This window comes from Rhinatrema bivittatum, chromosome 1, assembly GCF_901001135.1.
Source record: "Rhinatrema bivittatum chromosome 1, aRhiBiv1.1, whole genome shotgun sequence".
NCBI lineage: Eukaryota > Metazoa > Chordata > Amphibia > Gymnophiona > Rhinatrematidae > Rhinatrema > Rhinatrema bivittatum.
The window spans coordinates 215,806,975-216,067,447 of record NC_042615.1 but is presented as its reverse complement, the minus strand read 5'-3'; the positions used below and the strand labels follow the sequence as shown (position 1 = coordinate 216,067,447).

The 260,473-nt window shown below is 43.8% G+C and overlaps 1 protein-coding gene and 1 long non-coding RNA gene across 2 annotated transcripts; one reads left to right on the top strand and one right to left on the bottom strand.

Annotated features, from left to right (window-relative positions):
• Positions 1 to 39,328: 39,328 nt before the first annotated feature.
• Positions 39,329 to 75,126, top strand: LOC115085561. The gene is made up of 3 exons (XR_003854896.1): positions 39,329 to 39,495; positions 49,376 to 49,499; positions 75,007 to 75,126. It is a non-coding gene; the product is annotated as an uncharacterized LOC115085561 (long non-coding RNA).
• SH3TC1 (SH3 domain and tetratricopeptide repeats 1) lies at positions 51,034 to 191,060 on the bottom strand. The gene is given in 20 exon segments (XM_029591728.1): positions 51,034 to 53,805; positions 54,898 to 55,094; positions 60,462 to 60,612; positions 60,768 to 60,890; positions 75,092 to 75,242; positions 81,123 to 81,303; positions 83,571 to 85,271; positions 87,170 to 87,211; positions 93,270 to 93,403; positions 99,924 to 100,119; positions 104,552 to 104,625; positions 112,999 to 113,194; positions 115,838 to 115,990; positions 118,995 to 119,039; positions 119,042 to 119,099; positions 133,899 to 134,026; positions 140,896 to 140,970; positions 155,723 to 156,046; positions 190,779 to 190,880; positions 190,973 to 191,060. Coding segments are annotated over 18 exon segments (4,149 nt in total). The 5' UTR covers positions 156,003 to 156,046; positions 190,779 to 190,880; positions 190,973 to 191,060; the 3' UTR covers positions 51,034 to 53,541.
• Positions 191,061 to 260,473: the final 69,413 nt, after the last annotated feature.

The following is a 260,473-nucleotide window of genomic DNA, read 5'->3' as shown; positions in this document are numbered from 1 at the left end:
CCACCGATTTTTATCAATGTGGAGAAATTGCCAAAGTGAAAAAATTCCATTGTCTAGAGAAAAGGAAAAGAAAAGGACTTATGACTATGAGTCCTATAATTCCAAGACAGAAAGGAAAAATTCAGAGAAAAGGAAAGGAGAGGAAGAGGAAAAGACATAAGATAAACCCAGTTCCTTTATGCCAAAAGCAATAGTAAGCATTCTTTGTTTCTCCGATATCTTCCATAAACAAGTCTGGAGGCAAAATGCTATTGGGCCTAGTCCAATTATCACAGTGAATATTGAGGATGTTCTATTTTCCGGCTTGTTAGACATAGGCTCTAAAGTAGCTACCATGACAGCAAAATGTTTTGTGGAGAACTTTGACCAAACTAGATTGGGTGATGACAATTGGATCAAACTCAGAGCTGACAATGATCTAGACATCACTGTGATACGATGCATGGATGCTCAAATCAATTGTCATTGCTATATCTTCATTGTGAAAGATGAACCCTTTCAAGGTCAAGACAAAGATGGAGAGATCTTTGGAATCCTAGGGACCAATATTTTGAAAGAACTACAAGGATTCTTAAGTAATTTGAATCTCTGTACAACCAACTACTGGAACAGTGGCATAAGGAAAATTTGTGCTCAGATGAAGGAACATGAAGAATATAAAGCCAGACAAAGTTGTCTTGGGTTTGTAAAACTGGCAAGGAGCAGAAGAACTTTAATACTTGCTATTTCTGAAAAACTTACCACAGGAATATGCCAAAGAATCTCCACTTTCCCAGCATATAAAGTGTTAATGTCTCCTACCAGTGATATAACCTTGTCAAATGGATTGTTGGTAGCAAAAGTCTTCGCCATTGCAAGGAAGGATTAGTGTCTATCCGATTCCTGAATCCCAGTCCATGACAGATTAGGTTGTCAAAAAGAATGAGAATTGTAGAATTGTCCATTCCACAAGAAATTCAATCACTGGGAGCCGCTGAACTGCTTTTCAAGAGAAATGAATGCAGAGTTATAGCAAAAAGAACTGAGTCTCATCCCTCTGGAGACAGAGATATCCCAGTAAAAGTAAACTGGGACATATTAGATGAAAGAGCTGCTACAACTTCATTGAGATGTCTTCTCAAAAACAGACACTGATATAGGTTCTATGGAAGTTGTCACTAATGAAATTGATACTGAAAATATGTAGCCCATAAAGCAAAGGCATCGACAGATGTCTCCACATATTTATGCAGAATTCTGGAGACATATAGGAGATCTAGTGCCTCAAGGGATATTACAACACAGTCACAGTCCCTAGTCCTCACCTGCAGTCATTATAAAGAAAAAAGACAGGGGATTAAGATTCTGTTGCGATTACAGTAAATTGAATTCTGTCACTGTGAAGGATGCCTATCCTTTTCCTCACATTGAAGAGTCTTTAGATGCTCCAAGTAATGCAAAATACTTTTCTTCTCTGGATCTCACGTCAGGTTACTTCTAAATTGCTATGGATGCCAAAGATATTCCAAAACCTGCAGTTACCACCTCCTTGGGTTGTTTGAGAGGACTCATATGCCATTCAGATTATGTAACGCTCCTGCTACCTTCTTCCAGTTGATGCAAATTGTGTGGAATGCATATATCATGTCAATTCTTCTGACATATCTTTGAACAGAATGCTGGGTAGGTTGCTATGGAGAATGTGGTTGATGCAGGGGATAGCATAGCAGTTTCCATCCCACCTCAGAACCTGAAAGATCTAGACTGGGACCTGTTACTTATCTCATCCAGGGGATCATACAATTGGGAGGGTGAGATCCCTCCTGAATTTCATTTTGGGATACTCTTGACCCCACCAGGACCTGCCCCCTGGGACTCTGCGCTGTTGGTAGAGGAACCTCTGGGACTACTGCTCCCCTGCCCCACATCACCACTGGCCCTGATGCAAGCCCTTATTGTGATGGCTGGAGAGGGGCAGGGGGTTGACCTAGGTGGTACAACTGGCAAAAGCGAAGAGCCAGGTGAAGATCTGGTGACTAGTCCTAGAGCAAGGGAAGGGGTAGGTTGGGGGATAGGGTTTTGGTTGAGATGGATGAAGGGGATGGGCATGACGGGACCAGGGGCATACTCCCTGGTCTGATACTTGTGTCCCCAAACCTCATCCAAGAGCAGCTGGTGTCTTCCTACTCACAGGAACGGCCAAAAGGAATGTTGCTACAACCAGACCCAGGGGGAGGAGAGGGGGCAGGATAAGGGCACTATCTAAGCAGTGCCCCAGAGTGTCTTCATGTTCTTTGTGGACCTGAGTGGTCTTTTTCCCCCTATTTTCATTCACAAGCTGTTTGCCTTCCTCTGCCAAGAACAAGGAAGGAGCAGTAGGGTGGATAGGGCTTTCAAGAGGTGGCTGAACACAGAGCATCTCTACATCTCTGGAGGAGCTCTCTTGGACCACCTCTTGCAGAGTAAAACCGCAAGCTTACCGAACATTAAGCAAGTTCGCTGGTTCTGCATGTAACTGGCAGCCCTCCCATGAGGGGTGCCAGAGGTACTGCAGCAGAAATCTTGACAGAGGATGGCTTTGATGATCAGCACCTTGAATACCAACAGCTGCAGGGACAGTTTCCACAGGAGTTGGACGCTCTCCTATCTGCAGAGGGGGGCACTCCATAAGCTTCATGCAGGAAACCCATTCCACTCTAGAGAGCGGTAGGGCATTTTTCAGATTCTCTGGACATGCCAAGGGAGTGGCTGTCCTGCTCACGGAGTCCCTGCAGGTCAGTGTGCTGGGTGACCAAACTATTGTGCTAGGACATATGCTAAACTTGTGGCTCCTTCTCCAGGGCTGCACGATCAGTTTGATCAATGTGTATGCCCTGAATGAGAGGTCTACCAAGTCAGCTTTCTTTCACCGGTTTTCGATCCTATTGCATACCTTGGATGCCAGCAAGTAAGTGGTGCTTGGGAGTGAATTTAATTACGCCCTCAGGGCTCATGCCCTTCTCTGAACCACCTCCATCCTAGCTACAGGCCCTGCAGAATTTTCTGTATATAGATTCCTCTCCTCTGTGATGACCCCTGGTAGCTTTTTATCTTCAGTTTTGCAGTGTGTGTATTTTCTAGCTTTTTATCGTCACCAGGTAGGCAGGTTGCAGTATGACTGGCAGCTCTTTGTGATATGGCTGGAGGGTACACAAGCCATCTCCAGATGCTGCTGTCTTTCTAATGAGAGCTTGTTAAGTCTTGGCGCAAGATTTCTGCCTTGAGGTGGTCAGTTGTACTTGTGGTTGACTACCAGGAAGAATCTGTCCTCCACAACTCCGGTCTGGGCATGGAGCTGTTGGAGTCCTCCATGGTATGCAGTCAACTTGCCTTTGCCGGAATCACTAAGGTTGGCCACCTTGTAATGGCCAACAGCACTTTGTGAGTGCAGCCCTGCGAACTGGCTCAGTGAAAGAAAATAAGAGCCCTAACATCCTTAGCTGGGGCTGTTTGCGACAAAGCCTATTAGCTGGGGCTGTTTGCGACTCCTGATAGGGAGTCCACCTTATCAGGAAGGATTCCCCAGAATGGAGGACCCTGCCCACCTTCCATGCCTCTCTCCTCTGGACCTGTACATAGGTCCCATAGTCAGAGCCCCTCCCCATCAGCTCCCTTTCTCCCATGTTTATTTTACTATTTAACATTTTTTATAGACCGACATTTGTTGGGAACATCATATTGGTTTACATGGAACAATAATGTAGCGTAATATGGCTTCACAAGGAACAGAGATTAACAACATAAGATATTAGTAACAGTTGGATTAGATAAATATGTTTAAGTTTATGGGATTACAACAAGGAGAAACCTTGTTGTATTCCCATACATGGAATCCCTCAACTTGTTGAAGCCTCAGCAAGCTGAGGGAGAACCCTGAAGTCACCTTTGAGGCAATACCTTGAAAGGCAATTTACTATCTGATGCTCCACACAATACACTTCCTCGCATGCCCTGACATCACCTGGCACTCAGTACTGAGTGAAGGAGGGCAGCTGTGGAAAAGCTTTTATGGCAACATGACACCCTAGCACTATGGAGACTTAGCATGGCCTACTGTGCATGGGGCTATCTGCATGGGCAATTACACATACTGAGCCTCTCTGTCCTTTCTGCAGTGCAAATGAAAATGTACAGCACACCTCTTGTGGGTGCTGTAGGCTAGCCCCATTCTTGGCCTATGTAAAACCCTGTTCCTAAAATTCTGATTGCATTTACAACAGACCTATTCATTTATGGTCACCCGGTTTCTAAACCACCAAGCAAAGAGACCACCTAGTAAACTTCCTCCTCGCTACAGCGAGGCAAGTAATTAGGTGCAGCAGAGAAAAAGCAAGAGCCGGAGAGAGCCCAACAGAACGCGAGCTGTACTTCGCCTCCTAGGGGAAAGTGAGAATAAAATGTGTACATCACAGTACAAGGAATATCAACTCCTTCACCAAGAAGTGGGCTGCCCAAAATAAACTTTGCTCCACCCCCTCCCTCCTAATTACAACTTGATTTTGCACATTTAATCGCCTCCTTCCCCAATTTTTGTCTGTTAGTTTTTTTACATACTAAGCTTTTGTTTGGGGCAGTTTCGCAGGTCCGATGTGTCTGTACGGGAGAAGTGAGGCATTCCCGCTCTAGTTCCAAAAGCCTCAGGGGTGCACCTTGGGAAAGAGTTAGTCCCCCCAACTCTCCCCTCCTGCCAGGTTCACGGCCCCCCTCCTCCCTCCCTCTATATCACCTTTTCACTCTTTCACGATACCTGTGAATATGGGTTTGACTCAGGAAATAAACCTTTGTATGCCAATTATCATCTGAAGCAATTTGTTTAATGACGGACATGATTTCCATTGTGGCCACCCGTGGGATGTGGACCCACTATCACTTGTTGACCAGTTATTTTTTCCATGCAGTTGGCTGCTTTTGGTGGCCAGCTGCAGGGTCCACCTTTAAAATAGACCCTCTAATGTCAATTGAACATGGAGCTGACTGAGAATATTGATTGCCTTGTGGAGCCACTGAAAGTCCCTCTGAATCAGGAATGAGACAGCAGTGTGTACCTCAGCCTATCAGGAGAGCAATAAAAAAACAAAACAAACCTCTCTCAAGCGGGTTTTCAGGAATTTTGGGGATCCAGTCATTAGTCTGCCAGCAGAGAGGACTGCAGAAGGAGATAGAAATCAAGGTGGCAGTGCTTTGACTAGTTTCCACTTGGAGAACAGGACTGCATAGAGCGAGAGACTGTGAAAGCCAGGAAAAATCCAGTGTCCAGAGGCTGAGATCCAGTGTGCCTTCCTGTGGCTACATTTCAAGACCAGTTAGCCAGGAATGCATTTGCATTGTGACCACCTGCAAAGGAGAAGATCAGATAAGTGAAATCTGTTGTTCAGGCAGTTTTGAGAAAGAAGAACTGTTTCTATAGAATATCTCAGAACCAGGAGAGAATATAAAATCTAAATTATTTCATCTGCAACTCATCTGACCGTTTGTCTTTCTCTAAGGTCAGAACGTGCCCAGGAGTATTAGGAAGGTGCTACAATGCTGCCTGTCTTCCTCCTGATTTACAGACCTCTGATCAGACTTTGTCCGGGCATTGCTGATGTTCAGCCCTGCCTGGACAGTGTTATTCAGGTAACTCTAGTCAGACAAATTGCTGTCCAAAGGTTACCCAGCTAACTTTCTCCTACTGACTTTATCTAGGTATGTACACCATATTTAGATAAAGAGTAGTAAATCACCTGGAAAGAGTAGTAAATCACCTGGACCGGATGGTATAACACCCCCAGGGTTCTGAAGGAATAAAAAATGAAATTTCAGACCTATTAGTAAAAATTTGTAACCTATCATTAAAATCATCCATTGTACCTGAAGACTGGAGGATAGCTAATGTAACCCCAATATTTAAAAAGGGCTCCAGGGGCGATCTGGGAAACTACAGACTGGTTAGCCTGACTTCAGTGCCAGGAAAAATAGTGGAAAGTAGGGATGTGAATCGTTTTTCAACGATTAAAATTATCGTCCGATAATGTTTATATCGTCTTAAATCGTTATAGAACACGATACAATAGAAATTCTAACGATTTATCGTTAAAAATCGTTAAATCGTGTTAGTGTGCACTAACTCGAGTTAGTGCGCACTAACTCCCCGTTAGTGCGCACTAACTCGATTAAGTGCGCACTAACTGAAAATGATACAAATAAACACTTTCCAGGTCACTGAAGGTCAGTTAGGAATGAATATGTGTTCCTATTGGCTGGCTGCCCTCTTATCTATTGATGTTACCAAGGTTACCACTGAGGTGATGGTTGGGGGGATGGGAAATGGAACTGGAAACTAACGAACACCAACAGAAAATGAAACAAAGTGTTTCACACTTCCCAGGTCAGTAAAGGTCACTTAGGAATGAATATGTATGTATGTATTCCTATTGGCTGGCTGTGCTCTTATCTATTGATGTTACCAATATGGTTGGGGGGATGTGAATGGAAAACAGTTGGAAGCTTGACAAAAAAAGTAATGTAATGATCAGCACTCACGTGACTAGAACTTGTTTGTTATTATTTTTGTTAGCAGGCACCTGAAATTGCTAGTGCATGTTGAATTTGCCAATCACTGTGCATTTTAGAAAGGTGGTCCTGGCTGGAACTGTACACAGTTCAAATATATGTAATTGATTGTGGTAAGTGTATTTTTTAAGTAGCCACACTGGCACCAGTATGTTTACTTTTCCTCCTACTTAACTCACTAGCTCAGCTTTGTAAGAAGGGCTTCTCTGCTTGTGTGTTGTTTTTGTTTGGTGTGAGGAGAGCAGAAACATCAGATCTTTATTCAATCTACTACAGTCATCTCTTACAGTGCCCTATCCCTATTAATACCAGGAGTGTTGTGATCTTCCTGCACACAGTGCCCTAACCCTGATACCAGTCTGAGACAGCTCCTCCCTGCATTACTAGTGAGAGGCTGGCTTCACAGACAGGGGGGAGCTGCCTGACCCTCACTCCTGACTTCCCCCATGTCCCAGCTAGTGAATGGTGTGTGGGTGAGGGGGGGGGGGGGAGGATGGTGAAGTCTGAGACAGCTCCCTCCCTGCATTACTAGTGAGAGGCTGGCTTCACAGACAGGGGGGAGCTGCCTGACCCTCACTCCTGACTTCCCCCATGTCCCAGCTAGTGAATGGTGTGTGGGTGAGGGGGGGGGGGGGGGAGGATGGTGAAGTCTGAGACAGCTCCCTCCCTGCATTACTAGTGAGAGGCTGGCTTCACAGACAGGGGGGAGCTGCCTGACCCTCACTCCTGACTTCCCCCATGTCCCAGCTAGTGAATGGTGTGTGGGTGAGGGGGGGGGGGAGGATGGTGAAGTCTGAGACAGCTCCCTCCCTGCATTACTAGTGAGAGGCTGGCTTCACAGACAGGGGGGAGCTGCCTGACCCTCACTCCTGACTTCCCCCATGTCCCAGCTAGTGAATGGTGTGTGGGTGAGGGGGGGGGGTGGATGGTGAAGTCTGAGACAGCGCCCTCCCTGCATTACTAGTGAGAGGCTGGCTTCACAGACAGGGGGGAGCTGCCTGACCCTCACTCCTGACTTCCCCATGTCCCAGCTAGTGAATGGTGTGTGGGTGAGGGGGGGGGGGGAGGATGGTGAAGTCTGAGACAGCTCCCTCCCTGCATTACTAGGGAGAGGCTGGCTTCACAGACAGGGGGGAGCTGCCTGACCCTCACTCCTGACTTCCCCCATGTCCCAGCTAGTGAATGGTGTGTGGGTGAGGGGGGGGGAGGATGGTGAAATCTGAGACAGCTCCCTCCCTGCATTACTAGTGAGAGGCTGGCTTCGCAGACAGGGGGGAGCTGCCTGACCCTCACTCCTGACTTCCCCCATGTCCCAGCTAGTGAATGGTGTGTGGGTGAGGGGGGGGGGAGGATGGTGAAGTCTGAGACAGCTCCCTCCCTGCATTACTAGTGAGAGGCTGGCTTCACAGACAGGGGGGGAGCTGCCTGACCCTCACTCCTGACTTCCCCAATGTCCCAGCTAGTGAATGGTGTGTGGGTGAGGGGGGGGGGGAGGATGGTGAAGTCTGAGACAGCTCCCTCCCTGCATTACTAGTGAGAGGCTGGCTTCGCAGACAGGGGGGAGCTGCCTGACCCTCACTCCTGACTTCCCCCATGTCCCAGCTAGTGAATGGTGTGGTGGGTGAGGGGGGGGGGGGTGGTGGATGGTGAAGTCTGAGACAGCTCCCTCCCTGCATTACTAGTGAGAGGCTGGCTTCACAGACAGGGGGGAGCTGCCTGACCCTCACTCCTGACTTCCCCCATGTCCCAGCTAGTGAATGGTGTGTGGGTAAGGGGGGGGGGGAGGATGGTGAAGTCTGAGACAGCCCCCTCCCTGCATTACCAGTGAGAGGCTGGCTTCACAGACAGGGGGAGCTGCCTGACCCTCACTCCTCCGGGGTATTGTGATCTTCCTGCACACAGTGCCCTATCCCTGATACCAGGGGTGTTGTGATCTTCCTGCATGCAGTGCCCTATCCCTATTAATACCAGGAGTGTTGTGATCTTCCTGCATGCAGTGCCCTATCCCTATTAATACCAGGAGTGTTGTGATCTTCCTGCATGCAGTGCCCTATCCCTGATATCGGGATGTGTGCAAGAAGATCACAACACCCCCGGTATCAGGAATAGGGCACTGTGTGCAGGAAGATCACAACACCCCCAGTATCAGGAATAGGGCACTGTGTGCAGGAAGATCACAACACCCCTGGTATTAGGATAGGGCACTGTGTGCAGGAAGATCACAACACTCCTGGTATTAATAGGGATAGGGCACTGTGTGCAGGAAGATCACAATACCCCTGGTATCAGGGTTAGGGCACAAGTTCTAGTCACATTGACTGATCACATTACTTGTTTTGTCAAGCTACCAACTGTTTCCATTTCCCATCCCCCATATACTGTCAGTAGGAAACTTGGTAACATGAATAAATAAGAGGGCAGCCAATAGGAATACATATTTATTTTTATTTTATTTATTTTGATTTTTTCTATACCGGCATTCGTGATAACATCACATCAAGCCGGTTAATCAATATTCATTCCTAAACTGACCTTAACTGACCTGAAAAGTGTCAAATTGTATCATTTTCAGTTAGTGCACACTAACTCCCAGTTAGTGCGCACTAACTCCCGTTAGTGCGCACTAACTCGAGTTAGTGCGCACTAATCGGAAAAAACGATTTTTAACGATTTTTTAACTAAAAAATCGTGCCTAAGACGATTTTCTTGCCCTGCCACACGATTTCTATCGTTAAGACGATATGGAAAACGATTCACATCCCTAGTGGAAAGACTTCTAAATATCAAAATCACAGAACATATAGAAAGACATGGTTTAATGGAACAAAGTCAGCATGGCTTTACCCAAGGCAAGTCTTGCCTCACAAATCTGCTTCACTTTTTTGAAGGAGTTAATAAACATGTAGATAAAGGTGAACCAGTAGATGTAGTGTACTTGGATTTTCAGAAGACGTTTAACAAAGTTTCTCATGAGAGGCTTCTAGGAAAAGTAAAACGTCATGGCATAGATGGCAATGTCCTTTCATGGATTACAAACTGGCTAAAAAACAGGAAACAGAGTAGGATTAAATGGACAATTTTCTCAGTGGAAGGGAGTGGGCAGTGGAATGCCTCAGGGATCTGTATTGGGGCCCTTACTTTTCAATATATTTATAAATGATCTGGAAAGAAATACAACAAGTGAGGTAATCAAATTTGCAGATGATACAAAATTGTTCAGAGTAGTTAAATCACTAGCAGATTGTGATAAATTGCAGGAAGACCTTGTGAGAGTGGAAAATTGGGCATCGAAATGGCAGATGAAATTTAATGTGGATAAGTGCAAGGTGATGCATATAGAGAAAAATAACCCATGCCATAGTTAAACAATGTTAAGTCCCATATTAGGTGCTACCACCCAAGAAAGAGATCTAGGCGTCAAAGTGGATAACACATTGAAATCATCAGTTCAGTGTGCTGTGGCAGTTAAGAAAGCAAACAGAATTTTGGGAATTATTAGAAAGGGAATGGTGAATAAAACGGTAAATGTCATAATGTCTCTGTATCGCTCCATGGTGAGATCGCACCTTGAATACTGTGTACAATTCTGGTCGCCTCATCTCAAAAAAGATATAGTTGTGATGGAGAAGGTACAGAGAAGGGTGACCAAAATGATAAGGGGAATGGAACAGCTCCCCTATGAGGAAAGACTAAAGAGGTTAGGACTTTTCAGTTTGGAGAAGAGATGGCTGAGGGGGGATATGATAGAGGTATTTAAAATCATGAGAGATCTAGAACAGGTAGATGTGAATCGGTTATTTACTCTTTCAGATAATAGAAAGACTAGGAGGCACTCCATAAAGTTAGCATGTGGCACATTTAAAACTAATTGGAGAAAGTTCTTTTTCACTCAACGTGCAATTAAACTCTGGAATTTGTTGCCAGAGGATATGGTTAGTGCAGTTAGTGTAGCTGTGTTTAAAAAAGGATTGGATAAGTTCTTGGAGGATAAGTCCATTATCTGCTATTAATTAAGTTGACTTAGAAAATAGCTACTGCTATGTGCTATTACTAGCAACAATAATGTGGAATAGACTTAGTTTTTGGGTAATTGCCAGGTTCTTATGGCCTGGATTAGCCACTGTTGGAAACAGGATGCTGGGTTTGATGGACCCTTGGTCTGACCCAGTATGGCATTTTCTTATGTTCTTAGGTAAAATTAACTGGATAGCTTACCTGCTCAGCAGGTCTTTGAATATGGACCTTATTGTTGTTCAACTATTACTGCACCAAAAAGGTTCCATAGAATTTGCTAAAATACCCAGGTCTTCACCATTTTTCTGAAAGTAGCAAAATCCTCTATTACTCAGAGAACATTTAGTAAATAATTGCAAAGTTTGCATTCAACCATTCCACTCATTATTTTATGCACCACTATCATATTTATTTATTTATTGTTTTTATATACCAACATTTGATCTCAATTGAGATATCACACTGGTTTACATTCAGGTACTGTAGGTATTTCTCTATCCCCAGAGGGCTTACTATACGTTTTTGTACCTGAGGCAATGTAGGGTAAAGTGACTTGCCCAAGGTCACAAGGAGTGACAGTGGGACTTGAACCCTGGTCTCCTGGTTTATAGTCCACTGCTCTAACCACTAGGCTATTCCTCCTCCCTAACCCATATCCCTCCCTAACCCATACCCCCTCCCTAACCCATATCCCATATCTCAACTCAGCACAGATTACTTAATACAAGAACTTAATTTTTACAAAATCTTGCAGTGTAGAGTATGGAGGCAAAGAAGACACTTGAGGCAGCTTTCATCGCAGGCAGCAAAAAAGGACTGGAGCACACTTCGGCGCTCTCTTTTATTGTACATTCATACAAAGGCAGATGATGTATCATTACATGATTGGCTACTTTCCCATAGCAACAGACGAGTCCTTACACTATTGGCTTTGGCTCAGGGGGTGTGCACGGATCATTTCATTGGCTGCTGAAATCTATACCTCCTGACGTTTGTCCTGCCTCTGACTAGGGAACACCCAGCCCTACTTTCAGGCTATCAGGAATAATTATAAGCCAGAGAAATACATGAAGTCAGGTATCCTCTCCTTGGCAGAGACTTAAGCACAAGTGATGCTTTTATTCAGGCAAAGGTCAGGGAGAAGGGAAGTTAGTGTTTAAACCTGATGAAATGGCTTGCTGGCAAGCGCATATTTCCCACATCTCACCCTTTCTGTTTTTGTTTAGGCAGCTCAGTAAAGCTTTAGACCCTTACTGAAATCTGTTATGTCTTGGTATGGGCTGGAAATAGGGGAAAGGGGGATTATGGAGAGAAGAAAGCTAATTCGACGTGGTGTGCCAGCTGCCGATGAGCTCCTGAATCTCCATATCACCCAGAGCTGGTGCAGGTGGTGTGCCAACGCTGCAGGGCTCATGATTCCCTATTAGGCATCTAACAAGACATCTTTGTATCCGGGCTGAGAGCAAGGTTTCAATATGGATATGAGGGTTGGGTATGCACTGAATACAGCATCACAGGCAAAGAATTAAGACAATTACAGTAATTATAATAGAAATCACCCTTTTGAGACCAGAAATATCAGGGAGCCAGGACCATAGCCAGTCCCATGGAGAAGTTGGTATTCTGTCTGAAAATGGTGCATCAGCATCCATGGTTTCTATCTGCTCTATGGTATGTGTGAGGTTTGCTTTATAGTCTGATATGTACACACAGCAATGAGATCCAATTAATGCACAAACACCACCCTTTAAGGCTAAAATTGTGTCTAAGGTATAGCTGTTCTGTAATGCTACTTCTCTAATCTGAGAGACTTCTGTTGTGAGTAGTTTTAATGCATGGACTGTCTGATTAAATAGGGCAGTCGTCCAGTTAGCTAGGACGTGTAAGTCTCTGTAATTCATATCTGTCCCCATTGGGGGAAACAGGCTTCTAGCTATCTGAGTTTCTGTATACTTTTCTATGGGATTATTTATCGCCTCCCTTTTGTTACGGAGCCTTGCTTTGGGTAAATTTTTTACTGCATAGTAAGAGGGGAGGATGTAGCCTAGAGTGCATCTGCCTCTCCATCTGGGGGGAATGTGCATATATGCTCTACGCCCACACAGCATCCAAATGTTCCCTATCTGGTTAGTGTACCAGTTACGGGGCTGTTTGACTTGTTGTACCATAGCGGCTACATACTCACACAGGCTAAATTGTCCGTCTGAGAATTTTTCTTTTCTATCACACCTTTTTGGTTCTCCCACGGAACATCCTGAGATCAGCCAATTGCACATATGGTGGGTAAAGCTATGCAAGTATTCTGTGATGTTATTTGGGAATTCAGGGTAAACTGTTACATTAGAATATGATCGAAACATGACTTCTTCTAATACAATGGTGCGGTTACAATACGGATATTTTCCCACCCGAAGTCCCTTTCCATCCCCTGTATCATAGTCCCAACAACAAAGAGCGGCAGTCTCTTGAATATGGCTACCAATGTGTAGTATGGTATTATTAACTGGAGAGTTAATGAAAACACCTCTCTGTAAAGGATAATTAGTCCATACTGTAAGGTTAAATGGTACAGCATGCATCAGTCATTCTCCGCGGGCTTGGGTTGGCATGTGTGCGCAGATCCAACAGTCTGTTCGATTCAACAGGTGTGAAAAGTTCTGTCAGAGTCCTTGTTCTGAAATCGCCATAGCTGGAGAAATAAGGCAAAGGAGGAGGGTGCAGAACACAATTGTTAATGAGTTGGCATTCAGGCAAGAAAAGGCGGCTAATAAGTTCTCTGGAGTTTTCTCAAGGCCTTGCTGTTCTAAGAGTTGTGCAGATTGGTTGGATAGGGCCTTGATCTGTCCCCAGGTCATGTGGTGCTGCTTTTTGCAAGGAGTCCGGTCTCTGTCCTTCTGAGGGCTGTGGAGGCTCAGGGAGAAGTTGGGGATCGGGTCCTGTAGACCTGGACACCTTTCCATCTTTCCCCGGCTTGATACCTGTGGAAGCAAGCAGAGAAACATATCCTCGTTCCCCATTTTAAGGGAACGGGACCGTACCAGACATTAAATATTCTATACAAAACTGATGGCTGTGGGTGACTAACCCTAGTCCCATAATGATTACTCATGGCTGTGGTCTTTGATATGTTTAAGATGATTTAAAGTAAACCTGTTTAGGGGAAAATCCAGGGGCAATCCCTCCTTTTTAGTTTTTGTATTGTCAAGAGCTCTTAAGGGTATGATTGGCTCTCTCCACAATAGCTTGCCCTGTGGTGTTGTAGGGGATGCCAAATAAGTATTTAATGTTCAATTATTGACAAAATTCATGTAAAGGAATGGCTGCAGTAAATAGAGCCATTATCAATTTTCAGGACAGAGGGTAGCCCCATTATCAAGAAAGTTTTTATGCAGTGATCAATTTTCATTCAGTAAAATAGCAATAAATGTAAATTAATCATTTAAAGGAAAAGTCATTTGTAGTAAGCAGAATCAAATGACAAGTATGTCAGACACTATATTAAACATATGTTACACAAGACTGACACATATTCATATTCATTCATCCTGCAAATATTCATTCATAGTCTTCTTTACATCAAGACAGGCAACAGATAACACATAATTTGAGCTAAAAATATTATCAAAAAGTTATCAAAAACAAAATTAGATCAAGGATCAAAAGTCAAAAGGCGTTAGAAAAATGTTAAAATAAACTGCAAAGTGTTCACCTTCACATCTCCTCATGGCAGGAAGGCTGTAAATCTGGAAAATATTAAAAACTGGCATAAAGCAAAAATTTATTAAGGTAAGGATTAAAGTGAAATTCTTACTTTTTTAACCTTGGAGAATCAATTCTATCATTCAATTTAATAAAATCAATTTGGATTTGCAAGAAAAGGCTTGGGAGGGATTGCTTTAGATGTAGCAACCTCTGTCAGTAAAAATTTTAAGGTTCAGAATTCTGTATAAATTTTGTGAAAAAGAAAATAAAACTGAAGTTTCTTTAATACAGAAGGTCTGTAGGCCTGAAAAATAAAAACTATTATACAACAGAATTATTAAAACAAAAATATAATATATCTTGTAGAATAACATAGCGCCTCCTAGTGGAGACCCCATCATTACTTTATAGATTGCAACTATTGTTCCAGGTTGCAATCAATAATACTCTGAGCTTACTTTCAATGTGGAATATCAGAATAGAATTTCTTCATATAATTATTAGAATAGGAAATTAAACACGCTGTTCGCTCTGCTCTGTCTGCTGCACGCTAAAGTGACTGTAACTACTATTAATCTGTCTGAGTTATAACATATATAAACTAGAGAGAGAAACTGCAGTACTAAGTCCAGTTTTTTTTCTTTTCAAAAGTTCTCCCTCCCTCCCCCATGAGTGGCAAGCAAGAGTTACAGTAAAGGGGGGGAGGAGCGGTGTTTCTCAAAAGAAAAGAACTGCACCCAAGGAATTAATCCTTCAGTCAATAGGAACTTAAAGATAGCATTGTTTAACAATTGATAACATCGACCATAGACAATGGCTTGGCAAGGATTTGCTGATTCCTTGCAGACAGATTCTATTTTTCTCCTATAGGGAAAATTGCAATAAGAATCTGTGCGCTGGCAATTCAAGCAATTGCTTTAAACTTAAATCTCAGAGAAATGGAGTCATTTTAAATGTGAGCCAATTTAACTTTGCAAAAAGGAAATTTTCACATGTAATTTACACAGTATATTGTTCAAATTTCAGTACAGTTTTAGTAGGTCTCTGATTATTTAAAACAGGGACCGTAAAGGCAAAGAATTGTTTATCCCTTTCACACAGTGGGATTATAAAAAAGCAGTCTTTCAGATCTACTATTAAAATTTGATAATCTCTAGGAATCATGTTTGGGTTTGGGGTGCCGCACTGAAGCGGACCCATAGGTTGCAGAATAACATTAATGGCTCGAAGATCGTGGAGGAGTCTCCACTTTCCCGATTTCTTTTTTATTACAAAAACAGGTGTATTAAATGGACTAACAGTGGGTTCAATATGACCAGCAACTAATTGATCATTTACCAACTCATGGAGAGCCTGAAGTTTATCGTTAGGCAGGGGCCACTGCTCTACCCAGATGGGGGTGGTGGATTTCCAAGCTAAGGGGAGAGCAGTGGGCTTACTGTGAGACATGCTTAATCTTCTATTACTCGTCCCCAAAGGTTAATATGTATGGGGAGAATTACAGGTTTTAATTTTGCTGTGCTTGAGCCAGAGGGATTTGTCACAGTCAGCCAGCGAGCACTGCGGCGAGCCGGCTGCCGTCCCCCTACCCCCCACACCGAGGGGGAGTCTACTGTTGGCCAGTCAGTGGGCCAGTTATCAGCGGTTATGACTGAGACATCGGCTCCTGAGTCTAAAATGCCTTCAAAGGGCTTACCGTCTAGCAAGTAGGTTCTCTTCGGTTTCTCTTTTTTGATTGCCTGAGTCACTGCTAGGATACTAGGGTGCAGTGCCAGGGCTCGGGTAAATCCGAAGCCGCTGGAGCCTCTGGCAGTCTGCTGTTCTCCTACGGGCAAGACACATGGAACCATGACTAGCTGTGCCCAGGAGTCCCCTTTGTGCAATGTGAGGGAGGATTTTGTTTCAAATTGAATCATAAGAGTACCCTCATAATCAGAATCCACAACTCCTGGGATAACAAAGATCCCTGCTTTACTTGCAGAGGATCGAGGTAGAATTAACCCGATGGTTTGTTCAGGCAAAGGGCCTGTAAGCTGAGAGGGCATCAGGGTGACCTGCCCCGGGAATGCTACAAATTTGGTGTCTTGATTAACAAGATCTATGCCGGCGCTGCCGACTGTTGCTGCTGCGGCTGGCTGTACTCGTATCATGGGGGTGGCAACAATTGGGCTGGGGCTTGTCGCTGGCCCGGAAACTAGTTTCCCTGACCAGTACTTCGACATTGATTAGCCCAATGGAACCCTTTTTTACATTTGGGGCATACAGTTTTTGGCCGTGATCTGGGGTCCCCTGCAGAGTCGGTTCTCTTATACGCTCCGCCACCTGGGGCTCGACACTGTTGCTTAAAGTGGCCAGGTTTCTTACAATTAAAGCATGTACCTTTGGGTTGGCCTTTCTGCAGGGCGAAAGTGAGGGCATCCATTTGAAAAGCATGGGTACCTACATTTGCACATGCTTTAAGCATGTCTGCTAGGGTGTAATCAGGTCTGCCAACTATGGGTTGTAAAACCTTACGGCAGTCGGCATTTGCATTTTCAAAAGCTAACTTTGTTATGAGTTCCACACTTGCTTCTGTATTGTCTACCTGTCGCCGAATGGCTTCCTGCAAGCGATCAATAAATTGTGTATAGGGCTCTGTGGCTGCCTGGCGGGTCATTGTGAATGACTTTGTAACCTTCCCTGAATCGGGGACCTTTTTAAAGGCTTTATTCACGCAGTGGACTAACGCTGGATAAGCGACCGCTGGTATGCCAATTGCTTGTTGTTCCATGGTAGCAAATTGACCTGACCCATATAGCTGTTCTGGGAGGTAGGCGCCACCCGAATTGGCTCCCGCTATTAATGCTTCCCTTTGGTATTCAGATTCCCATACTACATACTGGGCTGGGGTGAGGAGCATGCGGGATAAATCCTTCCAATCTTGGGGAACTAATTTGTAGCCATTAGACAAACCCTCTAACAAACCTCGGGTGTAAGAGGAATGGAAACCTGTCTCCTTAATGCTTGTACGGAGTTCTCTGAGGATACTATAGGGAAGGGGGGTCCAATTATATTCTGTCCCGCCTTGATCATTGATCCTTTCTGTAATGGGAAAGGCTTGAAGCCCTTCTAATAATTCTTCTCCTGTAAGATTTCCTTTCTCTTGCTCCTGCTGAAACCCCATGCGGACCACCCCTCCCATGCCAGGTTGTAGCTTAATTGTGCCCAAGAGCTGGTTTTCTAAAGAGGGCGGAGATGTGTGAATGGCTTGTGCCTTGGGTGTAGGTATGGGGAGCTGAGGATACAAAGAATTTGCTGGCTCTGAGGGATTTTGAAGATAAGGTGGGGGAAGGGTAGGTGAATGGAGTGTATTGCCTGCCTTTTTACTGTCTGCTTCTAAAGGCACATGAGTTGAAGATTGTTGGAGACTTTTTATCCCCATGTGCTCAATGGCCTCTGTACATTTTTGCCATAACAATAACTGCCTGATTGGGGACCTTGGAGCAGTATGAAGACATTTGCCTATTGAAATCCAATCCTGGATATTTAAAGTTCCTGTATCTGAATACCAAGGGCAGCGGCAAGCTATTTCACTTATTAATTTTTCTAAATCCCCTAATCTGACTTGTGCTATTTCCCCCCTGGTGACGAAATAATGATTCTTGATGTTTTTCTGCAGCTCCTTGGCATGTAGCCTCTGCTGCATAGATAAATCACCTCCCATTGCTCACGAGTGTGGGGAACAAACTTGCTAAAAAATACTTAAATATACTAAAAGTACTTTAATATACTTACGATTTGCAAATCTGTTGAATGATGCGCATCTAAGCTATGTCCAGCCGAATGAGCAGAGAGTATCACAGGCAGGGTCACCAGATGTAGAGTATGGAGGCAAAGAAGACACTTGAGGCTGCTTTCATCGCAGGCAGCAAAAAAGGACTGGAGCACACTTCGGCGCTCTCTTTTATTGTACATTCATACAAAGGCAGATGATGTATCATTACATGATTGGCTACTTTCCCATAGCAACAGACGAGTCCTTACACTATTGGCTTTGGCTCAGGGGGTGTGCACGGATCATTTCATTGGCTGCTGAAATCTATACCTCCTGACTTTTGTCCTGCCTCTGACTAGGGGACACCCAGCCCTACTTTCAGGCTATCAGGAATAATTATAAGCCAGAGAAATACATGAAGTCAGGTATCCTCTCCTTGGCAGAGACTTAAGCACAAGTGATGCTTTTATTCAGGCAAAGGTCAGGGAGAAGGGAAGTTAGTGTTTAAACCTGATGAAATGGCTTGCTGGCAAGCGCATATTTCCCACATTGCAGAGCTCATCTGAAGAAAGATCAGTTCATTTCAGAGGCTGAGATACAGTAAATGATAAGACTTTCATAAGGCAGGCTGTTCTCTCTAGTGTTATCCCCATGATCCCTCCTAGGAGCTCTTCTAAAAAGAAGCTAGGCCAGGGGTGCCCAACACCGGTCCTTGAGAGCCACAGACAGGCCGGGTTTTCAGGATATCCACAGTGAATATGCCTGAGATAGATTTGCAATCTATGGAAGCAGTTAGGCCATAAGCCTAGAAATAGAGTTTTGTTGTTCCTCCATGGTGGAAAAAATAGATGACACCACTGGTTTCTGCACAGATAGGAAGCAAGCCAAATACTGGAAAAGAGCACACACTCACTGTTTGTCTCACCTTTTATACCACTAAATGTCTCTGCTGACATCATCAGTACTTAAAGGCACAAATCCAATATACATACCCTACTGTTGAAACACATACAGCCTATTGCTTTCTATAGGTAGAGGTTAAGCAAGGTTTAGGCAGAGGTTAAGCATAGGCCATTTGATATTAAAATCCCACATATAATAAAGCTCAGACTAAATGAACAACTAAACAATAGCAATTCATAATGTGCTCTGAAAAAATTCTTTCTTGGTAGGAAAGTTAATATATGAATCCAGTGAGATTATTGTGTCAACATTCATTCCAGAGCTCAAAACAGATGAATTATGTGAAGCAGCAGTTTGCCAAACCATTAGGGAGGAGGCTACCAGTTGAAATTATCTTAAAATGAGTAACGCGATGAATCAATTCAGTTATGACTGTATTTAAGGAAAGAGATTTCTCTGATATCGAAAACACCAGGCATCCATAGACTGCTCTCTCTTTCCCTCATTCTATTATATTATCATTGCGAACCACCCTGATCCTCCTCACCCAGTTTCTGATTCCAGTTTGAAGCTATTAATTTAATTCAATTTAAAAATGTATATCCCATCTTTCCAGCAAGCTGTTCAATGTGGGTTACAATAAAATTCATCCAAAACATATAACATATGCAAACAATTAGGTCACAACTTTATTAACAAAAATGTGATTACAATAACAAGATTAAGAGTACTAGCAAACGTTATTAAATTTTATGGGTTAGAAGCTGTAAAACTAAAATGTTTTTTGTATTTTTTAAAGATTTCTAACTTGCAAAATCCAAAGTTCTTGGCAAGGTACATAGAAACATTTATATTTATAATAAAACAATATTATTGACAAGGGGAGGTCTGTCTGTTACAGAATATTGGCTTATCTGCTAACTAGATGCTAGAGCCACACAAGTGGAGAGGAGACAGCGATGCACTAGAAAAGCATCCAAGTACACAGCGTGTGCAGCTAAATGAAGTTGTCTTAGCCGAAATAGCACAGCCACAAATTTGTTAAAACCAGTTGAGTTTACTCAGTAAATTCAGTACATTCATTGCTAGTATGTTCCCTGACATAGTACTATGTTTTGCCAATAGCTTCATCAGGAGGGGCACAGAGTCATATCATACAGGATCACAAAAACACCTAAAATGAACAAAACATGTACTAACAGACAAATTATCACTAGAAGAGCCATATATAGTATACTATATAATATATATACACATGCAATTAGTGCCTACATGATTTCTGAAGCAGTCAAAATGAATGGGTGCAGAGCTGAGAACTGTTTTTTAAGCCGAGTGTAAAAAGCGCACCAAAAAGACAGTCCAATCAGTTAAAGATGAGTGGTACCGTCAGTCAAGGAGGGAATCCCTCAAGGCACCTGATGGCAGGGACCGGTCAACAGCCAAGCTGTCAGTTGTGTCAGGAAGCAGTCAGAAGAAGACAGACCATTCTCTCTTGCCGTTAAAGCCACCAGGGCAAAGAGAATGCAGCTAAAATATCCAACATTGTTCCTTTCGTATTAAAAAGTCTGAAAAGTTCTCACCATGGCTACGAGGGCAGACTGAGGGCAGACCCCTTGGTCTCTTCTCTGCCTTCATCTTGTCTGTCATCTAACTTTGTTTTCTGGTTCTCTTTTCCATTTTCTTTTTCCTTCTATGCCTGCCTCCTTTTGTCACCCATTTCTCTCTCACCTATTTAAAAATGTATTTATACCACTTTCTTACTAAAAAGGTCATTCAAAGCAGTATATAACTAATAATTAACAGAGAAATACAACAACAAACTTTAAAAAATAACTTCCCCTCAATCAATAAAAACAATTAAATTATCCCTTTTAAACAAACTATAACAGAAGTAGCAAACTGCCAGCATCACAGACCATAATCCCACAATCTTCAAATTATCTAACCTCTGGAAAAAACAAAAACAAATATTCATCATTTTTAGAAATGTGAGAGAATTCAGCTCTTGCCTCAGTTCCACAGGAAGCCTGTTCCACAACGTAGACACCATAATGAAAAAAAATCAAGGCACTTCTCTCCATTATAAAAGAAGGCATTTTAAGTAGTGCCTGTTGACTAGATCTCAGACATCATTGGGGACAATACCATTCCAGTTTATTAAACAGATAGAGAGGCCACTTCCTTTCAACACCTGGAATTTTAAGAGCAAAGATACTTAATTGAGCTTGAGCCGTTACCGATATTTAGAAATTTGGATGAGAGAAGAGCCATTTTGGTTGTCTTGCTTGATGTCTCCGCAGCTTTTGATTCCCTCTCACACAGAGTTTTACAGCAAAGGCTGAGAGAAGGGGGATGGGGGGAACAGTTTACGGTTGGTTCTGTTCCTTTCTGGAAGGTCGTACCTAACAGATCTGAGTAGGGGACAGTTGTTCTTCTTGGTCTCTGGTATCCTCTGTTGTCCTTCAGGATGCCTCTTTTCCCCGGTGCTTTTTAATTTGTGTTTGGCTGTTCTTTACTGCAGGACTTGGGAGTTTATTTTATGATCTATGCTGATGACATCCAGCTGGTGTTCCCTATTACAGGTTTGCTGGAGAATACTCTGATCTATGTTAAAAGCGTCCTTAGGAATATTAAAGATTGGATGAGCACCACTAGTCTCTTGTTGAATATTTCAAAAACAGATCTTGGGTATTGCAAGAAATAATGGTAAGGTTTTGCCGAGTCAATTTCTTGTGGATGGCCTCTTTCAACTCAGGTCAGGTATTTGGGGGTGAATGTGAATGCGGGCAGTTGGGAAATCAGATTTTTTTTAGACTTAGAAAATTGCAACACCTGAGGTTTATTTTGCATAAAGCAGAGTTCTGAACTATTATTCAAGCATTTGTATTCTCAGTATTAGACTACTGTAATGCCTTCTATATAAAACTTCAAAAATGTTATTTAAAGTCCTTACAGCTAATCCTTAATGCAGCTGCCTGAATACTTACTGGAACACATTAGCCTGAGATTGCTTACCTTACATTGGCTCCCAATTTGTCAGAGAATTAAATTTAACCATTGATGCTTATTTTTAAAGTCTTATTTAAGGAAAATCCAGTATATTTAAGGGAGTTATTAGTTTGATATACTCCCGGGAGAGCCTTATGGTCAGAAGGTGCATGTTTATTAGCTGTTCCCAGAGTTAAAACAGCTAGATTACAAGAGTCCAGGAACAGACCCTTTTTCCTGGGTTGCCCACCCTCCTTTGGAATAGTCTCCCAGTGGAAATCTGACAGCTACAGGACTATGGAGCTTTTCGTAAACAGGTTAAGGCATATTTGTTCCAGGAAGCTTTTAACTGAGTTGTTTTAATGTTTTATTTATGTAAGTTTCATGTTGTGTATGTTAAAGTGTGAACCACCCAGAACATATATCTGGTACCTGGGTGGGCTGTAAGTCACTATAAATAAATAAATAAAGTACTATAGTAAGAATCTTCATGGATGATGGACACGTAGGACACCATTCTCGCTGCTGCTCATTCCTCTCTACCTTTCTTCCCCAACAAGCTCTCTGCTTTACCTCTCTCTCCCTTCCATGTCTTACCCTTCATCTCTTCATTTCCTGTCTCTTCCCCTATTAACTCATCTGTGCCCGCCTTTTCTCCTTTGCTTCCTCTCTGCCCCCATCTCATGCTCTCCAGATCCCATTCCAGCTTCCCCCCCCCCCCCCACACACACATTTCTTGGCCCTCCATCTACCTTTCTCTGGCTTTTCCCCCCACAACTCCGAACCCTCCATCTTTTTTTCTCTGATTCTTTCCCCTACATTTCCCAGTCATCTATTTCCTTTTCTTCCTAACTATTATTTTTTTTTCACCTCCCTCAATGACTCCCCACCAACCAACCTGGGATAGAAAACAATAAACATTATGAATGCAGTGACATGGTTCTGTACCGGTGATTGTGCTGGCATATAACCAGCATGACAGGCAGGGAGAAAAATAGGATCTTGACTTACTAATAGGGTTGCCAACTGGCTCCAGAATTCCAGGTTGATCCAGTCCTGCTTTTACTCTATTGCATGCAAGTACTTATAGTCTTGCTTTTGTTAGGGAATGCAATAGGGAAATCAGAATAAATCCCAGCATGCAATGGGATAAAACCAGGACTGGATTAACCTGTCCTGAAAATCTGGAGCCAGTTGTCAACTCTACTCCCTAGTACAGGTTGCATTCTACTTAGGTAGCCTTGAAGAACCAACCCCATTCACACAGTGTCAGGTGACATGGCTGGAGAGTGTTAACCCCTTGCTATCTGTGCTGGAGGATCACCTTCTACTATTGATCCTTCAACATATTCCACATCCCTTCTCTTCCTACCTCTCTATTGGTTCTTTCCAGCTCCCAGCACCTATCCCAGTTTTTCCTTTCTCCATTTCCCTAGTTTTGGAGAGCAGGAACAGAGCAACTACCACAAGCAGCTGATCCCAAAATTGCAGCAGAGAGGAGAGACATCAGGCACCATAGGAGAAAGGTGCATCACTACTGCTACATAGTGCAGGAACCCAGGCAGCCATCATTAGCACAAGAAGTGCATGATAGGCAGATAGCTGCTGAAGAGGAGCAGAGACAATAAGCATTGCGGGGGAAAGTGAACATGCTCTGCTTCCTGTCTCTGCAACTGCTTCCTCTTCCTTTTATCCCATGATGTAAATTCATGTCCATTCAGGAAACCCAAGCAATAGGGAGAGAAGAGGAAGGGAAGACAGCTGTGAGAACAGGAAGCAGAACATGTTCACTGTCCCCCGCAGTACTTATTGTCTCTGCTTTACTTCAACAGCTCGCTGCCTGTCGGGCACCCCTTGTGCTAATGATGGCTGCCTGGGTTCCTGCCCTGTGTAGCAGTAGTGATGCACACATCTCCATTTTACATCTCCAGGTAAGAACATGGCAGTTATCAATCCAATATGCACCCCCCCCCCCCCAAAAAAAAAAAAAAAACCAAAACAAAAAAAAACAAAACAGAAAATAGAGTTTCTTAGACAGTTCACAGATCTTAAAGTGGTTACTCATTCTTCTCTCAAGCAGCTTGAATCACTAAATAGAAGAATTTTCCAAAAATCACTGCCAGGACCTCTTTTCTCCTCAGGCCCCAATGATAGGTAGATCTTCTCCTTTATCCAGACTTCCCCAATTATCATGGTGTCTCTGTGGATTAGAAGTCCTATTCCTTCCAGCTGGCCTGCTGCCCTTGCCAGAAAGAGACTGCTCTCTCCAGTGGATCAACAGCTGTCGAGACTGGGCACCACACTTGGTGCTCTCCTTCCTAAGCTCTTACACATGACATCTTAAGCTCCTCTCAGTGCCTTGTGGAAGCACCATATACAAACCAGTGGTTCTCAACCCAATCTTCGGGACACACCTAGGTAGTCAGGGTTTTCAGGATATCTGTAATGAATATGCATGAGATAGATGTGCATGCATTGCCCCTATTGTATGCAGATCTCTCTCATGCATATTCATTGTGGATATCCTGAAATCCTGACTAGCTTGGTGTGTCCTGAGGATGGGGTTGAGAACCCTTGATATACACCACCTTACTTTGCCCATCCTCTTTGGTGGAAAACCCTTCTTTTACTCACTCTACAAGCTGACACCCCTTGAACATCTCAATGCTGAAAAATCCTTAATGAGAAAGCATAGTATGTGCTAGTGAATGCAGGAAGGGGTCAAACACAAAATAAAAACTGAAACATTTCTTTGCACAGCTCTTAAAATGCCACCATGAGATGTACGGTAACATTGCAAATGGCAAACACTCAAGTTTTCTTACTTGGTCCTTGACATTGTTCCTGAATCTTCCCACTTGGAGTTTCATATTGTTACCCCTAGTTTACCAACTTCCTTTCCATTGGAAAATATTTTATATTTATGCATCATTTGGCCTCTGCCAACCACCGCCGACCAGCCTGGTGTTCCCGGGACGGCGTGGGCGCTGCCAACCGCCATCTTGCTCCAGGAATTACTTAGGCACACGCGTGCGCGCTCATGGGCCACCTTTGTACACATCATGGCGGGAACCTCGGGGATGTCCCCTCCGGATGACATCACCCATCCATTGTACTGGCTGGCTGGCCCTTCGCTTAGACGAGTTAGCAAGGATTTCCCTCTTGCTGAATTCTGCTCCTTGGACTTCCGGTTCCAGATTCTACGTTTGGCGTGAGACACTCTGGGTACCCACTCCTCAGGGGCCCTCCTCCATCTCTGGTCATCCGCTCCTCAGAGGACCTTCTGCCTTGGACTGCTTTCTGTCCCGCTCCCCGGGACCTCTCCTGGAACTACCTGCTGTGAGTACCTATTCTACAGACTTCAACTTCCTAACCTCGTTGTGGGATCCTCTATGGTGAACCCCGTGCCTCAGGCTACTACCGCTTCATCCCAGAAAGAAACACTCCGGTATACCCTGCCAGCAGGTCATTACCGCTCCACTGCTACAGGAACCTCATCGGGGTTCCTGCACCTCGGACAAACCTTCTCATTACCATCACTGGGACACATCTCTGGCGTACCCCGCTCTGTGTGCCACTACTGGATCTGCACGTCTGAGGTATTCCTCCACCTCAGCAAGACTTTCTGGCATACCCCTCTCTGCGGGCCACTATCCCTCTGCTCAAGACTCACTTTACTGCATTCCCCGCTCCACGGGTTGTGCCTTTCTCTTTCCTCAATAAAGACTGTATTTACAGCTGTGCCTGACATTGCTGAGGATGCGCCTACCGACGGTTAGGCTCACAGGGCTCCTCCCTGTAGGCAGAGACATCTCTCACCTCGGCCCAGGGGTTCACACTTTACAAAACATAACATCACCTTAACAATGATTTATGTACTTTACTTCCAGGACCTTGTTGTGATAAATAGCATGAAAGTGAGCCCTTGGTGCTGTGGCATAGTACTTGATGCAGCCTTGTAGGCAACCCTGGAGCTTCACCTATACCAGCCGCCTCACCCGCAGTTTGAGCCTTTGGGTTATAGAGGCTGGCTTGGCTTAGATGGGTTCCTAGGGCGATGAAGAGAGGACAACAGTGCAAGGAAATGCTGGGGTCAGTACAGTCAGCAGACTGGAGATATCAAGAGCAGACCAGGAATCGAGTGGGCGGCAAGCAAGCGTAGTTAGGTGAAAGGCAAAGGGCAGGTCCAGGTGGCAGGCAACTGTAGTCAGATCCTAAGCTAAGCTTTATTTAATTAGCCTTTGCTTCCAAGTTCTCCTTGGACTGTTTGTTCTATTTGGACTTGTTTTGTGTATTTTGCATTTCTACAAGCCCCTTTGTCTGATGCCTGTTTGTTTATCTACTAACATGAAGAACAGATCTGTGTGGTCTCGAAAGCTCATGCACATCATTTTTTGGATTGTTCTGATGCTGATCAAACACCATTTATCGAAAGCTACAGAAATCCAGCCACACCCACGGATGCTATGTTCTGCTTGGCCTGCATCTCAGGCATTTTGTTGCACAAAGCATTCCATCTTTTCTTTTCTTTTTTTTTCATCCAGTCAAATAAATAACTGATAATGAATCTTTAAACAGAAATGTTTCTTTACTTACACAATGTATTTCTCTTTTTGTTTTAAATTCATATTTAGATCATGTAAAACCAGTGATTTATATATTTCAAGGATTTGTTACTCTTCCTCCTACCGGAGTACTTGGTGTAAAGAACAGGATTAATGTTGAGCAATCTGCATATCCATGCATAGACATAATACATAATCATAGCACATGATACAATAAGCATGCCACAGGGATTATGTCCTGAATGGTCTCAGGGTTCCATGAAACTGTGGTTGATTTGGGCTGCGAGAGAAAACCCCCAAAGTAGCCATTGCTCTTTGTAGCAACACAGTTTATTTTGGTCAGAATCTGAAATAACGGCAGACAGGTTCTAAAACTGGTCACATTTTATTTACATGAAATGTCATTTACAAGCTGATCCAGAGGTGCATTTGAGTGTTTACAGATTTCATAAATCTGTATTGAATATTAGGTTTGAGGCATTTCACAGTTCTAATGAAGAATTGCATAAAGTTACTGAATACATCACTAAATACCTTCTCTTAGATATGGCATAAGTATTTTAAAGGTCTGTCTATTCCTGGCCCTCTTTGAGAATTTCTGAATCTCTTTCCTTTGTCTCCACTCTGGAGTTCTTTTCTCTCATGGGACAATTTACAATGGGATTCAGATTCCTTTAGTGAGTGAAATAGAAGGATTTCCTTGTTCTCACTATTCCACAGAGACATAGCTCCGTAGGCACTTAGGTAATTATGGACCACTCACTTTGGGCTCAAGTCTACCAGTTAGAGGTACTGGCCCACATGGGCAGAAGGATGTGAAGGAAGGCGTCCACATGGGCTGGAGGAAGGAGGAAGCTACTGTGATGGCTGAATCAGTCTATGTGAGCCAGAGGAGGGATGAAGCAGCAGTTGAATCAAATGGTGTAGTCATGGTTGAGTCTTAAGGCCCATAAGTTTTGGGCTCAGACCCACACAATCAGTGTAGCCCAGTGGCCCAAGAAGAGAGGCCCTGTCACAAGGGCTGCCATGGACATGCTCAGTGCTGCCAGATGTTCCCCCCTCCCCCCCCTCCCGGGAAGAGGAGGAGGCCTGAGATGCCACCAGTGGACCCCATCCTACTATTGGCCAAGGAGTGGAGGAGGCTCAGGAGGCAACTGGTAGACCCTCTCCCATTAGCAGATGAAAAGAGGAGGAAGCCCAGAAGGCCACTGGTGAACCCCATCCCACTAGCGACTGAGAAGAAGAGGAGACCTGAGAGGCAGGCTGCCAAAGAAAGAAACTAACCTCACTGGGTGCAAGCCCATTCTTCTGCTCCTCCACAAGTGCTGTTCCTGTGGCATTCAAAATACGTGCAGCCAGCTGGTACTCTACATTGAACTAGCGATGCATGAGATCAGCTAGCCCTACGAGTTTTGAACACTGTAAGGCTGGCACATTAGAAGAAGCAGTAAAACAGGCTCCCCTTTCTGATCCCAATGGGGACCCTGCCTGTGTTTTGTGTTTGTGCGAGTGAGCGAATGGTAACTTGTCTGGGGACTGTGTATATGTGTGTGAAAAGGAGCCTGCCTGATAAGTGCGTGTGTGAGAATGGGAGCCTGCCTGGGCGGGGGGGGGGGGGTGTTTGTGTGAATGGGAGCCTACCTGGGTGTGTGTGTGTGGTGTGTGTGTGTGTGTGTATGAAAAGGAGCCTGCTAGTTGGATGTGTGTGTGAGAGAGTGAAAGTCTATAGATGTGAGAGCCTGTGTGTGCGTGCGTGAGAGAGAGCGAACATGTGGGAGTGAGAGTATGTGTGTGTGTATGTGTGTGAAAAAGAGAAAGCATGTGGGTGACCAGAGGTTTGGATTGGGAAAAGTATTATATGTAGAGTGATTGGAGTTCAGTAACGCCTTTGACAAGGTTTTGCATAGGCGACTAATAAATAAACTTAGTGGCTTTGATATGGGCCCTAAAGTGACTTACTGAGTTAGAAACTGGTTGATTAAGATGTGATAAAGCATAGTGGTAAATAATGCTCACTCTGAGAAGAGGGGCTTTACTAGTAGTGTGCTGCAAGGATAGCTCCTTTGACTGCTTTTTTTTCAACATTTTTAAGTGATATTGCAGAAAGACTATTGGGAAAGTTTTGTCTTTTTTTGCATATAATACCAAAATCTGGAACAGGGTAGACAGCCAGGAGGATGTAGAAAACATGAGAAGGGCCCTAGTGAAGCTTGAGGAATAGTCTAGAGCCTGTCAGCTAAGATTTAATATTAAAACATGTCGTCATGTATTAGGGCTGCAAAAACCCAAGGAAGCAGTGCAGCCTAGAAATGAAATTCTCCTTTGTATGAAACAAGAGCAGGGTGTGATTGTATCTGATGATCTCAAGTTGACCCAACAGTAAACAAGTGGAATGCAAAAGCCAGAAAGATGTTTGGATGCATAGGGTAAGGAATGTTCTGAGAAAATAGGAGGTGATATTGCCCCTTTATAAGTCCCTAGAGAGATCTCATTTGGAACATTATGTACAGTTCTGTAGAACACACCTTTAAAAGGATATAAACTGGATAGAGTCAGTCCAGAGGGTGACCATTAAAGGAGTCAGTGATCTGCAATGTAAAGCATATGGGGACAAACTTAAAGATCTAAATATGTATAACTTAGAGGAAAGACAAGATAGAGAAGATATGATAGAGGCATTTAAATGCATCAGAAGCATCAATGCACAGGAAGAGAGTCTCCTTCAATGTAAAAAAAAAAGACTTTGGATTGAAAGATAATGGGATGAAGAAGAAAGGGAGTAGACCATGAAATATTCTAAGAGGATAACTTGGAAACAAAAGCATATGGCGGCATATACTCTCATATATGGCCACGAGCAGATATACGCAAATATTTTATAATCTGCATATATGATAATTGTGCGTTTTATAGAATATGTGTTTCTCTACCCTGCAATATGCACGCATATCTAAGCTTATGTGTGAATACATGCACACAGGGAGATAAAAGAAGGAAAAAAAATTGGTAGAGCTTAAGTTCCAGCACTGCTCCTTGTCATTAACAGAATGCAAGGCTTATGAGCTGTGACACTCTTTTTTTTTAAACCAAGACCAATTCTGGGCAGAGTTAAGGTGGAACCAGATTAGGGAGAATTCTGATTGCTACTAATAACTAATTTTGAGCTTAGTTTTGGTTCTTGTATGGAGACCCTTACTCTAAGAAGCTGTTTTCTTGTTTTCTGCACATGACTATAGTAATGGAAAGAACAAGGATGTTTTACCATTGAAGGAGGATCTGAAACTAAGCGGTGTTTTGATTTGTGTAGCCTGACTAGGATTGGATGGACTGTGAAATCTGCCTTTGAATAATAAAAGGTTCTTTTTTTTTTTTTTTAAAAGAACAAACATGGTTCTGCTTCAATGATATATTAAGGCTTGATGTAGGTTCTAGGCCCAACCACAGGAATACAAAACCTCAGTTGTTTACACTGGTGGAAAGGAAAGAGTTTTCAGACTCTCAGGACTCTTCTCAAAACTCCAAAGCATATCCAGGAAAACAGGCTACTGCAGTCTTACTTTAACGCTATACTGGTGGCAGTAGGACCCAGTGCTATGCCAGATAGCTTTTGGTTACTTGTTACACCTCTATGGTGTGAGTTCTTTTGCAGATTGATGAAAACATCACTCCAGCCAAAGATGCAAGTGGGTGAGCCCTTTACACACATATGTGCTAATTTTTGCACATGTAAAGTTTTGAAAATTCACCCCTAAGGGAATATTTCTTTACTGAAAGGGAGGTGGATGCATGGAACAGCTTTCCAGTGGAGGTGGTGGAGAGAAGGACAGTATCTGAAAGTAGGAAAGGATGGGACAACCATAGTGGATCTCTGAGAGAGTGGTAGGGATTGTAGAGCTAAGCAGTTGTGTTGATAGAATGACTAGATAGGCATATGCTCTTTTTCTACCATCATGTTTCTATGTATCTATAAGCTTGTACTCAGAGTACTAGGGGGAGTTCTTTCTGAGATTCTCTACAGGAAGACTTGAGAGATTGGATCAGGGATTCAGCAATGATTCCATGTAAGTCATCTAGTTTACCTAGGGTAGCAGGGCCATGACACCATGGAAGCAATTATAGCTATCACTAAATCCTAGGTCACCTTGGTCGCCCCATGGCAGCCTAAGAAGACCTATGGACCATAATATTCTTGAGGGAAATGTAAAGGAATTTACTGAGTTGTACTGCTGAGGCTGTTGATGAGAAGAACTCTGTTAAGGGATGTGTGTACAGATAAGAATTTATTTGAAGACATGACTAAGACACTTAGGGGCCGATGTAAGGTGCGCTGAAGCTGCTGCAGGTTTGTGCGCGGATGTACACAAGTTTGTAATCACGCTTTCCCGCACAAAGCCATATACGGGGATATAATAAGGGTTTTGTGCGTGGGAAAAAAGCGCGTACAAATGAGCTCACAGACATGCAGTTTTTCCTGTGCAAATGCATGCTAATGGCCTGCAAAGGAGGTGATTAGCTAATCATAGGGAATGCTAGTGCTAGTGCGGGTTTTTTAATGCGGGTTTTCAGGGAACGAGTTAAGTGTCAGCGCCGACTCGGGGTGCCTATGTCGGCGTCCGAGCGTCCTGAAAACCACTTAGCCGAGTACCTATCTTGGTATCCGAGTGGCCAGATCAGCTAGGTGCTTTTTTGGGCATCAAAATGGCCAGCTTAAGGTGCTTCCCTATGCACTTTTCTGGGTGCCTGATTGTATAGATTCGTGACCAAGTAAGCGCCTAGCTCAGTGCCTGAGCGGCACTGTTATTATTTGTGATAGTTGTGGGTGGATCCTTGGGCCGGTAGCAGATGACCATGCCCTCGGGGGAAGATCCCAAGAAGGACCACCAGTCAGGCTCAGAGTTGGGAGATAGACACACACAAGTTCTTTTATTAAACAGTTCTTGAGAACCACCAGAGGTGGCAGTAGTGAGCTGGAAGAGCCCAGCTGGGCTGTAGTCCCTCAGGCACTGGAACAGCGATCCCAGGGTGGCAGAGCTGTAGAGAAACTGAGATAGTGAGTAGGCAGAGTATGCAGAGTTCAGGAACAGAATCTTGTTAGTAACACTCACATTGTAGTCTCTTAGAACAGCCCAGGAGCTGGAATGAAGTAGGCCCTCGAGGAGTGAGTACCTGGTTCCAGGGAAAGCTCTGAGAGAGAGATGGTAACTCACTGGTGTTGTAGGCAGCGGTGACTTCCTGGCAGAAGTTGTATTCAGTAGCAGGTCCGGGAATGTGGGCCCTCGAGGAGCGAGTACCGGTTCCAGACTGCGACCTGAAAAGTAAAAGAGAGAACGAGGCCCCCGAGGAGAGGGTACCCCTGGTAAAGTCCGAGGAGGCAGAGTAGCAAGGTATGTGGAGAGCGCATCCCATCCGCAGCGATACCTGGAGGCAGCTAGGTAAGAAACCCTTTGCTAACTCGATTAGTTAGCGAAATGAAAGACCTTTAAATATCCGAAGATGATTACGTTATCTCAGGGTGATGCCCCTGAGGTTCACATCACTGCTGGTACTTGAGTCGGGGCTGTGCCGCGCGCGCGCCCTTAGGCCTCAGGAGAACATGGTGGAAGGCAGCGTCTAGCCGGTCCGGGAACGCCGGAGGAGGTCGGTAAGATGACGCCATGGCAGCCAAACTTCCATCAACCTAGGAGGGAGTCGCCAAAGAGGTAAGGAGGGTGGAGTGGAGACATCGGGCAGCGACAGTCGCAACAGGCACCCAGAAAGGCTAGGTGCTTTACTTGTGTTACCGTGGAAGGTCGGCATGGCCCCGGGTCCAACTCAGTTTTGCCGCGCAGCAGCGGCAGTCAGCAACTGTGACACGAGTCGGGCTCAGGCCCCGCCCCCTTTAAACTCGTCAGTTCCCGGAAGCCCTGCAAATTGCGCAGGAGGTCTTCTTATTTAAAGCCCCAAGCCCAGCACAGCATTGCCTCGGCTACAGGCTTGCTTGTGCTGGTGCTTTGTTTGGATTATTGCCTCTCTGTCAGACCTGGTCTGCCTGTGATTTTCTTGTCTGCTGCCTGCCTCAAACCCGGTCTGCCCTTTGGATATTCTGTTTGCCACCTGCCTACGACCCGGACCGGAATTGGACTTGCTCTTGTCTGCTGCCTGCCTCGAACCCGGTCTGCCCTTTGGATAATCTGTTTGCCACCTGCCTACGACCCGGACCGGAATTGGACTTACCTTGCTTGTGACCTGTCTACGACCCGGACTGGAATTGGACTGCCTTGTCTATCTACTGGACTGAGTCTAGTGTGGAACATCCCTGTGCCAGCTACCTTGACTTTTCTATCACGGCGTAAGGTAAGACTGTTGTCCATCAAGGATTCACAGAATTGTAACAACTTGGTCTAGGCGCTGAGCTAGATGCTTACTTGGTCGCGAATGTATGCCGTCGGTTGCCCAGAAAGACATCTAGCTACTGTTGCTGCCCGGGCACTGAGCTAGGCGAGAGGCAATGGTAGCTTGGTGCCTTTCTGGGCACCCGACGGCATACATTCGCGACCAAGTAAGCATCTAGCTCAGCGCCTGAGCAGCAAGATTAGCTAGGCACCTGATCGTGCAGATATGCGAGCAACTGAGCACCTAGCTGAGCGCCCAAATGGCAAGTTATGCTAGGTGCCTTTCTGGGCGCCCAATCATGCTGATTTTTCTGCCATGAACAGAAGAGCATGAGTGGCCTGATAAGCGCCTGGCTGAATGTCTTTCTCGGCTTCAGAGTGGCCAGCTTAGCAAAGTGCTTTTCACGGTGTCCAAGGTAGGCATTTCCCTGGGCGGACAGATACACGGCCAGAAGAGCGGCAAGATTGTTGTGAATTAGCATCAATGAAAATATTTGCCATATTTTCTGCAGCACAGTTATTGGAAATATTAAAATACTTTCCAGGGTCATAATTTCACTTAATAAAGAGACTGGTTTGCTCGCTCACTCACTTTTATGCGTGGATTATCGGTGCGGTTTTGAGTGCGGATGCAGCCGCATATTACATAAGCCCTGTACCACACTTAGGTACGCATATTTTTCCCTACATGCGTGGATTTCTGCGCAAAAATCGTTTGCATAATTAATTTTTTTACATCCCGTGGAAGAGGCAGTTTCAGCCATGCATGGTGATCAAAACCCGTGCACATAACGAGCGCCTGTTTTGCTGTAGGTCTTATTACAACGGCCCCTTAGAATGTTAGAGAACCTGATAAAGATATTGATGCTGTATTAGAGGAAGAAGAAATATAAAAGTATGTTTATTTATGTTTGAAGCTTTTCTCTGCTGTGAATTCCTGTGATTCATCATTTTGGTGATTTTCATTATTGTGATTTGACTGCTGGTAATCCAAGAAGAATACACATTTATAATTTTTGCAATATATTCCTGTGGATGAGACCTTGATTATCTGTATCTCAGGGCCAGGGGTTCAAGGTGTGAATCTGCTATCTAAGCAGAGGTATACCGTCTATAGTGCATAGTGGTGCACAGGCCCCACAATCTTAGAAAAGAAGTGTGCTGTACATCATCGATAACATCAAACCATTACTTGGGGCCTGACCTGAAGCTTCCTTGGGGCTTACCTGAGGTTTCCCCTGGCCCAACCTGAGACTTCACTGGGGTCAACTTGAGGCTTCCCTGATCCTGCAACTGCAAACTTTCCCAGAGTTTGGGGAATACCCTGGGACCCTCTGATCATCCCTAGCAAAAACAAGTTTCTAGGCCTCTCCCTCTGACCCTTCATCCTCGCTCTCCCAGAAAAAGATGTTGGGGCCAGGAATCATTCCAGCCTCCACTTACCCCTTCTTTGTGGGTCCTCATTAGTAAAAGGAGCAGGAGGGATACCCAGTTACCTCCTGCCCATCATCTTTTACAAATGGCACTGGTTGGCAATGAGACCAGCGCCATAGTGATTTCAAAATGGTGTCAGTCTCAAAGCCGAATAACACCATTTTGTTGTACGGCCCTATGTTTGTATAGCTGTACAACAAAATGGCACTGGCCAGTCCAGAGTCTGGTGCCATTTTGACATCATTATGTTTCCAGTATCACAGCCAACTGGCACCATTTTTAAGGGATGTTGGAGGGCAGGAGACAAGTGGTCATTCCTCCTGCTTCTTTTACTAACCAGGACCCCCACAGAAGGGGTAATCAGGGACCAGAGTGGTTCCTGACCATGAAAGGTTTTTTAGAGGGGCACCAGGGAAGGTCCCAGGGAATTTGGGGTTTTTCTTTTTTACCTTGGGGGTTTTCTGGTGCACCACCTACTTTGGCAGTCACCTTACACCCCTGTACCTAAGGGAGTGTACCTTTGGGTAGGCGCTAATTTCTTAGAGTAAAATGTGCGGCTTGGCTGCACATTTTACTTACTGTATCCCGTGCGCATACCTAATAGGGCCCTCAACATGCATTTGCATGTTGAGGGCGCTATTAGGTGCCATGGGTTGGACACGCGTTTTCCGCCCCATACTGAATAAGGGGTAAGGGAAAACGTGCGTCCAAGGGCAGGTACTGTATCGGCCTGTCAGTAAGTCACTTTAGAGCCCATATCAAGGGCACTAAGGGCCGGATTTTCAAAAGGTTACGTGCATGATATAAAATCACGCGTACATGTGTGCGCACCGGGTAGCGTGCGTACATGTACACCAGCACTCCGATTTAAAATCTACCCCTAAGTATATTTATTAGTCACCTATGCAGAACCTTGTCAAAGGTCTTACTGAACTCCAATCACTCGACATATAATACACTTTCCAATCCAACTCTGGTCACCCACATGGTTTCTCTTTTTCACACACATACACAGACTCTCACTCTCACATGTTCGCTCTCTCTCGCTCGCACACACACAGGCTCTCACATCTACAGGCTCTCACTCTCTCACACACACACATCCAACTAGACAGGCTCCTTTTCACACACACACACAGGTAGGCTCCTATTCACACAAACACCCTCCCCAGGCAGGCTCCCATTCTCACACACGCACTTACCAGGCAGGCTCCCTTTCACACACATATACACACTCCCCAGACAGGTTACCATTCACTCACTCGCACAAACACAAAAAACAGGCAGGCTCCCCATTGGGATCAGAAAGGGGAAGGGTGTTTTACTGCTTCTTCTCATGTGCTAGCCCTACACCCTCACAGGGCTAGCTAATCTCATGCATCGCTAGTTCAATGTAGAGCACCAGCTGGCTGCACATATTTTGAATGCCTCAGGAACAGCACTTGTGGAGGAGAAGAAGAATGGGCTTGGGCCCAGTGAGGTTAGTTTCTTTCTTTGGCCGCCTGCCTCTCAGGTCTCCTCTTCTTCTCAGTCGCTAGTGGGATGGGGTCCACCAGTGGCCTTCTGGGCTTCCTCCTCTTCTCATCTTCTAATGGGAGGGTCTACCAGTTGCCTCCTGAGCCTCCTCCACTCCTTGGCCAATAGTAGGATGGGGTCCACGGTGGCATCTCAGGCCTCTTCCCGGGGAGGGGGGAACATCTGGCAGCACTGAGCGTGTCCATGGCAGCCCTTGTGACAGGGCCTCTCTTCTTGGGCCACTGGGCTACACTGATTGGGTGGGTTTGAGCCCAAAATTATTGAACCTTAAGGCTCAATCATGACTACACCTTTTGATTCAACTGCCGCTTCATCCCTCCTCTGGCTCACATAGACTGATTCAGCCATCACAGTAGCTTCCTCCTTCCTCCACCCATGTGGACTCCTTCCTTCACATCCTTCTGCCCATGTGGGCCAGTAGTACCTCTAATTGGGTAGACTTGAGCCCAAAGTGAGTGGTCCATAGTTAACTAAGTGCCTACGGAGCTATGTCTCTGTGGAATAGTGAGTACAAGGAAATCTTCCTAATTCTCTCACTAAAGGAATATGAATCCCAGTGTAAATTGTCCCATGAGAGAGAAGAACTCCAGAGTGGAGACAAAGGAAAGAGATTCAGAAATTCTCAAAGAGGGCCAGGAATAGACAGCAGACCTTTAAAATACTTATGTCATATCTAAGAGAAGGTATTTAGTGATGTATTCAGTAACTTTATGCAATTCTTCATATGAACTGTGAAATGCCTCAATCCTAATATTCAATACAGATTTATGAAATCTGTAAACACTCAAATGTACCTCTGGAGCAGCTTGTAAATGACATTTCCCGTAAATAAAATGTGACCAGTTTTAGAACCTGTCTGCCGTTAATTCAGATTCTGACCAAAATAAACTGTGTTGCCACAAAGAGCAATGGCTAATTTGGGGGTTTTCTCTCGCAGCCCAAATCAACCATAGTTTCATGGAACCCTGAGGCCATTCAGGACATAATCCCTGTGGCATGCTTATTGTATCATGTGCTATGATTATTTATTATGTCTATGCATGGATATGCAGATTGCTCAACATTAATCCTGTTCTTTACACCAAGCACTCCGGTAGGAGGAAGAGTAACAAATCCTTGAAATAAATAAATCACTGGTTTTACATGATCTAAATATGAATTGATTTATTTAAAATCCTTTATATACCTTCGTTAAGTTATTTACCATCACAACGGTTAATTTAAACCAAAAAGAGAAATATATTTTTTCAGGAAAGAAAAACTTCAGTTTAAAGATTTGTCAGTTATTTATTTCACTGGATTAAAGAAAAGAAAAAGAAAATGTGCAATGCTTTGTGCAACAGAATGCCTGATGGACAGGCCAAGCAGAACATAGCATCAGTGGGTGTGGCTGGAATTTTGTAGCTTTCGCCGACTGGTATTCGATCAACATTAGAACAATCCAAAAATGATATGCTTGAGCTTTCGAGACCACACAGATCTGTTCTTCATGTTAGTGAATAAACAGGTGACAGACAATGGGGCTTGTAGAAATATAAAATATAACATAAATATTATCCAAATATAAGCAACATTTTAAGCAAAGGCTAATTAAATAAAGCTGGCATGGCATCATTGTGTACTTTGATGTATTGGGCATACAAAAGAAGGTGCAATAGATTGTTGGTCTATTCTAGGTTGAGAATAAATAAAGATTTCACTGGTGACACTGAGGTAGCACAGCTTTAGTAAGGAAACTGTGTTAAGATTTTTGAACATAGAGAGTGCCATCTTGTGGCTAAAAACATGAGAATAGATACTGTCCTGCACATTTAATCATTAAAACATGCACAGGCTAATTTTAAAATGTGCACATGCAACCATATACATGTGTATCAGCGTGCGAGTAGAGTTACGCTTGAGTTGCAAATCTTGCGCACACTTACGGATGTATGATTTAAAATATACCTTCCATACATAAGTATGCTCTTAGTTTTAAGAGGTTACTTGAGTAAACTTACTTTATGGGGCGGATTTTCAGACTCCGCGAATAGGCCTACTTTTGTTTGCGCTCCAGGCGCAAACAAAAGTACGCTGGATTTTAGTAGACACGCGCGGAGCCGCGCGTATCTGCTAAAAACCTGGATCGGCGCGCGCAAGGCTATCGATTTTGTATAGCCGGCGCGCGCCGAGCCGCGCAGCCTACCCCCATTCCCTCCAAGGCCGCTCCGAAATCGGAGCGGCCTCGGAGGGAACTTCCTTTTGCCCTCCCCTCACCTTCCCCTCCCTTCCCCTACCTAACCCACCCACCCGGCCCTGTCTAAGCCCCCCCCTTACCTTTGTCGGGGGATTTACGCCTCCCTCCGGGAGGCGTAAATCCCCGCGCGTCAGCGGGCCTCCTGCGCGCCGGGACGCGTCCTGGGGGCGGGTCCGGAGGGCGCGGCCACGCCCCCGGGCCGCCCCGGGCCGTAACCACGCCTCCGGGTCCGCCCCCGAAACGCTCCCGGCACGCCCCCTAAACGCCGCGGGGTTCGGGCCCGCCCCCCGACACGCCCCCGACACGCCCCCCTCGGAGAACCCCGGGACTTACGCGAGTCCCGGGGCTCTGCGCGCGCCGGTGAGCCTATGTAAAATAGGCTCACCGGCGCGCAGGGCCCTGCTCGCCTAAATCCGCCCGGTTTTGGGTGGATATAGGCGAGCAGGGCTCTGAAAATCCGCCCCTATGTGTCTTCCTTAGGACTTTGCCTGCTTTAACACACGTATGTAAGCGGATTTTAACACATGCTTGCGCGAGAGACATTCCCAGTTTTTCAAATTAGCCCTCCAGTTTGCTCAATCAATTTAAAGTTCATCCAGACCTCTCTGGTTCTTCATCCTTTCCCCCCCCACAGTTGACCCTGACCCCTCACCCTGTTGTGTAAGTCCAAAAACGCGAGATCCGCAGACTTGCTTCTCATCAAGAGCAGCAGCAGAGTCACGCAGCTAACAAGCCGCTGCACGCTGCGCGCTGCGGCTTCCAGTTTTAAAATACGGAGATACGCCCTTCTCCCAACTGTGCCCCTTTTCCCACCCCTTTTTTGTTATTCATTCAAGCATATACATGCATGTAACTTCCAGCTTTTAAAATACGCATCACTCGCGCGCAGCCCACAGACTCGCATGCATGGGCTTTTTAGTGCGAGCAACACTTTTAAAATTCAGTCCAAAACTGGGGCCACAGTTAATCCTATGAAAAGAAACTTTTGTTGTGTTTGTTACATTTTCATCAGGGAGTCTCTGCTGATAAACGAGCACTGCTGAGTTTCACAGAAAGGCACTAATGTTGGAAGTAATATTACAAGTAGTGTTTTCTGAAGAAATCTGGCAAATATATGACTAGAGATAAAACTTAACTAAGTTCAACTAAGGAGGTGTACCTAAGTGAGGCGGTTAAAAAAAGATATCCAGAGTTTGCATTGGTGTGGATGGGTTCTCAAGACCTCCTATCTTTTTCTTATCTTCCCATACAGGTAATTCTAAAAGTTGTTTTGGGTATTAAGGAAACAGAGAATTTCTCTCCACTAGCTAACCTTTTCAATGCTTTTGTAAAGTCGAAAGTAGTTCCAGAGGACTGAAGATAAGCGGATGTGGAAGTATGGAGGAGGCTGGGAACTACAGGCCGGTTTGTCTGACTTCTGTGGTGAGCAAATTAATGGAATTGCTGCTAAAACAGAGAATAGTGTAGTTTCCGAAACCAATGGATTACATGATTCAAGACAGCATGGTTTTACTAGAGGTAGATCTTTCTGAAGATTCTGATCAATTTCTTTGATTGGGTGACCAGAGAATTGGATCAGGGTAGAGTGCTGTAGTGTACTTGAATTTCAGTAAGGCCTTTGACTTGGTTCTGTAAGGATGACTAATAAATAAGTGAGCGGCTTTAGTATGAACTCACAGTGACTGAATAAGTTAAAAACTGGTGGAGTAGCAGGTGACAAAGAGTAGTGGAAAATGGAGTTCAAACTTGGGGGTGGCATTATGGGAGAATTGTTGGGGAAAGATTTGTCTTTTTGCCGATGATACCAAAATCTGTGCAACAGGGTAGACAGCCAGGAAAACATGGAAAGCTCATGGAATGGTCTAGAATCTGGCAGCTAAGATTTAATACAGAGTTATGCATTTAGGGGATAATTTCCAAAAGGATTTACACACTTAAAATTGAGGTTTACATGTGTAAATGCATTTTACACATGTAAATGGGCTTGTGAAAATGGTTGCAATATATGCCATTGAATTTTCAATAGGTTTTGCTCATGTAAATGCATTTTAGACACGTAGATGGGGTTTTGAAAATTGCTATGATAGTATGTTGCATTTGTGCACATTACGCCTTTAATAATTACCTCCCTGGTTGCAAAAACCTATGAGAGAGGTACAGTATAGGTGGTGAAATCTTCTAAGCATGAAAGAAGAATGGTATCTGGGGTAATCATATCTGATGCTCTTAAGGTGGCCAAACAGGTGGATAAGATGACGGCAAAAGCCAGAAAGATGGTTGGGTGCATAGGGAGAGGAATGGTCAACAGAAAAGGGAGGTGAGACCTCATTTAGAATATTGTGTACAATTTTGGAGATTACGCCTTCAAAAGGATATAAACCGGTTGGAATGGGTCCAGAGAGTGATTACTAAAATGATCATTAGTCTTCATTCTAAAGCATATGGGACAGACTTAACGATCTGAACATGTTTACCCTAGAGGAAAAGGCGAGATAGAGAAGATATGATAGAGACATTTCAATATCACCAATGTTTTTATGCATAGGAGGCGAGTCTCTTTCAACCGAAAGGAGGCTCTAAAACAAAGGATTGTGGAATGATGATGAAAGTGGTAGTCTCAAGAGTAATCTAAGGAAATATTTCTTTACAGAAAGGTTAGGGGCTGCATGGAACACCCTCTCTGTAGAAGTGATGAAGCCTAAAACTGTATCTGAATTCAAGAAAGCATGGGAGAAAGGGGATCTTTGAGAGAATGGTAGGGATTGTAAAGCTGTTTTGATTGGTGTGGATGGGCAGAGTAGACAGGCTTTATGGTCTTTTTTTGCTGTCGCGTTTCTATGTTTCTATTTTTCTATTTGAGATGAGAGAGATTTTGTTTGTAAACATTTTGAAAATTTAGGAGATCTTGTAAGGGGGATTGTATGACTTTATCTTCAAAAGGGAACCTTTGAACATAAAGTCATTTCCAACAGAAATAGGCATTCCAAACTATGGAGATAAAGCAATGACTATTTTTTCTTTCTACTATATGAATGCACTGGGCAAAGGATGTAAGTCAGTATAACCTCATGAATCATCTAATAAAGTGTCGTAAACTGTATACTGATGGCTCCATCTCAATAATATACATGATAATTAATCCCTTACAGTTCTGAAGATGACACAAATCTCTTGAAGAATGAGCTTGACTGGCTTATGAATGTTGTTCTTCAGATAAGTACCTAATAACCAAATGGGAAGCTTTCAGTACCAGTGAAAGTAAGTCCTAGCACTCAGCTTTGCATAGAGATATGTGAAAGTTTCAAGTCAAAAGTAAAAAGTGGAGTCTTTTTTCATCAGTGAATTATTCACACTGTGAAAAATTTCATTTTTTGTGAATAAGTGAAAGTTATTTTAATTGGCCCAGTAAGTCAGCATTATTTTTGTAAGATTTTACCACTTTTTTACTTTTCACAGAACTTTGGTCATTAAGGGCCCAATTCATCAAGGTCTTTTCCCTTGGACATGGAATGGAAAGAAAGCCTTAGTGAATCTGGTTCTAAATCCTATACAAAAAGATGTTTACAAAAAAGGCAAATTGTAAATTCTAGCATAATTATTCACAGATAATTTTACCTTTATATGCCTCCTTAACATTCCTCTAACAAAATGCAATTGCCATCAGTGAATAGTTTTTAAGTTGTTCTTTTAATAGTAACTAAATGAACAAATGGGGGCAGATTTTCAAAGTCTACGCGTGTAAATCCAGGTGGATTTACGCGCGTGGGGGGGGGGGGGGGGGGTTATGCGCGCCGAGCCTATTTTGCATAGGCTCGGTGATGCACGCAAGCATCACCGAGCCTATGCCTATTGGAATGCCTATTTCTGTTGGAAATGACTTTATGTTCAAAGGTTCCCTTTTGAAGATAAAGCCATACAATCCCCCTTACATGATCTCCTAAATTTTCAAAATGTTTACAAACAAAATCTCTCTCATCTCTACTCATTCTCCTTGATCTTTCTGCAGCCTTTGATACGGTCAACCATTCAATCCTTCTAGACCGGCACGGGGACATTGGTACCTCTGGTACTGCTCTCGCCTGGTTCCATTCATTTCTCAGCAATAGATAAGTTCACTATATTATTCTTATTGTATCTATATGGTAGATTTGACAGGTCATCTCTACTACATTAAATAGTTAAATTGTATATACATATTATATTATATTATATTTATTATTACCATGTTAAATTGACATCCGGTTTTATTGTTCCTTATGTTCTACAGTTCTATGTAAAGCCCCCATCCGCTGTTGGGCAGTTCATCGTTTTATGTAAACCGGAGTGATTTGTAATTCCCACAAGAACTTCGGTATATAAAAATTAAAAATAAATAAAAATAAATAAATAGATCATTCAAGGTAAAAATCAATAACAATCTCATTCTATCAGATCTAACCTGGGAGTCCCGCAAGGTTCTTCCCTTTCACCAACCCTCTTCAACATATATCTTCTTCCTCTCTGCCTCCTCCTTACCAAGCTGAAAATCAAGCATTACATATATAATAGGGATGATGTTCAAATCCTCATCCCTATTAAGGAGTCTTTACAAAAATCCCTTAACTTCTGGGACAGTTGCTTTCAGGAAATCAGTTCACTCCTCGCTAAGCTTAACCTAGTCATCAACAAAGACAAGACTGAATTTCTCATCATCTCCCAGGATGAAAACCTCTTTATTAGGAAGACAGCCATTCACCCAGAGGATCAACCACAGGATGAAAGCCACTCTCACCCTAACCCCCCCTTCAACAATTCCGGACAACCTCAAAAACACGTCTTACGTAAGAGACCTAGGCGTCCTCCTGGACAACCAGCTGAACCTCAAAAGATTTGTCAACAATACGACTAAGGAGTGCTTTTTCAAATTACAAGTGCTTAAAAAGCTTAAACCCCTTCTGCACTCTTATGATTTCCGCCTGGTCCTTCAATCAATCATCCTCACTAAAGTTGATTACTGTAATTCTTTGCTGCTCGGTCTCCCTGCTGTCACCATCAAGCCTCTCCAGATGTTACTGAACTCAGCCGCCAGGATCCTAGCGAACTCAAAAAAGAGGGATCACATCACGCCCATCCTCTAAAATCCTCCACTGGCTCCATATCAAATATAGAATTCTCTACAAAGTCCTGACCATCATGCACAAAACCCTACACAACTTAGGCCCAATTGATCTCACCTTCCAGTTTCGCCCTAACAACTCCACCAGACCGATACCAAGGCACTCTTTTCGTTCCTCAAGCTAAAACATCTCTAAGGAATAGGACCATATCCACAGCAGGTCCTAATTAATGGAACACTCTCCCACCAGACCTCCAACAGGACCCCTGCCCAATTTCCTTCAAGAAAAAACTCAAAACATGGTTATTCAAACTAGCGTTTCCAGAACCCGCATATTAACCAATTTATTCTCACCATAGTCTCAACATATCCTTACCAATCTCCTCGCAAGTAGGATTTGCTACTATGCGCTTTCAAACTCGCTCTTATTCACTCTAAACTAGGGATGTGAATCGTTTTTTGACGATTTAAAATATCGTCCGATATATTTTAAATCATCAAAAATCGTTAGGGCCACGATACAATACCAATTCCCCCGATTTATCGTCAAAAAATCGTAAATCGGGGGAAGGGGAAGGGCAGGAAAACCGGCACACTAAAACCCCCTAAAACCCACCCCCGACCCTTTAAATTAAATCCCCCACCCTCCCGAACCCCCCCCAAATGCCTTAAATTACCTGGGGGTCCAGCGGTGGTCCGGAACGGCAGCGCTCCGGAACGGCCTCCTGCAATTGAATCGTGTTGTCTTCAGCCGGCGCCATTTTTCAAAATGGCGGTGCAAAATGGCGGCGGCCATAGACCAACACGATTCGACCCCACCCTCCGGAACCCCCGCTGAACGACCTCCTGCAGTCGATCTCCTGCCGGCGCCATTTTCCGTACGGAAAACGATTCGCGGCAGGAGATCGTTTTCCGGACCCCCGCTGGACCCCCAGGGACTTTTGGCCAGCTTGGGGGGGCCTCCTGACCCCCACAAGACTTGCCAAAAGTCCAGCGGGGGTCCGGAACGACCTCCTGCAGTCGAATCGTGTTGGTCTATGGCCGCCGCCATTTTGCGCCGCCATTTTGAAAAATGGCGCCGGCTGAAGACAACACGATTCAATTGCAGGAGGCCGTTCCGGACCGCTGCCGTTCCGGACCGCCGCTGGACCCCCAGGTAATTTAAGGCATTTGGGGGGGGTTCGGGAGGGTGGGGGATTTAATTTAAAGGGTCGGGGGTGGGTTTTAGGGGGTTTTAGTGTGCCGGCTCACAATTTTCACGATACTTTAAACACCCAAACGGCAACAATACGATTCCCTCCCCCTCCCAGCCGAAATCGATCGTTAAGACGATCGAGGACACGATTCACATCTCTACTCTAAACACACATTCCCTCTATGAGAGCTACAGATACCCTTTGGTCTTGTTCCCCATGTCTTTCGTTCTTTTCAAGCCCTTTGCACCTCATCTTTCTTCCTCTCACCCTTAATGCAACCAAGCCCAAGTAATTGGATCAATCGTTTATTGTAACTGTATTGCTATGTAATTTCAATTTGTTTAAGTTGTTATTTAATTTTCATACTATGTTACTTAAAAAGATGTTTCTTGTTCTATGTAAAGCCCACAGGCAAGTTTTATTGTTCACTATAAACCGGTTTGATTTGTATCCAATGCAAGAAGATCGGTATATAAAAGCTAAAAATAAATAAATAAATAAATAAATAAGCAAGCCCTGGGATGTGCGTACGTCCCGGGGCTTGAAAAATGGGTGGGGCGGTCCGGGAGTGGGGTGTGGGCGTGGCCAGAGGCCTCTCCACTGCTGCTGGGCCTGGTGTGCGCAACCTATGCCTGCCCAGAGGCAGTCACAACTAACAAAATAAAGGTAGGGGGAGGTTTTAGGTAGGGCTGGGGGGCAGGTTAGATAGGGGAAGGGAGGGGGAAGGTGGGGAGGGCTGAAGGAAAGTTCCCTCCAAGGCCGCTCCGATTTCAGAGTGGCCTTGGAGGGAACGGGGAAAGCCATCGGGGCTCCCCTAGGGTTCGGCACATGCAAGGTGCACTAGTGTGCATCCCCTTGCATGCTCCGACCCTGGATTTTATAACATGTGTGCGGCTGCGCACATGTTATAATATTGGGCATAGATTTGTGCGCGCAACCCGGCGTGCACAAGTCTTCGCCCACGCGTACCCATTAAAATCCGGCCCATGGAGTCTATTAATTTTGAAAATCTCTATATGTCAGCTCTCACATACAATACTTTTAACCTTTTGCTAATTCATGGAGAAGGTACAGAGAAGGGCAACCAAAATGATAAAGGGGATGGAACAGCTCCCCTACGAGGAAAGGCTGAAGAGGTTAGGGCTATTCAGCTTGGAGAAGAGACGGCTGAGGGGGGATATGATAGAGGTCTTTAAGATCATGAGAGGTCTTGAATGAGTAGATGTGAATCGGTTATTTATACTTTTGAAAATAGAAAGACTAGGGGGCATTCCATGAAGTTAGCAAGTAGTACATTTAAGACTAATCATAGAAAATTCTTTTTCACTCAATGCACAATAAAGCTCTGGAATTTGTTGCCAGAGGATGTGGTTAGTACAGTTAGGGGTAGATTTTAAAAATTTGCGCGATCGCGTACTTTTGTTTGCGCACCAGGCATGATCAAAAGTACACTGGATTTTATAAGATACGCGCGTAGCCGCACGTATCTTATAAAATCCGGGGTCGGCGCGCACAAGGGGCTGCACATTTGTGCAACCTGCACGCGCCGAGCCCAGCGCACGCTGCCTGTTCCCTCCGAGGCCGCTCCGATTTCGGAGCGGCCTCGGAGGGAACTTTCCTTCGCCCTCCCCCCACCTTCCCCTCCCTTCCCCTACCTAACCCACCCAGCCCTATCTAAACCCCCCCCCCCTACCTTTGTCGGCAAAGTTACGCCTGCTTTCAGCAGGCGTAACTTTGCGCGCGCCGGCCGGCAGCCCCGCTCCGTGTTCCGGTCCTGGGGGCTGGTCCGGAGGCCGCGGCCACGCCCTCGGAACGCCCCGGGCCGAAACCACGCCCACGTCACCGCCCCCGAAATGCCGCGTCACTCCGGCCACGCCCCCGGCTCGCCCCTTTTACAAAGCCCCGGGACTTACGCGTGTCCCGGGGCTCTGTGCGCGCCAGCGGCCTATGCAAAATAGGCATCTGGGCGAGCGAGGGCCCTGCGCGCGTAAATCCAGCCGGATTTACGCCTGCAGGGCATTTAAAATCCACCCCTTAGTGTAGCTGGGTTCAAAAAAGGTTTGGATACGTTCTTGGAGGAGAAGTCCATTAACTGCTATTAATCAAGTTTACTTAGGCAATAGCCATTGCTATTAATTGAATCAATAGCATGGGATCTTCTTAATGTTTGGGTAATTGCCACGTTCTTGTGGCCTGTTTAGCCTCTGTTGGAAACAGGATGCTGAGCTTGATGGACCCTTGGTCTGACCCAGCATGGCAATTTCTTATGTTCTTATATATCGGGGGTAGAATCAGTAGCAATGTTAGAAAATATTTCTTCATGGAAACTGTAGTGAATGCATGGGACAGCCTTCAAGCGAAGAGGATGGAAGCAAAAACAGTAACAGAATTCACAAAAGTATGAGACAGGCCCAGATGATCATTAGTTGCACAGAAGTGAAAGTCAGAGATCAACTGTGGCCTATGGCAATGAAGAAGAAAGCAAATTGGGCAGACTGGATGTGGTTCGTATTTGCAGCTATATTCAACCTATCTGGTTGTTTCCTAGAACAAAATCCGGTCTATAGCGATCCCCCTGAGTTCTCCACTAGATGACCCTAGACTAGGACATGGGATTAGGAGGGGAGCAAGCAATTTCTCACAGCTCTCCCTGTGAAGTTGTCTGGAATGATGAGCTTCTTTCTGCTCAAAGGCCGGCAGAGAGGGAGTTTGGTATGGCATTTTTGTTTGAAATTAGAAGGAAAAGTATTGTAAATTCTCTTTGGTCCCCTATCTCTTGAGGGCCAGACCTCATGACCTATGTTCCCAGTGTTAGGAAAAAGGCAGTCAATCTCTCTGGTCTGCAGTTGCCTTAAGGTTTTGTGTTTTTACTTAAGGATATTTTGGATTTTTATTTTATTTTTTTTGGTGTTTTGCTAATCCCATGGTCCTTTTTCAGGGAGGGAAATTCCTCTTGACCCTGGGAAGGATCAAGCTGAAAGAAGATTTGCTGTCTCATTTCACACCCAGTGAATGGACAGTGATGATTCTGTTCTGAGCGGCTAAGTATTTTCATCTTTTGTTTCGAGGGGACGTTTGCTGCTGCCATTCCTGCATAAGTGGGGGAAAAAGAGAAGAGTGATCCCAAGTTATCACTGGGAGAAGAAAAGCAAGACTAAGACATTTTGTTCAGTTGGAGAAGGCTACCAGTGTTTCTGTCCTGGAAGAAGAGAAGAGATTTGGGAATTTGAAGATTCTGATGTACATCTGGGCCTCAGTTTTTGTCTAGTAAGTGAAATCCACTTCATCTAGTAGACTCCTGGCCCACCTGGGATACTTGCCTTTCCATGCCTTGGAGGGTGAGACCATTTCAGGACCCCAATACTATAGGAAACTTTCACAGACAGAGGAGCAGTTTGAGAATATCATTGGGAAATGGATAAAACCAGATTCAAGTATGTATGATACCAGTTCATTTACCTTGGAAGATCTGTTGTAAAATGTAATTTTGGAACACCAATCTAGAGTGCCCCGTCCTATTGTTTGGCACCTACTCCCATCCACAGCTTAGAGAGCAAGGGCCACCCCCTCCTTCCTTTCAGAGAATCCATGGCCTGGGACTTCTGGCTGGGCAAGGGCTTAACCCAAGGACTGAGTGTGACCCCTGCACTTCTCAGTGCCCAAACCTTGCTCCAGTCATGTGACTGGGGCTGGGTCAGATCGGAACCACTTTGGAAAATGGTGCCAACCGAGCCTGGGCCCTTCTGACTGCTGACTTTAGAGTTTTTGAGATAATGGGGTGCAAGAGGGGGGCTTGGGGGGCTTGGGATGTGTCCGATGATGATCGCTTTTGCTGCTTGCACTTAACACCATGTTTTATTGTGTTAATTTTTAATTTTTATTTGCCTGTCATTGTGATTTTTATATTCGTTGAATCGTCGGACCTGATGGGGAACTGTTGCTTATGCTGCCATATTTCTAAGCTGAGGCTATTGGACCTGATCGGCAGCTATGGTTTCTTCTATATTGACTATTACGTCCTCTGTGCTAATGGAAACCTACTATTCTTGTTGTGTTTGTGACCTATCATTATTGTAGTTTTTTGGATCTAATGAAAAACTATCCCTTTCGTTATCATCTCTGTGTGTTAGGACTATTAGATCTAATGGATCGCTATTTCTTCTTCTGTGTTTGTCATTGCGATCTCTGTTCTTAGTATATCAAACCTGAGGGAAACTGCTGTTCTCACTATCTTCATTTTTAGTGCCCGCTGTATTACCTCTAGTGGGCCCAAGATGATTTAAAAGTTCAAAAAGGATCTCAGCGGGCTTTAAAAGATTGACCAGTCTATTTCATGGTTAAGACCCCAAGGGATGACTATATTCCATGTGTAGATGAATTGTTGTTTTATTTGTGTCAATCTTAAATTTAAGTCCCCTCCTCGTGGATGTTGTTTCACTTGGAAGATAACAGCCACTGTCAATTCCTGGGCTTGATGTCCGGCTGCTTGCCAGTGCTCTACTACTGGGGCCCCTTCTTTCTGATGTTTAAGGCGGCTGAGATGCTCATGTATCCTTGTTTTTATCTTGCGTGTGGTTTTCTCTATCTAGACTTTATTACAGGGGCACCAGAGTGAATATACCATATTCATCGATTCACATAAAAATTGATTTTGAAAATAGAATCTTTTACGTCCAGGAATTTCCAAATGCATCCCCGTGTACATGTGTGCACATGCACTGCATTTTCCACATCTAATCTGTCCCGCCATAGGTTAACCTCCTTGTTCTTCTAAGGTCAATAAGTTAAGAGTGTACTACTGAATCTCTCAAATTTCTAGCCCTGGTGAGAGCAAAGATTGGTTTTTCTTGAAAAATGGGGTATATCTGTAGAAGGGACCAGTATTTTAGAATGCTTGCCTTAAGGTGGTGCGTGTGTGGTGTAAAAGGCAACACACATTATCCGGTCGTTTGGTTGATCTGTTTTCTGTTGTAATAATAAATCCCTGTTCACCCATCTGATTCTTTTGTAGGCTTTCTTGATGACCATAGTAAGATATCCCCGCTGAAGGAATCTGTTTTTCATATCTTCTGCTTGAATTTGGAACTCTTCTACTGTGGAACATAGTCTCCTGAGACGGAGAAATTGTCCTACTGGTAAGTTGTCTCTCAGATGGCTCGGATGAAAGAATGAATAATGTAAAAGCATGTTCCGATCCGTGGGTTTTCAAAATATGGAAAAAATGAACACTCCTTGATCCAATCTAATTTTAATGTCCAAAACTGATACTTGTTGCGTACTGTAACAACAAACACAGATGAAGAAATAGCGATCCATTAGATCTAATAGTCCTAACACACAGAGACGATTGCGAAAGGGTTAGTTTTTCATTAGATCCAAAAAACTACAACAATGATAGGTCACAAAAACAGCAAGAATAGTAGGTTTCCATTAGCACAGAGGATGTAATAGTCAATATCGAAGAAAACAATTGCTGCCGATCAGGTCCAATAGCCTCAGCTTAGAAATATGGCAGCATAAGCAACAGTTCCCCATCAGGTCCGACAATTCAACGAATATAAAAATCACAATGACAGGCAAATAAAAATTAAAAATTAACACAATAAAACATGGTGTTAAGTGCAAGCAGCAAAAGTGATCATCATCGGACACAAACACAAAATGCCGTGAGATATATTTAAAGGTATAACATGGGAGGGTGCACACAGAAACATCTATGAGGCACCCAAGTGTGCTCTCAGCCTCGATCTGGATAGGGTAGTAGTGATTGGCCCAGGGTAGTTTAAAAGTGAACCGGGTAGAGAGAAACGCCGGACTACACCATGAAGGCGCTGCTCACGAGAATGATTTTTAAAGAAAAATTGTAAGTAGATAAAAAACTCTATCAGTGGTGCAATACATATGATACATAAGTACAAGATTGATTGTTTGTTATACCTTTTAAAAGATATGTGCTTTAGAATTTTGAAACCACACGGTGGACAAAAAGAAAATTCCCCCAAAGTCCCTGAAGCAGGCAGACAACTGCTGAAACATGGCCGATGTCGGGCAGGCGGTCCCGACCCCACAGAAGTGGCAGGGATCTATCTAGATCAAAAGAAACCGATAAGTACTCACAAAAAACGAGAACGCTTAGGGAGGGTCAGGCCATCTGCCAGGGAGAAGATACTAAGCACATGGAAGTAAAAAATTTGAAAAACGTATACAATAAAGTATTTGAAGAATAAACACAGGAGCTACCCATTGAGATAATCACAAAGTTGGTTGTCTTAGACATAGCGACTGCATATCACCACACATCAGGGAGTTCCCTTGATGGTTGGTTGTTAATGATCTTTGAAAAAGGGAACGAGATTTGGTTGTTGTTAAGTGATTACTGGCATCAGTAGCATGGGATCTTCTTGGTGTTTGGGTACTTGCCGGGTTCTTGTGGCCTGGTTTGGCCTCTGTTGGAAACAGGATGCTGGGCTTGATGGACCCTTGGTCTGACCCAGCATGGCAATTTCTTATGTTCTTAAGAGGACTTGTGTGATATCAGCATGAATATCCCCAATTAGTCTTACAGCTGATGGATACAGAAGCTTCCCCATCAACTCCATTCCAGGAATCTCTGTCCCCATGCATTCCAATAGTGCTGGCTGAAGAAGTGAAACTGACACCACATTTCAAATACCAAACTTGAACTTTATTCACTGGATGAGCCAGCCAACAACTATATACATGGATATGAAACTATGTAACCAATGAATAAATCAGAATTTCATGGATCTTGTAGTCGGGCAACTCACATATATTAGCCAAATCCTTCTGGGAACATAATAAGCACATTCCTGATTATATCATTACAATTTGACTTTGGACCAAACATGACTGTTAATCCAAACTGCATTTCAACTCTCTTCAATCTAAACTCTATGTAAGGAATGGGATTTACACTTCAGTGTACGCATATCAAAATTCATGTCCAAAACGGACCCAATACAAATCACATTTGCACAAGCTACTCACACGTCCATGGTCTTCGACCTTCCTTAAAGATCTCCACAACACCTTTCCCTGGTGCAGGTTCCCTGAACCACTGCACTCCAAGTGACACTCTGGGAGACTCCATCTTCTGGGAATCCCTCATGCCAGAATACCCAGCATTTTACTCAGAAGGTGAAATGGCCTCTCCTTTCCTTTACCCCCAGGTCTGTTGCTCGGGAGGAGGAAACTACCCACGCATGCTGTTCCATGGCCATGGGCCTCTACCCTTGAGAGGGAGAGCCCCTGCAGGACCCGACCACCATTTGGGAAGGTGGTCGGGGCCTGGCTACTCTAGCAGATCACATATCTGGAGGTCCCTGTTCCCCACCCAACTGGAAAGGGTAGGAACCAAAAGTGCAAAAATCCACCAAAAATTCCTACCCTTATAGATCCCACTACTAAACAGTTATCACCCAATCATAAAATCCCAAACTTTTAAGGAAACATACAGCCTATTTTCTCCAAAGAACGTTATCAGATTATACTACAGTGCTCACACATCTAAAGTGCAATCCTGTGGTCTTTGAGCAGTAGTGCAGTATAAAACCATTTCCCAAACATATCCAACATGATAGGGATAGGGTCTCCCCACCCAAACCATCTGGTGCACTGTAATCCCCAAAAGGAGGTAAATATTTGTGATTTCCCTAAACTACCTTTATATGCCTTTGTAAGGCAGCAACAAGATGGGTAACTATTTCTAGATCTCTGCTCCAGAATCTGCATGTGTCCATTTTGCTGTGTTTTCTATGCTTTCTGCAAACCATTTAGTCCATAGATCATCCACTACTTTGTACTGAAGTTATCAAGCTTCTCATCATTAGGTTTAAGTTCACAGCTCTATAGCCAGTCTTGTGTCAGGTTTTGACCTATATGGCTGCTAAACTAACTCTATATTTCCTGCTGTATTTGTGCATTTGCCACTTATTTATCCTTGTTTGCTAATTCAGTGCTTTAAGGAGATTTTTCTCTTGTTTTGCAAAATCTGTTGCTTCTTTCCCTCTGTGTGCTGATGAATTCTCACACGTTCTTTCTATTCTTCAAAACACTGGTTCAATTTTAAGGATAGAGACTGTGGCCGTTTACTTTCCTACTTCAGCACTTTTTGAGTATTTGGGTCTATTGATGCTGTTTGAAGGTTCATGGGGCCAATATTTAACCACAGAGCAGCGAGTTAGGTTAGCCAGATACACCTATATGGCTAACTTAACCGGGAAATGTATATCCAGCTAACTTTAGACCAACCCTATGGCACGGCCAGAGTTAACTAGATAGGCTAATCTATCCGGCATACTCCGTTCCGTCACGGAACGCCTACCTCCTGCCCCAGAAATGACCCCATCTTATCCGGCTAAATTGTAGCTGGATATCTTATTATCCAGTTAGAATATAGCCAGATAAGCCATTTAATATCGGCCTCTATCTGTATGTGTAAGATAAAACTCCTGTTTTCTGAGTGCATAAAATACCACTATGGTACAAAAATGGTTTAGGTTTGATAATTAATCGCATGATGCCTATAACTGTTTCCAGTTATAGGCCATGTTTCCAACAGTTCATTTAGATTCAGTCTAGTAAGCAAAAATAGACATATTCTAAAAGTTGATATAGTGTAAAAAAAATCTATATCTTTTTTAACATCACTACTCTGATTTCATCTTTGGAGAAAGGAATACATTAAAAAATAGCAGCAATATACATTTAAAGATTTTATTAACACATACTTTTCCATTTGTTAGTATACTCAGTAATTCTTAAAGTCTCTTTTGTAATGCAGAAGAATATCAGCATTTAGCACAAAACTATCTACAGGCATAAATGTTTTAATTTAAATCTGTTGCTTAAAATGAGGGCTAAATATGCTTCAGGGAACCTCCACTTGGAGGTTGTTTCACAGCTCACAAGAAATAATTGACCTGTACATTTTTTTTGTGTTATGTTATTTGGGGTTTGGGCATTATAAGCAACCTTTGGAATTTGGATACCTGGAATTGTATTTTACTTTCCAAAAACAAATTTCACCCGAACCCTTGCCTGAGATGTCAAGACACCCAACACTATATAAAATTCCACCCCCCCCCCCCCCAATGTAATAACAAGACCATATTCTGCTACTCTAAAAAGGTGGGGAAGAGTTTCTGCAGTTTGAAGTCATTTTTCTGTGATAGTGTGGAAAGGGATCCATGAGGTGGTATGATAAAACTGTTCTGGCGATAGGTTTATTCTGCGAACATTCAGCTCTGACGCAAAGGTTCTTGCTTTCTGGTAGAAGAAGAGAGACAGTTCCCGGTCTACGAGGAAGTTGTGGTAGATAATAGCAAGCCTCGTGTAAATCTTCAGTTGAGCCTTTTTGTCGCCCAGGTCCATTGCGGCTGCAAGGGCCAAATGGTAGTATCCTGCGGCATCAAATGGATCCTGGAACAAGACAATTATCCTATTATCATGGAATACAGAAAAACTAGCTTTGGTTTGACGTAATACTGCAGTTCCATTGAGGGAAAAGACAAATATGCCCTTGATTTTCTAGAATCTTTTTTAACTGTATGCTTCTGCCATCAATGTAGCTCCATCACTGCTCCCTTGTTGCTTATTTTGAAATTAAAATCCTCTGACCAGCATCCCACTTGTAAAAGCAAAAAAAAACCCCAGCTCTGCACATAAAGTCCCAGACATAGTGGCTTAACAGGGTAATTCTGTGTGTGTGTGTATTGTAAAAATACTAAAAGATCCAGGATTCTAACATCTACTGAAGCACAAGAATGTGCAGCTTTTGCCAGTTATGAGTTATAATAACATATCTTCTCCCATCCTCTCCCACCATGTGTAAACACTCTGCTGTAGAGCTTCTAGGTTTACCAGGCTTTTGAAATCTACACCAGCATCGACGATATTAACGTCTTGCCTTCCTGTTGTTTAAACAGCACCAACAGAGAATGAAGACGTCAGGAAAGTAGAAACACTAGCATGGTTGCAAAATGTTGCAGTTTGCTCCCAGTCTACCCTGTGTGATCTCAGTCTGGTTTCGGTCCTACTGCAGAATGTCTTCATTCCACACAGACGCAGAGTTCTGCAGGAAGGGGAGGAGGGAGGGGGGGTGCACTATCGAATGATGAATTGGTAATTCAATAAATGTGTTTTTGCTTCCAGCCATTTCATGCTTATGAACAGCTAAGTGCAAATGTTTGCAGAATAACTTGTCCCAAAACATTTCTCTTTCTATACTGTATATATAGGGACCTTCATTTTCAGTTTTGGGTTTTTTCTCTTGGGAATTTATTGTTGTTTATTATAGCAAATGAACATGGGAGAAAAACCAATGGAAAACGTTTGTCATTTTTTTCCCCCCATTTTTATTTGGCACTGCCAAATTCCCAGGAAAAGTAAAATAAAACCTGAAAATGAAGGTCCCTAGGTATCTATTAGGAATGGCACATGGTTCTATGGCAATATTTCCTACTACAATTCGGGAGCCTAAAAAGAAATCTGTTGTGTTATTATATTTCTTACCTTGAGATCATAGAATATAATGTCCCCTAGGGTTAAGTACACCTTCACATAGTACACTGCTTCTTCATCAAATTCCAGAGGAGAAGAGCAAAGGGAGAGGGCCTTTAGGTAAAAATGTTCGGCAAGTTCACACTGACCCAGGCGATGGTAAATGCCAGCTAGTCTGTGGTATGCAACTCGTTCATTCAGTTGATTACCTGAGGAGAACATATCCAAAATAGAATAAAAGTAACTAAAATATGTTTGGAATTTCGTATTGGTAGATTATGCTGTACTGTTTATTTTTTCCTTATCTATTCTCTTTATTAGGTTTTTTTTCCCTTTTCTATTCTATATCTTCTCTTATTATTCCACTCACCCTTTTATAACATTCATTTAAATATACACAGCATGCATGCACCGCCCACCTAACCCTACACACTGAGATTTTGTGGAAAGAGCAATCTTTGTGAGCCCCACCAGGTTAAACACCAGCAATGTTATTGTTACAAGTAGTATTATTAAAATCATAGGAGGTAATTTTCAAAAGGTTTTACATTTATTGGGCTTTTGAAAATTTCTATGATATATGCTACTTTTACACACTTAACTCCTTTGAAAATTCTGTAGTGCCTTATATCCAAGCACTTCAGGAATGTACGTACAGCCACCTGCATGCTGAATGATCTTGGTGGTTGACTTTATTCCTGGCACACTGCATGGCAGCCTGTGAAGAGGAAAGGTATAGCTTTACCACTCCTCAATTCAGAAAGGCAGGGCACAGGACTGTGGAGTCACTTGCCATACATATCACAGAGTGGCGAATGTAGTAAGGTGTGCCGAATCTCTCAAAGTCAGCTTTGTGTGTAAAAACAGCAACTTGTGCCTCTAGCTTGCGTGTAAGCGCACAAGTTTCCATTTTTACATGCAACACACTTTACAAATCTTTTTGGTTTTGCATGTAGTAAACTTACATGCACAGGTTTACTCTTGTGAAATTTTAAGCAAATTAAAAGTTAATGAGCTGCTGCTGTAATACTAAATCATTCCAAGCAGGTCCTTAACTAAGTTCGCAATGCTACACTACATACAAAAAGACTTTTGCAGGCCCTTATTTGTATACGAATCTCAGTATAAACTCACGCTTCTAAAATCAAAACGTCTATGCAAATTTTGGTGTGCTTTAGTTCATCAGCCCCAGAGTCAGTGACAGAGCTTGGATTACAACTCATGGAGTGTTAAATCCCAATACGCTACTCCCGATTCCTATAGAACCCATCTGCTGATCTATTCCTTTTGTGCTAAAAGCTGTTTCTTGTCTTCCACCTCTCTTGATAAGTTTTGTACAAAACATCAATAGAATATAGAGAAATCTCTACAAGGTATTTGATTTAGTACAGCACATTACCATGTACGTGCTGAGGATAAAATAGATAAAGATGTATAAGTTTTGGATTGTAAGTGAGCACTAGCGAGAGAATGCTTTTTTCCTGATGTTCAAGTTGGATGTTCCATGCCAAGGAAAAGGGCATCTAGTGAAGTAAATGGCAACTATTCTAGTAAGAACAAAAACAAGTATGGCATCCAGAAAATAATTTTAAGTGATATTAAAAAAAAAATCTTTTAAAACCTGCAGCTTGCAGACAGTGTAACTTCTGAGTGCTGTTTAATAATGTTACATTAGAGTCCTCTGGAACTCGCAGATGATTCATAATAAAAGCTCCATTCTTACAAGGAAATGCGTGAATCAGGGAAGCTTTTTAATATCATTCCACACTTGAATACTTTAAGAACATAAGAATTTGCCAAGCTACATGTCCAAGGTCACATTCTTGACCAATGTGGAAAATCTGTTGCATATCAGCTACACTTTCAGCCTGCATTTTCAGTGAGATTTTTTTCCATGAAATTTTATTACACATTTACTACTTTTGACCTGTGTTGACCCTTTGGCCTTAGTTAACTCTTGGAGCTAGGAAAGATAGGTTAGAAATTAGGGGAGGCCCCATTCATTACAGCTCCTCCTGTAGGGATGGCCGTCCCCTTGTGAGGTTAGAAAAGTGGCTCTCTCCCTTAGAAAGTGAGGTAGTGACACTTGATTTTTGTAGTTAAACCATGTACAGAAGTTTTCTTGTCAGTTGATTTTTGGGCCTAACTCTGGACGCAGGCATTATCTGGTTGCGGTCTTGTCAAAAGGGTCGTGAAGTTGTCATTCCAGTCCACTACTTGGCTGGTTTGGTTTGCTTTCTTGGTCATTTTGGGAGTTTTCCAATTTTGTTATAAGAAATGAATCCTAGTGAGACCCCCTGGTTGTTGCTTGGAAGATGATTACAGGGAAGTCTCCCTCTGGAAAGGGGGCCAGGATAGGTCAGAGGAATGGTGGTGATCTGCTGCAAGTGACTTCTAGTGTTTGAACAGTTTTGGGAAGAAGATTTTTGTTAGAAGACTTCGGAGGAAGGATTTTGCTGCCCATTTTCTGCCCTGAAGGAGGAACATCGAGAGAGCTGTGATGTTCCCGTTCAGATCCTCTGTCCAGCAAAGGATCCAGAGAGAGAGAGAGAAACCCTGCTGGAGAACTGTGAGTAAGAACAATTTGAGATCTTTTGAGTACCCCCACTTGGAGTCTTCACCTTGAAGATGTATATTGGGACTCTCTGCAGAGACTGAGTTTTATCATTGTTTTTTTCTCACTATTGGGGGGGGGGTTTCCTGCCCAAGCAAGGATAGCCCTGGCCCATTTGGGAGCATTACTTATCCAAACATTGGAGAGTGACTGTTTCCCTTGCTCTGATAAAGAGACCCTTGCACAGATAAAGATGGAGAACTGTACATGCCACCAGTAGTGATAAGACCTGATGTGAACGATGCCACTTTCAGTAAAGTTTATTTTTGGGCACTCCATCTGAGTCTCATGCGTTGTTTTGTTGGAACTCACATCCACATAAGGGAAGAAGAGATCGTGCCTCTCCCAGCTATAAGAAACAGTGTCACCCCTTCCACCCAGGGCCTTAGAGGAGAAATTCCTTCCCCTCCAGCAGTAAAAGCACCGGGCCCTGGGGCTAGAGGCTTGTGTGAGAGAGATTGGAACCCAAATTTGCCCCAAGATATATACATTCTTGTATGGCCCCCTTAGTGTATAGTCATCACCTGGAATTGGGTTTACATACCTAAAACCATTTACCTAGTAATATAATAGATGATGACAGCAAAAGGCCAACCTGCCAGTCCAGTTTGCCCAGTTATTTATTTATTTATTTGAGGATTTTATATACCGTTATTCGGAAAAGCCATCATAACGGTTTACATAGTGCACAGGATTTTTTTTAACATGGAGGTTTTGAGATATCATAGCATATTGCAATTACAGTAATAAACATAACCTAACAAGTTTCTGAAGAAATATAAGATTGGATGTGGAAGGAGGTAAGTTTGGTTGAGAATTAGGGTTATAAGTTCATTTGAGAGTTGGTATGAGCAAATGATTGGGGGTCCGTGAAGAATTTGCGAAACAGTAAAGTTTTTAGGTCTTTTTTGAAGGTTTTTATACTGTGTTGAGTTCTTAGGTCTTCAGGTAGAGTGTTCCAAAGATTGGGGGAGGCGATGGAGAAGGCTCTCTCTCTTGTTGTTGTTAGATGAGCATCTTTGATAGTGGGGATTAATAAGTAGTTTGAGTTATTGGACCGTAGGTTTCTTGAGGAGTTTTGGATACATCCTAGCTGCTTGCCACAGAGCGTGACTGCTTGCAAGATCTGTCTCCTTATCCAGGACAGTCTTGTTTGTCTTCCTCATCTGTACTCCACCATCTTAGGTATAAGAGCAGACAAGTTTTCCCACTTAGTTCTCCCTCCAGCACTTCCCCATGTCTAATCACAAAGCTCTTTAGTAATCCAAACAGCTTTTGTCTAAACATGGCTCCTAGAGCTCTTGTGAATCCTGCCCAAAACATTGGGCTACATGAGCACCTGCCTTTCCACTAGGACTTCTAGATATTACTGCACTTGCAGCCTTCCAAGCAGACCTAGCTACTAGTTTAATTTGATCATCATAGTGTGATCTAAACAGATACCATTACGCCTAGGCCTCCTAGTTCCCGTGTACAGCCAGCCAGACAGACCCAGCTACGTGAGCACTTCTGTTTCCACCAGGTCCTCTAGTTTTAATTTGTGCTATCTTTGCAGCCTTCTAGACCCAGTTGCTTATTTATTCTTGCACTCTCTTTATATTCTTTGCAACTATGGATCCTTTCTGCTTATCCCATCACTTCTTGAAACCTGTTACCATCGTAGTCTCCACCACCTGGGAGGGCGTTCAATGCATCTGCCACCCATTCCTTGAAAAATATATATTTCCTGATGTTGCTTCTGAGTCTATCCCCTCAAAGTCTCATGTCTACTCATAACCACTTGTTCTGGAATTTCCATTCCCTTGGAAAAGGTTTGCTTCCTGTGCAAAATTAATATCTTCCAGGTATTTTAATATGTCTTTTATATCTCCTCTATCTCTCCTCTCCTCTATGATATCCACGATTCAATCTCTCATACCCTGCACCATTTTGGTAGCCCTTCTTTAGTCCACCTTCACTGTCTATAATCTTCTGGAGGTACAGCCTCCAAAACTGGATGTAGAAGTTCCTAGGTCCCTTGAAGAGCACATTTGCATATCCCATCTCCAGTGGGAGGAGCTATTCTTTTTTTCCATGGTGTACAATTGCTTAGGGAAGGATCCTTAGATGAAATTTTAGAAAGAGGGGCAGTTGTAGACCGGTCTGCTTTTTGTATGGAAATCGGAGGTGGAGAGAAACATAGTTGAACCTTCCTGCTTCATAAGAAGGAAACAGTAACAGCTGTTCTAACTGGTGCTAAGGCACCCGTCTGGAACTTAATTCAGAAGAGAAATAAGGTGACAGAGCTCTTTGGGGGGTTCTACCATCCAAGCAGAAAGTAAAAGAGCAGCTGCACTGTGAAACCGAAGTCCTGTGCCTGTACCCTTGTAATATTTCCATTTTGACCTAAGGCCTGAGAGCCATTCTGACTGGCTGCAAGAACTGCAGGTATAAGGAGAGAGTCTGTAGAACAGAAAATCTCATATTTGTTTTTGGGAGACAAGGGCAGTGGTGGTTGTTGGGGGGGGGGGGGGGTGGGGGTGTTGAAGGAATCCCAGGAACTTGACTTTGTGACCGTGTTTCATTTTGGATCGCAATTCTAAAAGAAGCAATTTTTGTCAACTCAACCAACTTTGCCTTTTCTATCAATACATTTTCGGTTGTTTAGAAGAACAATTTGGTGTGTGACCGGTCCTGAAGCAGTAACTTTCCCCCTGACCGGATGGACCACCAGTGCTGTGCTGAAGTTCCCGGAGTTTCAGCAGCACCCAAGAAAGGCCCTCCCCACCACCTTTCACTAGAAGTACTGGAAACTGGGTTACATGAGCACAATAAGCCACTGACGAACTGTACTATTCCAAAGATTAAACTCCAGAACGATAATTTAGACTATAAACTAACCACTAATTCAAACACAAGATCCTTTTCCCCAACTTCTCCGAACTAACCACAGTATCTGTAATAAAGTAAATATGGCAATTACCTAAACTGACACTCAGTGCAAGGGATGTTTTTGCATATTCCAGAGACTCCTCGTATGCTTTTAGATGTAACAGCAGTTCCACTAATTTGTTGCAGAGCTGAAGTTCAGCCATAATATTCCCACTTTTCTCAGCAAGAGGAAGTGCTTGGTCCTGAAAGAAGTTGAATACGTTTTTAAAAAGCTTATTTGGTTAATTGTGCTCCTGAAAACACGCGCATGATCCTGCTGCACCCAACCCCTGCTTCAAAGAAATCCACACTGTGCAAGGCTGGTGTTTTTCAGCCATAAGAGCAATGAACCGCTCACCCTGTAGAACGACACTGCTTTCTCTCTCTCCCTGGTGCCATTGAAAAAAACATCTCCTGCTGCCTCAAACAACTCCATTCCCAAGTTTGGATCCCCAATACAAAGAGCAGCTTCTTGGGCAACCTAAAGAGAAAACACATTGAGGTTTGTTTGTTTTTTTATAGCCTATATTGGTATGAGAAGAAATGCAATAATTCCCTGGAGTGAAACAGTGTTGTATATTAATAGTTGTATCACTTGCTACGGAAAGGTCCATGGATGGCACTGAGTTTTTAATGGGGTTTTGTTTGGGGGATGGTGGTGGTGGTTTGCCTGATACTTTCATTCTCTTTCTTTGGGTTTTCAGGATATTTCAAAGTTATTCTTGACACCATCACAAGAAAATAGGGTGCATATATCTTGATGCTGACATGCTCTTTCAATTAGTGGGAGCACCCATTGCACAGTGGTCAGGCACTTTGCCACTGCTTTAGAGGAATGGAAGCTGTTAATTGTTAATTTTCAAGGGTATTTTAATATTCACAACAACGGCAATAAAATGTACATGGGAGAAAAAAGTTGTTGTTTTCTTAATCTTAATTAGAAGTGTGGGTTTACATTTTTGCACACAAATGGATACCCAATCATTTCCTGTGAACAAAATTTATGAGGCTCTATGCAAACTTTGCCGCTCATTTAGTCCGCAAACACTTTCTATTGACCTACCAAGCTATTTCATTGTCAGTGTTTCACTAACATAAGCTGCCTGCAATGCTAGTTTTCATTGACGCCAGTTGAGCACAAAGTCAATTTTATTATAATCTCATATACTAATAAAATTTAATACTAGGAGAGACAAATAAAGGAGGAAGAATTCATACATATATAGTACATACTAAAATCATACTTTTATTCAAATAAATGCTCCATCACGACAAAGTAAAATTAAATAAGTAGGCCATCATGTTCAGACTCTTAACACTGTACCGAAGTTAACAGCCACCACCTGCCATTATAACCATTGGTCTACATCAAGTTCTGTTTCAATAAATTTTTTGTGCAATAAAATCTTCAACAGCCAGTTATGTGATGTGACCATTTATCTTATACAGATAGCAATGAAGTGAATATTCAAAGTGCGTTCAGTGCTAATTAGCTGGATAAGTGTAACGTATGCGGCTAAGCAGGGGCCGCTGAATGATGGTAACTTTCAAAGCCGGCATGTAGGCGCACATGAGCGCGTGTTCATTGGCCTGCACCCAGGGTCACGGTTATTCTACAACTTGCTCATATGTTATAAAATAGGCTGGCTGTGCGCACATGTGCACCGAATTTTAAGTTGGCACGTGTGTAAATGTCTCTTCTACTGTGGAAATTGTGGGATTTTGAAAGGGGTGAGAACCGACGCCATTTCCGGTTTTACCAATTCATCCCCTGTTTTCCCAGTCAAGAGACAGGTCTTCCAAACCCCCTGCTTTAATAGCCTTCACTCCCCCCAGTTATCCCTGACCCTTAAAAACCCTGCCGATCTGCCTATTTATCTTTATTTTATAATTCACATGGCATCATAGCAAAGTGAAGTTATGCTGCAGGGGGGCATAGGCGCACGCCGGATCGCGAAAGTATTAACACGCTCCGAAACGCACTTGCCCTGCCCATGCCCCCCCCCCCCCCCCGCTCTCTGAAAACTTCCCAGATGCGTGCATTGCGTGCGCTAACCCAACATATTTGCGCATCCCCTGATTAATGCCTTTGGGCTTTTATGTTGCAACAATTTTTATTAAGTTTCACATGTTATACATACACAACCGTCTGGTCACGGGTTTGTTCTGCACCCGCTTCCCAGCGACACTGAAAGCAACATCATAGAATCAAAACAGACAATGGCCCTCCCTCCACCCCCCACCCAACCCCCCAACTTCTCTGTCACGTAACATGTCTACACAAATGTAGTGTCCAGTTCGTCCATAGAGCTGCATCTCGCTTGGTACGAGAAAGATACAAAGTCAGAAGAAAGCCAACAGGGCAATCACCTTGACGTCAGGCGTTTAGGATTCGTCAGGCGTTTAAGATTCGACTTCTGGCGTGATGAGGAAGTGCTTGGAGATAGGGCTCCCAAATGTCCAAGAACCGGGTCCTCAGCCGAGGCATCATACGGAAAGAAAGGGATTCCATATGCATCATAGTGTAAAGGAGGTTTCGCCACACCCAAAAGGAGGGTGGGTCCACCTCACGCCATTGTAATAGTATTACTCTTTTCCCCACTACTCCAGCTTTTTGAAGGAAGAGGCGGGTGCCCAGATCCCGGATACGCACAGCAGGAATATACCCAAAAAGTAGCCAAGTAGGGGCAATCGGAATGGATACTCCCAAAACCTCCGCTAAGTATTTAGCGATTAGAGTCCAGAAGCGCAGGACCCCCGGACAGGACCAAAAGGCATGAATCAAAGTGCCAACACAGTCTGGGCATCAAAGACAACAGTCTGAGCGCACTAGCCGTTGTTGGAACGCCCTCTGAGGGGAAATATAGGCCCGTCCCAAAAATTTATACTGTGTCTCCCGATATGCGCTATTACTCGAGATCTTGGGCACCCCCCTAAAGCAAACCCTCAACATAGATGCAGTCACAAGACACCCCCCGTCAGTATTCCAACGAGCAGCCAAAACATCAAAGACCTCTACACTACTGTCTTTAATTAAGGAGCGATAATAAATGGAAATAGAGGGAGCCTGAGTTCTAGATAGGTGCAACATCTCCTCAAGCTTCTGAAACATGGGAAGGTGCAGGAAGGCCGGTGGCAAAGATTTCAAATAGTGATCCATTTGCAAGTATGAGAATACATCTCGACCACCCACATCGTATCGTTCACGGAGTTCTGGCCAGGTAAGACGTCGCCCTTCCTCATGGAAAAAATGTCCCAAATAAGTAAGACCTTTAGTGCGCCACCGCTGGAAAACACGAGACTGTGTGCCAGGAGTGAAATCGGGATTCCCCCCCACAGGTAACAGGTAAGCGCAAACGCGAGGTAGGCGCAACCACTTAGTGAGCGCCACCCAAGCACTTCTAAGGGGACACAGATTCACCGATTGAATAAAACCGTAAGGGAGCCGGGTACGCTCCGCCTGCAATGCATAGGTGAGAGCCACTGAGGAAATCAGCGCTTTATCCGCCTCTAGAACAGTGTAGGTAGCGGTCTCTAGGATCCAGTCCCTAATAATGCGCATATTACAAGCTAAATTGTAAAGGTATAAATTGGGCACCCCCAAACCCCCAGCTCCCCATGGCCGTTGTAACCACCCCAGAGGCAAGCGCGCCCTCCCACCCCTCCAAATAAAAGCACGTAGGGCACGATCCAACAAGGTCCTGTCCGAGCGTTTAAGATGAATGGGCAGATTCTGCATAAGATAAAGCCATTTTGGCAGTATCACCATTTTATAAAGATGCACCCGGCCACTGATCGAAAGAGGAAGGGGACCCCATCTAAGTAACAGCTCTTGTGTTTGTTGAATTAACGGAGGTATATTTACAGCGTACACCTGATCCGGGTGAACTGTAAGATTTATCCCCAAGTAACGAATGCCCGTAGTAGCCCATTGCAAGGGGAAGGCACCCGGCCAATCATCTCGTAACGTATCGGGGTATGCCAGCGCCGTGGATTTCCCCCAATTCAATCGAAACCCCGAAAAACCACCAAAGGCTCCCATTTTATCCAGCAATAGCGGAAGAGAGGTCATCGGGCTGGTTATAAACACCAGGAGATCGTCCGCAAATGCTGCGCTTTTAAAAATCATATCATTTAAGCGAATTCCCCGAATACCCGGCGTCTGTTGTATGGCCAAAAGAAGGGGTTCCAATTGTAGAACAAATAATAAGGGAGATAGGGGGCAGCCCTGCTGCGTGCCCCGCCGAATATCAAACGGAGCTGACTGTACTCCATTAACCAATAACAACGCCTGGGGATCCGCATAAAGCAACTGTATGGCCTGTAAAAAAAAACCCATCCAGCCCCAGACGCCTTAAGATATAAAAAAGATACGGCCACTCCACCCTATCAAACGCTTTTTCCGCGTCAAAACTGACCACTAGGGATGGAGTGCCCGTATAATGACAGAGGTCCAGGGCGGTGAGGAGCTGTCGAACATTGGTCAACCCATACCGTTTCCGTACAAAACCCACCTGGTGCGCGCCCACCAAGGTAGGAAGCACGCGCGCTAATCGGTCAGCTAAAAGTTTTGCCAGAAGCTTCTGATCATAATTTATCAAAGAAATAGGACGATACGAGTCCACCCTCTGAGGGTCCTTCCCCGGCTTAGCAATTAGAGTAATATGCGCAGTATTCATCTGAGGTGGGTAATTGCCCGCAGTAGTCACAGCAAGGAAATAAGCTTGTAACGGCTCACAAACTTTATCGATCACACACTTATAAAACTCAGCCGTGTAACCGTCGGGGCCGGGAGCCTTCAACTTTTTTGAGTGCAAAATCCCCCCCTTGATTTCAAGTTCAGTTATTGGGGCATTAAGCATCTGTCTTTGCTCCAAGGTGAGTGTCGGAATGGGCAATGTGTCACAAAATTGGCTACACTTCTCCTCAGACCACTCCCCTGCACTATATAATTTCCCATAATAATCTCTAAAGAGCCGCAATATAGTTTGATTACAAGTTTCAATCTGACCCGTCTCATTTTTCAAACCCGCCACATGTCGCGACCCCCTGGCAGAGCGGATCAAATTGGACATCAGTTTCCCGGCTTTGTTGCCATGTCTATATAATTGGTATTGATAGTATAATATACTTTTCTTTGCCCGGGAATGCAATACAGTGTTCAAGGAACATTGTATTGAATGATATTGTTCCCGAAGCTGAGCCGTATTACCTCGGAGTAGTTGGCGCTTTACGCGCCGCATTTGGTCAGTTAAGTGGATAATTTGAGCATTTATGGACTTTTTGCGATGGGCCACATAAGAGACAATGTCTCCCCTCAGCACCGCTTTAGCCGTACACCAAAACAAAGATGGATTATCTCGGTGCTCCATATTAAGAGTAGCGTAATCTGACCAGCGGTCTAGTAAATACTTCTGAAAAGCGATGTCCTCTGCTAAATAATACGGAAATCGCCAGACCCTGGCGCCCGCAGTAATAGGCGCAATTTGCACATCCACCCACACAGGGGCGTGGTCGGAGATAACAATAGGTTCAATGCCTGCCTCAGCCACCAGTGAAAAGGCGTGTCCACTAAGCATAATATAATCTAAGCGTGCAGAAGTAGTATGGGCTCTGGACAAATGGGTGAACTCTCGGACCCCAGGATTAAGCAACCTCCAGACATCCACCAAATGGAGAGTGGATTCCAGTTTCCCAGGGCCTTTCCCCATCCCATGTTCACGACGCCCTGCGTGAGAAGTGTCCACCTGGGGATCCTGAATTGTGTTAAAGTCGCCCCCCACAATAATAATGTCTGCCAGATAAGGCAGCAGTTGTGCATAGATTGTCTGAAAAAATTGGGCATCATACACATTGGGCGCGTAGAGATTACAAAATACGAACTGCCTATGAAACACCTCAGCTATGACAATAATAAAGCGCCCCTCCGGGTCCTTAATTTCTTTGCTAATAGTAATCGGTAAGTTTTTGTGAAATACGATCGCCACCCCAGCAGACCTGGAGGTGGCCGACGCATAAACCACCTGTCCCACCCAGGAGCGACATAGTTTTAGGTGTTCTGCGTCATTGAGATGAGTTTCTTGGAGAAAGCCAACCAGCGCACCCAGCCGCTGCAAATGAGTCAAGATCTTAGTGCGCTTGACCGGGGAATGAATCCCGCCAACATTCCAGGATATTAATCGTGTAAGATTACTAGAGATATGAGATTAAGCTAGGAGATGATGCAGGGGTAATACAGTCCCGCAAATCTGAACTCTCCCAGCCGGAGTCCAGATTCGTACGAGTCGGCCACGAGGCATGATATACAGAAGAACATACCAAGCATCCGAGCTGGACACAAACATAGTACATACAGAGTAGTTCCCCCTCCTCCCCTACCCTCCCCCACCCCTCCCTACCCCTCCCACCCCCCTCCCCCCCTTGTTCCGTTCCGACTGAAAACAGAGCACCCAGTAGTATTTAAACCACGTGGCACCCCTGTAGAGAGATCACGTAGCCCCTCTCCACCAGCGCGTGGGCCCCCCGCTTCCCCCCCCCCGCCCCCCCCAGCCGCCCCCACCCCCACCCGACAACATCCAAACTATACAAGAGCATTCCATCATGTCTTAGAACATCATATCCTACTACCGCTACATCAAAAGGGCAGCAGTAACCTAAGTTTTGGGCAAACTTAACAACAATAGCCCGCACTTGTAACACTGTTGTCCTACATAGGAAGGAGAAAAGAAAACAAGACACAGGAGGGAGAGAGAAATAAAAAAGTGAAATATATGAGGAGAAAAAAAAACAAAACAAAAAAAAAACCCAAATAATCCCTCCCCCGAACTTAGGATAAGCGAAAATAAACAAAATTTTTATATTTTTAATGAGGGGAGTACAGTCAATGGGAATCTTCCTTCCGCTGTAAAACGCAGTACTCTCTCACAGCCTTAGTATCAGGCGCACCATCCAAAAATGAAATTAGAAAGAGAGAGTGGACGGAAAAGAAAAAAAAAAAATAAAGAAAAAAGTGTGTGCAGCCAACAACAGGTGCAGTCAACATGGGAAGTCAATGAGGCAGCTGCAGAGAAGCAAAAAGAAGCAAAAAAGCCATACCGATGAAGAACTCAATCAGGAGCCCAATGGCCCAACTAAAGTTCAAGAAAATAACAGCCGGAGCTCATAGGCCAGGGGACCTCAAGAGGATCCGGTCACTAAAAAAAACGGGCCACGCGTCAACCTGCCGGCCCGCAGCAGAATGGAGTCCCCAGGGTAGGAGAAAGGAAAAGATCAGACGTGCGAAATAGAAAAATGATAGGTATAAACAAAAAAAACAAAAAAAAAATTAATAAAATGATAAGTAAACTCTCTACTGCACATCCACGTGGGGCACATCCGCTACCCGCTTTGTGTTCACTCAGCAGCTCCCGCCACTCACAGCTCCCGTCCGGGGACTCACGAGGCAGCCACAGTGCTCGCCTTGTATTCCTCCACGAAGACACGAGCTTGTTCAGGCGTTTCGAGCCAACGGGGTCCCCCGGCAGTTACCACTCGCAGCCGCGCAGGGTAAATAAGGGTCGCTCTAAGGCCCAGATTTATCAGATTCGAGCAGTGTGGGGCCATTGCACGCCGTTGTTGGGAGACCCCCGCGGAAATGTCCTGAAAAAGTAAGATTTTGTTCCCGTCCAGTAGCAGACTTCGTCCACCCCGCAACGCCCGAAGAATTTCAATTTTGTGAGCGTAGTTTAATAGCTTGACAATAACAGGCCGTGGCCGCGCAGCATCATTCTGCCTCGGGCCCAACCGATGGGCACGCTCTACCCTCAGCGGGCCGTTATTCCGGGGAAGAGACAAATGCTCTGACAGCCATTTCTCCAAGTAAGCCGGCAGGTCCGGATCTTTCACCGACTCTGGGATCCCAATCAGTCTGACATTGGAGCGGCGCGATCGGTTTTCGAGATCCTCGAGTTTCTGGGCTTGCTGCGAGACGGAGGCCTTAAGGGCCACAATATCAGCCTGCGCCGTCACGAGGTCATCGTGTGTCTCAGACACTCGCGCTTCCAGTTCTAGTATTCGCGGTTCAAACCCCTGCAGCGATTGCTGCAAGCTTGTAATCTGCTCGGCGATCACTTTGAGGTCAGGGCCGATCGCCGCCACCACCGCCGTCTTTATATGCTCCAATTCAATACCTGGCACCGGCTGGCCTAGCGGTGGGCGATCCGGCGAAGATGGCGGATCTGCTCCCCTAGGCCTCTCTCGCTCCTTATCTTTGCGGATCGTCCGAGTCGCCATTCTGCTACCGCCCTGAGAACGCAGATAAGTGCAGTGAAGGGTATAAGTAAAAATTAGAGAATGCCAAAAGGTATTAGGCTGGGGATGGGCTCCGATGGGGGGACGAGACCCGGAGCTAAGGTTTCCACATCCGCTGTCCCCGCTGGCTCACGTGATCTCATCTCCTTTGGGCTTTTAAAATTCACCTAAATATGCACCCATGTTCAGCGGCCGCGACTTAGCTCCATAAGACACTTACATGGCTAAAACGTTAGCCGCATAACTTGTGGGCATGTAGTAGGTGGACTGAGGTGCAGCGAGTTAGTCGTATAAGTTATGTGGTTAACTACCAATATTCAGTCTTTGCTGTATAAGTTAACTGGCTAAGCTAGACGTGCCATAGAGCAGGTCTAAACTTAGCTGATTATAATTTGTATGACTAAGCGCGGATATATATGTGTATATTCAGCGGCTTAGCTATGCAGCTGAATATACCTTGTAACTTAGACGGATAAGTTATATCCGACTAAGTTACTTAAACGACAAGCTATGAATAATATTGACCTCGATATGATTAGAAATCCAAGCGAAACAGACACTTTGTTTCGAAAGCTATTCTTCTTCAGGTTAATCACTGTTCCTTTTAAAACTGTATGGTTAAATCTCTCTGAGATGGAGTCTAGTTAAACCTAAATTTCCAGCATGTAACTGTTACATGGTGTCAAATATGAACCTCGGTCGAGTCTGACAGGCTCAGATCCAGTTACCAGCTCACAGTGAGCACTCCAGTGCATCAAAATGATGATGCCTTACCCTGTCATAGGCCTCAGCTTTGCTGATCTAACATCCTGGCCTGACTGACGTCAGTGATTTGCCTACAGGATGGCAACCCAGCTGCACATGGAAGATGAGGTGGTTCATGTGTGAACACTCATTTACATTATAAGGCCCGAAGAGAAACACCTCTTCAAGTCATTTGTCTTCCGAGCTGAGCTATGAGAAAGTCCTGGAAAGGTATGAGGAGTACTTTACCCAAAGTACAATTTAATTTATGAGAGGGAAAGATTCTACCACTAATCTCAGTGGACGCCTTCATTAGGAATATATAAGAAGAGATGTTGTGTGACAAAAGAAAGACACACAGCAGAAAGCAAGGCCAGAGCAAGCTACAATATGTCGACGCAAGCACCCAGAGACCTTACTCCCAGAGAAAAATGAAAAAATGTGGAAGGTGAAGTAGAGATCATTTGCCCACCGATGCATATCCAGCCTTAGGCAGAAAATGCAATAAGAACCAGAAAATTGGCCATTTTGTACCAATGTGTCTTACTAAGCAGGTACAAGTAGTCACAAAGAAAGTGAGGAAACTTGGTTTCTAGGCTCGATAACACAAGGAGTAACCATTGACAAGCTGACTGTGAAGAAGTCCCGAGGGAATGACAGCTGGTGGTAAATTGGACTTGCTGAGAAAGAGCGCTTAAATTTTGAAAATAAAATCTTGGAGGGTTAAACTGTTACCTGGTATGTATATTGTGTGCTAGTTTTAAGGTTAGCATTTGTTTTCAAATGTTATAATTGTGTGCATTCCGGGAAAATAGAATTTTGATTAATTCTGTGAGCTAGTTAAGGATAGCATTTGATGGCAAGTGTTATAATTGTGTATATACTGAGAAAATATAATTTGGATTAATTTTGTGAGCTATTTCATGTTAGTAGTTGCCTGCAACTGTTATAATTGTGTGTTGTTCTGGGAAAATAGACTTTGAATTACTTCTATGAGTTAGTTAAGGATAGCATTTGATTGCAAGTGTTAGAATTGTGAGTTTGCAAAGGTCGCTTATTTAATCTAAGAAGGTGAGAGTACTGGTTACATGGCAATTAGTCATGTTTGGTAAGGGTAGGAAGAAGAAAAATTTTCATTCGTTTTTCATTTTGTTTTCAGTAGTTTGATTGTCCATGAATTTCATTTTGTCAAATGTTTATTTTGTTTATTTCATTAAAAAACAAAATAAACATTTAAACAAAAAAACCCCTTAAAAACAGAAAAAAAAAGAAAAAGAAATGGGGTCTCCCGAGCCCTCACAAGTCACGCACCCATCTCTCCCACCTGAAAAAATGCTGGGGCCATGATTCTCCCCAGCCCTAGCCTATGCGTTGCGTAAGGCATAGGCCAAAATCTCACAGACCTACTGTGGTCTTGACTTATGCAAGGCCGAGGCTTCAACCTGAGCCTAAGCGTCAGGATGGTCCCAATGCCTAGGCCCAGGCAGAAGCCTCAGCCTTGTGTAGGCCTAGGCCATTGTAGATCACCACAACTTTGGCCTACTCACTACGCAAGGCCCAGAACTTGCCAGGACCCGACACCTGGGCATCAGACCAATGCTGCGACCTGATGCTTGGGCCTCGGCCTGAACCCAGGTATCTGGACTCAGCCTCTGGGTCAAGGCCTCAGCGTTGGGACTGGGTCCGAGCTGAGGCCCTAGCATCAGGACCTAGCGTCTGGGTCAGGTTGCGGAGTCGAGCCTGGCTCCAGGCCGAAGCCTGGTGTTGGTACCGGGTCTCTGGACTAGTTTGCGATGTTAGGCCTGGGCTCAGGCCCCGTCATAATCTGAGGCTCAGCTTTTGAGACTCAGCTTTTGGGTTGGGTCCTGGTATTGGGCCTGGACCCGAGCTGAGGCTCAGACATCGGGCCTGGGCCTTGAATGTGATGTTGGATCCCTGGAGCAGGTAACCTTTTTACATTTTTAGGGTCTCGGTAAAGTCCCCAGCGTTATTTTTTGATATATAGATTACAACCAATAAGAGGAAATCTTCAAAATAAGTGATTTAGAACAACATATTATTCCTATATAGGGATCTTATTAGACTCTATTAGGATTTAGACAGAATATGCATTTAGTGTAGGGAGAGTCATAATAGTAATCATGTGGTTGTATAGTTTCCCCATGTGGAAGATGGTAATAGATGTTCTACGAGGACAGCAGGATGTTAGTCCTCACACATGGGTGACATCATCAGAACATGCCTAGCATACCCTATACTACGTGTCCATGCGGGGATCCTCTTCAATCTTGTAAAATAAAATTAGGATAAAATAAAAAAACAGGAGAAACCCAAATCTGCGGGATGACAGGGAGGGGTTTCGTGAGGACTACCATCCTGCTGTGCTTGGAGAACACCTATTACATATAAGCAACTCTGCCTTCTCCTAGGACAAGCAGGATGGTAGTTCTCACATATGGGTGAATTCCTAGCTACAGGCTGCCCCCCCACACACACAAAAAAGGGAACCAACGGTCACCTAACCAGGTGCCAACGGGCACAACAACACTGATGCTGTTGGTAACAGAGGGGGAGAAAGACTGAACCCAAACAATGGGCCCTAGTTTGGGAGAGTTGTGTTCTACACCTCCAACAAGTTCTGGAGGACAAACTGACTGAACCTACTGTCACGTTGGCCATCCCTATCCAGAGTGTAATGTGATGTGAATGCGTGAAGAGAACACATCGCAGCCTTGCAGATTTCCTCCATGGGAATCGCTCACAAGTGGGCCACCTCCCGATCTGCCTCTGGGGTCCCTGCCCTCTTGGGGAACTGCTCTACTTCTGGATCTGCCACTGTCCTTCGGTTCTTCTTCCTTGGTAGGAGGGCTTTTCCTGGCTTGGGTTTACAGCTCAACTAGGCATATAACTTCCTCTGTTCAGTGATTCAGGCCTTCCGCAGTCTCAGCTTCCAGTGATCTTAGCTCCGCTAAGCTCATAGCCAGCCATTCGCTGTTACCCAGCCTGGATGGATCATCTTCTCTCAGTCAGAAGGCCAAGACCCAGGCAAGACCATGGAAAGAGAATGTGTACACACCCCTCCATTCTGCCTGGCCTTTTTTCTCTGCTGTCTGACCCTGGATGGGTCACCTTCTCTCAGCCAAAAAGCCACACCCCAGGCTGGACCATGGAAAGAGAATGTTTGCATACCCTTCCATCCTGCCTGGCATGTTTTTTTTCTCTCTGTAGTCTTAGAACTGGGTACCCAAGGGTCTGACTCCCCTTGTTAGTCAGGGTGAGAATCTGTTTGTTTCCTAGGACTGTTGTTTCAGTACATTTCTCTCATAAATCCCTCTCTCATTCAGAATTCTCCAATGTACGACTTTTCCAGTCATACAGGCTCATTTATCAAATCACATTAGGGCCTTATCGCAAGAGTTAGGGCCCTAAAGCCTGCAATAATGCCATAATGCATGTGATAAATAACACATTGCAAGAAATCTATGCAAATTCAAAAAATTTAGTCAAAGATGTACCTAACTTGATGCAGTGCATCAAGTTAGTTCGAGAGTACAATGTAAAAATCTCATCTTTGTGTGACTTTCCTCACTCCAAATCACATCAAATCTTCACTGATGTGTACTAAGCTGTTCAAACCTCTGATTGTAGATGTAAAACTGCCCCCCAATCCTAGACCACCACTAAAACCTCACCTCAAGTTACTAGTTGACCCTCCGACAGTGGTATAAATAGATTACTTATATGAGAGCCTTATAAAGAAGTGTTTTCTTTCTCTCTCTCTCTCTCTCTCTCTCTCTCTCTCTCTCACCAGTCCAAAATATGGAAATGCCTGTCTGGGCATGTTGTGGTATCTCAAAATTTACCCTAATCCTGCCCCTTTTTTTTATCACGGGCACTATTCATGTGAAATGTATAGCAAAATGATGAATCTAGGTCATAGTTTTGTATGAGTAAAGTGATATTTCACTGCCAAGTTACCAACAGTAGTCCAGGGGGCTGTTACATGCAAATTCCACTACCTGAGTCTCTGACTCATCTATTCAATGGTCATTTAGGCAGCTTCACAGTAAGAGATCTGGCAACCTTTTAAATCTCATACTGTGTTTCCTGGGCTGGCAGCTCATATTACACAGCTGCATTGTCCTCTTTTTTTCTCTGCTGCAGTTCACTTAAATGGTAGCATGCTCTTTAACCTTAGTCTCTCTTGGGAGGAGGGGTTTCAGTTATACTTTATGGTCACTTTATTCTGTATTTGGCAAGGGTCTGTCTTGTTCTGGTGTGCAATGGAGGTGAGGTATTCTGCTACTGTGTAGTTTCTGTGTAGGGCTCTATAGCAGTTTGACTTGTTCTGTTTTTCTTAATAGTATTGGTGTTTTAGGGCCTGGTGTAATATTTTCAGTGTTACATTTTCATGCGTAGGGTTCTTACAATTTGTGTGCTGGCATTTAGTGTCATTTTGGTATGGGAAGTTTACTATATTGTAAATGTACTGTAGTTTAATCAAGCCTTTCTGAGGGCCAAACCCAACATACTTTACAATAAGGCCTATGGGCTCCAAGTGCCTTTTATGCAGGGTTACCTCATTATCACCACAGCTCTGCCTTTAAATATAATATCCATGTTGTTGCAAGTGATATTTTTACTCAGAAAACTGTACTTTGAATGCCTTTTTTTCATATAAAATCTGTTATTATAAATGCATAATTTTTAATTGTGTGTGTGGTGAGAACTGGGGAAGATGGGTGCAAGGCTGTAAGGTTCGCAGAGCGCCTAATACCCTTGCACTAACCCTGAGAGAGTGCGCTATGCACAGACTCTTGCCATTCACTTATCTCCCACATTCCAGGATGCAAAGGTTGGGAAGCAGATGATAGGGTTCCCAGCTTCCTAGAAATATTATCACTGACATTCTTATCTGGGAACTCTGACCTCTGCCTGCCCAATTCCACAGCATTTCAAATCATCAAAAGGGACAAACTCCAAGGGGACCCTCCCCCCCTCCCCCCCTCCCCCTAACCATCTAGAAGACAACAAATCATAGTGTGTAAATGGATGGATATTAACAAGCATGTATCAGGTAAAAAGCCCCAGTTATCTGCCAGGCTCAGAGCACAGCTCATCTATATCCCGTTTCTAGAATCATTCAGGCTTTCAATGCTGAAGAAAACAGGAAGCAAACAAGCCACTGCAAGTCAGGAAGGGCTATGTTTCCTGGATCTCTTTTTAAAATAGCTGATACTGGTGTGCTGTGCACTTTCCAGTTATAGACCTCCACTACAAAAACTTAATAACAGGCTGAAAATAATATATTCAAAAACTAAATATGTGTTAGGCTTAATGTAAAGTATGTCTTACAAGCACTTGCAGTAAAATTGTGTTTAATGCTTTGTAAAATGCATACCTGTCTTAAATTATCTAAAAAATGTACCCCCAAAAAAGTACTTTACAAAACAGATTTTAATCTGAGTGAAGTCATTTACATTTTTTCTAGCCTGTGTGGAACCAGTTCATTCTCTCTCATGCTTGATTGTGATTTTAAAAAGATCTATATTATATTGTTTCAGATCACCAGAAGACTCAAAGCAAAAGGCTATCAAGCACAGAAAGCGTCGGAGCAGTCTTTTCAAAATATGCATTAGTTCACTGTACCTGAATATAAAGATCCACAAGCTCATTTTGCCCTAAGATATGATAGATTCTTCCTGCCTGCAACCATGCGTATGCCTCTTTTTCCTTCTGCTGGAGATCTATAAAAATCCCAAGACTTCTTTTTGTATACTCCAGAGCAGATCTGTAAGCCCTAAAAAGAAGCAACATACTTATTTTACACTCCAAACTGGTTGTGCTACACAATGTTAAACATGGAAAGGATCCTTGTTTTCAGATAATAAATACGTTTCCTAAACTTTCATTTCCCTTTCCTTTTTACAACATCATTTTTCATGAAATCAAGATCTCACTTCCAGTTTGCTTCTTTAGAGCCCTATTCACTCAGGGGTTTCCTCACAGTTTGCTTGTATGATAAATATATTTTGTAAACGGGATTAGCGGTTACCATCTGCTTTGGGGTTTTGAGTCTTTAACCTCCGTTTCCACCAGCTGCCAGTGAATGCTGTCATGCTTTCAAACAGCTTCCTACAGTTGTATCCACCCTCACTTTTTTAGACAACATCAAATGCACATTTCAGTATCTTTTCTTAATTCTAATACCCCATGCTACAATGATGGTTCTGTAGGACCTGTTCTAATTCTATATCACCCAATACTTTACATTGCAACTAAGCACAGAGGTCAATATTGAAAGGGTGGTCAGTTTGGTATAAGTCCAAAACGCCACACTCCAACTGAATGATGCTTATCAGATATAAAAGAACCCCAAAAAGGAGCAAGGAAGAGAACATTAACAAAAGGGTCCAATAACATTCAGCCCACTCACCGTCTATTCAGCAAGTGCAATGAAGAAAAAATAAACCAAATGGAGTCCAGCTAGTCTTCAAAATAAAGATAGTTTACTTCACTTTAAAGATGAGTATCCAGATCAAAATAGTAAGAAAAATCATGGTTTCTTTGTTTTTTCTGTGTCTCCTTATTGTCCTTCCCCCTTCTGCACCACCATCCATGTTAAGGAACCCCTCCGCTTGAAGAGTAGTTCCAGCACACACCGTCAAAAGATGGAAAAATATCCCCAAGCTCAAAATTCCTCAAAGTCCGTCCAGTAATTCCAAAAATCTCAACTTGTAAACCAAAACTCTCAAATCTTCAAATCACTTGAGGCCTCTTCTCAAGAGTCAATTCTCCTCACCCTCACTCATCTGGTCACTTGGCAAAAAGATCTTTGATGCAGTCCATCAGGAGCGCAGGGGGAATGACCTTCCTTCCAGACTGATCAATATTCTCCAAAAATATCTTCAAAACCAGCAAAACTCACTCCTTCTATTCCTTCAAGTTTCAAAACCTCCAGGGATGAGGCAAGGACCGTCCAGAACTCTGACTCCTTCTCTCCCCAACCCGCTAAACCACTGGGCATGTTCCCTGGGATTTCTATCCCAGTGAAGACTCCCACAAAACAGTGAGGCGGAAGCTAGAGGAGGATTCTCAAAAAACAACAATCCCCTCCCACTGCCCAAGATGGAAAATTGGGGAAAATGTTAGTGACAGGAAAAGCTGGGTCATACAAGTATTTTTTCAAAGTCTAGCAATTCCTGTTACAAGAACATTCGTCTTATATTAGCATTGTATCTAGTTGTATCAGTTCCATCCATGCCTAATTTTATTAGAGGAAGCTACAGCATTTATAAAACAGTTAACAGTAAAATGCAAGCAATACTATATTGCAGTGAACTGTAAAAGCAAAGAATATTAGCACAGGAGACCACCTTTCAGCTGACATCCCATAATATGTAAAACACCCCAAATCCAGAAAATGCCAGGCAGTCGCATAATTGTGCAACCTATTCCACGGGCTTCCAACACCTCTCCCTCCTAAGAGGTTAGCACTCTCTCAGATCAGTCAGTCCAACCAAGTGGGGCCCCTTAGATGATATCTACAGAGCACTGCATAACAGAAATATGAATGGTATACATTTTTGTTTGATTCTTTTTCAGTTCGGTCAAAAATTTCCCATATTCATTCCAAAGTACCCATTTGTTCCATTCTTTTCAGAAATTTATGCACATAAATGCTGCTTTACTGGCACAAACTGATGAAAACTAACAGGACAAATGCACATCCTTACTGCACAGTTCAAACAGCTGATCTGAGGCCATGAACCGCATGTGAGGAAGAGGCATTGGTAGATGGAGGAATAAGTTACAGAAAAACTGGCTTGGATCTGGCCATGGGGGATCAGACTGTGCCCCAGGAGGTTTGGGAGGACTGGGGGAAGAGATAAAAAGAGAGAAGTGTCAGCATTATCTGAAAATATGCTTTATTAAGGATGTGCAGCCCCAATACTTTCATTCTAGTTCATTTTTCATTTGGGAGAGGTTTGTTTCTTTTTGTTTCATTTAATGTGTATTTTTGTTTCTTTGCCAAACTGAAATAAACATTAAATGCCTCTAAAAAAAACTGAGACAAGGCCTCTTCCAGCCCCCACTGCTACTTCCCTGCCAATACCCTGGGCCTCCTCAGGCCCCTCCGCCGCCCCCCCCCCCCTGTCAATAAGAACTGGCCTGAGCCTACAAACAGGCCGATACAGTAAAATTTGCGGGAGAGCCAGCGCTCCGAAGCGAGCGCCCGCTTTCTCAACGCTCGCCCAGCCCACTCTCCTGGGCGCGCGATCCAGTATGCAAATGAGGGCCCATGGTAAAAGGAGGCACTAGGGACACTAGCGCGTCCCTAGTGCCTCCTTTTTGACAGGAGCGGCGGCTGTCAGCGGGTTTGACAGCCAACGCTCAATTTTACCGGCGTCGGTTCTCGAACCCACTGACAGCCACGGGTTCGGAAAACGGACACCGGCATAATTGAGCATCCGCCTTCCGACCCTCAGGCCGCCGGCCAATTTAAAATTCTTTTTTTTTTTTAATTTTTGATTTTTTTTAAATTTTGGGGCCTCCGACTTAATATTGCTATGATATTAAGTCGGAGGGTGTACAGAAAGGCAGTTTTTTCTGCTTTTTTGTACACTTTCCCGGTGCCGGCAGGCGTTAATTTCTGAAAGTAAAATGTGTGGGTTGGCTGCACATTTTACTTTCTGTATCGCGCGGGAATAACTAATAGGGCCATCAACATGCATTTGCATGTTGCGGGTGCTATTAGTTTCGGGGGGGGATTGGCCGCACGTTTTCGACGCGCTATTTTTACCCCTTATACAGTAAGGGGTAATAGCGCGTTGAAAATGCGCGGCCAAACGGGGGATAACAGTGCGCTCGGCCAGAGCACACTGTACTGTATCGGCCTGAAAGTCGGGCTGAGCCAAGTCCAGCTGGAGCCACCCTATGCACCTCCACCCCATCCAAACATCAGCCAAGGCTGAGGATCTCACCAGCTTGCTAGGGTTGCCAAATGGCTCCTGATTTTCAGGACGGGTTGATCCAGTCCTGGTTTTACCTCATTGTATGCTGGGCCTTATTTTGATTTCCCTATTACATTCCTTAAGAAAGGTAAAACTATAAGTACCCGCATGCAGGGGAGTAAACCCAGGATTGGAGCAACCTGCCCTGAAAATCTGGAGCCAGCTGACAACCTTTACAGCCCACACTTACTTTTTCCATGGGGGAGGGTGTCCCAGTTCTGGATCTCCAGGCACATCTGCCCCACTGGAATCCTTTTAAAAACGGCACTAACTCACTATGCAAGAAAATGGCACCAGCAACTCCTGACACCTGTATCATTTTGATATCACACTTTACACTGGTCTCAGGACCAGTTGGTTCCATTTGTAAAAAGATTCCGGTGGGCCAGAAGTGAGTGGGGATTGCTCCTTCCCTTCTCTCATACCACAAATGGGACCCTCAATGAAGGAGTTCAGTGGGATCTGGAGAGATCCCTGGCTCTGGCTGATTTTTGGGGAGCAGGAGGAGAATCAGAGGGGCGCAAGGGGCTCCAAGCTGGGCTTGGCTCTGCCCATTTGAGTATGCCAGGGCCCCATCTTATTGATGGGGAGTGGGGAGGTAGGAAGGATTCAGGGAGGCCCCGGCTGTGCTTGAGTCAACTCAGCTGGTTAGGCTTCAGCCCCATTTAATGAAAGGGAACATTTTTTCCCCTTAGAAAATAGTGCTTGCTATTTGCTAATACTACTCACTATTTCCTGAAATGAAAACACCTGAAAAGTTTGGGAGCATTTCATAGAGATGGTTAATTCATTTCAGGTATTCTGAACCAAAACATAATTGGGCCATTTCTATTCAGATAAACCATTTATTGAAACAAATGCACATCACATCACTTTATAAGGAACTGCCTTGGTACCAACCATTCAGAATAAAATGTGCTCTATAGTATTTATTTTTTTATTTAGCTGTTTATTTATTTATTTGTTGCATTTATAACCCACTTAATTTGTTCCATGACACTCTAAATGGAGTACAACAAAAAAAATTAACATTCATTTATTTATTTAGAACTTTTATATAGACATTCATTTGCATATCACATCTGTTTATAATGAACGGGAAAATAACATTTGGAAAGGAAAATAAAAGTTACATGTAACAGGGAGATGAAGGAACAAGAGGGGAATAGTATAGAAACTAAAGGGAGGTCAAAAGGACCAAGGCAAGACGATTATAAATAAACTTGAGGCATAAATACATAAACTTGTGGTTGGCGGGAGGGGGGAGAAGGGAGGATGGGAGCAGGGAGGGCTAGTACCAAATTGGGGAGAGAGGCAAGGTTATGTAAATGCCAGTTTGAATAGCCAAGTTTTTAGTTTTTTTTTTAAGTTCATGTACAATGTTCTTGGCGTAGATCGGAGGCATAGCATTCCATATTGAAGGTCCAGCTATGGAAAGTGCTCGTTCTTTGGTGGAGATGTGTCGGGTGATACAAATTTATCATAAATAAGTTCAATAAAATCAATTAAAAAAAAACCAAACAAATTAAAAATAGAAATCTGTAAACTCTAATTTAACCAAGTCCTTCTCAAGTTGGAATCAGATCCAGCTAACAAGCTATGCCAAATAAAAAAAGGCTTGAATCTTCTATAAAACTCCAAATAAATTGTTATTACTCTATCTTTTTTGTAACTTATTTCATAGGTATGGCCTAGTACAACTGAAGGCACAATCATGAGAATGTTTCAAATGAGCCTCCCATACTGCTGAAGTCATTAGAAGACCAACTTGAGATGAACGATGGGTTCTTACTGGAATATAAGACTGGAGACAGGCAAAAAGGTAGCCCACTCCTTCCATGTGCAACATTTTAAAAATCAAGCATAACATTTTAAAATGAATGCAGAACTTGATAGGAAGACAGTGCAACTGTTTTAAAACAGGGGGCATATGTTCCCTGTTTGCTATGCCAGTAATAATACACACAGCAGCATGAGGCACTATTTGCAAACAATAAATGTGCTTGTTTGGGATCCTACTCAACAGAGTTTTGTAGTAGTCCAAGCGAGACAAAACTAAGGCTTGGACCACTGCAACAGTTTGATCCCTGGTCAGAAAAGATCTAGCCTATTTGATGAAATATGAGTATATGAAACATATTTTACAAATGCAGTATGTTTAATATGAAGAACCATAGTCAACTGTCTATCCAAATTTACCCCAAGGTCCCTAACTTGATCTTTATTTGGGATCAAAATATCTTGCCTTATGGATAGACAAGTCAAAACTTGTGATTTCCTTCTAGTAATTCCTTCTAGTAATCAATAAAGTTTCACATTTTGAAACATTCAGCTGTAATTTGTTCTCTGTGAACAAGTGAAATACACTCCTTCTTGTCTCAAAACCACAATGCGGTCAGAATTGAATGGAAAAATACAGAGGAAGATCGCCTGCATAGGACAAATAATGAACTCTCAGTGATTGCAGCAATTTATCAAGAGGGGGCAGATACAGAGTGAATAGAAAAGGGGAGATTACAAAGCCCCGAGGGACCCCATGAGTTAAATCACAAGATTGTGAGAGTAATCACCCATGATCACAAACTGGGATCTGTCATCAGTTATTCCTAATTGAGAAGAAATGTATAAAATGATAGTCACTTATGGATAATTTTAACATTTCTTACCTTTCAGTGCCTAAGGATAAATATAGATGGCTAATGTTTTCCAATATTTGTCCCTCCAAGACTTTGTCAGACACTTTTTGTGCTAAGAATAGTTGATATTTATTATAGATGATACACTGGGCTTCATTTGCAGCAACTGTACTGTAAAACCAACAGAGCAACTGAATTGCTTGGAGCTGGCCTAGATATAAAGGATAAAAATAGTCAATATCCCCAAAACACATCATTAGTTTCAATGCATCTCTGAAAATTACTGTAGCTGTCATTCATATAGTGTACTTCCAATAGAATAATCCCTTAGAGCAGGAATCTACAGCTAGGCAAAAATCTGATGGAAAAAATGTTCAAACTCCTTTCAGAAGACCATAATCCTAAAACAATCCAAAAGGGATGCAGCACCAGAAACTGCATTCATAACTCACAAATGTGGATCAGATCATTTCTAGTTTCATTTCACCCTGCAGTTTGCCTCTCACCTCATTACAATCTTCATTTTTTTTTATTTTTGAGACCAACATTTTCCTCTTGCTCCTTTGGACATCAATTCTTCGTCTGCAACTACTTGGATCTTTTTTCCTCTTATATCCATTCCCAGCTCATTTAGCCCAATCATGCACCAAACTCAATCCAGAACCCTGCAAGCAGGATCCTAAATCTGGTTCATGATGAATAGAACTCCCACCCCCTTCTTACCCCAGGGACTGTGAGTCCTGCCTCTGCTGAGGGCTGTGGATCAGTGGGCTACACATTTTATAAAATTCAAGGAAGATCTTACCCAGGAATCAAACCCTTGGTCCTCTACACGGAAATGCACTGCACTGCTGCTGAGCCACCACAGTGCCCCCTCAACTGCTATGCTGAGCAGTGTTTAATAGAAAAGTGAAGGAATATCTTAGATTTTAGAACAGTGGGCTATGAACCAGCGAAGTCAGGGTTCAAATCCTGTTGATGCTTCTTGCAACCTTTGGAAAGTCACCAGGTACAAATTTTGGGATTTATTCATTAATATGAATTAGGCCATTTACCATGCAATAAACAATGTTTTTTACGAGATAAATGGACTAACACTGCATGCTTTTAAATGTAACTGATTAACATGCAGATACCTTAAAAAATGCAAATGCATGCCAATCATTTCATAAATACCTTAAATGATGCAAATCAAATAACACAGCTTGAGTTAGCTACAATTCTTGAGTTGTAACTAACTTCCCTGGGGAGCATTGGGACGTCAACACACGCCCCAGTGCTCCTGGGACCCTGTCTTAAAGGGGCCAGTGGCCCCCAGTAAGGCTCCCTATAAGTACTCAAAACTCCTGGGGGGTCTCCCTAGAACTCCTATTCCCCCTGCCTTCAAGGGCCGGATATTTATGAAGAAGGGGAAAGGTTGGGGACGGGGCCTGGCACAATATAAAACCTTTTTGTTAAATATTTTGACAACGGTCCATTTCGGGGGAGGGCAGCAGTGGGAGGGGGTGGAACAGGGGGGGGGGTCTATGGAGGCCCCTGGGGTTTTTGAGTACTTTTCTGGGGGCGGAGACTTAATCAAGGCCATAGCCCCTTTAAGAGATGGCAGCTCCACAGTCTCGGGGCCGCCATTGTGTGGGGACGTCATTTACCACCGCTGTATTTTTTTCTGCAATATTTAATCATGAGGAAAAATACCATCAAATTCACAAAGTGCTGGGGCCAGTTACTGCAGCTTTGTGCCGCTCGCGGTATTCTCCCCTTTGGGAACGATTCAGCAGCTTAGTGAATGAGCCCCTTTGATGGAAAGACCTGGGAGATAGGGAAATTCCTACTGAATCTGAATGTAATCTGAAGTATCTAGAAAGGCAGAATATACATTTAAAATTATTATTCTAAAGGTTAGGTTGAATAGCTCCTTCAAGCAAGTCATAACTTTTATCACCATCTTTTGGATGCGTCAAACAGTTGCTGAAGGAGTTCAGGGTGTGGGGGGGGGGGGGGGGTTCACTTAGACTTCCCGTATGCCTGGGTGGTAAATCCAAAGACTGAGGGGTCTGGTACAGCTGCTACTAATGTTTCAACTTCTTTTGCTTGAGCTGCAGGAAAGTCCTACCTCATTCCCACATAACTTTATGTTGATCTTTTGACATTCATGTAATGACTCAACAAAAATATATTGCTTAAGATTAAAGGCTGCAGTTTTCAAATAGTCAGTCTCCCAGTTATTGGGCAAGCCTTGTGGTAAATAAATACTGTGAAAATAATAAATTCTAAGAAAAGAGTGGGAAGGGAAAATAAAGCTGGTGGTAAGGGGTCCACGCATCTCACGTGCTGTTCAATGGAATGCTACAAAAAATAATCTTAGAAGCAAACGAAAGTAGGGTTGAAACTGCGATATTAGTACTACTTACGGAGAAAAGATTTCATTACAAAAAATATATATTCAAGGCCATATAACAATAATTACAGATTACTTACTTTCAAAATGGTTTCTTTCCATTGCAACCAAAAAAGCCCACTCATAGTACAATCTCCCTTTTTCTTTATTGGTCTTATTAATATAATAACTCCCCAGCATAAGAAGGACCTGAATAAAGTCACTGCCATACTCCATACATTGAAGTCCAGAGAAGAGTTTGACAGCACTGACTAAGTAGTGTTCTGCCAGACTATAGGCCTTGGAGTGAAGACATAAGATTCCAAGGTTTGCCAGCACGACAGCCTGGTTCTGTGTCATCCCTGTGTCTTTTGAAATTTGTAGCGCACTGTAGAACTTTTTAGCAGCTGGCTTTGTCTTGCTCATTCTTCTCAGAGCAATGCCACTCATGTTATAAAGAACCCCCATCTGTGGAGCCATACAAAGTGCCGAGTCCAAAACGGAATTCAAAATATCCAAAGCCATTGTGTTTTGGTTGCTAAGAATGTATAGCCATGCAAGTGAAACTAAGAGAGGAATGACCTCTCTAGAATACCTTGAGGTGCTGGTGTTCACTGACTTTATCCTGTGAGCAATGGCTTCTTCATACTCCCTGTGATGAAGATACAATTCTGATAAGCAGAGATAAATAACACTGCAGCATTTTTGCTCTTCCTTGGTGACAGCTGAAGAAAGTGCTTGTCTGAGAAAGTGTACCGTCTGGGTAGGGAGTATTTTCCTGGCTTCTCTCGATCCACAGAGCCGAGCAGAATTTTTGACGATGAAATCCACACTTCTCAAAGATTCCATTAATGTGCGAGATTTCAAAGAAGCAGCTACCATTACACAGCTTAATGCAATGTGTGGTAAACATTTCTGACTGTACAGATCTCCAAGCTTGAAGTAACAATCCGCTGACAATGAACTGTTCTGTGAGTCTATCCTATTGTTCAAAATCTGCAGTCTTTCGATGAACGGCAATGCCTCTTCACGTTGTCTGAGATTTGTGTAAACTTTTGCCAATAGAAAGCAAGCTCTGGCTTCACTGTTTGTGTCTTGACTCAACACAATCTTCTTGAGAGCATATTTTAGAATATCTGTCTCCATTTCTGTACTACACATGTAGCTTGGAATTCCCATGAGCAGTGATGATACTTTGTCCAGAATGCATGCACATTTTTCTTTATATTTCTGCTTCAAGTAGATGGCAGTCAAGCTCGAATAAACAGAGACTACAAGAAATATGTCACCAAAATCCCCTCCTAGAGCTCCCAAAGCTTCTTCAAAATAAACTCTAGCTTGGGAAAATTTTAACTTTTTGGCACACATTCTACCCAGAAGGAGGCATATTCTTGTTAATGCCCAAGGCATATTGGCTTTTTTTGCCATTTCTCTTGCCAAGCTAAGATATCTGACTAGTTCTTCCTCTTCAGTATATCCATGAAAAGTGGCATCTAAAAATGAGCAAGAGTAGTCATATATATTTTTAAAATAAGTCTGATATTCTTTATCATTTAAAAACAAAAGCAGTGACTGAAGGACTTCCGTTGCATCATTGTCTTCTTCTTGGTTTATACAGAAACGTGGTCCACCATAATTTTCTAGTGAAGGACAAATTTCCTTCCCTGCACACGTGGACTTATCATCTCCTGGTCTTTCTATCTCTTCAGACTGAAACTGAGCATCTTGGCACATAACTAAAGCCTCTTTAATCTTCCTCTTAAATACAGGTGATTCTGGGTTCGGGCATGTACATGAACGTCCTGTAATTCAGAATGACAAGAAGGCCATAAAGAAGTGAAAAAGAAAATACATGGCTATATGACAAATGGCTAGAAACAAAAGCACACTGCTTATCGAAGAAACAAATAAGTAACAAAAGCAAAAATTAGGCCCGAATGGAACTTATTTTCTTATTTCATTATGAAAATAACTTGCTTCAGCTCTAAAGCATGAACATAAAATATGTGCATCTATTTCAAATAGCTATACAAATTACAAATTAGTACATGATGAAGCGGTCAAATGCCTGTCCTCTTCTACCTGTAGCCCTCTCTGCTGTTGGAGAGTCTTCATGCTGAACAAATTCTGGCTGTTTGCATAAGACCATCATGCCAATAAGAATGGGGTCATTTCTTGAGAGCAGAACGATTTACATTCAATTTGTAGATCTCACATCACAGGAATGCACAAGACCAATCTTACTAAAATAAGAGGGTCTCATCGAGCTCCATTAACAAGCAAACTGAAATGTCTCAGCTGATCAAATGGCAATGAGTTTTAGTGGGGGACTGACATTTTAAAATGAATGTTCTGGCAAAGTGGTAGGAATAATGATTTTTAAAACTACACAAAGCTTTAAGTAATTAAATAAAGAATGAATGTTAGCATGAGAGCCAAATCCACAAAATGCTAGGAAAATAAATCACAAACAGCAACAAGGCTAAATATAAATTCCAAATAAAGATTAAATTAACGAACAGAGAGGGCATTTTTCAAAGCAATTTATTTATTTATTTATCTATTTTTGGGTTTTTTATAAACCGATCTTCTTGCATTGGATACAAATCAAACCGGTTTACAGTGAAACAATTAAACTTGCCTGAGAGCATTACATAGAACGAAGAACATATAAAAAACTTTAAGTAACATGGTATTGAAGTACACATCTTATACTAGATGCCTTGCAAAAAGCCATTAAATTTAAAAGTAAACAAGCAGTTGGATGCATCGAATTTATGTGGGTAACCTTTGATTTACCCAGGTACATTGTCTTTCTGAAAATGGCACCCCCTCTAAATTTGGCTAAAATTGTGCCTGGGGGTTCCACAATGTGCGTACTTTTATCCAGATTTGAAGGAGGTGTTCTCAGGGGGGCGGGGTTTTGGGTGGGATCAGAAAATAATGCTGGTAGATGTGCTTTTAAATCTATGCACCGTATTTTTCTTAAAAGTTCTACCTGCATAAAAAGAAGCACAAGAGTCCAAAGGTAGTTTTTACCCACAGAAATTTTCAAGGCATGCACGGACTTTCCCTATGAAACCTGGTGCAAAATCCATAGGTAAAAAGTATCCATGGAGTTTGCACCCAGCTGTCCCCATAATTACTGATGTTTTGGCTGAAAACTGAAAGCTTTTTTTTTTTTACTGAAACATTGGTAACTGTATTGGTTGATTAAATCTTTTTTTGGTTTTGCTACTTAACTGTGTTACTATTTAACGTATTCGTTCTGATAGTGGTAAGTTTTGTTTTGGACACATAGGTACAGAATTAGCACAGTAGGGTAAGGAAAAACAAGTGAAAAGCGCATGCTAGAAGCAGGACGCAAAAGCGCGTTTCTCTTCCTCAGAGCAACTGAAAGTCGGCATAGGGGATGAACAATAAAAGTTGTCAGGCAACTGTAATTTTGCATCGATTTGAACAAAAAAAAACCAAAACAATCCTCTGACAATATTTAGTCACCATCCCCTGTGCTGACTTTCAGGCAGATCTGTTCAGCTGTTGCCAAGTTACAACTTACATATGGACAGACAGACAGACATACCCTCAACCATAGGTGCTCTGTCACTGGTGAAACACACCTAAAAATTAATTATATAGCACATGTATGGTCTAAAACGATCTATGTAAATTCTGTAAATGAAATAATTTTGTATTTTACCTTTTTCTTGAAGGCTTGAAGAATCTAATGCTTCTAGTTTATCTGATCAGGAAGAAAATACAGCAAAAAAGTGATTTTGTTTCCCCTCGATTATCATTTTAAATCATATGAGAGTGACTACCTTTTTATAATTTGGCAAGAAGTTGAGCTTTTGTTCAATCATTTCTATTTCAAAACAGAATTGTTCAGGCAATCCTCCTAAATTAATCTGAAAGCAAGCATGCATTGTATTATAGAACCATAATGCTATGTCCCCTTACAAGAGGAATATTTCAGGTAAGCATAACCATTTAGAAGGATCTACCACCTGATCAGCGATCTCCCCTAGCTCTGTTCAGGATGCCCCAAAAAATGGTAAGGTACCATTGTCTTAGTTCACAGAATAGGTTTTTTTTCCATTGGATCCGATGTACTGTGCTGTGCTGTTGGTGGGCTTCTGCTTTCCCTGGAATACCCACTGGCACATCAAACTTTAATCAATTACCCGGGAGATGACATTTTATTTAAGCAGTAGAATTGAAGACCTAAAACCTGAACAACCCAGAATATTAACAGATAGTGTATGCCCAGCCCAGAAGGAACTGTTGCTATTAAATGCTGAGTTCTGAACAGGGATTGGTCAGCTCACAATGAAACTGACCAATCCTGCATCATATGAAATGAATAAATGAATATCTAGGTGTGGTATCTGTCAGCTGTACCTCACTTACCCCGGGCTTCATCATTCCGCGGGAAAAGAAAGGGGCGAGGGGGCGAACGTATGCAGCCGGGCCGCACATTTTCGCCCCTGTTGCGCCACGGGAAAAGGTGTTGTTATTTCCTGTGGTACTGCCGGCGATAATGTGGAAAACATTATCGCCCGCAGCGGTACCGGACCATAAACCCGCCCACGCCCCTCCCTTTCCCCTGATTTAAGTTGTACCGCCACGATGCACGCGATAACGGCGCCTCGCAGTTTAAAGAATGACCCTGTTAGATATTCAACCAGTGGGAGAAGGTAAGAGCTTTTTCTCCTCCTACTGGGATACTGGGAGAGTTTGGGGGACTCAGGGGGATGCCCAATTTTTTTTTTAAGACGGGGAAGGGGGAACCGGCCATGCCAGGGAACTTTAGAGTTGTGGTCACCCTGAGATTGCTGTTGATTAGCAGATGGTGTTGGGGGAGGGGGAAGGAATGGAATAATATATCAGCTTTCTCTCTTCCACTCTCCTACCCCCACCAGTTTCTCTCTCTTTCTTCCACTCACCACCATCACCTGTCCCTCCTCTAGAGATTATCCCAGAATACTTCCCCTTCATCTCTCCCTGACCCCAGCACTCTCTTTGCTCCCTCCCCCTATAAGTCTCAGCTCCATGACTTGTGCATCCTCACTGTACCCTTAGCTGAGTGAGTCCCCACGTCCTGAAATCACAGCTGCAGACTGAGTTTTCTGTGGTTGCAGCCCCTCTCCAGTTTCTCCCTACCTGGCTGCTTGCAGTGTCTGCTCCAGACTCATCCCACTTCTCCTGTTCTCTGCAGGCTTACTGAGGAAGGGAAGTGGCTGAGCTGCACACAAAGAGGCCCTGAGATTTCTAGTGTTTCTCCAGAGACCCTGCAACTGATGCAAATTCCCTGAGTCTCAGGTGAAATCCTGAGAGCCCCCCAGGTATAAAAGTGGCTACTCCATGGGCCAGTGTTCTGTAACTTCGGAGCTGGAAGGGGGATTTGGCTATTACAACTGGTCAGTTTTTGGTCATGTTGGGATTGGAGGGATCGAGCTGCTACAGCCAGCCAGATATGGGATGGGCTGCTACAGTCTGACAGCTTTGGGATTGGGGATGGGGAATCAGGCCGCTACAGGCCACTATGGCATTTTTTAAAATATCTGGCTAAATACAGAGTATATACAGTTAGATTACTCGGAAAACTTTAGATGTGCTCTCTGCCATGACCAGACTTAACTGGATAACTTTATCCTGATAGCACGTAACAGGACTATTCTGAAAAGGGATCGGTCTGGATGGGAACTGGTCAGCTGTCAGTGAAGCTGACCAATCCTGTATCAGGTGAATAAATGAATATCTGAGTTTCAGCTATACCACACTTAAATATTCACCGTGCAGGAAGAAGAGGTAATAGGTTCTCCTCCCTCTGGGGTACTGGGAAGGTTTTGGAAGTGCAGGGGGGGCTATTAAGAAGGGGAAGAGGGGGAATGGCTGCACCACAGCAGTTTTTTTAGCCCTTTGTGTTTGGAGGGAGAATCTGACTGCTACGGTCAGCCAGGCTTCAGGGTTCGTGGGGCAGGGAGGAATCAGGACACCACAGCCAGCCAAGTGATTTCTTTTAAATATTCAGTAAGCCAGTCCTATATATATATTCAGCTAAAGCAATCTGTGTAAGTTTATCCGGATTAGTTTGCCACTCACCGGCTGACAAAATATGGACCTCTATATATACCGTGTTTCCCCGATAGTAAGACACCCCTGATAGTAAGACGTAGTGGGAATTTTAGGGGGGTCGGCTAATGTAACACATCCCCCGAAAGTAAGACGTACCTGTCATTTCAAAAAATATATATTTTTAAATACCTGTCGGAGGGCCGCGTGGGTCCAGGCGGCTGGCGGTGGGTGGTCGCGTGTTAAATCTAGGCCGCGGGCGGGTGGGCGCTTGTTCCAGGCGGTGGCGGCGGGGGGGGGGGGGGGGGGGGTGGTCGCGCTTGAGACGGCCGGCGGGCGGCGGGTGGTCGCGTGTTAAATCTAGGCCGGGTCGCACAGGCGCGCATTCATTCACTGCCGGTGGGGGCTGCCTCGGCAGCCCCCACCGGCAGTGAATGAATGCGCGCACAGGCCCACAGCGCCTGTGCGACCCCTGCGATTCGGCGCTGGGGGCTGCCGGTGGGGGCTGCCGGTGGGGGCTGCGGCAGTGAATGAATTCATTCATCCAGGCGGAGGAGCCGGCTGCTTTCGCCGCTGCCGGCTGCTTTCGCCGCTGCCGGCTGCTTTCGGCGCTCAAGGCAGTCACATGCCGTGACGTCACAGCATGTGACTGCCTTGAGCGCCGAAAGCAGCCGGCAGCGGCAGCCGAAAGCAGCCGGCTCCTCCGCCTGGATGAATGAATTCATTCACTGCCGCAGCCCCCACCGGCAGCCCCACCGGCAGCCCCCAGCGCCGAATCGCAGGGGTCGCACAGGCGCTGTGGGCCTGTGCGCGCATTCATTCACTGCCGGTGGGGGCTGCCTCGGCAGCCCCCACCGGCAGTGAATGAATGCGCGCCTGTGCGACCCGGCCTAGATTTAACACGCGACCACCCGCCGCCCGCCGGCCGTCTCGAACTAACGCGCGTCCACCCGCCCCCCCCCCCCCCCCCCGCTGCCGCCGCCTGGAACAAGCGCCCACCCGCCCGCGGCCTAGATTTAACACGCGACCACCCGGCTCCCGCCGCCAGCCGCCTGGACCCACGCGGCCCTCCGACAGGTATTTAAAAATAATTTTTTTTTGAACACTCAGGTTTTTTTTCCAATATAAGACATACCCTGAAAGTAAGACATAGTGGGACTTTTGGGGGTAAAAAGAAAGTAAGACGCTGTCTTATATTCGGGGAAACACGGTATTATTTATACCAAAAGCACCATCGCTGTCTAAAGAAAAAAACACTGATTCTTTCATTAGTGTCATTTTAGCAATACTCCATGAAACTAACAGAAAACAGATTTAAAACAAATCAGGTAAAACATGTTTCTCTAAATACACAATCAAGCTGTGGAATTTGTCGCCAGAGGATGTGCTGAAAGCAGTTAGTGCAGTTCCTGGAGAAAAAGTCCATAAACCATTATTAGCAGGTAGATTTGGGAAAACCTCTGCTCATCCCTGGGACTCAAGAACAAGGAAAGGTTCAATTCTCTGGGACCTGCCGCCAGGTATTTGGGACCCAGACTGAGCACCATCAGAGACAGGATGCTGGGCTTAATGGACCTTTGATCTTATTCAGAATTGCATATCTTATTTTGAAAATGGCTACTATACACATAATTTTGTCTCAATATTAAATGTGGTGCATTTTAGTAGCTCTATATTTTTTGCAATTATTCACAGAGCCAGGAAGAACTTCCCTTAGACATTTCTTTCATATTCTGCTTTGTGGTGTGCCAACTACCTCAATTGTATTTGCCAGTACCCAAGGGAACAATGTCTAAAATTATTAGAATAATATAAACTGAAACTAATGAAAACAGAAATCGATTGTCTAGATTTGAAGATAAGCTAAGCAAGATTTGCAGTAAATAGATTCTGGAAAGAATAAAATGTGCAAACTACAATCAAAGGAAAACTGGACATATTGACATTTGTATTTATTCCCAAGAGGAAGGATAATTTTGAAATGCATTCCTACAGGTAAAGCAGTACTTGCCCTGCAGAAATAACTTATTATAATATACAGGTAAACATACACCCAAGGGTCCCAATTTATTAGCATAAGAAATTCATCCAGAACTATATTTCTGCTCATTCTGAAGTAATCAGTATTTCTATAAAGTAAATGGATGTAGAAAACTAAATATAATAGCAGCACAGGTTCACTGCAACTTAGCTGGGATCCATTTGACTTGGTTTAACATAAAGCAGCTTCCACAATATAACAACAGGAGGTCATAGCAAAACTACATGGCAGATCCCGTTTTCCTAAAGGAACAAAGGGCTGGCAGATAGATAAGAAGAGCATGGTTGGTCAGAGGAGTAGGAGGCAGAGCTGAGGGGGCAGAAGCAGGTCAACCAGAGGCAGGATCTGCAGTAAGTACAGTAAAAGTGCTTGGAATGGATTTCCTGAACTGCTCCCTTTCTCACCTTTGTTTAAATCTCATCTAAAAGCCCATCTTTTGGAAACTGCTTTTAAATCTTAAACCTAATGGTCTACCTTCAGTCGCATTAAATAATTTTAACCATGGTCTCTTGCCTGTATGTTTGTCTTGATTAGACTGCAAACTCTATTGGGCAGGGAATGCCTCTTTTGTGTTGTTTGTACAGCGCTGTGTATAACAAGTAGCGCGATAGAAATGTTAAGTAGTGGTAGCGGTAAATGCCACTTAAAGATAGCCCTCGGCAACCATATTGCAACAGAGCCTGCCAAACCAGCCTTCTGTGGGAATGGCTACATAGGTTTTGGTCATTGCAGCATGGCAGAAAATAGTAGAGACCCCAGTTACAGAGAATTATCAGGAAAAGAAAGTGATTTAGTAATTAAGAGCCCTACTTATTAAACAATTTTCTCACAGACACAAAACAGGAGAAAACCGATTTACCAAACAGGCCCCTAAGTACTTCAGTCTCCTCTTTAACTTGCTCACTGTTGTCAATGAGCTCAGAGTTGTCAGCATGATGAGGTCACTAGTGACGAAAGTAATGAGGCAGAAAGTATTAGCATTAGAAAAAAGAAATTGCAGCGAGTTAAGGAGTTTAATTATGCGCAGTGGAAGCCAAGCACAGCACAATTTTCAGTCAAGCATTTTGCCTGAGTAAAACTGTCCTCAGGGAGTAAAATTTCAAAACCATTCCCGGGGGTCAGAAAAGGGTTTTTAAAAATTCCCCACCCAAGATGTGGGTATACATATGTGCACAGGGCCTATATGTACCTACCTTTACCCACAGTGTGAAGAGATGTCCATGTCAGTGGGGCTGGTGTGGACTTTGGAATTCCATGCATATTTTCACATTTTCAAAACGTTGAAGGTAATTTTCAAAAGGATTTATGTGCGTAAAACTAGGTTTTACATGCATAAATGGGCTTTTGATAAATGCTACTTTTACACATGTAACTTCTTTGAAATTTCACTAAATTTTCAAAAGGCTTTAACAAGTAAATGAGCTTTTGAAAATTGCCTCGATATATGTTACTTTTATGTGCATAAATCATCTTGGAAATTACCTCCTATGTGTGTATTTTCCTGAAAAAACCTATGCACCCAAATTAACAAGTGTAACTGTGTATAGGTAGTTTAAGTGGGATACTTTTCAAAGGGAAAGTATACATGTAAATGCATTGTACAGTGTATAAATTACACCCAATACTGTTTCAACACAAAACTGCAATGAGACAGAGTTCAGATTAATGTAACGGTCTTTCTTACCTACTCTATAAACTGTGCAGGGATCTGGGTTTGATATTTGCTTCAGTAAATGCATTGCTTCTTCTTCATCAAAGTTTGTTTCTTTTGTGAAGAATGATTTCTCTTCTTCCTCAAGAAACCCCAGACAGCCTGACCTACAGAAAGGCAGCACTTATGTTATGTAATATATTTCTTCCATAGTTTTCTGCTAAACTACTTCATTATTTTAACCAAAAAAAAGTAGAGCTTAGGTGTAAAATATGTTCTGGTATCTTTCTGAAAATATTTTTTCAAAGGATATGACTTTGGTGCACTTTGTACCATACTCTTGCAAACTATATATTGTGATATGTAATTCTAAAGAACCAGGAAAAATGCAAATAAAAGTCTAATGTATAGGTTATACATTAGGAAGTGTCCAGGAAGAATCTTAAAAAGAGAAATAATCTTTTACTTTTAGTTTACTTTTCATTTGTTAATCAGCACTTCAATTAGCTCATGGCAACTTGCACTATCACATATTATAAAAATACAATTCATCACTGCTGATGAATCATAACCGTACAAACACAACATAAAATCACAAAATATATAACCTTTCTGCAAGAAGATTCCAGAACACATCCCTAATTCTACAGGGCCCTCTAATCATCTAAATTCCTTAGCTCAATACTGAGAAACATGAAGGGGCTGATGCAATATCACACACATAAAAATGTGGGTCCAAATTGGACGCCCATTTTTTCAACATGTGCACATCCACCTCTCCTGGACACACGATGTAATATTCTAATGAGCTGCAGCACTAAAAAAGATGTGGAAGAGGTAAATTGTACATCCCTAGTGCTCAAAAGCATTGGGCGCCCAGGAGACGTGACTGTGAGCGGATTAGGAAAATGGACACTCGATACAAGCGTCCGATTTATCCTGCTGCAGACAATTTACCAATGAATTAATGTGCTAAGAATATATTTAGAGGGATATATACCTTGAAACTCTATTACTCAAATTATGATCACCTCTTTCATAAATGTTTTGTAAATGATTTCTTTTTATATATTTTTAATGTTTGACCACCCATACAAGTTGGTGAATATTTCTTAACCCCCCTTTTATTGAAACTAAACCGAAAAAAACAATTTTTTTGTCAAAAAGAAAAAAATGTTTGGGAGGGAGAGGAAGGGTTCATACACATTGTTTTTGTCACTACCATCCGGTAATGTACTCTTTATAATCATCAACCAACCTCCTCAAACCTGATTTTTCTTTATTTTTGTGTGTCCAGCGTGAATTAAAACTTTTTCATTAACTATTCAAACAAATGCCGACCAAATGTCGACCTTCATTTAGCTTCTAGTACCGACTCAATGTCGACTTTTAAAGCGCCCGCTTTCTTTCAGTGCAAGTCCTTTGTATACACTAACATACCTCAAGATCAGGCTTTAAATGTAGTACAACAAACGTTGATTAACAGAGTAGGGATGCAATGCATCTTAGATTCCACAGTCATCACCCATACTCATTTAAATGTGGGTTACCAGTCAGTCAATTCTTCTGCATCAGATGGATATGTTCTAGTATGCATGAATTTGAAATACCGGCAGAGTTATTACGTGACAGATTTCTCCAATGAGGATACGCTAAGAGGGTGGTAAACAGGCCTATAAACGGGCAAAATTCTCAGACAGGCAGGCTTTACTACAATACAAACCCAAAAGGCAGGATCCACAACTCGTATGCGTGACAGACAATGGCAATGACTATGATTGTGACATCAATACGACAATATTGGCACATTTTAAGATTACATGACATCTTTAAAGAACCCCCATTGATAGTCACGATGAGGGGCAGTAACATCGAGACAAATTGGTTCATCCACAGGCACTTTCAAATGTGGAGGAAGGAGATAAAGGCCATTTCAAGTGTGGTCAATTGTTGTAATTGTATTGAAGGCATAACATGGACAGATCTTGTGACAAAATACAAAGTATCTCGGAGAACGTTGACCACGTACAATTCCGATCATTTAGGGCTGGATTTTAAAAGCCCTGCGCGCGTAAATCCGGCCGGATTTACGCATGCAGGGCACTCATGCGCCGGCGCGCCTATTTTGCATAGGCCGCCGGTGCACGCACAGCCCTGGGACGCGCGAAAGTCCCGGGGCTTCGTAAAAGGGGCGGGGAGGGGGCGTGTCCGGGGGCATGTCCGGGGCAGGGGGCAGGTTGGGGCAGGTCCGGGGGCGTGGCCCCGGCCCGGGGGCGTGGCTGAGGCCTCCGGACCAGACCCCGGGTCGGGTGATGGCACGCCAGCAGCCCGCTGGCGCGCGCAGATTTACGCCTGCTTCCAGCGCTGGTTGCACAAATGTGCACCCCCTTGTGCGCACCGACCCCGGATTTTATAAGATACGCGCGGCTATGCGCGTATCTTATAAAATCCAGCGTACTTTTGTTCGCGCCTGGTGCGCGAACAAAAGTACGTGTGCACGTAATTTTATAAAATCTACCCCATAGTGTATGCCTTAATCTGCACTTGCCCGAAAGTATACATTGGCAGAATGACACGCAGTATGAGAACTAGATTAAATGAACATAAATCCTGACTGAACACCCAGACATTATCCGCCCCGATTGTTGCACATTTCATACAAAATAAACACAGTTTGCACAATTAAAATGGACAATTTTAGACCACATCCAGTTGTCATCACATGGTGGCAATTGTATAGATATTTTGAATCGAAGAGAGGCATTTTGGATTTTCACACTACAAACTCAAACACCGGCAGACTCAATGAAGAACTAGACTGGAGCTCTTTACTTTAAAAATACGTGATGATGCAGTATAAATGTGATTTTGGATTGGCGATCTTTGAAACCAGGAGAAATATATAAAAGCAGTCAGAAAACATGGGGATTTAATGAGAACCAGCGATAAGAGATCACATCCACGCCGTGATGCTGATTTTAGGATGTAAAGACGTGCTGAGAAATGAAGCGCCAAACACTGCCGACAGTTTGAAGGAGACAGAAAATCCCCTGAGGAAAGATCCACGGATCTGAAACGAGGCTCCGTTGGGAAACAATTATTTTCAATCACATAAGTCGGTTTAATGTTTATATCAAAGGACTTACACTGAAAGAAAGCAGGCGCTTTAAAAGTTGACATTGAGTCAGCACTAGAAGCTAACTGAAGGTCGACATTTGGTCGGCAATTGTTTGAATAGTTAATGAAAAAGTTTTAATTCACGCTGGACACACAAAAATAAAGAAAAATCACGTCAGAGGTGGATGGTTAATGATTATAAAGAGTACATTACTGGATGGTAGTAACAAAAACAATGCGGTATGAAACCTTTTCTCCCTCCAAAAAATCTTTTTCTTTTTGATAAAAAAGTTGGTTTTTTCGGTTTAATTTCAATAAAAGGGGTTAAGAAATAGTTACCAACTCATATGGGTGGTCAAAAATTAAAAACATATAAAAAGATATCATTTACAAAAAATGTATGAAAGAGGTGATCATAATTTGAGTAACAGAGCAGACAATTTACCGGCACAATATACACAGCCTTGACTGGTGTTAAATTTGCCATGTTGAAAAGTGTGCGTTAGGCTCACAAGATTTTTTTGCATCATGGGTAATAGCTAATATCCTCCTTTATATGTAATTAGCAATAATAGCTACATGTTTGTTTGGATGCATGTTTTGGGCACGTTAATTCCCTTATTGCATTGGATGTTAGTCTAGCGAGTCCAAATTGTGTGTCTAACAGTGGGTTAACCTGTGCACTTGGCTGAGCGCACTTTACTGCATCGGGCCCGAAAAGCTTGCTGAAACAGCCAAGACGTATTGCCTCAGAAACCATTCAAAAAAATGCCATACTGGGTCAGAACAAACATCCATCAAACCCAGCACCCTGTCTCTGAGAGTGGCCAATCCAGGTCACAAGCAGCCATCAGGATCCCCAAAAATAGATCTAATCCTTCTTACTCATAACCAGAGATAAGCAGTGGCTTTCCCAATTCTGCATGGCTAATAGTTTATGGACTTTTCCTCCAGGAACCTGTCCAAATACTTTTTAAACCCAGCTATGCTAACTGCTTTCATCACATCCTCTAGCAACAGATTCCACAGTTTAATTTTGCACTGAGTAAAAAAATCCTTTCTGCAATTTGTTTTAAATGTACTACCTATTAGTTTCATGGATTTCCCCTAATTCTTGTAATATTTAAAAAGATAAATAATTGTTCCATGTATATCCATTTCACCCAATTCTCTATCATATCTCCTCTCAACTGTGTCTTCCCCAGATTGAAAAGCACTAGCCTGTTTAGCCTTTCTTCAAAAGGGAGCAGTTCCAACGCCTTTATCATTTTGGCCGCCCTTCTCAATATCTTTTCTAGTTCTGCTATTTCTTTTTGGAGATGGGGTGATCAGAACTGCACACAATACTCAAAGTGTGGTTGCACCAAAGATCGATATGGAGGCATTATGACATCCTCCGTTTTATTCTCCATACTTTTCCTAATAATACATAACATTCTATTTGGTGTTTTGACCATTGCCATGCATAGGGGTGAGGATTTCAAAGTATTGTCCAAAATGATTCCAAGATCTTTTTCTCTGGGTAGTGGTGCCTAATATTGGCTCCAGCATCATTTACCTCTAGTTTGTATTATTTTTCCCTATACGTATCACTTTGCACTTGTCTACATTAAATTTCAATCTAACAACTTGGAATAATTTTGTTTCATCTGCAAATCTGATAACTTCACTCATCACTTCTTTTTCTAGATCACTCATAAATATATTAAAAAGTACCAATCCCAGTACAGATCTCTGAGGCAGAGAGAAATGACCATTCAGTCCTACTGTTTCCTGACCTTTAGCCAGTTACCAATCTGCAACAGGACACTGCCACCTATCCCATAGCTTTTTAATTTCCTGATGAGTCTGTCATAAGGGACTCTGTCAAATGCCTTCTGAAAATCCAAAACCCTTTATATAAAACATGGCTCATCCTTGACCACATATTTGTTAACTCCCCTTTGCTAAAGCCATGAGGTCTCTGCTCCATTAGTCTGTATCTATCCAGATGGCTAGTAATTTGTTCTTCAGATTAGCTTCTAGAATTTTGTCCGGTACAGACAACAAGCTCACCAGTCTGTAATTTCCTGGATCACCCCTGAAGTCTTTTTAAAAATGGCTGTTATGTTAGCCATCTTCCAATTCTTGGATAATGTATCTGCTTTGAATGAGAAGTTACAGATTACTAGTAACAGGTCTACAGTATTTTTGTTAAGTTCTTTCATAATTCTGGGGTATATCCCATCTGATATTTGTTACTCTTTAGTTTGCTCTAGTACATCTTTCTAGTTCATTGTGATTTAATTCCGTTCCTTAAAGAATGTTTCCAGCATGGGTATCTCCCCTTAATTAAATATACCTGGGCTACTTCCACCTCTATCACAACCTATCAGGATTTTCTAACTTCCCTGTTATGCCAGTATCCTAAAGTATCATATGCAGTTCTGGTCATTGCATTTCAAAAATGATATAGCAGAGCTAGAAAGGTACATAAAAATCAACCAAAATAAATGTATTTATTTACAATAATGAATATTCCACTTATTGCCAGAGATTCTGTTCTAGGTGTATTACAAAGAAACATGTGCAATAAAATACATATACATTCAGACAACACATAAAATAAAGATAAAATTCTGCTTACATCACATACTCATGGAACTAAAAAAAGCCTCATGGAATAAGTGAGCCTTTAGCATCTTTAGAAACAGTTTATAATCCTATACCTGTCAAGGGTGAACGGAAGCTGTTTCTTCAACACAAGAGCTATTCTTGAAAAAGCCTGGGTACAAATCTTCATCAACCTCACAGATCTAACACTAGAAAACTAACAGAATTCACAGAATGTAGGTTGCAAGATTGACAATACCAATTAATCAGCTTTCAAATAGGAAGGGTCCTCATCACGTAATAAACAATGCAATAATGACATGATCTTGGACTTAATAAAGGGCATGAAACAGTCTCTTTATGTTCTTCAGATTGGTAAAAAGACAACTGAGAAGGGGATATGATAGAAATTTATAAAATCATGAGTGGTGTTTTACTAGCCAATAAAGAATGGTTATTTACGTTTTCCAAACAGTACTAGAACTAGGGGACCTTCCATGAAACTAACTGGTAGAAGATTTAAAACAATTTTAAGAAAGTATTTTCTTCAGTTAGTGCACAATTAAGCTGTGAAATTTGTTGCTGAAAGATCTAGTCAGGGCTAACAAAATAGCTTGGCTTAAAAAGGTTAAGTCCATCTTCCTGGAAGCCAGGTCCATTAACAATTATTCTGTAGGTAGATTTGGGAATCACCACTTCTGGGAACGAAGAACATGGAATGGAACCCCCATTAGGACAGTCATCAATCCCAAGTGACCTGGATTGATGACTGACAGAAACAGAATGCTGGGCTCGATGGACCATTGGTCTTTTCCAGAATGGCACTTCTTATGATTAAAAGAAACACTGGTCACTTGAAATATTAATTCATTGATACTTCCTTGATTAATTGCTACAATGACACTAGATATACTGGATAAATGTGGCGTTGTCTTTAATAATACGCTGTGTGCTGGCACTACATTTTCAGTTACTCACTCAGATCCAGAAGCGTCAGTCTTCACATGGCAGGTCTTCACAAAGCCAGTCAGGCCAGTAGGCACATGCCTTCCAACAAACCACTGCATACATTCTATGAAGAAGCCAATGATCTCAATCTCATCTCCACTCTGGAAGCTAATCTCTTCAGGCACAGCACTCTTGTAATTAACTATGGCAACAGAAGATCCCACAGCTGCATGGAAGTATTCAGAGATAAAGCAAAGTATTTATACAAAGGTGATTTGCAGTCTTGCAATTGATATTATGTGTTTTTATCGATATTTCCTGTACACTGCCTTCAGCTATATGGTAAGGCGGTTAAAGCTGATACAAATAAATAAACCAGAGAAAACAGAAGATGTCTGTGATGCAATGACATCATGGTTGCACGCTCAGCTATGAATGACAGGTATTTTTGTTCAAGGCTTTTATCTAAATCAGTAAAACCTTGTTAGCAGTACGTGTGTGCCAAAGCTGTCAGCTACATCTGAAGTAAAAGGATTGTGCTAACCAAGAAACCTAAAATATGATAAGACAATGGTGAAGACACACAAAGGATAAACAGATATATAATTGTTCTTGGTTCAATCTCTGAATTTCTGATTTACTCCCTTAGCTAACTAAAGAATAATGTTTTAATTTTGAAAGCAATAAGAACACATTAAAACCCCGTCACTGCCCCTAAAAGGAGAAAATTACTGTATATTGATGGTATTACTCATCTTATTTGACTACATGCAAGCCACTTCAAAAATTAAATTATGATGCCCTCAGCTATGCTCCAGATCTTTTGATAGCTCAAAAACTTATCTTAAAGAAGGTCTTTTGAAAGATACAGACAAATCTCTCTAATAAAAAAGTAAATAATATACAATAAATGGGAATTTGTATCACAGTTACACAATGTGGGAATCCAAAGCAAATAGGCTTTGCCTTTCTTTTCACCTGCATTGTAGGTGGAGAGGTAGAAAACTAGAAAGAAGAGAGAGAAGGAGAGAAACACGCTGAAAACTTTCACTGTACATCTTACTTTGTGAACACCTGACTTATTAAAACCTAATGAACCCACAAGTCAAAGATTTGCAATAATGCAACCTCATCCCTACCCCCTTCCCTACAGGGTTAATCCTGTTAAAATGCTCTGTGGGACTACCTTCCCTGTTTGTGCTAGCACAACCAGCAAGGAGGTATTCCCACATGCAGTGGTTGGCTTTACCTCCATTACCAGCAGACACCAGATAAGATCCCTTATCTAAAGATCTTGAAAGCAATAATGAGACTCCGCAGGGATCTTGTGGTCCTGTGGGTACAGCAAGTTCATTTTTGAAGGGGAACACCCCCTCCTTTGCAAGTGCGACCGGCGCTCATAAGGCAGGCATGTTTGTATCCTCTTTCTTTGCACCTGCTTGGAAGGAAATGCAAACTATGCACCTGAATGCACACATGGAGATTTGAAAATGAAATCTCTGCATGCACTTTCACTCCCTCGATTTAATTCTGCCGCTTTTTTCTGCAAGGAAAAAGGTCTGTGCGCTGTGAAACAGAACATGTGCTTTAACCCACATATGGGCGGAAGGGCAAGTTTCAAAACATCCTTTTACACTGCATAAAAGCCATTAATTATTGTGCCCCTTAAGAACATAAGAAATTGCCATGCTGTTTCAGACCAAGGGTCCATCAAGGCCAGAATCCTGTTTCCAACAGAGGCCAAACCAGGCTACAAGAACCTGGCAAGTACCCAAACACCAAGAAGATCCCATGCTACTGATGCAATTATGGATATTCCCTAAGTAAACTTGATCAATAGCAGTTAATGGACTTCTCTTCCAAGAACTTATCCAATCCTTTTTTAAACACAGCTACACTAACTGCACTAACCACATCCTCTGGCAACAAATTCCAGAGCTTTATTGTGCGTTGAGTAAAAAAGAACTTTCTCTGATTAGTCTTAAATATGCTACTTGCTAACTTCATGGAGTGCCCCCTAGTCCTTCTATTGTCCGAAAGCGTAAATAACCGATTCACATCTACTCGTTCAAGACCTCTCATGATCTTAAAGACCTCTATCATATCCCCCCTCAGCCGTCTCTTCACCAAGCTGAACAGCCCTAACCTCTTCAGCCTTTCCTCATAGGGGAGCTGTTCCATCCCCTTTATCATTGGAAGTTATTTTAATATTTTGGAGTCTAGTAGTAGCTTAGTGGTTAGAGGAGCAGGTTACAAACCAGGGTTCAAATCCCACTGCTGATCCTTGGGACCTTGGGCAAATTACTTTACCCTCCATTGCCTCTCTAGTACAAACTTACAGACTTTTCTCACATTTTGTGTCTATGGCAAAAACTTTTAGTGAATCAGGTACTTAGATTGTAAACCCTCTGGGGATAGGAAAATATCTACAGTACCTGAATGTAATCCACTTTGAATGTATGCACTGACTTTCTGAGGCATCTCTTTTGCTGTATTCTTGAATACTAATTTTAGACAAAGAAAGCAGAGGACCCTGGCTACGTGCTGGAATGCAATGAGCCAAAACCCCAGACCCATTAGCTGATTGGTCTAATACATTCTCAAATCATATGTACTGCACTTATCTAAAAACAACACTCTGAATATGCTCTGATTGGTCAGTATGAAGAATAAATAAAGTTATGAACACTGCTGGACGAGTGAGTAGCGAGGTGTCCACACGATTGATGTGAACCTGTGCTACTCCGAGGAACAAAATAGTTTGTTCCTCCCCCTCGCTTTTTGTCTTTGTCTCTGTCTTTCTGTAATTAAAAGTCTCAAGTTACATACTGCTGCAGTGGTTTCTTTAGAATAAACAGTACCAACAAGCACAATATTCAATTAATATTTTGAATAATAAAACCCGACTTAGAAACATATGCCTTCCTGAGACAAAAAGGATTGTTAAAGCTAGCTTTTATTGACATTTCAGTACCTCCACTGGAATCAGAAGGAAAAATGTAAAAGCTACTAGAGATGTGAATCGGAACCGGAATCGGTTCGGATTCTGGTTCTGATTCACATGTGGGTTTTTTTTCATCGGGCCCGATCGCGGTTTTGTTTATCGGCTGCGCCCGAGCCGATAAACAAAAAACCCACCTGACCCTTTAAAACTAATACCTTAGCTTCCCCCACCCTCCCGACCCCCCCAAAAACTAGACAGGGGCTGACCAATGGCACCGGTAGGCCCTGTGACATAGTAAGGGCAAAGGCTATCAGCGCCATTTTGACTACTGGCAGCCGATGGCCCGAGTGCAGGAGATCGCTCCGGGACCCCCACTGGACCACCAGGGGCTTTTGGCAAGTCTTGGGGGACCCTCCTGACCCCCACAAGATTTGCCAAAAGTCCAGCAGGGGTCCAGGAGTGACCTCCTGCACTCGGACTGTCGGCTGCCAGTATTCAAAATGGCGCTGATAGCCTTTGCCCTTACTATGTCACAGGGGCTACTGGTGCCATTGGTCAGCCCCTGTCACATGGTAGGAGTACAAGATGGCGCTGGCCATCCAGTGCTTCTACCATGTGACAGGGTCCGGCCAATGGCACGGATACCCTGTCACATGGTAAGGGCAAAGGGCCATCGGCGCCATTTTGATTAGTGGCAGCCGACGGCCCAGGATCGGGAGATCGCTCCAGGGACCCCCACTGGACCACCAGGTACCTGTAAAAAGTTTTTTTGGGGGGTCGGGAGGGTGGGGGAAGCTAAGGGATTCGTTTTAAAGGGTCGGGGTGGGTTTAGGGGTTATTTTTGTGTGCCGTTTTTCCCGCCCTCCCCCAAAACGAAAAGAGAACCCCCACGATCAATATCGTGGGGTTTTCCTATCGTTTTGGGGGAGCCCCCGATTTCTGACGATTTTGAAAATATATCGTCCGATATTTTCAATCGTCCGAAGCCCGATTCACATTCCTAAAATCTACTGAGAATGATCAGGTATCTATATAAGCAATAAACAGATGCACAACAGGACTGAAGAAATCCTACCTCTATGTGATTTTTCTACATAAATATCACAGCCTCAATAAAGTCCACTTTCTCAGCATTTTTTTTTTAAATCCCCACAGGTAGATTTTAAAAGCACTGCTCGTGCAAAAACGGATTCATACACGCCTATGTGGGCCACGCATGAGCATCGCAAATTTTAAGAAGCCATCTGCGTACGTATCTGTGTGCGCGTCAAGAATAAGGAGGCAGAAAAGGGGTGGGGCATGGGCGTTCCCAAGACTTACACACGTAACCCCTGAATTCTGCGAGGCTGAATGTAGCAATGCCAGAGAGAGAGAGAGAGAGAGAGAGAATCTGACACTCTATATCTCCCACTGTAAGAGGGGGGACCTTCAACTCAGGGTGGATTTTTGGCAGGGGGGGGGGGCCAGAGTTACATTAGTCTGCCTAGGGCGCAAGGGTCTGTGGATCCCTTTCTCTCTCTCTCTCTCTCTCCACTTGTGTGAGTACACACAGTAGGGGTATTTTAAATGATACACATGTACTTGCATACACAATATAAAATCAAGTGTATTTTTGCTTGCGGCTTGTTTCTGGGCGCACACACGCTCCTTTTAAAATTTACCAGCTAGATTTCAGTTCTGGCATCACTATAAAACTTGAACTGAAATTTCTTACCGACTTGATTGCTGACCTTGCATTGCACCTTACTAAAAACATCCACAGAAATGGAATATCCTTTCAGAAACCATCTGCACAGGGGAAAAAAAGCCAGACATCAACAAACCATTACAACAGCGACAGCAATAGCTCTAGAAAATGTTCTGCCCTGTGGCCAGCTCCAATCCTGAGACTTACTGTACTGTATGACCACTCCTGTTAGAATAAATGGAGATATGTAAAATAGAGGACGTGAAGAATTCTGTAGGATTTTTGGATTTCACTAGGTATGACAAATTAATTTGTATGTTTAATTTTTTTCTTCATCAGTGATGGGCCACCTCAGGTATTGTACCATTGCAATCTTTAGTCTATGCTTACTCAACTTTCCAATGGGCTGGAAACAGCTCCGACACTTGGTCAAGTTTTATTATAGCTTATTTAATCTTTATATTTTTGAAATCTATTCAGGGGTTAATTTTGTAATTCACACATAAGAAGAGACCCTTCATTTTCAGTATTTATATTATTTTATCCAGGAATTTATCATATCAGTGTCACAGACTCTTATAACCAGGGGCGGTTCTATAATGAGGCAGGGAAGCGGCAAAAACTGTCTCCCAAAATGCTCCTGTGACGGCCGACTCACCATTTAATATGCCAGAAGAAAAGCTCTGCGGCACAAACAGATGACGTGCCCAAGGGGATCTCACACCCCGCGGGCCAGAAGAAGAGCGTTGCGGCGACATGCAGAGATGACCACCCGTGGGGCTCAACAACTGAGGAAGCCCAGCAGCCACCGGCAGATCCCAACCCGCTGGTGGCGAAGATGAGAGAAGCCCTGTCGGCCGCCGGCAGAGCCCACCTGACTGGCAGTGAAGATGAGGGAGTATCTGTGGGCCACCGGCAGAGCCCAACCCACTGGTGGCAAAGGCAAGAGAGAGAGGCCCAGCGACAGTAGGCAACCGGACAAAATGAGAGGCCCAGGCCACTTGCTCAGCTGATCCCACCCACCATAGCCAAAAAAGAAAGGGGGAGAGAGTACTGTTAGTGAGGTAGAGGAGGAGAGTGCATTTGAAAAACAGCATGTGGTGTATGTATGAGAGAAAATATGTGTAAGTATGTGTGAGAGAGCATGTATATGTATGAGAACATATGTTGTGTGTGTGTCTGTGTGTGTTGAAAGAGCATGTGTGAAAGCATGTGAACGTGTGGGTGTGAAATGGTGTGTATGAGCATCTGTGTATGTATGAAAGAGCATGTGTGAGAGCATCTGTGTGTACGAAAGAGATAATGAATGTGCATTGTGTATATGAGAGGAGAAAGCTCCCCCCCTCCCTGCTCCCCATACTAATCCACAGCAATCTTGGAGGTGACTGGAAATTAAATGTTCCCAGGTATGGAAAGTAGAGATCTTTCTTATCCTTATTAAATACTGGTTTTTATTTGATGTGTCTTCTGTTTTGAAATATTTTATTGATATTTGGGAAATTTTGTATAATTTTTATATGAATTTTTATTTATTCACTGTTATTCTATTCATCAGCTGTTTTGAAATATTATTTTTTATCTGAATGCTTTTACTATTATAATTGATGCTTTATATTCCTTGATGTTATTATTTTGAGGAATGATATTTCTATTTTCTCATTATTGCACTGCATTCAGTCTGGTTTGTGGCGGATTCCAGTTCAGTTTTTTGTCTATATGTTTCTGTTTATAATTTATGGTCTCTTTTTATTCAGTATTTGCTGAGGGTCTCTTTGTGTTCTCCATGTGTGACTGAGGTGTGGTATTCTGCTAGTTTTTGATTTCTGTTGTAGGGATCTATAGCACAGGGGTTTCTCATCTAGTCCTCAGGACACATAGCCAGTCAGGTCTTCAGGATATACACAGTGAATATGCAGACACTGGAGGCAGTGCATGCAAATCTATCTCATGTATATTCATTGTGGATATCCTGAAAACCTGATTGACTAGATTTGTCCAGAGGACTGAATTGAGAACCCCTGCTATAGCAGGCTGGCTTTTTCTGTTATCCTAATGGGAGGTGATTCAGGGACGACTCAAGAAAATCTGCTTCCTGAGGCAAGGATGAGATGGCTCCCCGCCTCCCCTTCACGCCACGCGGAATGCAGTACACACAAACAGCAAGGCACGGCTCTCCCGTCGGCCATACAACGAACAGACACTCACACCGGATAGAGACATACACCCCCCCCACCACCGCAATACACGCCCACCACCCTCACCATACTCTCATACAGACACACACAAACACACACCACCCACTCATACACACACCCACCCTCACCCACCCATACATATGCACACCCTTAACCACCCACCCTCTCATATACACACACAACCACCCACCCACACACTCACATATATATGCACACACTCACCCTCTCATACACAAACACACACAACCTCAAACACACACACACCATACAGACACACGCCCTCTCATACAGAGACCCATCCACACCCACACTCCTTTTCATACACACACCCCCTTTCATACTTACACAAACCCACTCAAACACACACTCACCCCCACACACCCTTTCATACAGACACTCCCACCCTCCCTCTCATAGAGACACTCACCCTCTCAAAAAGACATCCACCCACACACACCCTCCCTCTCATACACCCTCTCATATACATACACACACACACCCTCTCGTACACACTCACAAGCTGCATCCCCGCCCCCCCCCCCCCCCAAGCTAGCTGCCAAACACACACACACACACACACACACACACATTGTACCTTTTCTTGCTCTTCAGCCACCCTTGGGATCCGCTGGCAGCCCATAGCTCTTTTTTTATTTCTTCAGTTCTCCAACCTGCCCTGCAGCCTCCTTTCTCTTTCTTTGGCTGCCACTGGCTTATGCTCCGGCAACAGCCCGCAGTCTTTTTTTATTTTTTGGCCACCACACGATGACCCGCGGTTTCTTTTTCCTTTCTCTGCCACCACCACTGGGCTCCTGCGGTGGCAGCACGCAGCCTCTTTCTTCTTCGCTGGCCGCCACCGGCTCCAACAGCGGCCTTTCTTTTTCCTTGGCTGCGCCCGTGCTCTTCTTTTAATTTCTTGGCCGCCGGTGACCTGAGCACTGGAGGTGGCTCGCTGCCTCCTTTTTTTCCCGCTGCCGCCGGTCTGGGATCCGGCAGCGGGCCAGAGTCTCCTTTCCCTTTCTTTGGCCGCCACTGGCCTGGGCTCCGGAGGCGACCCGTGGTCTGTCTTCTCTTCTTTTTGGGCTGCTGGCAGCCGGTGGTCTCTCTTCTCTTTGTCTCCACAACACCAGCACTGCAGGTTTTCCTGCCTGCAGATTCGTTTGCCTGAATGAAGGGTGAGGTGGCAGTGGCAGGAAGGTTCCAGGGGGGCAATTCTGCTGCCTTAAAATCTTGCCGCCTGAAGCGGCTGCCTCACCCTGCCTCATTATAGACCCACCCCTGGGAGTATTGGTGTTTAAGACCTAGTGTAATATTTGCCTTTTCATAGGTAGGGTTTTTACTGTTTTAGAATGGGAGGTTTATGATATTGTAATTCAGTTTACTCTGGGGTTTCTGAGAGTAAAACCCACACCCATATTACACTAGGCCCTCTATTACAATAGGCCTAACACCATATGCGTTCCAAGTGAGAATTTTGCTTTTTTTTTTGCAGGGCTGTGATATTTTGTGATATTTTTATCTCAGAAGACTATACTTTCACTGTCCTTTTTCATGTAAAATAAAAGCAGAATTTTTAATTGTGTGTGGTGAGGGTGGGGGTGAGGGTGGGGAGCGAGCACAAGCTTGTAAAAGTTCACCTAGGGTGCCTGACGCCCTTACTCTCTCTGGGCTCGTGCATGTCACACACAGACCCACATCATTCCCCCATCTTCCACTTCTCCAGGGGAAAATGCTGGAGGAAAAGGTTGGAGGCATGGTTTCTGGGAGTAGCCTTGAGCCAACCCTGAACAAGAACAAAAATGGGATAAGTCAAACTAGTATCAATCAAGTTGACTTAGGGAACAGCCACCGCTATTAATGTCAATAATTAGCATGGGATCTATCTAATGTTTGGGTACTTGCTAAGTACTTGTAACCCAGATTGGCCACTGTTGGAAAGAGGATGCTGGGCTTGATGGACCCTTGATCTGACCCAGTATGGCAATTTCTTACATTCTTAAATCAGAGGAAATACATGTTTTCAAGTAAATATCATTTTCTTTTCTTGTTGTAATAAACGCTGATAAATTCCTGGAAAACATATAATAACTGAAAATGAAGATCCCTACACATAAGTTATCTGGCAAATGTGAGCCTATGTTACACCAGTTTTCAAAGTGCATTTACACACATAAATTCTCCTTCAAAATAATCCCACCAAATCTATCCACACAAATTACACCCGCTAAAGGATGTACAGAAGGTTTTCTTTTTAGATACATTTATTAGCTTCCACCAGACACTCTGGATTTCTAGAAACCTCGCAGGAAATTGGTTCAACTAGAGGAAGTCTGATTGTTACTTTTGCTGTCAAGATGGAGGGAGATCTTGTATTGAAGCTTTTCTTCAAGAATGGGTCTTTTCCTTTTCTTGGAGGTAAATGAAGTGCATTTCTCAACCTTGGTAAACACGCACACAACTTCAAAAGAAAATCTTTTCTTCAAACAGAAGCCCAAGCATTGGGCATAGGGCGTCTTTTCTTTTTTTTAAGTTTCCTTGTAGGTGTGTGGTGGTTTACCAAGGAAATAAATGCATTTCCGATGATGCTACTCAGTTGCAGAGATTTTTGAATGTAGTAGCAGTTCTTAGGGTATAAAATGTGTTTATAGACAGTTGAATCCCTACATTAATTTTGCTCTACCATTGCTATCTGACCCCTCTATCTTGGGCTTGAGATTACCTTGGGATTGTATTTTTCTTTTTTTTTTTTTTTCATTTCCTTAAAATATTGAGCACAAGCTAATATTTCTTGTTAGCAATGCTTTTGGTTGTTGCACTTATAAAATTTTATACTATTGAAAATCCCAACCTATAAGCACAAGTCCAACCTCCTCCCCAAATCTGCCCCAGGAATGCCTCCATTCAGTCTGGATAAAACTTAATTGCAAACGTGACATTTATTTTATTTTATTTAAAACCTTTTATATACCGACATCCGTTTGCACATCGCATTGGTTTACAAGTAACTTAACTTTAGGCGAAGCCTTTACATTGAACAGTAACTGTGGTATTAAGGAAACAAAAACAACTAAATAAATATGGCTATAATTTACAAGGAGTAGGAAGATGGCTATAATTTACAAGGAGCAAGCACCTCTGGGGGGGTTGCTGCTTAGGTGAATGGGAGGGAAAAGGATATTTACACAAAGTTTAATAAAGATTGAGAATGGCATTATATAATACTATTTGACAAACAATAAGTGGAATTACATTAGGAGCAGAGGGAAAGGGGGGGAAGTAGAGATGAGTAAGCACGAAAGGAAGATAGGGTGAGAGGTGGGCGGGGGGGGGGACGCAGGAGGAAGGATCAGATAACATTCGGAGAGAGGTTCATGTTGGAAGGATAGGCTTGTAGGAACAACCAAGTTTTAGTTTTTTTTTTTAAATTTAGGGGTAGAAGAGAGCTATGCTGCCGCTTACCCAACTAATCAAACTTAATATTCACTTGGAAGCAGCTCCATCACTGCTCTCTACATTAATAGTGGGGGTGAAAGGGAATTAGAACATAAGGTTACTAAAAGCCAAGAGAACAGATAAGTATGAGAAAAAATAAGTGTGAAGCTTGCTGGGCAGACTGGATGGACCGACTGGTCTTCTTCTGCCGTGATTTCTAGTTTCTATGTAAGATTCAGTACGTAGGTCTGGTGGCATGGAGTTCCAAAGGGTGGGACCGCTAGGGAAAAGGCTCTGTTCATTGTGGAGGTGAGTTTTGTCGATTTGATAGAGGGGGTATGGAGTGTTCCTTGGTGAACGGAACGAGATGGTCGAGTGGATGTGCGTAGAAGTAAGGGAGGGTTGAGCCAGTCAGAGTTTTCATTATTGATGCTTTTGTGGATGAGTGAGAGTGTCTTGAAAAGGATACGGGATTGTATAGGCAGCCAGTGGAGTTCGATCAGGGTGGGCGTGATGTGGTCACGTTTTTTGGAGTTGGTGAGGATGCGTGCTGAGGCATTCTGTAGGAGTTGTAAAGGTTTGGTATATGATGCAGGGAGGCCAAGGAAGAGAGCATTACAGTAGTCAATCTTGGAGAGATGATAGATTTGCAGTACTGTACGAAGTCAGTAAGTAAAGTAGAGGTCTGAGTTTTTTTGATGGTTGAAGTTTGAAGTAGCAGTCACTTATTATAGATTTGATGAAGGGTTTGAAAGAGTGCTGATTGTCTATAAGGACACCCAGATTACGGGTATGGGCGGGGAAGGTAGTGCAGGTGTGCACTAGCTGCATTAGCTGCATTTAATAGCCAATTCTGTAAAAGGCCTTGTGAGGGAGTCTATAAGATAGCCCTCAAATCAACTTAAAGGACCTGCCACAGGTATCTGGCCCGGTCCTCCATAAGGACCCACACCGCAAGGTCCATGAAGTTTTCCATTGCACCTATTCATTTGAATCCTTCATAGGTAGATCTGTGGGCCTCAGCAAATCAATCAGCAGGCTCGTTATACATCAGGAGGTCCATATTCAGTAAGCTGGCAATTGGACAAGTTATGCAGCTAAAGATAGCCAGATAATTTGACCCGGATATGCAGCACCTTTCATCTATATTTTATTTCCACCATGCTTTACAATTACATATTTCCAATACAAGCATACATTCCCCTGTTGTGGAAAGTCAGGTTAAGAAGGCTGACATTTGATAACTTCGAAAGGAGAGAATGGATAAGGTGCAATGCTATTATTACTGGGGCAGGATTGTATGAATAAGGGGTGTAGTTTGATTTTGAATAAATCAATATATTCAGTGGGGTGGGAGAGTGTAAGCAAGGGATATTTAATAGTACGAGTGAGGTACAGGTATGTCAATCTAAACAGAAGAAAAGTTTGATGTAGCTGAAATTTTATACATATATTTTGAAATAAAAGATTCATTCATGATACAGTGTACAAGGATAGATAGGTGAGCAGAACACTTATGTTCTCTTGTTTTTTTGATAAGCAATACTATTATTACCATTTTACATTTGGGCACATTGAAACCCAGGCAGATATAGCGATACGCCTCATTTCAAGGTAAAAGTCAGTAGGTGAGCAAGATCTGATGAGTCTCAGCAGCTGCCCTAGCTTGTAGTAGAGGTGTGCATCCGTTTTCCACGTATTTGTAATCCGCAACTTATTTTGTCCTATCTGTTAAATACGTGGGGAGGCGAAACGCATCGTGACTCCCCACGTATTTAACAGATTTCTGTTTTATTCGGCATCCTAAATAAAATTTAAACCCCCCCCCCACCCTCCTGACCCCCCCAAGACTTACCAAAACTCCTGACCCCCACAAGACTTGCCAAAAGTCCAGCGGAGGTCCGGGAGCGACCTCCTGCACGCCGGCCATCTGATGCCAATACTCAAAATGGCGCCGATCGCCTTTGCCCTCACTATGTCACACATAGTCACACACTATGTCACACATAGTGAGGGCAAAGGCGATCGGCGCCATTTTGAGACGCGATCACTTGCGTCTCAGACGCAATCACTTTGTGTCTCAAAATGGCGCCGATCGCCTTTGCCCTCACTATGTCACACATAGTGAGGCAAAGGTGGCGGCACCATTTTGAGTATTGGCATCGGACGGCCGGCGTGCAGGAGGTCGCTCCTGGACCCCCGCTGGACTTTTGACAAGTCTTGTGGGGGTCAGGAGGCCCCCCCAAGCTGGCCAAAAGTCCTGTGGGTCCAACGGGGGTCCCGGAGCGACCTCCTGGCACGCCGGCCGTCCGATTGCCAGGACTCAAAATGGCGCCGATAGCCTTTGCCCATACTATGTCACAGGGGCTACCGGTGCCATTGGTCAGCCCCTGTCACATGGTAGGAGCACAAGATGGCGCCGGTGACCATGTGACAGGGGCTGACCAATGGCACTGGTAGCCCCTGTGACACAGGCTATCGGCGCCGTGATGAAACCGGCAAACGAGGGTGTGAGAATGCAGGGGTGGCTTCTGGATTCCCTGCTGGACCACCAGGGAGTTTTGGTAAGTCTTGGTGGGGTCAGGAGGGTTGGGGGTTATCGTAAATTTTAATTTTAGCCGGGACACGAATTTAACTCGCCATATTAACACATCGGGGTGCCATACGGCCGATTGTAACGCATTTGCGCCCCGACGAATCCGAATCACAAATGCAACGAAAACTTTTTGGCTGCACATCCCTAGCTTGTAGCTCACAGCTCCCTGAAAATTCATGCACAGCTCCTCGGATCAAAATGTTTGAGTTTAAACCTATATTAAAAAAAAAAAAAAAAAAAAAGCTACCTACTGAATAAAGGGGCTCACGGGTTCCAAAGCAGATCTGGTCAGCAAGTTCCTGTTGCCAAGCACAGACTGTGTGTTGTGTGCATACCCTCCAGGGCTGTCTTCAGCTCTGCCCTCCCTCTGCTGGCAAACCCTCACCTCACTGTCTATCACGGCTGCCTCTCGGATTTGGTTATCAGGACACAGTACAAAAAAAGTTCCTTGAAAATATGAAAAGTATTTCTTTCATTAGTTGATAGCTCACAGGAAACATCTTTATACAGACCGAATTATCCATATCACCTGACGTTTACGTTCAAGCTCAGCTACAATTTTAAGTTTCATGTTTGAGGATTTGTGGTGGACTTCACTTTCGGTGTAGGCAGTGGCCCTTTATGTTGGGGGACTCTGTGACTAGGGATGTGTGAAACAAGTCTGAGCTTGATCTAGGCAGATTCTACCCTGGCTCCATTCAGAAATAGTCTGCATATCTGCACGAGATCCAAATCATGGTAAATTCATGGCGCTCAGCTTGCATACAGAGATACGCAGTGAAAAATCTGCTGTTTGTGGGCTTGGTATCTGTGCTAAGTACAGGAAGCCTGCCTCTATTGTGCAAATTAAGGGACTGGCTTAGTGTTGCTCCCACCCTATCTCACACCCATTGACTGACTGATTTTTTTATATCGACTCCTAAGGGGCCCAATTCCTTACAGCTTTACTCAATTAAACCTACCCCTTTTCAATTAACTGCACCAATATTCTTCCTGTACTTAGTTTTTTCCCAATGTTGGCCTCACTACTTTAGCTCCAAGTCTCTTATTCGTTTCTTGTGTGTCCTATCTGTCTGAACTAGATTGTAAAGCTCCTTGGTGCAGGTACTGTCCATTACATTTCCCTGTGCGGTGCTGGGTACATTTAGTATGCGCTATACAAATCATGCTAATAATAATAATTTTGGGAGAGTCTATAAACAGATTTGAATAGATCATCTGTGGACCCCTGAAAACAATGCTCTTGTTTCTTTAATGAAGGTTCTTAGGGTATTTTCATGACTCTGTGTAATTTATATAGGTTTGGACTTTTTTCAAAGATTTTCACACATCCCTGTGATTACAAAAGTTATGTCATGTTTACCTATTTCCCTCTCCCCAATGATCCTCATCATGAGCTAACAAACCACCTCATAAGCAGTCAGCCATATTTTAAGAATTAGAAGTTAAAATTAATAATAAATCTTGCAGTTTAAATAGCAGTAGTTTATTTCAATTATGAACTCCAACAAAGAATGCAATGCTAAATGCTGATTGTTTTGACTCAGAATGGCAAAATAGTTGATACCAATTCTTAAAGATCATTTTTAATGAAAATTGACTGGCCCAGTGGCAAGTACTGTACACTAGAGATGTGATTCGGCCGAACCTTTTGGTTCAGCCTTCGTTATCGGCCTGCCACGGGAAATTTTGTTTTCTCGTGGTTCGGGCCAATTTTATTTCGACTACCCCCGAAACGAAGCCCGAAACCCACCCCAACCCTTCAAATTTAATTAATTGCAACCCCCCCTCCCCACCCTCCCAACCCCCCAAAAACTTGCCAAAATTCCCTGGTGGTCCAGCAGGGGTCCCGGGAGCGATCTCCCGCTCTCGGGCCGTCGGCTGCCAGTAATCAAAATGGCGCCGATGGCCCTTACCGTGTGCAGGGGCTATCGGTGCATTGGCCGGCCTCTGTCACATGGTGGGAGCAATGGACGCCTGTGGGGGGGTTGCAATTAATTAAATTGAAGAGTTTGGGGTGGGCTTGGGTTTTTTTAATGTGCCCTTTCTCCCACCCCCAAAAAAAATACGATAAGAAAACCCACCGGCAATTTTATGGGTTTTCTTATCGTTTCGTCACTACCACCCCCCCCCCCCCCCCCCCCCCGACACGTAACAAAATAGGAAATTTCGTCTCTATTTCCTATTTCGTTGCAAACGAATGCAGATCCCTACTGTGCACTTCCATTCAGAGCACCTGGATTTGATTCTTGAGCAAAAACTCTGCTGCATGCATTCACAGCTTTTGGGAAGAGGAAGTCTCAGCCATCACTCAACAGTGACACTAAGTAGCCAGGCTCAGAGTCCACACTAGCCAGGTTCCAAAGGCAGCTGTTTGTGGCCCTTGACCAAGGACTATTGCTGTGATGGACAGGTTAAGTTGGGAGGGAGGATATAAAAATAGGGGGAAACCCCCCAGGCATTTGTAAATGAAGGCTCATGGCACCTTAGCCCAATAAAGGCCAGATCCAAATGAGCTAGAAGACCCCCCCAAAAAAAGATGAGGTAACTGCTGGGCCAAAAAAGAATAAAAGAAGTAGCCTACTGGTTAGAGCAGAGAGCTGTGAACCAGGGAAACCAGGGCTCAGTCCTGCTGCTGCTCCTTGTGACCTTGGGCAAGTCACTTAACGCTCCACTGCCTCAGGTGCAAACTTAGGGGCTCATTCATAAAGCTGGGCCAGGCCATTTACTGAGCTATCAATGCTGTTATTGCGCAGCAAATGGCATAATATAAAGATTTTCAAATACCATGTGTTAGTCTGGCCCCGGCATCGCATGTATTAAATGAGCTAATTCGCATGCAAATGTATGGTCAGGCATGACATAGGATACTTTAGAATATCTGGATGTCTCATAAACACCAGAAATGAACTTTTTACAAGTGAAGAGGTCATCCTGCATAGATAAATACTATTTAGAATAATTATTCCCCATTACCTTTGTGACAAACATGTTTGTAAGGGTTTGACATAGTTTAAAAAACAGATGTTAAAGCTACTAGTTTCCCCGTAATATATCTTTCACAAAAGCAAATAAAGTGATCCTCCTTACCCTCTAGCATCAGAAGACCCCTGTACATCATATTTAGAGATTCATCATTTATATAGACTTCCAGCCTAGTTACTTCCTCTTGTTTCTCCTCTGGTGAGGACAACCAGAAAGACTGGTCTAGTAACAAATTCTCCATGCAATGATTTAAAAAACCTGTCCAAAAAAAAAAAATCGGGTGAATCAACATAGTGCCATAACCTTTCAAACAATGTCAGCATATAGTGTCAGCCTTGGATAGAGTCTACAGACTCACGCCAGGAACCTAGCAGGCATGGCTCAACACTGACCGACGACACATCGCAAGAGGACAAACTCCCTGATGAAAGGTCTCAATGTGGACCTGAAACATGGCTACGTCGGTGACCCGCTCAACCACCAGATAAGTCGGGGTGTTGTACGAGCTTATTTCTAAGCCATAAGAGACTGCCGATTAAGCCGTTCTAGGTTGTGTCATCAGCGGCTGTGGAGATTTTTTACCCTTCGTTGGGATTAGTACACAAGGCTGCGAGGAGCGTTTGACAGCACTTAAAATTGAAGTGATTTATTTCACCGTAATTAATTATGCATAATGTTTTATAGTAACAGATAAAAAATGATCCAACAAAAAGCTTGTGGATTGTAGCACATTTTGCACATTCATCACATATAATGGTCGGAGGTGGGACGTTTATGATTACAATCAACAGTCATATTACCCCTGGTGGGGATTTATGATAATGCATATGAAACGTTCCGCTCCTTCCAACAAAAATTTTTTTGTCAAATTTTTTTGTCAATAGTTAATCCTTTGCACTCTTACATGAGGATTTGGGAGTTGAACAGAGAATAGTTATATAAGTATCATGAAGGATTTGTTTTGAGGTTTTCATAGTATTGTAAGGATCCTTCTTAAATTGTATTGGTGCCCATTGATAATAGGTTAACATATAATGTGTGACATCACTGCTATAGATGAAGACCTACATTTTAACAGGCATTAGCATTAATGACCACATTATCATGTGCTAATGCAAGCACTATCCAATGCCTCATGTACTAATACTAGTAACACAGGTAACACACATGCTCATTTTTTTTTTTTTTAAATAAATACAATTATGTAAATAACCTCCTTAGGAATTAATGCTGAATTAATATCCTCTATTAATACATGCAAGGCACTCCTAGCATGGGAAAATTAACTATACCACCTGAGGTAGTTAGGAGGGCCATGTTACCATGAGGCAGTGAGTCCAATCTCACCTTCTTCCTTCCCCCCACTCCACAGTCACAATCAGACCTCCAGGTCTTCTCTTCCCAATGCTTAACATCCAGAATGGGTCCCTGGATCTTCATCCTGCTAGACCTCGAATATATCAGTGGTCTTCCATCCTTCCTCAGCCTTACCCCACAGTCATTGACAAAAGATTATGCATTTTTGCTGGGCTTCTACTCCCGGCAAAATATAAAAGTCTCTAGAACTGGTGTTAGTGGGGTTACCACTAACCCCCACCCCACCAAGCCAACACTTAGATCCTCCAGGATCCTGTGATATCTTTACTGGCAGGAGGGAGGTAATGTTTCTTCTGCTGGCAGGGCAACAACAAATTCAAAATGCTGCACACCCACTTCACATCATAATCTAAATTGCATGCAGAAGCATGTATAGTTCAAAGTATGACATACGATCTTCCAAGAGGAGGGACACCGGCTCTCTCTTGCTGGTGAAGGCTTTTCAGGAGCCTGCAGGAATCTGGCAACCCACTAACACCAATACCAGAGTTTATTTTAGGGGTGTGGGGGGGGTTCCAGAAGTCCATTATTGATGTCTAGGGTGAGGAGGTGAAATTGGGGGATGAGGACCTGGAGACCTGTTGTTGATGTTGAGGGTGGGTGGTTAAGAAGAGTAATCCAGGGGCCCGATTGTGGAGTGAAGGGTCTGCGGTCACCAGTCCTATTTCTCAGAGTCGGTTAGGACAGGCTGCAAGGAATAACACAGAATATGCTGGTATTACAATGGCTGTGTTCAGTTTAGCCTGGCCACTGTAAAGCCACTATTTTCTTCATACTCACATGTTGGTACTTCGAGCTTTGAAGCCTGATATACTGCCTATACTAGTCCTTGCACATAACTCACTTTTTACTGCAAGTTCTAACATGGGATAAAATACAGAGACCTCACAGTATTCTCAGTGAGTATCTTAAATTGCTACTCAGAATTACAAAACTTACAAAAACTCCTGATTTGTAAATCTACCCAAGTTTACATCCTGACCACAAGGACATTGTCGAGAACAGGAATTAAGAAGCTGATAATAACTGTATTGAGCCTGATATTTTAAGAAGGCTCAGACCTTGATTTAAGGCATTAAAAAGGATAAATATAGGTGCCTAAGTATGAACAGCTGAATTTAAGCCCCTACATGGCCTTTATGGTGCCTCTGAACACAGAAAAGTTAATGCTTTGCTAAGATTAGGCACCCAACACTAGAAATCAGCACTGAGCATCAGACTAATTTGAGCGGGCTAGAACAGAATACATTTGACCCTTATGAACAGCGACTCTATGGGTTCACCTGATGTGAGCCCGTGAACCTTTCTGATTCAGAAAGGAATGGGGAAGCATGCCAGCCAATCAAACTGAAGTCCGGATTTACTAAGACTTTTCACCCATTCTGTGCTTATAGTACATTTGGCCTTCATTGAAAAAAAAGTAAAAAGTAAAAAATAAAATCTTTACTACTCAGCAGGTTGGGCTTTTGGACAAAGGGCAAATTCATCCTATGTGTGCCCTGTAAACAGAAACGTAAGCAAGAATTCATACCCAAGTCCTAGACTTGGCATGTACAGTGCTAACCTCTGGGATAGCAAAGCCTGACAGCTATCTCTCTTTGATCAGAAGTGTGAAGTGCACACATTTATTCTCTGATACAAAGTGTTATGCATGAGGTAATGTTGGAGTACTTTTAGTCAGTAAATACTGTACATATGCCTACTATTTTTTGCTAACACCGGTTCAGTTACTGCTAAACAAATCAATGATCCATGGAATAATCATGTGGATTTCTTTTTCAGTATGCCAACAATAGATGTTAATGGTCACTGTTTCCCATTAAATGTGTTTGCAACAGCCAGGACAGTTACGAAAGAAGAGCTCTTGAAAATAAGATGGCTTTACCAAGAGAATAGTAAGTAGAAAACTTCCATACTTCTTCGTATGTTTAAACGTCACAATTATTAGATCTTGGTCACTGTGAATGGACAGCAGCCTGGCAGATAGTTCCTAAAAGATAGAAAATTAACTTTGTTCTATAATGATCAATTATAAACACACAAACGTTTAGCCATTGGGGTTAAGAATACAGATCAATATTTGACTTCTACATTCTAATGGTCTGATTCAACTATTAATGTCTCAGTAATCCTACGGAGGTCCCAACATACCTCATATTCCTAGAGCTTGAGCTAATAAACTTACCATTTTTATAACACTACTGGATATATGAGGAGCTGTACAATGGTAATACGTGAAGGATAAGACTCTTTCCAAAAGCCTCACATAAGCAAATCAAACAACAGAGCTTTCCTGAAAAATCTAGGCCTGGACTCTTATGGCAGGGTGAAGGGAACCTCTCTTCACCCAAAGTCCCTTGTGATCTTCTGCCTTAAGGAGCCTGGGTTAAAAGCCTGAAGTTAGACTGAGGAAGTAGTCGGAGCCATCACATAAGCAAATCAAATAACAGAGCTTTCCTGAAAAAAATCACAAAAAGCACATCATTTGAATGGAATTCAGTTATAACTCCTGAGCCCCCAAAAGCATCCCAGAAGCCCAGCAGGAGGAAGAACGGATTTTATCTCCTCTCACTGAGCTGAATTCTAAGTGCCAGCCAGTGCTGCTTTTTAAAAAAAATATCTTGAAGGACAGGAGTGAATCGAGGCCTTGCCTGTTTATCCAGATAACTTTAGGACAGCTATTTTGCCAACATGAGCTATCCAGATAACTTTACCCAGCCAGTGACAAGTGTCAGAATAACGTTTAGCCAAATGTCAGGAACGCCTCCAGCACCATCTTTTTTGTGAGGATACTGAGCTGCTCAGACAAAATTTAGCTGGGTAGCTGGGAGAAATCATCAAATCTTGGGTTTTGGCGGCTAACTCAAAAACTTAGATATACAAACCCTTTGAATATTGACTTCAAAGAACTTCATTCAAAGAGCACCTCAAACCAGTGAGATTTTTTAGTAGGCTTTTCCTGGGATTTTACAACACTTTCATACAGAAAGGTTTATGTCCGGTGCAAATTTCCAGCTATAGCCTGAATACCTATGGCTAAATGTTCAAAAAACTGCACAGTACTGAGATATCTAACCTCAGACTTTAGACACTGGCTAACTCTGGTCCTGCTGCAGAATTATCTAAAGTTAGCCAAATAAACTTATCCGCCTATTTATAAAATAGCCATTATGACGGAGACGTCACAGAGCAGACCCCAAAGGCAGCAGAGGAAATGCTAGAAGTATCTGACAAAGAAAGAAAATCCCCAGAACATAGCGAAGTAAGAGTCAGGAGAACTGCAAAACCCCATATGGACAGGGATTGGGTGTCGGAAGGGAGTTCTGGGGGGTGGGACCTTAGGGAGTTGGGCGGGCCAAGGTCCCTCCCACCTTAGTGCAGGTGGAGTAGATAAAGACAGGAAGGACGTGTGGTTCTCCCTTTTAGAGCTAGCATAAAGAAGCAGCAGGAGGAAGGAAGCTTAGAAGCAGAGGAGCCAGGGTGATTAGCCTAAGCAGAGCTGCAAAGGAGGTAGGATGCACGACGCGGTGGGAGAAGGAATGCCAGCACCTAGTTAGCCAAAGTTAACAAACATCATTTTTCCTTAATTTCAGTGTGGGGGAGGGACACTGCAGGGTTGCTAGGCCAGGAGAAATAACTGCAACAGTTAAGCAACTTCAGTGTTTGTGACTGTGTAAAGCTGCCGTATGGGGGGTTGGCAGCACACCCTATGTAGGGTCTTGAACTTGTTTTCCTGCTGGGCTGGTTGCAGTGTGGACAAGCAAAGTATTAAGAGAGTTTTGAACACTGGATGTCAGGCCTAGGCCTTTTGTGGCAGCCAGGGGTGGCTGGCTTTCACATACCTGGGTGCGGACTGGACTCTCAGAGCCAGATAAACTCAAGACACTCTGACAGACTCGCAGCTTGATCCAGGAACAATTTGGACATTATTGCACATGAACAATAATGGGCATAAGGCAAGCATAAACAACCAACGATAAGTTATCTTCCTCCTGAAGCATTCTGAGTGAAGTGTGCTAATTATTTAAGAGTTTCGCGGGACTCAGGAATCAGGATACTGCAGCGGAACTACCAGCTAAGTGCAAGCTATGTTTTGAGGCACAAGATATCACACCATCTATATTCAATTGTGCTACTGCAGACCCTCTCTTTTTGTGCCCTTTGTATAGAGAACAGGCACAAAAAAGACCACAGTCCATATAGGCAGCCAGAAACCGAAGAATCTTTAAATTAACCGGGTAGGGCAGAAACCCATCTGGCTTTATAGGAGTGTGCTTTCTATAAAACAGAAGGTCATTGAAGGAAGAATGTCCTTGGCTTGAGGTCCTGGAATTTGAACGCAAGGTAGCAGAACAACGTAAGAAGGAGCAAAGACAGGGGACAGAGCCCCAGAATATTAATGACATGTGGGATCACAAGTTGGCACTCCAAAACTGCAATTTTGTTGGTGTCCCACATGCATGACTTATTTATTTATTTTATTTATTTATTTATTTAACATTTTTATATACCGAAATTCATGTAGCAATGTTACATATCAATTCGGTTTACATTATAACATTAACATGCATGTAAGGATGCGGTTACATTGAACAGGGAGATAAACTTGGAACAAGTAACTGGGGAATAAATTACAACGAATAAATAAAGTAGTGCGAGTTCTCCTGCGAAGTTGAGACTAACCTGACTAAATATATAGGTGCTTATAGAAGCTTATAGGATTCGATAGACATGGAACATGGAGCACCTGATTGGATAGATAAGGCAGCGATTAATGGCCTAGATTAAACGCTTGTTCGAATAGCCAGGTTTTGATTCTCTTCTTAAATGTGATTGGGCAAGGTTCCTTCCGGAGTTCTGGCGGTAGAGAGTTCCATTGCGCAGGGCCCGCTGTGGATAGAGCTCTTTTATGTAATGATGTTTTGATAGGAGGGGCAAGGAGGGTATCTCTATACGCTGCTCTTACCGGTCTTGCGGGTATATGTGGTCGAATAGGTATACTGAGATCCAGTGGAATGAGGTTGTGTATGTATTTGTGTATGATTGTAAGTACTTTATAGGAGATTCTGAACTTAATTGGGAGCCAGTGAAGGTTTCTCAAGATGGGGGTAATATGATTTCTTTTGTTAGACTTAGTCAGGATCCTGGCTGAAGCGTTTTGCAGCATTTGTAAAGGTTTTATGGAGTTGGCTGGGAGGCCGAGTAGAAGGGAATTGCAATAGTCAATTTTTGAGAAAATGATTGCCTGGAGAACCGACCGGTAGTCTTGGAAGTGGAGGAGTGGTCTGAGTCGTTTCAGAACTTGTAGTTTATAGAAGCCATCCTTTGTGGTATTATTAATGAATCTCTTTAGGTTTAGTTGATTGTCCATGATGACTCCGAGGTTTCTGACTTGAGAAGAAAAGGAAGGTTGATTAGTAGGGAGTATGTTAGACATTGCATTGTTACAGTCCTGTGAGACGAGGAGAATTTCAGTTTTGTTTGAATTAAGGATTAAGTTGAGGCTCAAGAGCAGGTTGTTGATGGATTGGAGGCAGTTGTTCCAGAAATCTAGTGTTTTTTGAAGAGATTCCATAACCGGGATGAATATTTGTACATCGTCTGCGTAGATGTAGTGGGTTAGTTTTAGTTTGGAGAGGAGCTGGCAAAGTGGTAGAAGATAAATATTGAAGAGGGTAGGGGGTAAGGATGAGCCTTGAGGGACTCCTAGAGAAGAGCGGACTGGGTGTGATTCGTTATTGTTGACTCTGACCTTGTAAAATCTGTTATGTAGAAAAGATTTGAACCAGCCTAGAGCAGTGCCTTTGATGCCGATGTCGGCTAGACGGTCCAGAAGTGTTGAGTGGTTCACCGTGTCAAATGCGGCCGATAGGTCGAGAAGAATGAGTAGACCGGGTTGTTTTTTATCCAGGTTCAACAATATTGTGTCTGTTAGGGAGATTAGGAGAGCTTCTGTGTTTCTGGCTTTTCGGAAGCTGAATTGAGAGGGGGCTAGTATTTTGTTGTCGTCTAAGTACTCCGAAAGTTGCTTATTCACTATTTTTTCTAAGATTTTAGAGATGAAGGGGAGATTAGCAATCGGGCGATAGTTGGCGGGGTCGTCTGGAGACAGGTTGGGTTTTTTAAAGAGAGGTTTGAGAATTGCGAGTTTCAAAGGGTCAGGAACTGTACCTTGCATTAGTGAGCAGTTAATGATGTCGGCAATTGGTTTGGCAACTGTTTTTGAGATGGCAATGAGTAAGTTGGCAGGAATCGCATCTGTGGGGTGTGAGGCAGGTTTGAGCTTCTTTAGGACTGTTTCAATCTCTAAGGAGGAGGTCGGCTCGAATGTTTCCAGACCCATGTTCTGTTGAATATGTGAGGAGTAGGCAGGTGGTGGAAGAGGAGCGTTGTTGGTCTTTAAAGGTCTGATCAAGTCTGTGATTTTTTTCTCGAAGTATGTGGCTAACTCTGAGGCTTTGCTGGCCGCTTGATCGTCCGGATGGTCGTGGGGGAAGATTTGGTGAGAGTCGAGACGAGGGAGAATAAAGCTTTAGGGTCGAAGATGAAGTGGTGTATTTTCTTTGAGAAAAAACCCCTTTTTGTTTGTAGTATGGATATCCGGTAGCGGTGCATGAGGGATTTCTAGGCTCCCAGGTTTGATGAGGATGGGTTCTTTCGCCATGCATGTTCGAGTCTTCTAAGTTCTTGTTTCAGGGTTTTGAGTTGAGGGGTGTACCAGGGTTTCCTGTTGTTAGAATTAGAGAGGAGGGCTTTCGAAGTTAATGGGCACATGAGGTCTGCTACGTTCTTAGTTATTTTGATCCAGGAGGAAGTGGCTGAATTCGCATCCATGAGGTCTATTTTGTCTAATGCAGAGGATAGTTGTGGGCTGAGAGATTCTGGGTTGCATAACTTCCTGGACTGAGGTTTTTTGTACTGGGAGGGGGATGGGTTGGGTGAGCTTGAGAGTAGTAGAGATCAATCTATGGTCCGAGCAGGGGACTGGGGAGTAAGTCGTAGATGAGGCAGTGGTGAGGCTTTCATTTATGAAAATTAAATCCAGTGTGTGTCCCGCTTTGTGTGTTGGAGCTTTGATAATTTGTTTGAAACCCATATATTGAAGTGTGGTGAGAACGGTTTCACAACTGGAGGATTGAGGGGTTTTATCCACGTGAAGGTTGAAATCTCCCATTAATATAGCTGGGGTATCTGTGTTAAGGTGTTTGGCTAACAGTTCAATTAAAGGTGATGGGTCTGATTCTAGGCTTCCAGGAGGGGCATAGATAAGGCAAATTTGAAGGTGTTTAGATTTGAATGTTGCGAATTCCAAGAATGTTGCGAATTCCAAGACTTAAAGACTTTATAATCCAGGTGGAACTGGAAAAGCCTCTACTCCGGCCTTGGTAGATTCCAGCTGCAGGAAAACGCTCGTTCACCAGGACTTACTATTTCAAGGATATATTAACGATAAGAAAATAGAGACAGTAACATATATACATGAGGATGAACAAAAGTGTTCAACTTCCCATGTCCTCTTGATGACCTCCACAGTTCAAGCCATGTTAGAAGCAGCTGTCCTCTCTGAGCTACCATACCCAGTAGTCCTGGATCGAGAGTATCCCTATTTTGTAACCTTATTTATTTTATTTATTTTATTTAAGTGTTTTTTTATACCAATACCCATATTCACATCGTATCGGTTTACATAGAACGTATAGTAATGATAGAGAAAATACATAGAACAATGTATGAGATAACTCATGGGTGTTGGGGACAATACAGCCGGAGGGGGGAGGCTCTTGAGACAGAGCCGGGGTATGTCCCGGGCATGTCTGGATGCTCGACCAGACATGGCTGAGCTGAGAGGGAGGATATGTGATGGAGTGTACCGACTACTCCCTCAGTCTAACTTAAGGAGCCCACTTCAGGCTTTTACCCAGGTCTCCTTAAGGCAGAAGACCGCAAGGGACTTTGGGTGAAGAGAGGTTCCCTTTACCCTGCCATAAGAGTCCAGGCCTAGATAGCATGTGAAGGCCCCCAGGGGGCTGGTAGGACCTCACAATACACTCAGACAGTGAGCGTTTACCTGTTAGTTGTGCCCAATGCAAAGTGAGTTGCTATTTTGATTCTTGTATCTTGGAAGCACCATAAATAAATATCTGCACCATAACTAAGCTGGTCCAGTCTTATTGTATTCCTGAACTATTCCTGTGGCCACAGCAGGCCTGAATATGCTACATTCCCTTTGAAAATTAATGGGTACATACTAGGAATGTGAATTTGTTTTAACTAAATTTGCAAAACACAACAAATAAGGGTGAATTAGTTTCATTCGGTGGCCCCAAAACAAATTGTGGGCCCCCGCCCGAATTAAATGAAGCCCAAAGCAGGGACTGCAGTCTAACCCAGGCATGATGCCAGTGCCTTGGCCTAGGCCTAGGCCTGAAGCCGGTATTTTGCCTAGAACATAGGCCTAGGCTGTGGCCTAGGCACAAGTGCAACACCAGGGTCTCAGCCTAGGCCCCACCCCTTGAAAAATGACTTACCTGATCCATCAGTTATTCGAAGCTGCGGCCAGGCCGGCTCCTGATGTTGGGACCTTGGCCTATGCCGGGTCCTGGTCCAGAAGCTGGGTCTCAATGCCTGGGCCTTGGCCTAGGCCTGATGCTGCAGCCCGGTCCAGAAGCCAGGTTCTGATGCCTAGGCCTCAGCTCAGGCCTGACGTTGGGGTCTGGTTCAAAGTTAACTCACTCTTGCACATTCTCTCCAGGGGAAGATGCCATTTTGCTGTACGACACACCTTCCCCAGCGGAGAGCATCATTACCAACAAGAAAAAAGACAGAAGACCTACAAAGAGGACGTCTGAGGCCCGGGCTCTGGGCCTGGGCCTAATCCTAGGCAAAGACCCAGGCATCAGGATCCGGCCTCCAGAACAGGCCCTGGCATTGGGCTACAGCCTCTGGGTCGGGCTGTGCATTGGGACCCAGCCACTGAGCCAGGCCCTGGTCTAGGCAGAGACCCAGGCATCAGAACCCAACCTCTGGACTAGGACCTGTTGTCAGGCCTGAGCACAGGCTTTGGCCTAGGTTGAGGCCTGGGTTGAGGCCCCAGTGTCTAGCTTAGGGCCTGGTGTCAGGCCTAGGCATTGGGACCAGGCCTCCAAGTCTCTGCCTTGCGTAGAGCCTAGGCTGAGATCATGGCAACCTACCACTATCTTGGCCTATGCAAGGCAGAGGCTTTGCCTTGGGCATAGGCCTCGCCTACTGGCCATGGCGTTTTTACAGGTGGGAGAGATGGGTGATGAGGACAGAAGGCCCCGTTTCCTTTTTTTTTCATCTTTGGATTGGCTTTTTCTTAATGTTTGATTCATTTTTTGTAAAAAAGAAAGAAAAAATGAAACATTAAATGAAACAAAATCCTGGGGGGAAACATCTCAAAAACGAAATAAAAAAAGAAACACATTATTTACTCCTGCACATCCCTAGTACGTACTAATACTTGAAGGGCATACTAACCCTCGTGTGGCACTTCTATACCTGCATGGGAGTAGGTGTAAAATGTTTGCACATACATTTAAACACTTACTTAACTCTGCCCCTCAGAACACTTCTTTCAAGCATGCATAAAATAAAGCATGCCATTACTTCCAGAAGTACTTTTACATGAACATCTTCCAGGGTGATTTTCAAAAAGTCTATATATATATATGCATGCATGCTATGCGCATGCATGCTTTCAAAATTCACTCCTAGATGCCTAATTGTTTAGAATAGCATCAAATGGAGTTTTATACAATATCCAAATTAAAAGATAAAAATGCTTAAGTTAATTTGCCACACTGAGTCAGACCAAAAGGTCCATCAAGCCCAGGATCCTGTTTCCAAAGTGGCCAATCCAGGTCATAAGGCAGAATCCCAAGGAGTAGATAGGTTTCTTGCTTCTTATCCCAGGGATACGAAGTGGATTTCTGCAACACTATCTTAATAATGGTTTATGGACTTTTCCTCCAGGAACTTGTCCAAATCTTTTTTAAATGCAGCTACACTGATAGCTTTCACCACATCCTCTGGCAATGAATTACAGAGCTTAATTATGTGTTCAGTAAAAATTTTTTATCTTATTAATTTTAAATTTATCAGCTAGTAACTTCCTTATGTGTCCCCTAATCTTTGAACACTTTGAAAGATTTAGCAACTGATTAACATTTACTTGTTCCACTCTACTCATTATTTTATAGACCTCTATCATATTTCCTCTCAGTGTCTCTTCTCCAGGCTGAAGAGTCCTTACCTCTTTAGCCTTTCCTCATAGAGGAATTGTTCCATCCCTTTTATCATTTTGGTTGCCCTTCTCTGTACCTTTTCGAATTAGGTCCTTTGCTACCGGGTGTGTAAACCGTACAATTGCACAGGGTAGCACACCCAATGGGGCGGCCTTGGGAGCAGGGAGAGGCCCGGGTTGCCACTGGTGAACCCATTCCCATTGATGGCGGAAGAAGTGAAGGTTCGTGGTGCTGCCTGTGGGATCGGGTCCACCGGTGTCAGAAGAAAAAGTCAAATCCAGGTGCTCCTCCTCTTTCCTGCCTGCACGGCCCCGGAAGAAACATGTTAAGAACATGCCATACTGGGTCAGACCAAGGGTCCATCAAGCCCAGCATCCTGTTTCCAACAGTGGCCAATCCAGGTCATAAGAACCCAGCAAGTACCCAAAAACTAAGTCTATTCCATGTTACCATTGCTAGTAAAAGCGGTGGTTATTATCTAAGTCAACTTAATTAATAGCAGGTAATGGACTTCTCCTCCAAGAACTTATCCAATCCTTTTTAAACACAGCTATACTAACTGCACTAACCACATCTTCTGGCAACAAATTCCAGAGTTTAATTGTGCGTTGAGTAAAAAAGAACTTTCTCCGATTAGTTTTAAATGTGCCATATGCTAACTTCATGGAGTGCCCCCTAGTCTTTCTATTAATCTGAAAGAGTAAAAAACTGATTCACATCTACCCGTTCTAGACCTCTCATGATTTTAAACACCTCTATCATATCCCCCCTCAGCCGTCTCTTCTCCAAGCTGAAAAGTCCTAACCTCTTTAGTCTTTCCTCTTAGGGGAGCTGTTCCATTCCCCTTATCATTTTGGTAGCACTTCTTTGTACCTTCTCCATCGCAATTATATCTTTTTTGAGATGCGGCGACCAGAATTGTACACAGTATTCAAGGTGCAGTCTCACCATGGAGCGATACACAGGCATTATGACATTTTCCGTTTTATTCACCATTCCCTTTCTAATAATTCCCAACATTCTGTTTGCTTTTTTGACTGCCGCAGCACACTGAACCGACAATTTCAATGTGTTATTCACTATGACGCCTAGATCTCTTTCTTGGGTAGTAGCACCTAATATGGAACCTAACATTGTGTAACTATAGCATGGGTTTTTTTCCCCTATATGCATCACCTTGCACTTATCCACATTAAATTTCATCTGCCATTTTGATGCCCAAGTTTCCAGCTTCATAAGCTCTTCCTGCAATTTATCACAATCTGCTTGTGATTTAACTACATTGAACAGTTTTGTATCATCAGCAAATTTAATTACCTCACTCATCGTATTTCTTTCCAGATCATTTATAAATATATTGAAAAGTAAGGGTCCCAATACAGATCCCTGAGGCACTCCACTGCCCACTCCCTTCCACTGAGAAAATTGTCCATTTAATCCTACTCTCTGTTTCCTGTCTTTTAGCCAGTTTGTAATCCACGAAAGGACATTGCCACCTATCCCATGACTTTTTATTTTTCCTAGAAACCTCTCATAAGGAACTTTGTCAAATGCCTTCTGAAAATCCAAATACACTACATCTACCGGTTCACCTTTATCCACATGTTTATTAACGCCTTCAAAAAAGAGAAGCAAATTTGTGAGGCAAGACTTGCCCTGGGTAAAGCCATGTTGACTTTGTTCCATTAAACCATGTCTTTCTATATGTTCTGTGATTTTGATGTTTAGAACACTTTCTACTATTTTTCCTGGCACTGAAGTCAGGCTAACCGGTCTGTAGTTTCCCGGATCACCCCTGGAGCCCTTTTTAAATATGGGGGTTACATTAGCTATCCTCCAGTCTTCAGGTACAATGGATGATTTTAATGATAGGTTAGACATTTTTACTAATAAGTCTGAAATTTCATTTTTTAGTTCCTTCAGAACTCTGGGGTGTATACCATCTGGTCCAGGTGATTTACTACTCTTAAGTTTGTCAATCAGGTCTACCACATCTTCTAAGGTCACCGAGATTTGGTTCAGTCCATCTGAATCATTACCCATGAAAACCTTCTCCAGTATGGGTACTGGAGCCTCACAGGCAGGAGCCTCGCAGGCAGGAAGGAGGAGGAATCTCATTGGCAGCCTGAGAAGGCAATGATCCAAAAGTCCAGCAGGAGGAGGAGTGAGGTGGCAGAAATGGAGCTTGAGCAGCAGTTGAATGTGGACACTGTTCCTCACCAGAGGCTACAGAGGGGAGCTTGGGGAGATTCGGCAGGCTGATGCTGGCGGAGGCTCCCTCCCAGGACAGGCACCAGATGCTCATTCCACGCAACTCCCGTTGACCGACCATGCCCCTGTCCACCCCACACCAGCCAATCAGCAGCTCTTACGAGCCTCACACTTCCGGTGGCAAGCGGGAAGGGGTGGGGCCTGCCGTCCCAAATTTAAATTTTGGGGGGAAAGTTCAGTGGCGGGCAGAGTAGTTTACCTGAAATTTGGGTGTTATGGTCTTTTGTGAAAAGGAAGTCAAGTATGATTGCCAAATAGGGTTGTCAACTTTTAAAAATAGAAAAAACAGTCAGGCTCCTCAGACCTTCTCATGCACTCTATCTCCTCCCTTTCCTCAACCCCTTCTCCTCAGCTCCCGACCAAGAACTTTTCTCATGAAGCTGGGGGCTAATCCTTGGCCCAGATATGACAGCAGTGGCAGGTAGTGAAGGAATGCAGGCCAAGGCCTGGCTTCCAGGCACAATAATGGATTATGACCCTATAGACTCCTTAGGCAGCAAGACATTGGGGCCCCCTGTCCCTGTAGGTTGACTGTTATATAGGCCATATAATTGTTGATATGTGGGGGTGGGGGATCCTAGACGTGTACCTAATGTGCCTATTGGGTAATCCAGCACTATACAGGAGGCAGAGCCTGGGAGAGAAGTGGAGCAGAGCATGAACTTCCTCGCTACCTGCCCCTGCTGTCACAGTTAAGCCTAGTACCAGCCTTTGCTTTATAAGTGTGGGAAGCGGGGGAGGAGATAGTGGCAGATTGGAGAAGAGGGTTGGGAGTGGAAGCAGATCTGGGGTGGCCGGATGTGCATACCGAGCATTTGCACGGGGTGGCACACCCGGGGGAGGCAGTGAGCCGGCGTCAGCCGGAGAGGCCATGGGACCACCGACAGCCGAAGGAGAGAGGCTGCAAGCCGCCAGTGCTCAAGCCACCACCGACCATCGGAGAGGCCGTGTGCGCTCACGCATTCACACAACTTCCGCTCCCCCCCCCCCCCCCAATCAGGAAGGCCTGCAGGGCTATAGTGGAGCTCATCCCGCCACGGCCTGAAAATGTCAGAAGACCATGTGTATATGTGTGTGTCTGAGAGCCTGTGTGTTTGTGTCTGTGTGAGAGCCTGTGTGCATGTTTGTTTGTGTGCCAGTGAGAGCCCATTTGTCACATATAGGCTTTCACAGGCACACACACACATAATGTATCTGTGAAGGAGAGGGAGCCTGTGTATGTAAGAGAGAGGGAGTGTGTGTGAGAATGAATGTGTTAGTGCGTGTGCGTGTGCGTGTGTGTGTGTGTGTGTGTGTGTGTGAGAGAAGATAAAATTTGGGCGTCCCTACCTCCCCCAATCCATGCCAATTTTAGGGTGATTGGAAATCAGAAGATCACAGGTATGGAAAGCAGGAGATGTTTTTTTATTCCTTATTAGTTTTAATTACTGGGTGTAATTTGTTCTTTTCAAATATTTAATTTTGGGGGGGAGAGAAGAGAACATTTTTTAATTATTGGATTTTTTATTCATCAGATATTTTGAAATATTTTATTGGTGTTTGGAAAATTTTGTGTTCTTTTCATTAACTTTTTTGAAATATTTATTCTTTTTATGAATATGAGTTTACTATTATGGTTGTTTGATATTTCTTGATTTTATTATTTAATGTTTTTATGAAGAATAGTAATATTTCTGTTTTTCCATTGTTGCTCTGCATATAGTGGCTGGCTTGTTGTGGGTTCCAATTCAGTTTTTCTCAGCATGTTTCTGTTTCTACTTTCTGTTCTCTTTATTCTGTATTTGGTGAGGGTCTGTCTATGTTCTGCATATGTAATCAAGGTGAGGTATTTTGTTGGAATCATTTTCTGTGAAGGGATCTATAGCAGTGTTGCCTTTTCATAGATAAGGTTGTTAGGGTTGTTTTGGTATGGGAGGTTTACTATAATGTCATGGTAATTGTGTTTGTTCATGGCTTTCTGAGGACCAAGCTCACACCCAATACGCATTATAAAAAGTCTAATTCCACAGTGAGTTATAAATGTCGTTTGTAGAGAGTTTTCTAGTTGGCACCACAGGAGTGCATGTAAATATAATATGCTTGTTGTGTTATTTTTGCCTCAGCAGACTGTACTTCTGAATATTCTTTTTCATATAAAATTTATTATAAATGCATAATTTAATTGTGTGTGTCTGTAAAGGATGAGTGGTGTGGGGGTAGAGTATGTTTAAGGCTGTACGGTTTGCCTAGGATACCTTATACCCTTCCCTATCCATGGGTTCTGGGGTGGGGGTGGGGCATGTCAGTTTGGAGGACGGCACTGGACTTTATTTGTTGGGCCCAGGACAGGCACTGAATGAATTGTGGTGGGGGGGTGGGGGGTTGGGGGGGGGGGGGGGGGGCAACATAGTAATTTTTCACACAGGGCAGCAAAAAAGCTAGTACCAGCCCTGTTTCTAATTCTGCTATATCTTTTTTGAAATGTGGTGACAAGAACCGCACACAGTACTCAAGATGAACCTCATCTTGAGTAATGCCTCTGTATTGAACCATGGAGCAATACAGAGGAATTATGATATTCTCTGTTTTATTCTCCATTCCTTTCCTAATAATTCCTTGCATTCTATTTGCTTTTTTGGCTGCTGCTGCACACTGGGCAGAAGATTTCAACTTACTATCAACGATGACCCTTAGATCCATTTTCTGAACGATGACTCCTAATTTTGAACTTTGCATTGTGTAGCTAAGTGCATCACTTTGCCACATTAAATTTCACTTGCCTGCCCAGTCTCCCAGTTTTGCAAGGTCTTCTTGCAATTTCTCACAATCCTCTTGTGATTTAACAAATTTGAATAATTTTGTATCATTGGCTTTTGAGCATCAACATTGGATAGCCAATATTAATTGATAATTCCATTTTAAGGCTCCTAACATAACTGGCTTAGACACATATCTATATATCTTTGAAAATATAATCCCATATGATTTGGAACAAGAAGTGTTTTGAATTTATGTCCAGATCTGTATAACCAAAAACCTGAAAAATGCATAGTGCTTCATGGAAGCACATGTAACTCATCTGGTTTCTAGGATATCCATATTGAATACTCATGAATGAGATTTGCATGTGTTGAAGACTCAGTGTATGTAAATTTATCTCATGCATATCCATTGTGGCTGTACAGAAAACCAAACCAGTTAGGTATGCCTCCAGGACTGGATTGAGAAATACTGGCTTACTAAGCACAAACTCATGTGGCTATCACTGACTGTTTCCTTTTGCTTGTACTTTAGAAGGCAAAGGATGCCAGAGTTCAGTGTCCCTCCAAGAGTTATGTCTATGAACTCTGCATCAATCTCCATACTTTATATTTTTTGAATAAAGATCATAAAGCAATCTCCTGTCTCTTTAAGAGCCTCAATAGTTCGTTCACTACAGAACTTTCAGTGAAGCTAATTAAATATTAATTTAGCACCACAGGTACCGTTAGTGTCATTGTGGCCACAGTACAATTCACACTATTCCTTCTCACAACAGATTCACAATCCTATACTATAATATACAAATGAATCACATTTTGGAATTTTATTTTCAAATGGAATGCCAACAGTTCAGTTCAAGTGTGACTGAAATTTCCAACTATGCATTTATAGAAACCCCAGGCCTGTAAATCCAGCAGGTTACTTGAGACTTAATCATGCATATAAATTACCTTGTGCAGCTGAAAATGGCAGACAGAATTGCACTTTCTTATAACACCAAACCTTTTACCATGTTTGTGAACATGTGTTCATTGTGTTTGTCTGTGTACAGACAAACTGGAAGAATAGGGCTACTACAGTCATAACAACAACAAAAAAATAATCTCTCAAGATTTTAAGTATTTTTATGCTCATTCTGAAATCTTGAGAGTGGAGAATTGGCTGGATTATTTAGAAAGACAGATGATCACAGTAATCCCCATCTTAATAAAGCCACGTTTTAGCAAGCATAAACATGCAGTATTTCTGAATTGTCAAAGAACAAAAGGAAGAAAAATGAATTTGGGAAAGACAAGAAAACATGATTGTATTTCGGTACTGTGGTTCAGCTTTCATAAATCCACTGCAACATAACTGTGCATAGGGTGTTTTTATGTATAAGAAGTAAATATTGGGGCGCTGGGAATTATTTGATGGTTGTAACAGCTTGCAGTGTTATCCTTTCCTGTGTTGTGTTTTCACATATGTAGCATTTGTACTGAAAATATATGTCAAAGAAGAGCTAGACTCACACCAAAGACTGCCATCACCTCCTTGCTGTCGTTCTCCAACAAACGAAGCTTTGCCCTGAGCTTTTCCTGCATGTATGGGTCTGGAAGCCCATTCTTTTTTCTTACCATGAGTAGCGTTAAGGAAATATCTGAAAAGGAGCAACTAAAAATTATGACTCACAATCACTTAAGCAGTGTGAATTCATCTTATAGGCACATCCCTGGGATTCTATGAGATTGTGCACACAAGAGAAAGCAAAGATGCTTACCTGTAACAGGAGTTCGCCAAGAGCATCAGGATGTTAGTCCTCACATATGGGTGACATCATCAGATGGAACCCGACACGGAAAACGTCTGTCAAAATTTCTAGAAACTTTGACTAGGCACACTGAGCATGCCCAGCATGCCCTATACCATGCGTCCACTTGGAGTCCCTCTTCAGTCTCGTAATAAGAATTACAATAAAACAAAAAGTAGAAGAAACCCAACTCTGTGGGGTGGCGGACTAGTTTTGTGAGGATTAACATCCTGCTATCCTTGGAGAACACGTGTTACAGGTAAGCAACTCTGCTTTCTCCAAGGACAAGCAGGATGGTAATCCTCACATATGGGTAAATCCCTAGCTACAGGCTGCTCTTGAACACAGGAAAGGACCAACAGTCACCTAACCAGGTGCCAAAAGGTAAAACAACACTGGTGCTATTGGTAACAGAGAGGGAAACAGTCTAATCCCAAACAATGGGCCCTAGGTTGGGAGAGTTGGGTTCTACACCTCATACAGGTTCCTGAGGACATATTGGCCAAATCTACTGTCGTGTCGGCCATCCCTAACCAGACAGTAATGGGATGAGAATGTGTGGAGAACTCAACATCACTGCCTTGCAGATCACACTGCCTTACGGAGCCTTGACACGATCCCCAAGATGCAGTCCCGCCTGGGCATAACAGAAGGAAATGCAGTCTCCTAGCCAATTGGAAAGTGTCTGTTTGGCAACAGCAATGCCCAAACTATTCTTATCAAAAGAAATAAAAAGTTGGATGGACTGTCTATGGGCTTCTGTCCACTCTAAGTAGAAGGCTAAGGCTTGCTTGCCATCCAAACTGTACAGTGCTTGTTTACCTTGGTGCGAATGGGACCTGAGAAAGAAAATTGACAGGATGATTGACTGGTTAAGATGGAAATCCATCACCACCTTAGGTAGGAACTTAGGGTGTGTACGCAAGACCACCCTGTCATGAAATAATTTAGTATAAAGTGAATAAGTCACTAAGGCCTGGAGCTCGCTGACCCTACACGCTGAAGTGACTGCAACCAAGAATATGACCTTCCAGGTCAGGTACTTCAGGTCATAGGAGCGCAGCAGCTCGAAAGGAGCTTTCATCAGCTGAGCTAGTACCATGCTGAGGTCCCAAGACACGGGGAGGCCATAGAGGAAGCTTCAATTGAAGCAGGCTTCCTTCATGAAATGTACAACTATAGGCTGTACAGAGATGTGCGTACCATCTACACTGTGGTATGCACTACCACAGTGTAGATGGCAACTTAGTGCCAATCACACTAAGATGAACCCTGACAGAGTTGGCTTTTAAGCCAGCCTCTGATAGGTGTAGACAGTAGTCAAACAATTTTTGTGTTGGGCAGGAGAACGGGTCTAGGGCCTTCTGTTCACACCACATGGAAAGCCTCCTCCACTTCAGACCATAGAACTTCCTAGTGGAAGGCTTTCTGGAAGCTATAAGGACCCAAGACACCTCGACAGAAAGATTAAGCGGCTGCAAGATTAACCTTTCAACATCCAGGCTGTGAACGACAGGGCCTGGAGGATGCCACTGCCTGCCCTGATCTTGTGTGATGAGATCCAGGGAAGTCCCCAGACTGATCAGTTTCCAGGTGTACAACTCCAGCACGAGTGGAAACCAGACCTGTCTTGGCCAATGAGCGGCGCTGAGTAGTGGGTCTGAGAGCGCTTGGCCCTCTTGGGACGGATTCAACCACCACCGATTGGTGGGGCAGCTGATGTTTATCGACTTCAACAGCCTTCTGGATGATGTAAACCCTGTCCACCTTCCTGTTCATGGGAGACACTGTGAGGGCGTATTCCGAAATTCTCAGCAGCAACTCTATAAGTATCTCATATACTGGGACCACCACGATCTTCTTAGGAGGCTCCACGAACTGAAGAACCTCAAGCATTTTGTGTCTGGCATCTTCTTCAGTCAAAAGCTGGAATGGAATGACCTCTGTCATCACCTTGACAAAGCCTGTGAATGTTAAGTCCTCAGGCAGGGACTTCCTCCGCTCCTCTGGAGGAGAAGGATCTGACAGGAGACCATCTGAATCTTTGGAGGAGGACTTCATCTGATCATCCCCCAGGGGTCATAGGGCTCCTCATCCTCATTGTAATCCACAGAAGATGAGGCCCTAGATGCTCAGACTCTTTGTTTCCACCAGCCTTGATGGAGCTTTCTCTTCGGAGGACCCGGCGATGAGCACCGTTTTGGTAGGGGGATGCTTCGATGCCCCGCTGGTCATTGATGCCATCCTGGGAACCAATACCAGCTGGGCTGGTAAAGTACTGATAAGCACTTTGAGTTTCTCCACAATTGGTACGATCACGGGTGCCACTGGCTCTGGTGCCATTGGTGCTGTGGGAACAGAGCCCTGCAGTGCTCGCTCCACCGCTAGCTGGACATGACACTTCAGCTCCTCCTCAAATGTTGCTGATGCCAACACCAACTGGGAGGAATGAGGGGTGGCCAGATCTTCTTCGGACCTGTGAGGGGGCTCAGCAACTATTACCAGGACCAGTGGAGACCAGCACGATGGAGGTTTGGCACTCCTCGCCACAGGGCTGCTTCGAGGGCATTGTGGCAAAAGCTGATGCGCCCCCATGCCTGGCCCAATGGGTCAACAGTAACCAGTGCTAATGCTTTTTGGTCTTCCCACGATTCTCGGCCAGGTCTTTCCCCAGTGCTGAGATCAAGGATGATGAACCTGATGTCCTCATTCCAAAGGAGATTGACAACACTCGGTCTCCAGCACCCTTATCCACCAGCGACGACAAAACTGATGGTGCCATTGGCACAATGTCCATCAATGCAGCTCTGAGGTCCTCTGATGCAGATGCCGCAGATTCCAATGCCGATGGGTTGGACGTCTTCAACCTGAAGAGATTGTCCATCTTGTCGAGTCAAAGCCAATGTCCCTAGGCACTCAAGCTCAACCCCCTTCGTGATGCGATGCCCCCAGGCAGAGGATGCAAATTTCACGTGGATCAGTGATCGACATGTCCTCAGGCACTGGGGGACATCAGCAGAAGCCAGACACGGCCATGATGGGATGAAACAACCAGGAGAAAAATTGATCGATAGTGGTGGGCACTGATGGAAGACTGCCACCAAAGCACCACCGAAGCAGGGGGGAACAACTTTGAAAGAAAACTCACCTGAACACCAAAAACCCTGCATGGGGACAATACAGGGAGGCACAGAGAGAGACCTAGTGAGGGCTATTGAAGAGAAATGGCAAAAAAAAACCCCAGCAAAAAACGAAGTTTTACAAGGCAAAAGGCCACTTTTTTTTAGAGCTCAATCCAACCGCGAGGCTGATAGCTCCATGAAGAGGGCACCTGTGTGTATGCATGGTATAGGGCATGCTGGGCATGCTCTATGTGCCTAGTCTACTTTCTAGAAACTTTGACAGAAGTTTTCCATGTTGGGCTCCACTTGATGATGTCACACATCTGTGAGGACTACCATCCTACTTGCCTTGGAGAATGTGAAATACAAATTCAATTTAATTATGTGATTCTATAGCTTTACAGGTGAATTTTCAAAATTGTACATGCATAAAAATTAGCATATATACATGTAAATAGCCTCTGCGCGAGAATTCCATATTTTTTAAAAGTAGAAAATACGCATGTATATTCACTTTCACGTATACATGTGTGCAAAATCGGCAGTCTAGGGCTATTATCAACACTTACATGCATAAGTTGCTATTTTAAAAGACTTGGCAAATGTTTGTGCAACTTACTTGCTTATTTTTACACCTGCTAATTATCTGGTATAAGTGATATTAAACATATTCAGTGTGTACTGTTGGAAGGTCTGGGTTAACCGGGTGATGTTCAGGCTAAAGAACCAAGAGGGTCTCGATGACCTGGAAAAGGATTGGCAAACCGGTGGACTAGTTGGTAAAACTGGTAATTTCCTTGATGCGCATGTTTTAAAATTGGCTGACTTATGTATATAAATCACGCTAAAAGCAAGTAAGTCCAACTTTAATTTTGCATGTAAAATATACACACATATATTTTTAAACAAGTGTGAAAGAATGCACATCAATGCATTGCATGTGCTTGTGCGTAAGTCTACAAACACACATTTTATAAAATGCGCGTATATCATACAGGCGAGTTATAAAATACTAGGGAAAAACTACGAGTGGCCATATTACATGTGTATATGCCACCGTGCACATCGGTTTGAAAGTTATCTTCCCTGAAGTCCATATTCAAAAGCCATTTAGATGGATAAATCAAAAGTTATCCATCTACATGGCAAATGTGGCATATCGGCCACTTATCCATGTAACGTATAGCCAGATAAGTAGTTATCCGGCTATAATTTAGCTGGATAAAAAAGGTGCATTTTGGGGATGTTTGGAAAGGCCCCAGATATCCGGCTATCCCAGCCAAATGTAGGGTATATCCGGCTAGGTTAGCTGGATAACTTTCGACCTTCTTCCGAGCAGGTCTAAAGTTATCCGAGCACACAAGTCTGGATAACAAACATGTTAAAATGATATCCTGCTAAGTAGCGCTGCCAGGAGCTAAGACTACAGGGTGGCGAGTCCCCTCCCTCCTCGCACCAAAGCGTGATAATAAAGTCTCCTGGCTATAGTCTCCTACTCCCAACCCTCGCCCCCTCTCCCCAAAGCTTTCTAAATCTTGAAAAAGTGCCCTCCAGCCCCCGGTGGTGATTGTTACCAACCTTCTGACTGCCTCCCCGCCTTCCCTCCCACAATGAATCATGGCACCTGCCCCCCCCCCCCCCCACCTCCACTCTCCTCTCCTTCCCATCCTGAACAAAACCTTTCTTTTTTTTTTTTAATCTGAGCCGGGAGAGGGGGACCCTCCGCCCCACTCCCAGCGCTTCCAGTGCTCCTCTCACAGCGGCAGCACTGGATGCGTAAACCTCAACCTAAGCTTACACTTCCAGCACGGCCACTGTCAGAGCAGCGCTGGATGCGCCGGGAGCGGGGCGGAGGGTCCCTCTCTCTCCCTGCACAGATAAGAAAACGTTATTGGCCAGGATGGAGAGGAGAGGGGAGGTGAGGCAGGCGCCATGATTCTTCATAGTGGGTGGGTAGGTGGAGGGATGGCTATGGGGCAGCCGGAGTGTTTAACAATCACCACTGGAGGGACACTTTTTTCAAGTTTTCAAAAAGGTTTGGGGAGGGGTGGAGGTAGATGACTATGGCCTGGAAAGACTTTAACATCATGCTTTGGTAGGGTGGGGGGTGAAGGGAGAGGATTGGATGCCCTCTAGTCTTACCTTTATTTTGAGGGTCATGACAGCGCTACTTAGCTGGATATCTTTTAAAGATATCCTGTTAAGTAGCGTGTTATCTGGCCACACAAGGCCAGATAACTTTAGTGTTGTGTCTGTGGACCCTTGGGATGGAGTAAGATTGGCTCTACCTGCAGGGAGGAGCCCTGCAGGTTCTCATTGCCAGCAGGCGGACCCAAACAAAACAGAGATTGGTCTAGAGTTTCATCTGTACCAGCCCTCGTTCTCCTCGGGTTGAGCCTTTGGATGCCGGGGCTGGCAGGACTTAAGAGAAGATCTCTCTGGAGATGGCTAGGATCATGGTTCAAGGGCAGGCTATGGTCAGAGGCAGGCAGCGGTCAGGTACAGTGAGAGTCCAGGCAAGGGTCGAAACCAGATATCCATCCAAGGAGGAGGAAGAGGGATGGACAGGGCTGAAGCAGGTAAGGCAGGAGTCGGCCAGGCAGATGAAGGTTGGAACAGGCTGGGCAGACAAAGGCAGGAAGCAACACGCAATACAGGATGTAGCTGAAACTGTTGCTGAGCCAGGGTGCATCGGAGGGGGCTGCCCTTATATGGTGCCAAGATTGGTGATGTCATCAGTAGGGGGCCATAGGGACTTCCCCGCTGCGGTCCCTATGGCTGCATTGGGCTCACGTGTGCCTAAGGGGAGTAATGAGGAGCAGGAGCTAGCAGAAAGAGCAGTGGCAAGCCCAGCCACAGAGATGAGAGTGGCGACTCATGGGGGCACCCCGCGAGCCATCGAACGCAATATTTAGGTTGGTTATGTTCAGCGGGACGTTTATTTCACTGAATGTATGGGACAAGATATCCGGCTAACCTTAGCCGGATATCTTGTCCACTAACTGAATACGAAACTCCCCCCTCCCCCCCCCCCCGCGTCTACTTAATTTCAAATTGTACAGTATTCCTCGTGTGAAATATATTGTCTCTGTTATATAGGAGCTTGTTCTTATGAGCAGGACACTGAATGCAATTAATGTTAATAGTGAAGCTATGCAAAGATAATAATAGCAGAGGAATTTGTTATTCATGAGCCATAAAGCTTTATTAACTGGACACAGCTCATTAGTTTAGCAAGTTCTGCATTCCAGAAAAATAAAAAAAGCAATAACTCAAAAGGGGGGGAGGCGCTGTAAATTGTCTTAGGAGGCCGTTGTGTTAATTTCTATAGAATTTTATCAAGTGCTAGTACCAATACTACAACCAGTTAGTTGCATATTTGTATTGTAATTTAGTATTAAAGCCGAGGGTTAGTGAATTCTTACAAGGTCAAGGCAGGAATGTAAGTGAGAAGGAAGCTAGGGCAGGGAGATTAAAAAGGTTTGATGTTTTATGTGATCTAGGCACAGTCTGGTTGTGATACTTTAATAACGCAACTGATATCATATTCTCAAACGTAATAGGTTAATTGATGAAAAGTATTGGGTCAGGGCTTACCTGTGGGAAAACTGTCTCCGGGCTCCAGAGAAATCTCTGAACTGTCCTTCAGGCAGTCATTAATCTGAACAAAATCTGGAAAATAGAACAGTTGTAAAGGAAAAATCACACAGCAAAGAAAGAAGTCTCAAAGACATCCCTGATTTTCAGGGATTGCTCCTTAGTAGTGTCCTATGTTCCCTTAAAGTTTTGAAAGACTGCGTGTGCAAAAATGTTCTTTTTGTGCAACTTTTTATAAGACAAATTCAATTCTGTGCACTATGAGCTGTACATAATGCAAATATTAAGATTTCTTGTGCACGCTATGTTTTGCTGTATGCTCAGGGTTCACGAGCTTTGTGCGCATGCATCCGCGCACAGTTTAGAGACACTACCCCATTTCTTGTCCCAAATTTCCTTGTCTGACCCGCCCCAGTTATCCAACCAAACAGCTGCTGGAGCAGTGAAAGGCTCTCCCTGTCCTCAAAACAGACAATAAGAAAAACCCATTTGCCAAAAGCCAGTCTCCCATCTCTCCAGGTTCTCCCTAATTATACTTGAACTGCTTCTCTCACAAAGCACCTAGAGCTTCCCTACCTCACCCCACCCCCCATCTCTGTCCTCGCAGTACTTTCCACCGATGCTGATCGTTAGACGGCCCTAACCAATAATACACTCTTCCTCTACGCTCCCCCAGCTGATATATATCAGCCTTCATAGCTTTTTGTCTGTAAAGATTATGCTACACTGTATAAATAATTAGACCCTGAGTTTGTGATAGGTTGTAGATGTAAAGCCCATGTAATGACTATGCTACACTGTAATATGCTACGCTTTATAAATATTTAGACCCTGTTTTTGTGGTAGGTTGATATCCCTCCCTAACATATACAGTAGATGTAAAACCTGCGTTCATTCCCCTGTTCCTCCGTTCAGGCTTAATTTTAACCCGTTGCTATATTATAGTTGTTCATAATGCAGTTCCTAGTTCTAAGCTGTTCTTCACTCAGTTCATAGTTCTCTGTGAAGCCTGTTTGCTATATTTAGTTTTATGTAAACCGATATGATGTTCCCTTACTAATGTTGGTATATACAAATTTACAAACAAATAAATAAATAAGGCCACTTTTGCGATTTCGGAGATGGCGAGAAGAATCCTCTCTTCCCCATGCTAACCTTTCCCTCGAAGAACCAATGAGAGCCTGCCATGCTGCTGAACTCTCTCCTCCCTCGAAGAATCAATAGCAGTGGTAGTCAGGGCTGCTACACTCCTTTCCTCCCTGCCCTAATAGCAGCAACAGAGAAGTCTGTACCCAGAATCTTCTCTGCTCTTGCTATTCAATGAAGTGGGCCTCAGCCTCATGAAAGGGAAACTGGAAAGACAGCTGAGGATGATTGTAATGAAAGCAAGGAGAGGGGAGACAGAGAGAGAGACAGAAAGGAGAGACATGAAAAGGGGAAGAAAATGATAAGGGAGGAGAGAGGCAGACCATGGGAATGAAAAAATCTGAATGATTATGTTAGATTAGAAGGAAAAACGGAGGCAGAGGCAACAAAAGTTAGAAGAGGGATTGGAAGAGAATTAAAAGGAGAGATATTAAAAAGAGAAATATCATAAGAGAGAAAATAAGAGAGAGACAGAGCAGGAACAGAAATTGAGATAAAGGAAAAAGTAAGCCAGAAAGTTGATTAAGAGCAAGCAACAACAAAGGTTGAGATACAATTTTATTTTGTGCAAAAAATATGAATATTAAGTAATTAAGTTCAGGTAGTAACATTGTAACATAGCAGATTATGGCTGAAAAAGACCAACTGGGCCTTCCAGTCTGCCCGGTTTTTCTGTTCCACATAGTTAAGAATGTCTCAGCTTCCAGCTGTAAAAGCTTGACCACTTGTAGGATATTGTTCTTCGTCTAAGAGTAACTTCATCTTTGAATTCCCACTCAGGCATACTAATAAAAGCAAGAACCCTTTAAGACTTCCACAAATTTTGCACGTCCTCACCTGTCCCCTCTGCAGGAAATATCTGCCAGCCCTTGCAGTTAAATTAGATCCCTAACATTTTTTGTGTAAAAAAAAAACCAAAAAAAAAACCAACTTTGCATTTGTGATTCTTAGTTATCAGAAAACTGCATATTTTGAGATTAGCAGGCTAAATATTCTCTCGAAGGCAAGAACATAGATTCTTGCCTCACTCCAAATGCTTTAATACTGCCTTAGCTTATCAACACATGGGCAATTGGCCATGATTTCTCAACAAACATCTGGTAACTGTACTTCAAGATCATCAGAACTATTAAAGAGAAGCAGGAGATTATTAGATGGCCAACACAATCTATTATTTTTTATTTATTTGTTTTTGTATACCGACATTCATTGGAGTACATCACATCAGTTCACATTATAACAGTTGGAATAGTATGACAGGGGAGTTGTACTACTTATACATTGAAACATTAACCTTAATGGGGAACATTAAAACGTATATAGCATTAAACCTTGGGGGTGAACATTAAACAAATATAACGATAAATATTAAGGGTTGGTTATTGGTAGTTCAGTTTTAGAACTGGGCTAGGGTGCCTCATTAACAGATGCAGTATATACAATATATACAATAGGGTATCACAGATACAATATGTACAGAATGGCATGCACCATTTTAACTGGAGGTTAAGGTGTCTTAATAATGATGCATGGAGACATTGGGGGGGAGGAGGGAAAGGGTCAGGGAGTAAGAAGTGAAGCAAGAAGGGAGGGGAGGGGTAGGGGGGATTAGTTTGTGTGTTGATAGGCTTTATGGAATAGCCATGTTTTCAATTGCTTTTTGAACGACTGGGTGGAGGGTTCCAGTCTGAGTTGGGAGGGTAGCTTGTTCCAGAGGGTGGGGCCAGCTACTGAGAAGGTACGTTGTCTGGTGGAGGCAAGGTGTGTGGGGGATGGAAAGCAGGCCTGTGTTTTGGGATCGCAGGTTTTTCTGGCTGTTGTGTGGTTGGGGAGAGTCTTTAGACCAATTGATTTTTCGGTTGTTGAGTGTTTTGTGCGGGAGGGTGAGGATTTTGTATTGTGACCTGTGTGTTATGGGGAGCCAGTGGAGTTCTTTTAGTATGGGGGTGATGTGTGATGAACGATTGGTGTTTGTGAGAGATCTGGCTGCTGCATTTTGCAGCAGCTGGAGAGGAAATTTTGTGAAAGAAAGAACGTAATGGTGGGAATTAGGAAGGTATGTGCTCTTTCCAAACTCTGTGTGTATAATAATGTAACCCCTGGGTTAATGTCCCCTGCCAGGACCCACTCCTCAAACAGAATTTCAATGTTAGTCTTTTCCTAATATTATGCAATCTGATGTCCAGAATTCCCTGACTGGGGGGGGGGTTGCGTCCGTCACTGCTCGACGCCCTCACTCGCCCTCTTTACCTCTGTGGCGACTCCCTCCGGGTCTGATGGATGGTTTGATGCCACGGCATCTTCTTGCCCTCTCCTGGCGTCCCCGGACCGGCACGACACTGCGGATCCGCCATGTTGCCTGATGACAAAGGGCGCGCGTGCGCGCCCGCATGCTCCAATTGATGTACCAGCAAGGGTGCGAACCTCGGGGGCATTCCCCCGAGATGACATCATCCACTTCCAATATAAAAGGTCTCAGTATTCACTAATGAATCAAGTTAGCAAGGATTGATAGCGGGGTTTCATTTGGACTCGCTTCTCTCTACTCTACTCTGCCTCCTCGGACTTACCAAGGGTACCCGCTCTTCGGGGGCCTCGCTCTCTTTTCTTTATTTCAGATTGCCAATAGAAACCGGTACTCGCTCCTCGAGGGCCCATGTTCCTGGACACTCTGAAGATTCTCTACTGCCTGGAAGCTATCACAGATACAGACATTTGTGAGTTACCATCTCTCTCTCAGAGCTTTCCCTGGTACCAGGTACTCGCTCCTCGAGGGCCTAACCCTTTCCAGCTACTGAGCTTCCTCAAGGCCTTATGTGAGTTTTGTCATCTAGTTCTGGCTATGACTACAGCATACACTGTCTACTCACTGTCTATAGTTTCTCTACAGCTCAGGAACCCTGGGATCGCGGTTCCAATACCTGAGGGACTTCAGCCCTGCCGGGTATATCAGCTCACTACTGCCACCTCTGGTGGTTCTACTAACCTGTCTAATAAAAGCATTATCTGTGTCTGTCTCCATACCCAAGCCTAGCCGGTGGTCCCTCTGAGGATATCCTCCTGGGGGCGCAGTCATCTGCCATCGACCCAAGGATCCACCTATCTACATTCCTCTACAGCTGAGTGCCCTCTCCAAGCACTCCGCTGATAACAGATTGCTACTCTCTCTCCATCAGGAGTCTTCAGCAACAGATTCACTACAGATTGCTAGCTCCGCAGTTTAACCTCTAACAGATTGTTATCTACTCCCTCTACAGGAGCGGAGCATATCAGATTGTTAACTCCTCCTTCCTCAGGAGCAGTTCCATACAGATTGCTAACTCCGCCCAAGGAGCATAACAGTTTGCTAACTCCTCCTTCACAGGAGACGTATTCATCACAGATCGCTTACTCCTCCTCCAACAGGAGTATCCAGCAACAGATCTACAACAGAATTCTAACAGATTGCTAACTCCTCCCTTCTTGAGGAGTAGATCACAACAGATTGCTAACTCCAGTGGATCTGGCTTTAAATTGGAGAGGCAGTACTCCTGGGAATCCAGCTTAAGGTATGGGATGTCAGTAGCCCATGGACCCGGCACACCTCTCCGCTTTGCAGGCTATCCCGGGCCTGGCTCAACACATCTCAGAACAGCAAGAAACCTTGGAGAAACTTACTGCAGCATTCCATCAGCTTCACACACAGAAGACCCAAGGCACAGCTTCTACCCAAGAAGGTCAGTTACAGGAGGTAACTTTAAAGACTGCTGTTCCACTGGCTGCTCCTATTCGCTTCTCCGGAGAACTCCAGAAGACGTGGGGCTTTTTGAACCAGTGCAGCATGCATTTCACCTTACAGCCTTCATTGTTTCCCACGGGCCTCTCTAATACCACTTACATCCTGTCATATTTGGATGGGAGAGCCTTGTCATGGGCATCTACCTTGTGGGAACACAAAGACATAGAAGGATTTATGGACTTGTTTAAATCCGTTTTTGATGACCCTGCTCGTATGTCTGTTGCCGGGTTTGCTTTAGTAGACTTGAAGCAAGGCAACAGAACATTGGCTGAATTTGCCATAGAATTCAAGACTCTTGCAGCAGAACTTCACTGGGACCCCAGATGTCTCAAGATTCTCTTCTGCAGAGGCCTGGATACCTGCGTGAAAGATGAGCTGGCCGCTCGCCAGACACCTGACTTGATGGAGGAATTAATAGCCTTAGCTACTCGGATTGATTGTCGGCTCCGAGACAAGGTGAAGGAACTCCGGCCTAAGGTGTTAACTGGGTTGAAACAGGCTAGTACCTCTGCACTTCGGATGGGTCCAGCAATTCCTGCTGTTGATAAAGAGAAACCTATGCAACTTGGTCATGGTCACTTGACCTCAAAGGAGAGAAGATTTCGGAAGAAACGCGGCCTGTGCATGTACTGTGGTCAGTCAGGCCATGATGTCTCTGCAAGCCCCATTCGTCCGGGAAACAGATGGGCCTAAGTCCCGCAGGAGGATGTTCTTGGGCCATACTGCGTTATCTCCTTCGCTCTCTCATTCAGTCTCTGTGACCTCTGAACCAGCTACAGTTCGGACCCCTGCCCTGGTGGACTCAGGGGCAGGAGGCAACCTTATTCTTAGACGTCTTGTGGAAGACCTGAGGAGTCCCTTCATCAAATTAGAAGATCCATTATTGCATCACAACTTGAAGTGGGCTTTGGACGTTCCTTTACACCGCCACTTCTCTTGAGAATCTTAACGACATCCACAGCAGTTTTTACTTCTGTCTGCTGATATGCATAGCGGTTGTAATGTTCGCCATGGCTAGATGGCGCTCTACATCTTTACCGTCTTTATGGACTATAACTTTCATAGCGGTTGCTATGTCGCCATGGCTAGATGGCACTCTATATCTTTACCGTCCTCACGGACTATAACTTAGAGATATCTGCTACGATTGTTTTACTCGGAAGTCGTGTCTAAAGTATTACAGCACAATTAGTTCCAAAGAAGATATCTCTAGCTAACAGCCTGTTTGATTTGCTGGTGCCACCACCATCTCTCTCTTCCGGCCATTCTACGGAAGAATGACCAACCTAAATATTGCGTTCGATGGCTCGCGGGGTGCCATGAGTCGCCACTCTCATCTCTGTGGCTGGGCTTGCCACTGCTCTTTCTGCTAGCTCCTGCTCCTCATTTCTCCCCTTAGGCACACGTGAGCCCAACGCAGCCATAGGGACCGCAACGGGGATGTCCCTGTGGCCCCCTACTGATGACATCACCAATCTTGGCACCATATAAGGGCAGCCCCCTCCGATGCACCCTGGCTCAGCAACGGTTTCAGCTACGTCCTGTATTGCGTGTTGCTTCTCCTGCCTTTGTCTGCCCAGCCTGTTCCAACCTTCATCTGCCTGGCCGACTCCTGCCTTACCTGCTTCAGCTCTATCCGTCCCTGTTCCTCCTCCTTGGATGGATATCTGGTTTCGACCCTTACTTGGACTCTCGCTACACCTGATCGCTGCCTGCCTCTGACCATAGCCTGCCCTTGAACCATGATCCTAGCCATCTCCAGAGATCTTCTCTTAAGTCCTGCCAGCCCCGGCATCCAAAGGCTCAACCCGAGGAGAACGAGGGCTGGTACAGGTGAAGCTCTAGACCGCTTTATTTATTACATTTTTCAAATTCTTTATCACTTTTGAAAGTGATGGTTAAATCTGCAAGCCAAGTGCTCCTGATAGCCTTTGGCAGTGGAGGCATTGTCTTCAATGAAAATGCCTTTTTCGCTTAAAGTACTTTTGATTATATTAAAACATTTAAAACTCTTTTTTATTGAATTTTTACAATAAATTAAAAGGACAATAATATATAATATTAACAACAGTAACAAGATACCCCATCTTCCCCCCCTCCCCACATATCTCTTCACTAAGATAGCTTCCAAAGTACCCCATATACACCATACATTCAAGTCAAGTCAATGGTTATTACCGTACATAATAAATTTCTAAATTTAGTTGAATAGTTGTGGCTAGGAATTAAATACCAAGCTTCTTGCTTGGGGAGATAGACATCATAGTCATACCAAATTTCCAATGTAAAATCATATTTCTTTGTTGAAGAAACCTTTGCCATCAAGAATTCAAAAGTCAAGAGTTTGTACATTGTCAATTTCCATTGAGTGATCGTTGGGTGGTCCAATATAGACCAAACAGAGTCTCCATGCTTGTGGTGTCCTGTGAGAGCTTTCTTTTTAAATTTGAGATTTTATGATCCTATTACACCAGCCATGAACTCTCTATATATTTATTTATTTATTTTTTATTTTTATATACCGATGTTCCTATATAATATACATATCGCACCGGTTTACAGGGAACTAAAACTGACGCCTCTTGGGCGGCTTACCATGAAACAAATAACAATAAGGAACTTGGACAATAAGGAACTTACAAGAATATACGAGGAGCTACATGGCCTAATTAAACTGAAATATAGCACTATAAGGAATGTATGTACAGAAGGAGAAGGGAATCGAGGTCTATAATGTCATCGTATTCCTCGGGTCTTAGTTCTCTGGGAATGCTTGGGCGAAAAGCCAAGTCTTTAGTTTCTTTTTGAATGTCCTGTGGCAGGGTTCTAGGCAGAGGTCAGGAGGAAGCGAATTCCAGAGAGGGGGACCTGCCGTGGAAAGAGCGCATTTCCTCAGAGACGTTTTTGCCGGCTGGGTGAGTAGCATGTTCTTGTACGCATTTCTGGTCGGTCTCTTAGTGATGTGCTGTTGGAGTTGATAAGTAAGGTTGAGCGGGGAGATGTTGTGAAGGGCCTTGTGTATCATCATAAGGGTTTTAAAGTGTATTCTGTATTTAATCGGCAGCCAGTGTAGGTGCTGGAGGATGGGGGTGATATGATCCCTTTTTTCTACACCAAGTTCCTGTTGCATTTAAGCATCCAGTTTAGGATGGGGTTTTTTTGGTTTTTAGACCTTTGTAGAATTGGAGTCCTCAGTATTTGAACGCGTGCCTGACTTGCTTTGTCCTTAAACGTTCGCTCTTTTCTTTATAGGAGGTCTTCTTGGATGTTTCCTCAATTATGGAGAGCAAAGCATTTCCTTCTTAGCTCTGTTACCTAGAACTCTGCCATGTGAAGATTATTCCATAGGGGATTATTTGTGTTTCCGTAAGTTTTATAAACACTTTTTTATGCTGGCTTTTAACTCTAGTATGGCTTGACTCTGGAACTATTTGGCCTTTGATTGTATTATCATAATCATTTTTATCTTTGCTTCTGTTTTTACTAACTGTATCATTATATTATTATTTATGATAACAATTTTTATCTCATCTGGTAATATTTTTCTACAGTGTTTGTTTCTGATTGCATTTTCTGATGATTTTTTTTATATTTTATGTATTTTTTTGTTGTGAACCACCTTGATCGGCTTTGTCAGCTTGGAATGTGCGGTATATAAATAATAAATGAAAATGATATTGAAACGAAATGATACATCTATTGTCTGCCCGGAGTTACTGGCTGGAGAGGCCATTTTATTAATGTAAGAAATAAATACAGCAGTGTTTTTCAACAAATAATTATATGCATTTACTGTTCTTACCCAGGCCTGTCACTTGTTATTTATTTATTTTACATCTTTTATTCAGCAATTCCTCTTATTCAGTGCTCAGTTGCCCACCCTGAGTCGTCATTGGATGGGAGGAAAATAAATTGAAGATATAAATTAATAGACTTTTCTTTTTATCCCGACTTATCTCTGTTTGCCATAAACTGGGGGATCCAAACCAGTACCTGAGCCACATCATGGCTCATTATTCTGGAGCTATGTATTGGAAAATCAATTTTTGTTTCTTTTGGTACCTCTGGGTGAGACAAACCCTGACACCTGCATTATATCTACTTTCCCCCAATTATGACACTGAGTTTTATAAGTCATCAGTAGTCATATAAATTACGCATAATGGAGAAATTACTTACTTGATAATTTTGTTTTCCTTAGTGTAGACAGATGGATTCAGAACCAGTGGGTTTATGCTCCCCTGCCAGCAGATGAAGATGGTGCAAGCTGACGTCACAGTGACCCCAGCCTGCCAGTATTCTCTTCAAAAACAACTGTGGACAGACTAGCAAAAAACATGATTAAAAACAGGTAACCAGAACTGTAGTCAACCAACAAGAAACACTGAACTCATGTAAGATTCTAAATACCCCAAGCTAGGAACTGGATGAGCACTTACCAGTAATCCCTGGGAACACAGAGCCCCACAGGAGGACCAGTTACACACTCAAGCAGCAGCTGAGGGCGGGAAGCTGAATTATCAGGTAAGTAATTTCTCCATTTCCTAGCATGTAGACAGATGGACTTAGAACCAGTGGGATGTACCAAAGCTACTCCTGAACAGGGTGGGAGGCTGCCCGCGGTCCAGTCAACACAGCATGTGCAAAGGATGCATCCTCCCGAGCCTGCACATCCAGAAGATAAAACCTGGAAAAAAAGCCTGTTAGACTTGAAAAAAATTGCATCCAAGAAAAAGCAGCCGGATCCAGACCAAGCCCAGAAGGAACGGGAGCTGGTCCCACAGAACTCGCCTGCAGAGGAGCCAATCAAGGGAAAACCAAGGTCTGGCATCCCTCCAGTCAAGGCCATGACCAACTCATCATCAGAATAGGAGGAGCCAGGCTTAGCAAAATCCACGGAAGACAACTTTCCGTGAGCGTCTGAGCAGCACCGACACAGGTTAGAAGCCAGGTCAGGCTGAGAAGCCATAATATGACAGGCAACACAAATAGGAAGATGTTTAGGCCTCTTGTTTACCGGTGACATTATGGCAGTAATCGTGCATCTGAACGGCTCACACTCAAAAAGGCTATGCACACAAAAATTAAGCACTGCAGAAGGAAGCGCAGCAAAGTGAATGCACGTGCACCAAGCTAAGCGTGTGAACAGTTTAAAATTTGTGTGCATAAAAAGTACGCCCAAACCTGAACACACAACGCATGCACAGAACCAATGCATGCACACACCAATGGCCTGTAGAGGGCAGCAGAGCATGCACAGGAGTGCAAAAAACGGCACCACAGCCTACTACACAGCGTGCAAGAAAAAAGACTAACTGCAGGGCCTAGCCCACCGGGGGCTGTTCAACCCGCCAGCCTGCCCAGTTCCCCAACCCCAACGGGAGTGGAAATGAGCATCAGGATGGCACACCGAGCACGGAGACCGGAGGAAGTCCTGAAACCAGTTTTAACTGTATCTGTTTCAAAGGTAAAACTTCTCTTTTTTTTTTTTTTAAAACCTTACCTGAGATCAGCGCTTACCAGCTGAGAACAGAGACGGTCTCCGGCTGCAGGAGGAGAGGGCATCTGCTGTCATGCCGCACTTGGCTTCCTGCACTTGCTGCCTTTCAGCTGAACTAGCAGCTTAGTCCACGCCAGGAAGCCCAGCTACCGGACCAAGGCACACCTCTGAGGGACCACGGAAATCACCTCAGCAATTCTCAACCGGGGAGGGACCTTTTGGTATCACCACAGGAGAGCAGGGCTTTCCTTTCCTTAATTTAGATTTCAAATTTCTCCTTCCAAAAACTCAAAGCAGTCCCCATAGGGAGATGCACGTCCACCATCTTCTGGAGACGGAGAATACTGGTAGGCTGGGGTCACTGCAGGGCTATATATATTAGGGATTTGAATCGGGCTTCGGACGATTGAAAATATCGTACGATATTTTCAAAATCGTCAGAAATCGGGGGTTCCCCCAAAACGATAGGAAAACCCCACGATATTGATCGTGGGGGTTCTCTTATCGTTTTGGGGGAGGGTGGAAAAAACGGCACACAAAAATAACCCCTAAACCCACCCCGACCCTTTAAAACTAATCCCTTAGCTTCCCCCACTCTCCCGACCCGCCAAAAAACTTTTTACAGGTACCTGGTGGTCCAGTGGGGGTCCCGGGAGCAATCTCCCGCTCCCGGGCCGTCGGCTGCCACTAATCAAAATGGCGCCAATGGCCCTTTGCCCTTACCATGTGACAAGTTATCCGTGCCACTGGCCGGCCCCTGTCACATGGTAGGAGCACTGGATGGCCCACGCCATTTTTAAAGATGGCACCGGCCATCCAGTGCTCCCTCCATGTGACAGGGGCCGGCCAATGGCACGGATACCCTGTCACATGGTAAGGGCAAAGGCCATCAGCGCCATTTTTATTAGTGGCAGCTGACGTTTTACAGGTACCACCAGGTACCTGTAAAATGTTTTTTTTTGGGTGGGGGGGGGGTCGGGAGGGTGGGGGAAGCTAAGGGATTAGTTTTAAAGGGTCAGTATGGGTTTTTTGTTTCTCAGCTCGGGCGCAGCCAATAAACAAAACCGCGATCGGGCCGGACGAAAAAAAAAACCACAATGCGAATAGGAAACAGAATCCGAACCGATTCCGGTTCCGATTCACATCTCTAATATATATACCATGACGTCAGCTTGCTCCATCTCCATCTGCTGGTAGGGGAGCATAACCCACTGGCTCTGAGTCCATCTGCCTACCCTCCAGGAAACAGGAGTTTCAAGCTCCTTTCACTCATTCATTTGTTCTTCAATTTGAAAATCACTAGATTATTAACATTAGAAAATAAAGCCCCCAATTTATCACCTGAGCAACTATAGCATGGCCAGTTGCTTTGGTAGCCAATTAACACATGTCCTAGACATTCCTTTAACATGAAGTATTGAAAGTTAGTTTCCCATAAGCAAGGAAAATATCAAATCAGAGCTTTCTTTAAAGAAAGGAAATAAATTTAACATGAGGTCATATAATTCAAACCAGAGAACTCTTTTAACACAAACATACAATTATTTCTTAGTGATGACAGAGGCCAAATACTGTATACACATCAAGTATATTTCTCACAGAAGGAAAATCAAAATGTTTCAACTAGCTGTTTTCAAACAAATTTTCCACAAAAACATTGTTATTGTGATTTGTACAGGAAATACACTCTCAGAAATGCCTTGTATACCACATGACATTGCCACAATGAATATTCATGAGGTCGATTTGCATATCCTGGGTCTCCAATGTATGCAAATCTATCTCATGGATATTCATTATGGATATCCTGAAAACCCAACTGGTTAGGTGTGCCTCCAGGAGAGGGGTGAGGAAACACTGCTCCAGTGGACCCATTCTCTCAACCTCCACTCACCTCCCTAATCTACTCTCTCTTTTTCATCCCCTCCAGACTTTTCGTATCCCTCAGCTGATTCACTCTCACCTCCAAATCCTTCTTATAAACCCCAACTGATCCTCTGTCATCCCTTCCCTCTCACTCCATCACCTCCTAACTCAAATTCCCTATCCCCTTTCACTCCCAGCCTTCCCTCTAACTCTTCGCTCATATTCTCCCACAGCTCCTCTTTCATCACTCAGTTTATCTTCTGTCATTCCCCTTTTCTCATCCTCCATAGCCAATCCTTTTCCACCTTATCCAACCCTCATACCCCTCCCATCAAATAGCATCTCCTCCAAACATCTTCTCGGCAGGGTCAGCAGCAGCAATTACTTTGGCCTCTGGGTCAAAGGTGAATGACAACTGGTGGTGACAGAGGAAAAGAGAGGAACAGTGGCAAACTCCACCGGCCGATACACACTCAGTTCTCCCCTCCCCTCATGGCTGGTCTCATGCTTGATAGTCATCTGCAAGAGGCAATGGCATTACTAATGAAAGTCTTAAGGGGGCCTGTGAGCTAGCGCAAACTCACAGGCCCTGCAGTGGCCTTGATCCCAACTTGTTCAGGGCTTCCTGTAACCACAGAAACTCATGCAAGGACAATGTCACTGCAGGTCCTGAGAGTGCATACTGGCTCACAGGCCCTGTGCTGACTTCCAATACTAAATCTGACGCTGCTGGCACCTGAAAAGTGCTGCCATTTGACCCACATTTTGGGAATCCCTAAAATAAAGGAAAAAATCTGAAGGTTCATCAGTACCTCACACAATGTCTGCCTCTTTCAACTTCTCAATGCTGTATTCCAGGCAGCATCTCACTCTCACACACAATGTCATCTGACATCCACTAACAAAATCTTTCTTCTGTGGATGCCATGTTTCTAGTATCAATTAGGAATGTGCATTTGTTACTCCATTCGTTTCATTTGTTTCGGCAGTACACACATATCTCATGAATGGATAATAGATGCACAAAACAGATGGTGTGTTTGAGCGTCTACTATCCATTCATGAGATACGTGCATACCGCCGAAACAAATGAAACGAATGGAGCAACAAATGCACATCCCTAGTATCAATGCACTTCTTTAATCTCTTTTCAGTATTATGTGCCTGTACATCAGGTGTTTTTCCTAATCTTCCAGTCCAATCTGCCAGAAAAATGTTTTGTGCGTTGTGTCAAAGGACAGCAAACATTTTACAGCCCTTATGCTCTTTATGAATGTTTGCTATGTGTCAGAGGGATTTTTTTTCAAACTTTTTTTTCTGCATTTCTAAAATCCACAGTATAGGTATTCCCCAGTCTCTCCAACCAGTAAAGCAGTCTGATGTCCCACTGATGTATAATCACTCCAGCTCTTAGTGACACACACTACTGCACAGTTTTCAAATATAATTTCTTTGCAGTAATTTTCCATCCATTCAATACTACCTGTTACAACCTTTGTATTTCACAGCGGTATTGAACGTCCCTGATCTACAGCACTCTCTCACGTGAATGGTAGCTTGTAAGTCTTGTGTTCAAAAGCAGATCTTACTTTTCATCCACAGAACAAACAATTCAACTAGGAAGATGGTTTCAACTAATATGGTTTTTCTGGTGATAAAAAGTACAGCTATTGAATTCAGTTTGTTTTCTATTCTAGAATACACTCACAAAAGTTAAATAATGCACTCTGAGGGAAAATATTCTATGCATTAGTTCTATTTTAAAAAAAACAAAAAAAAAACAGCTTCAGCTGGCAGTTAAAACAAATAAAATCATTAAGATCCCTTGGTTTGTGTAAACTTTTAAATTATGTCTGAAGAGATAGGTGGTTAATATTTTACAAGCCCCTCATACTTAGTCACTTTACCATGCTGACATCATAGCATTGTTGTGTAGATTCTTATTAGAAGGAACCCTATATGTGCATTTCTGAGACAAGGAAAGTACAAATACAGAACAGAAAGCTAAAGAATAGACCTTGGAGCTCACATTTTTACAAACCAGGAGCACAAGCATAGTAAAACATGTAGTACAAAAAAAGCATAAAATATATACGAAATAAAATCTTGGATTAAGATCAGACGAAGAAGCAAAAGAACCAAGAAAAAGAAACAGACAAGTTGTTGTTTTTGAAGAGTCAAGGTAGTATTGTTACTTTAAAATCTGTTCACTGAATTCTTCCTCATGGCAGTAAGTAAATATGGTTCTGTTTTATACAAAAAAGGAAATCAATTGACGAATGAAGAAAATGATACATTTATCATTTGTGAAATGCTACCACGGTCCTTTTTTTTTTTGTTTTTTTATAACAGATGGATGACACAATGTCCCTTGCAAAAGAGCTGTTTGCAATCCCTGAGATGGGAATTCAAATTGAGCTCTGCAAGGTCCACAGCTCACAGCCCTGTTTTATGAGCTAGCCATTGGAATCTACAGGCTAGAAATAAAATAAACTGTAACTTAAAAAAAAATGCAAAAATATATAGAACATCCTTACCATTTTGCCCTTGTGAAGAAATGTTGTCTTTCGTCTTGGGTTTAATGCTAATGGTAGCAGCATCAGCAGCTGTCTGTGCACAGGCGGACTCATCTCCTCCTGCCTGCTGTTGTCTCTCTTCCCATCTTGCGCCATGATTCCTTTTCGTATGGAAAGATGTCCTCTGTGGTCCCAGCTGAGGAAACACAGATCTCTCCCATTCCCTCTCCTCCTCGTTTATGGCATGCAACTTAAGTTTTGAAATAGGGTATCCTGCGTCTCCTGTTGCAGAGATCTCCATAATTTGTAGTGACCACGAATATTACAGGATTTCCATTATCAGATCTGCAAGAGAAATGAATGGTGCTTGATAGTAGAGGATAGTGATCTCTTGTACTCAAATGCTGCAAAATGGCCCAGTGTGCATGTTAACCAACAAATGCAAGGTAACCCAAGAAAGCAAAAAAATCCCTTCAATATTCATTGTGGGTATCTGGAAAACTACATTTTCTCTTTGCCATTCTTCATATACTGGTATTGCAATTATTCAAACTGATTATAAGCCTTCTGTTTGGTTAATTCCTGAATCACACAGAATCTGGAGATAGTGACCCACAATTTTTTTTCCTATGCTTGGGCTGGCTCAGGCATGCTTCCTGTGCAGTATCTTTGCAGGAAGTCTGAATTTTACACACAATAGACACTACTTTCTCAATGCAGACTATTTGACAATTGCTGGAATAATGCAGGACCTGGTTTTAAAATCTATTTTAAATTGTTTTTAAAATAGCATCTCACTAATTTCAACTATTTCAAATAAAATATTGAAATTCCTTGTGGTTACATTTATATTTCATTACATATAAAAGAACATATACATATACACACACACATTTTTATTTCTAGACCACTTTTCCAATATATTTAGCTCAAGGCGGTATACAACATGAAGAAAAATCAATAATCTGTCTTCCCAATGCTTTGTTCATTTAAAATAAAATCACGACATCTTTTTCCTTTTAGTCCTGCAATATTAACTGCCGTTTTTAATTATCTGAATAATTTCCTTCAAGTCCCTTTTTGTGTTTTCTTCTAGCCAAATTCACTTGGAGATAACATCTCTGGCAAGTGTGGGAGAAGAGGTGAATGAGCATCCATTCTAGCACATATCAAATGGCCTACAAAATTAGAGTACATAAAAAAAAGAATAGAACTTCAGTAAAACTATACTGAGTGAGAGATATATAAAATTCCCTAAAACACTGGAAATTACAGCATAATGTGCAGAGAGCCACATGTGACACAAAAATGATATTTATGGAAAACAATGTATAGCAAAAAGGGTCATTTATTTACTCTCTCAGTTCTAGTAAATATTCTTCTGGGGTTGAATGCAATCATACAGCAGTAGGAGCATAGTACAAAGTGTAAAAAAGATGAAGAGGATACATGTTATTGTGATGGGGTGGACAGATTCTACATAAGGAACAGGCAAATCCTGGGTTTTCTGTAGCGGCTGACTGCTACAGCTGATTGAACCTTGTGAGATTCAAGTCCAGCGTTTCATCATAGGTAATAAGCCAAGAGTTGGCCAAGCCAAGATTATTGTTGCCTGCTTGCTTATTGATAGCAGCAGCATGGCATGTTGAGACGATATAGCACTCTGTGTTACTGTGGCCTCTCTCCTCTATCAATCTGTATCCACTTTAATACTATGAACAGAAAATGCATAGTGATCAAGGAGGAACAGTCAGGGAGAACAGACATGCAGTGTTTGCTCAGCTTCTCTGTGATCTACTCTGCTACTATCAATCTGTGCTCCACAGAAAGAAAGATATGGTGGTGGTGGGGATAGAGACTTGGAGGGAGGGAGGAAGAGAGAGTAAATGATTAGAGGGATGAAGAGGAGAGACAGGAGGATGAGAAAAGAATAAATGAAAGGAGGGAAAAGAGAGGAGAGGAAGAGTGAGAAAGTAGGAGGAAGAGGAGATGAATAAATGGAAAAGAGATGAGTTAGTGAATGGAAGGAGGGAGAAGAGAAAGCAGAGATGGGAGGAGATGGGAGGAGAAAAAAGAGGAGGGGATAATATAGAGAAAGAGAGGAGAAGAAGGGAGGCGTAAAACTAGGGAAAAGACTAAAGTAGGAGAAAACAGAGCTTTGGAAGTTGTGTTTACATAGTCTGGAGTTTCAGGACTTTTGGAGAGATCTACATTTTTGGATTTGTTTAAAATGCTAATATAAAAAAGTTATTAAAAAAACAGAGAAGATAAAGAGGAGAAGCCATAGGAAGGAAAGAGACGGAAAAGGTAAAAGATGGTGGTGAGAAGAGGAAGAAAAATGATAAAAGGAGAGGCGGTGAAGAGGAAATCCAAGTATAATACATCTAATGTTCTTTGATGATCTAACTCTCTGTTCTCCCAATCAAAAAAATGTATTAAATTTATCTGACAACACCTACCCCTGGATAAAATAAAACAAACATACTACCTCAGATCCTGTAATCCATTTAATTCCAGAAATTGTATTATCCTCTAGTATAGCAGTGAATCCATTAATTTACTCACCACTGAGGTCATTTTCAGACTCCTGTAGGCCAATTAGTCTGATATCGGTGGTGAATAAATTAATGGATTCACTGCTAAAACAAAGAATAATGCAGTTTCTAAAATCTGATGAATTACAAGATCTGAAGCAACATGAATTTACCAGAGATAGGTCTTTTCAGATGAAACTAATCAATTTCCTTGACTAAGGGGGTCATTTTCCAAAGGTATCGCAGGCGAAAAGTCCCTTTTCGTGCGCGATATCTAAATCAGGGCGAATTCTGCACTGGAAGGGGAGGAGTCAGGGTGGCCTCGGGGCAGACTCTGCTATGACTTCGCTGATGGCGAAAGGTAAGACTCCTTATCACTGCCAGTATCGCGCCCAATAGCACCACCTTTCACGGTGCCGCTATTGGGTGCGAAAGCCGGCAATGATAGCACCACGGAGGTGCGATCGCTGCCGGCTTCCGCAGGCCCACCCCCCCGCTTTGCCCCCCTCCCCCGCCTCCCCATTACCACTGGAATTTCTAAGTTCTGCGAACTTAGAAAATCCAGGCCTAAGTGACCAGAGATTTAGATCAGGGGGAGAGAGCTGGTTATTCGGGATTTGCATGCGTTTTTCCTGAATTAGGCAATTTCAATGAAATTGCCTAATTCGGTAAGGTTTGGGAGAACCAAAAAACAAATGAATTTTTTCAAAAATTTCGGAAAATTTCATTTTTTGGGTTAGTACGCGCTAACTCTGACACATTAGTGTGCACTATCGGGAGTTAGCGCGCACTAACTCCCATTAGTGCGCACTAACCTGAAAAACAAGGCCCCTGTAAAAAAAAAAGACCCCAAACCGTGGGAAAAACAAAATTCTCACAGAGGGGCCCCGAAAAAAAGCCTGTCACAATAGCAAAACCCGAAGCATATCTCTACTAGTTATAGTGTTCTTGGATTTCAGTAAGGGCTTTGACAAGATTCTACATAGATGATTTACATAGATTCTACATAGATGATTTACAACAAACTGAGTGCCTACGTATGGGCCCTAAAATGAACTGGATTAGAAACTGATTGAGTAGGAGGCAACAAAGGAAAGAAGTAAATGGAGGTCATTCTGAGGAAAGAGGGGTTACTAGTGGTGTGCCACAGGGATTAGTCTTCCGTCCAGTTCTGTTTAATATTTTCTTAAGAGATATTGCGGAAGAGTTATAGAGAAAATTATGCCTTTTTGCAGATGGTATCAACATCTGCAACAGGATAGATACCCTGGATGGTGTGGAAACATGAGAAGAGATCTAGTAAAGCTTGAGGAATGGTCTAGAGCTTAGCAGCTACAATTAATTGCTAAAACATGCAAGGTGATGCATTTGGGTTGCAAAATTCTAGGGGCGCAGTTGAGTTTGGGGAGTGTTGTTCTTCTGTGAACAAACAGGAGCAGGAGCTGGGGGTGATCAAATCTCATGATCATAAGGTGGTCAAACAGATAGATAAGCTGACAGCAAAAGCCATAAGAATACTTGGATACATAGAGAGAGGAATAGCCAATAGGAAACAGGAGGTGATATTGCCTTTATGTAAGTCTTCTGTGAGATCTCATTTGGACTAGTGAATCGGGCTTCTGACAATTGAAAATATCGTACGATATTTTCAAAATCGTCAGAAATCAGGAGCTCCCCCAAAACGATAGGAAAACCCCACGAAATTGATCGTGGGGGTTCTCTTATCGTTTTGGGGGAGGGCAGGAAAAATGGCACACAAAAATAACCCCTAAACCCACCCCGACCCTTTAAAACTAATCCCTTAGCTTCCCCCACCATCCCGACCCCCAAAAAACTTTTTACTGGTACCTGGTGGTCCAGTGGGGGTCCCGGGAGCAATCACCCGCTCCCAGGCCGTCAGCTGCCACTAATCAAAATGGCGCCGATGGCCCTTTGCCCTTACCATGTGATAGGGTATCCGTGCCATTGGCCGGCCCCTGTCACATGGAGGGAGCACTGGATGACCGGCTTAAGAGAGGGGGTACTGTTATGCTTGGCGGTCTGCGGGCCACTGCCATGGACCGCCACGATCACTCTTGAGCTGGCCAGGCGAGTGCACTGTGCCCCAGTACGGGGGAAGCATCCTGCATGCCGCATCTCCACCCGCGGTGGGAGCCCAATTGATCCTGGGCCTAACAAGGTAAGCCCTGGTGGTGTGGGAGGGCTCCTGCTCCAGGGTGCCTGGTGCCGAGCACTGCCAGCATCAGCTGTTCCTGCTGAAGCAGGCAGCCTGCTTCTGTTCTGCTCCCCAGGCCTCCCCTACACACGTGTGCTTGCTGACTGAGACCTCTTAAAGGGCCAGTAGTGGAATCTTGCAGAGGCGCCCTCTGTCATGGGGCCTCTGGTATTAAAGCCTGCCTGGAACTGCCTCAGATACCTCAGCAATAGGTCAGTTCTGAGTAGCTGTTTGCCATGCTGTGCCTGTGCTCAGTCTTTGGTTCCTGATCCTTGGTTCTTTTTCCTGTGTCCCGTTGGTTCCTGTCTCCTCGGCTGCTCATTTGCTTTCTGCTGTCTCACCTTGTCTTCCTCCATTCGAATTGACTCTTCGGCTTTGGACCTTGGCTTGGACTTCGGATTCTTCAGTATTATATTTTTGGCTGACCTCGGACCTCCTGGACTTTGCTAGATTGCTGCCTGTCCTGACCTCAGTTTGTCTTCGTTTCTGCTGTCTGCCTTGACTTCTGCCCAAACTGACCATTCTTCTTCTCACTAGTCTTAAGAACATAAGAACATAAGAAATTGCCATGCTGGGTCAGACCAAGGGTCCATCAAGCCCAGCTTCCTGTTTCCAACAGAGGCCAACCCAGGCCACAAGAACCTGGCAATTACCCAAACACTAAGAAGATCCCATGCTACTGTTGCAATTAATAGCAGCGGCTATTCCCTAAGTATACTTGATTAATAGCAGTTAATGGACTTCTCCTCCAAGAACTTATCCAAACTTCTACCACAATGGATCTCATTCATCCAGAGGCCTGCGCCTAAGTCTGGCCGTCCCAGCACTCAAGGGCTCAATCTGCGGGGAACGTGGGCTGGTATTGGTGAAGTCCCTGTTGGGCCTCTGCTCCAGCCAGCTCTGCCTGCCGATGGTCAGGACCTGCAGGGCTCCTCCCTGTGGGTAGCGCTAACTTTACCTCGGTCCAGGGGTCCACAAACGCAACAGAGTGTTTTGTTCAAATAAAAGTTTTTGGTAACAAAGAACTGAGTTTATCTGATATCTCTGCAGATGAGGAAGAGGTTTAACTGTCTAGAGGCTCAAACCTGACAAATAAAAATATATCATACATATGCAACCCAACAGCAGCTGCACCCGCATTCCCCCACCCAAAATGCATATACACATACCATGTCTTTTACCTGAACCTTCAACCCTTTTGCTACTTTTGCAATCCATATCATTCTTAAGCATGCCCAGAATCTGATAATATACTGACCTTCATCACCTCTGGTCGTAGGCCATTTCCAACCTTATTATCGTCCACTGTGATTCTTACAAAACCAACACAAAATTCAACACCCAGGTCCCCCTCCATGTGTTAGCACCAAACTTTCCAATAATCTGCACAACTACCAAAACCAACAAATATATTGCCCAAACCATCTACCCTACCTCCCCATTCTCAGTGAGGTAAGGGTTTTAACCACTGTCACATCATGCAGGTTACTTCAGCTTTTTAAGCAGCCATACCACCAGTTAGGGTCATAACTGCTGTTCCATGCAGGTTACCCCAGTTCATTCTTGAAAGCTGGATGCAGTGTGAGAAAATGCTGGGCAGGTGTTGGAGGGGGCAAACATATGTGAAAGAGAGAACATTTGCAGGCCCCTTGCTAATCTCAGGGTGACCACAACTCAAAGGTTTCCAGGTATGATCATATTCTAATGTTTCTAGAGAGCATGGTTTCCCCTTGTGGGCTGTCTGGAAGTGCAAGAGTGAGCTCCAGAGAGGTTGCCCTCATCCCTCATTATGTTGAGAAAGGGTAACCTAAGAGGTACCACTGTGGCAGGTTATGCATATAAGAACATAAGAACATAAGAAAATGCCATACTGGGTCAGACCAAGGGTCCATATAGGAAAGGAACTGCCTAAGAGAAGACAACCAGGTTGTCAGGCAGTCTGGAAACTAGTGCTCTAGCTGCAGAGTTTACAGCAGGACAATAACTGCAGTTAAAAAAAACCTCAGGTGAGATTTTGTTTTTCTGTTGTAGACTGTTATGTGTTGATAGATGCAAACAAGGTCTTTTGTGAGTCCGCTGAAACCTTTTGAACCTCCTTCCTGGTGCAACAGGAAATATTAAGCAGAGCTGACCTGTGAGCAAACAGACAGCAAGGAGAGATAAAACCAACTTTTTCCTTTATGGACTGGGTTTTATTGTTGTTTTCCAGCATTCCAAACCATAATCCTGGCCAAATAGCAGAAGTAAATTAGCACAGCAGCCAAGAAGTACATATTCAGCCACTGTGTGGGGTTTGACAAATTAGCTGGATAAGTTTATCCAGCTAATTTATATAGGCTAAGTTAGCTGGATAAGTTTATCCAGCTAACTTAGCCTATATATTCAGTGATATGGCTGCATCGCTGAATATATCCAACTATTCTAAAGTTAGCTCGATAAGTTTATCTGACTAACTTTAGGACAGGTCAAAAGGCGACCAGAGTTAGCCGAATAAGTTATCTGGCTAACTCTGAATATCGGAATTAACCAGATAACTTATTCGGCTAACTCAACTTCTCCCTGTTACACCCATTCCCCTCCCACCACTTAGCCAGATAAATATTTGGATAAGTACTTATCTGGCTAAGTGGCAGCCACTAACCACAGCCGACTATTTTAACTGTGCATTTAGCTGGAGAAGTTGGAATTTATCCAGCCAAGTGGTGCTGAATATGAGCCTCTCAGATTCTAGCAACAGTCACAGGTACCATGCTCAGTCTCATGATTTCTTGTGGATATCATGCTACTGCTGCTCAAAATTAGAAGAAAACTTCACTCAAAAATCCACATATCTCATATGAAAAATCCACATATCTCACATGAAAAAGATCTCAGAGAAAACAAGGTAAAGGCAAAAGTCAACACCTTTAATGCTCTTATAATCAGTCTAAAACACCTCCCACAGTCTTATATTCAGAGCTCAACATTATAGAAAAATACTTTTTCCCATAACTACCCCTGCGATCAAACGTAATCTTGGAGAAGAGCACAGGTAACAGCCCAATATGCTATAGTTCCATTTCTTATAGATCTTTGGTATAAGGCAGCCACTTCTAATCATTGTGTAGACCAGGTGGTGGTGGTGGTGGGGGGGAGGGGTCACTAAATCTTTTCCTTGAGGGCCTCAGTGCAATCAGGTTTTCAGGATTTCCACAAGGGTTATGCATGAGATCTATTTGCATATGTGACCCAGCCTTGCCCGTCACTAATATTCTCCTGGATTTTCTAGCCTAGGCAGTGGGAGTGGGTTTCTACGTTGTTTTAATCCGCCCCATGCTTTATCTCCACCTTTTTGTGGGTCGAAACTCTGGGGTATAAAATGCCCTGTGAGCATGCTCAGAGTTGGAGGGAAGGCGACACAGAGAGAGTAAGCAGCTTGATGTAATCACTGGGTCTCAGGAAAGGAGAACGTTTGGAGAGTTGAGAGTAGGAGAAGTAGAGATTTTTGGAAGACTTTACTGCTTGTGGATTTTTGGACCAAGTTACCTGAGAGAAGGGCATACCGCAGATATCTCAAAGAGCTTGGGCTCCCGATCTCTTTGGTTTTGTGACCAGTTAACAACAGAAGCTGAAGATTTTCTGAGAATTATTGAAGTTTTGGACTTTGAGACTGTTGGGAGTTAACTGTTTTGAGATCTATTTTTGGAGAAGAGGATTTTCATTTCCCCAGCCCTTGCTTTATGTTCAATACCTTTCACAGAGAGGGACTATTTGAATGGACACTGGTTCATTTGGGGAAAGAAGAACTAGGGAGATTTACCATGGACAGAGAGGCTTTTGTATTGGTATTCAGATTTTCCTGAAGTTACTTTTGATCTTCATCATTTTGGACTGGATCTTATTTTGCAAATTTTAAGTAAACTTTAATTTGAACACCATCCTAGGAGTCCATGTTTCATTTTGCTACTTGGCGTCCCCTTGTGAACCTAGGTACCAGCTGAGAATACCCCTGACTAGTGCTATCGATGATAAAAATAAATCAGAAGCAGGAAGATATCTCCACATCGGCACCTAGAGCCCAAAAGGTTATCCTTCCCCCGCCAGATGAATCCCAGTATTATGTAGCTTCTTTGTTCCAACTAACCAACCAATTGGGGAACCTACTACACATGCAATGGAAGAAGTGCATGCAGATTGATCTCATGCATATTCATTGTGACTTGGATTGGCCACTTTTGGAAACAGGATGCTGGGCTTGATGAACCCTTGGTCTGGCAAACATGAAAAACTTTATTTCTCTCTGAATCATGCTCTTTCATGTGATAAATGTGGAATTTCAACTAAAGTTGTTTTATTGTTTTAGGTTTTTTGTAATTTCACTGCCTCTCCATTTCTTTTTGTATCATGCTATTGGTGATACCAACTACTTACATTAAGTTAGCAGAGTCTGTTTTAGTATCTAAATCAAATTAAACTGAAGTGGAATCCCATCTTTCAATTTTCAGGTCAGCCGAATGACAGTAACCCACTGGTTGAACAGTAAGCTTGTTTGGGGTGGGTTGTTAGCTCTTGTACATTAAAGAGGATTTCCTGCCGGTGCAGAGATCTGCTTTATGTTGGTAGTAGCACAGTGGTAATGACCCCAAGCCTCCTCTCAAAGTATAAAATAGCTTGCAGACATCACAGACTTCTCTGCTAGTGTTAGCACAAAATGGCTGCACCCAGCAGCAGCACCAAGAAACCCACTTCAAAGCAGGCTTTCATAGATGCAAGATTTTCACTTAGGTCTAAAACATGTTGCCCAGCCAGGGAGCTATATAATGACATTAATAGAGATGTGCAATCAGAAGAAACGAAATAGGAAATAAGAACAAAAATTCCTAATTAATTTCATACTTTAAACAACATGATTGCAAATCCGATGAAATTTCATTGGTTTTCACATTGTGGTTTGAAACCCCCTTATCCCCCAAAAAAGTAACCTTGTCAGGCCTTGGCCCAGACGTGAGGCCAGGGTCTCACATAGGAAATAGGCCAAGATCCAAAGCAGAGGCCTTGGCCTATGCCCAAATGCAACTCCAGTGCCTCAGCCTAGGCTAGGCCGGGGCCTTGCCTAGGCCATGGACAAAGTCAGAGGTCGCAGCCTATGCCTGAGGGTGATGCCAGGGTCTTGACCTAGGCCCAGGCCAGATGCCAGGGTCTAAGCTGAGACCCAAGTAAAGGCCCCGGCCCCAAACGTTTGCCCCATTTATCTGATCAGATGTCCCAGTCCTCAGTCTAGGCCAGGGCCCAATCTGGTGGCCAGGTCCCAATGCCTGTGCCTCGACCTAGGGCAAGACACAGAGACAGGTCCGATACCAGGCCCCATTCCAGAGACTGGTTCCTGACACCTGGGCCTATGCATAGGACAAGACCCGGGGCCAGGTCCGATACCGGGGCCTGAGTCAGAAGAAATATCCAAATGCCTGGGACTTGACCTAGCCCAAGACCCCAAACCCAGATCCCAACACCAAGGCCCAACCTGGATGCCAGATCCCAACACTGGTGCCTCGGCCTTAGATCAAGCCTGGAGGCAGGAGCCCAGGCCTTCGTCGTGTCGTTCTCTTCTTTCTTCTTTACAATAACAGTGTCCGCTGAAGACATGCCGGAGTTAATTAACTCTGGTGCCTCCCTCCTCAGTGAAGGCTGCCATTTTGTTGCATGGCAATTGTTTAAACTGGTGTACAACAAAATGGAAGCCTCCAGTGAATGTCATCATTGTAAAGAAGAAAGATGCAAGAAGAGAACAACACATTGGAGACTTGGGCTCCAGCCTCCGGGCCTGGTCTGGGTCGAGGCCCAGGCATCGGGACATGGCCTCGGGGCCTAGCCCCATTGTTGGGCATGGTCTCAAGCAGAGGTCCCTGAATTGTTTATGGGCCCGCGCTGAGGCCCCTGATTCAGGACATAGCCTTTGCACCAGGTCCCAGGATCAGGCCTGGGACTGGATCTTGGTCTAGACCCAGGCATCGAGACCCAGCCTTCAGACTGGACCCTGGCATTGGGCCTTGGCCAGGCCTTGGCCTAGGTTGAGGCCCCAGCATTGGGACCCAGCCTCTGGACTGTGTTCCGGCATTAGGATTCAGCTTCCAGGCTAGGCCCCAGCATCAGGCCTGGGCTCGGGCTGAGACCCAGCATTGGGACCCAGCATCCAGACCAGGCCCTGGCCTGGGCTGATGCCCTAGCATCTGGCTTAAGCCCCGGGACTGTACATAGGGCGAGACGTCGGGACCAGGCCTCGAATCTTGGGTTTGTATAGGCCTAGACCGAAGTCTTAGTGACCTACAGTGGCCTAAAGCCAAGGCTTCAGCCTGTGTCTAGGCCTCATCAGCAGATCTCCCCAGACCAGGTAAGTTGGAGCTCCGGAGGATCCTGGCTCTGGTATTTTTCCAAGTGGGAGGGATGGGTGGGCTTGGGAGGCCCTGTTTCTTGTTTTAATGCAGATTTGGATTTGTTTCTTTAATATTTATTTCATTTTGTAAACTAAAGAAAATAAAATAAACATTAAATGAAATGAAAATTGTGAAAACACCACCCCGATAGAGAAGTTAAAAATCGAAATTAAAATTTCACCCTGTGTACCCCTAGAAATTAAGGCTCAGGTGCACTAAATCAACCCTGTCATCAGTGTGATCTGGTTGAGCCTTGTTTTAGCTAGCAAGAGAACAGGTTAGAGGGAGGTTCCATTCAAATGCAGCCCCTCCGTGTCAGAGTCCTGGAATGGCCGTCACCCTGACAATCTATTTAAGAGCTCTCCACTGTGAACTTGGGAGGCAGTCCCTTTAGGAATGCAAAGAGGTCATAGCTAGAGAGGAATTTGTTTTTTGTTGTTTTCCAGGCTCAGTCAGTAAAAGCAACCCAGCCTGTGGATCCTGACCAGGGTCAAGAGGGGTTTCTTTTTCCAGTCGACAACCTGGCTGGTTAAGATTCTCCCTCTTCATCTATTTTCAAGGATTTTGAGATTTTATTAATCTCACTGGACACCTGGGCCTTTCCTTGCATATAGGGATTGGGGAACCCTGTGTGTGGCATGCTCAGGGATAGCAAAGACCTGCCCCTGAAGTGGTGGTGACCTGATGTGAGAAGGACTCCTGTGTTTAAATTCAGTTTTTTAGGGAAAAGAGTATTTTGTTAGAAGATCCAGGAGGAAGTTTGGCTGCCCCTTCCTTCCTACTAGAAGCAAGATAACTACTTGTTTCAAAGAGGATCCCTCCCATTTGGGGTCCAGAGAGAGATATAAAGAGACTGTATGAAATAAAGAAGATCCAGAAGATCTCCTCAGGAGAGGAAAGAGAGGATTTACTCTGTGCCATAGACTTAACAGTTTTGTTGGTTTGGAAGGGGTTTTGTCCAGCTTAAAAGACGCCGCCCATCTGGGAGCTCCACTTCACTTAATCCAAGATAGTGGATGCTTACTTGTCCCGACACAAGTGAGTACAGCACAGATAGAGGAAAGAGATTGTACTACATTTAGGGTCAGATTTTAAAATGCAACCCGTGCAAGTTATAAAATCAGGGATCGGTGTGCGCAAGATGGTGCACACTAGTGCACTTTGCACGCACCGAGCCTTTGGGGAGACCAGCTGGCTTTCCCCATTCCCTCCGAGGCCGCTCCGAAATCGGAGCGACCTCGGAGGGAACTTTCCTTCCACCCCTCCCCCACCTTCCCCTCCCTTCCCCTACCTATCCCGCCCCCAGCCTGAAAAAAAAAACAAACCCGTACTTTTATCTCACAAGTTACGCACACCGGCCAACTGCCGGTGCAGAGACTTCTGGCCACGCCCCTGCCCCAGCCCCGCCCCCAGACCACCCATTTTTTCAAGCCCCAGGACTTACATGCGTCCGGGGGCTTTACGCGTGCCACCGAGCCTTTTGAAAACAGGCCCGGCGCGTGTAACCCTTTGAAAATCTGCCCCTTAGAAGAGAATTCTGTGTAGCTGCAGTTCGACACAAAACTCATTCATCACAAGTGTTTACAGTATAGACTTTTATTTTGGACACTAATGAAGTGACTCCAGAGTATTTATTTTGCCCTCACTGCACCCACATTAAGGAAAGACATCTCCTCAGGGGAAAACAACAGGAATGTGTAAAGACATCACCCCTGTCACATTGGGCCATGGAAGTGTATCTTCCCCCCCCCCCTCTACAAAGGATCCGGCCTTCGGAGAGGGAGTACATGTGAGAGAACTAGCCAGAGAGAGGTTCCAGCCTCAAAATGCAATAAATAAATTTGTGTACCCACCCGTGCAGGATAGGCACACCTGGGTGGTGTTACAATGGGTGATCTCTAACCAGTTGGGTTTCCGGACATTCACAATGAATATGTATAAGATAAATGTTCACGCATTGCCTCAACTGCATGCAAATATGTCTCATTCATAATTCATTATGGATATCCTGAAAACCAGACTGGGTTATGGGTTCCTAAAGGCAGGTTTGCAGTGGGTTCTAAGAGGGTACACGCATCCAAACATTACTCTCCCCAGTAATCTGGTTCACTTTCAAAAGTTCTTCTTTTGAGCGCACTAGGACTACTGTCAGTCACAGTCTTTCATTCGTCATTTTAGTTTCTTGCAGCAATATCAGGGCTGCCTTTAGCGCTAGTGGTGGCCTGTGCAGATACCAGGAGTGGTGCCCCTCCCCAAACAGATGAATCCCGTGGAGCACTGCAGGCGGCAGTGCCACTTTAAAGCTGTGACAGCAGTCTGAACTCCATAGTTGGAGGGGTCCCCCCCCCCCGTCCCCAAGAGTGCTGCAAGGCAGCAACCCCTTGAAAGTTGCCATTGCACGCTGAAGCGGCAGTGCAGGTCGCACACCCTCCACTTCAAATGGTTTCCCACAACCACAGGAAATTAAAATCCTTTTCTTCATGCAAAAACTTCAGATGCTACATTAAAAAAAACTGATGAATTTGCACATATTGTCTCCAAAGCTAGATAAATAAATCTAAAGCCACCAAGATGTCAATGAACTAACTTATGGAATGTTCTGCAGGTTAGCCGCCTGTTTTGGCAAAAGATTGCTATGTATGCAAATGAGTTCGGTGCCCATTTTCATGAGAAATTTAGCTACAGGGCCCAGCTGAAAAGGATGATTAAAAAATGCTATCTTTTTTGCAAAATTGGCCTGCAAAGACATCTTCAAGCACTGGATGGATGAATTAATGAGCTTTTTTCCATGATACTGCATCATAGCAACTCATTAATTGAGAACTGTACTAAAATCTCCCATGTTGTCGACTATGTGCAAAATTTAATTATTTTAGAAGGGGGACATTTGCAAATTTTCTCACAAAGGGGGCCTGCACATTAAGGGGTAGATTTTCAGAGCCCTGCTCGCCTAAATCCGCCCAAAACCGGGCGGATTTAGGCGAGCAGGGCCCTGCGCGCCGGGAAGCCTATTTTACATAGGCCTCCCGGCGCGCGCAGAGCCCCGGGACTCGCGTAAATCCCGGGGTTCTCGGAGGGGGGCGTGTCGGGGGCGTGTCGGGGGCGGGCCCGGTCGTCGCGGCGTTCCGGGGGCGTGTCGGCAGCGTGTCGGGGGCGGGTACGGGGCGTGGCTACGGCCCGGGGGCGTGGCCGCGCCCTCCGTACCCGCCCCCAGGTCGCGGCCCGGCGCGCAGCAGGCTCGCTGGCGCGCGGGGATTTACGTCTCCCTCCGGGAGGCGTAAATCCCCCGACAAAGGTAAGGGGGGGGTGTAGACAGGGCCGGGCGGGTGGGTTAGGTAGGGGAAGGGAAGGTGAGGGGAGGGCAAAGGAAAGTTCCCTCCAAGGCCGCTCCGATTTCGGAGCGGCCTTGGAGGGAACGGGGGGAGGCAGCGCGGCTCGGCACGCGCAGGCTATACAAAATCGATAGCCTTGCGCGCGCCGATCCAGGATTTTAGTGGATACGCGCGGCTCCGCGCGTATCTACTAAAATCCAGCGTACTTTTGCTTGAGTCTGATGCGCAAGCAAAAGTAGGCTGATCGCGCTTCTTTTAAAATCTACCCCTAAAAATATGTGCAAAATGCTGAAATCTGGGGTGTTTGTGCCTTTCAGGGTGTTTTGCATGAGACTCATGCAGATGTTCCATTTGCAAAAACATTTTACATTTTCATATGCCTCAAAATATCTATGCATTACAAATCTGAGGCCTAGATTTATCAATCTGCAGTAAATATTGCATGTGATAGGAAAAGGGGCATGTTTTATGGTAATATTGAGGTATGCATTATCACAAAGTATGTTAACTTTTCAGGAGAGAGAGAGAGAGAAACTCGAGGTGAGGATTAGGTAGTAGTGTAGAAGTTAGGGGCTACTTTTGCATGCAGAGTGAGTACATGCAAAAAAATGGATTTACTATATTGAAATCGATTCTGCTACCCTGTAAATATTACTTTGAAATTGATTTTGCTACCCTGTAAATATTTTACTGTTCAGTTATCTCCCCCCTTTTTCTTTTCCAGATCCAAGTTTTTACTTCCCTGTTTTATTGTAACTATTTCACATTCTTAACCATGCTCTTGTTATTGTGGTTTGAGTTCTCTCTACTTTACACACATTGTTAAATGTAAACCGGTTTGATATGGTTCCTGTCATGAAAGCCGGTATAGCAAAATTAATAAATAAATAAAATAAAATAAATAAATGTACGAACACAACAGTACACTCCTGTGAAGATTTGATGTCTTTTTATTTAATAAATAAATAATAAATAAATAAAATAAATAAATGTACGAACACAACAGTACACTCCTGTGAAGATTTGATGTCTTTTTGAGACCACAGTGACTCACCTATAGAAGGCTGGGGTGTGTTAACAGTGACAAAGAAAAAGGAAATATTTTTCCATACACAGTATAGAAATCTATGCACACACTACCCTGGCCACAGGCAGACAGCATGGTTTTTATAGACCACATAGGCTAGAGAAACGCGGATAAATAAGGGGATGGTCAGCAGTATGTTGAATATTATAGATTTAGAAACAGACATAAGAAATCATAGAGTTCCCAAGTAGTAGGCATTGCCTATGCATCTCCTTATTTAGAGGGTTTTGAAGGAATGAGAAACCTTAAGTTCGTCCATAGGTGACGTCACATCCCCATGGTAACAGAGCACCCCAGGGTGCCACTACTTAGGATCGTAAGGAGACATCGTGATTGGCCCACGGGTTGACGTAAAAGGGTATTTAAACAGCTGTGTAGAGAGAGACGCCGGACTTGCAAATAAATGGCGCCGCTCACAGGAACGAGATTACAGAAAAACAGTGAGTATTATTCACAGCTCTAGATTGAGGTACTGATATAAATAATCGTGCACTAGTTCTTCGATTAAGTTGTAATATTAGTGGTATTTTCAGGTCCATAGGCAAACTCGATTCCAATTCAGTTCCCGCAGCCCCTGAAGCAGGCAACCGCCGAAACATGGACCGTGTCGGGCAGGCGGACCAGACCTAAGCCTCATTGAATTCAGCTAACAAAACTTATGTAGCAAGTGCACATAAGCATTGACGAAATTGAAGGTAAAGGGTCGGTCCTCCATACGGGTAAACTGACGAGAGAATTGGGCAGTGGACTTTTTAATTTGAAAGTAAAAAAGAAAAAAGAAAAATTAGTTTGAACACATAATAAAGAATAAATCACGGGAGCCGACCAGAGGGGAGCAGTCAGAACACAATAGACTGCTTCAGGGCCGGCACCCGCACAAATGTCCTCATAACGAGCAGTTACCTTGTTATGTAGAGTGTTGCAGAGTTTTGCACAAGGCAACGAGGTTGGTTGATATATATATATATATATATATATATATATATATATATATATATGTCTTTCAGAGTGAGGCAACTCACAGAAAGATGAGATTTGTACAGTGTTCTCTCAACCTAGCTTGATGGACTCTCTAAATGGGTAACATCAAGCTAGGTTGAGAGAACACTGTACAAATCTCATCTTTGTGTGAGTTTCCTCACTCCAAAGGACATCAAATCTTCACAAGAGTGTACTCTTCTGTTCGTATGTCTCACTCTGCATGTAAAAGTGGCCCCTAACCCCTACACTACTACCTAAATCTCACCTCGACTTACTAGGTGGGCCTCCTATAGTAGCATAAATAGCTGCTTACTATGGTGCTACCCCCCCCCCCCCCCCCCCCCCCAGAGGCTCTCTCTCTCCTCCTCCCTCTCCCCCTTTATCTCAGGCCCTTCCCAAGTCTAAAAATGCCCAAACAGAATTTATGAACAAATTGTAAATTGCATTATGGGCTTAATGCAATTGAAAATGGAGTAGTTATTTGCAGCATTAAAACTGTGCAATATGGCTTCACGAAGCCAGCCCACTTTTGCAGAAATCCCATCCCCGACTCTTCCCCAATTCCTCCCCTTTAAAAAATTTGCATCGCACCATGCGTTATGGTGCTTATCATATGTGTTAAGGCAGTTTTTGGATATGAAAACACTTTAACGCATGCGAAAACGCCATAACACAAGTTGATAAATGACCCTGTGAAATGTTTAAAAATGTGTAGATATTCTGAGGCAAATGAAAATGTAATTTTTTTTTGCAAATGGGACCTCTACACGAGAATCCTGCAGTATGCCCTGAAATGAATTTCTAGGCTACTAAAATTCATTTTGAGGCCAATCAAACCTCTAAAATAGGCCTACAGTAGTTGTCAAATGCAGTCTTCAAGGCTCTCAAACAGGTGTGGTCTTCACAATATCCACAATTCATATCTATAAAAAATATGTGCAAGTATTTGGTCTAAGAATAGGTTCATTAGCAAAATTTCCTTTTAAGTCAGATCTGTTTGGGGGTCTGGAAGCCTATTACAGGCAATTAGGGTAGAACTGAAATTAGAAAAGATGAAATTCTCGTTTTTAAACAGATAGATGGAATTCAACCTGAACACAATGGAATCAAATTCAGGATATTCATCACCTTCTGATGCTGAAGAAGCAATCTTTCTGTTAAATAATTCTCATGTAGGTCTGCTTGGAATCCAGTTTCATCAGGACAAACATGGCTACTAAAACCCTGGGCTACCTAGACAGATTCTGTGAGAAAGTTAGGGGGTATGGGGGAAGGATGCACTGAAGCTACTTTACTTGCTCACTCACAGTTCCCTAAACATTAAAGCAAAGGAGCTATTTTATTAATGACATTTGTTAATCACCTAATTATAAGCAAGCATTCTAACAGGGTCATTTATGAAATTACATTAGGGCCTTATCGTGAGCGTTACTATGTTCTCTCAGCCTAGCTAGACTGTACAAATCTCATCTTTGTGTACCTTTCCTCACTCCAAATCACATGAAACCTTCACTGATGTGTTCTGTGCTGTTCGTACCTCTGACTGTGCATGTAAAATTGCCCATCAAAACCTAGGCCACCAACAAAACCTTATTCCGACTTACTGGTTGCCCCTCCTACAGTGATATAAATAGTTTACTTATATGAGAGCCTTATAAAGAGTCTCTCTCTCTCTCTTGCCAACAGCCCAAAAAGTGGTAAAAGCCTGTCTGGGCACTTTTCAGCTTGCGATGTGAAAATATCATGTGTGATAAATTTCACATGAAATGCAGTAAAATAGCACATGTTGTAGAATCTCAAAAATTACCCTAACCATGCCCCTTTTTTAATCACGGGTGCTATTGCAAAATTTATAGCAAAATGATAAATCTAGGTCTAAGTGAGGTACAGTATAAAATAGAGATGTGAATCGTTTTTTGTGTTCGTGTCGTTCTTTGTTTTTCAGCTGCCACTGGAAATGTCGTTTTTTTGCAGTTCGGGTCTTTTTTTTTCACAAAAAATCATTTTTTGAGTTAGTGCGTGCTAACTTAGGGGTAGATTTTCAGAGCCCTGCTCGCCTAAATCCGCCCAAAACCGGGCGGATTTAGGCGAGCAGGGCCCTGCGCGCCGGGAAGCCTATTTTACATAGGCCTCCCGGCGCGCGCAGAGCCCCGGGACTCGCGTAAGTCCCGGGGTTCTCGGAGGGGGGCGTGTCGGGGGCGTGTCGGGGGGCGGGCCCGGTCGTCGCGGCGTTCCGGGGGCGTGTCGGCAGCGTTTTGGGGGCGGGTACGGGGCGTGGCTACGGCCCGGGGGCGTGGCCGTTCCCTCCTTACCCGCCCCCAGGTCGCGGCCCGGCGCGCAGCAGGCCCGCTGGCGCGCGGGGATTTACGTCTCCCTCCGGGAGGCGTAAATCCCCCGACAAAGGTAAGCGGGGGGTGTAGACAGGGCCGGGCGGGTGGGTTAGGTAGGGGAAGGGAGGGGAAGGTGAGGGGAGGGCAAAGGAAAGTTCCCTCCAAGGCCGCTCCGATTTCGGAGCGGCCTTGGAGGGAACGGGGGGAGGCAGCGCGGCTCGGCGCGCGCAGGCTATACAAAATCGATAGCCTTGCGCACGCCGATCCAGGATTTTAGTGGATACGCGCGGCTCCGCGCGTATCTACTAAAATCCAGCGTACTTTTGCTTGAGTCTGATGCGCAAGCAAAAGTAGGCTGATCGCGCTTCTTTTAAAATCTACCCCTTAGTGCACGCTAACCAAAACTGTTAGATTAACGGGAGTTAACGCGCACTAATCCGAAAAACGAATTTTCACGAAAAAATGGGAAAATCCCGATGGTTTTTCAGGCTCCCCGAAACATGCCGAATTGGACATATCTTGGCATTTTGAAACAATTCCTCCTATTTTCCCCCTTAAACCAGTGCAGTGCCACACAGGATGCCTGGTCTCCCTTAATTCCCCTTGTGAAAGAGAGCTCTGTGGGCGGGGACCAGCAGGGGAGGAATAAGAGCTGGGACCCAGGTGGGAATAGGCAGATCAGGCTTGGGTCTCCAGGAGGAAGGCAGTTCCTGTAGAGTAATGCTGTCCAAACACTGAGCTGTGATGAAGCTAAGCTATGATTACTCAGTGAAACAGTACTTAATTGTGAGTAACTGAAGTACAGTTGTCTGAAGAGAAAGACAGTTTGCGTTTGTTTATTTGTGAAGCTGAATAAAGATATCGTATTTTAAGAAAGGCTAGAGTCACACTGAATTTATGTCTCCAGACCTGGGGATCACCACTCGGTCCCACAGTGCCTTAAATGCCAACAAAAGTTATTGAAATTGACATCTGAAAAGAATTTATTCCCAATGCAATTCTTTCAATGCAAGTGTAATGTGGTCTCTCCTTTTGATCCCTATAATCACCAATATGATGTTGGAAGCTTATGTATAACCACATCTTTATATAATTGTTAAGCTAGCCCAATAAAAGTCATCACAATCAACAAAGAATATATAAAAACAAACACACACTGGCGCTGATGTAATAAAACCCATGCCAAAACTAGAGTTAAATTTTAGCACAAGTTTTACTTAATGTGCATGTTAAAAACAGGGATCCCCAGGGGTGCAGTAAGCTAACAGGATGCAAATCAAACAGGAGTTAAAAAAATACGCTAAAATGCGAGTTAAACTCAGAAATCAACACTAATACAGAAAAGTACTTCAAAAGGTATTTTAAAACAGAAGTAAGGAGGTTAGAGTTTGAAATTGGAAGGAGTGTGACCAAAATGACCTTGCATACAAGACTGTCCCTGGGCATCCCGACTTGGACAAGTCATGTAAAGTGAAATAAAGGATAAGTTCTCTAGGGAAGGCACCTACAACAGAACAGTGCTGTGCATTTTAAATGACTGTAGTTGCCTGTTCCAGAGAGCTCACCCTTTGATTTCACTTGGCAAAATGGTCCTGAATGCAAGATTGGCACTGGGCATCCTGACTTGGGAGCAATCTTGCATGCAAGTCCATTTTGGTCACCCTCCTTCCAATTTCAAGTGCTTATCTCCACACTCCTGATTTAATACATTTAAGTGGATTTTCCTCCTTAGCCTGAGGTGGATTAAAAGTTAACTCTCTTCTCTGTGGTCATGATATTCTATTGCTGTATCAATGTGGTATAGTCTTTCTACAAGACAGGGAACAGCAATAGAATAACTTTGGCCACCAGAAATGTATGTTGACTCCATTTCAGACCAAAGAAGGCATAAGGTCTCTGGGGCTTGCACCTACAGCTGAACAAAACATAAGCTCTCTTGCGAAGGCACCTTGGTGTTCTGCATCCCGACTCTGAAGTACTGTTCATCTGTAGATGCCATCCCCAGAGAGTTTGCATTGGAAATATAAATCCTCCTGGGTCAGATTTGGACTACCATACTGGACACAAAAACAGACAACATTTGCCACCAGAAATGTGAGTTTATTCCACCTCAGACCAAGGAGTTAGATTTCCAATGTAAGCTCTCTTACGCAGGCACCAGTTACAGGTTTCCTTTGTTTTCCAGAACAGCTGGACAGCACACGCACACGTAGTGCTAAAGCGTGTACTGTTCACCTGTGAATGCCCAGCCAGACAGCCTATGCCTTGTTCATCTAGCTTTAGATGTGTCAAAAAAGCCTTGAAGGAGAAAATGTGCCCACAGATCCAATGCCACTTTGGCAAGGCATGGCAAGAAAAATCAAAGCAAAAGTTCTCTGGGGAAGGCACCTCTGACTGAACAATATTGACTTTGGCGTTGGGCATCAGCTTTCAGTATTCTGTTCGGCTTTAGGTGCCCACCCAGAGAGTTTATGCTTTGATTTTACTTGCCATTCTTTTCCAAAAGGGCCCTGGATGAAAGAATTTGCTCTTTGGAGTGGGCATTTACAGTTAGCTGAACATTAGGGATGTGCAGAGCAAAAGTTTAAGTTCATATGTCCATATGTCCAAAGGGGGTCCCATTTGCAGTCAATATGGACATAAACAGAATTCAATGAGTTGAGTATATGTCCATATGTGCAAATAAAAATTTAAACCCCTCACCCTCCTTAATCCTCCCCCCCCCCAAGACTTACCACAACTCCCTGGTGGTCCAGCGGGGTCAGGACGCCATTTCTGACCAACTTTGCAAGGAGCACGTGACGTCGGCGTGACGCGGCGTCACGTGATTCCCCGCGAGTTCCCTCCGGCACCCTCGTTCGGCCCAAAAGGAACTTTTGGCCAGCTTGGGGGGGGCCTCCTGACCCCCCCAAGCTGGCCAAAAGTTCCTTTTGGGCCGAACGAGCGTTCCGGAGCGAACCCGTGGGGAATCACGTGACGCCGCGTCACTCCGATGTGGCGCCGACGTCACGTGCTCCTCGGAAAGGCTTTCAGAAATGGCGTCCTCACTCCTCGCTGGATCACCAGGGAGTTGTGGTAAGTCTTTGGGGGGGATTAAGGAAGGTGAGGGGTTTAAATTTTTATTTTGGATCAACAATCGCGATTTCCAACTTATTCAACATAGCTATGTTGAATAAGTTGGAAATCCGATCGTTTATGTCTTATCACTTTTTTAAGTTAAAAAAAAAAAATAAGTAGCGTTTTACATTTATGTTCAATATGAATGCACACCCCTACTGAACATGGTCTAAGCTCCCTGGGACGGGATTCTACAGTTAAACCGTATACCAACATTGGATGCACAATGCCAGCGTACTGTTCGACTATAGCTGCCCTCACCAAGTGTACCGGACATTAAACTCCTGGGTCCAAGGTGGAGTAAACTCACATTTCTGATGGCCAATGTTATTCTGTTGATGTGCCTAGACTAGACACAATAGTAGAAAATGGCAACCAGAAATGTGTTAAGTTTTATTCCTGCTCTGACCCAGGAATTACATTTCCAGTGTTAAGAAAATGTGCCTTAATCTGTTTGCCCTCTAATGCACCACCCTGCAATGCTGGGAATTAGCTAATGCCTTTTTTTTACCATGGGATCTGCATGCAACCACGCCAAATTTAGCACTAGTTTTTACTCCTGTTTTAGGGGCCGATGCAATAAGACCCGAGGTGAAATCGATGCTAGTTTTCTGCACGTATTTTTTTAAGCACGCATGGCAAAAGAAGGTGCCTCTGCAGGATGTTATAGGGGATGGCATGCAAATGAGATACGTGCAGAAACTCCATGCAAAACAAATATCCACACAGATAAGCACGTTATAACACATGCTGAAGGCCTATGCAATAAATCGCACATAAACTCGCATTAATGTGGTGACCTGTGATTGAATCTCGGTTGAAAGCTTAAGAAAGTAGTGTGTTAGTGGTCCGGGAGTGGGACTGAAGGTGGTTAGAACAATGTCTAACCCCTTCATGATCCATCACTGACCATGAGGAATCTATAATGGCGAACGCTGGTGAGTGAGGGAAATGCAGCAGAGATTTGGAAGGTGCTATAAAACATTCACATTTCTGACATGTGCCTATTCCCTCTCCGACCTCTCTTCTGGCTTCTACCATTTAATTTTTTGACCTCCAGCCAGGTACTTAAACTTAACACCTCCCCTGATCTAGGCGCTAAAAAACCCGCACTAAAACTAGCATGGTTCCCTGCATTGCCCTTGAATAGTTAATTGCCTTCTTTGCATGACATCAGCATGGAGTAGCATTAAACCAGCCATGGCTATTTCAGAGGGATTGTGCGCGCATTTTTTCTGGGCTAATCGTGTTATTACATATATGTGTAATACCACACACACAAACTCGAGGCAGGTATACCACAGCTTATTAAATTGGCACCTGAATGCACATCTTTAGGAGTTAAAATTAGGGATCTGCATTCGGATGAAACAAAATAGGAAATCAGATAAAATTTCCTATTATGTTTAATTTCATTATCAAAGTGAAATGATTGAAAATCCGACAATATCTCTTCGAATTTCACATTTCATTTTGAAAACAAAATTGATCCCTCAGGCTGAGGTCCAGGCTCGAAGCAGGGGGCCTTGACTATGAAACAGGCCGAGACCCAAAGCAAGGGAATCAGCCTAGGTGAAAGCGTGACACGGGAGGCTGGGCCTAGGCCCAAGTCCGGGGCCTCACCAAGGCATAGGCCGTGGCCCGACACACTAACTGCATCCTAGGCCCAAGCATGATGCAGGGGTCATGGCCCAGGCCAAGGCTTAATGCCACAGCCTTGAGTGAGACCCCCCCCCCCAAAATGTAAAAAATGACTTACCTGCTATAGGAAACCAGCATCGCTGTCCAGGCCCAGGCCCGATGTAAGGACCTGACCCAGAAGCCAGTTCCTGACACCTAGACCTTGACCTAGGACACGATCTGGGCTCAGGCCCAACATGCTACCCAGTCTTGGCCTGGGTACCGACGCTGTGGTCTCGGCCCAGAACCGGTCCAATGCCGCATCACAGTCCAGAGGCTAGGTCTCAATGCCGGGGCCTGACCCAGAGGCTGGGTTGTGACACCTGGGCTGGGGCCTAGGCCAGAGCCTGGGCCCAGGCCCGATGCCATAACCTGGTCCAGAGACCAGGTCCCAAAGCCAGGGCCTCGGCCCAGACCTAGGCCTGACACCTGGGCCTCGGCATAGGCTGGGACCCGGGCCCAATGCTGCAACCCGGTCTGGAAACATGGCGTCTACTGGGGTGAATGTGGCTGTTAATTAAATCTGGTGTGACACCAGAGGGCGGTGTCAGTTGGCTTCAAGAGCCAAAAAAATGAAGACTGAAGAGGAGCGCTCCAAGGCCTGGGCCTGACCCTGGGTCAAGGCCCAGGTATTGTGACCCAGCCCTGGGTCGGGTCTCCACGTTGGGCCTTGATCCGGGCTAACCAGGCATCAGGTCTCAGCCTCCGGGTCGGCTCCCAGCGTCAAGCTTGGGTCCGGGCTATACATAGGGCATAGACTGAGGTTGCAGCAACCTAGGCCTATGCAAGGCCTGGGCCTAGGCATTAGGACTATTCCGATGCTCAGGCCCATGCTGAAGCTTCAGCCTTGTGTAGGCCTAGGCAGGTCTCTGTAATCTCAGCCTTCGCTCTACGCAAGGCCCAGGTTTCAGCACGGGCCAGGGATCGGGTAAATGGGGGCAGGGAAGGATCCTGGCCCCGGCATTTTTTTGAGTGGGAGGGATTGGTCAGGCGCTCAGAAGGCCCTGTTTCTTTTTCTTTTTCATTTTTGGGGGATGTTTTTTGTTAAATGTTTATTGCGGTTTGTTTTTCTACTGAATAAATAAAATAAAAACATTTGGTGAAACAAAATTGGTGGAAAATTAAACTCCCCAAAATGAAATGAAAAAGGAGCGAGAATTTTTCTTTTTTTCCACCCCTAGATAAAACCCCGTTTACATGCCAGAGTTAACTTATGCCAGAAAAAATGCATGCCAAAGCAGGAGTAAAAACCTGTGCTAACGTTTATGTTCCTTATTATATCAGCCCCAATGTAAAGTATAGAGGAAAATGCATGCACATACAGCAAGGGACGATCTGCCTAGTTCCCACTTCCAATAAATGTATTTAAGCAACAGTTCATCTCTCTTTAAGTTCCCAATCAGACATTATTTCAAGTCTGTGTTTACAAATGATTACCGTACATTGTTTCAATTTCCAAAGCAACATTCTCTTACATCCTATAATTAACTTCAATGTGACATTCTCTTACATCCTATAATTAAATTCAATGTGATTTGTTCCTCCTAATGAAGCTTCGGTGAAACACGAAACACGGACCTGTGTCGGGGGGCCAGAGGAGCATTAAGACACATTGCTGATTGTGATTTACCTACAATTGTTATTCATTAAATCTTTGACATCATAATGATATGTTTTTTTTGGTTATTATATGAACTATCACAGCATAAAACTTCCTGCAGCACACACACTATTTTTAAATATTATTTTGGTGACCTTTGGATTTCTTCCACATCCTTTGTGGTGTTTCAATTATTTATTAATTTATTAACATCTGGTAATCCACCATTAATTCCAAAGAGAGAAATCAAAAGTGGAGTACAATAAAACAATATAAGCGTAACTGATCACAATAACCCTTATCCCAGTTCTTACCCCTTCCTCTCCAATGCTATCCAATAAAATCTTTGACAAGGTTCCTCATCCCTTAGTATCTCCTGATCTACCTAACATATATCTTCCTTCCGCAGCACATTCACCAAATCAACTCTCCCCATCCCGAGATGAGCTGAAGTGGTGCAACAGTGGGAAATCAGAGTCGTATTACTCTCTGTTCATGCCTTTAACACTGTTTTCAGCATCAGTGCAGCAAGCCTGCAGTGTGGCTTCATTGACGATGTAATACTGTTTTATTATTTTTAAAGACCTAAATATCTCAAAGGTATTAGTAATGTACAAAAGACAAACCTTTTTCAAGGGAAAGTAAGTTCTGGAACAAAGGGGGGGAGGGGGGTTATAATATGAAGCTCCAAGGGGTAGACTCAGGACCAACGTCAGAAAACACTTTGTCACAGAACGAGTGCTGGATGATACACCTGGACTGCTCTGCCAGGAGGGATGTGCAGCTCCAAAAACTTCACTTTTGTTCATTTTCTCATTTTTAGGGGTGTTCCAAGTTTTGTTTTATTTAATGTCTATTTCAATTCATTTGCTGAACAGAATTAAACATGAAAAATAAATAAATAAATAAATAAACCTAAACGAGGCCTCCTGGGCCCCTTCAACCTACTCCTGAGCCCCCCAAACAAATTCTGCCAGGGCTAGGGACTTCCCAGGCATCCACTTCCCGCTTCTGCAGGGGGTACTGGATCGTGAAAGGGGCAGGAAGGATGCCCACTCACCTCCTACCCCCATCAGCACCTCTTGACAATGTTGCTGACTGACCCCCGAGATCATAAGCGATGTTAAAGGGGAGCCAATTGACTCTGAGACCAGCACCCTTTTAACATCATTACATTGTAGACCTCAGGGCCAGCTGGTGAGGCCCCCCAGCTCCTTCAGCTTTTTTGGGGAGCAGGAAGGTCGGGGGGGGGGGGCAGGGAGGTCCTGGCTGGAGACAGAATTTTTTTTTTTTTTTTTTGGTGATGCGTAATGCGTATTCACAACAACCGAAAGGAAAACCTCCCAGATTCTGTTGGATTTTCTTTCATTCCACTTTGAAAATGAAATGAATCAAACTAGGAAATGTTTTTAAAATTCACATCCCTACCTCCCCAGCGGAGCTGGCGGGACAAAACAGTGCAAGAATTCTAGAAGGCATGGATAAGCACAAAGGATCCCTAGGATGGTAACCAAGCAAGGGGGTAACACAGTTACAAACTTAAACAGAAGGCGTGGAGGTGGACAGAACAGCAATTGCAACTCTGAAAAAATCTTGCTGGGCAGAATGGATGGGCTGTTTGTGTCTTTTTCTGCCATCACTTACTGTGTTCGCATATATTACTAACTGATTCCAGGAGTCCTGATGGGCCAGCCTGCAGAAGATTAGTTTCTCTGCAAATTTTTTTGGTTTCATGATTTTGTGAAATTTTAGTCGTAGACAGAAGTGCTGTGCCTTTTAACTAAGTTGCAAGCAGGTGGCCTAATATACCGCACTTATTATCTAGTACCCGGGAGACCTGGATTCAAATCCTGCTTCTTCTACCACTAATACTCATTGGTGCGCTGTGTCTGATTTACTAAGTTCCCCGCCCCCCCCCCAATAAACAGAGAATGGGGAGAAAGCCGTAGTAAATCAGGCCCTTGATCTCACACTGCTATCCATTTGGCTTGTATGCTCTCAGTGGCAAGATTGCACCTGAAATCTGTTGTAAAGTGCCTTTCTACAGGGCACTATATAAAGCCTAAATGTTAAGACAATAACACAGTGAACGTAAATTGTCAGAACTATTTTCATTAGGCGGCTTAAATATGCTTATTCTAAAGATGCAGATAAGATGTGACCGGAGTTCCTCTGTCTTTACTATCACCAAGACTACTAGTCCAGATTATGGAGAATTTTATTTTGAAAGATTCTCAGATTTACAAACCCATATAGAACATTATAAACTCCCTCCTATTGCCTCTATCACTTATAGCTCCATCAACAAAACTTGAGCAGGTCTCTTTTCACCCAGAAAAAAACTGAAGTTGAAAGACTAGCAGTAGCAGGGATGGCTTGGGAAGGATAACAAGAGCTTTGGGAATCAGAAGAGAAACTCTTTTAAACCTGCTTCTTCCAGATCTCCTATTTTAGTATTGGGGGTGATAGGGAGACATAAAAAGTGGCACATTTCCTGCAGGGTGGGGGTAGGTATGCAGGAAGGAATTTCTTGCTGAGTCATATTTTAGTTTTTTCCTATTAAGACTTGGTCATGGTGACAGGAATGGCACAAGGAGATTTTTGCTGCTGTAGGCAGAATACGAGAACTGTGATTATTAGTAGAATTATACCCTTACTCGTGCAAGGTAAGGGGCTCTGAATGGCCACAAACTGAGTTAAATGTGGAAAAGAGATGTTAGGTATGTAGAAATACAGTACCCTCTATTTGGGTGCTTACTAGAATACATCAAAATGCATAATTAAACAACTATTTCTGGCTGCACCTTTCTTTGGGTCCAGCTTGGCTGAGGGGCCCGTTTCGCCATTCCTTTGCTTGCTTCCGGACTCTGCTGCCGCTGGTGACGTCTGAGAAGGAGGAGCCGGGTAGACCATAAAACCTTGTCTACCCCGGCAGACGCTGCCGCACCTTTCTTTGGGTCCAGCTTGGCTGAGGGGCCCGTTTCGCCATTCCTTTGCTTGCTTCCGGACTCTGCTGCCGCTGGTGACGTCTGAGAAGGAGGAGCCGGGTAGACCATAAAACCTTGTCTACCCCGGCAGACATTGCCGCACCTTTCTTTGGGTCCAGCTTGGCTGAGGGGCCCGTTTCGCCATTCCTTTGCTTGCTTCCAGACTCTGCTGCCGCTGGTGACGTCTGAGAAGGAGGAGCCAGGTAGACCATAAAACCTTGTCTACCCCGGCGCGACGCCGCCGGCGCGACGTTTAAGCCGCGCGCGTTAAAGGGGCGCGCTCGGCTTTGTCCGGATCGGACGGCATTGGGCGGCACGGGACTTAATTGTGGAGTGAGAAGGTGCGGTCTTAGTGAACGGCGACAAGTTAAGTAAAAAGTTTCTCTTCCTTGTTTGATTTGGGAACAGCGCTGTTTATTTAATAGCTGGTAAAGAGGTTGCATTCGTTTTGAAAATGTGCCATGCCTCATTCTAAGAGGAAGGCAAAAGTAAGAGAATTATCTATGACCTCAACTCCAGTGAAGTTGTACCAGTCTACTATCCCGGACTGTTTCCAAACTCCTTCAGAGAGAACACCGGTGGGGGCCGCTAGTAATATGGCTCAGGAGCAGGAGAATATTACTTTGGCCAGTGAAACATCTCTAACCCCCGGTGCCCCGCAGAAACCGGATCCTCCATCCAGGGATCCTGAGAAAGCTATAACAACAGCAGGAGCAATACCTGTCCCCCCTAGAGAGGTTGGAAGTCCAATAAGGAGCTCTGAGGACAGTGAAAATCAAAAATCCTGGGAGGTCAGGGAAGGCTCGGATGTAGGAGGAGGAACTGAGTTCTTGCAACAACTTGGAGATATTGTAACAAGAAATAAAATGCCAGAAATAATGGAGATAACTCCAAAGAAACTTACAATAGAGGAACTGGGATTAATGATCATGAAAATGCAGAAATCGATAAATAATTTAACTTTGAATGTGCAGGAAGTATTGAATAAGAATGTTTGTATGCAAGGAAGCATAGAAAGTTTAGAGAAAAATACTACAGTTTTGGATGTGAAAATGGGAGAAATAAAGAAAATTCAGGTGAATTTAATAAAATCAGTTCAAGAACATGAAGGGAAATTAGAAATGATAGAGAATCTGAATAGGAAATTGAATTTAAGAATACTAAATTTCCCTATAGTCCACTTGGTAACGCCAGTGGACCTATTTAATAGTTACTTAAAAAATATCTTAAAGTATTCTGAAAATTCAATTCCTAAGCTATCTAAGGCCTACTACCTACAACAACAGAGTAAGGAGAATAATAATGTGAAATCTATAGAAAGTTTTAACCTGACAGAATTTTTGGAAAAATCATACGAATCGAAGATTGAAAATAGAGCAACCCTTTTGGTGCAGTTCCAATTTCACTCAGAGAGAGATGAAGTGTTAAAACTTCATTTTAGACAACAAAAACAAAACTTCTATGGTGCCCCAGTGAGAATATTCCCAGATGTTATACGCACAACACAGATAAGGCGAAAAAACTTTATAGCACTCCGAAAGGAAGTGCAAGATAGAGGAGCACAGTTTTCACTACGTTATCCCTGCAAGTGTTACATAAAATATCAAGGAAACTCATATATCTTTAATTTCCCAGATCAATTACGTGCATTTCTTGATACTCACTCCTAAGGGTTGTATGAAAAAGTGGGTAAAAAAAAGGAAGTAATGAGGGAGTACAAGGAGGGTTTTCTTTGATTATATTCTTTTGTATTTGCTCCAATTGTTTACATATTGCCAATGTTCACTAATATTATTCCTAAATATTATCCTAGAATTGATACTATTTCGAGGGAATTACTGTATTGTAAGTGAATTCCTTTAATTTATGCTTTACCTCTGTATCAGAATTACTATTTGTAATATCATAAGAAATGCAATAAAAATAAAATTATAAAAAATAAAAAAAAAATAAAACTATTTCTGGAGGAAAACAGCCAATGAATTAATTCCCCAATTAGTAAACCTATCACATGAGCACTAGATTTTACCATTTAGGGAATCCCATCTACACTCCCAATTTATTAATTGGGAGTGTAGATGGCTTTAATCCATTTTTTTCTGTCTCAAATACCCTCTTTTCTCTCCCCTCTCCTCTAAGTATGTAATTCAAGACCAAAACTGAACTAGGCAAATTTTGAATTTCAACAATTTTTGGGATTTTCCTCACATTTGCCAAGAAAATGTTGACTTAAGTTCTCCCATCAACTCCAGGGAAAATCTAAGCATATTTGCTAAAATTCTATGCAGATTTAACAATTTGCAGACACCTGCATCAAATCTGCTTCCTGTGAATTTCCAAGAATCAGCAAATTCACTCAAACTCTGATGTGGTTTTGAATATTTGTGGAAGACTGCATCAGGTTTATAAAAAGAAAAATTTGGCAAACCTGCAAAAATTCTTGCAGGGTTTACTGAATTAGGGGTCATTTTCAAAAGGGATCGCACGCGAAAAGGGACTTTTCGCGTGCGATACCTAGATCAGGACGGGTTCTGGGCGGCGTTTGCACCGGAAGGGGAGGAGTCGGGGAGGCACCGGGGTGGACGCCGTGATGATGTCGCTGACGGCAAAAAAGTAAGGGCCCTTTTCGATGCCAGTTTCGCGCCCAATAGCACCACCTTTTACAATGGCGCTATTGGGTGCCAAAGCCGGCAGCGATAGCACTGCGGAGGTGCGGTTGCTGCCGGCTTTCGCAGGCCCACCCCCCCCCCCCCCCGCTTCGCCACCCCGCTCCCCATTATCGCCGGATTTTCTAAGGTCTGCCACCTTAGAAAACCCACGCCTTAATTTGCAAACATTTTCAGTAATGTTTGCAAATTAAGGCGTGGGTTTTCTAAGGTGTAATGTAACTGAGTAATACTAGACTTGACCATACCTGCTATATCTCCATTAGCTTCTTTCCCAGTCACCTTCTCTCACTCATATCACAGGGTGGGCAAAGGGTTGGAAACCACCATTTTATTCAGGAATCACAGTATGTACTAAACTGAGTAATACTAGACTTGACCATACCTGCTATATCTCCATTAGCTTCTTTCCCAGTCACCTTCTCTCACTCATATCACAGGGTGGGCAAAGGTGATGAGGCCACAAAGAGCAAAGATGGATCGACTGTAAGACAGAGAATGCAAGAAGACATTGAGGTGAAGGTGAGTAGAGCTGTCCAAATGGACAAATGGACAGCTCTACTCACCTTCACCTCAATGTCTTCTTGCATTCTCTGTCTTACAGTCGATCCATCTTTGCTCTTTGTGGCCTCATCACCTTTGCCCACCCTGTGATATGAGTGAGAGAAGGTGACTGGGAAAGAAGCTAATGGAGATATAGCAGGTATGGTCAAGTCTAGTATTACTCAGTTTAGTACATACTGTGATTCCTGAATAAAATGGTGGTTTCCAACCCTCTCCTGGAGGCACACCTAACCAGTCAGGATTTTAGGATATTCATAATGAAAATGCTTGAGATAGGTTTGCATGCATTGGAGACCCAGTGTATGTAAATCTATTTCATGCATATTTATTGTGGTGATCCTGAAAACCTGACTAGATTGGTGTGCCTCCAGGAGAGGGACTGGAAAAACTGGTCTAGAAACTGTTGTGCTTCTTAAGGTCCTAAAATCCTAAAACTTAGCAACTATTAAAACTGTTCTCTTTCATTAACCAGGACCCTAAGACATTTCAAGCTCAGAAATAATAAGCAAATACAACTCAGTGAAAACTAAAAGTTGAGGCATTAAATCTAAGGGATTTTCCATTACCTAATTTCCTTCCACATATCCTGCCACTTGCTAAGTGGTAAATATTAGAGAATTTCTACTGTATGGTAAAATAATACAGAAGAAATTCCCTGAGATTCTGATATTGGAATAGCAGGGAGTTTTTATAAATTATTTCTTGATTATTTTCATTCATATAGTAAACATACATATACAGAATCCCCACAGGTATATTATTCTGTGTGTTTATACTTTGTAATGAACTATTCACCTAAGGATCTACATATTTATTTTTCCTGTGATTTTAAATTAGTTCTCTAATTAAAAACAGTGGCAGTTGTAGTGAAGTATTCCAGAGGTTCTCAAACCTGTCCAGGACGAACCCCAGCCAGTTGGATTTTCAAAAGTTATCCACAACAAATATGCATGAGATAAAATCTGCATGCTATAAAGGCAATGTATGCAAATCCATCTCATGCATATTCGTTGTGGATATCCTGAAAACATGACTGTCTAGGTATGCCCTGCGGACTGGATTGAGAACCTCTGTATTGCACAGCATTGTAACTTCTCTTCAAAAGAAGTCACGCACTCTGGGGTAGATTTTAAAAGGTGCGCGCGGGAGTAGATTTGTTCGCGCAACCTGGCGTGAACAAATCTACTCCCGATTTTATAACATGCGCGTGCTGCCGTGCACATGTTATAAAATACAGGGTCGGCGCGCAAGGCTGCGCAGAATCGGCAGCCTGCGCGCGCTGAGCCGCGCAGCCATCCTCTGTTCCCTCCAAGGCTGCTCTGAAATCGGAGCGACTTCGGAGGGAACTTTCCTTCTGGCCCCACCCACCTTCCCCTCCCTTCCCTTATCTAACCCACCCCCCAGCCCTAACTAATTCCCTCCCCCTACTTTTATTTTACAAGTTATGCCTGCCCGAGGCAGGCGTAACTTGCACGTGCTGGCCGGCTGCCGGCGCACATTGTTCCAGTCCAGGGGCAGGTCCGGAGGCTGCGGCCATGCCCCCAGAATGCCTCCCAATGACGCACTGGCTGTGACATGCCCTCCGACACGCTCCCGACATGCCCCCCCTCCCCCCCAGGAAAGCCCCGGGACGTACGCACGTCCCAGGGCTTGTGCGCGCTGCCAAGCCTATGCAAGTTAGGCTCGGCGCATGCAGGGGGTGGAAGGGGCAGCTTTTCGGGGGTTACACGCGTTTCTTACACGTGTAACCCTTTGAAAATCTGCCCCACTGTCTTCTGCGCTATAAGTACAATGAATTCAACTCTCAATTTCCAATATTTTAATACATCTTTCTAACAGCCCGATTTTCATATTCTTGCAGGGTTTACTGAATTAGGGGGTCATTTTCAAAAGGGATTGCACGCGAAAAGGGACTTTTCTCATGCGATACCTAGATCAGGACGGGTTCTGGGCAGCATTCGCACCGGAAGGGGAGGAGTCGGGAAGGCACCAGGGTGGACACCATGAAGACGACGCTGACGGCAAAAAGGTAAGGGCCCTTTTCGCCGCCAGTTTCGTGCCCAATAGCACCACCTTTTACAATGGCACTATTAGGTGTAAAAAACGGGATACGTGTGTGGCCGGGCCACGTGTGCACAGCGGGCATTTTCCAAGGCCATGGGCCTTGCACATTTCTCCCGGTAAGCGCAGACAATCCGGCTTCAAAAAAAGGGGCATCCTGGGAGAGGGCTAGGGGCGGGGGGCTGGGCGGGGCATGGGCAGGCCAGGACAGCGCTATTAGGCATGTGCCAGCAGCTGGCCGGCCCGAGCAACCTACTACTGCTCAGGAGAGCAGGTAAGTATTGAAATTAAAAAAAAACAAACTAGTTAGAGGGGTTTTAGGAGTTGGGGAGGACAGGGGAAAAGGCAGGCAGGGTAGGTAGGGGATGTAGGAAATTCCCTCCCAGTCCCCTCCTTTAATTGAGCAGTCTGAGAGGGAATTGGGGAAAGGGCCAATCGAGTCGCTGCATGCATTTTATAAAATGCCCCCCCTTACGTGCCAAGTCGGCACTCGCATGCACATGCATGTGAAGATATAAAATTGGGCATGCATGTGCACGCAGGTAGCAGATTTTATATCGTGCGCGCCTTAATGCATGCATATTGTACAATTGGCGCGTCCATGTGAGTGCACCAGGAACTGCGCGCACATGGATGCCTGCGCATGGGTATTAAAATTCCCCTTTAAATGAACATTTAAAAATGGAAAGCTGAGGTCTTATATTGGACTTTGTGGCACAACTGCCTCTATAGCTTCCTGAATTTCAATCACGTATCACTTGTCTTTCTTACTATATTCATTGAGGACTAATTCACAAACTCTAGAGAGCTGTCAAAGGTTTTAAGTTATTTTAAGGTTTTCATGTTATCCTACCACAATAGAAATGTGGGTGGCTCAGGTTGGAGCTACCTTACTATAGAACTTTATTTTTTGCCATCACTCTAAGCCAGATATTTTTCTGTTTCAGAAAAAAGCTGTTTGCACTAACATTTTTCCCAATTTTATATTCTAGAATTGCAGAACCCTGCAATTTTATGTGATTTCACTGCAGGGATGTTCATGTAGTGCAAAGATATTTTGCTCTGTATGTTTTCTTTCCTAATCGTTGTGTATACTGTACTTTTCTATCTGTCTAAATCTTTTGATCTTTCTGTACAGTATTTTAATTCTTGCCATCAGTATTCTAATTAATGTATGTGAAGTTTTGGTTTCAGAGATAAGACAGTTTACACTGTTTTCTCAAGCACCCATGGGACAGTAAAAAAAAGAAAAAAGTCTAAATGCTTTCACCAGTAAGAGAACAATTCATTACAACTGCACTGTTTTTAATTAAAGAATGAATTTAAAATCACAGGATAATTACATTTTTAACAACGTTAATACTGTGATCACTATATAAAAGGATTCACCAACCAAGCATGCAATAGTGTAAGCAAAGGCCCAAGGTTTTAATCTTTTAAATCTTCTGAAATGCTCATGCATTTATTGAATAATCCAGACTCAAGCGAGCCCATTCAGATTTGCAAACCTTACAGACGTTTGCTTCTCCCATTAGAAATGTTCAGCAAAACTATGTTTTTGGTTCCAGACACGTTGCTGGTAGATTCATGGAATCCAACCTTTGGCGACAAGTCACTAAAAATAAAGCAGTCAAAAGATGACACACAAATAGCACAAACCTTTTTGTTTGTTTTAATCGTCTGCTATGAGGCAGAAGTTTCGCCTACCTTTGAGTGTCGGACTTGCTCCAAACCCCCGGCAAATACCAGAGAAAGAAAGCCTGCAGAGCTCTGCAGTAGCGCAGCGCTGGGAACTGCCTTCAGATAGCTCGCTTCCTGTTTGACCTTTTTACCTTTCCTGTTGATGGAACAGCTCGGCTCACTTCTCTGAACTAACAGAAAGTTGACTATTAACTGATGGGCTTAGTCCAAAAGCTCGTGTTTTTTTCCCCCCTTACTCCTTTTCTTCATAATCCTGCCTGCTGTCTAGCACAGCAAAAAGCTCAGTTTGCCAAACTTTTAAAAGCCTTAGGGGGTGAGGGGTTGGTGAGAAAATGAGAGAAGGGTCAAACTCCCAGTTAGGAAAATTGTATCATTTTTTACCCCCTCCCCCCCCCCCCAAAAAAAAAATCTCTACATGAGACATTGGCAACTGTTTGCAATTTGATTTAAAATTAGCTGGAAGTTGTGCATTTGGTGTGTTTGATTTGGACGCCCAAGCGGGCCCTGTGGCCGCTCGGGCCGGATAATGTGGGCCCAGGCCCACTCGAGAGCCTCGCGGTCGGAGGGGAGGGAAGAGGGGAGACGGAGCACGGGAAGGGGGGGGAGGAAGGGCGAAAGGGCAGGCAGTCAGTTCGCGGGGAGGCCAGCAAGGGAGGGGGGGAGGAGTTATGGGGAAGCGTGTGAGGGAAGGCAGGGATAGGAGGACATGGCGTGTTGCCATGGTCGCGGCGGCTCCGATTGGCCGGCTGGCCGGCGGGGTCGAGGGAGGAGGAGGGTGGTGCGAGGGCACGGGGGCATGCAAGGAAGAGCTCGGGGCGGCAGCAAGAAGGCAGCAGCGTGAGCGAATCCCCTCCCACCCTCCCTTATGTTTAGGCTGTCGGGGTTATGCTTGTTGTCGCAGCGGTGTGGGGGGGCTTGCGGAGGGCCCGAGCCTGAATAGTATATTTGGTTGATTGTTAAATCGGGGTTTCAGCGGAAGACGGTGGTGACAACTGAGGGGGGCTGTTGTCATGGTGGAGCTCCTTGCTAGAAGTGGCGGGAGATGGGCTGCAGCCGGTGTTTTTACGTTGGAAGAAGCATTTCCTGACAAGTTTCTCTCTCTGCCTGCGAGGACCTGGACGACAGGTGTGGAGCCGATAGAGATGCCTTCAAAACCGGCGTCCCTTGAGCTCCCTAATCGCTGCAGCCGGTGTTTTTACCTTGGAAGAAGCATTTCCTGACAAGTTTCTCTCTCTGCCTGCGAGGACCTGGACGACAGGGGTGGAGCCGATAGAGACGCCTTCAAAACCGGTGTCCCTTGAGCTCCCTAATCGCTGCAGCCGGTATTTTTACCTTGGAAGAAGCATTTCCTGACAAGTTTCTCTCTCTGCCTGCGAGGACCTGGACGACAGGGGTGGAGCCGATAGAGACGCCTTCAAAACCAGCATCCTTCCGGCGCACCGCAGCCGCCAGCGCGCCACCAAAGCCGCGAGCGCCTAAGGGGCGAGCGGCTTTGCTTGGCGAAGTTGGCGTTGACAACAACCCTTATCTGTGCGGTTTGTTCACTAGCGCTGCAGCCGTGAGGCTATGAGTAGGACCTAAAGTCACTGAATCAACGGCAAGAGCCTCGGTAAGATAATTTACCTATTATATTATCTGTGTTATTATAAACAAGTTGGACTGAGTCTTCCCTTTGTGATGCCACACACAAAGAGAAAGGCGAAGTTGAGAGAGTCATCATCCACCCCTGTGATGGACAACCAACTTAAAATCGAGGAATGCTTTGCAAAAACCCCCCAAAATATGCCTGGAAGTAATGTCGCAGGAGGACTGAGCCAGGAGCAGGGCTTATTCCTCCAGACACATGAGACATCCTTAACTCCAGGGGCACCAGAAACACCTGAGCCACCAACTGGGGAAAAAAGTGGGACACTCTTTGGAGAAGATCCCAAATTAAAGTTGGATTTCATGTCATCTAGATCCCAGAGAGAAGCAGAGATCTTGATCTGCTCCTCGGAGAGCCCTCAGAAGGGCTCCAAGGATCATTTGGACGGTACACCAATGCAATCCACCCCCAGCAAGACTCCAATAGAGGGAGGGAGTGAGAATATCCAAGAAGAACCTATAACTGGAATTTAATTAATAACTCCAAAAAACTTTACCCTTGAAGAGATTGGTATTATGTTAATATCAATGCAGAAATCTATAAATGCTATAGCAAATACGATGCAGGAAGTTATGAATAAGAATGGAGTTTGTCAAACCAAAATAGATAAGGTGGAAGAATCTGTAAAATCTATGCAAATTAAGATAAATGAAATGGATAAAATTCAAGTAAATTTAATTGAATCAGAAAAAATTCATTTTGAGAGATTGGAAATAATAGAAAATCAGGTTAGGAAAAACAATTTGAGGATATTGAATTTCCCTAAGAGTCATTTAATGTCCCCAATGGACCTATTTAAAAGTTATGTAGTGAATATCTTAAAATATTCCAATGAAGCTATACCAACGATTGCTAGAATTTACTATGTCCCTCAAAAGGAATCAAAGAGTCAGAATCAGGAAAATCAATCTGAATTGAATTTAACAGAGTTGTTAGAAAAATCCTTTGAAATAAATATAAATACTAGAGCCACCCTCATTATACAATTTTCCTCTCTATCTGAAAGAGACTCCCTAATGAGATTATACTTTAGACACTTAAATGAGAAATTTTATGGTCAAAGTATTAGGATTTATCCTGATATACCTCGTACAACACAAATCAGACGGAAGGAATTTTTATTAATGAGGGAAGAAGCTCAGAAAAAAGGAATGAAATTCTTATTAAAATTTCCATGTCAATGTATTGTAATAAATCAGGGAAATAAGTATATCTTTAATCAGACTTTTCAGTTAAGGCAATACTTGGATACTCATCCCTAAATATACCTCTATTGTTCTGGTAAAATAGAATTTGGGGTAGCGTTGATTAATACCTCATATTTAATTTATGTATACTGCTTCTTGATATTTATGATCCTTGCATAGTCTCTCTTCTTTTCTTATGATCAAATGTTTAGATTATTATTCACAGCTAGGACTATGATGCTTGAGAAATGTATTTTTTCTTTTCCTTATTGCTATGTTAAGCTGTGATATGTAATTAAATGTTATAAAAGTTGAATAAAAATATAATTAAAAAAAAAAAAAAGAAGTGGCGGGAGATGGCCGGCGGGACTCCTTGCAGGATGGCGGCGGGAGTCCACCCGGGTGGACTCCTTGCAGGCAGGTGGCGGGAGTCCGAACCCGGTGGGGGGGGGAGAGCCGGTTTGTCGAGCCGAAGGCTGGTGGTGACTATTCCTGCCGGGGGAGCGGCGGATGGTCAGAGGTGGGGGGAAGCTGAAACCGTTATGGTTAATATATTGTTAATATTGTTAAAATGTTATGCTGGGCTCGGGTCTCCAGGTTATTAAAGCTGCGGCCTTATTTTACCCAAAGAAGGTGTAACGTGATTCTTGGTATGTGAATGAGAATGGCGAGCGAGTGAGGTCCTGGATGTCCATATTATGCTGAAGTCAAAATACAGTAACACCATCACCTAAAGTATCTTTTATTGTTGTTTTCAATTACCTCATATGTCTTACTTATCTTTATTTTTATTTAAGTTTTACTGATCAACAGAGTAGGCATTTCTGAGGAGTTTTGACATGTCGGGAAAGGATGAAGGCTTTTAACACCATAGCAGATCCATCTCTACTTGGGGCAAAAGCCAATCACTGGTGCTGCTTGTCAGGTATTTTTGTCCAAGGTACTTTACCATTAGAAAGTTAAAAATAAAAACCACAATAGTAAGGAAATCGGAAAAAGAAGGCTGAGGAGTTTGCAAAAGGTTGGAAGATACCATGAAAGTTTGAGATGGAATTACAAGACAGTTTAAGTGGAAGCAGAGCAAATCTCAGCAGCAGTTGGTAAGAGTTGGTTCAATGACCTTAGCTTAAGCAGAGGGAAGAAAGGGAATGGAAGAAAGAAAAAGAGCATGTGAGCGAGATACCCAAAAGACAGGAAAACGGAATCAGGAAACCAGGGTTCATATCCTGCTTCTGCCACTTATGACCTAGGGAAAGTCATCTCCCACTGGCTGAGGTGCCCATTTAGATAGTAAGCTCTCTGGGACAGGCATTCATTACACCTGTGTGTAATTTGTTCTAAAGTAATAAACAAGATAATAATACAAGACAAGTGAGGAAATACAAAACAAAACACCAGTCCTCACCATACGACTTTAAAAAAAAAATCACCCAGTGATTGTAAGTTTGGTCAATAGGATGAAAAGAACTCATTTCACTTTTGTGATGCTGCTTACACGTCAATCAGTTTTAGGTTTGGAGCTTTTTCTGACTGGTAGTTAAATGCACATAGCTGTTTGCTTGAGTTCAAGCAACACAGAACTGATTTGAGGTCTTTTCCTCCTACAGAGTAGGTTTACAATCAGTGGATGATTTTTTTTTCTCAAGCTGTACAGTAAGCATCAGTGTTTTGGATTTGTTGTAAAGGTCCATGGTTTAGGACAGTATGTGCATGTGTGTACGTGTCCTCTGGCATTCTCAATAATGAGACCTGGATAAATAAGGAGACAGAGAGCCTTCATTTATTTTCTGAAGGATCACTTTTAAAGACATTCTTTAACTGAACAAGGAGATTTTTTCCCAACCTCCTTGGCTCACGCATGTTTTCCCCTCTTTTCTGTAAAATGATTTTTATTTTACCTTTTTTGGGTCCCCATTAACTAGGACCTCAGATTTTATTTTGTTGAACATCTGCAAGAGAGAAGTTCTCTTCACTGAGAAGGAACCAAGGATCATCTGCATCCAAAAGAGGGATGATTTAAAGCCATCCAGAGGAGGAGAAAGGAGTCATCATGAACCCCTTTAGAGCTCATTTACATTTATTGAAGATGCTGGGAAAAGAGGAGAAGCAATAGTATCAATCTGGTGCTTGGAGGAGAATGTGAATTCAGAAGAGAATACTGTTTGGAGAGGTAGGAGAAGAGACTTTATATTTAATTGGGACTAAACATTGAAATCACCATCTACATGGGAAGGAAGTTTACCACTGGCCCTAACCCATGAGGAAGGACAAGAAAATACTTATTCATTTGGACAATTGGTTTTTACATGTCCTAATAAATTGAGGTACTAAAGAAGTGGGAGCACTGAGAGGAGAGGATCATAAGAACATAAGAACATGCCATACCGGGTCAGACCAAGGGTCCATCAAGCCCAACATCCTGTTTCCAACAGAGGCCAATCCAGGCCATAAGAACCTGGCAAGTACCCCAAAGCCTATTCCACATTACTGTTGCTAGCAATAGCAGTGGCTATAATCTAAGTCAACTTAATTAATAGCAGGTAATGGACTTCTCCTCCAAGAACTTATCCAATCCTTTTTTAAACACAGCTATACTAACTGTACTATCCACATCTTCTGGTAACAAATTCCAGAGTTTAATTGTGCATTGAGTGAAAAAGAACTTTCTCCGATTAGTTTTAAATGTGCCATATGCTAACTTCATGGAGTGCCCCCTAGTCTTTCTATTATCCGAAAGAGTAAACAACCGATCCACATCCACCCGTTCCAGACCTCTCATGATTTTAAACACCTCTATCATATCCCCCCTCAGCCGTCTCTTTTCCAAGCTGAAAAGTCCTAACCTCTTCAGCCTTTCCTCATATGGGAGCTGTTCCATTCCCTTTATCATTTTGGTCACCCTTCTCTGTACCTCCTCCATCGCAATTATATCTTTTTTTAGATGCGACGACCAGAATTGTACACAGTATTCAAAGTGCAGTCTCACCATGGAGCGATACAGAGGCATTATGACATTTTCCGTTTTATTCACCATTCCCTTTCTAATAATTCCCAACATTCTGTTTGCTTTTTTGACTGCTGCAGCACACTGAACCGACGATTTCAATGTGTTATCCACTATGACGCCTAGATCTCTTTCTTAGGTAGTAGCACCTAATATGGAACCTAACATTGTGTAACTATAGCATGGGTTATTTTTCCCTATATTCCCTATATCCCTATATCAGTAAGTTTTTGCTTGCGACATTGTCTTTTTTAAAAGTATTGGGGCAAAGTTAACTATTTGGGAATATTATTTAGTGTGTTTGTGTGTTTGTGCTTTTAATAGTCAGTAAGGCAGCGAATAAACAGAAGTTAGACTGTTTGTATTTTTAAATAGTCAGTCAGTAAGGCAGCTAGTAAGCAGAACTGAGTGTTTGTATTTAAAAAAAAAAATTAGCCAGAAGCTAGAAATAAGCTAGGAGCAGTGTATACCTAAGTAAAAAGGTTGAAAAGTTCAGTTCAGTTACTCACCTTGGAAAGACGTTGAGGTAGTGTGATTTGGTTTGATTAGGTACCAACATTTGTTAATCAAGTGAGTCACTCTGGCTGTCTAACTGAACTGTTAAGGTTGTGTGTTTGATTTGATTAGATACCAACATTTGTTAATCAAGAGAGCAGTGAGTCTGTTGAAGGATCTAATTGGATATACAATTTAGAGACAACCTGCAGGTAATATTTCTGCTCCTAGGCCTACAGTATGTAGAAAGAAGAAAAGAAAGCAGACCTTATAAGGAAATTATGTGCTTCCTTTAATTTACATTGTGTTTTGATGAGTTTAAATAAACAACATCCTGTTTTTCTGTGCAGCTGTTTGTTATGCTTCTTTAGCTGTCTTTTAAGCAATAAATCACAACACCTTTCAAGAAAATACATTATTTTTGGGACTCAAAGGTAAACCCCATCTAAAAATTGTCATCTATACTTCTATAGTACATTTGTGCTTCCCTGATTAATGCAACCTTTAAACCTTTGTAGAAAGGAATTAAAAATATACTTGGAGTTGTAACATTACAAAAATAGGAAAGAAAAAAAAACTGTAAAGGAGTTTGTTTTGAAGAATTCTGACATCTTACTAGATAGCAGATGGCCCTGTCACCAGGAAACCTTGAAGAGATGTTTTCCTACTATAGATTTAAGGAATACCCTACGTATACTCAACAGAGACTCGTGATGGCATTAGAGTGGGCCATCATTCAGGGAAGGCTGTCAAAGAAACAGATTTTCTTCATGGCTGAAAATACACACGAGACTGGAGTAGAGCAGAAGCTGAGAGCGTACTCCAGAACAACTGGAGAGACATTTATTGCTGACCTGAGTCCGAATCGAATTCTGTCATTGCTAAACTACTGGAACCTGGAGGGTGTAAGCAATAAATTAAGAATTGTACCTAATTATTCTAAATGGTGTGATGCAACGTTACCTTTCAGTCACGTTCCCCACAACATACACATACAGATATTCAGCACATTTACAATTTTACACAATTCACAAAACAGAATAAGCCAAAGAGTTACCTCTTTGACAGACTATATCATATTGGGTCTCGACAAAGGTAATTCATTCCTACTGATCTTGTTAGACCTATCCGCAGCGTTCGACACGGTCAACCACGCCATCCTCCTTAACCAGCTGTCGTCCATAGGAATCAGCGGCGCCGTCCTAGCATGGTTCAAATCCTTTCTCACCAATAGAGGTTACAAGGTTAAACTCCAAAACAAGGAATCTTCAAGATTTGACTCTACCATAGGAGTCCCACAAGGTTCATCATTATCCCCCACGCTATTCAATATTTACCTTCTTCCACTTTGCCAACTTCTCTCCAACCTCAAGCTAAAGTATTTTCTATACGCAGATGATATTCAAATCATCATCCCCATCAAAGATTCATACTCTAAAACTCTTAACTACTGGGAATCATGTCAGCAAAAAATCAAACACCTACTCAACAGCCTAAACCTCGTTTTAAATTCCTCCAAGACAGAAATCCTACTCATCTCTCCTGAGAACAGCACCTCTAACAATACCCTTCCAACCAACCTACCTACCACACAAGTTAGAGACTTAGGAGTGATAATAGACAATAGGCTGAACTTCAAGGCGCACATCAACAAAACAACCAAAGACTGCTTTTACAAACTTCAGGTACTAAAAAGGATAAGACCCCTTTTTCCATGATCAAGATTTCAGAACGATCATCCAAGCAGTCATTTTTTTCGAAACTAGACTATTGCAATTCTCTATTGCTAGGTCTTCCTTCATCCTTCTCCAAACCGCTTCAAATGGTACAAAACTCAGCAGCCCGACTACTGACAGGCGCTAGGAAAAGAGACCACATATCTCCCATCCTGAAAGAGCTTCATTGGCTACCAGTACACTTCCGAATCATGTACAAAGCCATATCTGTCATTTACAAATCCATACATCAACTCACCACCCTTGATCTGCAAATCCCTCTCCAAATTTACAACTCGTCAAGACCCACCAGAGATGCTTATAGAGGCTCCCTCCAAGTACTCCCCGCGAAAACCACCAAACACGTCACCCTAAGAGATCGGGCCACCTCCACAGCTGGTCCTCTACTATGGAACTCCATTCCTTCAGATCTCAGACAGGAGCCCTGCCTCCTAACTTTTAGAAAAAGACTTAAGACTTGGTTGTTCAAGCAAGCTTTCCCGGACACAATCTAATGACTTCACTGTCTCCTACTCAAAACAATCAGCCCTCAACCATGCCTTTTGTACATAGCATTTAATTTGTATATTGTTTAACCGTTACTATTCTATCCTCTCTCTTCCTCCTTCTCCCAGTTCTGCTATCCCTGTTAAATGTAACTGCACCTTCTGTCACCACAGTTCCAGTTTGATGTTTATACTGCACTCCTGTTTTATGTAAACCAGCAAGATATGTTTTCATGATTGCCGGTATATAAAAACCTTAAATAAATAAATAAATAAATAAATAAATAAATAAATAAAATAATATTTGGTCAATATACAGTAAACTTAATTAATTTTAGCTAATGCTATTTATTTATTTTTTGCTGGGAGGAAAACTTTGCAATTCTTTTTTATACAGCTCTTTGGTGTATTATGCCTTCAAGATTTTCTGTTTGATTGGCTATCAATGTATCATGCAAGAGAGGGAAAAAACATGTTATTGTAGGGGGACCCCAGTTCACTGGGGGGCTGAATCTGGGGTGCATTGGAGTCAAACTACAGAAAGAGTCCGGAGGAGAAGAGTTTCAAGATCAAATTGGAGACCCCAACTGGATCTCTATCCCGGGGAACACAGAACACAAACTGGGAACATCTGATACTCTCTTGGACTGCAGGTCCAAGACTTTTTTCGGGATTTAGAGGACTCCCCTCAATAGGTTTTCCTTCCCGGCTGGGGCCCTTACCTCACAGACAAGAAAGGGGGTTGAGTGAGCTGCTCCCAGAGAGTTGTACTAAAGACACCTGCACAGAGAGTTCCCTATGGATGACCAAGATTGAACACAGATGTGAAGATAGACAAGTAACCCATCAACTGGACAATTATTTAATTTCTGCAAATCAAAGTAAAGTTTCTTTTTAAACATCCACATCATGTCCTGCCTGTTTATACAGCACTAATATCTCCAAAGGGAACAGTAACACATCTCAGGAAGAATTTCCATTCAACTCAGATTACAATCACACGTCATAAGACATTTACAATTTTACCCTAAAAACAACAAAACTGATCAATATAATTAGCTCCTATGAATTAATAAAAAGCTGTTGTGAATGCTGCCATGGGTCAGGCCTATGAGTGGTTCATTCACCCTTGATGCCACTATTCCTTGCTCCTGGCGCGGCTTTGGAGCACCGGGGACGTCCAGCGCTGCCTCTCCCTCGTGTGCAGCCTCTCCCTCTTGGTCACCGCTGCTGTCTCTATGCGGTACTGGAGCACCACCAATTTTTTGGAAGCCATCGACATGCTGCTCCTGTGTGGCACTGCCATAAGCGTGCGCTTCAGCCAGAAATTTAAAGGGACCATGGCAGGAAAAGCCCCGCGGCTCCTCCTGATGAGGTCATCCTGCCAGGCCTATAAAAGGGGCCTTTCTTCAGGCTAGCATTGCCTTCACAAGGAGTTGCTTCACCCCTGGAGCTCCTGTTCCAGCTCTTCGCTCCAGGAGTCATCGGCATTCCTGTCCTTGATCTTCACATCTTCAAGGTCTTCATGTTCTTTGTTTGGAGCTCCATGTTCCATGTTTCTGGTCTCTCATTGGTTTCTGACTTCAGCATCTTGTTCCTGGTTCCAATTCTTCTTCCTGTCCAGAGTCTTCACTGCTGGATCAAATCTCTAGAAGTCCTTCCTTGTTTTCAAAGCCTGAGTCTGAGATCGAGTTTCTGAATCCGAGTTCCTGAGTCCAGGCCCCGGTCTTCGGAGTCCCATCCAGCTTCCGCTTTGTTTCTGAGTCCAGTGCCTGTGCCGCTATTGTCATGGTCTGCGACCCGCCTTCGGATTGTGTAGGGTGCGCAGTGGTGCCGGACCTCCTCAGTGCCTACACTGCTATTGCCGTGGTCCACGACCAGCCCTGCACAGCTCTGGGATAGCTGTGCAGGGGTCTCCCAGATCTTCATCATGTTTCCAAGTTTTCAGAGCCTTCGTCTTGTCCGAGTCTTCAGAGCCTTTTTCTCGTTCAAATCTTCAAAGCCTCTGCCTCGTCCAAATCTTTAGTGCCTTTGTCTCGTTCAAGTCTTAAGTGCCTTCATCATGTCATCATGACAGAGTCATCTTCAGTCCTCGCCTCCATCTGTCCTGATGCGCGAGCCATTCCCAAGCAGCAAAGTCTGAAAAGGGCTTTCGGCGTGGCGGGAGGGCTACCCCAGAGACCCAGCATGGCATTTGCTGGGTCTCACATCCTGTGCATGCAAGTTCGTTGAGGCATTGAAGACATGTTCCAAATTCAAGAGCATTCTGGCTCCAGCCAGCCTGTGCCCGGATGGCGTTCGCCCGCCAGCAGTGTGAACCACAGCCGGACCCCGGGCAGGGCAGGTCATGCTGAAGCACAGGGGACTCACAAGCATGTCCGTGCTTTGCCCACAGCAAAAGCTTGCCTATACAACATAATTACTTTTCTAAAACTCTACATATTAGACTTCACTCACAGCTCTACAGGGAGAGAGTTCCACAATAATGATGCAGCAAGCGGAAAAGCTCTGGTAACTGTGTATACTGCAATTTTGCTCCCTTCAATGCTGGAATCACCAGCTGATGTTTAGCAGCTGCTCTTAACTGCCTTGACAAAGCCCTGAGTTCCTGTGGCAGATTTTTTCACAGATTCTGCGGCAAGATGTAGCAAATTCTGTGGCAGATTTTGAAAACTTCTATGGCATTTCTGTGCCAAATTACCTTAATTTTGCATAAATTTGCTATTTAAAAAAATAATTTCAGTGGCCACTTAATTTATTTGGTTTCTTTATTACAGGAAAAGGGATCTTAGTGATTAGGGCTGGGAAGGAAGCAGGGGAAGGGATCTGGGGAATGGGAAGAGCGGAGATCTCAGAAGATGCAAAGAGGATCTCAGAGGAGGGAAATGAAGAAGGAATCAGCAAGAAGAAATAGAGGGATAAGAGATGGAAGAAGATAGAGGCACAGAAGGAGGAGAGAATGGGGGAATCTGGGAGGATAAGGAAAAGAAAGGAGTCAAATATTACTACTACTTAACACTTCTATATCATTACATAAAGTATACAGAGCTGTATAAAAACATATAAGAGCCTGTCCTTTCTCAGTGGAACTTACAATCTAATCAAAATAAATGTACAAGGCAAAAGAAACGTTGGGAATTTCATTTATTAAGAAAAGGCTTAAAAATGAATGAGGCTGTAAGTGGTTAGACAGTCAGGGGTTGAGATTTAAAAGCAACCTCAAAAAGGTGGATTTTTAGATGCAATTTAAATGAGGCAAGAGAAGGAACATGACACATAAACTCAGGAAGTCTATTCCAAGCATATGGTACAGCCAGGAGAAAGCACTAAGTCAAGAACTGGTGGTAGAGGAGAAGGGCATAGAGTGACTGATGAGTGGAGTGTACGAGGAAGAGTAGAGTAAATGATAAGAGAGGAAGTGAGGAGCTGCAGAGTGAAAGGTAAGAGAAGCTTGAACTGTATGTGGGAATGGATAGGGAGCCAATGTAATGTCTTAATGAAATGGGGAGGGAAGAGAAGAGGAATCAGGAATGGGGTGAAGAGGAGATAGAAAGAAAGAGGGTATTGTGGAAAGGGGTGGAAAAGAAGGAGGGAAGATTGGGATAGGGATGGAGAAGGAAGGAAGGAAACCACCCACAGCCCCCACCAAACTCACAGCCCATCCCCTCTTTCTCTTACCCCTCCAAGCTCTTTTGATCCCTCTCACACCCTTCCAATTCTCTCACTTTCATCCTACACCCCTCCAATCTCCTAATTCTCTCCCCCATTTTCCCAATGGTACTTTCTCCCATGCCACAATCTTTCTGTCACTTCATTCTCTCACTTACTCTCTTCCCAATCCTTCAGACACTCTTCCACCCAGCTCCATGATCCCCTCACTCAATATCCCTCACTTATTTCTCCTATCCCCCCACATTCTCTTTCTCCTCTGATTTTCTCCCATTCCACATTATCCCTTCACTCACACTTCCACCTACCCCCATACCATCACAGTCCTTCATTCATTCAATTCCATCCCCCTTACTCTCCATAATTCACTGCCCTTCCCCACCATCCCTTCTCTCTTGTTCACTTCCAATCCCTATCCCCTCACTGTTTGTCATTCACATACCACACACACACCAAATTGCGATGGAGAAGGTACAGAGAAGGGCTACCAAAATGATAAGGGGAATGGAACAGCTTCCCTATGAGGAAAGACTAAGGAGGTTAGGACTTTTCAGCTTGGAGAAGAGATGGCTGAGGGGAGATATGATAGAGGGGTTTAAAATCATGAGAGGGCTAGAACGGGTAGATGTGAATCGGTTATTTACTCTTTCGGATAATAGAAAGACTAGGGGGCACTCCATGAAGTTAGCATGTGGCACATTTAAAACTAATCGGAGAAAGTTCTTTTTTACTCAACGCACACTTAAACTCTGGAATTTGTTGCCAGGGGATGTGGTTAGTGCAGTTAGTATAGCTGTGTTTAAAAAAGGATTGGATAAGTTCTTGGAGGAGAAGTCTATTACCTGCTATTAATTAAGTTGACTTAGAAAATAGCCACTGCTATTACTAGCAACGGTAACATGGAATAGACTTAGTTTTTGGGTACTTGCCAGGTTCTTATGGCCTGGATTGGCCACTGTTGGAAACAGGATGCTGGGCTTGATGGACCCTTGGTCTGACCCAGTATGGCATGTTCTTATGTAACCCTCACCCTCCCTGATTTACTTCTCATCCCCAAACCCTTATTATTCTTTCTTCACCCCTCCCTCACGATCCCCTCACTCATCCTCCTTCACTCCCTCCCCAACTCACTCTCACCGATTCTCAGCCCCACCACGATCCCATCACTCACCTCTTTCACGCCCTCACAAACCTCTCACTCACCTTCCATGCCCAGAAAGATGAAAACAGGGGCCTTGTAGCAGCTTGGGCTACATCCTCCTCCTCTTCTCCTGAGTAGCACTTTGAACTAGGGATGTGAATCGTTTTTCAACGATTAAAATTATCGTCCGATAATGTTTATATCGTCTTAAATCGTTATAGAACACGATACAATAGAAATTCTAACGATTTATCGTTAAAAATCGTTAAATCGTGTTAGTGCGCACTAACTCGAGTTAGTGCGCACTAACTCCCCGTTAGTGCGCACTAACTCGATTTAGTGCGCACTAACTGAAAATGATACAAATAAACACTTTCCAGGTCACTGAAGGTCAGTAGGAATGAATATGTGTTCCTATTGGCTGGCTGCCCTCTTATCTATTGATATTACCAAGGTTACCACTGAGGTGATGGTTGGGGGGATGGGAAATGGAACTGGAAACTAACGAACACCAACAGAAAATGAAACAAAGTGTTCACACTTCCCAGGTCAGTAAAGGTCACTTAGGAATGAATATGTATGTATGTATTCCTATTGGCTGGCTGTGCTCTTATCTATTGATGTTACCAATATGGTTGGGGGGATGTGAAATGGAAACAGTTGGAAGCTTGACAAAAAAAGTAATGTAATGATCAGCACTCACGTGACTAGAACTTGTTTGTTTATTATTTTTGTTAGCAGGCACCTGAAATGCTAGTGCATGTTGAATTTGCCAATCACTGTGCATTTTAGAAAGGTGGTCCTGGCTGGAACTGTACACAGTTCAAATATATGTAATTGATTGTTGGTAAGTGTATTTTTTAAGTAGCCACACTGGCACCAGTATGTTTACTTTTCCTCCTACTTAACTCACTAGCTCAGCTTTGTAAGAAGGGCTTCTCTGCTTGTGTGTTGTTTTTGTTTGGTGTGAGGAGAGCAGAAACATCAGATCTTTATTCAATCTACTACAGTCATCTCTTACAGTGCCCTATCCCTATTAATACCAGGAGTGTTGTGATCTTCCTGCACACAGTGCCCTAACCCTGATACCAGTCTGAGACAGCTCCCTCCCTGCATTACTAGTGAGAGGCTGGCTTCACAGACAGGGGGGAGCTGCCTGACCCTCACTCCTGACTTCCCCCATGTCCCAGCTAGTGAATGGTGTGTGGGTGAGGGGGGGGGGGGAGGATGGTGAAGTCTGAGACAGCTCCCTCCCTGCATTACTAGTGAGAGGCTGGTTTCACAGACAGGGGGGAGCTGCCTGACCCTCACTCCTGACTTCCCCCATGTCCCAGCTAGTGAATGGTGTGTGGGTGAGGGGGGGGGGGGAGGATGGTGAAGTCTGAGACAGCTCCCTCCCTGCATTACTAGTGAGAGGCTGGCTTCGCAGACAGGGGGGAGCTGCCTGACCCTCACTCCTGACTTCCCCCATGTCCCAGCTAGTGAATGGTGTGTGGGTGAGGGGGGGGGGGGAGGATGGTGAAGTCTGAGACAGCTCCCTCCCTGCATTACTAGTGAGAGGCTGGCTTCACAGACAGGGGGGAGCTGCCTGACCCTCACTCCTGACTTCCCCCATGTCCCAGCTAGTGAATGGTGTGTGGGTGAGGGGGGGGGGAGGATGGTGAAGTCTGAGACAGCTCCCTCCCTGCATTACTAGTGAGAGGCTGGCTTCACAGACAGGAGGGAGCTGCCTGACCCTCACTCCTGACTTCCCCCATGTCCCAGCTAGTGAATGGTTGTGTGGGTGAGGGGGGGGGGGGAGGATGGTGAAGTCTGAGACAGCTCCCTCCCTGCATTACTAGTGAGAGGCTGGCTTCACAGACAGGGGGGAGCTGCCTGACCCTCACTCCTGACTTCCCCCATGTCCCAGCTAGTGAATGGTGTGAGGGTCAGACAGCTCCCTCCCTGCATTACTAGTGAGAGGCTGGCTTCGCAGACAGGGGGGAGCTGCCTGACCCTCACTCCTGACTTCCCCCATGTCCCAGCTAGTGAATGGTGTGTGGGTGAGGGGGGGGGGGGAGGATGGTGAAGTCTGAGACAGCTCCCTCCCTGCATTACTAGTGAGAGGCTGGCTTCACAGACAGGGGGGAGCTGCCTGACCCTCACTCCTGACTTCCCCCATGTCCCAGCTAGTGAATGGTGTGTGGGTGAGGGGGGGGGGGAGGATGGTGAAGTCTGAGACAGCTCCCTCCCTGCATTACTAGTGAGAGGCTGGCTTCACAGACAGGGGGGAGCTGCCTGTCCCTCACTCCTGACTTCCCCCATGTCCCAGCTAGTGAATGGTGTGTGGGTGAGGGGGGGGGGTGGATGGTGAAGTCTGAGAAAGCTCCCTCCCTGCATTTCTAGTGAGAGGCTGGCTTCACAGACAGGGGGGAGCTGCCTGACCCTCACTCCTGACTTCCCCCATGTCCCAGCTAGTGAATGGTGTGTGGGTGAGGGGGGGGGGGAGGATGGTGAAGTCTGAGACAGCTCCCTCCCTGCATTACTAGTGAGAGGCTGGCTTCGCAGACAGGGGGGAGCTGCCTGACCCTCACTCCTGACTTCCCCCATGTCCCAGCTAGTGAATGGTGTGGGGGTGAGGGGGGGGGGGGAGGATGGTGAAGTCTGAGACAGCTCCCTCCCTGCATTACTAGTGAGAGGCTGGCTTCACAGACAGGGGGGAGCTGCCTGACCCTCACTCCTGACTTCCCCCATGTCCCAGCTAGTGAATGGTGTGTGGGTAAGGGGGGGGGGGAGGATGGTGAAGTCTGAGACAGCTTCCTCCCTGCATTACTAGTGAGAGGCTGGCTTCACAGACAGGGGGGAGCTGCCTGACCCTCACTCCTCCAGGGTATTGTGATCTTCCTGCACACAGTGCCCTATCCCTGATACCAGGGGTGTTGTGATCTTCCTGCATGCAGTGCCCTATCCCTATTAATACCAGGAGTGTTGTGATCTTCCTGCATGCAGTGCCCTATCCCTATTAATACCAGGAGTGTTGTGATCTTCCTGCATGCAGTGCCCTATCCCTGATATCGGGATGTGTGCAAGAAGATCACAACACCCCCGGTATCAGGAATAGGGCACTGTGTGCAGGAAGATCACAACACCCCCAGTATCAGGAATAGGGCACTGTGTGCAGGAAGATCACAACACCCCTGGTATTAGGGATAGGGCACTGTGTGCAGGAAGATCACAACACTCCTGGTATTAATAGGGATAGGGCACTGTGTGCAGGAAGATCACAATACCCCTGGTATCAGGGTTAGGGCACAAGTTCTAGTCACATTGACTGATCACATTACTTGTTTTGTCAAGCTACCAACTGTTTCCATTTCCCATCCCCCATATACTGTCAGTAGGAAACTTGGTAACATGAATAAATAAGAGGGCAGCCAATAGGAATACATATTCATTCCTAAAATGACCTTAACTGACCTGAAAAGTGTCAAATTGTATCATTTTCAGTTAGTGCGCACTAACTCCCAGTTAGTGCGCACTAACTCCCGTTAGTGCGCACTAATCGGAAAAAACGATTTTTAACGATTTTTTAACTAAAAAATCGTGCCTAAGACGATTTTCTTGCCCTGCCACACGATTTCTATCGTTAAGACGATATGGAAAACGATTCACATCCCTACTTTGAACCATGTGGTTCAAAGCATGACATTCCGTGTTTCTGGAAGGGGTGCTGGAAGCAGTGCACTGTCCCACTGCCACCAATGATTCTTCTCTTCCAGAGGGGATCGGATGAAGAGGAATGCACCACATTCCACTGCTGCCAATAATACTAGGTCTCTGTTGGGTAGGACCCAGCCTTGGTTTCTCGTGGAGTTTGGCCAGGACTGGCCAATTCCACGAGTTTCAACCTTATCGTGACCATGGAGTTGCAGGATACAAGGCTCTTAATCAAACTATTCAAGCAATGAGCTTCTTCACAAAATACAATCTTAGGATGCACCTCATACACTTTAAACAGTACCTGCTGTTGCATTGATAGCCAATGAAGTTCAGCTAACTTTGGCAAAATACTATCCCAGCAGTTTGCATCAGTTATTGGTCTAACAGCTGCATGCTGCACTAGCTGCAGTGATTATAAGATTGAATTAAAAGGTGGGAAGCTTCAAGAATGTAGATTCTGGGCAGGTTGTCAATTATGTAGCAATAAACCACTTATGCGGTTATTCCCACGGCAGCACTATCATGGGAGCCTAGGGACACTGCTTCCTATGAATCATCTGGTCTGGAAATCTGCTCTCCTTTGTTGCAATTATCAGTTTCTTTTAAGCTTGACTCTCTTTAAGCATTTCGGTCTCAGGTTTTGATCTAGATGTGTTTGTTGAAGTAACTCATTGTATTTCCTTGTGCACTTGCCACTTACTTTTTTATTTGGTTCAACTCTTTAAAAGAGTTTTCTTCTGAACATTATGTTGCTTCTTTCCCACATGTTCAGGTGGATTCTCATTCATCCCTTCTATCTTCAGAGTGCTTGTCCCGTTTAAGGATGGAAATTGTGATCACTTATTTTTATCAGTAATTTTTATGTATTTGGGTCTGATAATGCTGTTAAGTACACCTAGAGGCCTATGTTTCTAAATATGTGTAATATATTTCTATAACTCTCATACTTCCTTCAGCTCTTTGGATGTATAGGTTTGGCATACACTGGTTCTTATATGTTAGCTGGTGAGGATGAAGTTTACTTGTTCTTACATCCAATTAGTTCAGGTCTTTCTGGGGCCAGTTTATGAAACCAAAACTGAAAGCAGAGAGATTCAAAATTGATTGATGACTTGAATCTTATTATGTGCTGTAAGTACTTTTCAATATTGGTTTCATTCTCCAGTGTTAATCTCTTCTGATCTTTTCTTTCAGTATTCGTTGGTGGGATGTTCCACCTTCATTTACTTCTAGATATTTATATAAATCCTCCTGCTCATGTGCATTTATATTACAAGCTTCCGTTAAAGAGATTTTTCAGTTTTGCTTACTTTTCTTCTAATAAAGGTCTGTGAAAAAGTCTCATATTTGTGGCTCAGATTCTGTTGACACTAGAGGCCTTGCATCTGCTGGTACATAAGAACAAAAGATTTGCCATACTGGGTCAGACCAAGGGTCCATCTAGCCCTGTATCCTTTTTCCAATAGTGGCAAATCCAGGTTACAAGTACTTGGAAGGCTCCCGAAAGGTTGACAGATTCCATGCTGCTTATCCCTGGGGGTAAGCAGTGGATTTCCCCAAGTCCACCTTAATAATGGTTTATGGACTTTTCTTCCAGGAATTTGGCTAAACCTTTTTTAAACCCAGTTATGCTAACAGCCTTCACTACATCCTTCCACAATGAATTCCAGAGTTTAATTATGTGGTGCGTGGAAAAAATATTTTCTTCCATTTGTGTTAATTGTATTATCTATTATTATCTATTATTGTATTTTTACCTTATTGCCCTCTTGTTACACCTCCTAATATATCCCATTACGAGTTACGCTATACTTCCTCCTGCTCTTGTTTTCTATTGTGTAATCTGCACAGTTTATGCTCCCCTCCCCACTCCCTGTTCATTGTACTTTTGTTTCTAAGCTGTCTGTTACAATGTAAACCGGCATGATGTTTGCACACTAATGCCGGTATATAAAAGTTTTAAATAAATAAATAAATCTAGTAACTTCACTATGTGTCCCTAGTTTTTGTACATTTTGAAAGAGTAAACAACCAATTCACATTTACCCATCCCATGCCACTTTTTATTTTATAGACCTCTATCATATCTCCCCTCAGCCAACTCTACTCCAAGTTGAGGAGCTCTAACCTCTTTAGCTTTTCGTCATAGGGGAATCGTTCCATTCTATTTATCATTTTGAATATCCTTCTCTATACCTTTTCTAATTCTGCTATATCTTTTTAGAGAATTAATGTAATCTCTCTGCTAAGGCCTTGTACTTCCATAGTGCCCCAATGGGAGAGCAAGGCTATAACAGAGACATTAAATGAATTCATTGCTTCAGTCTTTACTGAGGAAGATGTAAGGCAGATACCTATGCCAGAGGTCATATTTAAAGGTTATGATTCAGAGGAATTGAAACAAATTTCAGTGAACCTGGAAGATATAAATGGGAAAATTGACAAACTAAAGAGTAGCAAATCACCTAGACCAGATGGTATACATCCCAGAGTGCTGAAAGAATTGAAAAATGAAATTTTATACCTACTATTAGTTTCCCGCTTATATTTGATAAAGTACCTCATGAGAGATTCTTGAGGAAATTAAAATCATGGGATAGAAGGCAATGTTCTATCATGGATTGAGAACTGGTTAAAAGATAGAAAACAGAGAGTAGGTGTGAATGGTCAATTTTCTCAATGGAACAAGGTGAATAATGGAGTGCCCCATGGACCTGTACTGGGACTGCTGCTTTTTAACATATTTACAAATGACCTATTGATGGGAATAATGCTTGCTTGGTAGTTTCCCGCCTGCTTATGCTGGTTCCTCTCTGCAGTATAAAAATCAGGACTGGTGCTAGCTGATGCAGAGTGCCAGCAACTGGATGGGAAGGTGAAACCAATAGAAACACTACAGGCTATAAAAGAGTTAAAATTGGGGAAAGTCTTCGGGACTGGATGGGTACATGGGGAAATTTTACAAAATCTTTGGGTCATTTCTAGCCATGCCTCTTACAAATATGTTTAATGATTTAAGTAAAAATGGCTGGATTTCTCAACAAGCTAACACCGCGGGGATCACTATTCTGGCTAAACCGGGGAGGGACCACACCTTGTGTGGCTCCTACAAACCGATATCACTCATTAATATAGACTTAAAGATCTTAGCAAAAATTTTAGCAAGGAGACTGGGTCAAGTAGCTTCCACTTTAGTCGCACATGATCAATCAGGGTTCATACCAGGGAGGCTTGCATCAGACAATGTTCGTAGAGTTGTTGAATTAATGGAATATGTACAGCAGAATAATATTCCCACAACACTTCTGTCAGTAGATGCAGAAAAAGCCTTTGACAGAGTTAATTGGCAATACCTCTTTCAAGTGCTTACAAAAATGGGGTTGGGAGTTAACTTTCAGACCTGGGTGTCAAAACTTTATGATCACCCTCAAGCTCGTATTAAGATCAACGGTGCTTACTCCCCTCCATTCGATGTTAAAAGGGGGACTAGGCAAGGGTGCCCTTTGTCACCCCCTCTTGTTTGCTTTGACGTTAGAACCCTTAGCTGAAATAGTCCGTCTACACCAGGCCATCCATGGTATACAAGTGGGTGAGTCCGAATACAAAATTTCTCTTTTTGCAGATGATCTACTGTTTACGGTTACCACACCCGAAACATCCTTAACGGAATTAGTAAGGGAGATTCGAGCTTTTGGGAGGGTGTCCGGGTTTAAAATGAACGAGGATAATTCAGAACTGCTGAATATTTCCATGGCAGAGTCCGCATTTGGGAAGTTGGCGGCTCAATTGCCATTTAAGAAAGCCAAACAGTGGGTAAAATACCTGGGAGTCAAGTTAAGTTCTAATCTCCCACAGTTGTATGATTTAAACTATGAACCTCTTGATGCTTCAATACAACAAAATTTCAACAGATGGGATAGAACGAATCTCTCATGGGTGGGTCGTATAGCAGCAGTAAAAATGACGGTTCTGCCAAAATTCTGTTACCTATTTCAGACGTTCCCAGTTAGCGTTCCTACTAGAGCATTGACATTATGGCAGAGGAAGCTGTTCCACCTTGTCTAGAAGAGGAAACCTCTATGGGTTGCCAGATCAGTCTTATATAAGGATAAACTGAATGATAACTTGCTTCCTGGATCCACACCACCTCGAGGTAGAGTCTATCCCTTGTCCACTTCTGAGACTCGTGCCATGTCCGAATATATCCAGGACAATCTTCAGAAGGGGTTTATCCGAAGATCCACATCCCCTGCTGGGGCTGGTTTTTTTTTGTCGGGAAAAAAAATGGAACTTTACGTCCTTTGTATCGACTACTGAGGAATGAATGCTATTACTGTTAAGGATCGCTATCCATTGCCCCTTATTGCTGAACTATTTGATCGCCTACAGGGAGCCCGGGTATTCTCCAAATTGGATCTTCGAGGAGCATATAACCTAGTCAGGATTTGTGAGGGTGATGAGTGGAAGACGGCATTTAACACCAGACGGCCACTATGAATATTGTGTCACGCCGTTTGCACTAACCAATGCTCCTGCTGTCTTTCAGCACTTTGTTAATGAAATATTTAGAGACTTTCTCTACATCTGTGTGGTAGTCTACCTAGACGACATTTTGATTTTTTCCTGCGATTTACAGATGCATCGTCAACATGTTATGCAAGTATTGCAACGTCTGAGAGAGCATCGACTCTACGCCAAACTAGAGAAATGTATTTTTGAAAAATAATCATTACCTTTTTTGGGGTATATCATCTCTAAGCAAGGTTTTCAAATGGATCCCACTAAATTGAAATGCATCCAAGAATGGCCTCAGCTTAGTGGTCTACGCGCACTCCTGCGATTCCTTGGATTCACAAACTACTATCGTAGTTTTATCCAGAACTTTTCCAAGCTGGCTGTGCCCCTTACTGTACTCACTCATAAGGGGGCAAACATCAAGGCCTGGCCTTTAGAGGCTGAAGAAGCCTTTCAGGCTCTCAAAGAATCCTTTCTACTACAACCTTGCCTCCAACATCCTGATCCCAGATGTCCATTTACAGTGGAGGTTGATGCCTCCGCTGAAGAGGCAGGAGCTGTCCTGAGCCAGATTGACATATCAGGAATGACTCATCCATGCTCCTACTACTCTAGAAAATTTTCTTCTGCTGAACGCAAATATTCCATTGGCGACAAGGAACTTCTAGCTATCAAGTTTGCATTTGAGGAGTGGTGACAGTGGTTGGAAGGAGCACAACACCGTATCACTATTTTCACGGACCATAAGAACTTGGTATACCACCAACAAGCTCAACGCTTGAATCCGCATCAGGCTCGCTGGGTGCTTTTTTTCACACGTTTTGATTTTAAACTGCGATATCTACCAGCTAACAAGAACATCAAGGCTGATGCATTGTCTCAATCTTTCTCCAATCAGGACATTGAGGAGCCAATTAAAAACATTATTGACCCAGCTCGCATCATCCTCTTTGCAACCTTCACAGTCCCACCTGGCAAGACTGTGGTGCCCAAGAGGCTTCGTAATAAAGTATTAAAATGGGGACACGATTCCCAATTGGCTGGACATCTGGGACGTATACAGATGCAAGCCCTTATCCAACAACATTATTTATTTATTTATTTATTTATTTATTAACTTTTATTTACCGACATTCGTGAAACACATCATGCCGGTTTACAAAAAACTCAAACGGAGGAAAGTTACAATATAACAATAAAACAATAAAACAGTAAAACAGATAAATAGATAATAAAACAATAGCACAATAGAGCAATAATACAGGGGAGGGGAGTGGGAAGCGAGGATACCGGAAGGGTGGGAGAGGGGGGAGCTAGAGGGGAGGGCAAGGCTGGACTGAAGGAGTGAAAAAACACAAATAGATGCAACTATATACAGTTGACGATAAGTACAGTTACAATCAGATTGTAGAGCTAATGAGGTGTTGAGAGACATTTGCTTAACAGTATTCACTTAAATATGAGATAAGAGGGGTTAGAAGGATTTAACGGGCGGCATTGGAGGGAAAAGGGGGGTCAAAGGTTAGCAAAGGAGGGTAGAGGAGAGGCAGGGTGAGTAGGGCGGGGAAGGGGTACAGAGGCTTAAAATATACAAGGATCTCTTTAACTACGTAGAGATACGGAGGGGTTGATGGTCGTTGGTCATTGGGAATCACAAGAAAATAAGTTTTTCTTTTTTTGTTTTTGGGTGGTAAAAGGGAGTTGCGGGGGAGGGGGAATACTAAGGGTGGAGAGTCGGCTAGGTGACAAGGGATAAGGGGAGAGGCTGAAAGGGAGGAGATGAGGGAAAAGTCGAGCGGAGGGGTAGGGTGAAAGGTAGGAGGCCGAAAAGGGAGGAGCTGAGAAGGGGGGGAGTAGTAGAGGTCGAGCAGGGGGAGCTGAGGGGGGAGATGTTAGGTTTGGTTTGTGTCGGGGTAGGCCTGTCGGAAGAGCCATGTCTTGACTCCTTTCTTGAAGTTGTGAAAGGATGTCTCTTGGCGTAAGAAGGTGGGGAGGGAGTTCCAGAGGGTGGGACCAGCAATGGAGAAAGCTCTCCTTCTGGTGTGAGTTGAGTGCGCTGCTTTGAGGGGTGGGATGTGGAGGGTGCCTGTATGGGTTGTTCTTGTGGGGCGGTCGGAGGAGCGGTGACGAGGCATTTCATCGAGCCAGGTGTGATTGTGTTTATGTAGGGAGTTGTGAAGGATGGTGAGTGTTTTGTATTGAGAGCGGTAGGATATTGGCAACCAATGTAGGTCCTTTAGTATAGGGGTGATGTGATCCCTTTTGCGTGTACCGGTTATGATTCTAGCCATGGAGTTTTGTAGAATCTGAAGGGGTTTGATGGTGGATGCAGGGAGTCCTAGTAGCAGGGAGTTACAGTAGTCTAGTTTCGTGAGCATGGTGGTCTGTACGACTGTACGGAAATCGCGGGTGTGGAGGAGGGGTTTGAGTTTTTTTAAGATGTTGAGTTTATAGAAACCCCCCTTTAGGAGAGATTTGATGTGGGGTTTAAAGTTCAAGTGTTGATCTATGAAGACGCCCAGGTCTCTTACAAACTGGGTCTGAGCGAGGGCTGTGGTAGGGGTATGGGGGGTGTCCTGTTGCAAGGGTATAGTGAAACGTTCGGGTTGATTGGAGATAACGAGTACTTCTGTTTTGGAAGTATTTAGAGCTAGATGGAGCTTGGATAGCAGGGTGCTTATAGTGGTGAGGCAGGATTCCCAGCGTTGCAAAGGTTCGTTTATGGACCCTTGAAACGGGATGAGGATCTGCACGTCGTCTGCATACAGGAAGAATTTTAGGCCTAGGTCTGAGAGGAGGTGGCATAGGGGTAGGAGGTAAATATTAAAGAGGGTGGAGGATAGAGATGAGCCTTGGGGTATACCTTGCGTGATAGGTATGCGTGAGGATTCGTGCTCGTCGAGTTTTACTATGTATTCTCTGTGTGTGAGGTAGGAAGAGAGCCATGAAAGGGCTGTACCGGCGATACCTATTTCTGCTAGGCGGGTCATTAGTATTTGATGGTTGACTGTATCATAGGCAGCTGAAATGTCTAGTAGGGCGAGTAGGTACGAGTTTCCATGGTCCATACCTTTGAGTATGGTATCTGTCATGGATAGTAGTAAGGTTTCGGTACTTCGGGCTTTACGGAAACCGAACTGTAGGGTGTGGAGGATATTGTGGTCTTCTAAAAAGTCCGTCAGTTGTTTGTTAATAACCCTTTCTAGGACTTTGGATAAGAAGGGGAGATTGGAAATTGGGCGGTAATTGGCAGGATCGGTGGGGTCGAGGGTGGGTTTCTTTAGGAGGGGCTTAACTATGGCCAGCTTGAGTGGGTCTGGGACACTGCCTGCGGTGATAGAGCAGTTGATAAGGTCTTTAATAGGTTTGGTGATGGCGGGTGTAATGGAGAGGAGTGTTTTTGAGGGAATGGTGTCAGAGGAGTGCGTGGCGGGTTTCATCTTCTTTAGGATAGCTTCTACTTCTATGTTGGTGGCGGTGTCAAAGGCTCTGAGAATGATCTTTTTGTCATTGGGAATGGGGGTGAGGGGGGTGGTGTTGGCCTGAGATGGGCAAGGACATTCGCGCTTACGAGATGGGCAAGGACATTCGCGCTTACGTAGATTTGTGTCCGATCTGTGCTCAGCACAGGAGTCCTATAGGGAAGGCTTGGGGGCAATTACAACCGCTCCCACCTCCTACGAGACCATAGACTCACATCTCCACGGATTTTATTGTGGATCTTCCCCCGCTGAAGGACATACTGTGATATGGGCAGTAGTGGATCGATTTTCGAAAATGGCTCACTTCATTCTGCTACCCTCCCTCTCGTCTGCTCCCTGTCTGGCCCAGCTATTCATGTTACATATCTTCCGCCTTCACGGAATACCTCAGCACATCACATCTGACCGTGGTTCACAATTCACGGCCGATATTGGTGGAGCCTATGTACCAAGTTTCGCATTGCTCTGGACTTCACCTCAGCATTCCACCTTCAGGCAAACGGTCAGGTGGAACGTACTAATTGTACTTTGAAACAATTTTTACGTTTGTATGTTAATACTCGTCAGGATGACTGGGCCGCACTGCTTTCCTGGGCGGAGTTCTCCCACAATTTTCATGCGGGTACCTCGACTGGGGCTTCACCATTTCAAATTGTCTTTGGGCGACAACCCAGGCCACCTTTGCCTCTACCTCTGCCGGTTTCATCCCTGGTGGCCCAGCTTACAGCCCTGCAACTGAAGAGACTCTAGGTTCATACCCAACAGATGCTATGCAAAGCAACTAGTACCGCAAAAAAATTTGCAGAAAGACATCGACGACCGGCTCCTCGGTTTCTTCCAGGGGAGAAGGTGTGGCTCAGCACCAGATATATCTGCTTAAGAGTTCCTTCGATGAGATTGGCCCCTCACTATATTGGCCTTTTTCCGGTGATATGGCAATTGGGTCCCGTGACCTATCAACTACATCTGCCTGCCACACTGCGAATACACAATTCCTTTCATGTGTCACTGTTGAAGACATTGGTCCTCTCTTGGCCCTCTTGGAAGGCTCCCGCAGCTCTACAACTGAGGGCCAAAGAAGAGACTATATACGAGGTTTGCGAGGTTCTTGATGTCCGAAGAGGATGCAAATGGGAGTACCTCCTAGCCTGGGAAGGTTTTGGGCCAGAAGAGAATTCCTGGGAACCTGCTACTAACATCCTGGATAAAATAATATAATATGTTTACTAGGGATATAAAGGCTGCATGTTCTTGAACTTTTGACGTGCTAAAAGACAAACTTTGAGCTCCTAAAAGACAAACTTCCCTTAGCTATAAAATAAACAATACTCGATACCCATGCAACTGTAGAATATTCAGTTTTCTGCAAGACCTGCACTGATATATATCTATTACAACTGTATGCAATTCACCTTACTGCATTAACTAACTAAAAAAAAAAAAAAAAAAGACCTCTCTCTACTATATAATTCTTTTCTTTTACACAATCACAACAAAAGAACACATTCAGCTACTCCAGCCATTATGGTGGCACCAATGGTTTTGCTACAGTTTCTGTAAGCCAAAACAATTCAATGCCAGGCCCTTCTGATACTCTGTACTGCTGTTACTCTATTTATCCACTTCACATATTTACTCACAAGCTATCTTTTGTCTGAATTTCCGCTTAACCCTGCAAATGCTATCTCAGAAGAGCTCAAAAGTTCAAGAACATGCAGCCTTTATATCCCTAGTAAACATATTATATTATCTTATCCAGGATGTTAGTAGCAGGATAAGACTCTTCTCCAGAACTTTCACTCTGTGAACACCCAGGAAAACCCAAACCTTCTAGAGGGAGGCCTAAAGGAGAGGGTACTGTTATGGCCGCCGGCCGCGGAGAGCCGAGGCATCGGGCAACATCTGGGGATCCAACAGAGGCAGGCAGGCAGGCCTCTTTTCTGATGCTTTCGTGACCGCTGTCGCTGCTGGGCCCAGCTGCTTGTGTTCCCTCTCGGCCGGGTTGACTCCTCCCCCTCTGGTCTCCCTAGAGTCACGCACGCTGCAGAGACCTTGCATTTAAAGGGGCCACGACAGGAAATTGTCGTGGTTCCTCCCTGCGAACTCCACCTTCCGGGTTGCTATTTAAGGCAAGGTCTGCTCCTCAGACCTTGCCTTGGCTTCTTGGCTTGTAGTTGGTGGTTCTGGTGCTCCGAGTTCCTGTCTTCTTAGTTCCTGGTTCTGCTTCACTCCCAGTTGGTTGGATTTCTTCAGGCTTTGACCCTTGGACTGGCTGCCGACCATTCTTCAGGATTTGACCCTTGGACCGGCTGCCGACCATTCTTCAGGCTTTGACCCTTGGACTGGCTTCCGACCATTCTTTGAGCTTCGGCTCCTGGACTGATTTTCGACCTGCTGGAGGCACCAGCTATCTGGACTATACGACCTGCAGGAAGCGCCTGCATCCAGATCTCTTCTCTGTCTTCAAGGGTCCACCTGAGTCCAGCCTCGCCTTCCAACGGTAGGGACCTAAGAGAGGTTACCCTCTTGGGTAGTGTCAACTCTACCTCGGAGCAAGGGTCCACCCTCAAAATCATAACATCAAATTTCAAAAAGTATGGGAACCATATGTGAAGGGAAAGTCCACTGTTTAATGGCATGGGAGCAAAGTTTGTATAGTCGGCCGATGGCTATGGCCTTTCAGGAGTTTGCTCTCCACTCAGTGCATTGACTCATTACCTTATTATCAATGTTCACTTCCGTCTTTAACTTTAATATTATTTTCTAATGCTCTTCTTAGGTTTCTGCCTAGCAGGATAGGTGGGGAGTGTCTAATGAGCTGGCTGAGGATAGGGGGGGAAGGTGGGGAAGGGAGTGGGGAGGGGAGAGGGAAAAGATGGGGATTATGCAGGGGAACTCGACATGGTAATAGAAAAAGAAATTGAGAATACAACAATATAGTTCCACCATGTTAATTTATTGCATTGAATGATGTTTACAAATCAACGAGTTACATAGAAACATAGAAATGACGGCAGAAGAAGACCAAATGGCCCATCCAGTCTGCCCAGCAAGTTGTGCACGTTTTTTTTTTTCATACTTATCTGTTTCTCTTGGCTCTTAGTAACCTTTTGATTCTATTTCCCTTCCACCCCCACTGCATTATCACAATTTTGTATTCCGCTGTATTTAACTATGTTGGCAGTTTGTTATTCAGCGGATTTACTGTACTCTGTGTAACTCTTGTTATTATGAATCATATTCTATGTACAATGTGGTATTGAAGTATTACAATCTTCTGTATTTCCTTGTTTATAATCCAATAAAATATAAATTACAAAAATAAAATCAGGACTACTGGAGACACAACCCACTAGGCTTCAAGGCAGCACCTGAAAGTGTTAAGTTTAAAGAGAAAAGAATACACTTCAGCAACTTTTCAAAGTCCCAGCTCCTTGCTAGATGTTTGGTTCAAAAAAACTTCAGCAAGAAAAAGAAATGTTTTATCAACTTTTAATGGCATTCTCTCAGGATCTTAGCCTGTTCTGTTGCCCTGAGGAAAAACTTCAGCATATAAAAAAATAGGAAATATTTAGCAAACTCCTGAACATAGCTTCTCAGGCTTCAAGGCAGCAACTGCTCTCCTCTGTCATGTGTTTGGCTCAAAGGAAAAGTAAAACACTCTAATGAATTAAATAGAGTCTCTCAGGCTTTGGCAAATACTTTGGCCACTAGTTAGGAGTTCCTGTGGCTAATATCCACAAAACAGCATATATTACTGGGCTTCCCTTCCAGCCACCCTCTGCTCAAGTATGAGTCCCTGCAGCTGTTTTTTATAGGAGAGAAAACCAAAACAAGAGGGCTTCTGTTCTCCAGTCCTGCCTGGTCATGAATTCCTACAGCCACTGTGCACAAATAATAAACAGTTTATCCACCTCAGGCTCCACAGCCCAGGGTTTCTTTCCATTCTGCTGCTCTCCAGCAACTTCTCAGTCCTTGAGTCTAGCTTCTCTGCAACTTTTTGTCACCCTGCAATTCCCCCAAGTCTCCACCATCCTTGCTTCTGTGGCTCTGCTCTGAGTCGAGTCCCTTTTAGTAATCCTACTTCTTGCCAGTCCTGCTGAGACCTGGAGTCCAGAGCACCCCTTCTCTTGCTCTGAAAGTCCCCTAGCAGTTTCTTGGTTCACCCTGCCTCTGTGACCATGAACAGTATATATAAATATATACATACACAGTCACAACATATCTGTAGGCTCCGAGTGGAGCTCTAGGATGATCATCTGGAATGGTTTAACCCCACTGCCTGCATAGACTTGTAGTCTTGCTTTCCTTGAGGCAATCAATAGCGACACCAGAACTAGACATCTATGCAGATAGTGGGGTAAAACCAGGCCTGGAACAACCTGCCTGAAAACACTGGGCAACAATGAAAGTGTTACTGACCTAAAAAGGTCCTACTCTGAGGTATCTTGATGTGCTGAACACGAATATGACCATGAAAAGTTTTTATTGGCTCTCATTTTGAAGATATTTAATATAGTTCACTTTCTATGTTTAGTCATGTAAATTTATCCAGTAGGACTGTAAATAAGCCTAGAACGATGTAATATTGCATCATATTGCATAATACCCTCATGCACACATCATCCAGAGTTTATTACATCATTTTCTGATGCAATGCAGTTCTACTGCCATGCTGCTGCTGAGTAAGCTGACGTCAGCAGTGTACTATATGAAGCCCAGTCAGAAAGGGTGAGCATTTGAAATATTCATGCTGGCTGACTACTGCTGGACACTCCGCAGAGATGCTCCTGAACAGGTGTACAAGAGACAAGCAAAGAAATCTAAGACGTAGTCTATGACTTCATTTTTCAAACGGTATTAACCGTAGGTCTCCTACTATTGGCATACAATTCAAGATGTAATTATATTATTGCATATTACAAAAAAACTAGAGCCAATTTTGCATTTTCAGTCACATTCATGTTTAGCACATGGAAATGTATAAGAATTGACTAATTTCATTTCCGTAACATGACTTTTGTGAAAATTTGTTGCCCAGTGAAATCTGAAGCCAGCTGGCAACCCTAACAATCTTCTGGAGCACTGAGCAGTCCTGCCTGGCAGTCTGGCACTGGCCCTCCTGGCATGTGTGAGTCAGAATAATGACACCCGTGACACACCTTATTATCTAAGTACTGCATTAATTCCTAAAAGACAAACTTCCCTTAGCTATCAAATAAACAATACTTGATACCCATGCAACCGTAGAATATTCAATCTTCTGCAAGACATGCCCTGATATATATCTATTACAACTGTATGCAATTCACCTTACTGCATTAACTAGCTAAAAAAAAAGACCTCTCTCTACTATATAATTCTTTTCTTTTACACAATCACGACAAAAGAACACATTCAGCTACTCCAGCCATTATAGTAGTACCAATGGTTTTGCTAGTTTCTGTAAGCCAAAACAATTCAATGCCAGGCCCTTCTGATACTCTGTACTGCTGTTACTCTATTTATCCACTTCACATATTTACTCACAAGCTATCTTTTGTCTGAATTTCCGCTTAACCCTGCAAATGCTATCTCAGAAGAGCTCAAAAGTTCAAGAACATGCAGCCTTTATATCCCTAGTAAACATATTATATTCTACCATTGGCAGAAGAAATTTATTTTAATAACTCAGGCAGCATTGTCAGCACTCTTGAGATGATGCTGTGTACCAGCATTTGTCTGATGCCCTACTTTCTTCACTCACAGTGAATACACAGTTCTACTCTTAAACTGCTCACACCGAAGTAATAATTTAAACACAAAGAGGTAGATATTCAAAGAAGCAAAATGAATGTGTGTGTGTGTGTGAGAGAGAGAGAGAGAGAGAGAGAAAGCCTCTATTGAGAAATCAATATGTCACTCTCTATTTATACCATTGTAAGAGGAGGCACTTTTAACTGGGTGTGGGGTTTGGAGCGGTGGGTTAGGTTGGGGAGGTTACATACACACTGAAAATTTTCTGCTGTTTGAATCGATGAAAGGTACAAGAGGAGTTGATTTTTATAATGCACTCTCTACCTAGCTTCAAACAAGCTAGGTAGACAATGCAACATGCTAGGTAGAGAGTGCATTGTACAAATCAACTCCTCTTGTACCTTTCATCGATTCAAACAGCAGAAAATCTTCAGTTTTGTCAACTTTGTACCTCCTACTGTGAATGTAAAACCACCCCCCCCCCAACCTATGCCCCACCCCCAAACTCTACACCGACTTAAAAGTGCCCCCTCCTTACAGTGGTATAAATAGAGAGTGACATACTGATTTCTCTACAGAGGTGCTGTCTCTGTCTCTCTCCCCTGCATACCTTTCTTGCCCATCCAAGAGATTGTACCATCTTCTGGGAAGGAAGTATTTTTTGCTCAGTACTGGAAGTTAAGACCTGCTTCCAGAGAAGGCCTTTCTTGCATTTGAGAGAAGAAAAACAAACTCCCTTAGACCCCAACTGGAGTCTCTGCTCTGGGATGCAGGACCAAATATAGGCTGCAGTTCCGGATGTGCGACATGGACCTTAGGTACTGCAGGCACCAGGAACCCTATGTATTTTATTTATTTATTTTTTTATTTATTTTATTTTATATGTTTTTATATACCGAAGTATTGGCGGGGGCCTTCACTCCGGTTTACATTTATAACAACGCTATACATTGAAGTCAGATGAACAGCTTTAACAGAGTTAAAGTTATAAAGAATATATACACACACTTGTTAAAGGTCTAAGTATGTCAGAACTGTTAGACACATAGACATATTTTAACATATTTACAAATATATCAGATATAAACAAGAGTAAGTAAAAAACTCTTGGGGGCAATACAGACAGTGGGTTAGCGATACATTATCAAGTATCAGCTAGCACACCCTGGCCATGTTAGAATATTCACTCTTCCCAAATGGAGAATACAAATATCTCAACTTCCCACACCAAGGTGCACTTACATAGGAGAAGAGCATTAAATATCCTGTACTCTAAAGTTTCTGCCAAACCTGGATATAAATGAACTTTGAGTTATTTTATATCACACACATGCCGGGCCATGCAGGTTAGCCTTCACCCACACAGAAAGGATCCACCCCTTGGGATCAGAAGAGCTGGGGGAAAGGCAGAGCAGCTAGCTGCTTTGTATATATTCTTTTATCTGCCCTGGGAAATAGAGGCATTCCTGGAAAAAGGGTTACATTTATAATTCAAATCCAAATGATGCCAACAAAATAAACAATCTAGTTCATGACTCCAAATTCTTGATAAAACTTGGGCTTCCTTAGCAAATCAATTTTTTTCTCTATTCTTGAGTCAACTGTTTTCTTTCTTTTTTTTTCATATCATTATTTAATTTTTCCTCCCCTGTTCATTTCCATATCTTCTTTATGACAAATGTTCTGCTTTTGAAAAATTCTCAAATAAAATAACATTCCTGTGTCAATTGTCATTTTTCTTTTTTCCACAGAGAATAACAGCCTCCTCTGCATGAATCAGTTGAAATTACCATGCGTTAGTACATAGGCCCCATAATATTCATGTTTTACATTGGAATGCCAAAGCATTGATCAGAAATATGAAATAAGCATGAGTCATTTTACTATATGAATGATTTGGGCTGCTTGAAAAACGTTTATAGCTCTGTGAAGATAAACAACCCTTTTCCAGAACTGCTGCATCGGCAGGCTAGACTATATTGCTATAGGATGCAGCAGTGCTAGCACATGCACAATGCCAGATGCCTCAGGTAAGAGGGCTGCGTGCCACATTGATGGATGTTTCAGTCTCCTTAGCAGACCCTGTAATAGATCAATGAATGCAAACTGAACAGTTTCATTGGTCAGCTCGCTGATGACACAGCAGTACCAGCTATTGTGCTGGCTAGTCTCATTTGGGAGCAATTGACTGTATCAGCTTAAATTGCCTGAACGGCAGTGAATGCCTGTCCTAGTACTAGAAGCACCGGAAAGACGCAGCAGTGCTGGAATATTACCCCCAATGATTAAAAATAGTCCACTGGCAATTTTTCAAAAGTTCAGTTCTAGTCACTTCCTGCTGTTTGTATTTTGCCAGCAGGAATGAAACAGCAAACAAATTCCTAGGACATGATGAGAACGATATCCACCGGGACTGTTTATGGAAAACTCATAGGGCAGGAGCTGTAGTGAAGCTCCCCACTTAACACCGTGGGACCTAACTCCTTGCATCACATCTGCCGACAAGAAAAGACAAACACAGCAGCCAGGCAAGGAACAGAGGGCTGAGGATTAATAAAACAAACTGGTGCACTTTGGGGACACCCTTCCACTTTCCTGTTACATGAAAGGCACAGTCCCTTTCAAAGGTGGCACCCTTAATAGAAGGAGCAGCATGTCAGATGCAAACCACTGGGGTTTCTGGGAAGGAAAACATGACGGCTAGAATCCCAGGAACAACGCCCTGGCGTCTTGTTAGCGCTTCCTTGGAAATGCAAAGGTTTCATGAAACTAAACCGCGTTATAAAATCCCGGTTATAATGTGGCCGGCAAGATACAGTATATCAGCGCCTGAGCAGGGTGGCGCCTAAGCGGTTAAAAAAAAGTTTTGGCAACAAATTGTTGTCAGCATTTCCTCTTCCTTGTTGGAATGGAAGCCTTCCTGCTTTTAGTTCGGACTCCCCCTTTTCAAAGGAGGGAGGGAAAAACCGCCCAGCCTGCCACACAGACCGTGTCCCGCAGCACAAACAGAAAAATCAGGAGAGCAAAATACCCGCGGCTCGGGGCTGCGAGGAAACGCTGTCGCCCGGCAGTCTGGAAGAAAATGCTGACTTGCAGGGAGCAGACGTGCCGGGCTCGGCCTTCGGGGGCACAAGCAGAAGGGATGGAGATGGTGCCCCCACCCTCCCGCTAGATGCGCCCATGGTTTAACGTTCCAAAGTCACATCATCCGTCAGCCAAGGGATGCCAAAAACGTTTGCAGGCGGTGATGCCTTTTCTGAAGGCAAGAAAAAAAAACAAAGAAGAGGTCGCAGATACGAGCTCTGGAGTCCACAAAAGGATTTAACTGGTCTCAAAGGCTCAAATACCCCAATGCCGTTTTTACTTGCACCAATAGAAGCCTACAAAGATTCCAGTTTTCTCCCAGACCCACACTAGCCAGTAATTATACATCGAAACAAATTTATTTCTACCTTTCTTGGCTAAGGGTGTCCACCCCCATCTCTCATTTGGTTTCGTGTGCACTAAAATAAAACAATGCGTGCTATTTCATTTACAGGCCGACGCAGAAAGGTGCGTTCTGGCCAACGGACAGCTTTGCCCACATTTCAACGCTCATTTTGGGGCCAATGCAATAAAGTCGCGTAGAAAGCGGGTGCTAAACAGTCAGCACCCGCTCTCTGAACGCGCGCATGGCGCCCCAAAGGGGGGGCGCCATGCAATATTAAAATTAGGGGGTCGCGTTAGCAAGGATGCATACGCCGGTCAGGCCGGTCACAAAAACCGACGCCGATAAACTCAGCGTTGGTTTTCTTGAGTTCGCTGAAAACCAACGCCGAGTTTATCAGCGTCGGTTTTCGTGGCTGTCCACCGGCAACGAAAACCGACACCGTTAAACTTGGCGTCGGTTTTTGTGATGGGCCCGATCATCAGTTTTTTTTTCTTTTATTTCTTTTCTTTTTATTCTTTTTTTGATGTGCACATCTATTAACGCCTGCTCCTGGCAGGCATTAATAGATGACAGTTAAATGTGCGTCAGAACCGTAAAGCCGCCCTGTCCACTAAGAAGTGGGCGGATAGGCATCGTCAGCCAGCACCCATCTTCCTTCCAGGAGACCATGTCTGGCTTAGCACCAGAAATCTACAGCTACGTATTCCGTCCAGACGACTAGCACTGAAATTCTGTGGGCCTTTTCGAGTCGCCGAACGTGTGGGAGCAGTCTCTTACGGTCTGCGTCTACCCGCCTCCATGCGCATACATGACGTCTTCCATGTGTCATTGCTGAAGCCTCTTGTGTTATCCAGGTACCACTCCCACGTATCAAGTGCGTGAAGTTTTGGATGTCCGGTTTCATCAATGCCGATGGGAATACTTGCTAGCCTGGGCGGGTTGCGGATCCGAGGATAATTCTTGGGAACCGGCCCATAACTTCCTCGACAAGGACTTATTACGGCAGTTCCATCTGGACCACCCAAGTAAACTCGGACCGGCTAAGAGGGGGCATACGAGGGGAGGTACTGTTGCGGTTCTGGCCGCGAGCACCGCGGCCAGGCCCTTACTTCCAGGCTCTCGGACCTGCTCCCACTTCCAGAGGCCTGGTTTGCGGCCTGGTTGGTGGCGTCCCCGCTGGGGCTGCGCCACTGCAAGCTCTCCCCTGGACGCCCGGCTCCTAGGCGTGCGCACTCGTGCCACTTGGACGCTTTTCTAGGCCGTTTCCCGCCAGTGGTGAGTCCACCCAACTCCTGACGTCAGACGCCGCGGCCTTGATAAGCCGGCTACGGCCACCCAGTCTTTGCCTTGCAATGGGTTAGCCTCCCGGTTTCCTTGTGCCCCGGAGTGACTCGCTTTGCTTCGTCGCTCCGTTCCTGCTAGTGTACCTGCCTGGTTCCTGCCTGCCTGCTACAGTACCTGTTTGGTTCCTGCTTTCTTGCCACAGTACCTGTTTGGTTCCCTTCTGCCTGCTACAGTACCTGCTTGGTTCCCGCCTGCCTGCCTCAGTACCTGGTTGGTTCCTGCTTGCCTGCTATAGTACCTGCTTGGTTCCAGTACCTGAATCCTGCTACAGTTCTTGCCTGGTTCCAGTACCTAAATCCTGCTACATTTCCTGCCTGGTTCCAGTATCCGAGTCTTGCTACAGTTCCTGCCTGGTTCCAGTATCCGAGTCTTGCTACAGCTCCTGCCTGGTTCCAGAACCCGAACCCAGTTACAGTATTGCTACTGTCCTAGTCTGGTTCCAGTTACCTGTCCTGGTCCACAACCCGCCTAAGTCCCAGCGGCCAGGCCCCTACGGGCTCCTCCCGGGGGGGCTTCGGCTTCCAAGGGTGAAGCCACCTAAGTCCCAGCGGTTGGGCTCCTACGGGCTTCTCCAGGGGGAGCACCAGCTTCCAGGGTGAAGAGCTTCTATGTCCTGCCTGTACATCTGCCTCCCAGCCTGCCACATACTAGAGACATTTTCCACCTTTCCCAGTCTCCGTCAGGTCGGCCCAAGGGTCCACTAAACAGAGACTCCCATAACAGGAGGTGGTCTGTGTGTGGCGCACTCCTTCCGAGCTGTTGCAAGGGCATAAGGCAGACTAGGCCCTGTACAGCCTTGTGCCCATACCCCCCTGCCCTCACCACCCACAATTACAAATTCTGCATTTATAATAACTAATATTACATGAAAAAGGACATTCAAAATACAATCTTCTGAAGTAAAGATATCAAAACAACATTTACATTATTTGTACATGCATTGCTGTGTGCCAACCAGAAAACCCTTCAAAAAAGCAAAAAAAAATAAAAAAAAATAACACTTGGAATGCATATGGTATTAGGTTACTGAAATGCATGTTGGGTGTGGGTTTTGTCCTCAGAAAGTCATGAGTAAACTGAATTATAATATAATAAACCCTCCTGAATCAAAACAGCAGTAACTGCCAGCACTCAAACAGTAAAAACCCTACCTAAGAAAAGGCAACACTGCAAATATTACTCCAGATCTTAAATACCAATACACCACATATTAGAAAAGCAGAACAAGCCAGGCTGCCATAGATCCCTACACAGAAACTATATGCTGGTAAAATACCTTACCTCGGTCACACATGCAGAACACAGACAGAAAAAAGTAATCATAATGTAGAAATAGAAACGTGCAGTTGGAAAGTGCAAGAAGTCAGACAGTGTATATCATTCAAGAGTGGAAAAACAGAAATATCACCATTCCTCATAAAACAAACAATGTGCCCTCCATCTAATGTCTTGCAATTGGAAAGGGAGGCTTATTAAATATCCTAGGCACTTAGTGTTATTACTGCATTCCCCCTGTGGGACCCTTCCCTCCTACGTATCTCAATGCCTAGTGGCAGGGAGCCTGCGAAATTGCTGGAAATTTCTCAGACAATTTTTGCACTTAGAGTGAAAAGTTTCCTTTTGCTTACCACTACTGAGAAACCCTGATCTACCAGTGGGTATACCTACTAAAACCTTGGTAAGACTTCAGGAAAAAGGAATCGTGAACCTGTTACCTTTCATAGAGTTACGAACTAAAAGCATACAGTCGTTTGCATATTGTTGTGATAATTTTAACTTCTCTCCTGATTATCTTACTTATTTGCAAATTCATATTTACATTCAATTCACTGTGCCAACCTGTAAGCGGGAGGTTACCAATGGTTCCTTTCAGAGATTCCTGCATATCAGTGCACTTAAAGTGGTTAAACTTTCCATGTATTATACATTTTTGCATGACTCTTCCCAATATAATATCTATGCTGTTTGCTCTTCAGCGTGGTCTAAGGACCTGGGACACAAGGTGACTGCTAAAGCACTACAAAGAAGTACTCTATTAACCCAGAAAACAGCACTGCGAGAATTACGCTTCAGGATCATTCATAGACTATTATTTTGGCCACGAAGAGCTTTTTTAGCCGGAACCACGTCGTCTGGAGCGGGCCCTAAATGCTCACATCCGAATGCCTCCTTAGTAGATTGCTTGTGGGATTGTGTAGTAATCCAACATTTCTGGACGACGATATCACGGCATTTCTCAGTGCCATCGGCTTGTGGTCAGCCTTGGACCATTTGCTTCTGTCTGCTGGGGATCTCGGACAAGACTAGCCCCACACAAGACACACGATATTTGCTATTCCATAAAAGTTGTTTAATGGCACTTAAAATTATTTTACGTCATTGGATATCTTCATCAACCCCATCATTACAGGAATGGAAGGACGCTATGCTGGAACTTTACCTTTTGGAACGTAAATCGCTCCCTACGACGTCAAAGTCACAACAAACAAAATTCAACGCCATCTGGACCCCATTTATTACATCAGTACCTTTGCCTGCATCAGACCTTACTCGTTAACCAAGATGTCAAGCTTTTGTTCTTGCTGACCTGCTTCCAACCTGTTATTCATTACTGTATAGTATTCTGGCGCTAATACACAGTCGCACTAATATGGGCTTGTATGGTATTGTTTTACTGATCACATTTGTGCACTATGGCAATAAGCTCTAAGCTGTTGGTGTCGGGAAGGAGATGGGGAGGGTAGACTGTTCACTACAGTACACAAAAAATGAACAGAACCGTAGTAATGGTATTACCCATTAGTGTTGGTACTATCTTGGGTTGACGACATTATTATATATCTTCAACTGATGGTAATGACATAGTTTCAATGTTCCACATGTTGTCTGGGTTCTTTTCCTGTTGACTTTAATTACATGTACTACAGTTTCTAAAAAGTTGTGCTTTTACTTATGAAAACCAATAAAAATGATTACAAATAAAAAAACAAACAAACAAGCAATGAAACCATGAAATATAAAGCATCATAATAGGAAAACCATACTAATAAGAATAAATATTTCAAATCAGGAGTCAAATAGAATAACATCCAATAATTAACTCATATAAACATTTATATGAATTTACCAAACTCCGATAAAATATTTCAAAACAGCAGATACATCAAATAAAGTCCAATATTTAAAACAAGGCTAAAAGTTATCCTATGCCCTATACCTGGAAACTTTTGATTTGCATTTATCCTGAGATTGTCATGGACTAGTTGGGGAGAGAGAGGGTGCATACTTTCTCTCTACATACATTCCTTAACATACACGTTCATTTGTTCTCTCTCGCACATTCACTCTCATGCATATACCCTCTCACACACACACAAGCAAAGGTTCTCTCACACACAGGGTCTCTCTCCCTCTCTCTCTCTCACTCTTAGGCTCTCTTATATTCACTGATTCTCTCTCTCTCACTTTCACATGCACAGGCTCGCTCACCCTGTTTCTTTCACACACAAGCTCTCTCTTACTGGAGGTCACGCTCACTCACTGGTGCTCTCTCTCCTCACTCTCACACACAAGCTCTCTTTCACTCACTAGCACTCTTTTCCTCTCACACACACACACACAAGGTGTCTTACAATCTCCCTCTCTCACACACACACACAAACACATACAAGCTGTCTCTCACTTACTGGAGTTCTCGCCGTCTCTAACACACACACACATGCGCTTGTCTATCTCTCATTCTCTCTCTCAGGCACACAGCCTCAAAGCTCTCTATCACACACAAGCTCTCACTCACTGGCACTCTCTCCTCTCTGGCACTCTCTCCCTCTCACACAAACAGATTTTCCCTCTCACACACACACACACGTTCTCTCACTCACTGGTGCTCTCTCCCTCTCTTTCACTGGCACTCAGGCTGGAGCCTCTGCTTCAGATGACACCCCACTAGGCCTTTCGTTATGTATTATGGACAGCAGCAGGAAGTGTCAACGACTTCGCTGGGCCTTTTTTATTCACTGCGGCAGGAAGGGAGGCATCAACAGCCTCGCTGGGCCTTCCTTTCTTTCGCGGTGGGTGGGAGATACTGATGGCCCGAATGGGCCTTTTCTCATGTGCCGCTGGAGAGGAGAAGTGCCGGCGGCCTTTACTTGCATGCCACTGGATGGAGGAGAGGTGCCGGCGGCCTTTATTTGTACATTGCGAGATGGAGGAGAGGTGCCAGTGGCCTTTTTTTGTGCGCTGCGGGCGGAAGTCTGAAGAAGAGGACTGGAGGCACTGGCTGTTGTGCAAGAGGGAAAGGCGAAGCACTTATGCAATTTCTTATAGTATAGCGCCACTGTAGGCTGTGGAGTGAAACCACAGCTCTTTCAGGTTAGATAGCAGATGTGCTGCTGCGCTGGACTGGAGGGATGGTTTCCGGATACGCGTAGGGTCTTCTTCTATTTTGTTCGCCAGCAGGGGGTTGGAATTCTGCCGACGTTTAGCTAAATATGCATCAGGAGGCAGGAGAAGACGGCCACTGAGCGTTTTGGAGGGCACTTTTTGCAGCTCCAAAATTTTGCCGCCTGAAGCGGCCGCCTCACCCTCCCTCATTATAAAACCGCCCCTGAGTATCCCAGTCTCAGACAGATAGACTTTGACCTCAAGTATGTCATAAGTAAAGAACAATAACAAGTAAGAAAAGGCCCATACAACAATTCTCTAAGTGCTTTTTCTTTTTCCAGTTTGAGCTAACTCCATATGTTTTAAGAGGAATTATTTTAGTTTCTGATGTTTATATAGATGCACTTATCCTGAAAAATTGGTTCCTGTAGGTTGAAAGGTTTGGGAGATAAATGAGTATACAGACAGAGAAAGCCAATACATTAGCAATGTGTTTTTTTTTTAAAGGATAAAAGTGCTAAAAAGGGAAAGAGGCTTGAGGACAAGGAAAAGAAAGGATGGAAAGGATGGGAGGCAGGGTGGTTTTAGAAGGGAGATGGCCTGTCAGCTACAAAATCCCAGTTTCCTTGTGCTGCATAGCTAAGCTTAAAAAGGACCAGATGAACTTAAAATAAAGACAAGCTTAGGAAATGGGGCTTTCATGAAAAGCTGTGTGGCAGCAGCAAGTCTAGGTCAGGAAACATAATGATGCATTTCCTAGCAATACCTCCCAGATTCTCCTTTTCTCTTCACTGGAAACACGACTTACTCTCCTCACTTTGTTAGTTTTAACAGATTATATTGCTTGTGCTACTGATTATCCTCTTCCAGTTCAGGTAGTAGGATTGTGGACTTTTAGTTTCTGCTGTGGATCGTTTTGATTACATATAAATACGCTGCTGTTGTACCCATGTATCAGGAAATAGCTGCAAATGAAAGTAATAGCAAGAAAGTAACCAGCAGGTGGCGCCTGTGTACCCATAGGAGAGTGAAACACAATGGGTATTCGTCCTGTTGCTTTGTCTTAAACATATGAATAAATTAGATTTTGGTAAAAACAAAAAACAAAAAAGTGTGCATTTCAGTGAGGATGATTTTAGTATTTCAGAGTGTCCCAATCCCCAAAACAAGTGACTATTTGTTTAAACTTGCTGTAGGGCAGAAATGTTCATAAGAATACTATGTGTATTCAGTATGCTTAAATGCTTAAAAGGAACATAATCCAAATTACATAAATCAATTTTTCTCTCTGACATGAAGCATGAGAGAGGGGTGTAAAGTGCCCGCAGAAACACAGGTAGACCCGACATTGACAAACTACAACCGGATGGGCAAACCTTCGTTTCCAGGTCAATGTTTGCGGCTATTGCCTGCTCTAAGGACCAAACTGGAGTCCTTCCCCCATCCCCTCCCACCCTCCCCAGAGAACATTTTCCCCAGGAGACATCTCATCTCTGAAGCAGGCAATGCCCATAGATGATGTGACCCTGGGGTGAAGAGAGGGAGGGGGAAGAATAACACAACCCCACCCAACATTTCAAGACATTTAAAACCAGCTGAATATACCATGTAACTTAGGCCTAGATTTTCTAACGTACCGTGGCGTCATGAATCACGCGGTACAGGGGGGGCAGGGGGGCGAAGCGGGGGGCGGGCCTGCGATAGCCGACAGTGATCGTACCTCTGTCTTCGCGGCATCCGCCCCAACTCCTCCTCTTCCAGGGCAGACACCGCCCTGACTCTGCCCCTTTTAAGCTATCGCACGCAAAATGGGAACTTTTCGCGCGAAATGTCCCTTTTCCCATGCGCTAGCTTTAGAAAATGACCCCCTTAGCTGGATAAGTTATATCCGGCCATGTTTGAATACTGACCTCTACATTTTATATCTTTACGTAAACCGCCTCAGAGTGGAGTGCCCTAGAGTGAGGGTGGGGGTGAAAGTAGGGACTCTCAGTGTTTCCTTCAGGGGACACCTCTGAAAAGCCCTCTTTCCTGCTGGGCTTTGTGTGGTCAAATGTGACCGACCTGGTCTGTCTCCGGGGATAGGAAGGAAAGCAGGAATGAAGATTAGGAAAACGTCATTTGAGGGGATGTTGGTCCAAAAAGAAACCTCTACAATAAATGCTTCTTAAAATAAAATTTTGTTAATAGTTTTTATTTTACTAGGAAAAAGCAAAAAAGAAAAATTAAAACAGTGTGGCAATAAACAATGTAACAGACACTCAAACTCTTTCAAATAATATTTTCTCTTTCAAAAATACTTCCATGAAAAAGCCTTTTGTGCACTCCAGGATATCCTGACAAAATATTTAAGCAGACATCTCTTCTATACTAGTAAACCAATAAGAATGAGGAGCATATACTAGCAAAAAGTTATAATAATTATTCAAAATTCCTAGTGTGCTATTACACAATGGACTATAGACAGGATCAGATGACAGCACTCTGTATCAAATCATTTACCAATTCTACTGTTCTCACAAATGTTTTGCAATCCTGTTTACAGCCCATTGCAGGCAGGAGATAGTAGATAACTTTGTAATATCACATTATAGATTGCTGATATCAGTTTCTGAATAATTACTATAACTTTTTGTTGGTATATGTAGTTTATTCTTGTTCGATTATTTTTATACACTCTTACATATACTTAAACCACAGATAGAAATTTCAACCAATTCAAACCTATTTTCTCTTTTAGTGCAAACTACTTTGAAACCCGAAAATAATTATATTCTTTCTCTCAAAGAAAGCTTATAACATGTCCAGCTAAGAATCAGATAAGTATTGTCTTTGGACATCTCTTTGCCTTACTCTAAATGTGTGTGTACTCCCTAACTTGAATTTGAAGAAAATGATTCTTTGTAGTGTTTTTCTCTTCACAGGATCTTCATATACAGAGTCCCTTCAGGTAAGTATCTATGACCTAGATTTATCAAATTGCTATAAATATCACGGAAATAGTGCCTGTGATTAAAAAAGGGTGTGTAGTTAGACTAATTTTCCTGCTACCACATGGGTATTTTCTTCATCATGTGATATTGCACCCCATGTTATTTTTTTTATCACTAATGGGGGAGAGAGAGAGAGAGAGAGAGAGAGAGAGAGAGAGAGAGAGAGAGCTTCATAGATAAGTTAACTTTTTATACCACTGTAAGAGGGGGCACTAGTAACTTGGGGTGAGGTTTGGGGGGTGGGGTAGGTTTTGGGGGCAGTTTTACATGCACAGTCATAAGTACAAACAGCACAGTTGCCATCAGTGAAGATTTTATGTAATTTGGAGTGATGAAAGGTGAAAGAAGAGTGGATGTGTACAATGTACTCTCTACCTAGTTCAATTGCACTCTCTACCTAGTTCAATTGCAACTAGGTAGAGAGTGCATCAAGCTAGGTAGAGAGAACATTGTACAAATCTACTCTTCTTTTACCTTTCATCACTCCAAGTGATAGTAAATCTTCACTGATGGCAATTGTGCTGCTCATCCCTATGACTGTGCATGTAAAACTGCCCCCCAAAACCTACCCCATCCAACCCAAACCTCACTCTGAGTTCATAATGCCCCTCTTACAGTGGTATAAAAAGTTAGCTTACAGGTGAGCCTCCACAGGCTCTCTCTCTCTCACCCTCTCAAACTAGCATTTGTGTTAACTCTATTGCATGCCATATTTATTGACCCTCATTTCCATTTACTCTGCCCAAACTCCTCCCACTTGAATACAAATTTTAAATCTCCATACGGATTTTGCGATGTGGTATTTATTGCATGCGTTACGGTGTTATCGCGGGCATTAGGGCCCTAACGCGAGCGATAAGGTCCTAACGCAATTTGATAAATGACCCTGTATATTAGCTTATGTTATCTTTATTTTACTTGTCTGGCCAGATCTAGTGTGTGCATCCTTCCCCTTTCCATGGCACAGGTGCCAGCCACTTCTAGTTACTTTTTAGCATTTTTCAAAATAGCTGCACTGTCCCAAACATTTCCATGGGGGTGGGGTGGGGGCGTTTGGTTAATCACCTTTCGCTCCATTCTGAGCTCTGGGGGTGGGGGGTAGAGAACAATGAGCTACAAGTAAAACTGGACTGGAATCCTGTGAAAACTGGAATACTCACAAAAAATGTACTCAACCACCTTAGTGTAAGTGATGGTGGCATGTGCTGGGCACCCCATCACTCCAATTGCCCCATCTCTGTATTTTAAATTATTTTCCCCAGGGGCTGTCTTCTGGGTTTTCCCTTCAGCTCCCATACGAAGCAGCAGGGCTCACATGGAGCTTTGCTGCTGCCCATCTTCCCCTGCAAGCCCTGGTGCAGGCTGGAACGTCCTGGGGTGGGAGTATGTGACCGTGGTGGTGGCTTGCTTGTGCCCCCTGCTGCTTTTTCGCTCCCCCTGACTTTCATTATGATTTAATTTTCCTTATTTTAGTTTCCTTCTGTCACTGCAGTGCTGCTGATGCGCTGCCCCTTTAAGGAGGGTCACGTGGTGATGATATCACCTCCTCGACAACCTTGGGCCCGAGTGCACTTATTTTTTTAAAGTGGCCGAGGCTTTCTCAACGCCCCGTTGCTTTCTGGAGCCTTCCCGGCGCCGTGCCTGCCGGGCAGTCAAGAGCAGCAGCAGAAATGGCTGTTCTCTACTTTAGCCTTGGCATGGCTTGCTCCAGCTCCCTGGAGGCAATGTGAGAAAACCAGGGGGCAGGCAGGGATCTCCTGTAGCTGCAGGCTCCCCTCCTCCTATGCTGAGGGAGACAGATACAGTCCTACCACAGCTGCTGCATGCTGCTTTCTTTGAGCAGAGTAATGCTGCCTCGGGACCCCCCTCCCCAGGGCTGGCTCATCCAACATGTAAAAGCCTATTATTTTTTTCTTTTCTGTCCATTAAGTCTGTCCCTGTATACTTTGTGAGAAAGACCATTGACCATTTTAATAACTGCCCCCTCTGGAACAGCTCCATTCAGTTTATATCTTTCAGAATAGTACACAGTCCTTGGATGAGGTCTCACAAGAGTCTTACCCAAAAGCATAATCACATCCTTTTTCATGCTGGCCATTTATCTCCCTATGCACCCAAGCAACCTTTTAGCTTTTGCTGTCCGCTTATCTACCTTTTTGGCCACTTTAAGATCATCAGATATGATCACAGTCTTGTGCACAGAAGACTTCACCCCCTATACTACCCTTCTTCTTCAGGTTTTTGCAACTCAAATACATGACCCAGCATTTTTTAGCATTAAATCTTAGCCTCTAACATTCTTTAAGTTTTACTAGATCCCTTCTCATGTTTTCTTCACCTTTTAAGATGTATACCCTCTTGCTATATTCCCCAAAAAGACAACATGTTTCCAGTGGTCTTTTAATAATATTGCTTACAAAAATATTGAATAGAACCAGATCAATCCCTGAGGCACACCACTGGTGACTTCTCTTTCCTCAGAGGGAACTCCATTTATCATTACTCTTAGTTGCCTCCCACTTAGCCAGTTTCTAACCCACTCAATCACTTTAGGCCCCATATGTAAGGCATATGTGGAGCTATGTCATAGACCTTACTCAAATCCAAGCACAGTACATCTAGTACTCTCTTCAATTTAACTTTTTAGTCACCCAGTCAAAGAAACTAGGATACCTCGATTCTGCAATCCATTGGATTCTAGAAACTGCACTATCCTCTATTTTAAGAGAGATTCCATTAATTTACCCAACTGTATAGTAATTTTCTGTACTAAAAACTCTATATCTTTAGAAAACAACAAAGAAACAAACAAACTCAAATAACACAGAGGCATCAAATCTCCCACATTCATACAGGCATAGCAGGTAGCAGACTAGCAGGACCAAGACCCCCATTGTGGTGAGAAGGGCATGCAGAGAGACATGTGCGAGCAAGATCCCTATAATGGTATAAGGGGCATTGCAAATAAGCCTATGCAAGTAAGACCACCATGGTGGTATAAGGAGCATAAGAATATAAGAAATTAGCATACTGGGCCAGACTAAGGATCCATCAAGTCCAACATCTTATTTCCAACAATGACCAATCCAGGTTACAAGTACCTGGCAGGTACCCAAACAGTAAATAAATCCCATGTGACTAATACCAGTAATAAGTAGTGGCTAATTCCTAAGTCAACTTGATTAATAGCAGTTTATGGACTTCTCTTCCAGGAATGTTGGGAATCCCATTTGTTTTAAACAAACACACGTCCCTAAATATCATTCTGCAAAGAGATATGTCACTTAGGTAAAGTAAAACTTTGCATTGATCAGTAGGAATTTATAAAACTGTTATTTTTAAAGATGGTAGGATTATGAATTAGATTATTAGGAGGGTATGGAATGGTGGTTAGGTTGTTTTAAGATGCATTGATCTATAATATGTGTAGATTTTACCTGATTTAGGTTAGGATTATAGGCTTTTATGAATGCAGTGTGTTCTTATTGTTCACCATTTTAAGCCCTAAGGTAAAAGAGCGGGTTATCAAATACTAATAACAATAAAATAATGTTATTGGACCTATTTCCATTGCCCCTCTCTCTACAGTGAAGTAAATTCAGCCAGTGGTATGAAGTTTACCCTGGTAATATTAATGAAAGGATCCTGAGAGCTGAGAACTCGTCAGAATTACACCCTTACCATCTGCAGTCCACTACAATATCTGTCTGACTAACCTAACTTAAATTACTCTGCATGGAATACGCGAAACCTGTATGTATTTTGTTGTGGTGTCCTTTTTTAAGGTGCTCTATATATATGCCAAGATAATTTGTCAGCCACTTTATGATGGGTCTCTTGGGGATTCACTGAATCATTTGGAGACCTATTGGCGTGCCACTAGCAGAGATGGACAGGGGATGTGGGGAGCGAGAGCAGAGGTGGAATCAAAGGAAGAGAAAGTGAAGGTACAGGGGAGCTGGGGGATAAGAAAAAGGTAGATGAAGGTGAGACAAAAAAAAAAAAAGGGAGTTGAAAGATAGCCTAATCCAGTCCTCCTATCACTGATAGTTAAATGTTAGGCTTGCATTCTCTGACTGAATTTAGAATCACTATTGAACATTTTTTATGAAAAGAGGAGCAGTGTGTTTTTAACTATGTTTAAAAGTTGTACAATCAACTAGAATTAGGACATGCAAGGCATTGAAATCAAATGTTCTCAATTGCCAGGCACGGATTCTGCTTTGTGGGCTGTCTAGGAATACTGAGGAGGCAATGCTCATGGCCCCAATGCAAAGAGAGTGTCTGCCATTGCTGAACAGCGACACCTATTGGCCAGATTCAGGATGCATGTTAGTTAGTGACAAGGTCATTCATCAAATCACATTAGGACCTTATCGCGGGCATTAGGGTCCTAACACTCACGATAATGCATGTGATAAAAAAAATGCATCGCGAGATGCATATGCAAATTTGAAAAATGTAGTCAAAAGGGAGGAGTTTATCAAAATGAGGGGTGTTTAATGTTGTATGCAATAGCATAATGCATGTTTTATCTTTTTTCCTGGTGTGCCATACTGGTCTGACTCAGTATGGCATTTTCTTATGTTCTTATGTGATATTTATTGCAAATCCTGTTTTGGAGAGAGTGAGAAAGGGAGGGAGAGAGAGAGAGAGAGAACCTCTGTAGAGCCTCACATATAAGTTAACTTTTTATACCACTGTAAGAGGGAGCACTAGTAACTCTGGGTAAGGTTTTAGGGGGTGGGGTAGGTTTTGGGGGGCAGTTTTACATGCACAATCAGTTGCCATCAGTGAAGATTTGATGTGATTTGGAGTAAGGAAAGATACACAAAGATGAGATATGTACAATGTACTCTTGACCTAGCTTGATAGCAGTTAGGTAGAGTGTGCATCAAACTAGCTCAAGAGTACAATGTACAAATCTCAGTTTTGTGTAACTTTCCTCACTCCAAATCACATCAAATCTTCATTGATGTGTACTGTGCAGTTCGTACCTCTGACTGTGCATGTAAAACTGCCCCCCAAACCCTAGACCACCACCAAAACCTCACCTCGAGTTACTAGTTGACCCTCCTACAGTGGTATAATAGTTTACTTAAATAAGAGCCTTATAAAGAGTCCCTCTCCCTCTCCCTCTCTCACACTCTCTCTCTCTCTTTCTCTCTCTCAACAGATCATAATTGTTTACAACTTAACATACATATAATGTAAAATAATAAAAGGTAAACAAACATATTTAACAAAAACATCTAATCAAATGATAATAAAATACATATTAAAAATAAAATGTCTGTACTCTCTCATATTAAGTTATCAGTTTAACTCAAACAATCACATAGAAATTCTCCATAATTCTCTCACAGTAGATTGCAGGCATTCTTAAACAACCAAGTTTTCAATTCACATTTAAATTGTGTACCATCAGTTAATTGAATGTAATTCTTCTGGCATTGACTTCCACAACTTGGGGCCTGCTATGGAAAAGGCACTGTCTCTCACTTCACTTAGGTGTATACTCCAAAACGAGGAGATAATTAATACAACTTTTTTTTGTGAGATCTTAGGGTTCTTTGTGGAATATGAAAATGCAAAGCTGCTCCAATCCAACCAGAATCTTTAGAATGAATAACTTTAAAAATGAATGTAAGAATTTTGTACTAAATTCTAAATTTTCTAGGTAACTGGTGTAGAGATATCAAGAGTGGGTTGATATGGTCAAATTGTTTACAACCAATTAAAAGTCTAGCTGAGCCATTCTGTAACATTTGCAAAGATCTCAAAGTATAGGCACGAAGGTCAAGCAGAAAGGAATTACAATAGTCGATGGAAAAAATTAAGATCTGCAATACCATGTGACAATCATTAAAGGTTAACAAAGGTTTTAAATATTGCAAAAGACATAATTTCCCATAACAAGATTTAATTAACATTTTAACATTTGTTCATAGAGAGAGATTCTCATCTAATTGAACTCCCAAATTATGTACCTGATCTGATTTTATAAGTACCCAAATTAAGATGCAAAGCCTTATCCAAGGAGCGATTCCTGTTTAACCAGATTGTTTCAGTTTTAGTATTGTTTCACATTAATTTAATATGAGATAGAACTTGTTGAATGGCAGCCATATAAATATTCAATAATTTGGTGATATCTCAAGAGATTGAGTAACAGGAATGTAAAATTGCACATTATTAGCATATAAATAAAAAAGGGACCAAGACCAGAAAATAATTTATTAAGTGGAAGCATATAAATATTGAAAAGTGTTGCTGAAAAGGCAGAGCCTTGGGGCACACCCATCTCAACATTAAACAAATCAGAAAAGTGATTAACCTGGAAGTCTCTTTCCATAAGAAAAGATGAGAACTATTTTAGAACAGCGTCACCCACCCCAATTTCAATTAATCTGTGAAGCAACATGGAGTGATTCGCAGTATCAAAGGCCATGGAGAAATTGATTAAAACAAGTAAATACCATTCCCCTCTGTCAAACCCACGCAAAACAGAATCTGCCAAAAAAAAAAAAAAGAACCAAAGTTTCTGTAGAATGATGCTTTCTAAATCCAAATTGATTTGGAAAAAGAATATTTTGAACATCTAAATGATTAACTAACTGAGAATGTACTGCTTTCTCAATATTTAAAATCTTAGCATCCACAACATCCAACAAAACGGTGTTTAGTGCACAGTATAGGTTTACATACATAAAAACATTAAAACATAACTCACCAAAAATCAGTTCATTAAAAAGCAGCTATATCAACATTACAAACTGGCCCATCACCCAAATGCCTCCCTAAAAAGGCCACCCTTTAACTATTTTCTAAATACCTGCAAATCAGCCTCCATCCTGAGCTGTGCTGACAAGGAGTTCCATAGAACTGGGAAAGCACAGGAGAAGGCTCTAGTCCTTGTCAACTGAAATCTATAATTTGAAGGGCTGGAACCTGCAATTGACCATGACCTATCAAGCACAAAGAGCAGGAAGGCTCATACCATTCTAGTTACACATGATGATGATGAATCAGTTCTTAAAAGTTTATGAGCCATTACTAGCCACCGCAACCTCACCCAGTGAAGATCTCTGAGTGTCGGCATAATGTGGTCACTTCTGCAAAGCCCAGTTAAAACACATGCTGCAGCACAAGTTGAAGCACCCTCAACAATTTTTCAGGTAGGCCTACATAAAAACCACTGCAACAATCCAGCTGGCCTAGCACAAGTGACTGAAGGACCATCCTAAACAGGTCAGGAGAGCAATATATGCCTCAACGACTTCAGTAACTTCAGCTATAAAAACCATACTGGGCTATGTGCTTGTTATGCCCATTGGTCGCAGATGGCTGCAGCCTCTCTTGCTCAGCTTATGCCTTCCTGCATTGACTCCTCGGGGAGATTGGATCGCTAGCCTGCACGCCCTACGGCATGGACGCTGCCAACCGCCATCTTGCCCCGGGAGTTCCTTAGGCGTGCATGCGCGCTCTCAGGCCAGTCTTATCAACGTCATGGCGGGAACCTCGGGGGCGTCCCCCTCCTGGATGACGTCATTTCTCATGGACATTTAAGCCGGCTGGTCCTGCCTGCCTACGACTTGGCAACGAGTTCCCTCATTGCTGAATCCGCTCTTTGGACCTGCGTTCCAGTTCCTGCTGCCTCGATGAGAGACACTCCGGGTACCCGCTCCTCAGGGGCCCTATCCTGTCTCTGGCTATCTGCTTCTCAGAGGACCTTGCTTCTTTGACAGCTACTTGCCCCGTTCCCCAGGGCTTCCTCTGAGACCTCCACTCTCCTACAGTGAGTACCTGGCTCTGCGGACCTTTGCCGTACCAATGCTACTGAGGACCCTCTTCGGTGTACCCCACTCTGTGGACCATTGCCGAACCTACATGACTGGGGAACCCTCACCGATGTACCCTGTGCTACGGTCCTTCACCGTTCATCCCTACAGAGGACTCTCCCGTGGGTATACCCCACTGCACAGACCCATGGCACCTCTGTGTCTGTGTGACTTTCTGTTTCACTCCCTGCTTGTTTAATAAAGACTCAAGATCACTCTGCTTGTTTAATAAAGACTCAAGGACATTCTAGCTAGTATTGATGTCAGCTTCCTGGGCTGACGCTCCGTGGCTCCACCCCCCTGGGGTCACCATCTCTAGCTCTTCTGCCCTCTCCTCTTCATTCTCTCTTTCCAGCACCTGTTGCTCTGCGCACACCCTAGCTGAGACCTCGCCTCCCAACGGTGAGGCTCACGGTGCTTCTCCCCATGGGCGGTACCATCTCTCACCTCAGCCCAGGGGCCCACACACGCACAAACCCTTACAGTGCTATATACTGCATATGGGTACATGGTGAACTGGGCATCCAATGAAACATCCAGACTCCTAGCATCAAACAATAATGCAATATATATCCCTCTACAGTTATAGGAGACTGTAATGTCACGAGGATTCTTTCCATTCCAAAGTGGTCTTAGATATATTTTAAGGATAGATCATCATTGGGAAGCTACTTTCTTATTCGTGACATGCAGCTATGAAAAAAATTGCACTGAGAAAGACCCAGATGCCTTGCATGGGATGAATATCTGCATATCATCAGCATAAATATAATATATTATTCCCAAACATTAAAGCAACATTTCCAGCGGGGCCAAGTACAAATTAAAAACAGCAGGAGACCAGGCTGTGCCTTGGGAAAGAACCGAAAATATATCTTTCCAAAGAGAATACTGAGCTTCCATCTGAATATGCTGTTTTCTATTTCTTAAAAAAGAGGCAAACCACTTTAAAACCACTCCAGTGATCCCAATGTTCTCTTGCCTTATGACCATGACGTCATGTCTCACAGTGTCAAAAGGTCAAGCTATATTAACACACCGGATCTCCCCTGATCCAACCTGCACAAAAAGCTATCCAGCAAAGATAACAGTAACAGTCTGGTAATCCCCCCCCCCCCCCACTCACCTCCCCCCCTCTCCTCCTCCCTCTGGACATACCATGTTAACAATTGCCTAGGACAAATCTCTGTTTATGTATCACTAATATATTGTTTTGTTGATTATATTTATCATTCTCCAATTGTTATAGTTTAAAATCTGTCCTGTCTTCCATCTCCCATGTTTTTTCGCTCCCTGTTTAATGTAACTTTTACCTTCTACCTAGATGTTGTTTGGTTTCCCCCTGTTCCATTTTAAACCGGTACAATAAGACCTGGTCTTGAGTATCGGTATAGTAAAAGAAGTTAAATAAAAAAATAAATAAATTATGATGCTTACAAAATTCAAATTGCTTACAATCCAATATATCATGGTCTGTCAGGTAGTCATCTAATTGTGTTAAGCCTTCTCAGGCCACATTAGATAAATTAGAAATAGGATGGTCGATAACAGGATCATAACTGTCTTTACTACCATCCTTCAAAATGGGCTTGACCATTGTCCATTTAGGGTTCCTGATGCTATGGTTAATTCTTCTGGAGAGAGATGTGGCCTGTAATCCCTGACTGGGGCTAACACCATAATGGCCGAGCTAGGGGGAATGGAGGAAACCCAGCCAGGTAGTTGCAAATGAAGGCTCATGGCACTATAGCTAGGGTTTTGAAAAAATGGGTAGTGGCTGAATAATTTTTCTGTTATATTAATATACCTCAATATTTCTTACTTATTTCACACGTTTGTTTTTTCACAGATCCCCTGACGCAGCTCCAGCCGAAACACTGATGGTTACCTCTAAGCAGAACACATCGCTGTCAGGATTGCTGTTCGTTGTAAGAAGAACAGAAAGGAGTTTGAGATGTGAATAAAATTGTGCAAGAAATATGAAAAGAACAAAATAAGTATAGATTGTTAGGACATTATAAATTGATTTTAGATTGATTTCACAGATGGGTTGAGCATGAATTGTTTTTTGAAAAAAATGAAAAATAGAAAACAATTTGGGACACTAAGGGCATGTGATGATGGTCAGGACATGAAGTCAAAGGATTGAAGTAGTACTTTCACTGGTTTGTTTGATGCCCTTAACACAAAAATTTTGAAAATTTGTTTTAAGTCATTTATAGCAAACAGCCTTGCAGATGGCAGTTCTGAACATGTGAAAAAATAAGTTAGAAATATTGAGGCATATTGACTTCCGGGTATGGCGTGCTGCGGAACGGAGGCTGAGTGTGAGAGCTCCAGGTCTCCCCCTCCTAAATATTTCTACAATCTGCCTCAAATAACCTCGGAATTGCCTTCTGTACACCTACAATGTATCAGGCGAAGAGTTGGGCGTCACTCGCTACAGTTTGTCAGCTGCAGTGACCGGGCTATGAGCAGCAGAAGCACCCGCAGCGTGAGAGAAAAAAAACCCCCAGTGAACTCAAAATGGCGGCCCCGATCGAGGGAAGCAAAATGCTAGTGGCGGTTTCGTCAGAAGTATTGCTTCAGATTTCTAGCAGTATGTCAGCTGCACTGGATGAACGTTTGATTAAAATTCAAACTTCCATGGATGATATAAAAGGAAGTTTGGAAGGGCAATCTAAGAGGCTAGATCAAGCGGAACATTGCATTTCCGATCAAGATGACAGACTGGCTGGTGCCGAGCGCCATATTGAGGAGCTGAAAGAACAAAATGTAGCACTAATGGAACGGCTAGAAAACCAGGAAAACCGTAACCAACGGAATAATCTTAAAATTATTGGTCTCCCTGAAGCGCTGCGGGAAGACGGACTTTATGATTTTCTTGAAAAGTGGCTACCAGAGCGAGGGGGCTTGATGTTGGCGGAGGATCGCCTTTGTTGTGAGAGGATCCACCGCATTGGCCCTCCACGTGCTACGGGCATTAAACCCAGACCGGTTATGGCGCGTATCCTGACCTGGTCTCACAAGATTAAATTGCTGCGTGCGGTCGCCAACATTCTAATCTTGAATGTATGGGAAATCAGATCTCGCTCTTCAATGATTTTTTCAGCCTGCGTCGCTGCGCAGAGGAAAGAGCTGTCAACAGCATGTTCGGAGCTACATTGGAGAGAGATTCGATTTGATTTGCTGTTTCACGCAAAATTGCATGTTCACTACGACGATTCAGTACTTTTTTTCCCACTGAAGAAGAGGCAGCTGCGTTCCTGAACACCCTCGCTAACGCAAGCGTCGGGTGAGCAAAATGATACTGAGGATAGCTCTGTTTGCTCTGGCTGCAAATGAAGCTTTTATAACAGGGGTTCAGTTGTCCTGTGTTTCATAATGTCAATTTCGGTGCCCTGAGTACGCATTTAAAAATATACTGGTACAAAAGAATCTGCCATATTTATGTTCTTGTTTGCCTCCGGGAAGGTCTGCCTTTTTGGAGATTTTTTTCTTTTTGTTTTTTTAAGGTGGCTGATTTTTGATCACCGGTCAGGCGTTGTCTCCAGATACATGGAACTAGTGGTCTCCCAACTATGCTACGCCTGGTATTTTGTTTCTTTAAGTGTGCGCTGGCTAGTGCTTGTGACACGCTGTGTAATGGTTTGTGATTTATTGGGTTTCGCATGGGAGTTGTGATCTGTACCACACATCTTTTCTCGATTCCATATGTTGTTTGGAGGGGGGGAGGGAGGATCCATGAGACGTCCCCTGGCTATTGTCCAGGGGGTTTCTGAGTCTCTTGGAGCAAAAGGTAGGTTCTAGTTTGTGTGGTGTGTTTTGGGTGCTAGGTCAGTATGTCTGAGTGGTGGGAAGGGAAAGCTGCTGGAGAATTGGAGGGGTATGGTTTTCTTTGCTCTTTCTGTGGGACTTAGACACTGGAGTACAATAAGAGTTTGGCTGGTCTGGAGGCTTAGGCTGGGAGGCCTTGAGATTGGCACAGTGTTCTTATCGCATGGCCCTATGATGAGCCAAAGACAGTACATGTTTCTTTTGTTCCAGTATGGCGAAAGTTAAAATTACCTCGCTCAGTATAGCTGGAGTGCACTCCCCAATTAAACGTAAAAAACTATTATCTATGATTCAGAGACTGCACTCCCAGGTAGTATTTATGCAAGACATAGAACACAGGAAATTAAAACGTGAATGGGTAGGACAATGTGTGTATTCCTCCCTTACCTCTAGAAAGAGGAGTGTGGCGACATTCTTTCACAATTACCCTTTCAAATCGAGCGCCAGCTTCAAGATGCAGAGGGCCGCTTCATTATTGTGGCTGGTACGCTCCACCAAAAGAAGATTTGTGTTTTGCAATCTCTGTGTGCCTAATACATATTCTCATGATTTTTTAAATTAAGTTAGTTGGCCATCTTTCAAATTTTCCTGATTATAAGTTAGTGGTTGGAGGTGATTTTAATATTGTAGCAGATAGGACTATTGACTGTAAACTGCCAAAGTTGATAGACAGGAAGGCGGAGGGGATGGGTGTTAACTTTCTCTGCAAAGAATTGGGGATACTAGATGTCTGGCATGTTTTATAGCCAGGAGAACAGGATTTCACATTCTAGTCAAACCCCCATAAATCCTATTCTAGACTGGATTATCTGTTAATATCCAATGGGCTATTTCCGTGGGTGAAGGAAGCCACTATAGGATCCATCTTCATCTCGGATCATGCCCCAGTGGGGGTGGAGAAAGGGCACTCCCAGCGCTCCTCTTTTTCTTGGTGTATGGGTCCTGAGCTTTACTTGGATAAAGGTTTTCACGAGTAGCTTATAAAGTGTTGGGAGGAATACCTGATGCATAATTACTATGCCTGACATTTCACCCTCTTTGCTCTGGGAGGCTGGAAAAGTGGTGTTAAGGGGGGGGGAGGGAGGTCAAATAATCGCGTATGTGGCAAAAACTAAATGAATGCACAATGCAGATATTTTAAACTTAACTAAAATTTTGAAATCTGTGCAATCTCAAGGTACGGCTGGCATGTCTACAACTACTAAATTTAAAGTGGATCAGGCTCGTGTAGCCCTGCACCACCCCTTACATCAGAGGGCTTCTAAACTGATAAGATGTTATTAATATCAGCTGTTCAGGTTTGGCAACAAGCCCAGCAAGCTCCTCGCCGACCTTGCACGGATATAGGGGACAAAAATCATGCACAATGTCAGTTAGAGATGCCTTGGGCAATCATAAACACTCACTTTCTGACATTACACAACGATCTTTAGAGTAACATAGTGCAGTCTACAACAGTAAAAAGATGAACGTGGAGGTCTGCGATTCTTTTTTTCAGGACCTTGCATGGCCAACTCTCTTGCAGGACACAATGGAAAAACGTAATGCCCCAATTTGAGATTGTGAAATATTTTCTGTGATTCAAGACCTAAAGCTCGGGAAAGCAGCTGGAACAGATGGCTTGGGATTGGAGTTCTACAAAATTTCGAAATTTCCAGTGCTTCCAATCTTAGCCCAGTTTTATAATGATTTGGTAGCCTTAGGCTCTCTTTTACCTGATGTGAATCAATCGGTCATAGTGGTGCTGCCTAAGAAGGGAAAGGACCCTCTGGAGGTGATGAAAATCCTAGCTGCTGTTCTGGCTAACAGACTGAACAGTGTTCTCCCTCAGGTAATTAACGCAGACCAAACAGGATTTGTGAAGGGGCGGCAGGGGGTAAAAAAAACGTACGTAGATTGATTGCTACGTTAAGTCACCACCACATGACTGACTCAGTTGATCTCATAAGAACATAAGCAATTGCCATGCTGGGTGAGACCAATGGTCCATCCAGCCCAGCATTCTGTTTCCAGCAGAGGCCAAACCAGGCCACAAGAACCTGGCAATTACCCAAACACTAAGAAGATCCCATGCTACTGATGCAATTAATAGCAGTGGCTATTCCCTAAGTAACCTTGATTAATAGCCGTTAATGAACTTCTCCTCCAAGAACTTATCCAACCTTTTTGAAACCCAGCTACACTAACTGCACTAACCACATCCTCTGGCAACAAATTCCAGAGCTTAATTGTGCGTTGAGTGAAAAACATTTTCTCCGATTAGTATTAAATGTGCTACTTGCTAACTTCATGAAGTGCCCCCTAGTCCTTCTATTATCCGAAAGTGTAAATAACTGATTCACATCTACTCGTTCAAGACCTCTCATGATCCTAAAGACCTCTATCATATCCCCCCTCAGCCATCTCTTCTCCAAGCTGAACAGCCCTAACCTCTTCAGCCTTTCCTCATAGGGGAGCTGTTCCATCCCCTTTATTATTTTGGTTGCCCTTCTCTGTACCTTCTCCATCGCAACTATATCTTTTTTGAGATGCGGTGACCAGAATTGTACACAGAATTCAAGGTGCGGTCTCACCATGGAGCGATACAGAGGCATTATGACATTTTCCATTCTATTAACCATTCCCTTCCTAATAATTCCTAACATTATGTTTGCTTTTTTGACTGCTGCAGCACACTGAGCCGACAATTTTAAAGTATTATCCATTATGATGCCTAAATCTTTTTTCTGGGTGGTAGCTCCTAATATGAAACCTAACATCGTGTAACTACAGCAAGGGTTATTTTTCCCTATATGCAACACCTTGCACTTGTCCACATTAAATTTCATCTGCCAATTGGATGCCCAATCTTCCAGTCTCACAAGGTCCTCCTGTAATGTATCACAATCCGCTTGTGATTTAACTACTTTGAATAATTTTGTATCATCCGCAAATTTGATAACCTCACTCGTCGTATTCCTTTCCAGATCATTTATATATATATATTAAAAAGCACCGGTCCAAGTACAGCCTAGATGCAGAAAATCATTCGGCTCTCTATCCTGGGAATATATGGTGTTGGGCGCTATCCCAATATGGGCTTTCTGGTAGATTGCTGGGGTGACTGAAGGTTATGTACAGCATCCCTAGTGCTCGCATACTCATAAATGGGATTTTGTCGGGGTTTAAGGGCATCTGCATTGGCGAGCCTCTCCTTAAAACTGCTATGTTTGTGGATGATATTTTATTGTTTGTAGACCACCCCAGGCGGAGCATACCTTCCATTGTACACATTTTTTTGCAATTTCACCTAATAGCAGGCCTAAAAATAAACTTTTCCAAATCTGAAACTCTGGCGCTCGATGCCAAGCTGGAGGAAACCTGGGAGGACCCACTTCTTCTTGCTTGGGCTTCTGATAAGATTAAGTACATGGGAGTGTGGATCCCTAGAGATTTAAGTTTATTGTGCAAGCTGAATATTAAAGATACTACTCTGCTGCAGGTGCAGTCGCAGTTAAGGGCTTGGCAGTCCCTCCCCCTACACTTCTGAAAATGATAATTATCCCGAAGATAATATTACAAATGCTCCCTTGCTGGCTCACAGCGCGTGATCTTAATAGTTTACGTTCATCATTTCTCACCTTTACCTGGAACGGTAAAGGAGCACGCATAAGCCACGCTAAACTCGAATGCCCTAAAGAGATGGGGGAGCATTGACCTTGCAGACCAGTGACTTTACAACGCAGCGTGCCAGTTACGGTTTGTGGGGGAGTGGATCACCGGTGAATATAAGTTTTGTGAAGCCAGATTACTTGAAAATCTGCTGGCACCTTGGTCCCCATTGTATTTAATTCAGGCCTCGCAGGGGGATCTAAGGCGATTGTCCTTTTCTGAGACATTGCTATACCCGTCTATGCAGGCCTGGCGATGGTTGAGGACCAAATGGGGCTTGCCGAGATTTCAATCACTGTTACTTCTTTTCTTGGGCAACTTGGGATTCTCTCCCGGTGTGGAAAATGCCTCCACGTTTGATGGCTGGGCTAAGATGGGAATAGGGTTTATCCTACATTTGTACGAAATTCATAAGCCCAGGGTCTTATCTTTTGCTGAGTTGGGACAATCATTCCAGATTCCCCCTAGACAGTTCTTTGCATGCCTTCAAGCTCGACACTACCTGCGCTGCTTTAAATGGGAGGACGACTCTTTCTTTCTAGAAACTTCCTTTGCTCAGGAATTCCAAGATGTGGCATTTATGAGGAACTCCAGTGCTAGCTGGCATAAACTGTGTAAAAGGAGGTTACAGACCCTTCATCTCGGTTCCCTTGCAATTCATTGGTCTTCAGCTCTGTGGGAAGATGTTTCTAAGGAGTTCTTATCCCACTGTTTCTTGTCACTATATCTTATCACTCCTGATTCTAGCCTGAGGGAATTGCAGTAGAAGCTGCTACATCATGCTCATATTGATGATGTAAGGAGGCATCGGATGCGTGTGGCTGCCACTTGCAGTAAATGTGGTGAGGAAGAGGGATCCCTTACTCAGGCTTTGGGTATTGTAATCGGTTCGATGGGTGCTGGAATGCAGTATTGAGCACTGTGGGCCAATGGACTGGGACAGAGATTGCAAGGCATGGTGATATTCTTTTACTGGGCGTAGAAGAAGGGGCAACAGGCACATGCATGGAGGGGAGAGAAATGTGTGTATACGGCTAGGCCCTCCAGATTGCATGCAAATGTATCCTAGCAGTGTGGATAGTGGAGGCGCCACCTCCTATAAACTCCTGGTACCACAAAATGGCTTTGCTTACGCAGCTGGAATGGCTGGATCCGAGACTGGGTGGACGCAAGCCCAGTGAGTTTTACTGTGCAGCACGGGAGGATTTCTTTTACTCCTGCCCTTGGATATTCAGTCTGGGGTGCTCAACAGAAGTTATGAAGTGCAATGGTCTGGAGTACTGAGAGGGACTACGCCTGGGGAAAAGAACTTCCTACTTTTGGTTTGCCCTGAATATTCTGCATTAGGGTAATTTCTGCCCTCTGCCCTCTGCCTTGGTTTAGATTATTCTGGCTCCAGTGCCTTTCCTTTGCTCTGTTTTGGTAATCATGTTATAAAACAAGAGGAGGGGGAGGGGAGGGTTGGGGTAAGGCAGATAGGGTGAGAGGTTTTCTGTTCAGGGGGTTGGGTTTCTGTTTGTGGTTTGAACGTAGATTGAATGATAATGTATGCAGTGGTTGAGAGATGCCTCATCGAGGTGGAATTATCAAAAGATACAGGGAAGGAGGTTTACATATTGTACATTACTTTACTGTTGTATGTTTATTAGGGATTATAGCTTACAACTTTGCTTAGTTGTTACCTATATTTGAGCTCTGTTTTTTTTTTGTTTTTTTTTTATGTCTGCATATTGATTGCTGGGGATGTGTATATTCCCTATTTCTGGAATGTAGAGCCGTTTCTTCTTTTTTTGCGGGCTCTTTGTAGTCCCATGTTTCTTATGTTTCTTCCCTTTAATAAAAATTATTTTGAAAAAAAAAAAAAAAAAGAAACATTGAGGAGAAAAATTCTTCAGCCACTACTCATTTTTTCAAAAGTTTTCTTATTGTGTAGTAGCGGGTCACCCTTTGTCTATATACACGTACCATAGCTAGGATTGCCATCTCATCCCTGTTGATTTTCCTAGGAAAAGCAGAACTACAAACCCATGCATGCAATGGGGCTCACAGCCAGAATTGGCCTGTGCTGTTGATCTGGGGTGAAGTGGCAACCCTAATGGTAACCCAACAGAGACCGGTTCCAATTGAGATGGAAAGCCAAAGAAAAAGAAGGAAATTACCAAGCAATAAAAATAAAAAAGTTCATTTTCTTGGTGCACCAAAATATTAGGGCAGAATGGTAATGAAAACGAATTGGCTGATCTGCCCCAGTTGCTTCTTTCCCTTTCCTTCTCCCTCCCCTCTACCCTCTTGGGATTGCCAACTATCAGCAAATGTACTAACAGTAAAAATACAAATAGGACATTAATAAAGTCCATAAACATAATTTTATGTCCATAAAAAAATTAGCTGGTTTTGCTTCAGTCATTACTTTCCTATGCTGTGCACATGTCAAACAAGTTCCACATTGTGGGGCTGATGCAATACTGTGCGAAGGGCTAGCGTATGGCTTAACACGCGACTGGACACGCGTCCATAACCCACAATGCAATACGGGGATTAGCGCATCCAAAACATGGGTCCAAATCACATGTAAATTCCTTGTAGATGAGGCTATTAGCTAATCCCTGCAATGTAAAAAAAACTTTCCCATATGAGCAATGTGTCCATTGCAATGCGGAAAATTTTATGCCAGTCAAAGGTATGCCACGTTCAAGGGTGCATGGAAAAAAAATGAAAAATCCTGCTTTCTGTTCCTACTAATATTATCATTGTGATTCTAAATAGGAGGAACCAAAGAAAGCAGATTTAGGTTTAAAAAAAATTGAAAAAAAAAATTCTGGACTCCCAAAATACACACACATGTATGCCAGTAGCTGGAGAAAATGGACGCTGGTAGATTGAGCATCTGTTTTCCCAACCCGCACTGATAGCCACCTCTCCGGTGTGCCCAATGCAGAGGAGATGCTAGGGATGTACAATTTTCCCTAGCGCCTCCTTTTTAGTGTGACTCCTAATTTAAATATTGCATTGCGCACCCAGGAGAGATGACTGGGCAAGCATTAGGATAATGGGCACTCAACACTGAGCACCCATTTTCTGCGCACAAATATTGCATCGGACCCTGCGTTTGAAAACAAAACAAAACACTTATTTACAAAGTGTGTCCAATATTGATTTATAGCAACAACAAGGTGCCAAAAACAAGTTTACAGTAAGAGCGCATGGGATGTAATAGAGAGATGAACCGGACAGCGGAGCTAGATCAACCAATGATTTCTTTTTTCTCTCCTTTTTTTCTGGTGTATTGCAAGTTTTTGCATTATGTAAAATGGATGTCCGTGGATAAAATTAAGTTGTCAGTAAAATTTAATGTCGCTTGATGAGTGCTGCTTCCATGTATTATTTGAGTAGCAGAATGTGCAAATCAGATTTTCAATGCGATGAAAAAAACACTGCTACTTTCCTTAATGACCTTGATAAATAATCCACTTTACAGCAAATTGTTTTTCTTTCTTCTGTCAAAGAAGTTGGCAAGAACCGCACACAAGAAAAAAGCTGCGCTTGGCTTTACTTGGGAATATACTGCTACACCCAGCCTTCTTTGCGATTGGTCGGTGCAAAGGGAGCAGAGTGATGTAGTCCTTTTGGATGGCTGCCCCTATTCCAATAACGGAGACGTGAATAAAAATGAACTACATTCCCCAGCAGCCCTAGCAAGCCCTGGCTGTGCTAAAGCTGTCAGAGCTGCATTTATCATCTGCCTGGCAGAGGACAGGAGAGCCGGAGAGGGCGATTCCGAGCCAGAGGGGCTGTGCTGGAAACGGAGAGAGAGAAAGAAAAAAATGCTCTGAAACATTCACCTTGCATTTATTTGTTTCTGCCTGGAACTTGTGCTCCTGGGTGCCTGCTTTGACGGCTGCATGAAAATGATGCTGCGTTAGACTCCAGAGCTTGCGTCTAAATGTCAGAGAGGGAGGCGAGGCACTGAAGTCTGCGGTGTTTTCCCCCTAGGGGCGGGCTCGCTTGGGTTGGATTATTTTAGACTTTGATGCGTAACAGGTAGATGACAGCTGGCAGGACCGGCAGAGCCACGGTGTCACCTGCTCGCTGCCTGCCGGCCTGGGGCCACAGCGGAGAAAATGAGTGCGGGTGAGTAGCACTATCATGGCAGGGTGGGTTTTGGGGTTTGTTTTTTTTTAAGTCCTGGGATGATTTCTTCTCTGCAGTGTCTGAGTTGTATTGCTTCAAGGTTTGGAGATCTGACCATCTTCCAGAGAAAACGAGTGGCCGATGCCTGCCAATCATACTGGTGTGGTCAAGCGATCCAGAATTCATTTATTTTTTCCAAATTGATGTTACTTAGCAAGGAAAGAACCTGCAACATTTGGTTTGCTGTACAGCGGCAGGGGATGGGGGTGGGGTTTGACCCATGTGTGCACATCATTGCTTCTCTCTCCTCTGCGGTGCTGGTGGAGAGATACCACGACTCCCCGCCCCCCCCCCCCTCCTCCTCCTCCTCCCTTAGGATAGCATAGACTGGGATAAAAGAGCAAGGTGGCAGGAGAGGTGTGAAGGTGATACATGGGAAGAAGGGAAGCAAGGCATCTGGAAAAAGAGGAACCGAGGGAGGAGGGAGAGCAAGAGGAGAGAACCATCAGCTGGTGAGGATGAAGGGGAGAGACAAGCCAGACAGGGGGGAGAGATCAGAGATGGCAGGTGAAGCTCAGTGTGTGGCAAGGGTAGGGGGCGCAGAAGGGAGAGACTTGGCTTCTGGAGAAAGCATGCAAAGAAAGGTAGAGACTAATTCGATGGGGGGGGGGGGGGGGGGGGGATGCAGAATGGTATAGCGGTAGAGATTGACTGAAGAAAGGCAAAACCAGCTGGGCTGGGATAAAGGGAAGAGGGCATAAGCCAGGGCAGGATTGGGGAGAGAAGCAAAAAAGTTAAGGGACTGTGTAGGCTGGGCTGTGGGGAGAGGAAAGCTCTAGCCAGGTGGAGAGAGAGAGACAGAGGGAGAAAGAGGCACAGAAATAAGGAAGACAGGAAAAGTTTGAAAACAGAAGGCACGGAGAGAAAGAGAGATCAGATATGAAGGCCATCCAAGAAGAGGGACTTGCCTCTTTTTCTGCCTCCGGGGCAGATATTCAGCATTATATACTCCTCCCCTTGCCTGAATTACCAGGGGCTGCTCCGGCAAAACGCCTCCTCCTTTGACGGCAGAAGCACAATTGTCTCTCTGATGGCAGCAGATCCAGCAAAGCGCCCCTCTCTCTCTCTTATCCCGCATTCCTTTCTTTTATTCCCCCCACCCCTTACCCAGCTTCTTCTTTCTCTTCCCTTGCACTCCTTCCCCTGCATCCCCCAATCCTCTAGCTGCCCTGAACCCCCCATTCTCTTCCCCCTCTGCATCCCACCCTCTCTCTCTCTCTCTATCCCACTCCTCACCTTGCGTCCGCTCTTTTTCTACTCCCCCCAGTTGCCATGAGCCTCCTTCTTTCTCCCCCATCCACTACTTATCCAGCTTTCCCCTTTCTCTCTCCCACCCATTCCTTGTCCAGCAGCCTCCCCTCATCTCTCCCATCCATCCCTTGTCTAGAAGCTTCTCTTCTCCTTCTCACTCCTTGCCCAGCAACAGACCTCTTGCCCCACCTCCTACCCAGCATCCCTCCCTCCCAACCTCCTGCACAGCAACAGAAGCCCCTTCTCCTTCAACTCTCTGCCCATCCTCTTTCCTCCACCACCACCTGCCCACCAGCAGCTTCAGCCCCCCTTGTCCCCAACCTCCCACCCAGCCACAGTCCCGTCTTTGGCTCCCCCCTTTCACCCCATCCAATGGCAGTGCCTCCCCCCCACCCTTCCCATCTCCCTCTTTCTTTCGTTCGTTCGTTCTTTCATTCTCTCTCCTCCCTCCTGTGCTCTTTGGGCTGCAATGCTGTAGATCTTTCTGCAGCAATAGCTGCAGAAACTTAAAATCAGCACAGTGCCGGAGACATCGCGCACGCACAGGCCCTGAGGCAGCTCTGACTCTTCTCCCACATAAGCTTATTCATTGCAGTATCCTGAAAGCCTGAGTCACTGGAGATCCACCAGGATGGGTTTGGGAACAACTTTCGCAGTTCCTTCAGCCTTTAGTCTTGCACTGTCTCTTCAATTAACTCTCAGGCCTATAGCCATCCCCTGAACAATCACAGCCCTTCCCTGAACAATCACAGCCCTTCCCAGAAAAATCCTTTAAAATTATATAATTGGACCTTATCCTTTTAAATATCAAACTTTGTTTTGTGTGTGCATGTGTATGTTTGTGTATGTATTAGTGAAAAGTGTGTAGTATTGCTTAGGTAATCTGGCCTATAACAGCCTGTGTGTGTGCACCTGTGTGTGCCTCTGTGTGTCTGTTGGTGTGCATACCTGTGCCTGAGTGTGTATATGTGTCTATCTGTGTATTTCTTTGGGGGACCTGTGTATATGTTTGCCTATGAGTCTGTGGGTGCCTGTGCCTGTCTGTGCACCTATGCCTGACTGTACGTGAACCTATGTGTATGTGTGTGTGTACAGGCCATTGTGTGTGCATGTATGAGCATGTGAGCATTTGAGCGCACTTGTGTGCATTTGTATGAGTTTGTGTGTGCCTGTGCCTGCCTGTCCTGGAGCAGGAGAGACAGGACTTCGCAGACAAAGCATATTAGCCAACAATACTCAGTGCTGCTTGGGTTGTCTGATTGTTGCACAGGAGGTGGACCCTTGGGCCGAGGTGGGATTGATGATAACCGCAGGGCAAGCCCTACAGGTCCCCACTGTCGGTAGGCGGAGCTGGCTGACTGACGGAGGCGGGCTGGAGCTTCGCCAATACCAGCCCTCGTTTCCTTCAGGTTGAGCCCTTGGGTACCAGGGCTAGATGGACTTAGGTGGGCCTCCATCCAAGGTCTTCTCTGGGACGACGATGAGGTCAGCCATGGGCCAGCAGCGGTAGTAGGAGTAGGTGGTCTGATCTGGACGAGGCGGAGTCCCGGAGACCCAGGTGCCAGTGGGAACATAGAAACATAGAAATGACGGCAGAAGAAGACCGAATGGCCCATCCAGTCTGCCCAGCAAGCTTCACACATTTTTTCTCTCATACTTATCTGTTTCTCTTAGCTCTTTGTTCTATTCCCCTTCCACCCCCACCATCAATGCAGAGAGCAGTGATGGAGCTGCATCCAAGTGAAATATCAAGCTTGATTCGTTAGGGGTAGTAACCGCCGCAATAAGCAAGCTACGCCCATACTTATTTGTTTTACCCAGACTATGTTATACAGCCCTTGTTGGTTGTTTTTCTTCTCCCCTGCCGTTGAAGCAGGGAGCTATGCTGGATATGCGTGAAGTATCAGTTTTTTTCTCCCCTGCCATTGAAGCAGAGAGCCATGCTGGATATGCACTGAAAGTGAAGTATCAGGCACATTTGGTTTGGGGTAGTAACCGCCGTAACAAGCCAGCTACTCCCCGCTTTGTGATTGCGAATCCTTTTTTTCTTCACCCCTGTCGTTGAAGCTATGCAGGATATGCGTGAAGCATCAGGTTTTTTTTTTGTTTGTTTGTTTTTTTTTTCCCCCTGCTGTTGAAGCAGAGAGCTATGCTGGAAATGCGTGATGTATCAGTCTTTCTCCCATGCCGTTGAAGCAGAGAGTCATGCTGGATATGCACTGAAAGTGAAGTATCAGGCACATTTGGTTTGGGGTAGTAACCGCCGTAACAAGCCAGCTACTCCCCGCTTTGTGAGTGCGAACCCTTTTTCTTCTCCCTTGCCGTTGAAGCAGAGAGCTCTGCTAGATGTGTGAAGTATCAGTTATTCTTCTCCCCTGTCGTTGAAGCAGAGAGCTATGCTGTATATGCATTGAAAGTGAAGTATCAGCAGTGTTGTCCATAGGAATGTTATTCCCATGGGATGGGATGGGATGGGACGGCACACATTTGTATTTCCCATGGTAGTCGATACTTGATATTGTAAAATAAATTTAGGCTGAAATTTGCAGTTGCGTAAGTGCAACAAAATAGAATTCATTCATCATCTATGTAACTGCATGGTGCTATGAGAAGGATTTCGAGTCTAAAGAATAATTCAGGTTTTCCTAGATTTTTTAAAGGCTCTGTCTAGGTTTTCTCAATTTAACGAGCGGTAACACTGCCAGACTGGCACATTGCGCATGCGCGCGGCTAGTCAGCCATTGTTGCTGTGTTGTTGATTGTCATCTTTGGCGTTTTGTAAATACAAAGCTAGTTTTAATCTGGTGTAATCTGTTTCGTTGCTGAATTTCATTCTGAATTGCTAATTTCAAATAATTTGTGAAGGCAGGAAGGTAGTCACTTGAAGTCACGGTGTTACTGAGTACAGGCTGTGTAAGCCTAGCACCCCAAAATGGCCGACCAAAAATATGAGTTCCAGGATCTAACTAAAACTGTGGTTGCAAAGATGTTGAGTGATGGAGAATGCCACTTGATTGATGTTCCAAAAGAACATGTAAAGTCTTCAACAGCTGATGTTAAAGCAGTTAAAATATCTGAAGTTATTTTAGCACCATTTCTTTGCTGTGCAAAGTGCAAAACGCTGTACAGTTGGTATAAGTTGATTAATGGAAAATGGATTAATCAAAGTGGTTATGGAGTTGCAATACAGCATAGCATGAAATGTGGTTCTGGTAGTTCAAGTTCTACGAACATCAAAAGATTTTTTGAAGCCAAGCAGCCGGAAGTATCAAAACCACCACCAACATTGGCAAATGCGTGGCAAAAAACAGTTGTTGAACTAATTACATCACATCCAACAGTATCCATTTCGGCTGGATGTGACGTTATATGTGATGCTGCTAACTTTGCTGCAAGATCTACTCACGCTGCAAACAAGGTATATAATTACACTATATCACGGCAAACAGTGACTCGTGCTATTTTGGAGCAAGGAAAATTGGCAAAACTGCAGTTTCAGAAATTGTTTCAAAATATGGCACAAGATCCAGAATGTGCAATTTCAGGAATAGTTGACTTTTGGTCTACAAGACAAACATATCTGTTGCCATATGGAGGAATTATTGCATGTGGACTAGATCAGAGTTGGGAATGGATTACTTTTCCTCTGTCTATTATCAATATTGATAATAATGAATCTCATACTGCACAATTTACGCACAGTTTTTTTGTACGTGAATTTCTTGTCGAATCTACCACATTCTCCAGTCCATTGTTTGTGTGTACTGATAATGCAGCAACCATGACGGCAGCATTTGATGGACGGTTTGATACCGATACAGAAATTCACCGATCTGGTTGTACTGAGCACAGGTTATCAACATGCATTACTGATAGCTTCAGCAGAGGCGTGATTTTTGAATTGGATCATTTCATGGATCAACTTTCATTTATTGAAACATATTACAATACACGTCAGGCAAAGGCATCACAGCTGCCATTTTCCATACCAACAAAATCTACAACACGTGAATGGCGATCATATTACCGACGTTTCAATGCCCATTTAAAAAATTACTCGCATTACTTGAATGAAGATGATAAGGAATTCTTAAATCACATTCCGAATATTGCTCAGATTAAAGGAATGCTGTATATACATGAGAAATTCAAAACTTTTTTTGACAAACTAGAAATTGATGGTGCTACATCTCATTTAATATTGCTGTTATATTTCGTCCTAGACTATCAGTTGTACAAAGTTATTGTTGATATTGACGAAGAAACTTCCAGCAGCATGGTGAAGAAATATTGTCAGAACTTTCGCAATATTATTGAAGAAAAACTTTGGCCATATTGCGGCAGTTCTCTGGCAGTTACTGCGGCATTCCTTACTGGAGTTGACATTACAGCCATAATAGAAGACATGGTCAAGTCAGTTGTTGTTACTCAGAAGAAAAGGAATGTGGACACCAATAAATGGGCCAATGACTGGGTCGCTTTTTCTAAGTCTGTTGTTCCAACTGTTATTTCATTCATCAAGGATTTAAATCTTTCTTCTGAATCATCTGTTGTGTGTGAAGTAGCAGGAATTGTAGAACAAAAGCCGAAAAGTGATTTTGACTTACTTTTTGATCCTCCGCCAAACAAAGCACTTAAGTTTGATGGCGCCAGGAGGAACAAATGCCTTGAGGATGAACTCATCATGTTTGAAAAATTACGGCAACCAACTTCACAACCATTAAATTATTGGAAAAATGAACATAGGTTTCCACTGCTAAAAGCAAGTGCGAAAATTGTTTTGGCCATACCAGTGTCATCGTCAGCAGTAGAGCGCTTATTTAGTGTGACTGGATTGTTGTTGAGTAAGTTACGAAAACGGATGTCACCAGCTGTCGTTATAAACTCTGTGTATATCAGATTTGCATGTAAGATGAAAATTGTGGAAATGGTTCAGGGATTATCTGGATTAACTGAATTATTAGAAACGGTCGATGAGCAGGAAATTGATAGTGTGCTGAATGAGCAGAGTGACTCAGAAATAGAATGAGAGTGTCAGAATGATACTGAATTGTCATACTTAGATTATACTTTTGAGTGTTAAAGTTAATAAAGTTAATAAATTTTGTCGTTTTGCATGTCTCTTTGTACATGTAGTCCTATTTAGTAGACACTAAACGTAAACTTTCATAAATTTAATAATTTTATTTGAACTGTATTCCATATTAATATTGTAATGGGAATCCCATGGGATGGGATGGGATGGGATGGGACAGGCATAAATTGCCATGGGATGGGATGGGATGGGACAGAAAAATATGTCCCATGGACAAGCCTGAGTATCAGGCATATTTGGTTTGGGGTAGTAACCGCCATAACAAGCCAGCTACTCCCCTCTTTGTGAGTGCAAATCCTTTTTTCCATTTCCTCTTGCTGTTGAAGCTTAGAGCGATGTTGGAGTCACAGTAAGCATGTGTATGTTTATTGAATAAGGGTATTGTGTCCAGGCAGTAGCCATCATTCTGGCGAGTCACCCACTCTTCATTGGCGGCCTCTTGACTTTATGGATCCACAGTGTTTATTAGGGGTGTGCATTCGGATTGACCGCATTAGTAAAACGCAACTCATATTTTTTTTTTACTTAAAAAATTGATTCGACATAAACGATCGGATTTCCCACATATCGAACATAGATATGTTCGATATGTTGGAAATCGCGATTGTTGAGCCAAAATAAAAATATAAACCCCCTCACCCTCCTTAATCCCCCCCCCCGACTTACCACAACTCCCTGGTGATGGAGCGAGGAGTGA